Source organism: Cryptomeria japonica, chromosome 5 (assembly GCF_030272615.1).
Source record: "Cryptomeria japonica chromosome 5, Sugi_1.0, whole genome shotgun sequence".
In the NCBI taxonomy this organism is placed as follows: domain Eukaryota; kingdom Viridiplantae; phylum Streptophyta; class Pinopsida; order Cupressales; family Cupressaceae; genus Cryptomeria; species Cryptomeria japonica.
In genome coordinates this window covers 558,292,603-558,580,960 of record NC_081409.1, presented here as the reverse complement: position 1 = coordinate 558,580,960, position 288,358 = coordinate 558,292,603, and the positions used below count along the sequence as shown (strand labels likewise).

Here is a 288,358-nt window from a genome sequence, read left to right as displayed (position 1 = left end):
CAACCGGTAATTGGTATATTGTATTAACCGGTATATATCTGTGATGAGTTACCAACCAGTATTATTGTAATGTGTGATGAGTTATCATCCACCGACACTTTGGCAGTGTGTTTGTGTCGCGTTACCAAATGTGTCTAGATGCACTGTACCTAGGAACTTGTAGTCTAATTCTATTGGACCGACATGAAATCAGATTCCTTTCTAATGACATCATGTCTAGGGTTTGTATGTGTGAGACATAGAATAGAAAAGGTTATGTGCGATCATTGAAGAGAAGATTAGGTTTGTGTGAAGAGATAGAGTGTAGAGATATTGAAAACTGAAGTAATGCTAAACTGCATTAACAATGAGTTGTCAAGGATCTAATTAAGTATATTGTGCTATTATCTAGATCATTCACTTGTTGATTACTAATATCTTTGACAAGTCCGAAACCCTTAACCAGGTAGGCCCAGCAAAGCCTTTGTAAATCCTCTAACAAGGTGGTTCACAACTGTGGATCTGAAATCCTTTAACAAGGTAGTCTTTAACAGGACTTATCTCCTAACAGAGATCTAGATTCCTAACAGGATCTGTTCTGGTGAAGAACATTGTATGACCTTAACCGGTCTGGTTACTATTCTGCAGATAGTTACTTGTCAGTTTCTGCTCACCGTGGTTTTTCCCATTTGGGTTTCCACGTCAAATATCTTGTGTTATGTTGATTGTGCTCTTATGGGTGAATGCTTTGTTTGCTACTTGGTTTGCACTTATCTTGACCGGTTTATTAGTGAATTTGTTGCACCGGTTATCTACTAAACTATTTAAGAGATTGATGACAGTAACCCCCCCTCTTAGTATTCATCAAGTTATTGTTATAAATTTCTCGTATGTTAAATTGATAATTCATTTGTGTACTTGTGCAATCTATTGATCTTCTGTTCAAATGATATATATATATATATATGATGAAACATAGTCATACCTCGGTATCTTGGTTTGAATGTGATAAGGTAACCTATTTCCTCGTAGGTTGAGATTCATTATCCTTCTTTTGTATTTGCATATAAAACATATTTTGTACTTAAACCCCTTTGTATTTGTCATCATTTGTGAAATCCTATTTGGTGTTCATATGTCTGTCATTGGGGTTTTTGTTATTCACCTTTCTTTGGTTTAGTTTTGTCTCCTTTTTGTACTTTTAGGTTAAAAGTACACAAAAATACCAAATACCCCGTATCATACGAGGGAGTTGCCCCTCTCAAACGCAAAGTAATATTGTGGCTTCACCACAATCTCTCCAATTGTTAGTACGGTTGTCACTGCTCTTCAGGCGAACAGGGTCATATTTGGAGAATCAATTGCAGTGACAAATTTGTTTACCAACAAGAGCGCAACAAATTGGTCATTTTTCATTCGATCATCCAAATACACAAAGGGGGACCTTGAACATTGATGAGAGTTAGAGGGAGGGGAGATAGATGTTCTACTAGGATATTTTAAAGAATGAATAGGGGATGATTCACGGGGACATTTTCTAGATGTAGGAGGATAAGGTAATTTTATTTTCTTGACAACTTTATAATCTTCAGACAAAATGGCATCCTTGAAGCGCATAGGGCTCAAGTTGGGGAGGATATGAGAAGATTGAGCTCCAACAATAGAGGGCACGGGATTCTTTTGTTAGAAGTGATAGGGGTATTCTTAGGAGTAACTAGAATTGCTAGTTTTGTTTTGTTAACTAGTGCTAAAGAGGACTGTGTAGAAAGGGACTTATTTTTCCTGATAGGAAAGTTGCGGATCAGATGACCTTCTTGTCAACAATTGAAGCAGGCATTGGGCTTATTTAAATATACTATAGTATGATCTAATACAAAACTTGGGCCATATAATTTAATACTCTCAAGTAGAGGGCTATTCAAGTCTACTTCCACACACACCCTTAGGTGAATTTGGAGGCTAGAGAATTTATCTAAAACCTATTTGCACCATACAACTTTGCCAAGTTGAGCCACAATATTTTTCAAAAAAGATCTAAATTTTAAATTAAGATATGAAAGTTCTAGCCACATTAGGTAATGTGAACAAGAAGGTCCTTCAAAGTGGAAATCATAGGTTCAAACCTAATAAAGGTAACAAACTTGTCCACATATAACCCATGTGCCATATTGTAAGACAACTTGGGCACGATCTAAAAATTTGAACATGCAAGACACATAACCCTTGCTCGAACCCCTAATTGTTTCAATCTCCCATCCCCCTATTTTCCAAATTATGTCTTGCCCATTTATAAAAATCCATTTCAATGGAGATGCCTTTTTTAAAAAAAAAAAATTATTTGATATTCTTTAATATATTCAACATCATAAGGGAGTTGAAACTCTAGGATTTTCCTTGGTCCTCCATTGAAGAATCCCAAATTTTTCCTTGATTTTCAACATCTCGGGTCACGTTCTCTGAAGCTTCATTCATCTCTATTTGCATATCATTCAAGTTTGAAAACGTTGCTCCATCCTGGATCAAATTCTTTACAGCTCCATCCTGGATCAAATTCTTTACAGCTCCATTCATCTTTGTCTCCTCACCGATCAGGTTTGAATACTTTTCTCCCTCCATGCTCTTGTTTTCTACCATATCTCCCTCTATTTTTTGTCTTTCTTATGCCATATCTCCAGGTAACATCTTTGAAGAACCATGATGCCTAGTTGAAGATTTCAATCTCATTTGCATCTGGCCCCTTGCTTCCCCACTTTTTCCTCTGCTATTGAGCTCTCCCTGGAATGTCATAGTAGTAGAAGAGGGAGATGCTACAACTCAAAATTTTGTTGAAACGTTAGGGTTTCCAAAAAAAAATTGTTCTTTGTTATTGGCTCACACCAATATGCACTCCTAGAAAACCAATGTTTAAAATTTATTGTTGATAGTACCATCAAAACATGGCTATCCAATGTGGATGTAGTGGTCATTTCCATGATTAAGTGATGAATATTTTCTCCCTTGGTTTTACAAAAGTTTATTCACAAATTGATAAACAAGCAACATAATCAACCACTATGTTGAGGCTCACGCGGCTTACATTGGGTTATAGATGGTGGTTTGACAAGGGTTTAACCGTGTTTGGTTGGAAAGTGACTTGATGAACATAATCAATTGCATTAACAGACACCAGGAGCCAAGCTGGACAATCAGGCATCTGATTGAGGATTGTCATATCATGATTGCTAACCTAGAGGACTTTAAAGCTTCACACATGTTTCGGGAAGGGAATACCCCCGCCGATTATATGGAAAATCTTGGGGTGAATTACGTGGAGGCTAAATGGTGGACGAAAATGGAAAGTTTCCCGAGAAACCTGTGCGAGCTGTCTAAAAGGGACACCGATTTAATCGGTCACTCATTACCAATTAATAATGACTGAAATTCGTCGGGATATTTTTTCTGCTAAAAGTTTTTCTCAACTACCAATTCCTATTATTCTAGAGGCTTCACTTGTTTCAGGCTAGGTGAAGTAGTCACCAGTGAGGAGGGACCTCAAGGAGATCAGTCCAAACCGGTCAATAAGAGTAAACACAACATAAACACACAAACATGATGGAGGCAATGCAGAACAGATAGGTTTATTGTATGAAATTTGATTACATCCAAGCGTAACAACTAGGTTACAACATACCAGCACATAGGCCTGGTAGCACGGGGACCTTGAATCAAAAGATCTATCTTCTAGGCACAGTCTATCTCTGATTGATTCTAATTGATAAAGCATGATTACAAATATATAATGATCCAAAGGATCCAGTCGGCCCAAAAGGATCAAAACCTGAAGAACAAGACCTAACATGCAAAATGATCAAGGTCGGCCTCCACCAAGAGATTCCTCTAAAAAATCAAAAGGATGAAACGTAGAAGGTCGTCCACATGCCAAGAAACATCAAGATCAATGTCCAAGGCTCCGCAAGATTTGGATTGGGTTACGGTAGATCACCAGAACAGGTCTTAGGCAACCAGTAACAAGAAATTGTCAAGGAAACCGATAGGATATCTTGTCGGAAAGTGATCCAAATCAGATGTGGTTTGGAAGGAAGAAAGATGATCAAGTCTTCAAGTATAATCCAACTCCAGAGGCTCCGGTGAGCCAAAACTAGGACACACAGAAAGGAAAACTGAAACTGCAAACAGAAAAGAAAATGTTTTTGGTTGATGCAAGATTGTTGTGAACCAGGGATGCTCCTGCATCAGTAGGTTTGTTGTTGTGTGGTCTGGGTGTTCTTTCCGGTTTTATTACAATTGTGCATTTCATGGGGGGTGACAAGAACAGGATGGAATTCTTTTGAAAGCTGGAAAAGGAACTCTACGGTTTGGAATGAGATTTTGGATGGAGGACTGGTGTCGTATATTGAAATATTGAAGGGGTATTCATTGAGCACCACTGAAGAATTTGTGAACAGATGGGATAATGGTATCCTTAAGGTCTACGACGCAGAATTTAGGATTGATGAAGACTTTATTTTTAAAATTATTGGCTTGTAGATGGAGGGAAGGAAGTTCTATAGAGAAAGGAAATTTGCAGATGAAGCTATATCCACCTTCTTCAACAAGTTGAAGGATCGGAATAGGGTTTAGAAGATGGTTTATGGAAGCTACAAATGGAAGGATCTTCAGACGCCCTGGGCTAATATGGTGGAAGTGATCATGTGATACATTACTCTTGATGATTAGTATGCAAGAATTTTTTCCTAGCACTTTGTCATTTTAAATCACTTCAGACATGATAGGAAAATCTCCATCCCTTTTTATCTTTTGTCTTCCTTAAAGCATAGTCTAGAGAAACATGCTGAGAATGTGGACAACTCGGTCCTCCATGAGGGCATTATTCATCTCATTATGAATTATGCTAAGGCCCATGAAGTCAAGCCATCCCCTGTTTTGAATACCCATGTTTCTTCTTCCAAATTGGAGGTCCAGGTTGCTTATGATACAAATTCGAAAGGGGAAGATAGTGGGCTTGTCGGGGATTGGCAAGATCAAGACTTGTCTAATGATCCCGCGTATTGTCCGCCTACAAGTGAGGGTCCCATTCTTACCCCTGGGATAGGTAGTAGCAGACGCAATAGCACCCTACGTGGGCTAGTAGTAAATACAAAAATTTGGGGACTAAACCTGCTAACTTTGTATCTCCCAGACCTAAGAAGCCCAAATTTGGAAAGGGGGGGGACAACATTGATAATAAAAAGGAGATTAAAATTGAAATCCCCATTAATGTTGATCCTGGGAAACAGAGGAGGGTTGTCTTTGACCCTAACCTAGATTATTGTATTTCCCTTGCAGACAACAGTCAGTTGGAGTGCATCCGGAAAATGGGTATGGAGATTGAAGTTCTTAAAGAGGGTATTAAGGGTATTGTTGATACTTTTACGGACAACCCGGGACCAAATAAATAAATAAAAAATCCTCCAACTGACCCAAAAAGTGAGCGAGGACTTGGACAAGCTAAAATTGAATCATGAAAGCAGGATAAGGAATTTGGAGGTAAGTGTTACATAAATCAAAGACAGTCTGAAAAATATGGTTGAGATCAGCAAGGCCGCCATGAATAATAGTTTGGAAGGTTTGTTGAGGGTCAACAACATGACTGTGGATTACAGGGTTGATCCCATTGCCAGTGTGACACCTTCAGACTCTAAGCAAAAGAAGAAAGTGAAGGGTACAGGTGGGCAGACGCCTCAATCCCAAACTACAACTGGTTCGTGTACCCGTACCAGGAGCAAGGCAACTCCAGATTTATCATGGATGAGTTGGAGGATATCAACAAGAAAGTGATTCAAAAGAATGCAGATTTGGTGCCTTCTTATTAGTAGGTCTATGTTTGTGTTGGTCTTAATCGTTGGTGTTTTGTAGACTGTTTTGTGGGCTTGGCCCAATTTCGTTTTTCTTTTGTTGTTGGTTTCAGACTTTAATGCTTATTTCCGAGATTTTTGTAAAAATTTTAGCTTTTGGGTCCCCGTAAAACCCATTTGCCTTAATAAAAAACATAGCATATGATCCATTTGATAATTTTACCTATTCTATGCTATATAATATCAATCAACACCTATTATTCCTTATACATTAATTTGACAGTGGAAGAATCTCCAATGCTTCAAAATGGTTTTTAATTTTCTATAAAGCTTATAAAAAATAAATAATTTTAAAAAAAATGGTAGTGTATAATGACTAGAGATTCTTAATAGACTTTATTTAGGGTAAAATGGAGAAGTGTGACAATAGAATTAATAATGTAGACATTAATTTTGGGTTAATGAATTTGATCAAAATTTATATAATTAGATTTTGTTATAAATATAATAATTTAATATATTAGGAAAAATATACTTTCATAACATAATATTTGTTGAAGGTATTATGAATTAAGTAGCAAGTCAAGTGAACTTGATCTTGAGATAAATTCAATAGTAATAGTACATGTGGGATGACCTTTTGGGAAGTCTTAATGCTTCACCATTATAAACATCATCTAAATGCAATGAGTGCTAAATGGATCTTTCATTTCCATAAGAAATAGATTCTTCTGAATTATTATACTCATCAAATATAAGTCAATGAAAAAATTAATACAATTAAATCTCAATATAAATATTATAATAATAACATTATTCTACCTAAAATAAATTTTATATTTATCTAGAATATACCCTAAACTTTGATGCTTTCAAACATTACTATCACACAAAATTTTTTTTATTGAATTGACAAACATTGCCAAGCAAACCACTCATCTGATATAATAGAGTGATTGAATAGGATATGATAGTGGGAAAAATGTTAGACTATTTAAAAGTTGATAACAAAGGTGTACTCAATTATATGGACCATTTAAACAATAAAGGTACTAGTGGCTTGTGCTTATCAAATGATAGGAAACGTTGCTAACAAAAAGAAGAGACCTTAGATTATGATTACATGAAGCAAAATTTCAAATGATATGTATACACTACCATCTATAAAGAAAACAAAAGCCACAATGTCTTGTAAATTTATTTTCTACAATCATAACCAATGGTTCATTAGGAAAATATTGCTCTCAATTTTCTAGACTGATGGAGTGCATATGAGAACATTCATATAAAAAGTAGTGTTTTATGTGGGATTCGTAATACGAGCCAACATTAGCTTTTTGAAAAAAGAAAAAAGCCACATATGGCTGACCTCTATCGCAATTGCTCCTTATGTTATTCCTTCTTTTGTGCAAGATGATAGTGAATAAGTAGCGTGAGACACTTCTATTTTGGGAAAGGTAACTATTTGTCATTTTGAGGCATCCTAGGAGGGATTCTCTTCTACTTATTATGTAGAATACTAATGATAAGAATATTTTCTTTGAATTATTCAAAATTTGTCCATCCTTATTTTTAATACGAAACATATCCATCAATCTAATATAATTCTTTTTTTCTTAGTTGAAAACCTGTAAAAGTCTTTGTGAATATGGTAATTTGTTTAGAAGAGCATGATTCCAAATAAACTAAAGAAATTGAACTTTAATAAATTTGTGATTAATAAATGTGAAAGTGATGTTGGAAATTTAAGTTGTTGTGTTATGTTGTCATTGATGTCAACCTTTCTTGTGTTGTCATTAATGTTACTATGTGTTGCAAATGGTCTAAAATGTGTGTTATGATGTTGTTGTGTGGTCTGGCAGTGACATTGAGGTATTTGTAGAAGGTTAGTGCAGTGGAATTTTTAATATGCAAGAAACAGTATTTATGTAGGAAAGAATATTTAATATCCCATTGGAAGAATTCTTTTCATTCTTCTAGTATGTGAAGACTATGGAGTGTGATTCTGAATATAATGTTTATGATATATGTATATTTTACTATCAAGTTTAAAAGTCCTTTGTTGCTCAAATGGTGGAGTTAGTTGTTATTTCTGATGGTGGAGTTAGTTGTTGTTATTAGAATTGGTCCACATAATGTTTGGTGGTCCTATAATTTGTGGATTTAAGTGTTGTGACTTGGAGGATGTGTTTATTTGGTTTTTGTAGTGTTCCAGTTTAGTTTTCTAGTGATGGTTTGATTGGCAAGTGAAGTTATGTTGTTATGAGTTTAGTATTGTCAACTGGGTTGGTTTCCAATTGACTAAGGTGGTGTATCCTATCTGGATCATGCCTTTTCAGTCCAAATATACTTTGGTAGTTGAGTGTTGATGATGATATGGGTCTCACCATAGTATGTGTGGATCCGCACTAAGTTTGGTACATTGGAGAATGGTTTTGGGTTGACTGGTTGGCATGCTACACTACTCATCTACATGTTTCACTTGATACCAACCTTGGAGGATGTGTTAGTGTATATGGTTTGTTGGAATCATTTGGAAAGGATGTGTTGTGATGTGTTTGGTTTCTCCCTATCTCCTAGAATGGACCACATTTGATATTTTGGGTCTGAGTGGCCTTATTTATGTAATTTTTTATATTTTGTGTATGGCTGACCTAGTTGAGGGTTTTAAATGAATTATATTACATTTATAGGAGTGTAGATGTATGGGTTGAGTATGGGATGTATATCAATTGATGTGAAGTGGATATGAATGATGCACAAGAATATTTGGTATGACAGAAGTGTAAAAGACAGTTTGTGAAGGGCTTTGAGATAGTGTTTGTTGTCATATGTGTTTGCCATGATATTGATCTCTTGACATAGTGGTTCAAGGACAATTTCATGATCGGGAGATCTTGTTCATTTCAGTTTATTTGATCATCAACACCTATCGAAAGGAGGTGTGTTCATTTTGCCAATTTGTGCACCTTTGTATCTTTCTCTAAGGTTGTGCACCTTAGTCTTGCAAGTCCTTTCATGGGTATTGAGCTCCTTCTCCTTGAGCCTACATATTGTAATCAATTATTCATATTGTGTGTGATTCTCATTGTAGTTTTTCCTTGTTTAGGGTTTTCCATGTAAATATGGTATTCATATGTATGTTGTACTTTGTGTTTTTATGTTTCACAATTATGATAACTAGTTAAGTGTGTTTTGAAGTTTAAGTGATTAGAAGTGAAGTGTTTTGAGGCTCAGACTAATTCACCCCCCCTATCAATCATGTCGTGTGTACAACAAGTATTAGAGCTTGGTTCCTTTTAGAGAAGCTTGACTGCTTGAGGAAGATCTAAAATGATGCAAGAAGTTAATTTCAAAGCACCAAGATTTGATGGCACAAGTTACTCTTATTGGAAGGAAAGAATGGAATGCCATTTGGAATCTCTATCGATTAGAATATGAGAGAGAATTAAGAATGGGTATAGTGCTTTGACAAATGGTCCTCATACTCCAAATGAGGTTAAGGTGCATGAGAACAATATGAAGGCTAAAGTTATAATTTTCAACTGTTTAAGTGATGTAGTATTTTCTAAAGTTGTTGGGTTGAACTTCGCTAAAGAGGTCTGGGAGAAGCTAAGCAGTTTATATGAAGGATATCAAAAGACAAAGAAAGACACATTGATAAATCTAAAGCACAAGTTTAAGAACCTATAAATGTCTAATGATGAGAACTTTGAAAGCTATATAGATTGGTTAAATGAGATTATGAGTGAAATTAAGGGTATTGGTGGTAAATTAGAAGAAAGTGATGTTGTGAGAAAAGTGATGTTGACACTGCCTAAATATTACAAACCTAAGAAGTATTCCATTGAAGAAAGACATGATATGGACAAGTACACTTTGAAATAGCTATATGGCTTACTCTCTGCCTTTGAGATTGTTGAACTATATGAGTTGAAAAAAGAGAAGAAATATGTTGCATTCAAAGCTAGTAGGAAGATCAAACATGAACCTGGACTAAAAAATGACATGGATGAGATAGAAGAAAACTTTGTAAGAATACTAAAGAAAGGCTCTAGAAAGTACAAAGGTAAGCTACCCTTCAAATGTTTCAATTGTTGAATAATTTTCCATTATGCTTCTAGATATACTTATAAGGAAGAGTATGATAAAAGATTTGATGATGATAATAAGGAAAGAGATAATCATAGATGGAATAATAGAAATTACAGAATAGATGACAAAGACAAATCTAAGAAGAACTTATGTTCAATGGAGACCCATTCATCTAAAGAGGAATATGGAAATGACTCAAATGAAGAATCGTTGTTTTTAGCTATAGAGAAGTGTGATGAAAGGTCTGATAATCCAGATGATGTAAAGAACAATGAAAAAACAAATAATGAGAAGATTGCACTAAATGCAAAAGTAGAGCTGGAGGTGTGGATAATTGACTCTAGATACATTCAAATCACGTGACAGGTGATAAAGGAAAGTTCATTGATTTTGATAAGTATTATGGTGGATCAGTTAAATTTGCGAGTAAGTTGCATCTATTTGTAGCAAAGGTACTATTTCAATTGATTGAAAGCATAAGACTAATCATGTTTATTATATTAAGGGTTTGAGGCATGATATTTTGAGTGTGAGTCAGATGTGTAGTAAGGTTTATAAACTCATATTTCAATGATTCAGATGAGAGATCAGATAAGGAAGTTTTGAAAGATTAGTTGTAGAAGGTATAAGGACTAATAGAAATGTCTACTATGTGAAGGATAATACTGGTATCAGTTGTATGTTGGCACAAAGTAGTAATTGTTATCTAAGGCACAAAAGGATGGCACATATCAGCTTTGAAAATGTGGTGAATATCAGTTCTACCCATGTTGTGAGAGGTTTACCAAATATTATCAAACCTGTTGATGTTATGCGCAGGAAATGTCAGTAGGGAAATCAAAAAAAGAAGAGATTCAAAAACAAGGAGTATTCAACTTCAAAACCTTTGAAATTGGTGCTTATAGACCTATGTGGACCTACAATGACAAGAGGATTGAACAGTGAAATATATTGTATGTTGCTTATTGATGATTATTGTAATACCTCTCTAACCCTCACTTGCTAAAGTGGGTATTATTCTACTAAACCTACACTTTAATGCAGATGATGTAAGTGATATAGTAATAATAAGTGTAGATAGATATGTTTGTTAGTTATAGTAGTCACTATGATGATTAAGTTCCTACTAATATAGTTAACTCATGAAGGTAGCATGGTTATATTTTATGGGTGATGGATAGAAAGGGATGGCATAACATCATCTAAATAGATGAGAATGCATGTGATGTTAGAATCTCCTTCCAATGAATTTAATATTTGGTTCCTTCTATGTATTTGAGGGTGCTTGGGTATAATGTGTAAATATCTTGAATGTGCTTATTTGGAGATGGTAATTTAATGATACTATGATACTATGATAATATTATAATGGATAAGTTGGCTAACCATGCTTGCTATGTGATCTATTTGGGGAAATGAGCTATGATCTAGGATAACATCTTCTATGTCTGTATCCCGATTATGGTTCTTCTGGATTTATGTTGGTTTTATCAGCATGTTGTTTGTTAGATGTAGACATACTCAATTGATTTAATGAAGGTTGCTTATGTATAGTAGATTTTTTTTTAGGACGACTATGTGGTGATGATTTATATTTTCAAGGACCTATTGGTGGTATTAGGGTTTATGATTATATATATGATGTGCTAGTAGTGTTGATATGTTGAGTTTATAACTATTAAATATTAGGGTTTAATGCTTAGGGTTACTTGATGATTAGTTATGAGATAAAGTATTATGATTATGATATTTTATGCTCATGAGGACTTACAATGATGTTAGGGTTTTATGTTATAATCTCTTCATGGCTATATGTTAGATGATGTATTGTGTTTATGATGTACCAACATATGTTTAGGTGATTGCATATTGGGAGTACTTATGATTACTGATGTTATTTGTCAGATGTGTGTATATATGGATGTGTATGTGTGCAATTTTTTCATGTTTTGTTTTTATGCAGGCACCAAGAATCAACTCTACCTAGATTCACAAGTTTGAGCATGTCTAAAAACCCTCAATAGTGGTAATGGAGATAGAATAAAGGCCCAAGTTGACTTATCCCTAATAATTGTACCATATTAGGACAATCATCTTTGGTCTTGAGATTACATGTTCAAATTTCCATAAAGGCAATTCTTGTATTCCTGAGTCAGTTGCTCTAGTTATGTGGTGAGTGACGTTCTCTTTCTTGGCTATGTCATGAGTATTCATGTGTGGTATTTTTAATTATATTTATGAGTTGATTATATCATCTTAGGTGTAAGTATTTATGATTATTAATATTATTGTGATTGTTATTATTTAATTATATTGTATAAATTTACTTATATTAATATTATAATATGTGTTCCCATTTTGTAATTTATGAGCCTATTAATGTGTGAGTACAATATGGTGGTGGCATAATAAATAATATTAAATTTTAATTGATTAAATATGTTTTGAGTGGGATAACTTTATGCATTGATTTTGATAATTATATGTTATTTTTTATTGGTGGGAGTCGGTTATTCATTTGTGAGTTAATCTTTGATTTATGAGTTATTTTATAAAGTTTATTTGGTGGATTGGTTGCAGATTCCTGTACAATTTTTTGGGAATAATTTTATTATTGGGAATGATTTTTTTGTGGGAAGGGGGATCGCTAGAGTTTTTGGTGCTAGAACCTTTTGGAGAGATTTTGATTTGGAAAGTTGGAGTCATTTTTGTGAGGTTTTGAGAAGGGTTTTCCATTCTTCCTTGATAAATTTTGAGATGGATTTCTTGGAGAGAGATTACTTTTTTGTTTGGAGGATTGGCTGGAATTTTGTTTGTTGATATTAGATTGCTTTTTGGTTGGATTCTTTTGATTGATTGTGGATTTCTTTTATGCATCGCTCTTCTCCATTCTTCTTCATCTTTGTTGTCTTTGCAGGACCCGAGGTAGGGTTTGGAATTCTTCTTGAATGATGAATGATTTTATTTTTTTTAATATGGGAACAGGAATGCATTTAGTGTTTTTATTGCTGGTTGAAAATGATTTAAAGCTCTTGTTTTGTATGTTTGTATTTGTCTTGAATAGTTATCTCCTTCTCTTTGCTTTTAAATGGATTGCATTTAGGGTTTACAACCCTCTTGTAGATGAATTTTGTTCCCTTGGTTTTTGAAATGGAATAGGATGTATTTGACTTATTTTATTATTTTCAAATGAGGTTTCTAGTTTTGGTTATGCAAATGTTGTATTTTGTTTGTACACCCCCTCCACATTGAGTTTTTAAGGGGAAATTTTCTAAGCTTTGAGTCCTATAACTTATTGTTGTGTCTTGGGGACTAATTGAAGTAATTTCTAGGTTGGAAACATACCCCTCTCAAATGGGTCTTCACCTTCTTTCATTTTCAGGACTTGTAAGTTGCCCAATTTTGCTCCCCAACAAGACACTTTGCAACTATGCAAGGTTGGGCTCAACTATATTTTTGGTTGGGGGTGTGTAAGGACTTATTTGAGTTCATTTATATCTTTATATGTTTCCCTATGTTTGGTTATATTTTTATTCATTTTTTAGTGCATTTGAAGTACCTTCATTGGTGTATATGATTGGAAAGGAATAGGAAGGCTTAATGTGTGAATCTGATCCAGTTTTCAGACCTTGATTTATGTATGATTCATTTAAAATATCTATGGTGTTTATGCCTATCCTTATTTTAAATGAAACTTTAGGTTAGTGGTGTCTAGGTACAAGTTATGAGGAGTGGCTCTCATTTGGGTATCGGGACCCTAAAGTGGTTGTCAGGGAATCTCATTGAGAGTTTCGTTGGCAAATGATAATCTAATAAATGAATCGGGGGGAAAATACACACGAAAAAAGATAATTATGCTGCCCCACCCATGTCCTTAAGTGCTAGTTTAGACTAAGCATGGGATTCAGAAGGCTTGTCTGTCTTCAGGACATGGATCTAGCATGATTGAACTTCCTTGTCTCCATGAAAGGATTGTTTGGTTTCACATGTGTTGTCAAATGGGCAATGGGGCCTAGAGAGGCTGTTAGGGAAACTCATATTGATGCCATGTGATGACACACTTCCCTAGTTGTATCCTAGTACCCTATCCTATGTGGTTGTGTTAAAAGCTTCTGGTGAAACTTTGTTGTGTGATGTATTGTCCATGTGTATCTTTTTTCATTTCCTTGGATGTTGGTATTTTTGGCATAGTTTTCTTGTGTTGAGTAGGGCCTTGTGTATATCTCCAAAGAATAGTGGGGTCCACCTAAGGGTTCTACATGGTTGATTGGTTGTTTCCAACCTCCATTGGGGACCGATGGACATGTTGGTGTGTGTCGAATGGACCTTTTATCTTCTTTCCAGTATCTATGATTTCATGATGCATTTTATGTTGGCATTCTACACTCTTATGAGAATAATGGTGTTGTCATTGATGGCAACCATCTGGCAACCTTCTGGCATTCATCTGGTAAAGCCACCGGCAGACACTTCATCGGTAGCGACAACAATGCATACTGGCACCCCAGCCGACAGGGAATAAACTTTTGTTTATTGTATTTAATTGTAATTATCTTTTGTAAAGCCGACAAGGCATATTGTAAAAGACTCATATATATGTATGAGATCTTATAGGTCATTTTGTGTAAGAGTAGAGAAGTGAAAATTATGTATAAGGTGATATAAGTGACAGTCAAGGTTTTGGTTATAGAATGAGCTTAAACCGGTACTGAATCTACCATAGTTGATGCTACTTTGAAGCAATACATTGTATTGGATTTCATAATCCACTTTTGTAGTCAGTGTGACTCTTATTGAGCAGTGAGCTCTAGGCAGTTGGCCTTCCTACATGTGCAGGCCCCTCATTGTAAGTAATATTTATTCATTGGCCAGTGAGTGAATATTGTGGATCACAAATCCCACCAAGGTTTTTCCCACACCGGGTTTCTTCGTTAAACATCTTGTGTTATGGTGTGTTTTCTATGTTGTTTTTATTGTTCCTGTTTACTACATTAATTCTTATTTACCAGTACACTATTTTGGAATGCAAATTTCTTAATAAGGTTAAATATTCTGCTAACCAGTTAGATACTGACTCACCCCCCCCCCCCCCTCTCAGTATCTTTGAGACTATCATTAATCCTAACAATTGGTATCAGAGCATGGTCCTCTATTTTCAAAAGCCTAACAGCTTGAGGAATATTCTGACACCGGTACAGATGGAGAACTTAAGAAAACAATCAGAAGGAGCTCTTGTAGACTATGATGTAGAAAAGTTGAAGAATATCAAACTTGAAGATGATATAAGGACCGCACAGGAATTCATTCAAGGACTTCACAAGAATCTTACTATAGCTAGAAATAAAAGAAAAGAACTTCATGAGAAGATGCAGAATGACAATGATGAAAAGGAAACTCTCAATGAACTTGTGAACAAGTTGAGACAAGAAAATAGTACTATGAGGAATGAAATGCAAGATATGACTATGAGATTTTGTAAAGACATTGAAGATAGAAAGAAGAATGAAGATGACTTGACTAGGAGACTCAATGATGCTAGAAATGAAAATCTAAGACTCAGTCATGAAAATGATATGTTGAAGACAGATCTAATTCACATGCAACATGATAAAACTGAATTTATGAGACAAAAGGGAATTCTGGAAAATGAGTTGGCTACTGCAAATCAGCACAAAGAGAAATTCAAGAAAAGTTCAGAAGAATTTGATAACATGCTGAAAAGTCAGAAACCTAATGGAGATACAAATGGACTTGGATTTGAAGTTGGAGAAAGTTCTGGTACAGCAAACAATCATGATCACTGTAAATCAGTAAGACAACCTAATGCTTACAAATTTAATGGGAAATGCTTTAACTGTAACAAGTCATAGAGAAAATCAATGTAGATTCAGAAACAACAGATCATTAATGCACCCACCGGTCAATGTTCCAAATGCAACAAAATTGGTCATAATTAAGAAAGCTACAGGATGAATGTGAAATGTTATGTTTGTGGAAGATTTGGGCACTTATCTAATCAATGCAGAACACAAACCGGCATAGGAAATGGAAAGGCTATTCAAAAGAATAATGTGACTTGTTATGCTTGTAACAAAATTGGACATATTGCAAAATTTTGTAGAAGCAAGACTTCACCTGCAAATAATAAAGGACCCAATTTGAAAGGCAAAGAAAAGGTAGATGAGGTAAAGCAAGAATTTTCAAAACAATGGATTAGGAAGACAGATCAGAATGTTGATGAGACTATTTCTTCACCGGTAGAACAGAGTATTACTCCACCGGCAGGAGAGTCTGCATCCAACTGAGAAGTAACCCTTGGGGGTATTACAACAAGTTGAATATCATGCAGATTACCCTCGGTTGATGGTGAGAAGATAAATTTCTTCTCTACCAACAGATGTGTTAAGTTTTCACTTAACCGGTGAGAATTTAATGCGGTTGTTGAAGGAAAAGTCATTATAAATCATCGATTTTCCCTCATTTTTGATTCACCAAGCATTCAAATTAGCAGAGAGTGCGAAATCCAAGCAAAGGCATTCAAGGCGAAGGTGTGAAGCAATTTATTTCAAGCATTCAGACATTATCAGGCTGCTAAAGGTATTTTTTTAATGGCTTCTTCTTCTACTCCCAAACTTATTGCAAACCCTACTATCGTGGAAAATGTAAAACACCCTAGGCCCGTATTCAAAATTATTCCTGAAGTAGCTAAGCAAGATGATTCCATGGTGCATTTTCAAAGATTCCTAAAGGTGTAGCTTATGTTGAAGACCCATATTCACCGCAACATTGAGGAATTAGGTTCTGAGGAGTTGTTAAAAATGTTTAGAACCATAATTTGTGATGAAAATGGCATTTTCAAACCCGAGCACAAGATTGTGGAGACTTTAGGTTTTGTGGAAATTTTGAACATCCCTGAATTTCTGAAAGAAGTAGTGAGAATTGTCCTAAGTAGGGAACATGGAGAATTTCTTTGGTTAGATTATGTCTGCAAATTCACCCGACAAGCAATTAGGGCAGTAACAGGTTTACCCTCAACCGGCAGTAGACCAAACAAAACAAAGAAGGTTCCTAACAACAAAGTCATGACCCTAACGGGAGCAACATCTGATAGTAGATCTCTAAGAGTAAATGACATCAAGGATATCAATGTGAGATTCATAAGTATGATTTTAGGTTACAAAACTACTCATGCAAACAGACTTAATTCAGTTTCTAGTCTTTGCATTAATAGTGCTTATGAAATGGTGAACAACAATGCAAAAATAGATGTGTGTGAATGGTTGAAGGATGAACTCATAGATAACTTGAAAAAGATAACAGGAGACAAAAAAGGGACAGTTCACTTTGGTAATCTCTTAGTATGCTTAATGTTGTATTTCACAAAGGAGATCCCCGATATAGGACATAAAGACTTTGGATATGACATACCGGTAGGAAAACAATTGCTAGAAGCTTTCACCGGCATGGGTACTGCTAAGGAAAACAATATAACTAAATATTTCAAAGCTTTCCAAACCAAAATGAAAACTAGAGAAAGACTACTATAGAGTGTAGTGGATAAATATGATAAAGAAATCTGTTTTGTATTCAAGAAGGATGAAACATGGATGGAAGTTGTATTACCTAGGACTGTATGGGTAACAGAAATGGGTAATGAGGTAGATTTCAACATTATTGAGACTTATGCAAAAGCCTTATTAGATACACCTAGAGAACCAACAAAAGAAGTGTTTGGTAGTGTTGAAACAATTGAAAGTAATGTGAAAACAATGAAGCAAAGGAAGAAAAGAGATAAATACATAAGAGATGCTTCTAAGCAGGTAAAGGAAATCAAAGAAAATGTTATGAACATTACTGGTATATCGGCTAGTGAACTGGAAGGATTGCAACTAGAGGCACACATTTCACTGGTTGGCACATCCTCTGCAGTGAGATACCAGCTGAATTAAAAAGAGTTGAAAGGAAGAGAAAATCTTCACCAATTCCCTCTCCTCCATCCAAGAGAACAAGGAGCTTAAGGAAGAAACAACAAGCAGTAAGGCAACCGACAAAGAAACTGACTCCCAAGAAGAAACGGAAATAGGTTATACCACCATTGGATAATTTGCTAAATGAAATAACTGATGATGGTAATTTGGCTAATGTGATCAAATTGTATAACACATTCAAGGATTCAGAAAAAGAAAGCATTGAAAACAGTATAATCTTACATCTGGATATATACAAGAAAGTCTTAATAGAAGTTGTGGATGACTTGACTAATGAACTATATAGGAGATTAGATGCAAACAGGATTGCAGTAATGGAATTGGATAAGAAATATAAGGTTGAAAAACTTCTAGTTGTACATCCAGTTAACTCAAAAGAAGAGATTGATGACCTGATTTGTGAAGCTAACAGATCCATTTTTGCTAGTGGTCACCGGCAAGTGAGTTTGATGGCAGGTAGAGTAAATGAGATTGCAGAGGAAATTGTTGATAAATGGGATATCTTTTTTGTGGAAAAAGAAAAACAAGAAGAATTGAACAGGCCAAAGAAAAAATTCAAAGTTTATCAGAAGGATAAGGACAAAGGAAAAGGTAAAGTTGGTGGAATACCAAACATAAAGATAACTGATAACTTGCCACCACCCTTGGATACTGCACCGGTACATACTGATGATCCACCGGTTACTGAAAGTGAAGGTATCACACATGATGACACTAATCTTGGTTCTAAAATTCTATTCACCATGAATGTAGATACTTAGGAAGTGAATGTTGTTGTGGATAAGGACAATATAGAGGTTAAGGATAACATTGCTAAGCAACTAGTAGAGACTGTTGAGGTTGAGATCCAAACTGAGCAAACTGAGAAAACACTACAAACTAAGAAACCATTGGACACTAGAATGAATACTGATGGTATAGATGTTAACACTCAGAAACCTGCTAATACAGAGATACCAGTAGTTGAGCACACAGAGAAACACATAGAGAAACCAACAGAGGCACAGGTACATATTGAGGTAGTGAAACCAGTAATCACTGAGAAAACCAAACCTTTACTGGTTGAAATGCAAACTTAGACTAATCCACCGGAGGATAATACAAGAAAAATGGTTACAAATGTTGGAAGCACAAAGGTAATCAAGGTAGTTGGTCAGACATCTGGTACTTCATTAAGTGAATTCAGGCCTACTAATGTGATAGAAGTACTCCTGGACTCTATCAAGAAGATAACTGACTGCAATGCATTGGCTTACAAAGCAATTGATGACACAATACCAATATTTAAGTTGATTGCACCGAAATGTAATATAGATCATGTAAAGGATTCTTTAGGTCAATTGGACACATTGTCCAAATTCATTACCGACAATGTAATAACAGTTGATAAGGTAAATGAGGACACATTCAAAGAGAAATTTGAAAAGGAAAAGGATGAATTCTTTGAGGACAGAATAAAGAAGTGCACAGAACATATAAACACACTTTTATCAGCACTAAATACTACAATTTTGGAATATAAAGAGCTGTACAGAGAAACATGTAAGCCACATTTGTTCACAAAGGACATAGAAAAGGAAATAAGTAGAGTACATAAGGAGATAGATGACATAGCTGATAACATAATTGGTTCATCTGAACCTATCAGTTATTGAGAAGGAAATAGGAGGTTTTGAGGAGAAGTTGGAGAAATTTGAGAAAGAAGGCAAGGATTAAGGCTAATGCTAGAGAGCTTAAGTATAAACTTGGTCCTATGTTGGACAACCTTATCTCTCTGAGAAATGAGATCTCTAAGGCATTACTTCAAGGAGAAAGATCATCGAAAGAGCACATGCATCATCTCACCAGCACAATCCAACAGACTCAGGCAACCTTAAACGACATCAATAGATTCATGCAGAGTTTAAATTTGGTTTTGGCAGACATATTTTAGATTGTAACCAACCGGTTACAAACTTTGAGGTAAAATTTGTGTACTCATTTGACAAATTTTGACAACCTTTGTCGTTGATGTCAAAGGGGGAGTAGTGGACAAAGAAAAATGTTTAATCAAAGGAGATCATCTACTCAGGGGGAGAAAATATTTTGGTAACTTTTTGGACTTCACTTTTTGGAAACAGTTTTTGGATTTTTCTCACGAGTGTTGCCATCAATGCCAAAGGGGGAGATTGTTGGCATTCTACACTCTTATGAGAATAATGATGTTGTCATTGATGGAAACCATCTGGCAACCTTCTAGCATTCATCTGGTAAAGCCACCAGCTGGCACCAACACCAACATAGACATCTACATACACCAGCAGACACTTCACCGGTAGCGGCAACAATGTATACCGACACCCCAGCCGACAAGGAATAAACTTTTGTTTATTGTATTTAATTGTAATTATCTTTTGTAAAGCTGACAAGGCATATTGTAAAAGACTCATATATATGTATGTGATCTTATAGGTCATTTTGTGTAAGAGTAGAGAAGTGAAAATTATGTATAAGGTGATATAAGTGACAGCAAAGGTTTTGGTTATAGAATGAGCTTAAACCGGTACTGAACCTACCATAGTTGATGCTAATTTGAAGCAGTACATTGTATTGGATTTCATAATCCACTTTTGTAGTCACTGTGACTCTTATTGAGCAGTGAGCTCTAGGCAGTTGGCCTTCCTGCATGTGCAGGCCCCTCATTGTAAGTAATTTTTATTCATTGGCCAGTGAGTGAATATTGTGGGTCACAAATCCCACTGAGGTTTTTCCCGCACCGGGTTTCCTTGTTAAACATCTTGTGTTATGGTGTGTTTTCTATGTTGTCTTTATTGTTCTTGTTTACTGCATTAATTCTTATTTACCGGTACACTATTTTGGAATGCAAAGTTCTTAATAAGGTTAAATATTCTACTAACCGGTTAGATACTAATTCACCCCCCCCCCCCCCTCTCAGTGTCTTTGGGACTATCATTAATCCTAACATTTTATTTAGTTATGTATTAGTAGATTATATGTATCATTGGACATCATTGTAAATGTAACATTAGTAATGTCTTTTTGACAATAACTTAGGGAGATTGATGAAATGTAATGTACTTTGATGTAATCACAAGAAATGTAATCCTAGAGTAATGTTTAAGTGGTGTGTTGTTGGTACCGGCTACTCTTATATGGATGGATGTTTTATCATTTCATATGCAAAATTTATCATAGGAACACTTAGTTTGGTGTTTAAAATGTACCTAGTGATAGATATGTATGTTTGTGCATTATGAATTGTTATGGAATTTCATCATGGTTTTAGATTCTTATTTTATTTTTTTAGTTGTACATAGGTAGCAATGTTAGGGAACCTGCAAGAGGACCTAGGTTATGTGAGAATTTATCTTTCACTTGTGCATTTGTTATAATTAGTTCCTTAATGAGTTTATAATTGTAATTTATTTTGTTTAAAAAAAAATTATTTATATGTTTTGTTGGTTAGTTAGCTATTAGTTAGTGGGGTGTTACAATTATTCTAGAATGACATGGGTTGCTTTCTTGAGAGAGAAATATGAAGCTTTAAAAAAGTTTAAAATATTCGTCTATGGTTCAAAATCAAGTTGATGTTGAGATCAAGTGTTTAAGGTCTAATAGAGGAGAAGAGTTTACTTCAAATGAATTTTATATATTTTGTGAGTGGTATTATAAGATATTTTATTATTCCTAGGACCACTCAATAGAATGGAGTTGTTGAAAGAAAGATTAGGATTGTTATTGAAATGGCTAAAACTGTGATGAAGGATGTTAACTTGCCTAATGTGTATTAGAAAGAGGTTGTGCATGTTGTTGTTTACATTCTTAATAGGCTTCAAATAATAGTGAATCAAAAAAAGACACCTTGTGATTTATGAATGGAAGACCATCTATAGTCAAGTATTTCATAATCTTTAGAAGCAAGTGCTATATAAGTAGAGATGAAGAAGATCTAGGGAAGTTTGATGCAATATCAGATGAAGGGATATTTTTGGGATATTCTACAAGGATTAAGTCATACTGTTGTTACAACAAGAGGCTAAACAAGATTGTGGAGAGTGAAAATGTCAGAGTTGGTGAAGAATGGAATCAGATTGAGACTCTACCTAAATTTGAGACTGGGGTAGAAATTGTTTTGGAGGAGAAAAAACAAACAAGTGCAGAAGAAATTGAACCTGAATAGACTACTAAGACACCATCAAAGTATGTGAGGAGTAATCATTTAGAGGAATATATTATTAGAGACAAGAATAAAGGAATTAAGACAAGAAGACTTGTAGAAACTAGTGATCAAGCAAACTATTATTTCTTATCTCAGGTGGAACCAAAGAACTATGTGGAAGCCAATGATGAAATTTGGATTAAGGAAATGAAAGAGGGGTTAAATCAGATAGAGAAGAATCAAACATGGGAGCTGGTACCTAGACCGATGGATAAAATTGTGATAGGAACTAAGAGAATGTTCCAAAACAAATGAATGAAGATGGAAAAGTTACAAGGAACAAAGCAAGATTGGCATGTAATGGTTATTCACAGATTGAAGGCATAAACTTTGAAGAGACTTTTTCTCTAGTAGAAATAATGGATGTTATAATAATGTTTCTTGTATTTTCCTTCTTACTATTGGATATTACTGAGAAGTTTGCTCGAATGATGTGTTGGCATTGATGTCAACATATTCTTTTGTGTATTCCAGTGTTGCAATTAGATTGGATGAGTTGGTTTGGTCAGTGTGTTGGAGCTGAGCTATTGCAGTTTAATGGGTTTTGAGATAAGTATCTCTAGTTGATTCACAGAAGTTTCAATGGTTTGCATCATGTTTTGATCAAGCTATGTGATCCAGTATTATGGTTGATATTCAGTTGTTTGTGTTATTCAGTATTTGATATTGTGCTCCGCATTTCTCCGAAATTGAAATATCTTGGTTTCCAGATTTTGCATAGTGTTTGGGACATTCATATGTGTCATCAATTCATATGGTTCATGATTTGGAGGTCTGCAAGTGAATATTTTAGTTTGACAGCCTATTTAGTTGGTGTTCTTGAGGTTCAATATAATAATGATGAAGATTCTAGTAAGTGGTGATGTTGCGATTGTTGTTATGGTGATTCACATTGCTTGTGGATGTTTCTAGATCGTATTCTATCTGTGTTAATGGTCTACATTAATCGTTGTGTGTGTTATTGATCATTTTCTTGATCTGATGATGTTCTTCATGTTATGCAACATTAATGATGATTGTAGTGTGTTGTGGATGTCTGAGGCGTAATTCTTGGAGGCGTTTCTTATGTGTGGTGTTGTTTTAGGTCCAAACTATATCTTAGCCAACATTGTTTTGGTCTGCATGTATTGTTGTAGCATTTGAGGTTATTGCTTCGTAATTTATGTTGAGGATTTAGTTGACCTTGAAATATAGGTTGATGATTTGCATAAATATATGTAATATTCATGTGAGAGATGTATCTGCATGTGTGAACATTGATTTTATCTTTTAGTAGCAAAGGAGAAGTGCGAAAAAGAGTGAAGAAGTGTGTAAGAGTAGAGTTTGAGTATATGTGCTTAACCAGAACTGTAACCAAGCATAAGAAGATGCTATTTTATCAGTTCATGATCTTTCGGATGTAATCTGAATGTTTTTGCAAGGCAGTGAGCCTTCCCAAGGGTTGTAGTCCTTCTTGTTTTGTGATTTGAGCAATGAGCTCTAGGAATGTCCTGAATGCATGTGCATTCCCCATTGTAATATTTTCACTTACTCCTAACAAGGCATTATCTCATTGTGGGTAGGTTCCCACCATGCTTTTTCCTTTAACTAGGTTTTCCACGTCAAAAATCTTGGTGTTATGTGTGTTATTTATGTGGTGATGTTTTATGCTTTCACATTTTATTATTAGATCTGAATTTGTGTTTGAGTTGTGTAGAGTTTGAGAGCAAACTGATTCACCCCCCTCTCAGTTTGTTGCATTCTTACCAACAATTGGTATCAAAGATAGATCCTCCAGAAGAATATTGACCGCTTGAGGTGATCTGGGATGGCAACCTTTGCTTTTAAGAAGGATAGCCTGAGATTTGATGGAACGAATTACACTCTCTGGAAGAACTAGATGGAATGTCATTTGAGATGCATCGGTGAAGACTATTGGTAGAGTACTAAGAATGTGTATATTATTCTTGCTAATAATCTTAGTACTCCGGATGAGATAAATGAAGCTAAATTCAATATTAGAGCTAAGGAAGCTTTGTTGAGTGCCTTGTCTAATTCTGAGATGACTAATGTGATGGATTTGCAGACTTCTTACGAGATTCAAAAGAAGCTAGAAACATTGTATGAAGGTGACAGCCATGTGAAAGTTGCTAAGTTGCAGAGATTGAAAGGAAAGTATGAGATGCTGAATATGGGCAAAGATGAGAACATTACCTCCTTTATGCAGAAAGTGAATGAGTTTTTATTGAACATCAAATGTGTTGGTGGAGTATTGGAAGAATTTGAGATTGTTGCTAAAGTGTTGATATCCTTATCTCCTACTTACAAACATAAGGCTACTGCTATTGAGGAGATCGAAACTGTGACAGATGTAACTAGAGACATGTTCATTGGAAAGCTTGTTGCTTTTGAGTTGAGGGAATTTGGTGAAGCCCCTCCTAAATTTGAATCCGCGGTCAAATCTACTATATCCGAGAAGCAGAAATATGATCCGAGACAAAGTTCTACATGGGTATCCAGATATGAGAAGGAGATGAGAGAGATTGAAGAAGAAGAAAGAGAAATTAAAGAGCTTGAAGCCCTAATTTTCATAAGATTGCCTAAAGGTGTCGATAAGTATGAAGGAAAGTTGCCTCTTAAATGTTTTTCATGCAATAAGATAGGATATTTTTCCTCAAGGTGTCCGAAAAGAGTTTCTAAGAAGACATTAAATCCATATAAGTCTAAATATCAAAAGAAGTGTTATTTTGTTGTTGTTGAAGATGTGATAGATGATGAGTCTGAGAAAGGAAATTCAGGAGATGAGTGAGTGTTCATTTCTATCAAGGAAGATGATCTGGTGACTACCGATTCTACTAGTTGCATTATTGAAGAGAAAACTTTAGCTGTTAAAGTTGAAGAGAAAAATGAATGGGTTATTGACAGTGGTTTCTCTCATCATATGATAGGTAATAAGAGTAATTTTGTGAGTATGGAAAAGTATGATGGTGGTGTAGTAAGATTTGGAGATGGCAAAACTGGTATAATCTATGGAAGAGGTTCTATTTCTCTTGATGGTAAGCATAACACTGATGATGTCTTATATGTTAAAGGTCTAAAGCAAAATCTTTTGAGCGTTGGATAGATGGTTGATAAGTGATATTATTTACAATTCAAAAATGAAATGTGTAAGATCTTGAGTAGCTCTGGAATTGAGATTGGATCAGGTACAAAGACTAAAGGTAATATCTTTCACTTGAATGTTGGTGGTAAAAGTTGCTTGATTGCTGAGATAAAGTTGGTCATGGCATAGAAGGATGTGTCATGTGAATTTTGATTGCATGGTTAAGATAAGTTATACTCAAGAAGTGTGAGATTTGCCTAAGATTGTAAAGCCTGCTAATCTAGTATGTAAGGAATGTCAATTAGGGAAGCAGACAAGAATTACTTTCAAAAGAAAACAATATACTTCTGATGGAATATTGGATCTTGTGCATACTGATCTGTGTGGTCCTTCTAGAGTGAGAAGCTTCTAGGGTGATAGGTATTTCATGTTGTTACTTGATGACTATTCAAGGATGATGTGGGTTACTTTCTTAAGGGAGAAGTCTAAAGCATTGGAAAAGTTCAATATTTTCAAAGCTATGGTTGAGACAGAGACTGGTTTGAAGATGAAGTGTCTGAGATTTGACAAAGGTGGTGAATTTACTTCCAGTGAGTTCAATTCTTTTTGTGAAGAGAATGGGATAAAGAGACAATTATCTACTCTGCAAACCCTAAACATAATGGTGTTGTGGAGAGGAAGAATAGGACAATTTAGGAAGCTACTAGAACCATGATGATTGAAGGAAATGTTCTGCATATCTATTGGAGAGAAGTCGTGAGTACTATAGTGTATACCTTTAACCGAGTGCATATCAAAGGTGATACAGGTAAGACTCCTTATGAGTTATGGTTTGGTCATGTTCCTAAAGTTAGATATTTCAGAATTTTTGGTACTAAATGTTATATCAGAAGAGATGAAGATCTAGGGAAGTTTGATGTTAGAAGTGATGAAGGAATATTTCTTGGTTATTGTACTAAGAGTAAGGCCTAACGATGTTATAATAATAAATTGAGGAAGATAGTTGAAAGTGCAAATGTGAAGGTTGATGAAGGAAATGAGAGACAAATAAGATCTTGTGGATATGATTCAGATGATCATGGTGTCAGTGTAGATGAAGGAAAGCAAGTGCAGACCCAAAATCAAGTGCAGATTTCTCTGGAAATGCCCGAGAATGAAGAAGGTGCAAGTGATAGTGTGGGAGAAAAAGGTCAAGAGTCTGAAAATTTAGGAAAATTATAAGACTCCCAGGTATGTAAGGTTAAATCATTCAGAGAATTAGATAATAGGTGATAAGAATATAGGTGTGATGAATATGAGAAGAATTGTTGAAGAGTATTGCTTGATTTCTAAGATTGAACCTAAGGATGTTGATGAAGCTTGTAAAGATGAAAATTGGGTTAAAGCAATAGAAGAAGAATTGAATCAAATTGAAAAGAATAATGCATGGATTCTTGTTCCCAGACCTAAAGATAAGAATGTAATTGGAGCTAAATGGGTGTTTCGAAATAAATTGAATGAGCAAGGTGAAGTTGTTATAAATAAAGCAAGACTTGTTTGTAAGGATTATTCTTAGATGGAAGGTATTGATTTTGAGGATAATTTTGCTCTAGTAGCTAGAATTGAAGTTGTTAGATTATTTCTTGCTTGTGGTGCTTACAAAGATTTCAAGGTTTATCAGATGGATGTCAAGTCAGCCTTTTGTAATGGTGAGCTAGAAGAAGAAGTTTACATTCAACAACCAGATGGTTTTCAGTTGACAGATTAGAAAGATATGGTTTGCAGGTTGAAGAAAGCATTGTATGGATTGAAGCAAGCCCCAACAGCTTGGTATGCCAGATTAGATAAGTATTTGTTGAATCTTGAATTCAATAAAGGTACTATTAATAGTAATTTGTACTTCAAGATTGATAGTGATAACATATTGATTGTTGAATTTTTTGTTAATGACATTATTTTTGGTGGAAATGATGGTTTGTGCAAGAAGTTTGTTGATGGTATGCAAAATCAGTTTGAGATGTATATGATTGGTGAGATGAAATTCTTTTTGGGATTGCAAATTACTCAGTTAGATAAAGGTATTTTCATATCTCAGTCTAAGTATGTGAATGAATTGTTGAAGAAGTTTGGTTTAGATTATGCAAAGCCTATTAGTACACCTATGGTGACTAGATGTAAGTTGACAAAGGATGATGACTCTTCCAAAGCAAATCAGACTAGATACAGATCTATGATTGGTGATTTGTTGTATCTGACTCAAATTAGACTTGATATTATGAATGTTGTTTATCTTATTGCTATATTTCAAGATGATCCTAAGGAATTTCATGTTTTTCTTAAAAGAATTTTCAGATATTTAAAAGGGACAGTTGATTTTGGTTTGTGGTGTCCTAGAGATGATTTTACTTTGAGTACTTTTATTGATGTTGATTGGACAGGTGATATTGATGATAGAAAGAGTACTAGTGGTGGTTGTTTTTTCTTGGGTGAGAAATTAGTTTCATGGATGAGTAAGAAGTAGAATGCTATATCTTTGTCTACTGTAGAAGCTGAATACATTGTTGATTCTAGCAATTGTACTCAGGTGATTTGGATGAAGTAGATGTTGAAGGATATTAGAGTTATCTTTAATGAGCCTATTATTATATATAGTGACAATTCAAACTTGCTATGAATATTTCTAAGAATCCAGTGTTGCATTCAAAGACTAAGCATATATCAATCAAGTTTCATTTCTTAGGAGAGAAGGTGAATGAAAAGGAAGTCAAATTGGAGTATGTATCTACAAAGGAATAGATTGCAGATATGTTCACAAAGCCTTTGCCTAAAGATACATTTGAATACCTTAAAGAGAATCTAGGGGTAATTTCCCCTTCTGATGAGAACTAAGATGCATGGATTCACATCAGTCCGGTGAACTTCATAGAGATATCTTGTGATCTGGATTGATGAGTGAGGATGCTACTCGGGGGGAGTAGTTGGTGTGTGGTTCAGATGTTCAGATTTGTGAGTTTGTCCTAAGGGGGGGAGACTATCTTGTAGTGTGAGAGAATAATGATTTGTATATTCCTTTTGTATTGATGTCAAAGGGGGAGAGAAGCACGTTGAAAAATTCTATATCTTGTGTTGATCTCAAGGGGAGATTGCTTAGAGTTATGGGAGATTGTTGGTTGTTGATTTCTTTCTTTGCATTGATTTTTTTTCACATCCATATGTTGCCATCAATGCCAAAGGGGGAGATTGTTGGATATTGCTGAGAAGTTTGTTGGAATGATGTGTTGTCATTGATGTCAACATATTCTTTTATGTATTCCAGTGTTGCAATCAGATTGGATGATTTGGTTTGGTCAGTGTGTTGCAGTTGAGCTGTTGCAGTTTAATGGGTTTTGAGATAAGTATCTCTAGTTGATTTAGCAGGAGTTTCAGTGGTCTTCATTATGTTTTGATCGAGTTGTGTGATCTATTATTATGGTTGATATTTAGTTGTTCATGTTATTTGGTATTCTCATTTGTGCTTCACATTGCTCTGGAATTGCAATATCTTGGTTTGTTGATTTCGTAGAGTGTTTGGGACATTCATATGTGTCCTTGATTCAGATGGTTCATGATTTGGAGGTCTGCAAGTGAATCTTTTAGTTTGACAGTCAATTTAGTTGGTGTTCTTGAGGGTTGGTATAACGATGATGAATATTCTAGTAAGTGGTGATGTTGTGGTTGTTGTTCTGGTAATTCATATTGCTTGTGGATGTTTCTAGATCATTTTCTATCCATGTTAATGGTCTGCATTGATCGTTCTGCGCTTTATTGATCATTTTCTTGATCTAGAGGTGTTCTTCGTGTTATGTGACATTCATGATTATTGTAGCGTGTTGTGGATGTTTGAGGTATAATTCTTGGAGGTGTTTCTTATGTGTGGTGTTGGTTTAGGTCCAGACTATATCTTATTTGACATTGTTTTGGTCTGCATGTATTGTTGTAGCATTTGAGGTTATTGTTTTGTAATTTGTGTTGAGGGTTTAGCCAACCTTGAAATATAGGTTGATGATTTGTATAAATATATGTAATATTCATGTGAGAGATGTATCTGCATGTGCAAACATTGATTTGATCTTTCAGTAGCAAAGGAGAAGTGTAAAAAAGTGTGAAGAAGTGTGAAGAAGTGTGGAAGAGAAGAGTTTGAGTATATGTGCTTATGCAGAACTATAACCAGGCATAATAAGATGTTATTTTATCAGTTCATGATCTTTCGTATGTAATCCAAATGTTTTTGTAAGGCAATGAGCCTTCCCAAGGGTTCTAGCCCTTCTTGTTTTGTGATTTGAGCAGTGAGCTCTAGACAGTGTGTCTAAATGCATGTGTATTCCCCATTGTAATATTTTCACTTAGTCCTAATAGGGTATTATCTCATTGTGGGTAGGGTCCCACCGTGGTTTTTCCCTTAACTGATTTTTCCATGTCAAAAATCTTGGTGTTATGTGTGTTATTGATGTGGTGTTGTTTTATGCTTTCACTGTTTATTATCACATTTGAATTTGTGTTTGAGTTGTGTAGAGTTTGAGAGCAAACTAATTCAGCCCCCCCACCTCTCATCTGGTTGCATTATTGCCAATGCTTACAATAACTTTAAAATATATCATATGGATGTCAAGTCAGCATTCTTGAATGGAGAACTTGAACAAGAAGTATACATTAAACAACCGCACGGATTCAAGTTGTCAGATGATCTAAATATGGTTTGCAAACTCAAGAAGGATGTTTATGGAATCCTATTATTTCTCCATCCACTTGCAAAATCCTACATCTCCCACTTGCCTCCTAAACCCTATTCCTAACCCCCTTCTAGACTCTTCTAATCACTTCTAAATTAGCCTAACCCATCTCCTAAATATTGTCACATCCCTAAGCAAGGGGAAGTCACTTCTCAAAACCCTCAAAGTCTTTGAAAACCATTAAAGGCTTCAACAACTTAACTTTGAAAGTCTTCCAAACCATTAATGGTTAACTCAACCCTCCAACATGATTAAAGACTTTCTCTAAACTCAACTTCCATGTAACTCAAGGGTCTTATTGCTTTGACCATGGTTATTCCTTAATCCTTTGCACAAGAGTTTATCCTTTGGGTAAAAGCTTTATCCAATGGGTAATCCTAACCTAACCTTAACCCTTACCCCCTAAGGTAACCATTAGGTATTCTCAAGCATTTAATGCTTCTTACATCTCCTCTCAACCAACCCTATGTTGCCAATTGTCACCATTTCATTGGTGAAAATTGTGAACATGGATTGAGCAACTTTCAAACTCAAGCCTTGATTAACTCTTTCAATCCTGGCCATCCATTGCCCTATTTTTGCTATAAATAGAGCTCTCATTCCTCCATTTTCATATGTGCAAGCTCTTATTATCATACTTATGCTCAATTTTATCACATTTAGTCTCTCTCTTTGCAAATAAGAATTAATCTAATAATCATTTTAGATTGCTTCTTTTATCAATAGTTTAACTATATAACTAGTATATCATGTTAGGATAGTATCACTACTAATCTTGTCATCTTATAATCTAGTTCATTTCATTTGTAGGTGTAGACACCTAAAATTGTCATGTCTAATTAAATAAATATTTTATTTATTTAATTACTTTAGCCTAATTCTTCTATTAATTGAATAAATCTTTATTTATTTAATTAATTCATTTATCCTCTTCTAGCCTTATTTCTCATTTAAATAAATACATTTATTTATTTAAATTATCCTTTTCCTAAATTAAATAAATATCTTATTTATTTAATTATCCCACTTCTATTAATTAAATGAATCTTTATTTATTTAATTAATTCATTAACCTTTTCTACCCATGACACATGTCATCCATCTCTTAATTCATACACTACCTACCCTCTCATTATTTTATTATTTCTTTTACCCACCCTCTAATCATAGCCGACCTCTTTTACACCTCTCAATCTTATCCCTCCATTTCTTATGGTGTCTTCTATATAAGGAGATGTTTCCTTCATTATCAAACCCTGACTATGCATTCTGGCTAATCAATTTATGCACTTGACTACACTACGCTTTTTCATATGAGATCCTACTTGCAACCACATTCCGTTCTTTGTTGAGCTCTTGTGCACATAAAATCTGAGAGCAAATCTATCAAGCAAAATCAATGGAGATAGGAAGAATGGAGATTCAAACCCTATTGGACATGTGATGGTATAATCTTTGTGATTTCATTTGATTTGCATTGTCTTAGGTAATCTTCATATGTTATGGTGGATCTTTGTTGTTGTTAGGCTAGGGTTTTGTGGTTGAATTCATTTAGTCTTTCGATATTGTTGTTTTCATTTTCACCATAAGCATTTTGGCACGCCTCGTGGGACATGGATTTTTGTTAGATCTATGTTTTTTTTTAGATTTTTCTAACCCTCTATTGTTGTTTTGTAAAACAATTTGGAGAATAACCTTGTGCAGCTAGGGTTTTGGACACAAAATCAAGATCTTGGAGAGATTTGATCATATCTCACAAACGGATTGGAAATTTTGCACCAATTTGTTTTTTCAGGTTGAAGAAAGTATCAGGAGCTCTCAATCCAAAAATCAGAGTTTTTGGAGCATATTTTCATTTTCTATGAATTTTTTATGATTTTTCATAAAAAATTAATTTTGAGAGAAAATGAGAGAATTTTTTGGATTTTCTTACATTTTTGGAAATATCTCATAATTATACACAGGATCTATTCTTTGTAATTTTAATTTTGATGCAAAATATTTTCCTAAAAATTGGATCTTTAAAAATTAGCTTTTTTCCTTATTTTGATCAGATCTCACAAACGGCTTCGAATTTTGGTATCAATTTTTTTGTGCAAGTTAGGAAAAGTATCAGAAGGATTCAATAAAAATTTTAGATTTTGGGGATCACTTGTTCAATTTATATGAATTTTTTATGATTTTTCATAAAAAATTAATTTTGAGAGCAAATTAGTGAATTTTTTGGATTTTCTTACATTTTTGGAAATATCTTAAAATTATACATAGGATCTATTCTTTGTGATTTTAAATTTGATGCAAAATCATTCCTCAAAAATCAAATCTTTGAAAATTAGGGTTTTGCATTATTTTACTCATATCTGACAAACTGCTTGGATTTGTTGCATAAATGTTTTTATGCAAGTTTGGAAAACCATCAGGACTCTCCAGTAAAAATTTTAGATTTTTTGGATCAATTTTGCATTTTATATGAATTTTTTATGATTTTTTATAAAAAATTAATTTTTGGAGCAAATTAGCAAATTTTTTGGATTTTCTTACATTTTTGGAAATCTCTTGAAATTTTATAGGTGGTTTCTTTTTTTATGATGAATCAGATCTTTTAATTGGTCAACAAAATGCATTGTTGAAGGCCCCTATTTCACAAAGTCTTTTGGATCTAAAATTTACCTAACTTGTGTGCTTGCAGGAAGGGGTGATTATTTCAAACAATCCAAACTACTAATAAATCTTTGTTGCAGGTCCTTGGCAAGGGTTTTTGGATTTTTATTGTGTGCCTTGTTTTCATAGACTAGCAAACACTTCAATTGGTGCACTAAAATTGAATCATTGTCTTTTGTGTCTTGAGCAATAGGCTCTTTTTGTTTAATCTTTAGAGGGCCTGTCTTCCCGTGTGGTCATTAGGACTACTAGTGAGAAGAGAACGACCCAAGTGGTAGCGAGGAAAACCCACCTCTTCTGAACCACTATAAACAACTGTATTCATGGTGAAAACTATGGATAACGTGTGCTGATTAGTTCATACCGACACTATGTCTCCCCATAAACCCGTTTGATCAAATTTATTTGATCCGTTGTAGGGCGTAACCCCTATCGGCTAGGAGCCTTCTGTATTTACAGAGCTGAAAGTGCTGCATGTATGGCCACATGAGTGGATGCCCTTACTAGCACCTTTTTGTTTTAGAAGCCAAAATCCTTCTAGTTGTTGAGCCAGGAGGTCGGACCTCTAGTAGCGGCCCACACACATACGGTTCTTAATAGATATACAAAGTTTACCACGGGGAGTTTTCATGGGACTAATGCTTGGCTGACCCAAGAAGTGAGTGCCGAGGGTGGAGCCAGTGAGGTCAAGCATCTAAGTATCCGCTCTGAATAGCGTAGCCTCGGGGGTAAAACCTCATGTGGGATCAACAACTATTGTCTTGGCCAGCCATAAGAATTGTGTTTGACTTATTTTAAACATTCAAAACATTCAAGCCCAAACAACAAAACATTGTGTCTTTTGTGTCTTCAAGTGTATGCAAAACATTTTTACATCAAACAACACACTTTTTTTGGAGTTATTTTGAGTCTAAACACTTGCAAACATTGAGTCCTCATCAACATTGTGTCCTCTTGTCATGAAAAATAGTCAAACATTCAGATTTGGTCACAACCAACAACTTCACAAATTGGAAAAATTTTACAGTCCAACAAACAAGAGCAATCAGTTTCAGAATTCTTGAGCTTCCTAGGTTATTTCTCCAGGTTTTCATCTAGCATTCAACCTGTCTTTGGGTCTCACAAAGTCCATCATTGCTTTACACCTTACATTACATTCACATTTGTTTAAACTTGAGTCAAAAGGTCACTTGCTTGTCCTCATCATACTTTGTCAACACACTACAAACAACAACATTTTGCTAAGTGGTCCCTCATCAAGGTCTATCACCTTTGGGTCTCATTTGGTCTTACCTAGAGTCAAGGTCAACTTACCTCATCAAGAGAAACTATCCTCTCTTTGGAAGCCACACCTACTCTACTACATACATACTTGGTCTTACACTTTGGACATTGCAAGTACACCTCAGATTCATTTACATTCCATCCAATTCTTGGTCTTCCATACTCTTTTCCATTTTCATCTAGTTTCATACATCTTGGTCAATACCTAGTTCATGGTTGAAACCCGTTCCCAAAAATCTAGGAGAGAAACTAAAGAGGCTCAAGAGTCTGCAAACATGAGCTCCTATGAGTATGACAATGATATCTTTTTCAATACTGATCATACTACATTACCTAACATGGATGCTTATAGAAACGTTCCAAATGTTGAGAACATAGACACTACAAACAACAATGATACACATAATGACAATATGGACAACTTCTCCGTACATTCAGCAAAAGTGGAAGAATCCATTATGGATCCCCGTTTCAATCGATTGATTGAGGAAATAATGAGGGATAGACAATACTTCTTACAAATGATGGCACAAAGTGGAACCAAGATCCCTCATGATTTTGACATGTCTCAAATAATGGAAAATCAACCTTTGCAACAAACTCACTCCAACATGGATCAAAGGAGGCCTAATAGTGGAGGCAATAGAGGACCACATATGGTGCCTGAATCACCATCATCTTTGTTTCAAAAACTAGAGGTCCCACATACACATGGTCAAACATATGATACGCACCTTTGCAGACCATTATGGAAGTCTTATGCAGAAAGATATGCTCAATCACATACCAATGCTAACCACCAAAGCAATTTGATGTTCAAAGGCATGCTCAAAATTTGGACACAAGGAAACCCCGTGTCAAATTTGGGGGCAACACATTAGAACATGACATGCCTGTAGAGTATCGTATACATGGACCAAACAGATATTTCATTCCTCAACATGAATCTATACCAAGTGGTCCATATAAGCAACATTATTATAGACCTCCCCCATATGAACATGTTTATGATCAATATCATCCATATATGCAACATGCTCCTCCTCCAATTGGTGCCCCAAGCATGGGATATGGTCCAAGGAGTCGATCTCCACCTAAGAACAATTTGGAGCAACAAATCAAGGACTTACAAAAGAAAATGGAGGACATAAATACACCAAAGCCAACATACACAATGAGAGACATATGTCCTTATCCATTCGACAAGAGCATTCCAATGCCTCCTTTTCCTACACACTTTGTGAAGCCTAAATTTGATAAGTATAGAGGCAAAGGGGATCCTAAGGCACACATAAGACAGTTTTTCACAGCCTGCATTGAGGTAGCAGCAGAAGAGACATATTTGATGAGATTATTCCCACAAAGCTTAGGTGATCAAGCTATGGAATGGTTCTCCCAACTTCCACCTGGTATTAAGTCATGGGGTGACTTAGCAGAGGCATTTATTCAACATTTCTCCTACAACATAGAGACAGACATATCAGTCACTACTTTGTGCAACACTAAGCAAAAAGATGGAGAGTCTTTTTCATCATTTTTACAAAGATGGAGGAATCTAGCCAACAAATGCTCTTGTGAAATTCCACAAAAACAAATGGTAGAAATGTTCACCCAGAATGTTAACAAAGACATTGGCTATGATCTAAGGAAAGCTTGTTTGTCCACCTTCAAGGACGTCATTGAAAAAGGCTTAGCAACAGAAAAGGTCCTAATTGAACAAGGAGTCATCAAAATATTCAAAGAAAACAAAGATGACTTTAAAGGAAAAGATAAGCCAAGATTTTGGAACAAAAACAAGAACACAGTCAATGATGGTGTTGTGGATGCCAATACAGTGCGACCCAAAATCATTTTTTTGGGATCAATCTCTACAAACAATCAAGTGAACACTCAAACAACTTCTATATCACGAAGGAAGTACACTCCATTAGGATAACCACTTGAGTCCATTTTCAAGAAGCTAGTGGCAAACAAAGTAATCACAATTCCAGATTTTCCTCCATATGAACCAAAGGTCAAACCAAATTGGTGGAATGATGATGAGTATTGCGAATTCCATAAGAGAAAGGGTCATAAAATAGGAAATTGTCATTGGTTGAAGAACATCATACAAGATCTCATTGATAGAGGTGACATTGAGATTGAAGGGCATTCATCCAATCAAGAACATGAGATGTTTAAGGAACCATTCCCAAAACATGACAAGGGAAAAGCTGCAGCCACAAATGACCAAACCAACTATACCAGAGCATCCTATAACTATGATTCAACTATCAATCACATTTCAATGGATAATTATGTCTCTACCATTATCATCAAGGACAAAACACCTGAAAATTCTACCCAGAGACCCAAGATTGTCCTAAAAGGAATTGGATCTTCTTCCGAACCTACCTCTGAATGTCATGTTACAACCCGTTGAGGTAAATTCACTTTTCAAGGTGCTCTAGCTAAAAACACCGCTTCCTCATCAACCAAGCCTGAGTATGACCTTGTAGAACAGTTAGGGAAGACACCCGCGCTTATCTCCATCCTTGAGCTCTTATGCATATCCCTTGCACATAAAGCCATTCTTGACAAAATCTTGAGAGACACTTCTATCCCTATTGATCTGAATGTGGACCAGTTTCAAGCCATGGTGGGATACCTTTCCGTTCCATACTCCCTTACATTCACAGAAGCTTATGACACCTCTGTAAGTCAGCCACATAATGCACCTTTACAAATTGAAGCCTTCATACACAAACATCGAATAAAGCGAGTCCTGATAGATGGAGGAGTAGGTCTAAACATTTGCACATTGAGCACTATTAAACAATTGGGATATTCAGATAAAGGTGTGAATTCTACAGACAAAATTACCATCAAGGCATATGATGATGAAGAGCGCTCATCCAAGGGCACAGTGACCTTGCCTCTCAGAGTAGGACCAGTTACAAAAGATGTGGTTTGTCAAGTCCTAGATCTCGATCTTGCATACAACATATTGCTATGATGTCCATGGATTCATGAGATGAGCGCAGTCCCATCTACATATCATTGATGTATCAAGCTTCCACACAATGGAGTTGAAGTGACAGTCAAAGCTGACCCAAATCCATTCATATATTGCAACAATATGCGACCTAGATCAGAAATAACAATCCCAGTCAATCAAGAAGCTATTCCTTCATCAGCATATGTGGATCCAAAATCCTTGAAAGCTTCTACATCCAAACAATTGGAGCTAAAAGAAAACTTCAAGATTAAAGACCTAGGATGTGGTGAGGATATCTTTCATGTTGATCAACTCACACTATCTCCTAAGGTATTCAGTCAACAAGAACAATCTACAAACAAGTTGCAATGCCAAGGAATTGGGTGTGAACCACCTAATGTTGTGGCTACTAAGTCTGAATGCAAATCTCCTCTAGTGGTGCAAGCATCTTTTGATATCAATAGTTCTAAGAGTGGTTCCAACGAAGAATCTATTGAGCGTATTGCCAACCCTCTTGAGAAATCACATAGCCTTACCATTTCATCCACTCATTCCATTTCCTCTCCGCTCCCAGACTTGGATCAACAAGAATTACAAAAGCCCTTATTCATTGGGGATCAAAAATCAAGCTTTGAAAAGAAAAATCTACAAGTCAAAACTAAAGAAAAGTCCTTTAGTCCAAATCAAAATCAAAAGCTACTGGACTCTGCAAAAATCAAAGTCAAGGATAAAAATCCTATAAAGAAAAAAGAACAAGAGTTGATCTCCCCTAATACCAAAATAACTGGGGGTAAAAGTTCTAAAATTTCAAGTCAAAAGGCATACTTGTTGATCCTAAGTCTCCATCATGCTATCCTACTTTCACTTCTTTTGGCAATCATAAGCCTTCATAACTCATCCACTTGTTCCACACATCCTTTCCCTTCTGGTGATACATCATGGACCTTTAATGGAACTTCCTTTAGGGACTTTGTTGTCAAGGATGCCCAAACTTCTTCAGGTGACATGCATACGAGCCTGTGTAGTCCACACACTAGTAATTCTATCTCAATTCCTTTATCAAGGAAGATAGTCACTCAAGCTACACATCATTCAGTCAAGGAACATTGCAGTTACAATCATAAAGTCAAGCCTCACACATTTGAGGTGGGTGACTTAGTTCTCAAGGAAAATTCTAAAAATCAGCAAGACAGAGAGAAGAAGGGCAAATTTGAACCAAACTGACTTGGTCCTTACATCATTACAACATCATATGGATCTGGTGCATATCAGCTCTCAACCATAGGGGTGAACCTTTGTAAGATCCCATACACAGCATGCACCTTCGCACATTTTACACATAGCTATTCAGAGTATCCTAATTCAAAAATACAAAAAAATTCATAAAAATAAAAAAATAAAAAAAAATAAAAAAAATAAAAAAAAGTAAAGAAAAAAATTTCGTCCAATGGTGAAAACCACTTTGGTGGCGCCCTGGGCAAGTACCATGGTGAAAACTGGGTCACCAGCACCATGTATAGAGACATTGCTCCTCCCTCCTTCAGGATTCCATTCCATCCTTTCACTTTGCACACACTCACAGCCTATCATTCATAATAAACTATAAACATTCCCATCGTGGCTTGTTATTGATCTACCTAAGATTGGTTAGCCATTCATAATAACATCCCTTTTCATCCCTTTCCATCCATAATAAATCAGCTCCTATCTGTGGCTAAGGCAAATCCTACATCTCATGATGGGTATGGAACTAAGAGCATCACATGTTCTGAGGAGTACAGTTTCGCACAATTTTCTTCAGTCTATCCATGCACAATCCACAATAAAGCAACATTTGCATCATCATCCACAATAAAGTTTCATCTTCTCTACAATAAAGTATCAGTTTCATGGATTCAGTCAGTTTTAGATGAGACACAAGTAGCAACGGGCTTCAACAAATCAAATCTTTCAATAGACTCAAACAACATTATGGTTCAGTGCTATCTATCCTTTTTGTGAAAGTAAACATTGTGACCACAATCAAATAAGACTTATACAAGTGACAAGAGACACTAAACTTGAGGACTACAGTGGATGTTGGTGTCAAGTCTTGGTTTTCTTTTGATTTTTATCTTTTTGGTGACATGTCTTTTAGCTTTTCCGGGATGTCTCTGACTAGAGATTCTATCTCCAGGATGTCTTTGACTAGAAAGGCAAGGATGGGGTATCGTCACCTATTTTTATTTGCTGTCTGTGGATTGTCTCTTAGTAATGCTATGACTTGTCCAAGGATATGAGGACACTATGAGTCTAGTATGAACTAGGGCATTCCTTGTTTGTGACCATCTTATCTTCATGCAAATGGGTACAATGACTTTCTGGGTCGAACATATGCCTCGATTGTCATAACCTACTTGCCATAATAAAGCTCAATGATGATAATGCACAAGAAGCTCTTTCACTTTCATATCTTCTATCTTCCATCCCCCTTTCTTGATTGACTTCCATAGTCCTTCTCGAGTCTGTGTAGCCTGCTATCACACGACTGAGTATAGTGACATGCCAAAAATATTTGCATCTCATGTAGTTGCACCTGCATTACCACATATTAGCATTTCATACATACATATAGATATCACAATCGCATCACATCCTGCACACAATACACATATTAGCATATTTTACATTCTCATCATGTAAATAGTTCTTTGCATTATCATATTCATCTGCATTTCATACATTCACAATTGCATATGCATAACATATAAAAACATAAAAAATCAAAAATATTGCATTTGCATCCCTTTCATAACCATCACATAGAAACATACATCATGAAACATACATCACATAGGTACACATGCATATAGCTGCCGCAAAGATGAATCATCTCATATATATAATCATAAGTGTCATGATACAATGATGTCAAAATCATATGGCTACAATCACCTGAAGGTGTCTACATCATCATATAAAATGGTACAAAATTGATACATAGGGAGCCCTCTACGGCTATGATAAACTCCCTCCCTCAGAGCCGGCTGGCCTTGACAGAGTCTGAGCCCTGGAAGGACCCACCCCAAGATCATCCCTCGTGGCCCCTGTGTCCTTTGCAGCCACCCCTCGCATCGCCCTATCTGGACAAAGGAACCCACTGATCACTCCTACCAGCAACGCCGCTAGCGCTAATCTTGTCTATATCATTGTGTCCCAAGCCACGTGTCTAGCCCTCATCTCTAGTCCCTCATCTCTAGTCCCGGATCCTAGAACACTTGTCTCAGTGCATCCCTATCTCCATCTCAATCATAGGGTATCAACTCCCCATCGATTGATATCTTCAGAATCTTGTAAACATCCTCTAAGGTGACTATCATCTCACCCATCAGCAAATGAAAACTACAAGTCTCTGAGTGCCATCTTCAGCAAGTGCAGTCAGCAACCCCATGTTCGCCCGAAACTCAGGCACATACAAAATATGTCGCAGGCCCATAACCTCAATCGTGGCTCTATCCTCAACTGTCATCTCTGCTCGCAAACTCTGATTCGATGGGAATCTCTCCCATGACTCCAGCATAGGTAGATACTCCTACAGTCAAGAAAATCAATCATGTCAGTCATAGTAGCATTCACTGTTCATCACAAAATGTTTCTCTTTATCTTAGTGCTTATATCTATCATATGGCGCTCTATCCTAGTGACACTCACTGTTCATCACAAAGTGTTGCTATTTATCCTAGTGGTACTCACTGTTCATCACAAAGTACTACGTGTCTTGCACTCCCTGTTCATCACAAAGTGTTGCTCCTATTGGTACTCCCTGTTCATCACAAAGTACTATGTCTTGGTACTCACTGTTCATCACAAAGTGCCTTGATCTATCCTATCCTAGGGCCTCTGCTTGAGTCAATCCTCTTGAGTAGTTTCCTAATTGGCAACATATGTTCTATCACAAAATTGTCAATCCTAGCCCTATTTGCTACCCTCGTCTTCCCTAGAGGACCTGGTTGAGTGTATCCTCTCAGCAACTTATCCAATTGATAGCGTATGTTTATCACAGAACTGTCGATTTGACCTTGAAGACATAAGCGTGCATTCATGACGCATATGCGCCTTAACATTTTTACCCCGTTTGACATTTCCTAAATGCGCATTTATTACCTTACCTAGCATGCATTAATGACAACATTTAATGCGACAAAGTACAAGGAGGTTTTGCGATACTTACCGGCTCTCCTGCCTCTGTTGGCCTTTGAAATCGGCGAACGTGATCGAATCTATGCACCAATGCCATCGTTGCTGACTGTTGCTACTCAATTCTCTCTCTGCATTCTGATCTCTTGGATGTGTGGATGACAATGAGGATGTATTCCCCTCGTGGTCTATTTTATAGACTACCCTAGCCCTAGTCCTAGCCCTCATCTCCCGAGTCAGTCTTCTTTATCCCGTGACTCTATCACTCTATCTGGTCAGTCCATTGTAGCCTTTCTTTCTTATCAAGAGATTGTTCGTGATCTTTCTAGATATTTTCATCCAATCTCTCGAGGGGGCATATCATTCCCATCTTGGGGCAACTTTGTATCAGTTCATATTATCTTCTTTGAAATAACGTGACAAGCCGCATTGTCTCAAAGGGGCAAAATGTAGACACCTAAAATTGTCATGTCTAATTAAATAAATATTTTATTTATTTAATTACTTTAGCCTAATTCTTCTATTAATTGAATAAATCTTTATTTATTTAATTAATTCATTTATCCTCTTCTAGCCTTATTTCTCATTTAAATAAATACATTTATTTATTTAAATTATCCTTTTCCTAAATTAAATAAATATCTTATTTATTTAATTATCCCACTTCTATTAATTAAATGAATCTTTATTTATTTAATTAATTCATTAACCTTTTCTACCCATGACACATGTCATTCATCTCTTAATTCATACACTACCTACCCTCTCATTATTTTATTATTTCTTTTACCTACCCTCTAATCATAGCCGACCGCTTTTACACCTCTCAATCTTATCCCTCCATTTCTTATGGTGTCTTCTATATAAGGAGATGCTTCCTTCATTATCAAACCCTAACTATGCATTCTGGCTAATCAATTTATGCACTTGACTACACTACACTTTTTCATATGAGATCCTACTTGCAACCACATTTCGTTCTTTGTTGAGCTCTTGTGCACATAATATCTGAGAGCAAATATATCAAGCAAGATCAATGGAGATAGGAAGAATGGAGATTCAAACCCTATTGGACATGTGATGGTATAATCTTTGTGATTTCATTTGATTTGCATTGTCTTAGGTAATCTTCATATGTTATGGTGGATCTTTGTTGTTGTTAGGCTAGGGTTTTGTGGTTGAATTCATTTAGTCTTTCGATATTGTTGTTTTCATTTTCACCATATACAGTAGGATCATGCATAGATAGGTTGCATTCTCATGTTAAAATCAACCAAAGCATCCCTCGTTCTTGCATTTGTCATCCCTAAACCACTTTGCTCAGTGATCTGAGAGCAGAGAAATTGGTTTGAGGGACCTTGTGAGATAGAGAACCATGGAACCAACCTTGGGAAGCTGAGTCATCCTTCATGACTCCATAGCTTGCACCAAGAAGTCCTGTGGGTGTGTGGACAAGTCTCCTTGGGCTTCATTTTTTGCATTTTAAGTTCTATTCACCCACTTTTCCCGCACACATTTCTGGCGCCCACCGTGGGACCCGACCCCATTTATCAAATCGGTTTTTGAATCTAACCACTTTTGTAAGTACATGGGTAACAGGAATCAACGTGTGGAGCATATTCTGTAGCGCATCTCGCTAACATTATAGTGCATCTTGTACTTTGTTTAGTGCGTGGGGTACATCCTCTAGCGCATCAAGTTCTTACCTTAGCGCATCATGTTTATTAACCTTTTTCCTGTAGCTCTCGGCATGGAAGAAACATAGAACAGTGCGGAAGAAACACAGAATAGTGCATCAGAAATACAGAATAGCGCATCTCGCTCATCCTGTAGCGCTTACAGTCTGTTCTATAGCGCATCATAGACAGAAAATAGAAAACTAATTTGTAACAGAAGTTAAAATCTAGACTTGTGGAAGTCCACGGAACTCACCTTTTGCTAACTAATTGACTGGTTTTCTGCAAGTTACTAACATTTTGATTATAGGTTTTGAATCTATTCTATTTAGGCTAAAATTAAAGTAGTTTAAATTTTTACTAACTTTTTTAAAGTTAGATAAAATTCAAATTTCTTTCTTTTCTTGTTTAAATAAAATTGAACTCACTTTTATGTTGAGCAAATAAAAAGAATAACAAAGAAATTTTTCATGCTTTTCTAGGAGAAAATTTCTCAATTTGGGCTCTAAAAAGAACAACACAAAATTTCATTTTTGCAAAGTCAAAAGGGCTTAAAAATAATTTCACCATCCTTTGGTGTATAAAAAGATCCATTTTAGGTTTTAGCAAAGTAAAGAATCGCACAAATTCCAAAGGTCATTTGCAACCAAAAAGGGAAGATCTTCCCCTTTGGAATGATTTATTTTTTTGACCAACAATCGATTTATTTTGTTGACAAAACATCGGATTTACTTTGTTGACCCTTTTTGTTCAATAGATCAGAAAATCATTGCCATGAAAGGTTAAAATAAACACCATGTTTTTGTGGAGCAACATCTCCATATAGATCTTAGAAAAATCATTGACTTGAAAGGTAAAAAGAACCTTGTTTGCCTTGTCTCGAAAGTAGAAGGTATATGCTCTCCCCTTAACTGGGTGATCAAAAAGTTAGACTACTCTTACGCTTTCAGTCATATAGCATTTACATCCTTTAGCAGGCCTGCCTTCCCGAGGGGTTGAAAAACTCTTAAAGTCATTCGTGGTCGGTGTGAAGGGAATGACCTAAGTGGGAAACGGCTTTGACACCAAGTGTTCCAACCCACTATAATCAAAAGTGGAAAGTGATGAAAGTCCTTTTCAACGGTTGCATGCAGCGATTAGCCTTCCCCCAGTATCCTTGAGATACATAAAGCCTTTGTTCTAAAGGTTGGGAAGCCTCCTGAGGGAGTTTATCACTGACGGCTGAACAGGAAGCCTGATTACGAACCTTAGAAATAGAAACCTTGAGCCGAGTCAGTAACCAGACATTTGTAATATCATAGTGCAAGGGTGGGGAAGAATCCGCCCCTAAGATTACTCACCATATATCTCCCAAGATAACTACTCAATTGTGAAGAAATTCACTTTGAGTTAATTTCTGGCAAAAGACAAAAAAAGGGGCACCCTCTAGGGGGTGACACAGTTGTTTGAGCTGATGGAGTATCGAGACTAGTGGGATATGGTATTACTTATGACCCTTGAATCAAGAGTCTTTTTGAAGTGTATTCTTTGTAACCAACCCTATTGAAACATTGGGGATTTGAACACATCCTCGCAGAATATACACTTATTGTTTAGATTAGGCAAGAATGGTTATGTATTTTGTGTTGTGTTTGCATTTGTTACTTCAAAAAATCATCCATCAACATTAAAAACTTAAGGCAAAACACCAAAATCACAGAAAACAGTCAAACCAAGGCAGTTTAGTGTGTAAGAGAAACATCTTAGCGTGTATCAACCATACCTTAGCGCATCACAATTTATCCTTAGTGTGTCAAGTATTCACAGTAGCGCTTCATCAAAATTTAGAAACAGCAGTAACAGTTAGCGTGTCCTGAAAACATCTTAGCACGTCGGAGCATCAACTTCGTGCGTGGAAATCAAACTTTAGCATGTGAGGTACAAACATTAGCGCATCAGCGGCTCATATTAGCGCGTGATACTTTGAAACCAAATCAGAAACCAAATTTACTGTCAGAAACAATTAGCACGTAGACTAGGGCAGCTTAGCGTGTGGGGTATTTTCCTTAGCGCTTTGAGAAACTTTTGTAGCTCATAGGGTCTTTGTTTTAGTGCATGATCAAAACCAGAAAAACAGGGGGCAAAACAGAGATAAATTTAGAAAATTTGGGAAACCTCCTTTCATCAGCTTCATTTTTCGTCAAAACTGAATATCAAAAACAAAGTATTGAAAACTATTTCTAGAGCAAATTTCTAGTCAAACAAAAGTTGTCCAAACATCCAAAACTGATTGCGTGATAAACATATCTATCTTATCAAAATCGGGAAACATCATCACAAGTGACAAATAGGTCCTTTCTTATCTCACGGATTTTATCCCAAAAACACTTGTTCAAAAAATTTAGGTTGTAAAATCAAGTTTCCATATTGGGAAACTTTATCCATATCATTTGACACACTTTGTCATGAGGGGGCATCTAAACCTTCACTTTGATAAAGTGAAACTTGAGTCTTCAAAACAAGATAAACTAAATCCAAAACAACTCAAGGGAAACCATTAGTCACTTATGCATGACTAATCCTCATATTCTGAGAAGAAAGAATATTTATCGTAATACTAAGTTGAAGAAACAACAACCAAGTTTTTCCAAATTTACCAAAAGAAATAAATTTTTATACATCAATCGTCAACTCTTCAAATCTCATCGAACATTTCTTCATCACGTATGACTCTATATCCAGAACAAATCCAACGAATTTGACAAAGAACCTTTGAAGACTAGGGCATATTGTCAAAAATCTGCATTCAGTCAAATCATAAACCATGGAGGAAAGATCAATCCTGCATTCTTTCCCGACGAGTGCATCACTTACAACATACCCCAATTTGAGCCACCAACCCCTGAGCAACACATCGAAGAGAATTTTATCCCCTTTGTCATAGAAATCTTCTACTAGATGCCTGTTGTTACTCGCTCTCAACAAAACAAACAAAGCAAAATGCAATTAGAATCCAGCATGAATTGGAGATTATCGAATCCTTTCAAGCATCCGAATCTAGAGGACGCCAAAATTTCTAAAGAACTTCTACAAGAATGTCAAGAGAGAATTTCAAAAACTTGTGGAAGGACTCATGGAAAATGACAGGGAAAAATACCTACTCATTCTTACAAGCAAAGGGTTTAAACTTCCTGAAGACTTCGACACAGACATGTTTAGAACAAGATCTCAACATTACGAATATCAAGAACGACAATGAGAAGGGGAAGCACATGACCCTGAGCAAGATATTCCTGAACAAAACATACTAGAACAAAATACACCAGGGCAAAACATCCCTGAGAAACACATCCCCGAGCAAAATATACCGTTCCATACACCATTTCAACCCAAGATTAATGCAAGGGAAGAAGTCTTCCCTTGGTAAAATGATGCACCTTTGGTTGCCCTTACTCAACAAATGCAAATGTTACAAAGACAAATGCAAGACATGCAACAAGGGACAACAGTACGGTATTCACTAAATGAAATTTGTCCTTATCCTTTTGACAGAAGATTGCACATGGTCCCTTTTCCTCCAAACTCAGACGTTCCAAAATTTGACAAATATGATGGGAAAAACGATCCTCGTGATCATGTCCGAGAATTATGCACCATGAGTCTTGAATTTTCTCATGATGACACCTATCTGATGAGGTTATTCCCAAGAAGTTTGGGAGGACAAACAATGGAATGGTTATCCAAAATCACACCTCCTGTCAGATCATTTGATGAACTAGTCAACAAATTAATAACTCAATATTCCTATAACATTCAACAAGCTATTACCATGCTAGATGTCTGTAATACGAAATAGAAAAACAATGAAACATTCATGGTATTCCTTCAATGTTGGCAGCATATGGTTTCATGATATCCTCGAGATATTCCTGAAAAGGAGAAAATGGAAATTTTCAGCGATAACTTGAATAGTGAGATGAGTTACAGGCTCAAGCTCCAATGCATACCGTCTTTTGCTAAACTGATTGAAAATAGTATTCAAGTAGAAGAAGCATGTGTCAAGAAAGGAACGCTAAAATTCTTCAAAGAAGGAACAAGTTCATCAAATTACAATAACCAAAACAACAACAACTTAGACAAATCCAGATTCTGGACCAGAAACAAAAACAATGGAAACGAAGGAGGCAATGCATCACATGATCTAAAATCTAAACAACCCATGCTTGCCTTATCAGGAAATCCTCAAGCTACAAAGAACCCCAAAGGTGCTAACCCAGACACTAACACATATGCACCAAATACTAATCAAGGTCAACCCAATACCAACAACACCAATAACACCAACAATGCTCAAAACAATCATAAAAATCGAGGACTTAATAACAATTCAAGAGGTAACACCACCAATTTTCAAAAACGCGTCTACACACCACTGGGACAATCACTGGAGTCAGCATTCAGAGAACTCCTGGCAAACAAAATTATCTCTTTACCAGCAATCAGCAACTATGAACCACAAATCAAACCACCTTGTTGGAATGACTCACACTTTTGTGATTTTCATCGCAACAAAGGTCATCAAACAAATGATTGCTTGAGACTGAAAAACATTGTTGAGGACATGATTGATAGAGGTGATTTAACGGTGGATGGTCTCAAGACAAATGGTGACCACGGAGCCTTTAAGAATCCTCTTCCAAACTACAAGAAGGATGGAGCTTCAACCTCGAATGATACACGTGGAGCTTGTATCAATCACATCTACAATAACACCATCAATCATATATCAGCTGAAGACAATCAAGTCAATGTCATCACAATCTGAGATCAACGTGATCATGAATCTATCAACATAACAACAAGAGCTCAAAAATATGTCTTGAAGGGACATATGTCAACAACAAATGCTATACCCAAAATTCAATATGATTTAGTCAGCCAACTGCGCAAAAATCCTGCTCAAATATCTATACTGGAGTTACTGAAACTTTTGCTGAAGCACAAAGACATATTGGAACAAGCGCTATTGGAAACAAATGTACCTCAAGATCTAGATGCTGACAAATTCCAAGCCATGGTCATTCATATGACAGGACCTCATAATCTCACTTTTTCGGAGCATGATAATATCTCATTAAGTCATCCACATAACACTCCTCTCCATATTGAAGTCATCGTCTATAAACATCGAGTAAAACGAGTATTGATAGATGGAGGAGCTGGGCTTAATATATGTACCTTAAAACTTATCCATGCATTAGGCTTCTCAGAGGAATATTGATCCACACAAAAAGATTACTATAAAGGCATATGATGATGAAGAAATATCCTCTAAAGGAACAGTGGTGTTGCCGATTCAAGTCAGATCAATACAAAGAGATACTATGTGTCAGGTCTTAGACATAGACCTCACATACAATATCTTATTAGGTCGACCATGGATACATGAAATGCAAGTAGTGCCTTCTACATATCACCAGTGTGTTAAATTCCCCTATAATGGGTAGGAGGTTTCTATATCTGCTGATCACAATCCATTTCAACATTGTAATGCAATGGGGGCAGCCCAAGACAGTTTGGTTTCGCATAATAGAGAGAAACAACATCCCTCAGCACCAGATCTTCAACAAGAGAAGTCTAAATCATTACCTAGAGATTTCAATCAGAAAATGAAAATCAAAGAACAAGGCATGGGGGAATACTCCTTGGAACCCATGTGTTTGGCTAACTTACCAATATCACCCAGATCTCATGGATTACCTACAACATCAACACATCAGCTAACTCAGCCCATCACCAAATTTGATGGTACATTCATCCAACTCGGTACTCTAGCACATGAATCAGAGGAAAAGGACATCCTTAGTTGGCTATACAAAGATGAGGAAGAAGATAGTAGAGCAACTACTCTGGAAATAGTTATACCAAAACACCTATATGGAAAGGGCTACTTAATCATGCAACAAATGGGATATGATGGCAAAGGACCTATTGGTAAGCGTCGAGAAGGTGTCACAGAACCATTGGATCCTCCTTCACAGCTCAGTAGGGACAAAACAGGATTGGGCTATGAACTCACTCTCCTACCAAGAAGGACACCACGCAAAAATCCAAAACCTCAGTGGAAGGCAAAGGAGAAGTACAAAGAAGAATCCTGGCAAGAAGCACTATTTGAGTCAGCAGAGACAATCCATAAGGAACATGAACATCAAGAAAAGAAGCAACATCAGGAGAAGCCCATCATTCACAAGAAGACAACATCTACAGCAGTAGCTCATATTCATGAACAAATACCCAACAAAGCATAATCACCTCAGGGCAATATCATTCCTCCCCAAGAAGAAACAGTCTACGAACAAATGCAAAGAATAGAAGCAGGATCTGACATAGAATCAGAGAAAACCAGCAGACCGGTATCAATTATCAAAGATCTATTTTCACCATTCAACATACCTATTTACAGCACGGAAAAGATATGGGATGATAACTCTGAGACTGATTCCAATGAATATGAATGGGGTAGCTGCTCAAATGCTACTGAAGATACCGCTGAAAATACTAGTTCTATATCCCTTTCTCAAGAAGAACATAGCACAAAAATTAGACTACTTGAATTAAATATCTATGACACTAAGGAAAGTGAGCAGAAACATTATGAGCAAGTCTATACAGAGGATGATACCATCAAAGACCTTGACGGAATCCTAGACTTCTTTAACACCCAAACCAATCACAATGAAACCTCTATTCTGACACTTAACACAGCAGAACTTGATCCACCAAACGATTCCTTACCACTTGTCTTTCCTGACCTCATCGACTGGGACGAACCCGAAATACATGATATACCAATTTTCCCAAATGACGAATCTATTATTCACTACCTATGTACCGTTAACCCGAAAATAGGCTCTACCAGTGAAAAAAGTAACAATGTCTACAACCAAGGGAGTGCCAAGTCTCTCAGTCGCAAAAATAAACCAAATAAAGGATCTAATGCTGAAAACCAGTCAATGGCAGCTCTAGATCACAAAAAAGTAAAAATAAAGGATGCATCTGAGGGTGAAAACCTTTTTAAGGCACCTAAAGATGGGAGACTTGATACTCTTCCTAAACATTTTCAGGAGTGATCACCCATATTGATAATCAATCAACATTGGTACTACAGAAGCTGCCAAAATATACACCTTGCAGAATCTCTGACAGAAGCAGAAAGATCAAAATTTATCTAAATTTTTAAAGAAAAGCAAATAAACTTTTCTTGGGCATACGCAGATATGCCTGAGATTGATCCACAATTAATCATGCATCACTTGTCTATGGCTCCAGGAGCTAAACCGGCTAAGCAAAAATTGTGAAAGATGAATCCACATGTGGCACTCATGGTCAAAGCTGAACTAAAGAAACTATTAGATGTCGGATTTATCCGACCCATCAACTATGTAGAATGGATTTCCAACATCGTACTAGTTTCAAAAGTAGATGGTAGTATCAGAATATGCACAGATTTTAGAGATGTCAACAACGCCTGTCCAAAGGATGACTTTCCTTTACCAAGTATTGACATCATTGTAGACCTCACAACAGGCCATGCAATGTTATCACTAATGGACAGTTTTTCAGGATATAACCAAATCAAGATCGCTCCAGAGGATCAAGATAAAACAACATTCACCTGTCCTTGGGGAACATACTATTGGAATGTCATGTCTTTTGGCTTAAAGAATGCAGGAGCAACTTATCAATGAGCAATGACAAAAATCTTTCATGATATGATGCATACCTTCATGGAAGACTATGTGGATGATTTACCAGCTAAATCCTTCACCAGAGCAGAACATCTAAGCATCTTAGAAAAGATTTTTGAACGATTGGAAAAATTCAAAGTTAGGCTCAACCCTAAGAAGTGTGTCTTCGGGGTTACATCAAGCAAATTGTTGGGCTACATAGTCTCAGAAAAGGGAATTGAAGTGGATCTAGCAAAGGTACAAGCCATTTTGGAGATGCCACCACCAAAGAACATTAGCCAGCTCAGGTCGCTACAAGGATGACTCCAATCAATCAGGCGATTCATCACTCAACTAACAGATAAGAGTCTCCCATTTAATCATTTACTACATAAAAATGTACTGTTTAGATGGGAAGCCAAGTGTGTTGAATCCTTCTATCAAATCAAGCAATATCTAATGAACCCACCAGTTCTGGTACCACTGATAGCAGGAAAGCCACTTATTCTCTACATTTTGACAACAAAGAAATCTCTAGGGGCACTGTTAGCACAAGAAAATCAACAAGGCAAGGAACGAGCAATATACTACATCAATAGGACATTGAACAGCTATGAGCTAAATTACACCTTTATTGAGAAAGCCTGTTTAGCTGTGGTCTTCGCCTCTCAAAAATTCTGCCACTACATGCTAGCTCACACAATTAAGCTAGTTGCAAAAATTGATCCTCTCAAATATTTACTCAACAAAGCAGCTCTTACAGGTCGATTGGCTAAATGGATCATGATTCTCAGTGAATTTGATATCCACTATATGGAGCGAAGAGCTATCAAGGGACAAGTAATAGCAGATCAACTAGCAGTAGCACCACTACCAGGAAAACAAACTATGAAGATTGGATTTCCAGACAGGGACATTCTTGCTATCTCTACCAAACAATGGACCCTATACTTTGACGGATCCTACACACAACATGGTTCAGGTGCTGGCATTCTATTCATCACTCTTGAAAGACACACTATACCAAGATCATATAGGCTTATGTTCCCATGCACAAATAATGTGGCTAAATATGAGGCATTAGTTATAGGCATCAAAATGGCCGTAGAATGGAAAATCACAGAGTTAAAGGTCTACGAAGACTCACAATTAGTCGTCAATCAAATCAACAATTACTATCAGACAAAGGATGACAAGCTACTACCCTATAAGCGAATGGTGGATGACTTCAAGCAATATTTTGTACACATCACCTTCGAGCGAATACCAAGATTGAAGAACAAAGCAGCTGATGCAATGGCTACTATCACTTCATTACTACAAATTTCATAACAACATAATCCTTACGAGTTTTTGGTAGAGTAACTGTTCTCCCCAGCCTATGACCACTCAGAATCCCATGTTATCTACACCTTACTGGTTCAAACTCCCCCTTATATGGAACGATATATGAGTATCTTAAGACCAATATCCTACCCATTGACTTGTCCTGAAACCAAAAACGTAACTTTATCCAGAAAGCAGCCCGTTATACCCTTACTGTTGATACTTTGTACCATTGAGGTCAAGATGGTACTCTTCTTCATTGCCTTGTTCATAATGAATCTGACTCCGCTTTACATGAGCTTCATGAAGGTATCTATGGCACACATTCTAGTGGTACTACTCTTGCTAAAAAGCTTCTAAGGATGGGATACTACTGGCCTACAATGGAAAAATATTCTTATCACTTTGCAAAAAAGTGTCCTAAATGCTAGATCCATGGCAATCTTATACATGCACCAGCATAGGAACTGTAGCCATTCACAACATCCTAGCCCTTTTGTCAATGGGGACTAGACTTAGTCAGCAAAATTCATCCTTCATCTTCAAATGGACACAAGTTCATTATAACTACAACAGAGTAATTTACCAAGTGGATTGAAGCAGTCCCCATGACCACAGTGACTGGAAAACAAATTTCCTCTTTTATCCTTAATTATCTAATCTGCAGATATGGTATTCCAAGTTCCATCATCACCGATAATAGGCGACCTTTCAAAAACCAAGATGTCCGAGAACTATGTGAAAAATTTAAAATCCAACATCGTTTCTCTACACCATACTACCCACAAGGGAATGGTCAGGTAGAAGCATCCAACAAGACAATATTGAAAATCCTAAAGAAAATAGTGAATGATGCAGGCAAAGATTGGCATGTACAACTTAATCCAGCACTTTGGGCATACAGAACTAGCATCTGCACACCTATAGGAGCAACACCATACTCATTGGTATATGGATCGGAAGCTATTTTACCCCTAGAGGTAGAAATCCTTGCTCTCAAAGTCTCTTTGAAAGACTTAATCCCAAATGAAGAATATCGAGTTAACTGACTGCAAGAACTTGAACTTCTAGATGAAAGATGCCAACGTGTCTACACTCATCTCAAAGCATATCAGCAACATATGTGCAGAAGCTACAACCACAAAGTCATTCCCTGGATTTTTAAAGTTGGTGACCTAGTACTCAAGGAAAATCCTAGAAATCAACAAGATCGAGAAAAGAAAGGGAAATTTGAACCTAACTGGTTAGGTCCCTATGTCATCATATCAGTCTATGGATTAGGAGCTTATCCGCTAACAACTTTAGAAGGAGATGTGCTCGACGAACCAACTAACAGCATCCATCTAAAGATGTACTACACTTGAGTATTCTAATGCATGGAAAAAGTCAAAAAATCAAGAAAAAGCAAATAAAAAGGTACAATAAAAGCAACTGGTGAAAACTTGGTAACAGGCACTATTGTGAAAGAACAACTCCTCTATCTATGTCCATATCCTTATCTCCGTAGTAAAGCACTATCGGCCATCGCCCAACATTTTATCACAAATATCCATTCAAGACATACTTAGCGTAGTCACTATCCTGATTTATCCGTCTAGCCTTTCACCACATCTCACCATGGCTTGGTAATCACTGTATATACCCGCAACAAGAGGTACACTTAGCTAGGGGCAATAACCATCAAAAACTTACAACATGTTCAAACCATCAAGACTATTTTCAAAACTCAAAACATCATATCCAACAACCAAAGGCTCACGCGAATCACAAAGCAAAACATTGATCGCTAAAACAAAGAATCACAAAAGAAATATGATGGATGATTTTCTAAAGTATCACATGTTGCATTTTGCATAAATTTTTGACTATTTTTGCATTTGAACTTTTTGAATTATTGGATTCTCTAAATTTTCTCCACAATGCTTCACAGCTAAAGAACATCGAGAAACTCCAATATTTTTTAGTCTACTATCTGTGAGGCGATCATTTGTACTGTGTAGATACTTGTCTCAAGACATAATTCAAAACACACCACTGAAGACATGATTCCACTTTACACATACAAATGGTTTAATCTTGTATGTTTATACGCAATCTGCACTCTGGTCATCCTGGTTCAATTATACCTTCACGCTTGTGCTATCTTGCAAAATCAAACATCATGTAAATTTTTCTCAGGTCATCATGGTTCAATTATACCATTATGCTTGTATAAATTTTCAACATATCCCAAGATCAATCAAGGCTCAATGATGATACATATATCGAAAGTAAATAACATGTGGCTATATCGGATGACAAATACAGAATGAGGATGCTCAAAAACAATTAGTTGCATATCATTTTACAATTAGTTTCATATCAAGATACATCTCTTAGCATATCATATCATACATCTCATTTTCAAGATATATCTCACAACATATCATATCATACATCTCATTTTCAAGATACATCTCATAACATCATGCATTCACATCACATACATCTATCTAAACATTGCATCATCATAGAATAAGCACAAGCATATAAAAAGAATAAATCCATAACACATCACATGATCAAAGAAAATGGTGTCATATATATATATATATATATATATATATATATATATATATATATATATATATATATATATATCAACAAATGATCAATATACAATATATATCATGTCTATGCCTAGTACAACAAAAACAATGATCAAAAATACAATAGAGACAACGTCTCTCAGGTATGACTATCTCTTGAGGGAGACGGTCTCGTAGCAGATGTCATAGCCCCCGGATCTCCAGGTGGATCATGTCTTGAAGGCCCTATCACACCTCTGCTCTCTGACTGCGAACCAATCTCTCGAGATCAACTCGATCTCGACTATGTGAAACTCTGCACTCGGCGCTCCCTGGGCACTGCATCCTTGTAATGTCTCCTATAATACTCTGTCTCCTTGGCTCTCAAAGCCAGCTCTCTTAAGGTGTCTCTCATCGGACCACCTACTGCCACTCTCTGCAAACTCGCTGCAAGCTCCTCTGCTCAACCCCGCTACTCTATCTCAGTATCACGCTCTGTGGTCGGCTATATAATCTGACGTTGTTGTGCCAGCATCTGTGCCTGCAACTGCTGCACTGACAACTGCAGTGATCTAATCTATGCGTCCTCCACATGTGTTGGAATCCGCATCTGTAGGGGTACCTATCAAGGGGTACCCCTATCCCTCTACCTATCCTTGGTGCTGGGGGAGGTAATACATCTGATCTCCTCCTCTGAGTCAGTCTTCGCACATCCTCATATCCTCCCACTACTACTATCACCTCCTCCACCCGCTCCTCCTCTCCAGCTCTGATCACCAAACCCCCTCTCCCTCTATCCAAGACCACCTGCTGGACAGCTCTCTCTGCCCATATCACCCTCCCACCACCATCTCCATCCCTATCTCCTCTCCTCCTCAACTCCAATCTCCCTCTAACTTCTCACTGACCTCTCCCACCTCCTCTATCACCTCCTCCATCCCCTCTTCCTCCATACCCCCCTCCCTCATCTACCTCCTCATCATCATCAAATGCTGGAATCATCTCCACTGGATCAGATATCCTGGCTACTGCCTGTGCTGCGAAGAGTCCTGCAAACTCGTGAGTCATCTCTGCATCCACGATCTCAGGGGCATAATCCCAAATCTAGCCAGCTAACTGAAAAAACTCATCTACTGTCGTCGTGTTGTCAATTGTAGGACTCCAATCTGGGATGTCCTGTCTCCATCGAGCATATAGGCATGCTCCCTGTGGTATACCCTACTGCTACCCATACTGCCGCATCACCTGACTATGCAAAAATCTCTCTATAACAAAGGGCATCTGCCCTATCAGATATCAGAACATGAAGACATGTGGCATCTCCATCCCATCCTCAGCCCAAACCTCACAACCTGTATATGGTCACCAAACAACCGTATCAATGTCATCCAACACTCTCCTCCAATGCTCTAATTTGCCCAGCTTGCACTAGACAACTATCCCCCTATACCCATATGCATGAGCACGTCCAATAGGCCTATCCCTATCTACCAATGGCCTAGCCGCGGGAATATACTCCCATGCCCATACCTGGAGAAGTGTCACACCAGCTAATAGACTATTGTATCCAAGGTACACTATCTCATGAAGATCCTTGTATAGATGGGCCAGTATAGTTGATCCCCATGCAAAATGATGACCCTAAATCACCATGTCCTCCAGCACTAACCCCCATCCAACGAAAAATCCCTTCGACCTACGGTCGAGACATAGAAAACCACCAATGAAACCTGCTAGAACTGATGGCAAGGGAGCATATTCCAAATCCAAAAACTCCTACCATGGGTTCTCATACCCGCAAAGGGTATCATCCTAAAAAATCTAGTGCAATGCCTCGGTCCCACCCTCCTCTGTCTGCTCATACGGTAGCAATGCACCTACTACAAGAATCCGCAAAATCCGGTAGCAATCCTCAGGTGTCACTGTCATCTCACCTGTAGCTAAATGAAAGGTGTTTATGTCGCTATGCCACCTCTCTGCCAACATTGTCAACAAACCCCAGTTTACAATAAACTGAGGCATCTTTAGCAAAGAGGTCAAACCACACCTGTCAATAATATCCCTGTCTCCCTGTGTCAATCGTGGTATCAATGACCACGGTCTCGAAAATTGCTCACGCAACTGCACTACACCAAGACGCTCCTGTCAAACACAATGCAAGTCCAAATATCAATTCCCTCATCAATATATGGATATCAAAATCAAAATCATCTCAAAAACTTGAAAACTTTGAACAAATCTAAATCAAGTTTCACATCATATCACTTCATCAAATCATATCAACTTGTAATACAACTCAAGTTTCATAAACATATCAACTTGTAACACAACTCAAGTTCCATATCAACTTGTAACACAACTCAGGTTCCATATCAGCTTGTAACACAACTCAAGCTCCACAAATTCATATCAATCATATTCATATCCAAAACTTGAAAACTTTGAACATATTTAAATCAAGTTCCACAAAATATCCAAAATCATATCAAAATCACTATAAACTTGAAACATCGCAAAACAAATCAAGTTGTATCAGAACTCATATTGGACATATCAAGGATAGCAGACACAGAAACTGGCAAAAATTCACTTATCCCGGGAAACTTGACATTACCTACAAAATTTTCTCATTCACAAAATCCCACTTTAATCAACAAATTTTCCTGTATGCGCTAACCTATCCTATCCAAGTGCCAAACTGCATTTCACGCGCTACGTTGTTTTGTCTATATGCGCTACCTGACCAACCCTATGCGCTAAGAAAACCCTATGCGCTATCCTTTTCTTCGCAAGTGCCCTCTAAAAAACCCTATGCGCTAAGACCCTCTATGTGCTATTCTATCCCCTTCATGTGATATGCATTTAACCCCATGCGTTAGGTTACACCTACGTGCTATCTAACCATACCCATGCGACCTCCTACAAGCCCTATGCGCTAGGTTTACTCTACGCACTACTTTTTTTACCCTCTGGGCTAGCCTATGCACCCGGTGCGCTAACCTATTCTGAAGCGCTAACCTATGATAATAAGAGCTTGCACATATGAAAATGGGGGAATGAGAGCTCTATTTATAGAAAAAATAGGGCAATGGATGGCCAGGATTGAAAGAGTTAATCAAGGGTTGAGTTTGAAAGTTGCTTAATCCATGTTCACAATTTTCACCAATGAAATGGTGACAATTGGCAACATAGGGTTGGTTGAGAGGAGATGTAAGAAGCATTAAATGGTTGAGAAGACCTAATGGTTACCTTAGGGGGTAAGGGTTAAGGTTAGGTTAGGATTACCCATTGGATAAAGCTTTTACCCAAAGGATAAACTCTTGTGCAAAGGATTAAGGAATAACCATGGTCAAAGCAATAAATGCTTGATGAGACCCTTGGGTTACATGGAGGTTGAGTTTAGAGAAAGTCTTTAATCATGTTGGAGGGTTGAGTTAACCATTAATGGTTTGGAAGACTTTCAAAGTTAAGTTGTTGAAGCCTTTAATGGTTTTCAAAGACTGAGAGTGTTTTGAGAAGTGACTTCCCCTTGCTTAAGGATGTGACAATATTTAGGAGATGGGTTAGGCTAATTTAGAAGTGATTAGAAGAGTCTAGAAGTGGGTTAGGAATAGGGTTTAGGAGGCAAGTAGGAGATGTAGGATTTTGCAAGTGGATGGAGAAATAATAAGATTTAATAAAGTTAATTTAATTCAATTTGGTTGCAATTTGGGAAATTGAATAAATCAGATTTATTCAATTTAGGGTAAACTGGTTAATTAAAAAGTGGATAGAAGGGATTTAATTGAATAAAATGATTTATCCCATTAAATGGTAAAAGAGGTTTAGTGAATTTAATTTAAATAAATTGAGTAATTTACTTAATTAAATAGAGGAATGTGAGTGATTCAATTAAATTGGATTTAATTAAATAGAGGAATGAACATAAGATATTCATTTAGGAATATGGTCATTTTTATATGTCTACAATGGATTATAGTATAAGAAGGATGATGATTTCACACTTAAAGCTTGTACAAATGTTGATTCGGCTGGATGTGTATATGATAGAAGAAGTACAAGTGGTGGTGAATTTTCTTTGGAAACAGATTAGTCTCTTGGTTGAGTGAGAAGTATGATTTAGTGTCATTATCTATTACAAAAGCATAATACATTGCAACATCTTGTTGTACTCAGGTTATGTGGATGAAGAAAATTCTTAGTGATATTAAGGTGAAGTATTTAATGAAGCAATTCCTATTATGTGTGATAATACAAGTGCTTTTAAAATTTTAAAGAATTTGATAATGCATTCATGGACTAAACATATTGCGATCTGGTATCATTTCTTAAGAGAGAAGGTTGAAGAGAAGGAAGTCAAATTGGAGTATGTTCCCACTAAATAATAGATTGTAGATATCTTTACTAATGCTTTGGTGAATGATACCTTTAAGTACCTTTGATAGAAGTTGTGGGTTATTACCCCTCCTTTAAACTAAATGCATTTAGCTAGTGAATTTGTCTAGGGGGAGTTGTAAAGTTCATCCTTTGTTCTTGGATTGATGCAATGGCTTCTCTCAAGGGGATTAGTGAGTGTTACAGTTATCAGATCTTATCAAAAAGGGAGAGAGAGATTTTAGCAAAGCTCTCTTTTTCCTTAATATCAAAGGGGGAGAGAGATTCAAATTTGGAGAGAGTTTAGTTTTCTTTTTTGTTAGTGGTGTGTTGCCATCAATGGCAAAGGGGGAGAATGTTGGAAACTTGAGTTTCTACATGTTATGTTGCCATTGATGTCACTATGTGTTTTATATGATCTGAAAATATATGTTTTGGTTTTATTGTGTGCTCTAGTAGTGACATTGAGATGTTTCTAGAAGGTCGGTGTAGTGGAAGTCTCAATATGCAAGAAACATCTATGTAGAAAAGAGTATTTAATGTCCCAATTGAAGAAAAAATTTTATTCCTCTGATATGTGAAGACTATGGAGTGTGGTTTTGGATATAATGTTTATTAACTATGATTTATGCATATTATAATATTACTATAAAGTGTAACATGAAAACCCTAATCAAACACACATGCTTGGAAGAAGATTGATATAACTTTACTCCATGATGCTTGAAGGATGATATGTTGCCTCGAATCTCTAAAAATACTTGATGATGAATGCTTGAATGCATAAATTCTCGGTATGGAGTCTTAGATTAAAATGGATTGATATTATGTCTTTATATAGGGTTCCCTAGGTAAATTTCCAATTAGGTTGGTCTCCAATGGTCAAGTGTATCCATGGGGACCGAAATCCATTGAGGAGGGAGAGAGCATGCCCTATTTCAAATTTGGTGTTGTTTAAGGGGTACCAAGGCATTTTGGGGTGCCCTAGTCTAGGACCAAGGTGCTTCACACCATGGTCCTCCAAAAATAGGACCAACCAATCAAGAAATAAGAGAGGAGAACTTCCAAGATGGGGACCATCCAACAATGTCAATAGGTGACATCACAGTTGGAGTAAAGAGGACCAAAATAGACCTAGGGGGAATGGAAATAGGACACGCTAAAGTAGGAGCAAAAACATGAGGTGTAAAGTGTATTGGTTATGATTTACAATGGTACAATTAGCCCCCACTTTAACAAGAGTGTGAGACCATGTAAATACTCATGGAAAAGTAGAAAGATGAGAGAGTGTGAGAAGAAACTAGGAGTGAGATCACAAGGAGATAAGAAATCTCTAATTTCAAGGAACCAAGCCACCAATTTTAGGATCTTAACTCACACAATCACATACAAAGACACAAAATAAAACAAAGACAAAAATCAAAACAAAGACAAAAGACACACAACACAAGGTGTTAGTACTAAAAAAAAGGCTCCAAGTCAACTAGTTGAAGATACCTCAATATTAAAAATATCTCACACTAATATCATTATTGGAATGATATCACAAGAACACAAGTGGTCACATAAAAAGAGAAAGAGAATGCATCAAATGATGAACCATGATCCATAAATACCAAAGCTTTGAGCTCATGGGGAGGAGAAAAGAAAGAACATGGATGTCATAAGATAGCAAGTTGCGCTATGCTAGGTGATCCATGAGAAGAAAAGAGAAGTCATGGGATTGATAGGCCAACAAGTTGTGTTATGCTAGGTGATCTATGGGAACATGAATACTCATGGGACAACAAGTTGTGTTATGTTGTGTGATTCATGTACAAAGAAGGAGAGTTAGAATAGTATAGCAAGTTTTTTTATACTAGTTCCACTCATTTTCAGAAAGGAAGAGCTAAAAGGTCTAGAAAGATATGTTATGCTAGTCAACTCACCTTGTTGCATATGTCACTGTCTAGTTTCAGGAGTTAAGCATGTCATATAAGAACTAGGCCTAGATTCAAGCATGCAACAACTTACATAAGACATGTAATAAAAATTAAATATATGTCTAGTTTTGAGAACATCTCGTTTAATAACTAGGTTAGGTTTCGAGAATGTATACCCCATATAAGACATATAAATAGGTTTCGTCTAGTTTTAAGAATGAAGCATCTCGTCTAACAGCTGGGTCTAGTTTCGAGAATGTACTCCTCGTATAAGAAATGCAAAATATAAAAAATATTATACAAAGAGGGCGATGTCTATGCCCTCCCTTAAGATGTCAACATAGAGGTATGTTAATGTTTTAAGGAAGCTAGAAACAAGTTTACACGCCTTCAAAACCAAGAAATCCTTTAGACAACAATGTATGTAAATCCAATCTAAAGAGATAGGATGCTTAGATGTAGGGAAAAGACAGTTGTTAAATATATTTTGTCAAAGAAACCTACCACCAAGATGAGTTTTTGAACAAAAAAAACATCATTAATAAAAAGAAAGGAAGGAGAACGATAATTCATACATTCTTCCTATTGCTAGGCAAAAGTGATTCTTGATGAGGGTGTTTTGGATGTAAATTAGTAATTAGGGTTTCAATTAAGATAATAAACCACTAACTAACCAAATTAATACAATACATTAAAATAGGAATGAACCTAATAGATCTAGCCGCAATCCAAATAAGGAAAGGGCTTAAATTCTTATTAGATTCACTGGTTGTTGATAATTATACTCTTTCTTAGTTGAATTTGGAAGTGTAGTACCCCCTCCCCTATCAAACTTTGGATTAACATAGTTTGACCATGGTTGACCTTAGTAACAGCTTGCATGGATGGTTGGATCACTATGTAAAGATGGTTTGATTCAATATGACAAACTATGTTAGCCGAGTAAATTAGTGAATGTGGACCTCCTTGTTGATGATTAGATAAATTTGGCTTATGCATCTTATATCTGTTAGGGGTTTGGGGTCCTATCTCGAACCCATCCTAAGAATATCTTTCATCTCTGTTATGGACTTATCTTTTGAGATAGAACCTTGATACATCATGGTCATGACACCCTTTTTGGCATATGATCTTCATGGGACTAGTGGATAAGATGTATTCCACATTATGATTGATTTCAATACTCATCTTGATGATGTTGTGATACATTTATGCATTTCTTATGGAGAATTGATTTATATTATTCCTATGATGATGCAATTGAGTAATTGATTACATATGGATTTGCTAGGAAAATGTTAATTGAATACTATCTTTATTGTTCTTTGATTTTGACCAATTTATGAGATGTTGTGAATTGGATGTTATGTGTCTGGTGTGTATTTCCTTTCATATACTTATATGCATGTGGTTTTGGACTACTGATGTGTGAAATGAAGTGTGCAGTAAATTAATCCATGTGACCATGGAAATACACGGAGAACTAAGGTCAAACCTATGTGTGATAGTAAAGCCAAGGGTTGTCTATTTGGAGAGACAATACCTTGTATGTGATGTGTTTAATTTTGTATTAGTGAATGTTTGAGTGTATGTTCAATTTGTATTTGTTAATTTTAATTAATTCCTAAAAAGTCCATGCCAAGTGTATTTTGTGATGTGTATTTTATGGTGTCACTTGACACTTCTGATGTGTTGTGAATTGGCATATGACATGTCCTTAGGAGGGAAATTGTGATACCCAATGCATTTTCAAATATCTTGTTGTAGTTCAAAAAGATAACTTGGTTAGAAAGCCTTTAGTTTGGTCAAATCAAGTTTGACCCATAGACAAACTTTAGGTGGATTTTTGGGGGGTCAAACTAACTCCTAGGATTGAGGTTAGGTCACTTTTGAAGGCCCATTTGATATACCTATGGGTAAGGGACATTTTTAGCCATGTAACCACTCACATGTGATTGCAAAGTCACTTCAAAAGTGAGTTTTTCAAGATGGACGAAAATTCAGCTTTTTGAAGATTGACCCTTGGTAAGACAACCTTCCATTTGAGTGATTGTTGTTCTTCCCCACTTTCACTTAGCTTTTTAGTTTCCATTTTTAGAAACCATGTAAGAGGTTGGGAAGACCAACCTACGGGATCTCACATCGTTTCCAAAGAAGTTGGAAAGTGTGAGGAGAGCCTACTTAGCGAAGAAATTCAAACTTGGAATTTTGATCACCCACTCTCCAATATTGGAGAATAACTTTTTCAGTAGGAATTTAGATTGAGGGTAGAAAATTTTGGCTAAGGAGACTAGTAAGAGGAATTTGGCAACTCTTATACAACACACATACCATTGGCAGGATTGAAGGTTGGTGTTATTCCTTCTAAAGCTTAGTTGCATTCATGTGGTTGTATGTAAATCTTATTTTTGTTTGTGTTGAAAGTGTTTCTAAATCTATGAACTATGTTTTGAGTTTTTGTTAGAAAATTTTTATTCGGGATTTCTTGTTTACATGTTCATGGGAGTCAAGACTAAACTCACACTTGGGAGGGAAGAGTAGTGTTGGGGTGAAGGGTTTTAGGACAATATTTGGGTGTAGAGTCTCTTTTCTAGGAAGAGAGGGATAAACAAGGACCTAGGACCCTTGCTGCTGTATTTGTATATAAAATTTGGGAGTCATGAGGGGAGTTTTGGCTTGAAGCCTTTGGGGGTCATAAGGTATGTTTTTGGTCACATGAGAGATAAGTAGGAGGTTCTTTTAGCCTTGTGAAGGCATTTGAATGTAATGGTTTATTTGCAAATCTTCCCTTAGATTTTGGTCCACCTTCACCCCTTGTTTTGAGTCACTTGGTGACTATGCGCTAGCCTTGGGTTGCGAGTTAAATGTGAATATGTTTTCCTTGTTAAATCTGAAAGTGTGGTTCTGTTTTGAGTATGTTTGAATCTTGTTTTCTTCTTGGTTCTCCTAGCTCAGGGGTGGCCTCTTGTAGGCCTAGGTTGGGAGGTGAGCCTCCATGGTCACAACCAAAGCTTCATTTGCTTGCAGGTTTGCAACTAGTTTAAAGAATGGTGAAAAGCAAGACTTTTAAGTGGTTGTCAAGTGTGGTTTTCAAGTGCACCTCATTGTTCATTTTCATATTTAATTTCTCCTATTTTACATGGTTGTATTTCTAGAAAAAGAAGTTGTAAGAAGGAAAGAAACTATGAAATCCTTGTATTCTTTATATTCAAAAAGAAATGTTTTACTTCCTATATTTAGTTTATTCATTATCATGAAAAAGAAGTAAAAAATGTAGTTCTATTTTCAGTTGTAATATCTTATTGAGGAAAACAAACAAAGAGTTGAATCATTTATTATTCTGCAAAAAAAGTAGTTGTAGATTTATTCTTGCAAAGAGAAAAGAGAAATGAAAAGGAAAAGGAAAAGGATTTAGATTCAATATATTTTTGTTATTAAGATTTTAATTATGATATTAGTTAATCTAAGAGTGCAGATTCAAACAATAGATTTGTATTTCATTCTTCTTCATGCAACTTAAATTTATATCAAAAAGTTAAATCCTTCATTTAAAGCAAAAATAAAAGGAAAACTATACATATGTTGTAAATGATTAGATCATTATAGGGTAACTATTGCTCTGCTTTATAGACTCATGGATATATATATATATATATATATATATATATATATATATATATATATATATATATATATATATATATATATATATATATATATATATATATATATATATATATATATATATATATATATATATATATATATATATATATATATATATATATATACTTTCTGCATTATAGAGATTAAATCAGTATATTAAATCAAAAAGTAGATAAACAGAAAATAAACTTCATTCTATAAAGCATTTATTTAAGCAAATAGAAATGTATGTGCATTTATATATACTATTTAAATATTATAACGATATTTTGAACCTATAAATTTATTTGTTCAATTTGTATTGTTATTAATATAGTAGGTTATAGAATTGTTTAAATAATATAAGGAAATTATATTAACGCTAATATAGCTAAAATTTAAGGTTTAAATTGGGCGATTTAATTAATATTAAAGTTGTTTTGTCATTATTGGAATATTTTAATCAGCTTTAAAAATAAATAGTAATATGTTTTATTGGGAATTATATTTTCAACACTTGGATTAAAATTTAAATAATTTAATTATTAGATTTCTTATGGACTTAGGAGAAGCTCTAAAGTCCCCCTTTTGTTAATAGTTTAATTAAATTAATTATCCCTCGCATTAGAGACCCATTAAGTTGACACTTAAGATATCTATTTACTGAAACTAAGTGAACTATCACATCCTACTTTACGTAGGTCACAAGTAATTAAGTGTTATAAAAAAAAATTGTTGTGTTTTTACCCAAAGTTTGGGCACTATATTTTGGTATCAAGGCCCTAGGTTCATACACTAGGAGAACTTGGGCTACTTTCATAACTTAGTTGATCCAAACTATGACTTTGAGTATAACACCTAGGTAAGAACTTGCGAAGTATTTGCACTAATGAAGCAAGGTAAAGGTGGATTCATTTTGACCAAAGGATCGGCATAGATCAATTCATGGGGTTTCAAGGGTCACCAAAAGCCCTATGATTCAAAACTCAATAGTCATGCTTGTTATGGCTTGATGAGATCACAAAACTATGAAAAATTTTGAGCCTTCTATCAAAATTTATCCTAACTACAACTACTCATAACTTTCCACTCATGGCTTGAAAATACGAACTGTTTACCTTGTTGGAAAGGTCTTTAAGAGTTGAAGGTGAATCCCTATAATAGTTTTCCTATGAAAACACTCTGAAAGACCAAGCAAAGTTTCCAAGACTCAAAATGCTTCAAAGACCTTCAAAAATGGTAAGTACTAACATCTATAAAATACAAAATTATATGAAAATATTATCGATACTCCAAATTTTAATTCCAATCATTAGTACTTATGAGGCTACCATTCAAGTGAAAACCAATCAAAAACATTTGTACCTAATCAAATTGGGCACAAGGAATAATTTAATATAATTGTATACTTATAGTAGTTAAAAGAACAATATTGTTAGTTGGGATATGTCCTTGACATTGCAAATCAAGCAAGCTAGGAAGGTTTGAAAACCTAGCAAACAAGTCAAATGAAACATAGCACAATTGAAATATTACTAATACAAGATGGTGCCAATTTTCTAATTAACAATCCACCCTACGAGGAAGTTTATCAGTAAACAAAGGGTGCCATATGGGGCACCTTTTAAGAGCAATTTAGGTGGTACCTTTATAAATCTTGGGCTAAAGCATTATCCCATCCTAATGGATAGGTACCTTAAGCGTGTGAACATACTAGGTTACTCTTATTGAGACCAACTGTGAAGGGTTCTCGTATCAATGCAAAGAAACTAGTGGTGGATAACCTTGAGGATGATGGATGAAATGGTGAAGGCCAATATCCCTGATAAATGAACCTTAGTGATACTATAGGTAATTTAATTTGAGAATTAAGGAGACACAAACCCTTTTGGATTAAGCAACGAAAAATTGCAAATGTTTCTTAAAATCTCGTGTAGTTAAGTCTAATATTGGAAATCGAACAATCCGATGGCCTAACTAACCTTTTTGTAAAGTACCTCTAAAGGGACTAAGTAATTGGTCAAGAGGGATGAAATGGTATGGGAATAATTTGAACCCCTACTAAGATACAAGAAGTAGGTGAACTAGATTAGATAATCATGGGATGATTAATTATATGTATTAAGAATCTAAGGTGAAAGTGTAACCAACATATAATGTGAACTAGCTATGTGTTAGTTTAGGACACTCTTACTACTTGTGCACATCTGAAAGATATTTGCAATTGATGACACCCAGGGTGCAAAAGTATAAGGAACATTAGGTATGGATGAGCCAATATCCAAAAGTTGACAAGGCATATGGAAGATGGTGTATTAGTATTAATAGAGCTAGTGATTAAATGGGGATTGGATGGCAAATTGTATATAGTTCTTGAATGTGGCTAAGGAGCCTATACATGTGGCTAAATAAGGGAGCAACTTGAAATTCATTGGAATCTTAAAGACCTTGTACTTAGGGCACACCCTTATGATATGAAAATATAAGATAACCTGACGCTATGGTATCAAGACAATTTTATTGACTTGAAGATAATCAAAAAATGCATTGTGTCATGGTCGGCAAGCAAGTAAATACATAAGAAGCAAGATAGGAAATGATAATTTCTTTTAGTCAAAATTTAATTAAAAGGAGGGTGTTGATTTATATGATTATCACTTCTTAAGTGCGCACCCCCTTGTTCTCATGGTTGCATAAGTGGAATAGATAAGAATAAGTTAAATTTTCACGTCACTAAAGAAGGAACATGGTATGTGTGATAGTATGAATTAGTTGTCAAAGCGTTATTTATTATACTTAATGATTATTCCACTTTTGTTTTTTCCTAACCATAACTGATAGTAACGTTGGCATCATGCTCCTACTTGATGTGGACAATTAATAATTAGTTATGAAGGTACTAGGAGCTAGCAAAAGTTGATAAGAAAATAAATGATGTCACTAGTAAAATTATATAATTGCATTCTACAACTCCTAAAGTGGTTCTAAGTATACAAGTATTGAGTTTGTACTCAACTATCTACCTATTAGTAAGCGAGGCATAAAAGTATTCATGCATGAGTTACCATGTAATATTGAACAAATGAATTATCATATTTTGTTAGTTAATGGAAGTCCAAGAAGAATGGAAGAAGGATGGTAGAATTAGTGCATCCATCTGTTAGAATTTAAGTATGGTTCTTGAAAATCCTAAATGGGTAGCGGTTTACTTTAGAAAGTGTTGCTTGTAATGGTATTAACATGGATGTAAGTGGAACATGATCTATGTAACGAATGTACTCACATGTGTATAAGATATTTCATGATAATAAAGAAATGTAAATAATCTAATAGCCTTAAGTGTCTAACAATCACTCCCTAACGCACTCAGGACATGTGATCTTGGGTGATGTGCAGTGGTTACTCCCTATAGTGTGGCTAAAATGGTCACCTTGTTCGAGTTTTGATTTCGACGGTGTTTTGATTGTCTATGTATAGTGTTATGTGACCTAGGGGCTAGTACTTTCTTTGATATTTCTTATGATGGAAGGACCACTAAATTTTTGTTTCTTTTCATTTGAGTTTTGACACTTTCCATGTTTCTAACTTTAATGTTTTTCGATAGCCTACATTTTTCTTCTTCCATATTGGACTTGGAAAATTTAACTTTTACTTCTATCTTTTGAGGTGTCAAGTGGTCATTCTGAATGTTTGATTTAGCTAGCCCTAGTTACGTGATCAGTGTAATGTCTATCATGTTCATTGGACCTCTAATGGTGTGTCAAGGGAGAACACCGCGAGGACTGAAATTAGGCATAAGGAATAAATAAAAAAGTATTATATCAAATTAAGATAGTGGAAAGTGTACCCTCTATGATGGAACTCTCTTGTGATCAATTGTAGCCAAAAAGTATTAGCAAAATGGTGAACTAGACCTAGTGAATTATGTAAGTGTTAATAAATTGCAGAATTGTTGTGTTGACACATGCATTGAGATGTTTACATGGATGCTATTTAAAGTAAGTGTAATTATTTTCACCCCTCCATTAGAATGGGATAGTGATATACCTTAAAATTTGAGGTTGCAAATGGTGTGACCTATATGACTTGAACCTTTATGCCTAGATGACTATTTATTGTAAGCCCTAGAGGTAGTAAACTACCCTAATTATGGGTAGATTTGAAGAACTTAAACTTGGGTATACCTTGTTTCCCTATGATGGGGGAAGAAATAAAGCACATAGGGTGGTTAAACAAATATGTAATTAACACCCTTATGAGGCACCTTGATGTAAAATAAGAGAATTCAAACTTGGATAAAGTAAGCTATGATGTTAATTTTATTTGTTACACATGCAATGGATGAGAATTTCAGTAGAATAATCACGTTTTGAACAAATCCTTAACGAAAATATGACTCCTAGAAATTGAATAACTAAACTAGTATTTGTAACCTAGATAATGGAAGATGACATGTCGTATTGGTATGAATTAATAGTGGATTGACTTAAATTAATTTAGGTATGCGCAAAGTAGAACATGTAAACACCTACTTGAGTTAGGAGGAAAATGTAATAAAAATGCTAACATAAATGCAATATGGCCGTAAAATCTGTTTACGATAGTAAGTTGATTTTTAGTATTGTATCTTCCTAGTAGGCAAGACAAGATTTAGAGTAATTTAATGGAATTGTGGAGAATTGTATGTCCATGTTTTCCTAGCCATGCGACTTCCTAGAGTAAGTCGAACCCTAGGGAGGGAGGATGTAGTACCCCTCCCCGATCAAACTCTAGATTAACCTAGTTTGACCATGGTTGACCTTAGTAACAAATTGCATGGATTGTTGGAGAACTATGTAAAGTTATTTTGATTCAATATGACAAAATATATTAGCCAAGTAAATTAGTGAATGTGGACCTCCTTGTGGATGATTCGATAAAATTGGCTTATGCATCTTATAGTTGTTAGGGGTTTGGGTTCCTATCCTGAACCCATCATAAGAATATCTTTCATCTATGTTATGGACTTATCTTTTGAGATAGAACCTTGATACATCATAGTCGTGAGACCCTTTTGGCATATGATCTTCATGGGACTAGTGGATAAGATGTATTCCACATTATGATTGATTTCAGTACTTAGATTAGTGATGTTGTGATACATTTATGCATGTCTTATGGAGAGTTGATTTATATGATTCCTATGATGATGCAATTGAGTAATTGATTACATATGGATTTGCTAGAAAAAATGTTAATTGGATACTATATTTATTGTTCTTTGATTTGGATCAATTTATGAGATGTTGTGAATTGGATGTTATGTGTCTAATGTGTATTTCCTTTCATATACTTATATATGCATGTGGTTTTGGACTACGGATGTGTGAAATGAGGTGTGCAAAAAATTAATCCATGTGACCATGGAAATACACAAAGAACTAAGGCCAAACCTATGTGCGATAGTAAAGCCAAGAGTTGTCTATTTGGAAAGACAATACCTCATATGTGATGTGCTTAATTTTGTATTAGTGAATTCTTGTGTATGTTCAATTTGTATTTGTTAATTTTAATTCATTCCTAAAAAGTCCATGCCAAGTGTATTTTGTGATGTGTATTTTATGGTGTCACTTGACACACTTGTGATGTGTTGTGAATTGGCATATGACATGTCCTTATGAGATAAATTATGATACCCAATTCATTTTCAAATATCTTGTTGTGGTCCCAAAAGATAACTTGGTTAGAGAGCCTTTAGTTTGGTCGAATCAAGTTTGACCCGTAGACAAACTTTACGTGGGTTTTTAGGGGGTCAAACTAACTCCTAAGGTTGAGGTTAAGTCACTTTTGAAGTCTCATTTGATATACATATGGGTTAGGGACATTTTTATCCATGTGACCACTCACGTGCGATTTCCAAGTCACTTCAAAAGTGGGTTTTCCAAGATGGACGAAAATTAAGCTTTTTGAAGATTGACCCTTGGTAAGACAGCCTTCTATTTCAGTGATTGTTGTTCTTCCCCACTTTCACTTACCTTTTTAGTTTCCATTTTTAGAAACCATGTAAGAGGTTGGGAAGACCAACTTATGGGATCTCACATCCTTTCCAAGGAAGTTGGAAAGTGTGAGGAGAGCCTTCTTAGCGAATAATTTCAAACTTGGAATTTTGATCACCCACTCTCCAATCTTGGAGACTAAGTTTTTGAGTAGGAATTTAGATTGAGGGTAAAAAATCTTGGCTAAGTAAGAAGACTAGTAAGGGGAATCGAGCAGCTCTTCTACAACACACATACCATTCCTAGGAGTGAAGGTTGGTGTTATTCCTTCTATAGATTAGTTGCATTCATGTGGTTGTATGCAAATCTAATTTTTGTTTATGTGTTGAAAGTGCTTCTAAATCTATGAACTATGTTTTGAGTTATTGTTAGATAATTTTTATTTGGGATTTCTTGTTTACATGCTCATGGGAGTCAAGACTAAACTCGGCCTTGGGAGGGAAGAGTAGTCTTGGGGTGAAGGGTTTTAGGACAATCTTTGGGTGTAGAGTCTCTCTTCTAGGAAGAGAGGGATAAACAAGGATCTGGGATCCTTGTTGTTGTATTTTTGTACAAAATTTGGGGTTCATAAGGGGAGTTTTGGCTTGAAGCCTTTGGGGGTCATAGGGTATGTTTTTGGTCATCAAGTAGGAGGTTATTTTAGCCTTGTGAAGGCATTTGAATGTAATGGTTTGTTTGCATATCTCCCCTTATATTTTGGTTCACCTTCACCCCTTGTTTTATGTCACTTCGTGACTATGTGCTAGCCTTAGGTTGGGAGTTAAATGTGAATATGTTTTCCTTGTTAAATCTGAAAGTGTGGTTGTGTTTTGAGTATGCTTGTATCTCGTTTGCTTCTTGGTTCTCCTAGCTCAGGGGTGGCCTCTTGTAGGCCTAGGTTGGGAGATGAATCTCCATGGTCACAACCAAAGCTTCATTTGCTTGTATTTTTGCAATAGGTTTAAAGAATGGTGAAAAGAAAGACATCTAAGTTGTTGTCAAGTGTTTTTTTCAAGTGCACCTCATTATTCATTTTCATATTTAACTTCTCCTATTTTACATGGTTGTATTTCTGGAAAAAGAATTTGTAAGAAGGAAAGAAACTATGAAATCCTTGTATTATTTATATTCAAAAAGAAATGTATTACTTCTTATATTTAGTTTATTCATTATCATGAAAAATGAGTAAAAGATGTAGTTATATTTTCAACTTTAATATCTTATTGAGGAAAAGAAATAAAGTGTTGAATCATTTATTATTCTACAAAAAAAAGTAGTTGTATATTTATTCTTGCAAAGAGAAAAGAGAAAAGGAAAAGGAAAAGGATTTAGATTCATTATATTTTTGTGGTTAAGATTTTAATTTTGATATTAGTTAATCTAAGAGTGCAAATTTAAACAATAGATTTGTATTTCATTCTTCCTCATGCAACCTAAATTTATATAAGAAAGGTAAATCCTTCATTTAAAGCAAAAGAAAAAAAGTAAAACTATACATATGTTTTAAATGATTAGAACATTATATGGTAACTATTGCTCTGCTTTATATATTCATCTAGATGGCACTTAGGGTAGGGTTTCAGGTTGCTGAGGGTAGGGTTTAAAGTGATGCTTCTGCAGTCCCTGGCGGGTCCCTTCCGGGCTCATAGGGAACTGGCTCGAGATCCCCTGGATCTGTTGGCACTAAGGACAACCAAGGAGGTGGATTCTGAAGATGGTGTGGACCCAAAAATGGGTTTTCAGGTGGACACAGGGGATGGGAATCCATCGAGGGTTCCCCCTGTGGACGCTCCTCATGATATGTCTTCATCATGGGTTTGTCGAGTGGTCCAACCTATCATGAGGGCCACATAACGTGCCTTTTTAGCAGGTGCCATGAATAATCGTTGGGCAGCTTTATTCGGGGTTAAGCTGACTGGAAAGTCTTCCTTTCCCTCTATCTATGTCACTTGTGATAAGGTTAGTGGTAAGGTTTCTCTTTATATTCCTAACCAGGTGATTGACCACAACATTTTTGTCATGGCACTCACCCTTGTTGGAAAGTTCTTCGGGCCTAGACCCAACATTGACTCAGTGAGGACTTTTGTTAGTCGAAGGTGGAAGATTAAAGGGCAAGTTGAGGTTTCAGCTCTCCCTCAGGGTTTTTTCTCCTTTGCATTCTCATGTGCTGAGGATTTTCATACTACTCTTTATGTTGGCCCTTGGATCATGGGGAAGTCCTCTTTAACCCTTAAGAAAGGGAGTCTGAATATGGATATGTCTGATGCCTTTTTTGAAACCATTCCTATTTAGGTCAAGTTCTCAGGGCTTCCTCTAGAATATTGGCATGAAGATATTTTCAAGGCCATTGTTGGAGTGTTTGGGGAAATTTTATCCATTATTCTTATGACGGTTGCCAGGAAAAGAATGGTCTATGCCAGGATTTGTGTGGGGTGTCTAGATCTAAGGATCTTCCTTCATCAGTTGAATTGGTGTCGAATTTGGGAATGTTAATTCAAACTATTGAGTTTGAATCATTATCTTTCGTCTACTTCTTGTGCAAAAAGGCAAGCCATTGGGCAAAAAAATGCCCTCAGAATACTAAGATAGATTCCAACAAAGGACCTATTATCTCAAAACCCAAACTTGTGGACACAGAAGCTCAAAACAAGAAGGATGATTTTGTGCACCAGAAAGGGCCTGATGGGAGCCACAAAACCAATAAGGTAAATAATGTTCATCCTTGCCAGAACAGTGAAGAGAAAGAAATAGATCATGAGGAAGACAACAGAGCGAGTAACCATGAAGATCAAAAGCTTGAGGTTAAGGATATAGATCTCAAGATTATTTCTGAGGAGGCTCCTATTCAGGATGAAGAAGAGACAGCTAAGGAGAATGTGATTATTGTAAATGAAGAAGAACAGGTATTGGTAGAGGATTTAGAGGATGGAGAACTTTCACCCCTGAACCACCATAGATTCAAGGATATGGAAGAATGTACCTTCAAAGATCGGCAATCTTCTCTGGTTCTTGGATCATCATTCGGTAAGCTTGAGTTTAGTGATCTGAAGAAGACTCCTGAGGATGACTCTTCTTCACAAAACTATATCTGTAACTTCCCTGACTTGAGCCAAAATATTGTTATTTTAGACACCTTGCAATCCCCAAAGGTTAATGATGCTACTGGTTTGGAGGGAATCGAATTTGACGAAGAAATGAGCTATACTAAGGTGGTGTCGAAGAAAAGAAGTCACGGCAAAAACCTAGAGTCACTACTCGCAATAGAGGGAAGGAAAACTACGAGCCACCCCAAGTGCAGGGAGAAAATCTAACAGGTGGCAAAGAGAGCAGGAGTGCATGCAGAACATAGCAGATGGATCACAGAAAACAATCCATGATAGTCTGTTTAATTCTCCTGGTAAGAAATGAAGATCGTTTCTTGGAATATTAGAGGTCTTAATAGCAGTCATAAACAGGACATAATCTGTAATATTGCTAGGGATCATAGACTAGATATTTTACTTATTCAAGAAACTAAAATGTCGAAAGATAAGGTGGAGAAAATTAAGTTTTCTAAATTTTGTGAATCTCAAGGGAGTAGCTCTAATGGGGCTTCTAGGGGAGTTGTTACTCTCTAGAATACTCAGTTTATTCATGGCACTCCTATCTATCATGATGGTAACCATGTGGCTACTTTGTTTAAAAATTCAAGGGATGGGCTCTCATGGATCCTATCAAATGTGTATGCTCCCAATAATAAAGTTTGTAGGAGGAAATTTTGGCTAAAGCTCTCCTCTTTTTGAAGCCGTTATCCCAATACTCCCTGGTTGGTGATGGGGGATTTTAATACCCCTCTTATGGAATCTGAGAAATTTGGGGGATCCCAAATACAGAATGATAGCAAACTGGACTTAGCTGAGTTCATCAATGGTCAATGTCTTATTGATTTGGATTTATCTAGAGTTTCCTTCACTTGGTCTAATCATCGTGTTGGAGCTAAAATGATTTAAGTTAGGCTTGATAGGGCCTTGATCTTAGTTGAGTGGATCCATCATTATGTATGTTCTTTGATTTCCATGGTTAGAATCGGATCTTACCACTTTCCTATATGTTTAATGGTTGAGCCTAAGAATGGCCCACGAAGGAGGTTTCCTTTTAGATTAGAGAAAATGTGGCTCTCCCACTCAAACCTTTCCAGTAGTGTGAAAAATTGGTGGAATCTTCAAGTGGATAGTTCTGCTATGTTTCGGGTTGCTAAAAATTTAAGGCATGTTAAGGAGAAGGTTAAAAATTGGAATAGAGAAGTCTTTGGGGACATCTTCATTCAGAAATCTACTCTTAAGGAGGAGTTGGGTCTGATCTAGGATAAAGTCCAAAATGAAGGTTATGTGAATGATAATTTTGCTAAGGAAAGTGAGGTTCTATCCAAATACCACAAAATTATAGCCCGAGAAGAATCCTTTTGGAGGCAGAGATCTAGATCCTTATGGCTCAAGGATGGTGATTAAAACACCATATTCTTCCACATCTCTACCCTTAAATAAAGGGCTGCAAATAGAATTGGCCACCTTGTGAAGAATGGGAGAAGAATTGATAATGAGGATGAAATAAGTGGAGTTGTTGTTGAGTTCTTTATTGATCTTCTGAAGAAAGATACTTTATTAGACCCTGAGGCTCAAAATATGTTGGTAGATATCATACCTAAACTCCTATCTGATAACCAAAATCATAATCTAGCTTCCATTCCTTCAAATGAGGAGATTAGGAGTGTTGTCTTATCTTTTGATGGTAGTAAAGCTCTAGGCCCCGACGGCTTTCCTATGTTCTTCTTTTAGCACTTTTGGAGGTGGTGGAGAAAGATTCGTCCAATGTTGTTAAAGAGTTTTTTGGAGCTAGATCCCTACTGAAGGAATTGAATGCTACTTTCATTGTCCCCATTCCTAAGAAGCAGGGGGTTAATTCTTTGGATTCTTTTAGGCCTATCAACTTGTGCAATTCCTTCTACAAAATTATCTCCAAGGTCCTTACGTCGAGGATGCTGAAGATTCTTCCTCTTCTGATTTCTCCTCAACAAATTGGCTTTGTGCCAGGAAGATAGATTCTTGACTCCATCATCACTGTTCATGAAAACATTCATTCACTTTTGGAGGTGAAGTCTCAAGGCTTTCTACTGAAATTGGACATTGCTAAGGCTTATGATAGGGTGGATTGGTGCTTCTTTAAAAAAATGCTTGATTCTTTTGGTTTCTCTGGCAAGGTCATCAGTCTGGTTTGGTAGCTTATATCAACTGCAGTTATTGTCAATGGATCGCCCTCCCATTTCTTTAGAACCTCGAGGGGACTAAGGTAGGGTGATCCTATATCACCTATTTTGTTCACTATAATGGCAAAAAAGTTGGGTAGATTCATTCATAAAAAGGTGGTGGAAGGATCTATGAAGGGCCTCAATCCGTCCTCAACCAATTTGATCCGCTCTCATCAACAATTTGTTGACGATACCATTTTAATGGGAAGCTCCTTTTTTGGGGAAGCCAGAATCATCAAATCGATTCTTTGCCTTTATGAAAAAGCTTTTGGATAAATGGTTAATAGAACCAAGAGTTTTATCTACTTCATTAACACTCCTGAGCAACACCAAATGAATATTGCTAACATTCTCGGCTGCCTCATTGGTAAGCTCCCCTCTACTTGCCTGGGTCTCCCTCTAGGATCAAAACCTTCTGATTCCTTTTGGAAATATTTAATTGATCGATTTAATAGGAAGTTGGCTAGGTGGAAAGGCACCCTTTTGAGTCAGGCTAGTAAAATTCAGTTGTTGAAAGCTACTCTTCAAAAGCTCCCAGTGTATGCCCTTAGTTTGTTCAAGATTTGTTCTAAATTTGCTAAAATTATTGATAAGATTCAGAAAAGATTCCTCTAGTCTAGAGTTGAGGAAAAGAAAAGAATCCCTCTGGTTGCTTGGGAGAATGTCTGCAAGCCAAGGAGATATGGTGGACTAGGAATTAGAAGCATTAAAACCTTTAATAATTCTCTTTTGGCTAAACAGGTATGGAGGTCTTATGACTGTAGAAGGGAATTGAACACCTTATGGTACAATAAATATCTATCTAATGTTCATTCTTTGCAGGATTTTTTGAGTTCATCTCATATCCCCACTAGATCTCATCTTTGGAACAATATTCTCAAGGCTAGGGATGTGGCTAGTTGGGGAGCCTATTGGAAGCTGGGGAATGGTAGAAGAATCTGGTTTTGGGATGATTGTTAGATCGGGAATCACTCGCTTGTTTCTGATCCTACTTTGGGATATTTAAGGGATCTTTGTGTTTCTTATTTTGGCTTAATGGTGGCTGACTATAGGAAGGAGGGTAAGTGTGTTCGGCCCAATATGGAAAGCTAATGTACTGAGAGGGGAGGGGTGAATCAGTACTCCAAAACTTTTCTTGAATAATAACTTTACTATTATGCATAAACCGAATAGTGCAGTAACATAAAATAAAGCTAAAACCAATAGATAACAATCATACATGATTCACTCCATAACACATATATTTTGGTTACGCAGAAACTCTTGGTTAGAGAGAAAAATTGCGGTGGGGATGACACCCACAACTTCACTACTGCAATAATAAAGAGTGCTCGGTTAGAGCTACATGTTTAGCTATTTTTGATAGCTTACCCTGTTAGGAGTAACAAGATCTGTTAGATCTACCTTGCTAAAGTATTTTACAACACTTAATCTAAATGTTGCACCTAGTTAGAGGCTTTACAATTTATAGACTTGATTAGAGTCTTTTACCCTGTTAAAGGTTTCTCTTTCAACTTCACAATATTACAATAAAATCATTACAAATATCTGCAACTTTACATTTGAAATGTTATAGCAGATTCTATGTGCTTAGAATAGATTACCTTGCTTATAGCATACCTCGGTAACCATATAGTAACTCGGTAAACCTTCTGTTTACTCTGTTCTTCGACTGTTCTCTAAATACCTTCTCGGTGACCTTTGTGTCTCTGTAACAGTCTTCTTTCATGCATTCATACACCTGTAACTGTTCTCTGAATACCACATATAGTTCTTTTGCTTAATCCAGCACTTCTCGGTACTATGTCCATATCTATTGCAGTTTTTACAAAACCCTTTGAATTTTGCCTTCTGATAATTGTTAACAGACTTTGTCCTACATTGATTAGATGTGTGACCATATTTATTGCAATTGTAACAATAACCATTGGATTTAGTGACATTCGATTGCTTACCTTTTCTGATTTGACATATGTTGGTAGTGTGACCTTGATTTCCATAGTAGTTGCAAATAGGCTTCTTTTTTATGTTATTCCTGTTTCCAACTTGCTTAGATGATTCTCCTCTCTCGGTAGTATGAATTCCTTTTTTGGTAGAGTATTTTCCTTTGTAACCGAATCCTGCATCTCTGTTAGGTCTTCTTGTATTCAGTTGCTCATCCAAAATCTTTGATGCTTCATGACTCTTCTTCAATGTTTCTTTGGTTTTCTTCTCTGTTTCAAGTTCATCGGTCAACCTTGATACTTCAAGTTTCAATGCTTGATTCTCATCATTCTTTAGAATTGCTTCATGATGTGCATAACCTAGTTGATCTGATAGGTTTTGTTGAATTCCAGTCAACCTTGTGATTTCATCATTCTTATCAGATATTAAGACTTCAAGTTGTTGTTTCTCTCTTTCTAGATCTCTTGCTTTATCCTCAACTATTCTCAATGCATCTAGATTTTTAGTCATCTGTGTGCTGAAATTTTCATGTTCTCTTTTCATTGATTTTAGTTGATCAGCCAATGCTTTGTTCTTTTCTTTCAATACTCCAATTATTTCTTTAGTTTCTTCAGATATACTGTTCTCAGATGATGTCTCAATTTGTTCCACTAACTCTTGAGAGTCCTGCAAATCATCAGATAATCTTCTTCTTACTTTCAGAGATTTTTGCATTTGCCTTTGCATGTTTGCAATCACTTGATTAGCATGATCCAGTTCTTCTTGTAGATACACAATCCTCTGAGATTGTTTGTAGCCTTCCATTGATAAGATCTTTCTCTTTAGGTAGTTAAACCCTTTTCCAAGATTCGAGCTCTGATACCAATTGTTAGGCCCAATATGGAAAGCTAATGTACTGAGAGGGGAGGGTGAATCAGTACTCCAAAAAATTTCTTGAATAATAACTTTACTGTTATGCATAAACCGAATAGTGCAGTAACATAAAATAAAGCTAAAACAAATAGATAACAATCATACATGATTCACTCCATAACACATATATTTTGGTTACACAGAAACTCTTGGTTAGAGAAAAAAACTACGATGGGGATGGCACCCACAACTTCACTACTACAATAATAAAGAGTGCTCGGTTAGAGCTACATGTTTAGCTATTTCTGATAGCTTACCCTGTTAGGAGTAACAAGATCTGTTAGATCTACCTTGCTAAAGGATTTTACAACACTTAATCTAAATGTTGCACCTGGTTAGAGGCTTTACAATTTATAGACTTGATTAGAGTCTTTTACCCTGTTAAAGGTTTCTCTTTCAACTTCACAATATTACAATAAAATCATTACAAATATCTGCAACTTTACATCTGAAATGTTATAGCAGATTCTATGTGCTCAGAATAGATCACCTTGCTTATAGCATACCTCGGTAACCCATATAGTAACTCAGTAAACCCTTCTGTTTACTCTGTTCTTCAACTGTTCTCTGAATACCTTCTCGGTGACCTCTGTGTCTCTATAACAATCTTCTTTCATGCATTCATACACCTTTAACTCATGTTGTATAAATAGATCTCTTAAGATGGTGATCCAATTCATTGCTTTGATCTTACAAACACGATTTATTGAATGAATAATCATGCAAAATATTTCATTGGTTAGATGACCTCGAAATCATACACAATCTTCTAGTGCAATTTCCATTGTGATAATGGTTAGATGTGCCTTGATCTTGTAACACGTTTTCATATGCATGTCTAGGTTCAATGAATCTGGTAACATGTTTCACTCGGTGTATATCAACTCAGTGTGTCATCTTTGCTGGTCGGTAGACATGAAAAGATACTTGATAGACAGCTCGGTGTATACTACATTCTATGACTGCTTTCTTCTGTAACCGACTAGACTGTGCATATCAACTGCATGATTCGGTAGTGTTAACCGGCTAGAGTATAAAAACTAATGGCAATCTGATAAGTAGTAACAATCTCCCCTTTTGACATTAGTTGAGATGTTTGACAAAAACTACTTTCAAAGTTATAACTCAAAAATCTATATACTTTGCAAAATGACTATACTAACAGTATATACAATAGTCAATGAAATAGTATATTCAGATATACTCCCCTTGTCAATATACTGTACATAACTCTGATTTTGCATGCTTGGTGATCTCTTCTGTGTGCTTTGCTTACTGTTCTATATACTGCTCTTAGATACTCTGCTTATTCTGCTCGGTATACTCCCCCTATATACTATACTCCAAATACTATATTATTCTCTCAATACTGTATCAAAACTATATCACTCCCCAAATATATTGTATCACACTCTCCCAAGACTATATCATATTACTCCCCCCTTTTTGACAAACATCAAAAACTTAATTTCCATCCGGGGGTGGTAACTGGTCAAAAATGGATTTGTACTTGTTTTGGGTGTTGGTGAGAGCGACAGAGAGTGCATCCTTTACACTATCCATTAAAGAGTTTTGTGCTTGAATATTAGCCAATAGTGATATTAAGCCATCAAGAGTGCTTCCCTCTTGTGTAGTAGACAAGTGTGTGGCTCGGTTGATCTGTTCTTGGACTGATGAAAGATGTGGAAGGAATAATGTCTGAAGTGTCATTATGTCCATCCTGATCTTGTGTTCTTCATTTCGTAAGTCCAATTGTTGAGCCATGAGTTGTTGTAACCTTGTATAAAAATTATGAATTGAATTTGGCTCTGTGGTCAACTTGCTAGAGAGATCGGTGATCTCTTTCTCAATTGTCTTTGTTTTATTCTTGATGTCTTTAATGAATAAAGAAAATGTGCAGAGTTTCTGAAATAAATAATGAATGTGCTTGAGTTGAGGAGTCAACTCAGCAATAAATTTGACAAGTTTGACCTTGCTAATAGCTAAAGCTTTATGTACCTCTTCTATCATTTTTGTAGTGAGCTCCTTGTCTTTCAGCTTGCTCAAATACTCAGATGCATCAACTCCGAATATTTCTATTTGATTAAGGAGTTCATCCAATTGAATATGGATGGCTGCATCGATTGACACTGTAGCTGTAGGTAGCATATCTGATAGTAGTGTCTTCACCTTCTGAAGTACTTTATTCTTCTTTTGTATGGCCATCTGTTTTTCTTGTTCGGCCTTTTCTTTGCACAGTTCACCAAAATCAATGAGTGCTTGCCCCTTTAATTTTGATACATCCACATTGGGCAACACTATTGGTTTAGACAAATCAACTTTGAAACTATGCTTTTTCACTTTCTTTTCTTTACCTTTGGCCAGTTGGACCAAGACAATAGCTTGTGAGGCTTGATTACCCTCGGGAGGTTGCTCGGTAGAGGCAACACTTTGGTTGGTTCCTATAGCCCCCGTGGTGTCTTTTGGTGTCTCGGTACTGGGTGTCTCAGCTGCAACATTTTCAGTGCTCGAAGGTGCTTGTGAGGTCTATTCTAGAGTAGTATCTTCTCCTGTTGTAGACTTGTGACCTTTGGTGCCTCGTGCGATATCCTGAGAAGCATCAGTAGAGACAGGTTGCTTGACGGGGGGGTAAGGCTGAACTTGTTCTAAAACAGATTTACTAGATACAAGTTTTGCATATGTAGTGCCTTCTATCATTTCCTTCTCCGATGCTTCTGTATCCATGACATCTTCATCTATTTGAATAGTGTCAGCAAGGTCTTATTCGGTAGCATCGGGACCTTGCTCGATGACATCAGGATCGTGCTCGATGACATCAATGATTTCAACTATAGTTTGTTCACCGGCATCCTTGATTTTGAAGATTTCCTGCCACTTTGCTTTTGTCTCCTTTTCTACGTCAATATATAGCCCATTCATCAGTTTTAAGGCTCTCTGTTTGACAAGAAACTTAGAATTGTAGGTTGTCAGATGTTCCTTTATTTCTGCTACTGACATATCAAGAAAGAGATGGACTAGACTTCTTTCTCTGATTTGTTTCTCTGAGTCCATTGCATACTTCCACCTATTATCAATATGCAAGTAAAGTTCATTTGGAAGTGACTTTGCTAGTTCCAATGGAGCTAACCAAAACTTTAGAAGTGTGCAGATGATAGCTTCTTCAATTTATCTCTTCCCATCATTATTTCTATTTTCATACTTGACATATCTAAATCCTCCAAATCCACCATATTCTTTCAGATTAGCATAGAAGTTTTCAACACTAAGTATATTTACCTTCTTGCTCTTGACAATCTAGAATTTGTTTGTATCTTTTGATTCTGTATCACTAGACTCTTTTGCTAAAATGAGTCTCCGAGTAGATTTCTTGCATGTCTTTGTTACCTTGGGAGTAGTAACACTCTTTTGTTTCTTACTCGGTGATGCTGCAAATGCTCTTGTGTTAGGTCTCTTTGTTGGAGGTGTCGGTAGGGCCTTTGAAGTGTCCTGTTTCTTTCTTTTTAACACTTTACCCTTAGGCAATTCGGTGCTCAGTGTTATAGCTGCCTCTTGAGCTTCTGATTCCTCTTCGGTGATGGCAAGAGTACCTTTGACAGGTGTAGAGGAAGAATCTTCTCTGAATTTCTCCATTAAAACCTTTATCATCTTTGTTGCTTTTCTTGTAGCTTTGGGTACTACAATGCTCATCTTTACCTTTTCCTTTACTTCTTCATAGGTTCCATATCTTAGCTCAGTAGCATGCCTGGGCAATGTAAGAAATGCATCAATTTGTTGTTTTGTGATGTCATAATCAATCTCGTAACCCATTGGTGACAAGGATTGAGTCCTCGGTTCCACAGCATTCACATAACAGTGATCGGTGTCAACTTCAAAGCATATGTCATCTTTATACTTCTCCACTAGCTAGGGTGGAATTCGGTACCTGTTATGCATTTTCTCTTGAAATTTACTGAAGTAGTCATCCATGATATCATTGAAATTATCTCCTAACTTCTTGATGAAGTCATTAATCTGATGGGTGATCGGTCGGTGTATCTCCCAAACTACTTTACCCACTGATGGAAAGAATTTTTCAAAGTAGAAAAACATGCATACCAATAGTGATCCAAACTTTAGAGTATTAGTCGAGTTGTTCTTCTTCAGCTTCCTAATTGTGTTCAGATTCTCAAACAGGTTCTTCGATAACACTTCACATAAGTTGATTTTCATTCCCTTTTTCACAATTTTATAAGCTAGGTCAACTGCTGCACAGGGTACATTGTTTTCCCTTGCTGATTGGAAGAAACAGTAACCATTTACTCTAATAGCAAACTTAAGTTCTGCATCAGTGACATTGTTCATTTTTAGTCCTCTGTAATCAGATTCTACTCCGGTTAAACTGATCAATTCCTTCTGTTATATCATCTTCTGGGCTCGGGCATGATCATAGATAGGGTAACCGGTGATCAGATGAATGATTTCCTTGGTTATCTTGAATGGTTGCTCTTCTAGCCACATGAAATCATCATGAACTCTGCTTAGAACAAACTTGACCCACTAGGGTTTGAACACACGAGGATAGGTTACGGCTTTAGTTAATCCCTTGACTTTGATGTGTTCATACTTGTTGTTCAATACACCATTGGTACATAGCTCATCATAGGAGTCTCTGATTTCAACATGATCGAGTTCTTCAACACGGCATTTGGTGAAGAATCCCACATCTTTGACTAACAATACTCTCTCTGGGATGAGTGAAAAGGTGGTTTTGTCATCCAGTTCAGAAGCAACTTTGGGAGTCAAAGAGTATTTCAGTGAGGGATTCTCTACATTTTTGACAACTATGGGATCTTGGATCTTGGGCGCCATTTAAGATTTCAAGTAAAAACTAGTAAAGAGTCCTTAGGGTTTCAGGATTTCAAACAACAAATGCTTTATACTTAGCAAATAATGGCAACTAGATACGCTCGATAAATCAGCTTAACAATGTGTTGAGATTTGATGTAAATACCTTGAATTATCTTTGAATGAGGTTTTGATCACCTTGGAATCACTTGCTCTGCTCTCTCGAAAACTTTGGTAAGTGTAGATGACCACGAAAATGCTTTTAAGTACACAAAATACTTTATCGGGCTCTGTGCGGGTTAGGTCAAAAACATTAAATGCGCTCGGTTCCTCTTTAACCGATTTACTCTCTTTTTTTCATTTTAACCGAGTAATTAAGCTTCCTTCATTTACCGACTTGACAGGCTTCCTGTATTCACCGACTTGACAGGTTTCCTATATTCACCGACTTGACAGGTTTCCTGTAAAGTGCTTCAAAAGACTTTGATAGAATTTCAAACTTACTAATACATCTTAACTATGCAAATTTTGAATTTAGTACACAATAGAATAGGAACTGTTATGATTTTAACCTTCAGAGAATGCAGTCCCTGCATACCTTTACCGATTAATTTGGAATAGGAGCACCTAACTCGGTAGGTAAGGTGCTTTCTTCTTTGACACAATTTCCTTCTTTTTCCAAATCATCTTTAATTTTTCTTTTATTTCCTCAGTGTCTTTTCTAGGTTGATCTCTGCAATCTCCAGCTAAGTGTCCAACTTTGTGACAATGAAAACATGCCATACCAGGATTTCTCCATGATCTTCGGTTGTTCATTCCAAACCTTATAAAATAGTTGCCACTTATATGTCCATATCTTTCACAACATTGACACCATATCCTTGTATTGTAATCCCACGGTACTGCAGAATACTATCGGTAAGGATCTATGTGAGTTCGGTAACCTCTAGCATTTGCTCGGTGTGCATACCACATATAGTTCTTTTGCTTAATCCAGCACTTCTCGGTACTATGTCCATATCTATTGCAGTTTTTACAAAACCCTTTGAATTTTGCCTTCTGATAATTGTTAATAGACTTTGTCCTACATTGATTAGATGTGTGACCATATTTATTGCAATTGTAACAATAACCATTGGATTTAGTGACATTCGATTGCTTACCTTTTCTGATTTGACATATGTTGGTAGTGTGACCTTGATTTCCACAGTAGTTGCAAATAGGCTTCTTTTTTATGTTATTCCTGTTTCCAACTTGCTTAGATGATTCTCCTCTCTCGGTAGTATGAATTCCTTTTTCGGTAGAGTATTTTCCTTTGTAACCGAATCCTGCATCTCTGTTAGGTCTTCTTGTATTCAGTTGCTCATCCAAAATCTTTGATGCTTCATGACTCTTCTTCAGTGTTTCTTTGGTTTTCTTCTCTGTTTCAAGTTCATCGGTCAACCTTGATACTTCAAGTTTCAATGTTTGATTCTCATCATTCTTTAGAATTGCTTCATGATGTGCATAACCTAGTTGATCTGATAGGTTTTGTTGAATTCCAGTCAACCTTGTGATTTCATCATTCTTATCAGATATTAAGACTTCAAGTTGTTGTTTCTCTCTTTCTAGATCTCTTGCTTTATCCTCAGCTATTCTCAATGCATCTAGATTTTCAGTCATCTGTGTGCTGAAATTTTCATGTTCTCTTTTCATTGATTTTAGTTGATCAGCCAATGCTTTGTTCTTTTCTTTCAATACTCCAATTATTTCTTTAGTTTCTTCAGATATACTGTTCTCAGATGATGTCTCAATTTGTTCCACTAACTCTTGAGAGTCCTGCAAATCATCAGATAATCTTCTTCTTACTTTCAGAGATTTTTGCATTTGTCTTTGCATGTTTGCAATCACTTGATTAGCATGATCCAGTTCTTCTTGTAGATACACAATCCTCTGAGATTGTTTGTAGCCTTCCATTGATAAGATCTTTCTCTTTAGGTAGTTAAACCCTTTTCCAAGATTCGAGCTCTGATACCAATTGTTAGGCCCAATATGGAAAGCTAATGTACTGAGAGGGGAGGGTGAATCAGTACTCCAAAAAATTTCTTGAATAATAACTTTACTGTTATGCATAAACCGAATAGTGCAGTAACATAAAATAAAGCTAAAACAAATAGATAACAATCATACATGATTCACTCCATAACACATATATTTTGGTTACACAGAAACTCTTGGTTAGAGAAAAAAACTACGATGGGGATGGCACCCACAACTTCACTACTACAATAATAAAGAGTGCTCGGTTAGAGCTACATGTTTAGCTATTTCTGATAGCTTACCCTGTTAGGAGTAACAAGATCTGTTAGATCTACCTTGCTAAAGGATTTTACAACACTTAATCTAAATGTTGCACCTGGTTAGAGGCTTTACAATTTATAGACTTGATTAGAGTCTTTTACCCTGTTAAAGGTTTCTCTTTCAACTTCACAATATTACAATAAAATCATTACAAATATCTGCAACTTTACATCTGAAATGTTATAGCAGATTCTATGTGCTCAGAATAGATCACCTTGCTTATAGCATACCTCAGTAACCCATATAGTAACTCAGTAAACCCTTCTGTTTACTCTGTTCTTCAACTGTTCTCTAAATACCTTCTCGGTGACCTCTGTGTCTCTATAACAGTCTTCTTTCATGCATTCATACACCTTTAACTCATGTTGTATAAATAGATCTCTTAAGATGGTGATCCAATTCATTGCTTTGATCTTACAAACACGATTTATTGAATGAATAATCATGCAAAATATTTCATTGGTTAGATGACCTCGAAATCATACACAATCTTCTAGTGCAATTTCCAATGTGATAACGGTTAGATGTGCCTTGATCTTGTAACACGTTTTCATATGCATGTCCAGGTTCAATGAATCTAGTAACACGTTTCACTCGGTGTATATCAACTCGGTGTGTCATCTTTGCTGCTCGGTAGACATGAAAAGATACTCGGTAGACAGCTCGGTGTATACTGCGTTCTATGACTGCTTTCTTCTGTAACCGACTAGACTGTGCATACCAACTACATGATTCGGTAGTGTTAACAAACTAGAGTATAAAAACTAATGGCAATCTGATAAGTAGTAACAAAGTGGGTGAATCTTCCTGTTATTAATCCTTCTTTCACTCATTTGCAACTTTCCCTAAATTATTTTGGTTTGGTGGAAGGTGTGGAAGATGAACTTATTTGGAAATTCAATCCCGATGGGAAGTTTTATGTTGCTTCTGTGGATGGTTGTAATGAACCCCATGTGTCCTGGTGTTCTAAGGTGTGGATCAAGGACCTTTCTCCTAAGGTCAATATGTTTGTTTGGCTCCTCTTTCTTAATAAAATCTTAACTACTGACAATCTTGTTAAGAGAGGCTTTTCTATCCCAAACAGATGCTACTTGTGTATGACGGAGGCTGAATCTATTGATCATCTATTTTTACACTACTCTTACACTTATGAGATTTGGGGTCTGGTGTTTTAGAAATGGGATCTTTGTTGGACTCTCTCGGGGGCTGTTAAGGAGTTTGTTCACCAATGGAACCCACCTTCAAGAAATCCTTTCATAAAAATCTATGGTCCTTCATGTTTCCTCACATGGTGTGGGGTTTACGGAAAGAACGTAATAATCATATCTTTAGGAATATCCATCTCCCTCCCGATATTGTCTTCAAGAAAATTTCTAGAGCCATCTCTGATAATCTCTCGACTGTTAGCTCCAATGTTCTCTCTCATAGTGGAATCCTTAAGGAGTATGAAGCCAATGTTGTCAAGGATTGGGGTTTTTGTCATCATGTGGTAACACCTAAGGTCAACTCTAGGGACAACATTAGTTGGAACTTTCTGCCCCAAGGATGGGTCAAAATCAATTTTGATGGTGCGGCTAGAGGGAACCCTGGTCAAGTTGGTTGTGGAGAGGTGATACGAGATCACTATGGCAACTTCATTTCTGCTATTTCTCTCCCTCTTGGTAAATAGACTAATAATAATGCAAAAGCTATAGGAGCTTATCGTAGTTTAAAACTTTCTAAACATAACAACTTTAAACTTGTTTGGGTCGAGGGGGACTCAAAGAATATTATCAACTACCTTAAGGGCAAATCTACTCTGGATTGGAATGTTGATATTTGGATGAAAAAGGCTAAAGATATTATTAAAACCTTTGATAGATGCATATTGTCCATGTATACAAACAAGCCAATGTGGCTGCTAACTTCCTTGCCACTAGGGGAGTGACGTGTAAATCCCAGCTTAGTTGGACCCGTGGTGACAGGCTAGACTCGAAATTTGTTATGCATTTGTTCCATGAGAGAAGTCAGGGGAGTAAATTTAATGATAACTTGTGCCATAATGACTTTGAGTGTTTCTAGAATTACTGATACCTTCATTTTTGAGATGGGTGGCCAGAGAGGACATGAGAATCGATGCGAACTTATTTCGCATGCTTTGTGGGCGATTTTAAACATTTTTTGGAGTCTTACTTTAACTCTAAAAATCCTTTCCATAGATTGTAATAGAGAGCAAGATATAATGGGTGGTGTGAGAAAAATAATTGAGTCGCCTAGTTCTGTGCAATTGAAGAATGAAAAGAAGCTATGGTAGATTTTGGAGAAAGGGGGGTTTACTCCCTACATTGAGAGGCTACAAGGGCGAAATCAGGATGTCACAAACTATTTTGCTCAAAACTAGAAGGATGGAATGATTGTTCTCCATGGTCATAAGGTCTTGGTTGATGAAGCCCTTATTGCACAAGTCACTGGGTTATTTATGGAGGGTATGAAGTATTACAAAGATAGAGTGTATACGGAGTAAGCTGTGTAGAATTTCCCCAAAAAGGAGGCGTAGCAGGCCAAAATTGTTAAAAAGATGGCCAACCACTATGACATTATGGTCATTAAGTCTTTTTGGAAGAATATTCTCAAGGTAATTATGAATTATCTTACTTTGGATGGTTGTTATACCAGGGTGTGTGGTCACCACTTTGTTATTTTGAATCATTTTCACCATGGTGTGAAGATGTCTTTCCCTTTCTATCTCATGTCAGCTCTTAGGGCTAATTTTAGTGACCATCACAAGAACCCTTCCAAGTTTCCCATCTTGCACGAAGTCCTGTTGGTCCTTATTGATGCCCATTTCCATGCTCTTCCTCCCCCTGATGATTATATCCACATTGTTTCTGAGAATGATGAAACTAGTGTGGGAGACTTTGATAATGAAGCCTCTGGGTCTGGGTCTGAAGAGATTTCCCCTCCCCTGAAGAAAGCTAAAATTGAAATACCTTCAAGTTCAAAACCTAAGGTGAGGAAGGGTATCAAAGGGAAAAAAAACATTGTTATGTCCTCCCCCTCTACTTCTGCTGAGAATGGCTCCCCCTCTTCTAGCAAGAAGGCAAAAGATGATAAGGACCTTAATTGCCCTAATGCCCTGACCTCTCCTCCTTCCTATAAGGAGACCAGAAATGTGGGTGCGGTTGGTATTGTTGACCTTCATCCCAAAAGTGATGAGCTTAATGATAAGAGGGAGGATTATGAAAATGTATTGGGTATGGTTCATGAACATGCCATTGATACTTTCAGCCTATTCAAGTGATGTTTCGTGAACTTAAGGAGATAAGGATCAACAAAAGAGCCTTGGGAAGCAAAATGGAAGCTTTCTTTGTTCGTTCTACTCATGGTAATCAAAATAATGAAGAGAAATGGACTGAGGCTGAGAAGAAGTCGATCATGGACTGTATCAAGAAGACGAGGGAAGGGGTTGATCAACTAAAGAAAAGGCTGGAGGAATGCATTACCCGTGTTGAGGAAGGCTATAACAAGATCCAGGACACCCTCAAGACTATTATGGTAACCAGTCACAAAATTGTCAAACAGTCTGTAATGGTTATGAATACCATGGTGAATAGTCTAGAACAACCAGATCGAGTTGTTGATATTATTGGGGATGATGTTGAAGCGGCTCAAGGTGGTGAAGGACCCTGCAAAAGGACTCGTGGGAACATGAAGAAAAAGGCGGCCATTCAGAATATGGATCACAAAGCTATGAAGGTTGTTGTTGATACCATGAATGCCCTTGAGGCTAAGGTCGTTGAGACCCTCAGAAGCCTAATGTAATTGGGTCGTTTTCTGTTTTCTGGTTGTTGGATCTGTCTAAGTCTGGGTTTGGTCTTTTTGCTATCTTTTTGTGCCCGGTTGGGATTTTGTTGTCTCTTTGGTTGTTGTTTCTTATGCTTATCCTTGCAGCCTATTTTGTTTTGGATATTTTTATCTGATTCTATACCTCTTAGAATCATTTTGTAAAGGGTTTCGGGGCCCCTTCAAAACCTATTTTTTCCTTAATCCAAAACTATTGCTCTGCTTTATAGACTCGTGGATATATTTATATACATATATAGAAGATCTATATATATCAAACTATACTTTCTACATTATAGAGATTAAATCAGCATATTAAATTAGAAAGTAGATAAACAGAAAATAAACTTCATTCTATAAAGCATTTGTTTAAGCAAATAGAAATGTATGTGCATATATACATACATATATATATATGAATACACACACACACACACACACACACACACATATATATATATATAAAAACAAATATACATATGAATAATAAACATATTCTAAACCCTGTTGGTTATAGAAATCATATTGAACTTCATATTTAAACATGTATTTAATCTTTTACACATATATATATGGTTAGTAAAAACTAGTGCTGCTAAACTAAACTATTCTGGAAAAAGAAGAACATTGTGTTTACACAATGTGTGTGTTTTTTTTATAAGCATATATATTATACATCTAATAAAACTAATGTTGTTGATAAATTATTTTGTTTTGGAAAATCAATATATATATATACATACATACATATATATATATATATATATATATATATATATACATACATACATACATATATATATATATATATATATATGTATGTATATATATGTATATATATATATGTGTGTGTGTGTATATATATATGTATATACATATATATATATATATATGTATATGTATATATATATGTATATGTATATATATATGTATATGTATATACATATGTATATATATATATATGTATATACATATGTATATATATATATATATGTATATGTATATATATATGTATATATACATGTATATATATGTATATGTATATATATATATATATACATAGCGAATAATACACATCGCATTCAAATGAAATAAACTATTTTTTTTTAAATTTAAAGAAAAAAATAATGGGACGGTGAGGAGGGAGAGTCAGGCTCAACCCCTTCCTCGTCGTTGTGGGGAGCGCCCCATAGGGACGGCGCAATCATCATTGTAGGTCGTGACCCACAGGGGACGGTGCAGCCACCACTATGGGATGCAACCCACGTGGGACAGCACGGCCACCACTGTGGGTCACGACCCATAGGGACGGTCGTGGCCACCACTGTGGGTTGTGACCCACAAGGTCAGCCCCCTCCCTTCTAATGTCACCTCCCATCGTTAAACCCTATCATCCTCCATGAAACAATAACGTCGTAGGCCGCCATGGCTTTTAGTCAACCTGCAAACAAAAGGCTTCGGTCGCCATGGAAACCTTGAGGCCTTGCACAAACAAAAAAAACCACCATGTAACATTCTCATGGTGAACCCTAAATCCGACTTAGGGTTTGGTAATTATAGAAATAAAATATAAGAAGATAGATAAAACACATGTGGGTTGAGAAACCCTAAATGGGGATATAACTTAAAATATTTTTAGATTAGGTTAACTTCTTTTTTAAAATAGAAAAAGTTTTATTTTTTTAAAGGAAAGAATTGGGGGGAAAGTTCCCAATTTTAAAAGGGTGATTTAATTGGTTATTTAAATACAAATGAAAATATAGAAATGGGTTAATGTAATTTAAGAAATTAATGGGATTTTGATCATGGATTTATTTTAGTCCAAATGGGAAACATTATTAATGATTTAGATGTTACAATGACGTTTTGAACCTATAAATTTATTTGTTCAATTTGTATTATTATTAATATAGTAGGTTATAGAATTGTTTGAATAATATAAGGAAATTGTATTAACGCTAATATAGTTAAAATTGAAGGTTTAAATTGGGCGATTTAATTATTATTAAAGTTGTTTTGTCATTATTGAAATATTTTAATCAGCTTTAATTAACAATGAGAATTATTAGTAAATTAAAAGAAACAGAAATATAATTTATTAGGAATTATATTTAAGAAAAATTAAATGGTTTTCAACACTTGGATTAAAATTTAAATAATTTAATTAATAGATTTCTTATGGACTTAGGAGAAGCTCTAAAGTCCCTCTTTTGTTAAGAGTTTAATTAATATTTTATCGCTCTCATTAGAGACCTAATTAAGTTGATACTTAAGATATCTATTTAGTGAAACTAAGTGAACTATCACATCCAACTTTATGTAGGTAGCAAGTAATTAAGTGTTATAAAAAAAAATTGTTATTGTGTTTTTGCCCAAAGTTTGGGCACTACAAGAAGGTAATTGTGAAATTAGAGTAAAAGCATGAATAATTGAAGTGTTGAAAATAGATTGCTACAGATATCCCACGAAGCCACAAACTGAGATTCCAATGGCAAAAGAATATTTTTAGAACTTGTTCCTAGAAGTTCGGCCTAATTTTTTGGGATGAGGTAGTACAAATTCACCCTGGTCCTCAAAATTTTGCTCTAGCAAAAGATAAACCTATATGTCACTATCAATTATGTTGGAATCTTGGAGTACAACATAAATAAAGGGAAAGATGTTGGGAAAGATGTTGGAATCCCGAACCCATTTCTTTCACACATAAACAAAGGGAAAGATGTTGGGAATAGAGATTTATCTTAAGTCGAACCTTGGTTTAGGAATTAGCCTTAAAATTGAAATAGAAATGACTACTAAATGCTTTCCTTTTGAGGGAAAGGCCAGATCTGAAGTAAAAATGCTTGTAATTAAAAAAATACCTTGATGAAATTTTGTTTGATCCTCATGCAAGGTTTTTAGGGTTCCATGTAGAATGCCTTCAAAGAAGATTGATCATGGATACCATCTTAAATGCATAAACTTCACTTCACTTCTACTCTGATGCTTGATGAATGACTAATGGCTTTCTCACTTGAATTTGCTAGAGTGGAATTGAGATCTTGATTCTGGTTAGGTTTCAAATAAAAGTGGTAGACCTTCTTTTATACTTGACTGCCCAAAAATTAATTAATTTTTTGGAATAGGATAACACAAGGTCAATTTTCTTTCTCATCTGAGATGACCATTGTGGGGACCCAAAATAGGCCCTAATTGAGAGGACTAGGGAGCCCAATGCCATGGTCTTATCAATCAAGACTCAAGTCTGGAGGAAAAGCAAAGAAGAAGGTGAAAAAGTAGGATTCCAAGTGGTGTGAGCAGAATCAAAACATGCATCAGGCATCAAAATTTGAGGTGCCAAGGACAAAATTGTATGTGGACACAATTTATAATGCAACATTTAGCCCCAACTTTAGCGGGAGTATGAGACTAAGCATACTCATGGTAAAGTACAAAGTCACATAGAAAAATTTCACCAAGATATCAAAGACTATAGGATATTACTACTCGAACATCAAGATAAAAGGGACGTCATGTGAAGGGGATAGAGAGAGCGTGACTACACTTGGACTAATAATATTTTCCTATTATGACTCATGAAAAATAAGAATACCAAATTACAAAGCAAAAGGCTTAGTTTGCAAAGTAACTTGACTATTGAAAACATGTCATGGTGTGTTCATAAAGTGTAACATTGAGCAAAGTGTATGCCCCCACGTTAAAAGGGTTGTAGAGACCATATCAAGAGCAATTGATTTAAGGTAGCATGCATACAAAATACAAGCACATTACCACAATGAGATGCCCCCAAGAAAGGATAAATCAAAGGATAATGGTCACGAAACATATAAGCACATAAGGGATTCACTAACTCTAGGGTTAGCATACTCTTATAATAAATAATATAAATCAAAGATATTTGTTATGAAATTGACCTCATCCCCCAAAGGTAATGGAACTATTAACACAATAGAAGAAGGGAACGTGTGTCTTTTGAGTTAGCATGGAAGAGACCAAAAGAGATATCAACGCTTTGCATTGTCCCCAAGTAGACAACACAAGGGACAACATATAAAAAATTGAGATACAAATAGAAGAATGTCATAGTGGATTCAGCCTCTTTATTACCTTGTACCAATTGAGTAACAAGGATCATCTAAAGATAACCTAACATAACACATCACAAGGGAAACACATGACAAACAAGAAAATAAACAAGAGAGGATCCACGACATGAATGAAGTTAATCAAGCAAATCGTTTGCCTCCCAATCTTGTTGAACATTATTTTGGGAAGGTGGACAAGATGCAAGAGGAGATACTCTGAGCATGTTAGGTGGAGCTACTTTGAGTTCCATACAAGGACCATGCCCTACTGATGAGTCACTTTGTTTGTTACTAGGAGCTAAGGTTAATGCTTTTGAAAAATGTGAAGATAGATCATGATCGGCATCAACAAGCTCATACATATCATTAGAATCATTAGAATCTATATTTTTACCATGAAAATCATCATCATCCATATCATTATCTAGATTAATAAAAATAGGATCTCTAATATGAAAAGAGCATGAACCATCATTTTTCTTAAGCATTTTTAGTCTTAGTGATTTAGGTTGAACTTCCTCCCTAAGGTTAGTTGAAGGTTGGACAAATAGGATCATGTCAATATTTGGTGTCTTCAAATAGGAAATGGTTTGGGAAGCATGTTCATGAACCTTAGCACAACATCTTCATCGATGTTCTCTCGCACAATGATTCCTTTTAGTTTTATTCCAATGTTGTGAATATTGAGGATCAATAGACATAGGCTTCTTATATTCCTATAAAGGAGGAGGAATGGGAGAAGTCACACTAGGTTGAGAAATAGGAGATGCCAAGTGTTTTCCTTTGTAAGACGTAGGAGGTAGGATTGTGGCATATATGGGAGGAATAGAAGGTGTAAGAAGGATATTAGGTCCATCATGAGGAGGAGGAATAGGTCTAGAGTCTCTAGACTTACTCAAAGATATGATTTTCTCATTTTTTAACATTTGATAAGATAGAAGAATGGCTCCGCTTCAAGGCTTAAGAGGCTCGGGTTGTTTAGGCCAAAAGTAATCAAGGGTGAAATTTCCTCACTTCATTATGGGTTGGTAAAGGCTATGACTAATTATTATTATAGTGACATTATGAGGTAATTTCAAACATTTATGAATGGTAGAAGGGATAGATTTCATGGAAGAGAGACAGGGATGTCCCAACTTCACACGAAATTAATTCGATGCAAGAATAATAGAAAAAGTCACATCTACACACTTAGTGTGAGGTAGGAAATTGGGTGAAGGATCAAAGAAATGAATTATCCAACCACGAACATTAAAATGCAATGAAATTAAGCCCTAAAACATTCAATAAAGGAATGAAGACAAAACACTCAAAAGAAATGCAAACCATATGCAAATGTTTCCTTCATTGTTCTTACATTGTTCTTCTTTCGCCTTCAAACTATGTGGGTGTCACCTACAAATGCAAGTGCAATGAAAGCAATTTGGGTTGCAAAAGATGCATTTGAAAGCGACAACATAAGGATACTTGAATTATGGTTATGAAAGATGAAGAAGAATGCTTAATTTATAGGTAAATTGATAAATCAATCAAATTGGAATGAATGATTCGAAAGAGGAAAATTAATTTGAAAGAGGCATGATATGAAAAATTTCTATCATTTTATGACAAATTTATATGCAAGGAGTATGAAAAGTTACTATGTCAAGAATATGACAACTTTTTATGTCAATTCTAAGACAAATTGAGAGAAAATCATGCTTCCAAATTATGACAAATTAACCTTAAAATTAGGAGACCAAATTGGTCGAGAAATTAGTGGCAAATGTTAGGGGAGAAAAGGTGGGAGAAATTAATAAATTTAATTTATTAATTTCTCTAACAAAAAGGGACAGTTAGACAATTAAATATATCAAATTAATTATGACATAGGATAAAATAATAAAATTATTTAACCTAAGGGAAAGTGTTAATAGGATTAAATTATTAAATCATATAACCCTAGGAGATGAACTAGAAATGAATTGGCCAAGATACAATTAATGCATTCAAATATATGATGATGATCACAATTGAAGAGACAAATGTCAAAGACTTGATAATTGATTGACAAAGACCAATGACAATTTGGTCGAAGACGACAAAGGATTGCATTGACAAAAGATATTTGAATGACTAATTGATCCAAAATTGGCAAATATTGATGATTGATTGATATTGATGACAAATCTATAAAAGATTGATAAAAGTTTGATTTGATAAAGATTGATTTGACCAAAAGAGATTAACAAAGACCAATGACGAATCGATCAAAATTGATAAAGAGATTGACAATGACTGATAATTGAAGATTGATAAAGATCCAAAATGATCCAAATAAAATGATTGAAGATGATTGATATTACAAATGGAAAGATTTAGGACAAAACCCTAATTGGCATTGATTAGAGTTACAACGATGTCCAATTGATATGACAGATTGATCACGACCAATGATTGAGAGTTGAAATTAATTCACATGTGAGAGATTAGAATCGAATAGGAAAAGAATGCAGAGGAATGACAAGATGTCAACAAATGATAAAGATTGAATGTGTGACATAGAAGAAGTGTTAGCAAAGATGTGGAAAAACCTAAAATAAGGTCACGCGGAAATATTAAAGTATGATGTCGGAAGCCTTGACCATTTTTAGATGCCTACATTTTTCCCCTCTTTGAAGACAATGCGATTGTGAGTGTTGTTTCAAAGAAAAATCAAGAAATATGCCACGGACAACGACAAGGTATATGTATGCCCCCTTGAGGAATTGGCCAAAAAAATCTAGAAAAGAGGTTGATTGATCGACAATGATGACAGGAAACCATTGGTTCGAACATATTGAAAATTGGAGGTCGGATGCAAAAGATACAAGCATGACAATTCAAAAAAAAAAGACCATGACCAATACAACCAGGATAGGATGCACGTCCATCTAGACACCTCAAAAGGCTATAAAAGGAGGTGGGGGATGAAAATGGCTCATTTTTACTCTCTAATTTGGTGAATTTGGAGCTTTGAAGCAAAAGATACTACTGCAGGATTGGGAACATTCGAGGCACAGAGGGATAGGATAGGAGGAACTTCAATATCAAGATAGGACAGAGGCCAGGAGGATAGAGGGAGCACCCAGTGACAAAGACATATTTTCTCACTTAATTTAAGCACTTTTTGCTTGTGATGTACTTAGCCTGTGGGCCATACTTGACATAGACAGACTAATTTTGTACTCCAATACTTTTGATATAGATATGATATGCAGATATGGTTATAATATGCATTTTATTTATTTTCATATAATGAATATGAATGAATGTCTTAGATGCAGTATATGATGCCATGAATGAAAAATGCACTTGTTTTTGTATTTTTCTCTTTTACAGAATGCAATGAGTAATGATGATATGCAAATGTTTTGTTGTGTTTTTTGTGTGATGCAATAAATGATTGTGATGTGAAAATGTGCTAATAAATGTATGCATGATGCAACATGTTTTTGTTGCACTGAAGTACTAGACCAAACTGACTATAAGGATTGATGGAAGAAATGTTAGTAAGAGGAAATTAGATGAAGAATAGTAAGTGATGAAGAAAAACATGCTTTCACAAATGCAAAATAGTAGGTGAAAACCTTTATTTGATATTGCAAAATGGATGTGGCGCACCATGGCAATGAAGGCTAGGGCGATAATGCAATCCCTTTATGTAAAACAAACACATTACAAACAAGGAATGGTTCAACCATCCTAAGACATTACGTGTGTCTAAGGTCAAGGTATGTGAGGCGGCCATGAGGGGAACGTGCCAACATAGACACCCAAGACATACATGCCCCAGAATGCTACGCAACACTTCATAAATAGAAGACAAAAACAAGCAAGGACCATGAGCCATCCCGGACACTCTAAATCACTCAATGACATCATCAAGTAACATAGAAATATAGTTGAAGATAAATCAATGAAAAATAAGACTTGTAAATCCAAACAAGTCAAACAACCATTCTGATCTTGTTGCCAAAAGTGATAATGTTGTGTTGGATGGTAAGATGATCATGCTACCTTGTTTCAGGGAATGCAGTACCCCGTATAAGATAGGACATAGCCTAGTTTTGAGGATACCACACCCTGTATAGGACCCATGATAATATTGACAAAGGACTGATGATGTTAATGTTGTTGGATTAATATGACAATTTCAACTAATTTGAATGCTTGATTGGTTGAATAGTTCATATGCAGTGTTTGTCATGTTTTCTATCTGATGTCCACTCAAATGTTTGTCTATGTACAAGAAGGACATTTTATTGATAAAATGAAAAATGATAATTTTTGTATTTTTTATGCTTTCCAATTTTTAGGAGTTTTGAACTATTGATTTTTTTGTGCTCTTTTTCCAAGACTTTTTACAAATATTTTTGAATTATTTCAAGATGTTTTTCGAATGTTTTTGTAATTATTTCAGGATATTTTTTATGCTTTTTTCAAGATAATATTCGATTTTTAGTGATTTTTTCAGGATTGTATTCGATTTTTAGTGACTTTTGTCAGGATTGTATTTGATTTTTAGTGATTTTTATGATTTTTTCCCCGAGTGTCTAGGAAGGCAAGGAATATGACAAATGGATAAATAAGCTTGCTGAAATGTTAGTGGATAGAGGGAAGACAAAGACCATTTGTTATGGAGACAAAACGGATTCAATGTCCAAGTGATTTTGCATGATGGGATAAGGAACTGGATATGATAATGTAAAGCAATGGCATGGCATGAGGGACATGTCAAGAGGTTTTTGAAACCATGTTTTGCATTTTATGTCCTTATGTCAGATCAAGATCAAGGGACGAAAAAAGAGTGTATGGACAATGATAGGATATGGATAGGATAAGAAAGATCAAAAATGGATAAGGGATATGGACTGAAGGTTGCAATAGGCTAAGAGGTAGTGACAAAAGGTTGCAATAAGCTAAGGAATATGGGTGAAAGTTTGTAATAAGCTAATGGATAAAGACCAAAAGTTGTGATAGACGGAAAGTTGTGAATAGGATGAATGACGTTCATGAAGATCCTCAGCCTTGTCAAGATCAAAGCTGCAAAAGGGGATATGGACATGAGGGACAATAGGATAATGGAGGGTATGATAGCATAATGTAGTAATGAAGGGCAATACAATATGATATGATAATGAAGGATGATAGCCTATGATAGTATAATGGAGTAATGAAGGGCAATAGGATACGATAGGAAAGGACAGCGTAAATGAAACTTACCCCCAAGTGTGGAATACAAGAAGATGAAGGATTACACATGATGCATGTTCGTTATATTTTCATCATGGTACTTTCCCAAGACACCTGTTTGCCAAGTTTTCACTAGTGGACGAATTTTTTTCTTCTCTTTTTCTTTTTTATTATTTTTTTACTTTTTAATAGAAAATGGACACATAATAGGGGATCGAAGAAGGACTCAAGCATCTTGTTGTTTGGATAGTAACCTTGAAAAATAGATCATGACTATTAAAAGTATTCTCAAATACGTTGGCAAGATAATGACATGGATATAAAATGGAACTAAGTTAAGGATTTATTCAAAATATTGGATCAGAGGGATGAAAGAATAAAAAATATGCATTGGATAATGGATAGGGTATTGGAAAAATCATGCTTGAGTGGATATAAATACTAGAAATATCAACATTGGCACACACATTGAGGGGTGGTGGACTGATGAAGGAAAAGTGGATCTTGGATTTTGAGATTTTGATGGGGGAAAGGCTAAGGATTTGTTGGGAAAATAGGTGTTGTACACCTTGCATAATAATGTTTGTAATTGTAATATTTATTTATTATGTGGTTTCCCATGGATGTGTAATGTAATATTTATTTATTTGATATTGCACATGGATATGTAACATGTAGAGATTCCTTGGGAATATTCGCGGGACCACTTGATGAGTTGTATTATAACATTGGCAGATATTATATTGTACTTATTTAATATTTGGAAAATTAATTTAATAAAGTACCCAATATTAGATGTGGGGTCAAAAGGGGTAGGTAGCCCATGGTATTTGCACATGGTTTTGATGTAATACCACTTGGTGGTTTTGTGGGAGCTTGTGTTTATAAAAGCAACCACAAGGATAGTTGTTTGGGTTAGAGCCAAGTTAGCCAAGTTTAGCATTTGTGGAGGTTGGAAGCATGGCATTGGATGTGTGGTCACATGCTTGTTCACATGGAGTGCTTGTTGATGGCTTGTCGATGGCTGGGTTTCAAAAGCTTTCACACTTGTATTGTAATGTTGCATGGTTGAATAATACATGGCGATGGATGCTTTTGGAGGTTGGGGTTTTCCCTCATGAGGATTTTCCCAAGATATATCTTGTGTCATCCTTTATGGGTATGTTGTTTATTCTTTTCATATGGATTCCATGTTCATATTTTGTTGAAATCTAAATTGGGTTATGTGGAAATTGTCATAAAGTTGGCTGGAAGTTCCTTACAAGTGGTATCAGAGCTATATGGTTTTTATGGTGTTATAACCCTAGGTGTTGAATCAATGAATGCATGTTAGAATGAAAGACAAGGCAAGATATGAGGGTTTGTTGCAAGTTGTGGGAATTTGTTGCAGATCTGGTGTTATAAAAATTTGTTTCAAAATGGGTTTCCACGGATTTGCATTTTGGGGATTTTGGGGATGAAGTTTCATATTTGACCCCGTGGGACAAAATGGACCCCATGGTTGTGATCAAAGAGGTTGGGAGATGAATTTTGATATATAACTTTTCCTATTTTTGGTGACAGAGGTTTGAGTTTGAAATTTTTTTAGAAGATACGGTCATACCACCTGCACAGTTGTCAGAAAAAATAATTAAAAATTATTTGTGCGGATTAACCCATGTTGGCCTTTCTGAAAAAACCATTCCTATAGATTAACACATACCCCACTGTTGCGGTAGTGGTGGTACACCACTATCTGCAGACAGTGGTGGTACCCCATTGTCCGTGTAAGTGGTGGGAGGCCCCATCCTATGGGGAAACCCCTGGGTGGGGTAACCCTCAACAAACAAAAAATTGCCAACTTTTAAAATATTAAAAAAAAAATTCTGTCATTTAAATATTGAAAAATTCAAATTTGTTTTTTTGAAGTTTTTAAATAAAACTTTAAAATTATTTAAAATGTCGCTCAATTTTTAAATGCCATGTATGTGTTGGGATTTAAAGGTTGGGTGGGCTCAGTCACTAGGTCCCACCCAGAATTATGAAAAATGATAATTTGGCATATTGGAGAAAATTTGAAAATGTTTATATGGCGTATTGGCAAGATTTTTGGGATTCAATTGCTTGCACATAGCCTAATTGGTTGTTTTTCTTCCGCGGAGCATAACTCAGGCGTATGATGTGATATGATTAGTTTTTCCAGATTTTGTTGTTTGGGTAGTGAGATGTAAGCTGGAAGTCAGAGTTACCTTTATGACTTTGAGAGGTCATAACTTGAGCATACGGAGTCGGATTCTAGACTTCAAATAGTTGACGGAAAGCTCTTGGAGAGCACTACACTTTGGTTCATATTTGGAGCAGGTTTGGGATGTTTTATTTTATGATATTTTGATCTGAGTTGTTTATTGGTTCTCTTAACTATGGTAACATTATGAGTTTATGGCATGTTACATATTAGATATTTGGATTTGATGTCATTGTACACTCGGTATTGTATCTCAATTTCTCTCATGTTGACATGGTTATCAATTTTGGTTTGGGTATGTATGTTGCATTGTTGGGTCTACAAGTTGTGCAGTGTTGTAGGTGGTCTATACTTACAAGATTGCATGTATGACTTGGATATGGATTGTCTATGCCCATAGACCTTTCATTGTTGATGCATACTCAGATTGTTGGCTTGTTTTAGTCACAAGGTTTGTTGATTTTGTTGTCATGTTGAGGAGGAGAGATGTTGTTACCAGGTATAGTCATGGTGGAGGACCTATGGCATTGACTATGTGATGTCGACAAGTTGGAAACATTGGGAGTTAGATGCTTGTTTCGTGGATGCGATCATGATGCCATGGTTGTTCCTTGTGTTTAGGGATCTTGCCATTACATGGTTGGATTTGCAGGTGTTTTGATTGGATTCCTGATTGGTTATGGCGGTGTATCTCCTTATGTTGAGGATCATGGTTACTTTGACTTTTGGTATCTCATGATGTCGACTTTGCATTCTTTGATTGTTAGATAGCTTTGGTTGATTCTCATGTTAGAGGATGGCTTTATCATGATGTCATGGATATCTTGGATACACTTTTCAGTGGGAGCTTTTGCTAGTGATGATGTGAAGGTGTAAGATTGGTTCTTGATTTTTTGTTGGTGGCTTTGCATCTTATTGGTTTGGAGTTCATGGTTTACTTGATGTTATTAACATTTCAATTGTATGTGTGTAGACCTGGATGATCTTCATTTATGAGATGGTTATCACGATGCAATGGAGATCTTGGTATCACGGTTTAATGGGAGCTTGTAGCAGTGATGTGTATTCACCATTGGATTATCTTCTTAGTGTGCAAATGTTTGGAGGATGCCTTAGATCTTGTTGTTGCAGAAGGGTCTTTCACATTTGTGGGTACAATTGTAGGAGATTGTGATCTTCATGATATTTGAGGATGTTGACATCTTGGACGACTCATAGAGTTCTTGGTTGAGGTGTAGTTTATGCTTTCATTTGACATGTTATCCTTGCTTGATTGGATGGTTGATATTATGTCATGGTGTACTCTTGATAGTATTTTAGAGTTTTGGCATGATATGGTTATTTGATATGTTCATATGGAGCATGTTATCTCTTTAGAGGAGATGGTTAGATCATGTTATCATATTTATGTTCTTGATTCTACGGTTGGAGCTTTGACATTGATCTTAGTAGTTCTCTTTGTATTGGGTACATGATCATTTGCTTGATTACTTCATGGTGGTGCTATGTTGCATTTGGAGTTTGGTATGGATTAATTGGTTATAGGTACTCATGAATACATGGAAACATAGGTGATGTTGGTATTCTCTTGTGATTAGAGATATATGTGTTGAGATGGTTGAAGGTTTCAGCAGGAAGTTCGAGGAGCATTCACCTGGTATAGAATTGAGAGGAGATTGTTCTTAGATGAGTCATGATGACTTGGATGTCTTGAATGAGTATTCTCATTCCCCACTCTTGGTCTACTCGGTGGTTTACTACTTGAGAGGTATTGCCCATTGTTCCTTTCAGGTGCTTTATGTTTATGCTTATCTTTCAAAAATATGGATCTTGAGCTATGGATAGATGGTTAGTTCTGGAGGATTCAATTTGAGAGTTGTTTGGTATTGGTTATCTCCTAGTGCATTTGAGTTATTATATGATGGCACTCATTGATATTGAGTTTGGGAGATGGTTTATTGGGAATATTCTATTGGGATTGGGAATGGATATTAGTTTGATCTTCTTGGTTATGAGAGGTTTATATCCATGTTCTTTACATGTTATATATGTTTTTTTGGTTCAGGGGACTGAACGGGTTTTGGGTGTTGTTATGGCTTTTCATTTAGGGTTATGCAGGAGTCATACTTGAAACAGTTGGGATTTAGAGGTGTATGTAGAAGGACATGCTATAAGTTTTCCTTTGCAATGTTTCTCTCTTCGGTCTTGGTTATCTTCCTAGATGTTCGGTTTCACATTACATTGGTTTGAGGTTGTTTGGAGCTATGTGTTCACTAGTTTATGTTCATGATATGTGATATGGGAGATGACATGGAGACTTCTTTATCTCTTTCTTGTGTTGGTTGTGGAGAACATGGGAGAGTTATGGAGACCTGTGATGAGAGTTGTACTTATAGTTTATTGGTTTATAGGTTATTCATATTGTTGTAGATGTTCCTTGATACTACATGGTTATGATTACACTTTCTATGTGATGTTGATAGTGGATTCATTTGAGATTTGACATTACCTATGCAGTGGGAGTTTCTAGGTGTGTATGTGACAAGTATTGCACTTGGAGCTTACGATTGCATGTTATGGGTAGTATATGTTGATGTTATGAGATTCACTTGATATGTATACCTTGGACGAATGGATAGTTGGATGTGTTAGCACTAGTTGTGGGTGTTATTTCAGCTATGGTTATTGTTTCTTGACAGCTACCAATGCATTTGTTACCTTTGGATTGAGTGTTTGTGTTTAGATATCAATTGAGATGGGTCTTATCATTTTTTGTGATAGATTGTCTGGCTTTCTCTTTGGATGGCCTTTTCATGTCCAGTGGAAATGGCATGGTGAAGGGTGGGAGCATTCATGTATGAGATGGTGATCAGTTTGTTTCTTGTTGCGGGTATCTTGATGGAGCACATGGAGCACTTTGATTCCATGATGGTATATGAGCTAGAGGGATTGTTCTTTTGTTCATGTTGTGGTTACTTATTTCCCCTTATGCAATGTATACAAGGAGTGGGAGAATGTTGGGAAAATAGGTGTTGTACACCTTGCATAATAATGTTTGTAATTATAATATTTATTTATTATGCGGTTTCCCGTGGATGTGTAATGTAATATTTATTTATTTGATGTTGCACATGGATGTGTAACATGTAGATATTCCTTGGGAATATTCTCAGGACCACTTGATGAGTTGTATTGTAACATTGGCAGATATTATATTGTATTCATTTACTATTGAGGAAATTAATTTAATAAAGTACCCAATATTATGTGTGGGGTCAAAGGGGGTAGGTAGCCCATGGTATTGTAGCACATGGTTTTGATGTAATACCACTTGGTGGTTTTGCGGGAGCTTGTGTTTATAAAAGCAACCACAAGGGTAGTTGTTTGGGTTAGAGATAGGTTAGCCAAGTTTAGCATTTGTGGAGGTTGGAAGCATGGCATGGGATGTGTGGTTACATGCTTGTTCACATGGAGTGCTTGTTGATGGCTTGTTGATGGCTGGGTTTCAGAAGCTTTCAAAGTTGTATTGTAATGTTGCATTGTTAAATAATACATGGTGATGGATACTTTTGTAGGCTGGGTTTTTCCCTCGTGAGGGTTTTCCCAGGATATATTTTGTGTCATCTTTGATGGGTATGTTGTCTATTCTTTGTATGTGGATTCCATGTTCATATTTTGTTGAAATCTAAATTGGGTTATGTGGAAATTGTCATAAAGTTGTCTACAAGTTTCCTTACAAGATTTTGGGACATAAGGACCCAAAATGGATGAAGGAAGCAATGGAGCAATATATTTGAAAGGTTTGGATGGAGGAATAGCAATTTTGGATGCCAATTTAGATTTTTCTTTAGACTATTGTGCTTCTATGAGCCGTTTGGGAATCCATGTTTGTTTGTTTTTTTTCATTTTTTGTGATTCCTTGGAATGCATTTCTTACACAAGGGATTTAGGAACCCATATATATTTTCACTTTTCTTTCTTTTCCTCAGTGGGCCTTTTGGACATTTATTTTTCTTTTTGGATCATATTTTTTGATCATGCATAGTGGGTGAAGAGATATAGGGACCTAAAATGGATGGAAGAGATGACGGGGAAGGCCTATATTTGGATTTAGGTTTGGTAGGGATAACAATGTCTTGAGGAATGTCATTGAGGCCATGACAATTAAGATTTTCTTTAACATGGAGGAGTTCTTGCTTGTGAAGGTCTACCCCTTTGCATTTATAAATATTTTGACTCGTATGACACTCTTTGCTTTCGGGAAGAAAACACAGGTCCATTATGAGGTGGATATGGTATGAAAGAAACAATGGGATCATGAAGCAGATTAGACTAGACCAAATTGGAGGAACCCATTGGGCATGTAGGGGGTTCATGAACATCTTGTGCCAACATGTTAGAATCATGAGGGGGATCAGGATCAATGATCGACTCTTCATGAGATGAAATGGGAGGAATAATGGGATCATCAAAATAAATGAGATCTTGGAGTTTATATGGAGGATTAGGACATGGAGATGGAGGAACAGAGGAATCTTGTGGAGGATTTAAAGTGATGATAGTGTCTTGTGGTTGACATGAAGCTGAAAGGATACATTGATCTTGACAAGGAGGAAGATCATTGGATTCCTCTTTCAAGGTGCTCTAATCTTGAATTTCAATGGGATCAATACGAAGAATGGAAGGAATATCTTGACCTTGCTCATGAAGTGGAATGTCAATAGGATTTAATAAGACATTTTGTTCATGAAATGGAAGGGGATCATTTGGGATAGGATGGACTAGGATATCTTGATCTTTCTAGGGAGAAAAGTGTCAACGGGACTTTGGATAGAATAGACAGGGATGGTGGGATCAACATGAGTGTCTAGGAAGATGGGAACCTGGTCAACAATTGGATGGCATGGTTAATTCTTGGCATCTTGATCTTGATCTTCGTGCTTTGAATAATCCTCTTGACATGGGGTTGGATTTTGGATATACACGAGGGATTCTAAGAAGGAATCAATGTTTTGACATGAGGGAGATGGACTTTGAATGGGATCCTCTGAAATAGGTTTGATGGGAAATGAAGCACACAGTGGCATTGAGTCTAGCATTTCTGAAGCATGATAGGGGTGTGCATCATAAATTGGATTATCTTGGCAATCAATTGTGGATAGTTGTTGGGGGATTTCATCCTTGGGTGTATCGTTCAATGAGGATGATATGGAAGGTTCTTGTGAAGCTTTAAAAGGTGTAGGAATAGCGGCCACTGGAGAGTGAATTTTCTTATGAGGGACTGGTGAGCCATTGCTAGACATGGGTATATGATTTTGATCTTTCTTAGAAGAATCACTTAGGATTCTCTTTAGGAGATGTCTAAAAGAGCTATCTTTCTTTGGAGAAGCATTTGAATCCTTGTGAGGTTTTGACATGGTTGGGTTTTGATGTTGGATTTGTTTGAAAGGGATTTGGTTTTAGTTTGGTGTTACGATTTGATTTTGGATTGAGTTTTATTTGAATGGGGTTTGATTTGGGAATTGGTTGAATTGGTTATACATGTTTGAAATTTCGCCTGGTGTGAGTTGCAAATTTTGTTTTTGAATTTGTGGTTGTAGTCGTTCATATGGATTTGTTGATTAAGTTTGTTGTCGATACTTGATAATTGGTTGAACCAATTGTTGACATTGTGTGATTGGTTCGGCATATTATTGACATTGCATCATTGATTGTGTTGGTTGGATATGTTGGATCATGGGCTATATTATGTTGAATGAGTTTTGATTCGAGATTTGATTGAACGAAATTTGATCAAATGAGGTTTGACTTGGGATTTGGTTTAACGAGGTTTGATTTAGGACTTGGTTAAAGTTTGTCCTTGTTGCTTGAAATTGTCTCATCATGTCTATTTGTGAGATGAAAGTTGGTATGTCTAATCATGTGATGGGAGATTTTACATCAATTGGCTCAGTGTTTGGATTTGGACTTTGAATTTTTTCAAACATTTTAGACGTTTGGGATCTAATCTTTTCACTATTTTTCACTTTTTATTCCAATATCTTTGTTTCTCAAGCTAGTTTCTTTTCTAGTTTTCATATTTGGATACTTATTTCATCATAAAAAGTTTGATGAAAGTTTTGAGACATATAAATTGGGTTGACATGATCGTTTGTTCAATTGCAATGACATGGTCTCATAAGAAACTTGGGATCAAATTTCAATAGGCACGTCACTAGATAATGCAACTAATGGAATTGACAAATGCAACCTAAAAGGATGGCAATGCAACTTGTGTTTTTGGTATTTTGAAGTTTTTAAAATGATAATGAAATGTAACTAAATACAACCTTAAAAGATGATCATGCAGTCTAGGACAAGAATACAATCTATGTTTTAGGACTTTTGAATTTTTCAAATGATAATGAAATGATAATGCAACCTTAGCTAATGATAATGCAACCTATGTTTTTTGGAATTTTTTAAAATTTCAACAAACTTTTGGAATGCAAACCTAAAAACGTAACCTTGGGAAATTGAAATGAACTCAAGACCGTAAAAGGACAAAAGACAAAATGACGATAGGACAAATGACAATGTCTCATCTACATGCTTGGATACTAGGCTAGGTTTGACAAGATGGTATTGATAAAAGAACAAATTTTGGGACAACGTCAAGACTCCCTAACAACAACTTAGGGTTTAATCTAAATTTTTGATTTTTCAAGTTTGACAAAACCTAATTTTGAGACTAATATGCAATGAGGGTATATAAGGACCAATGATCTAGGATATGCAAAATGCAACTTAAGACAAGACCTAATTTTAGGATTATGACAATAGTGCAATGAAAGTGAGAGATGATGACCTAGGAGAATTATTTTTTAACCTAAGTGCAAAAGAGGATTATGACCATGCAAATGGACTATTATGAAAGGAATGTAAATGTCCTAAGACCTAAACTTGGACTATATAAAACCTAACCCTAAGTGACATGGATTTTGAAACCAACGTATCCAATTGTTTGACAAGCCATGTTTATTGAGAACTTTTTAAAGTTGGATGATAACTTGGAATAATTTTGAAGCACGTTTTGATATGAACTTTTGTTTTTCTTGTGACTTTTGTTGTTTATGACCTTTATTTGTAATGTGAACCTTTAATAAGCATATAAAATAGAATGGTTGTTTGACTTTTGCATTAAAATAAACACATTCAATTGCAATCCTAAGGTTTGGCCGAGACAATACTTATTGAATCCCCTTGCCTAGAATACACATTCAGTTGGATAGATAGAAGGTTGGTAGAACCAGCTCTGCTCCACATCACAAACTTCTCAGGCATACCAAGCTTTGAATTTCTAAAGACTCGAAGATCTCGAGAAATTTTTTTTCTCAAGTTGAAGGGTACATGAAGGGTTTCTTCGACATGTGCATATCACAATGCTTGAGTCAACAAGTAGAAGGTAAGGCTACTAAAACAATTTGGTTCTTAGTCGAGGAAGTTCAGTGGAACATAATGTCTACCCATGTGGCAACGACTCATTCAAGAACCCATTCCTAGTCCTCGAAAAAACAACTCACACAAGTGTAGATACTGAGGGAAAATTGTTTGTGTAGATACACGTCACTGGGTAGTCGCGGATTTCGCCTGACTTATTAATTTGTATAGCAGACTGAAGAAGTATCGCTTGGGTCATTACCTCTCACCGACCAAAGTGGCACTTAGGAGGTAAGCCCTCTACCAAAAAAATAAAACTCAAGCATCGCTAACACTTTTCTCTTGTACCCAGGACCACGAGAGCTAGGGGAGAGGATAGTGTGTGTTAACAGTGGGTCCACTCACACGCACAAGTGTGCCCAATCACATAAAACACATATTCATTTTAATCCCAAATCCAAATGTTGTTTAACTACTAAAACACGAACACACAGTTTCAAGTTTTGGTCTTTGAAAGCGTCTTGCATCAAATGTTTTAGTAATTTCGAGTTTAAGGTCTTCTGCCAACATTCGCCAAAGCACTACACAAATTATTGGTAACACCTAAAGCCTAAGACCCAATAATAAACTGAATCAGAAACACTTCAAAGTTGAAATCCATCAATATACCTGATATTTTGTCTCTACAAAAGCGCAAAACAGAGAGACAAGGGCATATAACAGAGGATACTAGGGTGCAGGTTTGCAGTGCACCTACAAAAGTGTTGTGAAGTCAAACAAAGAGTAATTGAAGCCAATTCGAAGCCAATATGGCCATAAAAACCCTGATTTTGATAAAATTGACCCTATTTGAACTCATAATTCACTATTATTTCAATTCAACACCCAAATTTCAAGCATTATATGATGAATCCATGCCTAAAAGAGTGATTGAAAAACCCAAACAAAGAAATGCAAAAGTTTGTAAGTGCTTTCGAGTGAAATGCAAGACTTTCTCTCCTCAAAACCCTAATTAGGCTAATGTGAATATTTGTTGTTCATTCCCATCCTAATTAGTCTATATGAGTTTATTTAGCCTTTAGAAACCCTAATTAGACTAATTGCAACCAAATTGAAACAAGTTTGTAGAGTTGGAGTCCAATTTTAAAGCCCAAGTTGAGAAATTCTTCTTTTTAAACCAATTGCATAAAAGTAAATGTGAAAAGTTTTTGTTTATTAACCAAGGCCTAGTTAGGACCATCTGAGTTCATTTTAAAGCATTATTACGAATTTAAAAGTCCTATCTTAACCTTGCAATCACAAAAGATGAGCAATTCTACAAATTTAATCAACTACAACAAGGGCGCATATCAAAGGCACAAGGGTGCAAGTTTGAGTCACAAGGGTGCAGATCTAGCCCACAAGGGTGTAAATGCAGATGAAAAGGGCGTAAATGTAGATGACAAGGGTGCAGGTTTATCTGACAAGGGTGCAACACCTCTGATGCGGTCTAGTCGGGCCTCTTTCCTGCAAATTTGACCTACAAATGACTCAAGAACACTCAAAAGGCAATAAGTTAAGCATGTTCACGTCAGGTTCACCTTAAAATGTGAGGTATTAAATTAGTTAAAGGATCAAAGTAATGAATTTTCCAACCACGAAGACTAAAATGCAATCAAATTAAGTCCCAACACATTCAAAAAAGGAATGAAGACAAAACATTCAAAATAAATGCAAACCAAAGTAGATATTTTCTTCATTGCTCGTCCATTGTTATTCTTTCTCCTTCAAATTATGTTGGTGTAATCTACAAATGCAAGTGCAAATGAAAGCAAGTTGGATTGCAAAAGATGGATTTGAAAGAGACAGTGTAAGGATACTCCAATTGTGGTTATGAAAGATGAAGACGAATGATCAATTTACAAGCAAATTGATAAATCAATCAAATTGGAATGAATGATTCAAAAGAGACATGATTATTATGAATTGCTATACAAAGAGTATGACAAGTTACTAAGTCAATAATATGACAAATTTTATGTCAGATGACAAATTGAGATAAAATCATGCTACCAAATTATGACAAATTAGCCTTAAAATTAGGAGCCCAAACTGGTGGAGAAATCCGTGGGAAATGTTAGGGGAGAAAAGGTGGGAGATATATCAATTTTGACAACATGGTGAAGATCACCTTTACACAAGTGGTGAGAGATATGTCCAAGATCATCTAGCCTACCAATAGACTATGCAAGGATTGTCAAATGGGGAAGTAGACAATGACAAGATTCAAGCGAAAGAAATATTCTACTTCAAAACCCTTGGACCTGATACATATTGATCTATACGGCCCTACCAGGACAAGAGGAATAAATGGTCAAAGGTACTTTATGATACTTGTTGATGATTACTCTAGGATGACATGAGTTACTTTTCTAGGAGAAAATTTTGAAACACTAGATAATTTTAAAGCTTTCAAGTCTATGGTTGAGAATGAAATGAATACTAAGATCAAATGCTTAAGGCTTGATAGAGGAGATGAATTTACATCAAATGAGTTTAATAAGTTTTGTGAAGATCATGGTATTAGGAGACATCTATATGCTCCTAAGTCCCCTAAACAAAATGGGGTAATAGAAAGGAAAAACAAAACTATTCAAGAGATAACTAGGACAATGTTAAAATATGCTAATTGCGATGTTGTAAATTGTAACCAATACAATTCACACCTCATATTTGTTCTCCTACTTTAGCATGTCCCATTTTCATTCCTCCTCGGCCCATTTTGGCCCCATTTTACTCCAACCTTGATGTCACTTATTGACACCATTAGATGGAACCCATCCTATAGGTTGTCCTCTCCTATTTCCTAATTGGTTGGTCCTGATTTTGGAGGACTAGGGTGTGGAGTGTCTTGGTCCCAGACCAAAGCACCCCAAAATGCTCTGGTCCACCTTCAATAGGCCCCAATTTGAAATGGGGCAAGCCCTTTCTCTCCTCGATGGAATTTGGTCTTTGTGGCTACACTTGACCATTGGAGGTCGACCTAATTGATAATTTACCTACGGAACCCTATATAAAGACATCCTGTCAATTCATTTTGACATCACACATATACTCCATCATTCGTGCATTCATTAAGCATTCATCATCAAGCATATTTAGAGATTCAAGGCAGCACTTCATCCTTCAAGCATTATGGAACAAAGTTACATAAATCTTCACGTAAGCATATGTGTGTGTTTGATTAGGTCTTTCATGTTAATGTGTTTGTCATGTCATTGCATACAACATTTGTGATTACATTCAAAGAACATTGCATCATCACTCCTTCCATCAACAATTGTAGATCTAAGGTATATCTCTTAGCATTAACTTTAGTATTTACATTATTCAATTCAAGGTTAATTCCTAAATCGGGGTTTGACCTAAGGCAAACCTCTATCCCCAACACTTTCTTCTCTCTTCCTATGTGGAGGGAATAGGCTCAGGAGCTATGCTTAGGAATTCTGATAGATTTGATGACGACAAACAGGTTCAACTTTCGATGGAGCGAAATTTGAAGGACTAGGTGAATTTGTACTACCTGGTCTCGAAAAATCAAATTGCCCCTCCTAACTAGATGCATATATTGGTGCATCTATCCAAGGGGGAATTTCAACATATGTCTTTTGTCTCTTGGATTGATGTCAATTGCTACTCCCAAGGGGAGCAAGTAGTTGGTTAGTTACTGTTGAAAGGGAAGAATATAAATCAAAGATAGTGCAAAAGAATATAAATGCAAAATCAAGTGAAGACATGTGCCCTTTGTCCTTGATGTCAAAGGGTGAGAGATACTAACAAATTCCATGTGGGAGAGATATTGTTGTTTGTCAAAGGGGGACAAATGTTGATACCATTATCGCAAAGAATGCAAATATGAAAGGATAGAACATTGCATTATGTATGCATTAGTAAGTGTTGCCATCAATGACAAAAGTGGAGATTGTTGGCAATATGTGTTGTCATTGGTTTCAACTTGATGTCTAACAATATGTGTTGTCATTGATGTCAACCTAATGTCTGACAATATGTATTGTCATTGATGTCAACCTGATGTCTAACAATATGTGTTGTCATTGATGATATGGTGATTAGTCAAATAGAGAATTTTTGTAGTTGTTGAGGCAATAATGATGAAGCTATATGTTGTTAGAGTACGAGATTGTTGGCAGTTGATTGTTAGTTGTTGTTATTGAGATAGGAAATAGATGGTTATTGGTTGCAAATACTCTGTGTTGTGGATGTCCACATTCTTAGTGTGTGATGTCTACACTTAATATGATGAGCTGATATAGATGATGGTGTTGATAATGAGCGTGATCACAAAGGTGGAATGACAACAATATAAAGATGAGGATTACATGCACAACAATGGATGTGATTGTATTTGTGTATGCTACATAATGATGTTTAAATTTCTTGATTGTTCTTGAGTGAGAAAACGATGTTTCCAGGACATTCTGATTCATGGAAGACTGATGAAGTGAGTTGATATATATATATTGATGACAATCCAAAATAATGATTTGCATTCCTCCGCACTTAAAGATAAGGTCTTACAAACTTGAACTTAATGTTTATGCTCTATGGACATAACACTCCTATCCTTTCAGTTCCTTGGTTGTGCAACTGATGTGTTGGTGATTACAATTTGTTAATAGTATATTTGTTTGCCAAAATTGGTCTAGGAAATGTGTTTTTCTCTATGTTGATGTTTCAAGTGTTGCAACTTGGAAGATATGTTCATAATGTGTGTTGTGCCTCAGTTTATAATGTGTTATATTCATGACCGGTCTTCATGGTCCTCCGAAATGAAGTGTTTTGTATTAGTGGTGTTGTGCCAATATGATTTTGATGTGACAAGGAGAAAGAAGTATTGGGGAATATTGTTGGATGTTCAAGGAACGTCCTTGCGTACTCCACGTGATGCTAGCAGATTTGTTTGTTGTTGCATTAGTTTGGATGTTTACATTTCATGGTAACTGCTCTAGTTTGGCTAATAAGATTTGTTATCTTGCTTGCGATGTATCTTGAAGCACCTCCGCTTGCATTGAAGGTTGTGTTATGATGTATTTAGGTCCCCTATTTTAGCATGTGGGGATATGCATTAAGTCATTTAGAGGACATGTTTTTGGGTCGACAGTTGTGTGCTACATGGTTCATCTGCACGTTACCCTATTGCCAACTTTGGAAGATGTGTGCTAACGTGTGAGTTGTTTGATACTACTTAGAAAGAAGTGATATAATATCTTTAAGTCCTCTCTATCTCTTGGATTGGACCACTTAAACCACAATTGTGTTTTGATGGACTTGATAGGACCTATGTTTGCCCTCTAATCTGGCTGACCTAGTTGATGTTTGCAATGAAGAAGATAATATATATATAAGGTCAAACCAGTGTTGAGTGTGTGGACGAGTGTGTGGATCAATATGTGTGCCACGCTTACATAATTATATCATTTTTCGAGTTAGTAAAGTCTTGAGGTAGAAGAAGTGTGGGGTGATTGCTTGAGACATAGGTTCAAGGACAATTTCATACTTGGAGATTGTTGGAGGTAGTATTGCTAAATGTCTATTCATCTTTATTCATATATTCATGTACCTTACTTGGGGATAGTGAGTCTCCTCTACAAGTTTTGTACCTTGCCCTAAGGCAACACGTCTCATCCTACAAGTCCCTTGTATCTTGCCCTAGGGTATTGCACCTCAGCTTCCAAGTCCCTCAAGGAGCAACACACTTCCTTGGCAATGAGCCTAAAACAATATTGTAATCTTATTCATATATTGTGAGTTCACTCTCACCATAGTTTTTCTTGTTTGGGTTTTCTATGTAAATCTAGTGTTCTCTTGTGCATGGTGTTCATTGGTAATAAGATTTAGGTTAAGTTGGTATTGAATTATGGTATAAAGTTCAAGTGTTTGATGAGGACTGATTCACTCTCTATATTGTGTTGGAATATATATATATATATATATATAAAGGAATAGTGCAAGGTCTTTGATGCATGTGAACTATAGATGCCTTTAGTGTTTTGACACACACACACACACACATACAGAGAGTTATATATATATATATATATATATATATATATATATAAAGGAATAGTGCAAGGTCTTTGATGCATGTGAACTATAGAGGCCTTTAGTGTTTTGACACACACACACACAATATATATATATATATATATAAAGAAATAGTGCAAGGTCTTTGATGCATGTGAACTATAGAGGCCTTTAGTGTTTTGATACACACACAAAGAATCAAAGACCTTGCACTATTCCTTTATAGAATGTTAATTTTTTGATGACTTATGTGATGCATCATAGATCTATTTCATGTTGTTTCAATCTCGTTTAAACACCTTATAGCATGGTCACCTTTTTCAATGGCTTCATGGCTTTGACAAGGATCTTTTTTCTTATGATGCTTACCCAATTTTGCCAAGATTATCATCCTTTGGGACTTCTCTATTGATTGTCATCTTACTCTAATTGTTTCTCTACATTTAAAACTGCCATTCATGCACTTATTCACATGGTAGAGACACTTCCTAGTCTGACCAGCAAAGGAATCCTCATAAAGGTCTTCATAACTTGGTCTTTGTTAAATCATTATTGCAACCCTAGAGTGACCCCTTTTATGTATGACTCTCATCCTTCGGCATAACTAGTGTGACCTTTAGGTATAACTATAACCTACACAAGAGACTTGTGATTTCTAACAAGACTACATTACTTTACATTAGCCCTTTGTGATGAATGTTTGGTTACATTGCTTATTGTAGATTGTTATTTTGCTTACACTCTACCCTCTATGGAATGTCAACTCATTGCACATTGCCATGTTGTAAATTGTCATGAAGGAGATTATTCCACCTGTAGCCTACCTCTCATGTGCTATCATCATAAGTCTCATTTGATTTTGTCATCATTGTCTCTTGGGATTTGACCTTATTGTCTTCTTATGTAACTGTGACTCAATGATTATTTTCCTTCATATGACGATTAACATATTCCACATAACAACCTTTTGGCATTTCAACAATGCCTTCACTGTTATTTGTTGGCCTTTATAGGTTTTTGCGATAACAAACTAACATTCTTTACCCTTCATACCCTACCATGAGTAAACCATCCTCATGTCTTCTAATACTAGATATACATTCAAGGATCGTCATGTTCATGGTTCTACATTTGCCCTTTGCCATGCACTATTTTGAAACTCTTGTGATGATTGTCTTTGTATTTTGCATTGTTCATTGTTCACTTCATCATAGAACTTAATGCAAAACTTACCTAGGGTTTGATGTGTATTGGACTGTCATATAGGTACTAGTGAATTGTGTTTTTTAGACAACTCTCTAAGCTTCCGTACATTTCTCAAAACTTTTACTACCCTAGAGCATAATTTGAGGACTCTATGAGTACTCTCCAAAACTCATCAAACTCGCTAGTCCTATCATTGGACGAGTTAACTCACCTCGGACTTGCGAGTCAAGTTCAGACGAGTCTTGGGGAGTACTCACCCTCAAGCTCTCCAAGTCCCAAACTTTGACTCCTAGGTTCTCAAGGTAGACTCTCACGTTTGTCAAGACATGTTAAAACAACAAAAAAGTGAGTTTTTTTTCCTTCATATTTTGGCTCAAACTTGTCCAATTCAAGTCTGAACAACGAAAAATAAATAGTGGGCAAGCATTTGGGCAGCAATAAAAGGGTGTTAGAACAAAAAATAATCATAAATTTTGCCCTAGAAATGTATTTTTTCTTTATTTTTACTTCATCTTTTCAATTGTTCAAAAAAAAAGGGTGCAATAGCTCCCAAACCCCCACTTCCAGGTCGCGGGGGAACAAATTGTTCCCGGCATCCCCTCTATCATTGGGTTTTTATCACATCTAGCAACTTGTGCAACTTAGCATTGTTGTCGGTCAAACCCATTAGGGTATCCACTCCTACACCCCCAATAGTTATTGAGATATCTTGTCATACAACAAATTTGATTACAATGGGGGAGTCTAGAAGTGGAATTACACAAATGAGGCTAAAGTTGTCAACTAAATTCTTCTTTTTTTGTGTGTAATTCTACGAGGTTTTTTTTTTTGTCAAATCCCAAGTCGGAGTCAAAATTTTGGGCTACCAAGTGAGTCCAAGTCCAAGTTTTCAAACTTTGCCCTAGAGTATATGAGGTCTGGTTTTTTGCAAGCTTGTAGAAGAAAATAACCACTAGTTTAGTCATAACAGCATGGCCATCTTTATCTATCTTTGTGATCTTAGATTGATTAGAATAGATGTCAGGGATCAACTAGCAATGTCGATACAGTCAATGACATTGTTAAAAGTAAAATACCCTTCATGATGACACAGACCAACTAAAAAGCATTTGGATTTTCTTGTAGGGTTTCACAAACATTCAAAACATAACTAACAATTTTGTTACTATCAAAGGAGGTTTATTCTGCACAAATCTGGTCTAGCACTTCACTAAACTTAATAAAAAGACTTAACACAACCTCAGTAAAGCCTAAATCCATAACAATATAAGGCATATTTCAAGAAATACCTGGTAGATTGTGCAAGGAAGTAAGTGAGTTTACAACGTGGATGAGGATGTGAGTTTCTAGAACTCTTCCAACCTCTGAACTGTGTGCTGCTTCTTCTCCACTATCTCTACAACGTGCCCTTCCTCATGGACCTGAGTTTTCTCCCATGCCAACTGGGAGCTCCTTCAATGACAACACAACAAAACCATAACATTCCTCATGCAACGAGTAGGGTTACCTAAAACTCAGAAAGGAAGCCAAAAATTACTTTTCCCTCTCTTGAGCGTGGAGACTTACCATTGCAGATTATTTTTTACTTTCAGACTTTACATTTCCTTGGCACCTAAGTATTTTTGCAAATAATTTCATTCGTTATTGACACAAACTAAGACCCTAAAAACCTAGGCACAAATGGTGAGCATGTATTACTCGTTTAGACCAAAGTGGTGTAAAAAGTATTAACATCTTTGGTGAACTCTGTGGGATGCTATCCTTCTTAGCATCGAAGGCTAGTAATCTTGGACTATCCATTGAGAAAGGAGTTATAGAAGACCTGAAACAACTAAAAAGTAAGACCCAAGACTTGACAACAGCTGTTAGCACCTCTTGAACAGCTACCAAAGCACGACAAAACAACAAACTACCTAAGTGCTTGACTATTTGTGCATTAATTTACATCCAATAGGCTCTTCTTACTATATGCATCTCTCTTTACACTAGTTATAAAACCCTTTGTAATGACTAGTAAGGTGGTAAGTCAACGCCTAAATGCAAATATTTATTCTAAATATAGTACTATCAAAATGAAAATATAGGCCACCAAAATACTATATATTAACAAAATAAAAATTATACTGGATTCATGTAGCTTAATAAAAAATTCACTTCAATTCAGTCTAACGAATTAAAATTTAATTCATTCATTCATGCTAACTCAAATCAATTAATTAATTGTAACAAATAGGAGCAGCATTACATAATTGCAAGTTGGTTCACAATTCTACAGCTTGCTCGTGTTTTTTTTTTTAATTATTTACACGTTGCCAGCATTGGTGGTAATGAAAAAAGGGCAAATAAACCCCTTATCCATAAACACTGGTGCATGACAAAAACACCATAAGTTGCTCAGAGATGAAATAAATTCCAAAAATAGAACCTTCAGTTAAGCAGGCAGTGTTAGTCTGATATTATGTAAGGAGATCCCCAATAGAACAAACATATGCACAAGCTCAAGTTAGCATCAAGAGCAATGGATTCAAATGACATATTTCTTTATTTTTTCATCATTCTGCAGACATGCACACATTATCTATATATCAAACAGCTGCAAAATTTTAGTTTTGTCCGTTAATCCCATAATTTCTCAGACAAAAAAAAAATCTAAAATAATAAATTATAAGATAAAGAATATTTAGAAATCCAATTTACATAGAAAGAAAGTGAACTTCAAAACTCAAATTTGGGTAAAGGTACTAACAGTGAAACTAATAATATAACTTTTAAACACGATCAGGAATGTCTCACATATCATTTGAAAAATATTATTGGCTGAAGCACGAGGAATAAAGACTCCAATGACCAATCACAATGTTGCAAAATTGAATTTCATTCGAATTTCAAGAAATTCAGATAACTTGCTGAATCTATAAGTAGGAAATACTTTGCAAAGAGGGTCTACGCGTAACAGTTTTTCACCAGCTTGACTGCAAGACGGTTCCTCTTATTGTCAGAGAAATCTGTGGACATAGAAGAACACCAAGTCTTCCGAAACATATTTGCATAGAAGAATAAGATTTGACTTTTTTAATGCTGACAACCATTATACATATTTCTTTAAATAAAGTAAATAAATAATGTATAGCTCTTTTAAAATGCAGATAAGTAGTATATAAATTATTTATTCTTGAATTATGACGTTTACAAATCAAAACCTAGTCAACACAACACCTACCTAATGTTCTACAAGAAAAAAACTCAGCAGATGAGGTGAACATATTCTTTAATCTAGGAAAATCAACCCATCATGATCAAAACAAAAATTATTTGAAAATGATTACCAAGCTCAGATGTGACAACAAAATAAATATATAGCTAAACTCAAAAAGTTTGCTAATTTATGCGAGAGATAGCTCCCCTGCAGGAACAGTTCGCTTCACCAATTTTGCCCAAGATTCATTTGTCTCTGCAATCACTTTGAGTGCATAGTCCTGGTTGAAACCAATAGTAGGATCAGTAATAAGACATCAGTAACAAGGCTCAACTCATATTCACCCATTATCAACCATTATTCCTCTCTCTGCATCTTGGGAAATTAATAACAGAGAGCTAGAGTAAATTATGAACTTAATGTTTATTTCAATTAAAGAAGAAGAATAACATTAAGATAGAGACTCAGCAATGCCTATGCATTCGGGTTATCTAATTCATCCAGTCTGTTGATAAACAAAGGTTAAAGATGTGAAAGTACAGTCTATACATAACCTATAAATTAGAGAACTGCAATCTAGCCATTAGAAATTATATGAATAAAAGCTACATCGTGGAATAAGGACAAATGGTAAGAGACTTTAGTCCTTAATCTATTAAAGTATGTGTTTATCATTCATAAATGCTGATATGGGTTTGAGTCTAGTGGTGGGGAATACCTATGCAATGGGATCCTCTAGTTCATCCAATCTGTTTATTGAAAAAGTACAGTCTCTAATGATAACCTATAAATTAGAGAACTACAGTCTTGTTGGTGTCCATTTTATCAGTCACAGAACATTAGAATAAAATGTCAAGGACACTCTACCCTCTCTTGATCAAAATCACTACATATGCCAAGATTGCACAAGAAAGACCACACGGCAACTCCAAGGTTTATATATGCGAACAAGCGACTTTGTGTTGGGTAGCTACCTTGGCGATGTATTGCTGCAATACAAGGGGGACTTATGTAGAATGGTTCACAAGTTTAGGACTTAGACAAATTTGTCAATAAATGCTCTTCAATGTCTTTGGATGCGAGTAGCTAAACCTCCTCCATGGTGACATGTGGCAAGCTGCTAATCTAGTTGTTGTCCTCATTTTTCTTTCCAAAAATGAAGGACCACTGCATGAATTTTTTGTGAAAAAAAGAAAAAATTTACTCTATGGCACACTTCCCGAGGCAAAATTTTGACTAATCCTTGGACTAGCTTAATCCTCAGTCCATCCTCGAACTGCGTTTCAAATTTCGTCAAATTCTAGGTTCGTTTGCTATGTCTTTCCTTCAATTTCGAGTTTTAAAATCCCGACTGTAGGTGGAAAATTTTCTTCAAACTGCAAGTTTTAATGATATTCATTGTTTTGATTGTTGTAGGGGAATTTTTAGCTTATTACATGTGCACTTTTATTAAAAGATGTTACTTGCAATTTGTTTTAAATTTCCCTTTCTTGTTTTTGTCTTTTTTATTGTTTTTTGGTCTTGTTTAGTTAAAATAGGGATTTTTTGGCTCAATTACAAGTAAACTTGCAGTTTGGTCAAAAAACCCCTACTTTAATGGTTTTTGCATGTAATAGGGATTTTAAATCCCCATTACATATGTGCAAGTATTTCTAACTACTTGTAGGGATTTTATTTCCCTTTTACAAGTAATTAAAACTTGTATTCCTCTCCAAAAAAACTCGATTTTGCCTTGCAAGTGCATTTTTGACAATTTTAAACTTGTCATTTGTCTAAAAATACCCGATTTTGGCTTGGCAAGTGAAAAAGTAAAAAATAAAACTTGTCATTTGTCCAAAAAATCCCGATTTTAGCTTGGCAAGTGAAAAAGTGAAAATAAAACTTGTATTTGTCATCTAAAAACCCGATTTTCATTCCCTTATGCAAAATTGAACTTGTCTTTTATTCCAAGAAACCCGAAATGCAAGAAAAACGGTTTTTGACCATTTCAAGGCAATTTTTGTGGAGAAATTGTTGGAGGAAGGCATTTTGGCTTGCATCCTATTTTCATGCATTCTTGGACACCTTTCATGACATTTGGAGGTTGCATTGACTGGTTTTTTGACCTAAATCAGTCATCACGTTTTTCTTTAATGCCACATTTTGGTTGATTAAATCTTCAACAAACTGCAATCTCCTAAATCGTTTTGCCCTCTCTCACCTAGGCGTGGAGTTTGGGAGGAGTTTCAAGCTATTTAATGATGCCATCCAAGATGCAATAGTTGCCACGTTTTTTCCTCCACGTGAATCATTTTGGCTGCATATTGGAAGTGTTTAACACCATGAATCTTCAAGGACATGAATCATTTTGGCTTGGAGTACCAAGGCGTTAAGGGTTAAGAAGTATTCAAACATTTTCTATGACATTTTACTCTTGTTTGCTGCCACGTTTTTCCATATAAGACGTTTTTTCCAAAACGTGGCAAGGGTTTAGTGTTGCGGTTTGTCCTTATTGATCGATTTTGCTTCTTCATTCCAAGGATTGTTGCATTATTGGAGAAGCATTTTTAGTTTCAAGAAAGGTATGTTCTTTTTCCTTTCTTTCCTTCATTTTGTTATTTTCTTGTTTTCTTAGTTTCCTTTCTTAGTTGCATTTTTGGCATGTGTTGTTCTTCCCCCAAAAATCGGTTTTTGTGAGAGAAATCTTCCCCTTGGTATGCAATTTTCGAATTGCATTGTTCTTCCCAAAATTCCCTCTTTACTTGTATTCGGGATTTTTAATCTCGATTACAAGTTCGCTGGAAATTCTTGTTCTTCCCCTACGGTTAAGGAATTTAACCATTTTTGGTTGAAATTCCAAGTTGAAAAGTGTGAAATACCCCTCCCTTGCAAATTCGGGTTTTGAAAACCGGATTACATGTTGAAGAGTTCTTCCCATTTTCATGAAAATGACTTTCCCGGATTTTCCCATTCCTATCCATTCATGTTCCCCATATCCGTACTTTCCATTTCCATCATTTTCCGCAAGTCAAAATCTCATTTTTCGTCCATTTCTCCATTTTCGAATTTACAAGTGTACTTGTATTCAGGTTTTAAAACCCCGATTGCATGTATGTCCTTTCCAACTTGTACACTTGCAAAAATTCTCCCAAGATCCGAAATTGGTTAAAGTCAAGATTTTCCCATTTCTACATATTTCCCCTCTTCCTCTCACAAAATCGTGAAATTCAAGAATCAAAGTTTTACCCATTTGGAGAAGGAAGAATGATATTTGCAGCTGACTATGATAATGCCTTAACTCTTTTAAGTCTTTATCACAGTATTCCAGGTTCACAATCAATGTCAGATTTGCCAGCATCTCCAACTCCAAAGAAGATGAAATACAAATATGACAAATACCAGAACGAGGTTGCACCTTCCCAGGTTTCTTCTCCTTTGGATCGCATCAAAGACACGAAGATAGGGCACGTTGATATGTCGGAATTCGTCATAAGGGTAGAAGATCCACAAGATAATAACTTGCAGCGACTGCTGGACAGCCATATCCACCATGCATCTTCTTTCCCGATGGCTGCCCTAGAACCTGAGTTCGTTCTTGCATGTGTCCATCATTTTGACAAAGAGTCAAGAGTCATCAAAAATGATGATGGCGAAGCTATAATCCGTCTTGATGCAGATATGATCGAGAAGGTCTTCAAAATACCTCTTGCACCTGTTTATATGCAAATCTCCAAAGAAAGTGCAGCGGAGTATTACGTGAAGAGGGAAAAAGATTGAAAGCGACACATCAATAGGTGGATCCAAGAGCCACGAGCCTCCTTCTCGAGGTGGGCAAAGTTGTACCGCTGCGATTTCAAATGGGAGATAGGAGACACCATAACCCTTCTTAGCAGGATGATGGGCCTTGAGCATTCCAATGTCTTTGAGCCATGGATGTACCAGTTCATCATGTTCATACGGCAGTCTCATCACATTTCATGGGGAGAAGTCATCAGCGATGCCTTGTGCGAACAACTTGCAGCAGTTCCTACCACCATGACCTTCTTCATGAATTCATATTTGGTATATTTGGCAGCATCACTTAGACACTTTCCAGGTCTTTCTACCAAGGGTGATCACTCACTTATACCAGTTTGGGAATATTATGACCAGTTGCCGTTGAGACCCAGCAGACTGCATTTCAGAAGGGTCCAAGATGCGTTCTTCGGATATTTCATGTGTCAGTTTGACAGAAATCTCAGGAACAAGAGAGTATCAGATGAGGCATGGGACAAGGCGTGCGAGTATGGATGTTTGTTTCTGCAGCTTCCCACCTTTACCTATATAAGGATCGGATGCTATGATGGTCAACCATACATGCTTCCCAGATACCCAACTGATAAGATCATTCTTATGGAATTGGGAAGGCAAATCATGGTTGTCCACACTTTTCACTCTGCTAAGCACAAGGTTGGAATGGGGATCTCTACCACAAACCCATTGAAAATTGGCCGGTACTCCCTTGTTACATCTGTGAAGGCTAAGGCCATGGAGACTGAATTGCAGGAAATCAAGCTTAAAAGGTTTAAACCTAGAGCTGATTTTGATTATAGGGGTATGAAGGAGAAGATCAAGAAATCCTTTGTGCATGTTCATCGCATTGAAGACATCTGGGTAGATCTTCGCACAGAAGCCGAAGTCCTCAAGATGGATTAATGTAGGCTCACTGTTGAGCAAATTGTCGATTTGAACTTGGTGGATATCCCACAAGGGATGATTGATGACGGGCATATACTTGATCCTGAATACACTTCACGGAGGGTTGAGGAAGCTCCACTTCCTTTGATCCAATGGTCACACAAGGAGTGCATATCCATCCTTGACAGATTTCAACCTATCTTGGCCAACACCAACGCATGGCTGAAAAGTAATGCTGTTAGACTTATAAAAATCAAGGTTGGTAAAGAAGATGATTCTACGGGGCCTCTTGGACAGAAGTCTGAGATTCAGATTGACAACAAGGAGGCTGTTTCATTTTCAAGCACAAGGATCAAGTTACGAGTCAGTCGTGCAGTAGTGCTTCCTCCTGAGGAGACGACTGTTCGTGGGAAGGAAAAATCACGATTCCATGTTCAGGTGACCGATCTGGATAATCCAGATGAGGGGCAGCAATCTGATGATGCTCCCAAGTCTCCAGTTTCAGACTCGACGCATGAGGTCATTCCTCCAATTTCCATTGAGACGCCTCTTTCTCCTCCTGATTTGCTTGTGGATGAGTCTCCTCAGAATGCAATTCCCATTTCAGCATACGAGCCATCTCCTGATCATCAACAAGAAAGTGTGTTGAAAGTTCCTGAGAATATTCCTACTTGCATTCAGCTATCAGAAATTGCTACTTCTACTTCTAGTTTTGAAGAGTTCATGAGGCAATCTTCATGCCCATTGGTAACTGAGCAAACCGTGGTCGCTGTCCAAACAGATATTCCTCTCAGGATGACCACGATGATTCAAACAGAAACTGCTTCTCCTTTGCCTATGGTTGTGACTGGAGGGGAGTTGATGACTTTGCCTCCATGGCTTAGTTCTTTTACCCCGAAAAGGAAGAAGCAAGAAATCTCACCTGATGCCTTTGATTACTAGCAACTCAAACAATCCAGATCCAAAGTTGCTAAGAAGGCCAAGACTATCTCTAGGGTAACTGTTGATAGCAACAAGATGAAGGTAGCTAAAATTGTGGAACCTATTGCAGATAAGCCACTTGAAGAAATGTCAGCTGCTAATTATAAAGTTACAAGGATAGAGTTGGGCAAACAAACGCATGAGGTCATTAAACATGATGCTCAGTTTTCTGTTGCTTCACTGGTGCAAAGGTGTGATGATCTTCTAGCGAAGAAAGACAAGCTAGAAGAGGAAAACCGACAACTTATGGCAGTCGTTCATAAAATTACAAAACCTGCTGCTAAAGGGAGTAACTCCATAGGTTCTTCTGGTTCCCAAGAATCAATTCGTGGAGTGGAAAGGGCTGCTCAGAAAGTACAAGCACTGTATTCCTGGGTTGATCAACTTCATGATCAATGTGTACAGATAATGAAAGACATTTTTCAGATAATGTCTAAGTTAGAGACTGTTGAGGAGAAACTAGATCAGACTTCTAATACTTTCAAAAAGAATCTAGAAAGTGTTGAAGAAAGTTTGACAATCTGGGGTACCATGCCCCAACAACAGCTGAGTGTTCTACAGGAGCACGCCATCATCTCTTCCAGGGTCATGTACTTGGAATTTGAAGAACTCTTGGAAAACAAGACCCTTGTTCTTAAATCCCTCATTGAGGAGATCGGTGATGCAAGGAGATTCCAGGGTAAAGTTTTCCAAGATATTGTCTCACATTGTGCAAAGGGCCTCTTGCAACATAGTAAGTCAGGATGGAGAGCTGATTCCAGAAGAAGAAGTTCTTGCTGATTTACAAATGAGGATTCATAATGAATGGAGGAGCGAACAATTCTCGGTAGCTTCGATTCAAGCATTGATGAAACACCAAGCCTTTCTGCATGAAATCCAGTCTATCTTGGATAAAAACAATTCTGCGCTCCTCCGCTGTCACGACACTATTGTGAAGACTATGGTTGTTTCCAAGAACACCCATGAACCGAATCCCGATGAACTAGAAGCGAGCATCCAGAAATTTCAAGGATTTGTGTCTTCACAAAATGCAACTTAAGTGTTTTTCAACACTTAGTTGAATTTTCCCTCTTTTGTAATCTTTAGTTGTAATTTAGTTTTGACAAGTGACATGTAAAAGTATTTTTTGTAAAAAGCAAGTTACACATTACTTGCACTTTTGTAATTACATGTAAGGCAACTACAAGTTGTGTCCGATTAGGACTGTAGTTGGAATAAGTCTTAGTTAGTTGGAGTAACTCTTAGTTAGTTAATGAAGTCTCAGTTAGTTATTGAATGAGTCTTGGTGGTTGAGAGAATCTCTCAAGTTATTTAGGATCCTCCCACCTTTTTCTCAAGGCTCCTCTTCTATAAATACTTGAGGGGTCTATTGTAATATTTATCTTTTGGAAAGAAAGCAAAAACTCTGCCAAATTTACAGCAAGAAGTCTTTCAGCTTATGTATGTGAATTGAAGGTTTTGAAGAAAAATAAAGAAGGATTACTCAAGTTTTGAGTCTTTGAGCTACATGTTTGAGTTTGAATCTTTTTATTTCTTCTATGCAAAGTGTTTCTAAAGGAGCTTAGTCCAATCTGATTTGAAGTCTTTGAGCTGCAAGTAGAGATGATTAATTAAAATAGGAAAATCTCTAGAAGGAGCAACAAGTCTTTGAGCTTGCATCTATTCTTGATGAAAAATTATTGTTTGATGAGAAATAGGAGCAAGTCTTTGAGCTTGCATTAGTTCTTGTCTTTGTGTTGAAAGAATAGATTATTCCAGTCTTTGAGCTGTTGTCTTTTATTCATTGTAAAAATTAGTATAGCAAAGGGTAGATAGGATTTCCAATAGTCAAGTCTTTGAGCTTGATATTGTTGTTCCGTCCCGAAGGAAGTGACGGAAGTCTTTGCGCTTTCAGGAAACTTCATTTCCTGTAATGTCCCCTTATGGTAATACTCAGGAAATAAGCAAACAATTGACTCGTAAATCGCTTGCAAAAAACTTCTTTCTATTAAAGCTCAATTGCAAGAGACTTCCTTTGAAGATAGACTCCACTAACACTTAGAATAATAAAAATTGATGCTCTTTAAGAATGATAGATTGTGATAAATGATTGATATCACTCATAATAGAACGATATTACAATCACTGTCACTATTATCTCTGATTTAACACTTTAATGTATGCCAAATGATCTTGATCTAAATATCTGTACTTAGTGTAATGCAATCAATGTCAAGGATGGTCTAGAGTATCTCTGCTGTCTCTGATAAAACCTATAATAATTGTGCAAGGGTGATCTCTGATCTGTAAAGGGTGGAGTTTACTCCGCTATCTCTGATATGACAGTGCATATTATGCCGCAAGTAACCTCTCAACTCCTTGTAGCCTTTCCTGATATATTGATGTCAATGTGCTGTGTTCTTTCCTCAATCGCTTATAGAAATGATGCAGGTTTGCTGTTCTGATTAGAGTCTTGAAGTATGCAATGATCTCATTAATATCGCTTATACCAATACTGTGATTGCTATGACTGATTTGGCTATATCAATATGTAATATACTTTGTATTGGTCAATTCAGACCCTCAGTCTACATATGAATGCTTGTCTGATATGTATGATTATATAGCAGTAGCGATTACATATGAACTTCAGAAACGGATGCTTGCCATATTTAACTTGTGAATTATAGTAATTCCAAAGGTGCTATTTCTAATATGTATCGCTGGAAAATATATGTCCAAAGCCAAGGGCTGGTTGCTTAATAAGAGTGAATAAGTAAGCCAATAATTCTCATGGGTGTATTCTGATTCGTATATGCTTCGCTTGTTGGGAAAGAGATTGTCTTATTTTTCTTATTCCCTCATTTATATCTCCGATTTATAATGGAAACATGTAATCAATATCCTTTGCTTATAGCAATGCTACGGTATCTAGTATATCAATGAAATTAAGCAATGGAACGTCCTTGCTTGAAGCGATTGGCGCAGTGTCTGGTTGTCAGTAAATACTTGCACTTCAATGGATGCTCTATCTGATGCACAATCTAGAGTGTATGATCCCTTAGATGCCGTCTCTAATATATACTACTTGCACCAATAAAGCCGATAGGCTATTGACTCGAAACAGAGCGTATCCAAAGGATGGGAAGAGAAGAGGTAATATTTTATTTTTATTTTTTCTTATGTTTTGAATGAGCGAAGGGGTCCGCCTTCTTATATAATGTGTTTGGAATGATGAACCCGTTGGTAAGAGACATGTCCCATGTCCATTAATACTTTTCTTTATACAACTATTAGTCGCATCCCTTGGGACATCGTTAAGACTTGTAATGGTAACAATTATGTATTTTCTTATTAAATTAATAGTTATGGTAACCATTGTTGACTTACTAATCATAACATAGAACTGATTTATATATGAACCAAGTCATATATATTAACCATTACATAGAATCGATTCATATATTAATCGATTCATATTAATTATCTCATAGAATCGAATCATATAATAGTTGATTCATATACATAATACAATGTATATTAATTAGTGAACTAAGTTGACTCGGTCAGTGTAATATATCTATTTTATGTTTTAATGGTAAAACTTCTTTAATAGTTAATATAATATTAATAATTGAAATATGAACGTTACATTAAAATAAAACAATAATAATAAATAATAATCATAACAAATAATAAATATTAATAATCATATATTAAAGGAAAATCGTGAAGTCTCATAAATGAGACGATTTTCCAATATTATTAAATGTTAATTAATAAATGTTTTAATTATCGTCTTTATTTAATCCCATGTCCAAAGAGGGGTTATGACATTTCCTTTCTCTCATTTCACTTGAAAGTAGTTACTGCTATTCATATTCAATCGCTATCCTTTTCTATGAAGAGAAAAGGATATTGTCTTTCTTGAAGAAAGAAGGAAGACTGTTGTCCCATCCTGTTTTTATTTCAGTTTTAGTTAGATAGGGGGAGCCCTCCCTTAATTAGGAGAGTTTTTACTCGTGTGTTGTGGTTGAAACCACAATTTTGTATATTTCCTCAAGTGTACAAAATTTTCACCCAACACTAGTAATCAATCATGTCCACGTCGTCAGTACATATGGCGAGAGTACTCTCCCAGTCAGCGGCCTGTGCTAAAAAGTTCTCATCAATGAGCAAGAAGCTCGAGACTCTAGGGAGATCTTCTTTGAGAATCAACCCTGCGAAATTAAAGAAATTTCCCTGAATCTTGGCCTTCAAATTCTCTACACGTAAATGCTTCTTGCGCACTTCATCTGTTGAAATGGATAGCTAAGTTCGGATTATATTTTAATGTTGCCTAGTGGCAATTAAAATATTAATCATATTGTAATAGTTTAAGCGATTACATGTCCATTGGGGCTGGGCCCAAAATGAAACGTGGTGTAACTTGTAAATTATGTAAGCCCCAAATTGGGCGCTAAAAGGCAAACTCCAAATTAAGTAAAATGGCGGCAATCTTGTTAAAGCCGACTTGGGGGAAAACATGAACATGAATCTTGTATATAAACAAGATTCATTTCACACTTCAAGCATATCATCTTCATCAAGCAAGTATACTATAAGCCTTATGCGAATTTAATTAGCGAACTTGGAAAGATAGTAAGCGATCTAAGTCTTCATACTGCTGCGAGCTTATCTGATCATTGAGAGAATCTATTGGGCAAATTGGTGTCCTCATACTTCAGCGATCTTCTTCTCCAAGTGATGTCGATATTTTGCCCCCTCTAAAGATTGGTATAGTGCAGCTGCATATACTTGGTTTGAATCTGCCCTAGATTGACACTACAATCAGATAAGTAATCTAATATATACTGTTCATGTAATCTGCTTATAAATAAAGGATCTGATCTGAATCTTTGATGCTGGGTTTTTTCTCCAAGAGGAAGGTTTTCCCAGGGTATTTGTGTCTTGTATCTTGTGCTTTATTGTTATTACTGCTCATTCACAGTCTGATTATAATTTAATTAGTTAGATTCACATCCGATTGCTTAAATTTAACATCATCATGCTATAGTACCTCAGTTGCTACAAAGAAAACCTTGTTCTAAATACCCCAGATGATCTTCTCTATTTCCACACACTTAACTTCTGATTTCTTTAGAGATTCAACTCTGGTAGTCAAAGCAAAGTACCAAGTGTTGAAGTCATATATGTCACCAAGTTGAATAACCTTTCCATCAATTAAATCATGTTGGGGAAGCCCTCTGATGATTTTCAAACACGAGATCATTTTGTTCTGAATGTCTTCAATATCTTCCCAAGCTTCAAATATATAATGGATTCTGCTTAACAGGGAAGAAATGGAGTCATATGTTGATACTAAATTTTCAACTAGTATATCAGCTAGTATATCAGCACGCTCTAAGGCATCAGAAGTCCATCCTTTGACTTCTCTGAAAGTGGTTCTCATATCCTCATAGTCTTTCATTGATTCCTGTGGAAGGGGCATGGGTGGAGTAACTAGGACCTCCTCCCGATTACTAGGGTTTGTCAAGTGCTGAACATACTTCTTCCACTACTCATTTTCAACATCTAGCTTCTTTCTCTTCTCAATTTCCTTGTTTAACCTCTCTTTAAGGGTATTGCAAGAGTCATCAAACTCCAGGACTTCTTGGTTTTTGGTGGTCTTACCCAGGTTTATGGTAGTGATCTCATATTCCTCATGAGTGATACTGTCCTGAGCTTTATCTACTTTTGGCACTACTACCTAAACGGATCTGAATCCTGCACTATCCCTTTGGATCAAAGAAAACTTTTTGGCTGGCTTAGATGGTCTCTTTTCATCTGGCTTATTCAACTCAGCCAAGAGTGTTGTTGTATTATCTTCTTGATGAACTTCCTAAGGAACCTTGGCTTTCATCCTCTCTTTCAACCAATCGGGGATGGTTGATTGTTCCATGCCGCTGTCATCAAAATTATCTTCAACTCCTTTCGTTGCACAAATTATGCCATCTAGGAATTCTCCTTCAGGTTCAGGGTTCTCTGCTTGTACAACTTTTGAGGGAATGGACTCCTGAATTGGTTCCTCAATGATGAGAGAAGAAATCTCCATCTCATCGCCTCCCATTTCACTGTCTATCTCTTGTTCATCAATCAAAATTCTGAATGGAGCCATGGATGAGGCGCTGATAGTTGAATGACCTTCATTAGACTTCTACCGCCTGCTCGCATCCTCTTCTCCAACAACTTTCTTTCCTTTTGCTCTTACTGAATTTTCAGTGGGCTCCTTCCTCTTCCTTGGTCCAACACTTTCTGGATTCCTTGGACTGCTAGATGTCACATTGTGATTAGAAGACATGGACTCATCAATCCCCATGAGATCATAAGTGAGGGCAATATTCCTTGCCTTGAGCTCCTTTGTCTTCTGAGTTGCCCACCACTCAGAGTATTCAATCACGGACCTCATAAGATCACCCAAATTGGATCTCTCAGAATTTGTCCAGTCAACCAAGGCAAGAGACTCGTTTTTCAGGTTGGCATAGTGTGGCTGCTCATATTCATTTTCTTCCTCAAGTTGATCTGCCACTCGAGAGACTTCAGATGACCTGATCAAATTCAATGGTATTCTAGACTAGAATCTCTTCCCTATCTCAAAGTTGTCAATAGCATTGGCCCAATAATCTTCAAAATCTGGCCTATGCTCAAACTTCACTCCAACCATTTCCATCTGATGAAAAGGATCAAAATGACTCCTTGCTTGATACTGCAGGAATGGGTACCATTGAATCTCTTTGTCGGCATATGTGGCAGCCTAGGATGATGGACAAGACTCTAATCCTTTTCCAACATTAAAAGGAAAAGACACTCCTGTCTTTTGCTTTCCTCTCTGCACAATTATAAAAGTCTCCAATTGCCTTATTACCTCAAGTAAAACCATCTTGTTTGTGGGAAACATGGGCAACTTGTACGGGGATCCAGCGAATCCTTGGATTCGCAAATATGTGAACCTAGGGTATAGAATATACCAATATCCAAATCTACTAATCAAATCCTTTGACTCTTGAGAGAGTCGCTAATGAAGGCCTCCCTGAAGGGTTCTTGTAATATGTATGAGAAACGCATCATTAACCCTCTTAAAATGAAATTTTTCTTACAGGTGCAACTGTGGGTAGCAGTCATAAACAGCGAACTGATTCTCCTTGTTTCCCACTGCTCCTCTACACAGGCCTTTGTATCTATACGTTTTGGCCAAGGAATAAATCAAGTAGGAACTCATGTAAAATGTTCTATTCTTCTCTAGGTTCCTAAGTTGATAATCCAAGTTATCACTGATGATCCTAGCCCAGTTGATCATCTTCATGCCAGTTGTAACTTCATGGATAAAGTAGTACATCCATGGCTCGAAGGGAGCACCATGTTGGCTACCCATAACTCTGTTCAACAAGACAATAAAGTCGCCATAATCCTCCTTAAAATAGGGTCTGAGAAGGGTCTTAGGCATCTTTGACACACTCTTCCTTGGCTTCTCCAACCATGAGTGGTTGATGTTAGCTTCATGCTCTTTTGTGTTATCTTCATATAGTTTGGTTGCCTCCTCTTTGGTCATATAGACCATGTTTTGGTATTCGGGAATACGGAAGGCCTCTCTTATTGCCACTTCTCCTATATTGGCAAGCACTCTACCATCAGGGGCTACAATCTCTCTATCCACAAGGTTGTAGTGTTTGGAACACTCAGCGATCAACTCATTACACTAGACTGCCGGAAGGAAACCAGCAGCCTGCACAATTCCGTTTCTCATCATTCTCCGAGCAATCGGAGTGGATAGTTGTGTATCTGTGCCATGCATTCTCTTCTTGAACTCACGAAGATTGATGTGTCCAAGGTTGGTGTCTCCAACCTGCTTCCACTTCGAGTTCATCTTGGATTCCGGAGGGGAATCCTTGTCTACTTGAAACTTCATTTGAACTTTTCGTGATGATCCAGCTCCCGAGGTCATCCAAATCTGCAAAAATTAAAGAAGATTAAATCAAAACCTTCATTTTGGGTGTGAATTTGGAAGTTTTAGCAGCTAAGTAAATTCTGATTTTTCACTTAGCATTTTAAAGGGGTTTTCAACACTGAGATGTTCTTGAAAAACCTTAGGAAAACCCTGAAATACAACCAAATTTAGGAACCTTGGGTCTGATTTTGATCAAAATCAGATCTGAGAATGAGAAACTAAGTCCAAAACTTGACATCTAAGAATGAGAAACTAAGTCCAAAACTTGACTAAGTATGCATCAATATCTAGTTCAAGGGGCAGAAAATAAGAAAGAATGGAAGGAATTTGTAGAAGATTAGTTTTTTCTCTTGAAAAATCAGGTTAGGAAACCTGATAATCTGTCCTTGAAACCAAATTACCCCTTCAGAAAAGATAAGAAAGAAGGGAAAATGCTGCTTGCGATGAAAAAAAATCAGAGGATGCACTTCGAAATGTTGCGAAAATATTCCTCAAATTGTCAAAATCTTCTTCCAAACTGTGTTTGAACCTTCGAAATCTTGATGAAAACCTCCAAACCTGCATAAAACCCTTTAAGAACTTCCCAGTTTTCTCTCCTAAGTTCGAACTTCTTGTGAATGAATGAGAGAATGAAATGCTATTTGTATAAAAATCTCATGAAGTTCGAACTTCCAAGTTAGAAACACAGGAATTTTTTCCTGATTTGTTTCTAATTGCTCTTTAGTCTTTTGAGTTCCAAAAGAAAGTTCTATTTTGATTCCAAGTTCATGGATCGAACTTAATCTTCAATCTTTCAATTTTAAAAACTTTCTAAAATCGATCCGTAGTTCAAACTTGGATAAATATCTTGTTGACAGCCATGAGAATATTTTTTCACTCCCAATTTAGCAAGTTTCTTAAGTTCATGAAGGCGGACTTGAGGAGGTTCTTGCCTTTGTATCTAGGCAGACTTCATGAGTGTTGTTTCCATTAGCAAGTTGTAGGGCAGACTTGGTTGATTCTCCTCCCAATGAGAGCGGACTTCATAGGCTTCATGCCCCTTAGGTAAGTCGGACTTCATGTGACTTGCTTCCTTAATTTATTGTTTCCTCAACCCTTGGGCGGACTTCCTTGACTCTTTACACCTCCTAACTTGCTTCTTCTTTCACTCTAGGGCAGACTTCACCACACCCTTGCACTACACACCCTCTCCCTAGGGCAGACTTGGTTTGTTTCATTCCCTCCTACTATACTTCAAGACGGACTTAGACATATCTTTGATCTTCACAAGGCGGACTTGAGGGGAGTTTGCACCTTTATGCCTGGGTGGACTTCCTTCATTATGTGCACCTCTTTCTTGGCGAAGTTCATAGGACTTGTTCCCCTATGTATGGGCGGACTTCCTTGACTTCATGACCAAGACAGGGCAGACTTGATAAATTTTTGACCACGTGAACATCAAGAACATCCTTGCTGAGCGGACTTGAAGAGAGTTGATCCCCTTGATAACCAGATTTGAAACCTTCATAACTTGTGCAATTTTACGCAAATCATCTTGAAATTTGAAAATCACACACCATTTTACCCTTGAATCCCTCTAGATCCCTAAAATTTAGAAACTTAGCTTTTTCGGACAAAAATTTGATTTTTGAGTGGAATTCTCGATCATTTCCAATATAACTCAAAGCCAACAATGCAAACCCTAGATCCCCTTTCCAAAAATAGAAAAAGAAAGGGTCCCTAAAAAATAGGAAAAACTTTCTAAAAATAGCCATTTCAAGGATAGTGCTTAAAGTGCCAAAAACAAAACTTCCAAAAAATAGGAAAAAGCAAAACTTTCCAAAAATAGGAAGTTGTCCAAATTGACCCAAATCAATTGCAATCTTCGTCCTTCGGACTTTCTAGGCAAATTAACGATGTCTAGACTCTGTTCTAACCATGGTTTGCACAAACTGACTTACGACTTCTCGAAACTCAAACTTTTCAAAACTGACAAAAATGGGCATCGGGAAGGTTGCGAGGCTCTAACAAAAACCCTAAAAAGCAAAAGCAAGGAGGGTCCCCATTCTCAATGGGGTGATGTGTGAAAAGGTCACAACAAGTCTAGCCTTATAAAATTCCATGAATAAAAGTTGCATCGTGCAATAAGGAAAAATAGCAAGATACTTAAGTATTTGATCTATTGAAGTATATGTTTATAATTAACAACTATCAATACGAGTTTGGGTCTAGTGGTGGGGGAATGGGATTTTTCGCACCACTGACTCAGTTCCCCACCACTAGACCTAGTTTAAATCCCTAGGGCAGGGCATCTCGTAATGATCATGAGGGCATCTAAGGTAGGAGTCAAACTTATGGTAATGCATGGACCAAATCCCATTTAAACCATGGCACCTTGAGGTTCAATCAAACGTAACCATATTAAGGAACCAAGCCCACCCCCATGTCTTTTATGAGGCCTCTCCCATAAACACCCCAAAATTTTAGCCCAACAAGTTTGGGTCTGGTGGTGAGAAATGAAGAGTTTCACAACACAGACCTTGGTTACCCTATAGGCAAGGTACCTTGCAGTGGTCATGGGAACACTTGGAGGTAGGGGGCACACTTAAAACAATGCATGGATCAAAGCCGACCTTGAGGTCCAATCAAATGTAACCATAATATGGAACCAATTGCAAGCTCTCACCCACAATTTACCCCCAGAATTTTCCTTGTTAACGGGCTAAAAGATGAGCAAGTTGTTAGAAATTGCTTGGATGAGCAGGTTGTTAGAAATTGCTTGCATTGGGTGAAAACCACCACAAGGTTTTTGCAAACATAATTTTGATGGCACCTCAAAATATAACCCATGTTTTGTGCAAGCAAGAGTTGTATGGGATTATATGCCCTTGTCTTGAAAAGAGGTTCCTTTTCCTGGGATCTAAGACTAGTAATGATGTGGAATGGGCAATAGCCATAAAAGGCCTATTTAGAAGGAGGTTCCTCAGTAGTGTTGTGACCTAATCACACATCACCCCATTCCAAATGGGGACCCCCTACTTTTTAGGCCCTCTCGGTCTTTTGGTTTTAGTTTTTGGGGTCCTTTCGCAACAGTCTCGTTAGTCCTATGAGTTTGCAAATGTTTGGGGATCAATCTGATCAAGCCTGCAGCTCATTTGAGCAAAATTGGCCAAGTCTGGAGCTTGTTTCAGTTGTTTTAGGGTTTTATCCTTCGGACCTAGATTTTAGGGTTTTGAAAATCTGAATGTTGCATTTGTTAATTTTGTAACATCGGTCGTGCTATTTCATGATTCTGATGTATTAATCTGATTACATATTAACATATATACTAATAGATTAGCTATTAGTATATACGTTAATAAATGATGAATAAAACAAGATTAAATTACTGCATTTAACCAACGGTCACACCATTCATGTTATCGGGTTGTTAGCGATTCTAAACAAATCGCACTCCTTCCGATCGGGTATGTAAATGATGGTAGTTAACGTGCTGTGGTGAGGGGTACGTAGGGAAGAGATGTGTCTTCCCATGTGGGAAGACACATCCCTTCACTACGTAACCCCTCATCCACTTATCTAACATGCATACGTTAAGAAGGATGAACACACCGAAATCGATAAGTGTAGTGCATCCTTTCAAATCACACTTTAGCAGATAAAATACAACCTTCAAATCATATTAGGTATATTGCAGATCGTGCCATAGAAATATTGCATATCGTGGCACATTCATAAAGAAAATCGTGAGATATATAATAAGCACAGAATCGACATGCAGTAGGTTATAATATTCGGTGAATACGAAGGTCACACAGCAGATTGGTGACATATACAACAAGCAGATTGAATTATTTAAATCTGATCAAAACATAACATGGTATCAGAGCTAAGTTAAGGAAGATCATATTAAAATTTTGTAACAATCTCATAGACTTTCACCCAGCTCTTACTAGATCACATTCCTATAATCCTAATGGCAGCCAGAGATAGGTTTGAAGACCAATTAAATGGAGCATCAAATTTTGTATCTTGGAAATTCAGGATCGTGCTTGTTTTGAAAGAAAATAAAATTGACTCCCATGTCAAAAGTGAAATTCCTAAACCCTCTAATGATACAGAGAAAATTCAGTGGAGCAAGGACAGTGAGAAGGCTCTTAAGATAATTGTGGATTCAATGAGAGACCACATTGTGCCAGTGATTTCTAAATATGAGACGGCCTTTCAAGATGTTCAAAGCACTAGCTGACATTTATAAAATCAACAACACTAGCAGGGCTCTCACCCTAAAGAATCAACTACACCATATAAAGATGAATAAAGGAGAAACAGTTACATCCTATTTCTTGAGGATCACTGAGCTTAGGGATCAACTATCCACTATTGGACATCTAGTAGACAACAAAGAACTTGCTATGATGGCCCTAAATGGACTTCCTACCTCATGGGAATCGTTCATTCAAGGAATCAGTGCTCGTTCTAAATTTCCTAAGTTTGATAGATTGAAAACCGATTGCATTCAAGAGGAATCGCGGCTTGTCATAAGAGGAATAAAACAAAACAATGGTAATGAAGACATTCAAGTTCTAAACTCTAATTCCCACAAGAAAGGATAGAAGAAGAACTTTAAGAGAAGGAGGGACAACAGCTCAAATGGAAAGAGGTCTTCAAAGAAGAAGAGAGACATCTTTGAAGTACAATGTTTCAGATGTGACCAATATGGGCACTATGCAATGAAGTGCCCAAACAAGATCAAGCAACAAGCTTCAATGGCGGAAATTAAGAAAGGGAGTGATTCTGAGAAGCTAATTTTCTATTCAGCCCTCTCTAGTCAAGTCACCTCCAGTTCCAACACATGGGTGATTGACAGCGAAGCATCTAGACACATCATTGGATTTCGTGAGCACCTAGATACACTTGTGGAAAATTCAAATGAAGAAGTGACAATTGGTGATGACTCAAATTATCCAGTTATGGGAATAGGAACCTGCAATATCAACCTAAAGTCAGGCATATCCCTACAGCTGAATGGAGTTCTATTTGTACTTGGTATAAAGAGAAACCTTGTCTCAGTTTCTACACTTGAAGATAAGGGTTACCGATTAACCTTTATGGAAGGAAAGGTACTTGCTTGGCCAAAGAACTCCACCATCAAGAAAGCCCACACCATTGGAGTAAGACAGGGGAGCCTCTATAGACTTTGCACGGTGCACCACTCCACCTCTAGCCTTGATTCATGAGACTCCAGATTCGAATGAACTTTGGCACAGAAGATTAGGGCACCTTCATTTCCATGCCCTACCTAAGATAAGAGAAGATGGTGATTGGTTTACCCAAGCTAAGTCATAATTCTGAAGGAGCCTGCAAAGGGTGTGCCTTGGGAAAGAATACTAAAGGGTCTTTTAATTCTAGCAACAGTAAATCCAAAAATGTATTAGAATTAGTTCATTCTGATTTATGTGGACCCATGTTTGTACCCTCCTTAGGGGGATTTTTATATTATGTAATATTTGTAGATGATTATTCTGGGAAGACCTGGATATATTTTCTGAGGTACAAAGAGTCTGAAGAAATCCTTTCTAAATTTAAGGAGTTCAAAGCTCTTGCAGCAAATATGACAGGTAAGAAAATCATAACCAAGAACAGACAATGGGGGGAATACACTTCTGATATGTTTAAAGATTATTGTATAAATGTTGGAATTAAGAGAGAGTTAACTGTACCTTATAACCCACAACAAAATGGGGTAGCTGAAAGAAAAAATAGGACTATAGTAGAAGCTGCTAGGGCTATGTTGTTTGACCAAAATATAGAAACCTCATTTTGGGCTGAAGCATCTAGGACAACTGTGTACATTCAAAATAGATGTCCTCGTTCTCTTCTTGATAATAAAACCCCTGAAGAAGCCTTTACTGGTAACAAACCTGACATAAGTCATCTCCGGATCTTTGGGTGTCCAGTCTATATTCATGACCCCAAAGAAAAGAGGGCAAAGTTAGAACCTTCTGGAAAGAAAGGGGTATTTGTTGGGTACAGTGAAACCTCTAAAGCTTACAGAGTATACATACTTGGTCAAAGTCAAATTGAACTAAGCAGAGATGTCATCTTTGAGGAAGACATAGCATTCAGGAGGTCCAAAAGCTCTAATGAATTAGAACACCAAGATCCTCCTACAAGCTTGGACGAGGATTCCACCCCTGAGATTCAGAGGGAGACCCCTGAAAAACGTTGAGCATGAAGTTCAAAGCTTACCCTTAGAAGAACATTATCCTGAAACTAGGAAGAGACCACTTTGGGCTAAAAAGATGCTTCAAGAAGCTGAAAATTATGCTGCTCCTAAGCGGACTTTCAGAGAAAGTAAGAGACCTAATCTATTTTCCAGTTATACTGCCTTGATGAGTGAGATCACTGATGCGGAACCTTCCTGTGTTGGAGATGCGCTCAAGCATCAAGTTTGGAAAGATGCTATGTCAGAAGAGTATCAGTCAATTCTAAAAAATGATGTCTGGGATATTGTGCCTAGGCCTAAAGGCAAATCTGTGGTATCTTCTAAATGGCTCTTCAAAATCAAACATGCAGCAGATGGCAGCATTGAGAAGCACAAAGCAAGGTTTGTTGCCAGAGGTTTCTCTCAGAAAGAAGGTATTGACTATGAAGAGACATTTGCTCCTATTGCCAGATACACTTCTGTCCGAGCAGTTTTGGCTATTGCAGCATCTAAAGGATGGAAAGTCCATCAAATGGATGTCAAGACTGCTTTTCTAAATGGTAAGATTGAAGAAGTTTATTTGGAGCAACCTGAAGGTTTTGTGATTCATAAGGCTGAATCACATGTCTGCAGATTAAAGAAAGCTCTATATGGACTGAAACAGGCCCCCAAAGCATGGTATGAAAGAATTGATCACTATATCTTGGAATTAGGGTTTTCCAAAAATGAAGCAGATTCAAATCTCTACTACAAGGTAATCAATGATGAATTATTAATTCTTATTCTTTATGTTGATGATCTACTAATCACAGAAGAGGATAATTGCATTTCTCAATGTAAGAAAGAATTAGCCTCTGAGTTTGATATGAAAGATTTAGGAATTCTTCACTACTTCTTGGATTGGAAGTTTGGCAGCAGGCAGATGGTATAATCCTTAATCAAGGAAAATACACCATTGATATACTCAAGAGATTTAGAATGATGGATTGTAGATCCATGACCACACCTATGGAGACAAATCTGCACAAGCTAAAGGAAACAGGTGCAGAATAAGAGTTTGCAGATCCTACCCTCTACAGACAGATTATTGGATCTCTGATGTATTTGGTAAACACAAGACCTGATATATGCTATGATGTTAATGCACTAAGTCAGCTCATGTGTGAACCTAGGGAAATACATCTTGTTGTTGCAAAGCATATTTTGAGATATCTTCGAGGAACTATTGGTTTTGGTCTGAAATATAAACATGTAGACCTTGACCTACATGGATTCACTGATTCTGATTGGGCTGGAAGCATAGTTGACAGGCAAAGCGCATCAAGATGTTGCTTCATGTTAGGATCAGGAATGATCTCATGGATATGTAGAAAACAGTCTTCAATTGCTCAGAGTTCTACAGAAGCTGAATACATTGCAGCCTCCATGGGAGCAAGAGAAGTTGTATGGCTCCGGAAATTGCTTGTAGGACTGTTTGGTCAGCCCTTAAATCCTACTGTCATCTATTGTGACAATCAGAGTTGCATCAAGCTTTCAATGAATCCAGTATTTCATGACAGGTCTAAACACATTGAGATTCCTTATCACTATGTTCGAGATATGGTGGAAAGGAATGTGATCCGACTGAATTATATTAGTACAGGTGATCAAATTGCAGACATTCTTACCAAGCCTCTCTCCAGAATCAAGATTGAACACTTTAGAGATAAACTTGGTATGGTTGAAAATGTTATTTAATTTTGAGAGATAGTCTCATTTATTCTGATATACTAATATATTTAAAGATGTTTAATGTGTAAACTCTTTAATTTGTCATGTGTGTGACTCCATGACTTCATGGGCCTTCTGTGAACATTATTGAAGGGTGACGACTTTTCAATAATGAACACTTGTTTCAAATTGATATTATAAGGTGACGATTTTACAATTATCAATTTATCTATCTTGATGGATATCATGTGACTTGATATCTGTGGACATGTCATGATAGTATATATATCTCTTAGACATTATGGTAGATATCCGTTGGTTGATATCATTAAATAAACCATAATTATGATAGAGATCTTCATGGTGAATATTATGAACATAATATTCGTGGACATGCCATGAAATCATTATCAGTATGATAGGCATCATGTGACTCGATGCCAGTGCACATACCTTCCTTGATAACTATGAGTTATGGTGAGTACCATGAGACTTGATATTCATTGTTGAACCATATCTCTGAATATCACTATGGTGTGATATCTCTTCTCTTCACAATCAATGGATGAATTGTGATGTTTTTCTCTAAACATGAAATCTGTCCTCCCTAGTTAAGAGGGAGTGTTAATTTTGTAACATCGGTCGTGCTATTTCATGATTCCAATGTATTAATCTGATTACATATTAAAATATATCCTAATAGATTAACTATTAGTATATACGTTAATAAATGATGAATAAAACAAGATTAAATTATTGCATTTAACCAACGGTCACATCATTCATGTTATCGGGTTGTTAGCGATTCTTAACAAATCGCACTCCTTCTAATCGGGTATGTAAATGATGGTGGTTAACGTGTTGTGGTGAGAGGTACGTAGGGAAGAGATGTGTCTTTCCATGTGGGAAGACACATCCCTTCACTACGTAACCCCTCATCCACTTATATAACATGCATACGTTAAGAAGGATGAACACACCGAAATCGATAAGTGTAGTGCATCCTTTCAAATCACACTTTAGCAGATAAAATACAACCTTCAGATCATATCAGGTATATTGCAGATCGTGCCATATAAATATTACATATCATGGATGGCAGATCGTGAGATATATAATAAGCACAAAATCTACATACAGTAGGTTATAATATTCGGTAAATACGAAGGTCACACAGCAGATTGGTGACATATACAACAAGCAGATTGAATTATTTAAATCTGATCAAAACTTAACAGCATTGGAATCAGGACCCTTTGAGGAACCTCCCAGTGAAATTTGAGCAAATTCCTAATTTTTTAGGGATTTCACTGGCTCCTAGATTGTCTTCATTACACCAAAAATCAAACTTACTATTTTTAGTAAGTGTCCCTACATCCTGTTTTGCCCTAACTCTAACATTTTGAAACACTTTCTATTTTTCGGAAATGCTATTTGTGGCAAGTCCTTTGCAGGCAGACACTGAAGACCAAGTATTCATGAACATTCCTAAATCCGGAAAGTCAAAAAGCGGGCTAAATGGATCAAAATTGGATAAGTGTGAGCATTCATTCCAAAAGTGGAAAACGTGGAAATCTTCTAAGTCTAGCAAAATCCACTTCAATTCCTCAAAAATGGCATTTTAATTTGAAAATGGTCAAAACTAGCCAAGTCTGGAGAGAAACAAGGCAATTCCCTCATCAAGGTGAAATGGCGCCATAGTCAGGAGTCTAGTGCCAAAATCAAGGCATCAAGGAAGACTCCAAAATCATGAAATTCCTTCCCTAAGGTGAATCAGCACCCGAGTGTAATGAAGGACGCTAAGAGAGAGGGGTCAAGGAAAAGTTCAAAAAGTCAAAATTCCCTCTCCAAGGCAAAATAGCGCCCAAGATGGCTCAAGGGCGCCAAAACAAGGATGGCATGGAAAATATTAAAATGATGAAATTCCTCCTTGATAGTGAAATGGCGCCCAAGTATCAAGAGGAGCGCCAAAATAACTAAGGCAAGGAAAAATGAAAAATGGTGAAATTCCTTCATCAAGTGAGTTTAGCGCCCAAGTGCCAAGTCTGGCGCCAAAAGGAGGTTGCTATGGAAAATGTTCAAAAACCAAAATTCCTCCTCCAAGGAGAAACAGCGCCCAAGGTAGGAGTCTGGCACCAAAATGAAGTTATCAAGGAAAAGTGTGAAAGATAGAAATTTCCTTCATGATCAAAGGCTCCACGCCAAGTCAAGAAGGTGAAAATTTTCCAAGGCAAAGAGCAAATTGAAGGGAAGGATGAACAAAAAAGCAAAAATTCCCCTAAGTAAAATTTTTTTAAAATCCATTTTTAGGCATCGGAATTCATCAAAATTTCAAAAAAAAACAAGATTTGGATTCGTGAGAGAATTCTCTCTCCTGGACCTTGGAATTCTATTTTTGGAAAGTTCCTAAAAAACAGGAGATGTTAAAAAAAGCATTGAAAATCTCCTCCAAAGCAAGGAAAGTTCAAAAACTTCAAGAAAATTCCTCCTAAGTCAAAGTTTCTCTCTCCTGAAGTTTTCCCTCTCCTAGGGTTTTTGTGCCAAGTGGATCGATAAGAAGAATCTCAAGTCAATCTTTCAAAAATCCCTCCAAAATTCAAAGAATGGAAGGTTGGCGAGTTGGCAAGAGAATATTCCAAATCATGACGCACAACTCAAGGCATTAAAAGAAATTTCCATTTTACACCTCAACTACAAGGATGGGACCCGTTTGCATGGCGTCTTGGAGAGGAAAGTATGATGCATAATTAAAACAATTGCCAAATTTGATTCTTGCCAACTTAGCAGCATGTTGGAGAAATTCTATATAAACATGCAAGTACAATTCATTTCTCACGTGGGAGTTTGGAGGAAGGAAAAGTTGGAGAGAGTGCAAAAAGTCTGACTTGAAGAATATTTTATTCTTTTCAGAAGCTTTGTTCGCAGGTGCTAATTTATTCCCAGAATGGCAGAATCAAGCAAGGCGGCAACTATTACTAGGCAGGCATAGATAAAGGTTGAAATGAAGGGGTTCCTTCTAGAATCCAAGATGGTGTCCAGGTGGAAAGAAATCAACGACACAAATCTAGGGACATTCAACTTGGTTGCTTTCCAGATTAGAATGTTTGGGGCAGTCGAGCATACTCCACCACCTATCGCTAACAGAATTGTCAAAAGTGGTATTGATGCGGCAGCCAGTTTCCCCCTTCTATCCAGTGTCCAGAGCTGATCTTGGAATGCACGAAACATTACAATCTGGAGAGGAGCTATTTCAACAACAAGTGGCAAGCTTTTAGCAAACTTGACCCCGAAAGCTATTGGTGAAACCTTTGGGATTCCATCACATCATTCCATGACCTACAGGACTATGAATGGAGCTTCGGCAATATATGATGCAGGTCCTAACAGATGTGTTGAAGTTATCAACAAGAATTGGTTGCAGAAGCCTAGGCCACACATTTCCAAAATGCCTAAGACGCTCACCATTTTCGAATTCAAGCAGGAGTATGTGGACTTGATCATGATGTTAAGCAGAATAAGGGGGTGTCCACATGCCATAAATTTTGAGATGTGGATGGTTTTCTTCATTGGCGAGGTCATGAATGCCAATGGATCGGTAGACTGGGCCAGATTAATCAGCCATTATGTTCATGAGCAGCTGAAAGATTTGAAGGAGAACAAGGCCCAATCCTTCTATATGAGTTCTTACGTGATTTATTCGCTCGCAAGGATGGGTAGCTTTGATGGTTTGCCGGGAAAGAGGGTCATGGGTTGCAGACCAGCACAGCTGAAGGTTCATGAATGCTATCCCCAGCTGCACCTATACAACACTAATTCTTTCAAGCTGGTAAATGACACTTTTACTATGTACCTAACCAGATTTATGCAGAATGAACTTCACAAAAGAGTGTCGCCAGAAGCCAGGGCTTTGGTGTAGAAATTTGGGGCCACATTCCTACAGTTTCCAAAATTCACTTGTATCAAGACACAAGGATTCTCCTTTCAGCCACACAAATGACCGAGATATCCATCTGACAAGTTGGTGCTGCTAGAGCTTATGAGACAATTGACAGCATATGATCAAAATCAGAAGAAGAAAAGAAAGTTGTCCATAGAATTCCCAATCGTCCTCGGTGACTACATGGAGGTGTGCCCAAACTTGGCAGCAGCTGAAAAGGCAGTAGAAGAATTGGCGTTCTACCGCTTGGCATCCTACACCTCCAGATCCTGCTATGATCCATATCGCAAAATCAGAAAGGTTGCTGGATTAAAATTTGTGCACAAGTTTCACCTAGAAGACTATTGGGCAGGTGCCAAGGATGACCTTGAAGTCGGGAAGAAAATGTTTTCCAGGCTGCCCCTTGACACGATTAGGATAAGTGAAATAATGCAGGTGTCGGATCATGTAAAGGAGGATGCGCATTTAGTACAACCTGAATTTGAAAAGGTGAAGGATCAACCCATCCAACTCCCAAACCAAGGTTGCATGGGTACGGGGGTTCTTGGAGACGTCGGGTACTGGTACTGGTACTGGTACGGCTATTTTTTCAAAATAGGAGACGTGGGTACTTAGAGACGCCAAATTTTTTTTTTTAATATAATTTAATAATTTATAGAAAATCTGAAAATCTGATGACATTGGACTTTCAAAACAAGAAATAACATTAAGTATTAACTATTAACTATGAAGTTTAGGATCAAAATGCCATACAATCATTGTGTCATAGTTTCAAACTGATTAGTGATACTGATTACATATTGAAGATAGCTTGATAAACAGCAAGCTGATACGCAAACCAAAAACTGAAAGCAAAAATCAGAAATTTTATATTTATAATCTACTCTTCTTCGCCATGATCATCCATATCAAGGTCATCAGCTATGAGGCTCTGTAAATAGTCATCACTCTCGAATTCGGGTTCCTCTGATGATAGAATAATAGGGGGTAAATCAGCTAGTCCATCTGCTTCAACCACTTTATCTACAATGGCTGCAACGTCTCCATCAGGTGAAATTTGATCCCATTTTGCCGAAGGACCCTCATTGTATCCAAGATCTACACGAGAGAGAAGATGAAGTGAGCTATGAATGTACACCAGGTTCTCTGCTTTCTTTGATCCTAATCGGTTCCTCTTCAGTGAATGAATGAACCCATAAGTGCTCCAATTTCTCTCACAAGATGAAGAGCTAGCCACTTGTGAGAGTAATCGTATTGCAAATGATTGCAATTCAGGGGCTTCACTTCCATGATTCCACCACCACTCTATAGGGTCTTTCTTTACTTTCATATCATATATAGCTTCCACAGAAGCAAAATCACCTTGCCCACATGAAAACTTATTCCATTGAGTCCTCATAACTGAAGCTTCCTCACCTCGGCCATAAATCTTTTTAACCGCAGCCCAAAAGCCCTTCATTACCTCTCTATCCTGATGTGGAGCTCTCTTTTTGGTCACTTCTATATCATACCATTTAGGATTAAGGGCATAGGCAGCACAATGAAGAGGTGTGTTAAGTTTGTTCCACCTTCCATGTAACTTTTCTTCTATCAAAGGATATAGAGAAATATCTTTTGCATCAGTTATCTTCTTTACTCTTTCACACATGGAATCTATTGCTTCATAAACCTCTCCCAAACATGCCTTATCTGAATCTGCAAATTTGATCACCTCACATATGGGCTTAATAAAGTCCACAACAAACTTAACATCAACCCAAAAATGCTCATCAAGGACCATAGCTCTCACCTCAACTGCAATATCTGATGTAGATTGTTTCCAAGCTGCCCATGCATCACTAACAACCGTGGAACACAAAGCTCCTTTGACTTCACAAAGGCGGTCAAGAAGAATGAAGTAAGAAGCAAAACGTGTGTCAGCAAGTTTGAGAAGTTCCACCTTGGCAAATTTACGATAAATGGCTTGTGTGTGGTGATGGTTACATATGAACATTTGTATCTTTCTACCCTTCTCTATGAGATCTGAAATCCATTGGAACTTGCCAATATCCTTGAGAGCATTATTTAATGAATGCACACAACATGGTGTCCAAAATATCTGCCTGTACCTCTTTTGCACCAACATGCCTGCTGCTTTACAAACAGGGGCAGCATCAATAACAACTTGGACTACATGTGATGCCCCCACCTCCTCAATGCTATCACATAGCTGGCTATAAAGAAATTCTGCATTTTTTTCTTGCCCTGAACAATCTATTGCCTTCAAAAAATAAGGCCCTTTGCTACATGTTACCATGATATTAAGTAGTGGACGATTCCTAGCATCTGTCCACCCATCCATCACAATACTACATCCTTCTTGAGCCCACACTCTTTTCAATGGTGCAGTTTGTTCCTCTAATCGACTTTTTTCTTTATCAACAAGAGTAGTGCGAAGCTTCTCATACCCAGGTGGTTTATAGCCTGCTAGTGCATTATCGATAGCACGAACCATCTCTTCATAGAATGGAGAGCGAGCCACATTGAATGATATTCCATTTGCATAAAAGAATCATCCAATGGCTGCATCAACTGCTTCTCGTCCTTGCACATCAAACAATCTTCCAATGGGGTTTGCGCTGCCAATGTGTGGTCTTTTGGGAGCCGGTTCAGTTGCTAAACCTCTAGAAGTCACATCCACCTCTGACTCTATATCATGACTGTAAGGTGTAGTAGCTGCCCCTGTTGTTGAAGCATGAGAGCTTCGCATAACAACTTTCCCATCAGCCCTTTCCTGTTCTCTCACAGCATCATATCTTTCACACTCATTTGGACAACCTTCAACACCATTACATGGCAAGTGGAGGAAATGAGCCTTCACCCTCGTGTAGGTACCTTTCCATCCCAAATTACAAAGTTTGCATTTGATAGTAGCTGTTCCACCTGATCCTTTCGGCCCCGGAACATGATCAACATACTTCCATAGTGGGTACAACCCTTGTCTTCCTCCACCTGACATTTTGAATGATGAATCTGAATAAAAAATAAAAAATAAAAATGTTAAAAACAAAAAAATAGCTGATGGACTACCTGATTTACCTGGTACCCCTGTTATTCTAGCCAAAACGTGTATTTGCAGGTTTGAGTATATATTTTTTTTAGTAATTTTAAATTTACCAGAAATTATTTGTGTTTGCATTGCATTTGTGGATAGAATTATTCTATTTCTCAGTGTATTTGGATGGTTGCTTAACAGTTTTGTTTGTACATTCTTCATTGACATATAGATGTTGTATTGTATGTTTGTCACAGTGTTATTGATCTCTGGACATTTGACAGTTGAATCTACATTTAAGAGATGTAGTGCATTTCTGCTTGAATTGTTCTATTTCTAAGTGTATTTGGATGGTTGCTTAACAACTCTGGAGATTTTGCATGAACTAAATTTTTTAGTATTTTTTAGTAATTTTGAGTATATAATTTTTTTAGTAATTTTAAATTTACTAATTTAACAATAATTTCTGGTAAAAAATTTTTACTCAAAATTAAATTAGAAGTATAACTGTATACACTATACTGTCTTATTTTATCACAATTTAATAAATTGTGATAAAATAAGATAGTATAGTGTATATGCTATACAGTTATACTTCTAATTTAATTCACAGTATATAATTTTATATAGTGTGAAATCTGAATGTATCGAACATTCACAGTTAAAACTTGATAATAAATATACTGTGAATCGTATGTATATAATTTAAATTTATAAACTATAAAGTATATGCTATATACTAAAACCCGAAATTAAAAAAACGGTGAAAACCTATAAAATTCGCTAGCCGAAATGGAATGCGAAATTAAAAAAATTTAAAAACCTACAACTCGCGTCAAAGCCTCCTACAAATCGCGTCAAAGCCTCCTGCAAATCATAAAACCAATGTTCGTAGCTTCGCGCAACGCAACTCGGCTGCAACTCGTGTTCGCGCGATGCAATCTGTGTTCGCATTGGGGTTTTTTTAACTTTTTGGCCGCCGTAAGTGGTTGTGACGTCGCGGTTTTAGGGTTTTTTTAACTTTTATCACGCATTTTTTTTTTTTTTCGGCCCAGATACGCTAGGAGACGCCCTGCCGACTCCCACCCACGTCTCCTGTAACTGGAGACATATCCACTGGCGCCTCCGACACGAGATACGCGAACCAGTCTCCGATGTGGGTCTCCAAGGGTCAGGGGTACGTTTCCCTGCAACCTTGTCCCAAACTGATCAAAACCCGAAATTGATGATCTAAACATTTTGGCCAAGCCCGTTCTGAAATTCACCAGACATTGAGTTGATCGACACCTCAGAAAGTTGAAAGAAGGAAATGTCCACCTAAGTTACCAGTTGATAGAAAGTTTGGATTCCCATAGTGAAGCCACCGAAGGATCTTCACAGGCCCAGGCTGAGGAAGGAGAAATTCAAAAAGGAAAGAATGCTCCGAAGAGGCCCATGAACATAATGGCAAGAGTAGAAGAGACTCGATCACCAACCAGCTCTTCCAGTGTGCAAGAGGTAGAAATGTTTGCACAAGGAAATCAAGCGAATCCACCTCAAGGCAACCTTCCTAACAATGTTCCAGTACAGGATGTCCTTAGTGTCAACACTTCGCACAGGCCCAATCAGCCAAGGGTGCAAAGGCAAGAACTTTCCTCTCATCCAGAAGAGCCATGCCAGGATAGTCTCGTAGAAACAATCCTTGAGGAGATGGAGGAAGTCTCACGGGAGCATGCGCAAATGGAAATTCAAGATCAATCAATTACCGCTCCTGATTGGCTGAAGGATAGGTTGAGGAAGGAACCAAAGAAGGAAATTGATCCAGCACGGGAATTGGAAGAACTTTTGAAAAGGATGGATCAGCCAACAGAGAAGAACGCTGCTCGGAAGTTCTCCAGAATCACGAGAGATTAGTTCGGATCCAGGACTCTACATTTAGCCGAGCCCGTGGTAGATAAAGATAGGAATGAAATTGCACCAAGTGATTATGTGATCAAAGAAATTGATTTGGGGCGCGCTTCCATGACGCAAGTTGTGGAAGATTTTGAAGGTTCTTCCTTAGCCATGAAAGAGAAGATGCAAAAGATGAAAGAAAAGTGTAAAAGGTTGAAAAGTGAAAACAGGGCCTTGTGTGAGTATATTAAAAGTTTCAAACATCCGCTTTGGGAGGCAGATCCGTCATTTGTTCCTCCTCCCTCTCTCCCTAAAGAAGTCATTGATGATGTTGAAACAATCCGGGAAATAGCCCAATATTCCAAGGAATGGGTGGAAGACGTCTTCGCTGCAGCTGGAAAATTCATTGAAGACCTGGCTCATCTTCACTCCAGATTTGTTGCCCTTCTAAACAGTTTAGAAGTGGTGGATGGTTTATGGGAGGATGTTCACATTTATCAAGACCTGACCATTCCATGACTCAGAGCCCTGATGAAAGTTCCAAAGCAGGCGCTAATTGATGGGAAAGTGATTCAAGAGAATGAGGTTTATGATTTTCCATGATGATTTTGTGTCGTTTCCTCCAGAAAGGATATCTTTGAAAGGTTCAACATGGAGTCTTTAACTTTGAAAGATTCAATTAGAAGGGTATAGGAGGAAATTATCAAGGTGATTGAGACATTATTCGCGAAGAAACTGAATGAGGGCGGAGTGACAATGAACTTCCTAAGAGCCCAATTGCATGAATTCTTCTTCGTAGGGTCATTTTCCAAGGAGCATTTTGAGAATGTTTCTTCATTTTCCAGCACAATGAAAAAAACACAGGAAATAATGGTAGAGTGGGAGAACCTTTTCTCCAAGTGCGAAGAGGAGATTACCTTGATAGAGTTCAAGATTGAAAGTATGCCAAGTGTCTCCGTAGGAGAATTGGAGGCCGTCATCGCCAAAATTCATCACTTATGCCATTAATGAGTGAGACAACGGTCATCCATTTTTTGACAAGAATCTTTTGACCGAGTAGTGGCAGCGCACACTTATTGCTGGAATATTTTGACTAAGTGGTGGCCAGGTCAATGCATGTTAAATTTATAAAGAATCTTGTGCATGTGGCCGCCACATTTATGATTTTATGACAGATTCCTTTCGCACGTTGCCATCGCACGAAGGAATGATGGCCATTTATGGCAGCATGGACGATTTTTGCATGGGATATTCATTGCATGTAGGGCGAACTTGATGTTAGTGGTGCATTTAATGCACAAATGGATGCTATTTTAGGCATGTTCGAATTAATTGTATATGGGTTTCATGGGCACTTATTGTAGATTCCTACCTTGTTGCATCATGTGTGGGGAATCTTTTAGGGGAAAACCCTAATTAGGGTTTTGCATGTAGACTTGGTATGAGGCCTATATAAAGGGGTGACCCCCCTCATTTGTAAGGGAGGAGAGATTAATTCTAAAATTGTTGCTATATGTTTTGAAGCAATCTACTTAATACATTGTTCAAGTTGTTGATCTATTCTTGTGTTGTTTCAAGACTTGCATGGTCTCACTCTCTTAACTTAGAATAGATTTGCTTTTAAGTCTTTAGATGAACGAGATTTGATGAGATTGCTTGTTGTGAAATCCGAGGTCATACCTTTTGTTTGCAATTGATTGTTGCTAACTTTGCAAAGTTAGTCTGAGCCATTTATATGTGTAGACTTAACTTCGATCATCGGGTGAACGTTGTTCAAATTGATGACTTTCATTGGTGATATGAAAAATTATTGCACAACCTCTGAAGATTGCACCGCCTTCATGTAGTTGTACTATGTTGGCAAAGCGAAGTGTGGTTTGATTTCACGAAAGTGATCCTTGTCTCCTTGTTCTTAGAGTTAGACTAGATTTAGCATAGCTTCCCTAAACCCTTTCCCATTTACTTTCTGCATAACTTAAACCCCAAAAATCATAAAAACGAGCCTTTCACTGCTAAATCATTCGCAAGTAAATTCCTTGAAAGATGCAAAAGTGTTTAATCTTCTTCAAGTGTACGTAAGGCCCCTTGGATTACCAGTATATCACATCTGCCAAATGAGTCACGTCCATTGCATGAAGGAACCTTGGAGTTAGCCATTTGATCTTATCGCAGTCTTAGCATACGGCTTAACTTTGATCAAGAGAGAGTGAAGTGACAGTTGGGAAATTTATTCTGTGTTAGACGCTGTCCTAAAAACCACGTCAACAAGTAGTTATTCAAGGTTTAAGAAAAATGGAATGTCGCTGCTGACTTTTAAAATTTTATTGGATATGAATGGAAGCTAAAGTGTGAAAACACTTTCTATGAGGAAAAATGAACAAAAAATATGATCTAAAATTATTTGCAAGAAAGAAAACAATGCAATAAAATCATTCACTGCAGCTCAATGATCTATCTTGGAAAATCCTTTTGCAAAAATCATTATTAAATTACATTTAAAAATGGTACAATTAATGATGTAACCAAAATACAAGATTTGTGACTCATTGAATGTACACTTGCTTAAGTTAACTTTCAACTTATATTGGCAAATGTGTCTACACATGTGACTAATTAGAAAGCTCCTAAGTCTTACTAAAGATGAGGACAATATCATCCAAGTAGGTGATGATGAAAAAGGACTTAGAGACTGGATCATGTATGTCATTCAATAAGACTGGATCATGTATGTGTTGTGACGTTTTCACACATCGCCCCATTGCAAATGGGGACCCATGTCTTTTTTTTTTTCTTTTTAGGGTTTGTTTTTTTTGTTTTTTTTTGGTCTTTTAGGGTTTTGTTAGTTGGCCTTTGCATTTTGAGTGTTGTCGGGGAGATCAATAGGGTAGCAAGTCCGGCTTGAGTGAGGTCCTGATCCTGAAATTTGGCTAAGTCTGGAATGTCCTGATCCTGAAATTTGACTAAGTCTGGAAACTGAAAAACCTCAAAAAACTAGATTTTGCAATATAACTCCTGGAGGTCTGAAACCACTCTCAAACATCCTGAAAGTATATATGGAATATAACTTAAAGTATAAGTCACTTATACTTAAATGTTATATTCCATAAAAATTGTCCTGATAGAGAGTTCGAAAAGTCAAATTTCGCTCCTGTCCTTCACTGAGGATCCAAAGCGAATTTCGCTCCTCTCCCTCTCAGGAGGACCAAGGCGAGGCGCTCCTGTCCCTCACCAAGGGACCAGGGCGATAATACTTATTTGAGTCATTCCTGACCTTGTTTGGACGAATTGAGACATCAAAGGCATGTTGTGGGCAAAGATCAAGCAAGTTTTAGGTTCGAGGCAAGCAATGACGGTGTAACGGATCCGTTGAAGATAAATTTTGGAGTTAACAAAGTGTGATGGAGCCTAAAACATCCAATTCGCTCCTGTCCCTCAGCCAGGGACCAGGGCGATATCTTAGTTATGTGCCTTTCCTCCAAATTCAAACCACTCCAAGTCAAGGTGAAAGGTGGCAAGGACGTTGTGAAGCATCTCAATGAAGAACGAAGTATCAAAGGTCGCCGATATTGAAGGAATTACACCAAATGTCCCAGTTCGCTCCTGTCCCTCAGGCAGGGACCAGAGCGAAATCTTCATGAGGGTCTAAGTTTTGAAGGCTTATCAAGTTTCAAGTGTCCAAGAGGGATCAAAAGACTTCATTTTACACGATGAAAGCAATGGCAAGTTGATGAAAGCAAGCATGAGCCCAGAACATTGAAGTTCGCTCCTGTCCCTCAGTCAGGGACCAGGGCGATATTTACTATATTTGCCAATTCATTCAAAATTCGCGCCAAGTCAAGGTTTTACGAGGTCGTACAAGGTCTAAGGCATCCTAACAAGATGATATACAAAGGTTTTGAACGTCAAAAGGCTATCAATTGAGCTAAGGAACTTATATCGCTCCTGTCCTTTGGACAAGGACCAAAGCGATTTTCATTAAAACACTCATGCTCCTTCAAAATCAAGACAAGGCAGGGTCGCACAAGATCAAGGACGCTATTTGGAAGGCAATGAACGAAGAACAAAGATTGAAAGATGGCGAATTTAGACCAGGACACAAGGATTGCTCCTGTCCCTCTCCAAGGGACCAGGGCGATGATCCTCCAAACATCAAAAATGCCTTGTAGAAGTCAAATGAAACAAGCGTGGAATGAAGAAACAATGTTATTATTCGCCTTATGATGGAGATTAAAGATCGAAGATGCAAGATCAAGGAAAAACTATGAAGTTCGCTCTTGTCCCTCTCCAAGGGACCAGGTCAATAATTGCTAAATACTTGTTATCCTTCGAAGATTATGTTAAAACAAAGTTGCAAAGGGTTTGAAACGTCATTTGAAAGGTAATGAACGAGGAGTCAAAGTCAAGAACGGAGAATTTCAAGTGAAAACATATAGATCGCTCCTGTCCCTCTCCAAGGGACCAGGGCGATATCATATCTAGAGGCATTCATTGGCACAAGCAAGTCAATTAAGCTTGAAGGACCCAACGAAAATGGCAATTCCAACGTAAGGATGAAGATGTTGAACGTCAAAAGTGCAAGGATCAAGACCAAGTTGATGGATCGCTCCTGTCCCTCAGTCAAGGACCAGGGCGATGAGGTTTGTATTTTTCATCTTCAAAATTTGGCACTCAAACAATTTTTTTGAACTTATTTAAATGCTAAAAATCGATAATTTTGAAAATTCAATTAAAATTGGCATTTAAAAAATAGCGCAAAATATTAATTAATTATTTTTTGCCTTGTAAAAAAAATCGAATTTATTAATAAAAAAACGATGGCATTTAATAATTAATTATTAATGGAGCGCTTGGTTTATGAAAGTCGGCTTTATCATTTATTTTAAAAATCGTTTAATTGCTATATTTTACAAAAGTCGGCCTATATGGGATGAGTGGTATGAGTGCTTATAAAGGGTGGTGAAGATTGTTATTTTCACATTACCATTTTATCCTTCAAGTGCGATTTGAGGAAGACAAAAGGAAGAGTGCGAGTTGTGTTTTAAGGTGCGAATTCAATCAAAGGTGGTGCGAAACATCTTCAAAGGGGAGTGCGAACTTGAAGTTTGAATTAAGGCGAAAGACATTGAAGAACACATCAAAGACCCCAAGGTGGCGAATTGCTAAAGTGGACGTTCATTTGGAGAGAGATCACGTTGAAGCCATCAAATTTTGATTTGTGCCTAGGCGAATTCCTTTGTTTTGCATTTTAGAGTTAAACTCTCAAGTAAGGTATGACAAGATCCCTTGTTTTAATTTCGAATTTTGATCGTCATAGCCTTAAATTTTGAAATGTTGAATTCTAATAGCTCAATCGTCGTTTAGAAAATGATAACTCAAGGACTTATTATGAAGTTTCCTAGATTTAATCTCTAATCTAGTTATTCATTGCAAAATCATGTTCCTAATTTTGAAATGTTGGGTAGGCATCATATGGAGATCTCATCAAGGAAAATCAAGCCGGATCAAGGACGGTCTTCGCCGGGACGATCAAGCAAGGACAAGGACGGCCTTCTTTGGACTAACGTCATCAAGGGCAACCTCTTCCAATCCAGTGTTCCAAGGCGAGGTACATCATCATCCTGCACATCAAGGACACAAGGAGTTAGAACAAGGGCTCGTTGAAGAAGTAAATAGTTCCAGATGAATTAATTAAAGCAAGCTTCTCAACAACATCAAGTTGAATATCTACCAAGTTACAAGTGTCAAATGAGGTGGCGTCCTAGTCATCATTTCTCCAGTCAGTGTAGTCCACCTCAGCATGTCCAGATTCAATGTACTTAACTCATGGAAGGTGGCACAAACTCCGATGTACCTACCCTGGCTATCCATTGGTCGATTTTTTTAGAGAGGACATGTGTCCAAGCAATACAATTTTATCATTGGTCAAGCATTAAATGTTATGTAATGGTTGTAACAAACCCTAATTAGGGTTTTCATTGTTGAATCTTGGCCATTGATCTCGAATTGATCTAAGCCATCGAATTGTATTGTGGGCACTATATAAGCCCTGGCATTTCATTTGTAAAGGCTAATGAGCAATTAGAGAGAGAGTTGTAAATAATAGAAAGCAGTTAGTAGATAGAGAGTAGTTAGAAAATGATAGAATAGTAATTAGAGTAGAATAGGAGGACAAGGCAAGAAATTGTTGCCATTGATTGTAAACAAACTCCATTTTCATTGAAGTAATGGTGAAGTGTGTCGTTTCTTGCAATTTGCATGGTTTCTTGTTGAGTCTTCAATCCTAGATGGTAGATGATTAGATGACTGGAGGAAATGCGATTGATTAATGGTGGAATTCGTATATCCATACTACTAGCAGTTTGTTGATTGCAGACTTGCCTTGTGTAGTCAACTGGAATCGTTCAGCTTAAGCTCAATTTCAATTTGTCGCTTCTTCATTGATATGCATCAACTTGATGGTGTCTATGCCTACAGTGATGATTTGAACATCATAAAGCTTCCCTTAGAAGATCGCACTAGCCTTGTGTAGATGGTCCATTGATGTCAAAACAAGACCTAGTTAGAGTTTCATCAAAAATCAATCATTGCTCCTACATTCTTAGTATTAGGATTAGATCCTCTCTTCGCCCTTATCCTTTTCCATTTTTTCAAATCTAAGTTAGTCAGAGCCTGTGTTCCAGCAAAGCAGATCGGAAGTTCAATCATCAAATGTAAGTCCCCTTGTGATTCCCGCAAATCACATCATACCACGGCGAGCTTATCCACACGTAGAGACCCTACATCAAAGAACCTTGGAGTCATCCTGATTGATCCTTTTTCGCGATATCTTCAGCAATCAGAGGCTTTATTCAAGAGAGGATAAGGTACCCTTGGGTATTTTATTATGTGTTAGGCAGTGTACAAAATACACGTCAACAGTATGTCAATCAATGGGCACATAAATTTCGTTGACACACTAGTCAAGCCAAAAGGTATTACCAACCATTCATACAATGTTGTTTTCAAATGTCTTTGGTGTTGATAGTACTTGATAATAACCAAACTTCAGGACAATTCTGATCATGTATTGTACACCTTAGAGATTGTCTAGAAGGTCATCTGTACAAAGCATTGGATATCAATTGCTCATCATGATTTTGTGCAAGTTAATGCACAAGTGCCATGAACAAAAGTTCTTAGCTTCTACAGACTATTGGGCTGCCACAAGTTGAAGAGCTTGCCCTGATCATTTCCTAATCAATAAGTTCTTGAAACTTGCACTGAATTTCATCATTCTCCCAAATCCATCGATATTAGATAAGGCTGTCTGGAATCAAGATCCTAGAACAAGGTCAATTTGATGCTTTACCGCAATGTTGGGGCATTTTTGTGTTTTATAGTGACATCTCAAAAATTGTAATACACTGTCAGTTGGATGTGTTGTCATGGAAAACTGCATGCAACCAATGCTCGCTCAACCTAACACTCGAGTGTTTCTAGGCTAACCATGAGATACACAAAATCTTGTGTGTGGAATACAAACTTGCAACATTGCTCAGCACATTCCAAAGTGACTTTCATCTTCAAACAGGAATCCAATATGTGGTAGATGCAGTTGTTGGTTTTTACAAATAAGCATACTAGCTTAACTCTATAAGTATCATCTCAATCATAGACATATGGCTTGCAAAGTAGAATCTCAAAAATTTCCAATGGGACTGCATCAAAAGAGAATGTATCACAAATGGACTTGAAATTCAAAGATGTATTAGCATTGTACCTATATATCATTACCCTACTAGATTCATTTGGTGAATATGGATACAGACATGCTTCAATCTAAGACCCAAGCACTTCACAACATCTTATTGGATAGCGTTATCTTGGCTCGCATTGTTAGTGATGATATGAAAGGGCTTACCTTTGAAGAAAAATCTCAAACTAGAAAAGGCATTTTTCTAGTACCCTACTAGATTCATTTGGTGAATATGGATAAAGACATTAGCATTGTATTACCCTACTAGGGCTGACCTTTGATGTATTAGTATTGTACCTATATATCATTACCCTACTAGATTCATTTGGTGGATATGGATAAAGACATGCTTCAATCTAAGACCCAAGCACTTCACAACATCTTATTGGATAGTGTTATTTTGGCTCGCATTGTTAGTGATGATATGAAAGGGCTGACCTTTGACGAAAAATCTCAAACTACAAAAGGCATTTTTCTTCCTCAAAGGTGTCAATAGCAGAGAGGTAGACAAGTAGCACATGCATCAATGTATTCCTCTTGCACAAGACCTAATGTAGACAACACAATGAATGATTGTAGTGTGTGGCATTCTATACAACTAAAGGTGTTGGTTTTGTAGCATTGGCACCATTTATCCCCTTGGTTCCTCTTGCCTCTATTTGGCATTGATGGTGTTGAGGCCTTTTATTGTACTAGAGATGCCCTAGGCTATTCTCCTTGGTGTGGGGAATTTTCTTTTGTGTCAACTAATTGATGCACAATGTGTATGCTTGCACTTACACATAGTGCTAGATGAAGAGGTAATATGCTACTTCATATTGGCTTTCTCCTTGACCTTGTAGGCATGGCAATATGGTTTTCCCATTACATCAATGATTAGAAAGTTTCTCCATGTAAATATAAGGTTGACATTCTTAAACCCCATACTCAACCATGTTATCAACTACTCAACCAACACAAGGAAAGAGAACTCCCCCACTTAACTAACCCAACAAGAGAGGATTCCGATTCCCCCATTCCACAAACAATATAATAGAAGACTTACCCACACAACCAACCCAACAAGCGAGGGCCCTCTCCCAAGTGAATGAGGAAGTCATGGAAGTCATGGAACTCATTCACATAGCCTTGTACCTGTTAACCATTGCATTGACACACTTGTTGAGATTTCTTGTGCACATCCTCCTAGTGCTTTAGAGGATAGTACTCTTAGCAAGCATCAATGACAAGCTTTTCATAAGTGTTGAAAGGTTGAAATTCTTTCTCAAGTTGAACATTCTAGGCTTCCCAACATTTTCAAACCAATGTTGACATCTCTGACATAGAGAAGTTGATCTTCACAACAACAAAGTTGCTAACAAAGAAGCAAGATTCCAATTGTTGAATCCAATCATAAAATGCCACGACGACAATATTATTTTGGAACAATGATATGTCTAGATTTACTTGGACCTTGAAAGGACACTAATGTTGAAAAGGCATGTTGGCATGAAAGGCAAAATAAGGCAATCAGTCAAAGAACCCAACTACATCATGAGCTTACAAAACTAGGAAAAGAAAGTAGTGTGTTGTTCCTTGAGAGCATCCTTAAAGAGTTGTTGGAGGTCTAGGGGGGAATCAAAAGATTTATTTTAAGAACCATCTCACTATTACAGTAAATTTGTGTAAATAGTTAGATATAAAAATGTAATCCTTCTTTCCATTGTTGTGCATAGGTGTTCACAAGAATGTGAAAATTGGCCTTATTTACAAAATGATGTGAAAATAGCTCTAATGCTAATGATCTTAAAAGTATGGCCTTGGGTGATTGCATGGAGGACAACCTAGTAACTTGGGTACTAAATTAATTATTTATAATGAGCATGCAATAGAAAACAAGCATGGCCAACCATTACACATTTATGACATCACCAAATAATCAACATAATGTTGTTCTATGAATCTATTCAAAATACACAACTGTAGGCAATGGAAAATTTATGTACAAGGAACTCAAAAGATGAGAATTAGGATTCCCATGATTAAAAAAAAACTAGGGAATGCTTCCTAGCTAGTTTTCCTAGCTTGAATGATTATGTAGTCATTAGGGTTCAAACACATGTATATAGAAAATACAAGAGAGGTAATTATAGAATGGCTCGTATCTTGTAACAACCAAAAGTTCACTTTCCCCAAATGTGTCAATATGTCTTCCAAATGTGTGATGTGCAAGCTATCCTCTAACATTGTGTAATGATCCTGCGACCCGATTTGTTCTTCTATGACTCCAACACCATAAACAAGACAAAAACAAACTGTTTGCAGATGTATATTTTCAGGACAGCAGAATATAATGCTTGCAAGTTTGCAACTACAAACTGATTCCCACATTCCAATGTTAACAAAACAATTTAAGAAAACTCAGATTTGATTTCAGTCCCAGTCAAACAATATATATAGCTTCTTATCTACATAAGCAATAAGGAGAACCTTGACTGCATAAAATCAGAAATCTGATATTTCATAGCTAGTTACAGTCACAGTAATTTGACCTGGCAAAGATAATCTCTGTAACTGATATTCCTCATGGCCTCTCTGATAACTCTGTATTGTCCTATTCAGTGTGTTGGGCCAGATGTAAATGACATCTCAAGGGAGAGACTAAGATGGCCGACCAAGTCCTCAATGATTTGCTAGAAGCATGAGCAGCGCAATCAACAGGGATTTTGTCCTACTAATAGGGTTCTCTCCAGTTTTCCATCTAGAAGAGGTAGCGTTCGCTTAATACATGAATCATAAACACCTTGCATGCCTCTTTCAAAGCCCCCAACCTGTATTTATACATGCACCTCCTTATTTCGGCTCAGCCAAAATAATTAGTTTAGCCGCCTCCAAGTCGGCCCATGTTGATATTTGAAATATTTAATAATTGTCATTTACTAAATTTTCCTATAATTACTTAATATCTTTTCATGCCAAGTCAACCTAGATTCCTATGCCACCAAAGTTGGCCCTTGAAACAATTATTCACTAATTCATTTATTTATTTATATTATTGGTGTTGGCCAACCCAGCCACCAATTTAGGGTATTACAGTTCCCCCGTCCCAAATTGCTTGTCCTCAAGCAATTCACACTATATGCCTAATCAACTGCCTTCTACACCTGTATGTCTCAAAACAAAATACCAAGATCCCATATCATCCTCAGATTCATTGTTTTGCCACTCTATTGCGCTATTGTGATATAAACAACTCCCTTCATCTTGAATCCATGGCTGTAGCATTGCATTCTCTTACTCAAAATCAGAATTGTAGTAGTGAATGAATGAATGAATGTTTTTTAATAACATCCACGAGGCCGAATAGCCTATGGGACCCACAGATAGCTAGCAAACCATGTGAAGCCAAAAACAAACCCAGACTGAAAACTGAGACTGCTAGGCCTCTTTCTCCTTCTGCAACTTGGTTCTTCTGCTGTATATCTTGATTAGGAGATCCGCAACTCTTGTTATCTTTTCCTCGACAAATAGATTACTCAAGGTGTCTACATTTAATGTCTCAACATAATTGGTCTGAATGTCATTGTAGGCTGGACACTCCATGATGTAATGCCATTCCGTCTCCACTACCCCTAGAATGCAATATCTACATCTTCTATCTTCCCATTCCTCTTTGGGTATCATCCATCTCCCTGTTTCACATCTAAGCTGATATGAGCTGGTCCTTATCTGAGCAATTAACATTTTTGCCTTCCATTTTATGTCCATTCCTATATAGTTTTTTTGTGTATGGTCATGTGTAGGATTGAAATGTTTGATATAGTATTCCTTTTTTCTCCCTAATTGACCTGTCGACATGTTTTCTTTGAATTTGTCTTGCACATGTTTCTTTATTTCTCCATTGTTATTTGGACAATCGTTTAGATTAATGCCCCATCTTATATCAGTAAATATTGAGCACAATCTTATATCAGTAAATATTGAGCACAAATTTCCATCAAAAGCATGGATTAAGCTATCTTTCAACAATGCTAGGGATGAAGGCCCATAATCAGGCTTATGAATATCCCTCATCAAAGATAAACGAACTCTGAGATCCCACATTAGAATGTATAGGTAGTTTTGGACCAAAGAGATTTTGTATCCTTTCACGTTTCCCATGTAAAGATGTTTTTCATGATGGTAAAATTGAAATAGATGTGTTATTACTCCCATACCGTGAGCTGAAATGATAAGGATTTATAGAGTACTTAACCTCCTTAGCTTTTGTGAGACTCAGTCCAACACAAACATCCTTGTGCCTTAAAATTTCAAAATTAGAATCAACTAAGACATCCTCCTCAATTGCATGATCCTCAACATGGTGACTCTGAAAATTTATTACTTGCTGCAATGGCTCTCCTTTTGGTAGGTTGATATGTAGTTCGTAGACCAGAATGCTTGTTTCTATCTTGGCCTCTTCATGTTGAACAAGAAATGCTTTTTCAACCTTAAATTCATTGATAGTTTGCTCTTGTTTTGACCAGTCTTCTAGATTCTTGGACTAGTGCTCATTAATCTCCTTCTTAGCAACTTCTTTTTCTTTTGGTTCTAGCTTTTCTTCTTTCTTTACCAACTCCCTTCTTCTTCCTCTTCTTGAGGTCCTCTTTGTCTTCAATTCAAAGAACTCGTCAAAAGATAAATCATTACGAAGTGCTTCACTTAGAGCATTATATGCTTCATGATACTTTGCTATTTCATCTTTTGGACAAAGTGGTAATTGTTGTTCCTCAGATGGATCTTCTTCCCTTTGCAAAAATTTTGCCTGGAATGTCTTCGTAGGAGGATTGTTTGAAATTCTGTCATTAAGTGAGTTACTTCTTTTTGCATGAGGCTGATTGTATCTACCAACCTTCCATTGCTGATTCATCTCCCTTAGGATGTGAGCTATCTCTACCATAGAAGCTCTCATAGAGGATTGAAATTCTCTATTTTCTCAGATAACTTCCTGCATATTTTCTTCATTCATCTGCATTACAGCAGTTCTCACAGGCTGACAAGAACAATGGCTCTGATACCACTGTAATGATCCTGAGACCTCATTCGTTCTTCTATGACTCCAACACCATAAACAAGACAAAAACAAACTGTTATCAGATGTATATTTTTTGGACAGCAGATTATAATACTTGCAACAACAAATGGATTCCCATATTCCAATGTTAACGAAACAATTTAGGAAAACTCAGATTTGATTTCAGTCCCAGTCAAACAATATGTAGTTTCTCATATACATAAGCAATAAGGAGAACCTTGACTGCATAAACTCAGAAATCTGATATTTCATTGCTAGTCACAGTCACAGTAATTTGACCTGGCAAAGATGATCTCTGTAACTGATATTCATCAAAGCCTCCTCTGGTGATTCTATATTGTCTTCTTCAGTGCATTAGGTCAAATGTAAATGGCATCTCAAGGGAGACTCAAATTGCCATCCAAGTCCTCAATGATTTGCTAGAAGCATGAGCAGAGCAATCAGCAGGGATTCCATCCTACTTATAAGGTTCTCTCCAGGTTTCCATCTGGAAGAGGTAGCATGTGTTTGATGCATGAATCATAAACACCTTCAATGCCTCCTTCAAAGCACCCGACCAGTATTTATAGATGCATCTCCTTATGTCAGCTCAGCCAAAATAATTAGTTTAGCCATCTCCAAGTCGGTCTAGGTTGACATTTAAAATATTTAATAATTATCATTTATAAAAATTTCCTATTAATTATTTAATATCTTTTCATGCAAAGTCGGCCTAGATTCCCATGCCACCAAAGTTGGCCCTTGAAACAATTATTCACTAATTCATTTTATTTATTTAATATTTTATTTATTTATTTAAATTATTGGAGTTGGCGAAGTATCAAAAAAAAAATTATTGGTGTTGGCCGACCCAGCCACCAATCAGGGACATTACAGTCCTCCAATCCCAAATTGCTTGTCCTCAAGCAATTGGCACTCTATACCCAATCAACTACCTTCTATATATACCTATATGTCTCAAAACAAAATACCAGGATCCCATATCATCCTCAGATTCACCATTCTGCCACTCTGCTGCGCTATTGTGATATAAACGACTCTCTTCATCTTGAATCCCTGGCTGTAGAATTGCATTCTCTTACTCAAAATCAGAATTGTAGTGATTAGAAACCATCTTATATCAATAAATATAGCGCACAAATTTCCATCAGGAGCATAGGCTGAGCTCTCTTTCAACAATGCTAGGGATGAAGGTCCATAATCAAGCTTATGAATATCCCTCTTCAAAGATAAACGAACTCTGAGATCCCACATTAAAATGTCTAGGTAGTTTTGGACCAAAGTGTTTTTGCACCCTTTCACGTTTCCCATGTAAAGATGTTTTTTATGATAGTAAAACTGAAATAGGTCTGTGTTCTCATATACCTTGAGCTGAGATGATAAGGATTTATAGAGTACTTACCCTCCTGAGCTTTTGTGAGACTCACTCCAACACAATCATCTTTGTGAGTTAAAATTTCAGAATTAGAATCAACTGAGACATCCTCCTCAATTGCATGATCCTCAACATGGTGACTCTGAAAATTTATTACTTGCTGCAATGGCTCTCCTTTTGGTAGGTTGATAGGTAGTTCATAGATTGGAATGCTTGTTTCTATCTTGGCCTCTTCATGTTAAACAAGCAATGCTTTTTCAACCTTAACTTCATTGACAGTTTGCTCTTGTTTTGACCAGTCTTCTAGATTCTTGGACTCATGCTCATTAATTTCCTTCTTAGCAACTTCTTTTTGTTTTGATTCTAGCTTTTCTTCGTTATTTATCAACTCCCTTTTTCCTCATCTTGGGGTCTTCTTTGTCTTCAATTCATACAACTCATCAAAAGATAAATATGGTAGACCCCTACAATCCTTTAAGGAGGAATTCAAGGATTTGCAGAAACGGGCTAGTCAATTTATCCCAGAGTTATGAGACTCGAACTTGGCTCACAATCTCAGTATGTTTAGAAAAGAGTGTATAAAAAATATTTTATAAAGCTCATGAATTTGGGCCAGACCCAACCCAGGACCCAGGAAATTGGCGAGTCTGATAACACACTGATTCATCCAAGATATCTTCAAGAATCAACACAATTAAACATATGCTAACAAAGGTATTGAACATGTCAATAAGGAGGATCTGCAGGTGAAGACTGTCAACCACATGGTTCTTGCAGTTGGCAAACAGCCCAATTGATGCAGGCGGTTGATGCAAACCTTGAAGTAGAACCTCTACCACCAGATCTTGGGTTATGGATGGTGACTGCTGAAAAATGGAGGCTTTCTTGAGGGAAAAGGGATATGGTAACTGGGAAAGATCTTTTGGAATGGTCTTATATTACTGTTAGCAGCCTTTTATGGGTTTTGTGTCATCAGTATCTCCCTGATAACAATTCAGCAATCATCATCTGCATATGCACAGTTAAAAGTCTACAACCAGTTTGATTTTGTTTATGATTATCACTTTCACAATTCTAATAGGGCTGCATATTACTTGTTTATTGCCCTTGACAGCAGTTTCGCAGCTTATCTGGTTATTTTTGTATCAAGACACACAACTATTATCTGTATCTGCTGTCAACTTATCTGGTTATATTACTGTTAGCAGCCTTTTATGGGTTTTGTGTCATCAGTATCTCCCTGATAACAATTCAGCAATCATCATCTGCATATGCCCAGTTAAAAGTCTACAACCAGTTTGATTTTGTTTATGATTATCACTTTCACAATTCTAATAGGGCTGCATATTACTTGTTTATTGGCCTTGACAGCAGTTTCGCAGCTTATCTGGTTATTTTTGTTTCAAGACACACAACTATTATCTGTATCTGAAAATCAAATAGATCCTGCACTGAGTAGCGCTGGAATATGATGTATTTTTCATGCTGATTAATATAGTTTTTTGCCTTTTTTGATAAAAAGAGATAACAAGGTCAAAGTTTCCAAAAACATGAATAAAGTGATAAACCAAAAGCTTAAGAGGAAACAAAGTGGAGAGTTTACAAGGAAACGAAGCGAGGAATCACTAGGATATGAAGGGCCATCACTCTCCCTAAGAGTCAAAGAAAAACCTCCCCTTATGGGTATGTATGCATGGTTAGGTGATGGAAGCTCCAACTCCAATGATGTCAATGTTGTCACAAAAGTTTGCACCCTTGCTGAGCTATCAACTCAGCAACCTAGTGAAACATGGAAACAACCCCGAAGTGTGGGACCTTGCACAAAGGGGTTGAATCTCCAAAGAAGGCCAGCTTCCTTCTCAATCCAAGTGCAAGTGTTGAACCAACTCAACACTCCACATTCTACTTCTAAACCTATCCTAACAGCTTGCAGAGGAAAAGGGAAGAAGGAAATGCTAAAATGAAAGGAGGTAATGCACAAAGATAAGGGATGTTCCTCTACCCACCCCAAAATGACACAAAGAAACAATCGAAATACCCTGGAGATGCACAAACTTCAGTTGCATGAATGACCCCTAACGCATGTATGGAGGTTTGAATTTGCTGAATGTCAAAGGGGAGAAGGTTTCCCACAACTCACACTTAGAAACAAGTTAACACAGCATATATGTGAGAGAAAGCCACAAAACATACACTTATAATGAAGGTAAGGAAACATACACAACATGCATAAGTTGAAGAGAGGCAAGAATGATGATTTCAATTCATTCACAGGCCAAATGGCCAAACTTACAGTTGCAAAAATGCAAGAAAATATACAAATCTTCAAGAGAAGTGAAAGAGCATAAAGTAGCTCAAACCAACAAGACGAGAACCCTTTACAATGAGGCTTAATAGCCTATATATAGCAAATTGGTCGCAAAGAAGAGACCAATGGTCAAAGGGGAAGCCTTGACCCTAGCATACACAAAGGAATGTCAGTCTGGGAAGATAGGGAAGGGCACGAATCTGACATGGTTGTGCATACAAGCAACCCATCCATACCCTAGCAAGGCAATCCCAAGAAGAAAAGTACTTCTATAAGGTAGATTGTCTGACATTCCAACATCAAAGCATACACACTTAACATGAAGGCTATCAAGTAACCACGAATAAGCATGGCCTTGGACTCCACTTGATGGCAATCCTGCAAAAAACATTAAATGTGCCCCTGTAGCTCCATAAATTAAAAAAATCGCAAGAGTTGGTTGAGTATTAAGAGCCTTGAGTGTTGATCACACCATTTGGAAGAGTTGTAGTCACCGTAGGTCAGACGTTGGGCCTTCAAGAAAATGTTGCAAGGGAGAGGAGGCAAGAACCCCGGAATCCGAAGGGACGAGAGGGACGAGATAGGAGGACTCCAGATTTCGGGGTTTGGCAAGACAAATACCTCTTCCCAAAAAGGGAAGGGGTAGAACGGTTCCTCGAATCCCGAAATCCGGAAAGGTAAGGCTGGGTTTCGAGGTTCGAAGAGACAAGATACCTCTTCCCAAAAGAGGAAGGGGTAGACCAGTCCCCCAAATCCCGAAATCCGAAAGGAAAGGTAAGTCTGGGTTTCGGGGTTTGGGGAGACGGGATACCTCTTCCCAAAAGGGAAGGGGTAGACCGATTCCCCGAATCTCGAAATCCAGAAGGAAAGGGAAGGTCGGGTTTCGGGGTTTGAGGAGACGGAATACCTCTTCCCAAATGGGAAGGGGTAGACCGGTTCCCCGGATCCTGAAATCTGGAAGGAAAGAGAAGTCCAAGTTTCAAGGTTCGGGGAGACAGGATAGCTCTCCCCAAAAGGGAAGAGGTAGACCAGTTCCCCGAATCCCAAAATTCGGAAAGGAAGGGAAGGTCGGGTTTTGGGGTTCGAGGAGACAGGATACCTCTTCCCAAAAGGGAAGGGGTAGACCGATTCCCCAAATCCCGAAATCTGGAAAAGAAGGTAAGGTCGAGTTTCAACGTTCAGGGAGATGGGATACCTCTTCCCAAAAGGGAAGGGGTAGATCGGTTCCCCGAATCCCAAAATCCGAAAAGGAAGGGAAGGTCGGGTTTCAAAGTTCGGGGAGACGGGATACCTCTTCCCAAAAAGGGAGGGGTAGACTGATTCCCCAAATCCCAAAATCTGAAAAGGAAGGGAAGGTTGGGTTTCGGGTTTCGGGGAGATGGGGTACCTCTACCCAAAAAGGGAAGGGGTAGACTAGTTCCCCGAATCCCGAATCCCGAAATCCGAAATTCCTAAGAAGGAATTTGGAAGGAGAAAAGACCAAAGGACTCCAAGGTGCGAAGGCAAGATGCAAGGGGAAAGGGGAAGGCCCGAAGCCCCCCTCATGATAGAAGAACACTTGAGTCGTTCATGATTCCATTGGTTTTGTGCTTCATCAACTGGGCCAGCATTGGTCCATGGAACATATCTTTGATTCGTTCTTACTGATGGACCAAGGGTATCATAAAATGACAACAGTCAGGTTTAACATAAATGGGTAGGGATAACATAGATGATAGTTTTAGAGATATGCTATATTCTACATAAAAGCTTAGATTAGGGCTTGTTATGCTGATACTCGCCCTAAAGAAGCTTCATAAGACCAATGATCTACTATTCCTTACACCTAACTTTTTATATCTGTGGTTTTTAAATTTACTAATGTTTACAAATATCCAATGTGCCTACAATTTGCATGCATGGTATGAGAGCGTGGAGGATCTTTGTGCTTGTGGGATACAAATGTCTAAATATATTGTAAATGAATCTAGATAGGGTTGAAGTCAGCAAATTGAAGAGTGAGAACTGGAGAATTTCACACAGCTGATGTACAGTATGAAATAATGAATACACATTAAAGGGGCACTGATGAAATTGAATTATTAATCCCATAATGCTTGTACAGTTCCAATACAATCATAATTGTTCGTGTTTGCTTCATTTGTCTGAGAGTTTATGTACACCAACTACGCACAAGTTGGATGCATTCTGCAAAAATCACTCTAAGCAACCATATAGTATTTAACTTGGATAAAAAAGTTGTCCCCAAACACTCCCCCTACCTCCAATGTCACTCACTTACCAGGGTGCTGTGAAAGATTTTGCATCTGTTAAAGTTCTGTGGAAGTGTAGTGTGTGCTCCCACATGATATGTTATTTATTAGTCAGCATGAAGAACCGACTAAACATGTCATATATTATCTATGGGTTAGACGAGCATACATATACCTACCATTTAGCTAATTGAAATATAAAATATCATATATTTGCATTTCTTTTAATTGCATATCGATTACAAATATCTTGCTCATTCAAGCATCAACATGAGACCAATACAGGCTCCTTACAAGAACACACGCTAGAAATCACATATGGAAGACCAAGAGTCAAAACTTAGAATTCTACTTTAGATGTCCCTATTGGGAATCAAACTTAAGTCTCCACAAATTAAACCCAACGTTTTAACCAATTATGCTCAATCCCTCGGACAATATAACTTACTGATGGACCAAGGGTGTCATTTTTATTAGAATATTTAATTATATTTTAGTCACCTATATTTAGTTCCTTGTTTAATGGTCATTTAGCTTTTTAGTAAATAACCTTTTAAGCTTTATTTTGCATTTAGCTTTTTCTTTTTAGTTAATTAGCTTTTAAGCTTTATTTAGCGTTTAGCTTTTTAGTAGTTCACTTTAAACGACTTGTTCTTAATTTAGAATGTCGTCTTGTAATCTCTATCTATACGCTTGTATATTGTTGAATAGATTATCCAATTATTGAATCATTCATTCAATTTATTTTTCATGGTATCAAAGCGAGTCGATGGGATTCTTTAAAGTTTAGCGAATTTTTTTATAAAAATTCTTGGCCTTCTTTCTAGAATATTTTCCAAATTTTTTTTTATTGTTTTTTTAATAAAAAAACGATTTTACTTTTTTGAAGGCTTTTTGAGGGTTTCAAGGGTTTCTGGTTCGGGGCAAATTTCTTTGTGTTGGGCAGCAGTTCATGTCTTTTTTAGGGTTCTAGAGATTTCCGAGCCTGCAACCTGGAGTTTTTTTTTGCAGATTGAAAATTTTCCTAGGGTTTCTGCAATTTTCAACTAGGGTTTTGACCCTTCAATTCAAGTCAAAATTATTCTAGTTGCAGATTCTTGGTGGGTTTTTCGAGACCTCAACTGGGTCGTCGTCAAATTTTTCTGGGTGCATCGTTTTTTGTGCCTCAATTTGTGAGCTGTTGGATTTGCATTTTGATTTCAGAATCTTGGTGGGTTTTTCGAGAGCTTTTCTGGGTTGGTCTCAGATTTTTCTGGGTGCCTCGTTTTCCGTGACTTGAATTTTGTGCCAGCAAATTTGCCTTGGAATTTAAAAACAATTCGCAATTTCTACTATTTCTGTGGACGTTGGGATTTTTGTTGTTTTTTTGGGCATCGTTTATGCTATTTTAAGTTTGCAGAAATTTTTTAATTTATGGGTTTCTTCCAAACCTCGAAATTTGCGCCTTAAAATTCGTGCCAGAATTCTCCTCCAAGGTTTCAGATTTTTTTGTGCAGCTACTTCTATTCTGAATTTTAATCAGAATCTTTTGTCTCATTCTTTGTGCCTTCACTAGGTTGACCACGTTCAACCTCAGTTTCTGTGATGGCATCTTTGACCAACATCATGTTGGAACACAGTCAGAAGTTAAATGGCCTCAGCCACAACACCTGGAAACAGTGCATGCTCACGGTATTTGAATATCGTTGCCTTGATCAGATTGATTTGGGCCAGACCTCGTTTTACAGGTCCTAGGGTTTTCACAATTTTTTCCTGAAAAATTGTCTGTCGGTTTTTTGATTTTTTCCACAAAAAATCATGGGAGGGTTTTCACGATTTTTTCCTCAAAAATTGTTCGCAGGGTTTATAATTTTCCCTTTAAAATTATCTAATTTGCAATCCGCGATATTCACGTAAGATTTTAATTATCTGGGTTTTACCGTTTTTTTCCACAAAAACGATGATTTGTAACCTCAGATTTCTTGGTTTTTCGATTTTCTCCTCAAAATCGTAAATTCTCTTTTCGAGGGTTCCTATTTCAAGGTTTGAAGGTTTTTTCCTCAAAATCGAGCTTTGTTGCAGTCAGTTTGGGTCGCATCTGCCAGGGCGTACATCTGCAACCGTGGTATCTTGCAGTCAATTTTGATGTTGGTACTCTTCTGCAAAATGGGTTTTTTGATTTTTCGCCATAAAAAATCATTGGAGGGTTTTGCTTGATTTTTTTCTCAAAAATCAGGGTTTTACCACGTGATGTCTAGTATTTTACCACGTGATGTTGTCTGATGTTTTCCCGCATGATGTCTGATGTTTTACCGCGTGATGTTTGGTGTCTTGCCATGCGAAGTTTCAGGGTTTTGTTCGATTTTTTCCACAAAAATCGTTTCAAGGGTTTTTACCATTTTTTTCCACAAAAATAATGATTTGTATCTTCAATTTTGGAGGGTTTGCCGATTTTTCCTCAAAATCATGGTTTCAGGTTTCAGTTTGGTTACCCAACGTCAGGTTAGATCCAGGAAGGGTCTCCACTGCAGCAGAGTGTTCTTTTCATTTGTGATCAAAAGACCTGCAGTGTTTTTTGTAGGGTAGTTAGTAGATAGAATGACCATTAAGGGAGGGTATTAGAATATTTAATTATGTTTTAGTCACCTATATTTAGTTCCTTGTTTAATGGTCATTTAGCTTTTTAGTTAATTAGCTTTTAAGCTTTATTTAGCGTTTAGCTTTTTAGTAATTCACTTTAAACGACTTGTTCTTAATTTAGAACGTCGTCTTGTAATCTCTATATATACGCTTGTATATTGTTGAATAGATTATCTGATTATTGAATCATTCATTCAATTTATTTTTCAATTTTAACTTAGGTCTCCACAATTAAAACCCATCGTTTTAACCACTTATTATATGTGTGTCCTGATAGCAGTGTGCTCAATGAAATTACATCTTGGGTAGCACAGAGCTCCTATCCTCCATCTGTACTGTCTTCTTTTTATTTCAGATATTCCATTATTAGTTGTATTTGGGAGCTTGGAAACTATTAATGTTATAGGAATATAATCTCATATGAAACCCTAACCATAGATTTAAGGCATAACACATCTTCAGAAGAGAGACCTGTCCACATTCCTCTTTTCAGAAAACACAATTTAATTTGGACTCGTAAGGAAATGAAATAATGACACACTAACCTTGTTTGCTGCCTTATTACCAAGGCCAAACTTATTGGCAGGTTTCCCATCTGGAATCTTGTAATCTCTAAACCAATCCCGTATCGCTAGTAATGTTCCCTGCCATAAGTCAAACTTGACAATTACAAGGATGATAAAAATTCAACAACAAATCAAGCTTACATACAAAAAATAAGAATAACTAAACCTAGCATTATAGCTTGTTTTTTGGAAGCATTTTTAGATGGCTGCATCAATCTGAAAAACACATAGTAACTAACCCCTTGATGAAGACATTAAAGAAAATTTAGTGGTATATGATATACATCAATAATTTTTAACAAAAAAAATATTAAAAAGCTATAGCATTTTAGGATACAAAAAGAGATTCTGAACACTCACATTAGTAACAACAAATATGTGAAACTAATATTTCCAAAAATGTCTATGAAACAAGCTTTTTCAACAAAAGAAGCTATACTCCCTAAGAATTGAATGATGGAGACTTGAAGTACTTGAATGCACTTAACATTATTGTTAGTCAAAATGCACTTAACATTATTGTTAGTCAATCTGCATCTATACATGTAAAAATGGATGAGGAAGTCAAGTGCAATACCTTGCCATTCTCTTTGTTGAATTTGTGGGATAACTTGGTTGGTGATGGCTATTAGAAGTACAGCTGCAAAGTTAAAGCTGGAAGAGCTTGTTGGGGTCTTACGACAGAAGAAGAAAGGTTAAGTCAATGGATAATTCTACAAAGAATGTTCTCATTGTGAGAGGGATATCCAAAGAGAAGGAAAGAACAAAACTGGAGATAAGAGATCTAGATCCAGAGGCAAAGCAAAATCTCCTAATAAATCAGAACTGCAGTAAAATTGATCATTTCAAGTAGCAGAGGAGTTTGAAAAAAGTAGATGAGTGATCTAATGATTCCTCTCCCTCAAATACAAACTCCATCAACAAAGAAGTTGGAGATGTGTTCTTTGTATCTCTAAGCACATAAACATGTAATGATGCATGAATGATCGACTTAGGAGATTTGTTTCACAAGGAGTGGTTTTTCATATATAAATGTTATGATGGAGGTTTAGTCTTCTCAGGGGACAATACATCTCACAAGATCATTGGTCGTGGAAAGGTCAAATTGATGTTCAGAGAAGGGAAAGTTAACTCTCTCTTTGGTGTTTTGCATAAGCTTGGTTTACTTGGAAATCTAATCTCTACCACTAAGATGAATGATTTAGATGTGCAGCTTGTCTTTAGCAAGAATTGTTGTAAGATGGATAATGGAGCCATGGTTTTGGCAAAGGGAATTCGCTATAGAATTTTATTTAAATTTTAAACTTGATGCTTGCATCATGAGTGAATGTAACAATTCCATGGTTCTTGGGACTGAGAACCATATATTGCCTTCTGCGAATACAATGTTAAGGCATGAGAAGATAGAAGAAATTAGTGAGAAAGGTCTTAGAGCATTGCAATCAAAGGGCATAGGAAGGGGTTTTACTATTTGTTCCATGGATTTTAATTTCTATGAGTATTGTGTATCTGGCAAGCGAAATTGGGTTAACTTTTCCACTAGTACTACTAGAGTTAATAGGATTTTTTTTAAATTCATAGTGATTTTTTAACCTTTTTCAATTCCTTCAATTGGAAAATCCTTGTATTACATTTCTTTCATATATGGTTTCTCCAAGAAAACATGGGTGTTTTTTTCAAACAAAAATCTGAGGTTTTCAATAGCTTCAAAGAGTTCAAAGCTCTTGTTGAGAACCAATAAAAGAAGTAGAGAAAGATCTTGAGGATAGTGGTGGAGGTTTTCTATACAAAGATTGAACAATTTTACAATAGTGGAATAGCAAGTTAAAAGACAACTCCATACACCCACACTAGAATGGAGTTGCAAAAAGAATGAACAAAATCCTAATGTAAAAGGCTAGGAACATGCTCAATGGTGTTGATATAGAGCAAATTTTTTGGACAGAAGCAATGAAAATTACTTGTTGGTTGATCAATATATATCCTACATCATCTCTTGTTGAAGAAACCTCGCAAGAAGTTTGGATGGACCAGAACCTCTCTCTTTGGCTCTTGGGCATATTAGAGAGGTTGTGATGCATATTTTCATGTCACTAAGGACAAAAGCTATAAGTTGGACCATAAAGAAAAGAAGTGTATCTTAATCAGCTATAGTGATAGTGTGAAAAGGTACAAGCATTAGAATCCAATGACTAAGAAGATAATTTATAGTCAAAACAATACCTTCAAGGAGATCAGAGAATCTCCAAGACAAGAAGAGAAAAAAGGTGTAGTTTGAGACCAAGGATGATGAATCTGCATCTAAAGATGAACCTGAGGGTCAAGATGGACCTATAGAGGAAAGTGATCCAAAAGATGAATTAGAAGAGGAAGAATCTCATGCCCCTCTTGAGTAGATCCGTATTTTTGCATTACCTGCAAATAATGATGATCCCAGGTTTGTGAAGGAGGCATTTGAATCAAAGAAACATTAGTCCTGGAATTAGGCCATGGATAATTAAATGTCAACTTTGGATAAGAGCGAGTCTTGGGATTTAGTAAAGTTGCCTCCAACAAGGAAGCTCTGTAATGTCCCCTTTTGGGATTTACCTAATTTGGTCTTGGGATAACAATTCTAACTTAATGTGAGAGTTATAAATATCAATAAATATAATTTTATCAAAACTGAGTACTATTCATTATAATATTAAACTTAAGATCCTAAGACTAGTTTGAGAGATAGAGCCTATCTTGATAACTTCCCTTGATTTAATCCTTGACATGCATGTCTCAATGTTATAAATTCTCGCTACATATGATCTTCTTATAGGTTAGTCTTCAGTCTGGTGTATAGATTTTATATATATATTATCTGATTTATTCCACTGTCTTCATATAATTCTCTTTCTTATATCATATTCAGTTCTATTATATAAATTATTAAAACCTTATTGCCTAAAGGTATTAATTATTTTTAATGGTTGTAAGGGCAGACGGATCTGACATGCGTCAGATCTGGTCTGCCACTACATATGATATTAGGAATGACTGTCATACATATTGCAGTCTATAGTAATATTAAATTCTGCATAAAAAATATTATCAGACTTCGTATATTAAGCATAGACATTAAGCCATCACCAAGAGCAAGGATTTTTACTGCCTGTCCTAACTGTTCTTCGTTTGAATGCCTGGAACACTATCCTTTATGATGAACACGATGGCCTAAGCTGGAACGTACTATTTAAACTTCCGATATTTTCCTTAGTGCCTATGTGATTATTATATTTGCTATTCTAATCGAATCTTTATACTCAGGCTATATGGTTATTTAATCAAAAGTGGACCCCGTTTCTTAGGTCTACAAAGTATATATAAGCGATCTGATTCTTGTCTTTTGGACAAAGCTCTACTACGATAATCCAATAAAGATCAGAATGAAGGAAAATAAAACTACTCCCTCTATATCCCTTCCTGGAATAGTTTCAACTCCTTATGTACCTTGCAATATCGAAGGGATTGCACCCCTTGAATATTGAAGAGACATATCTCTTACAGATCGGGTCTCTTAAAAAGCATAGCGAATCGGTATTGTTATACAAATGATAATAATTAGTCTACTTTTATAAACGCTAGCATCAATCTTCATCATTGTTACCAATAGGTTGCTGTCTTATTAATAGTTATGACTAATTATTTAATTACTCGACTTGTACCTCAAGTCAATTCTCTTTGCTGAGTAGCGATACTTTGATAGTAATTAGATATGTTCCTTTAACGATGGCCTAAGCCTCATATATAAATTGTGTTTACAAATATGTAAATTATATTTATAATATATATAAATTATGTTTATCATATAACATTAATTTATTTCTTTATTTGAATCTTTCAAGAATATTGATGGGTTTTTTCTTATCATTGCTGGGACAGCTGAGGAGAAGAATGCATTGATGGAATCGGGGCCTTTTTTAATGTCGGGAGTGGGTTTTTTTATTAAGGATTGGACCCCTAATTTTGACCCTAGACAAGCCACTATTGAGGAAATTCCTGTTTGGATAAGATTGTATAATCTCCCGCATGAATACTGGAAGGAGGAAGTTTTTAAGAGTATAGGTGAGAAAATAGGGAGATTCATCAAGTCAGATGAAGCGGTCGACAAACTTAATTCATGCATATATGCACGAATCTGTGTTATGTGGAAGCCTCATCCAGGGCTCCCGAAGGTTGTGGATATTAGATCTCCAGAGGGTTTATGGAGACAAGAAATAGAAATAGAAGAAATCATGGTCAAATGTAAGTCCTGCAAAGAATGGGGTCATGAGGACCGTGATTGCTTGTCCGGGCAGAAGGGGAAAGGAAGGGCAGATCGTGTGCTAGAGGAGCAGCTGTTAGCAGGCTCAGCCTCTGAGCAGAGCATGGGCATCCATGAGATCAACCTGAGTTTTGTTCTGGCGGTTGCAAGGGATGGGGTTCTTCGGCACAGCTCAGATATTCCAGAGGGGATGGGAGTACCAGATGACTCTTGTCTAGGTCAGGAAATGCCGCAGAAGGCCTCTGGTTTGGCTGGAGTAAAGTCTATTGAGATGGTGTTTGGCGGTCTGGGTGAGTTTGCGGCGGAGTTTTCTCAGATTCAAGGAGAATGTCTGGTTGGGGAGAAAGTGGGTCAAGATTGTTTTGGAAATGGTGGGGGTGTTTGTTTTCATCTAGAAGGAAAGCCGATGGAGGCTGTGATTGGGCCCGCTTTAAAGGATTGTGCAGTCGGTGGGGGTTTTCCAACCCAGCATAGGTTCTACAACACCTCGGCGGATGGGTTGAAGGGGCAAGGGACGGGTTTGATTGCAGAGTCCCCGTTTGTTTCTGAGGATTTGGTTGGGAGTGTGGATGGAAAAGCAATCAGTTTCAAGGACATCCACATGTCCCTAGCTAAGGTGGATGGATCATCAGCAGAGCTGGAGTCTGAGGAGGACGACGGATTTAGTGATGATTCTTTGGGACTATCTGCAGAAATAGGGGAGACAGAGGTTAGGACCATTAAACAAACCAAATCAAATCCCACTAAGTCCAAAGGGAACTTGAGAGGAAGGAAGAATAGGCAGAAGTTGCTCGAGGAAGCAGGCAACATGAAGGGACAGACAAGGCTACTTAGAACCGAGAGAGACTTATTCTCTCCTGGATAGCAATGAAGTTCCTAACCTGGAATGTCAGGGGTTGCAATGCCCCTGACAAGAGACATCTGATCAAAAGAGGTTTTGATCAGGCTAAGCCGGAAGTTATTTGCATTCAGGAAACAAAGTTGGGTCGTGATGCAGCTGCTTGTATTTTTGGGGTAAGGTAGAGGTGGTCTGGAGCTTTTGTGGATTCAGAAGGGGCATCAGGTGGCCTTGGCATTTTGTGGAATCCATTGGCTGTTCAAGTGGATGTTGTTTCATGTTCTAAACATTGGCAGATGGTAAAGGTGAATTCGAAGACCATGATTTTTTCTTGTTTTCTTTTTAATGTCTATGGGCCGACTTTGGCTATGGATAAGTGCAGATTATGGGAGGATATCTCTAAGCGTTTAGAGGAAGTGAGTCCGTCTTTAACTATTGTTGCCGGGGACTTCAATGCCATCCTTTATTTCTCAAATAAACGTGGAGGGGTGAGGAGGTTGTGCAGGTCGCAATCGGACTTTCAATCTTTTGTTAATGCTAATGCTCTGTTTGAAGTGGCAGCTAAAGGTGGGATCTTTACATGGACTAACAGACGAAGGGGATTTTCCAATATTGCTGAGAAACTTGATAGATTCTTCCTTGCAGGGGATTGGAATTTAGCCCCTTTGGTTTTTGAGGCTGGGGTTTTAGCTATTTCAGGTTCGGATCATTTCCCGGTCTCCTTGGTTGTGCGGAAAGATGTAGTACCAATTCGGTGTCCCTTCAAGGTGGAAAAGATGTGGATGAGGGAACCGAGTTTTAGAGATTGTGTAGTTGGGTGGTGGAAGGAGGCCCCAGTGGTGGAAGGTTTCTTGGCCTTTCAGTTTTCCAAGAAGCTTAGCTTTGCGAAACAGAAACTAAAATCATGGAATAGGGAGGTGTTTGGCAATATCTTTGATGAAAAGAGAAGGCTTGAAGGAGATTTGGGGGCTTTGAATGCGAAAGTCTTGGCGGAAGGGATGGATGAAGTGGACTTCCTCACAGAGAAAGATCTGCTTAGCAAATATGGAGAAGTTTTGCAGAGGGAGGAGATTTACTGGAAACAGAAGTCGCGAGAACACTGGCTTAAAGCTGGAGATAGAAAAACAAAATTCTTTCACAGTTCGGTGAAAGCAAGGCGAAGTCTTAATAGAATTCTCTCCCTGCGACTCGCGGATGGTACGATCACTGAAGACTCAGACCGAATAAGCAAAGAGGTTGTAGACTTCTTCGAAAATCTATGGAGGAGAAGTGGGGTTGCTTAGTCGGGCGTGCAGACCGAGCTTTTGGAGTTAATCCCTCCCTTAGTTTCGAGGGAGGACAATATCATGCTTGAGGAACCAGTTTCGTTGAAGGAAGTCAAATCTACTGTTTTTGGTTTAGGTGGGGAGAAAGCGCCAGGACCAGACGGGTTCCAGGCATTCTTTTTTCAGTTCTTCTGGGATGAGCTTGGTGAGGATTTGTTAGCTGTGGTTGAAGAGTCAAGGTCCAGAGGCTTTGTTTTGAAGGAATTCAATTGCACTCTGGTGGCGCTCATCCCTAAGAAGGCCAAGTCGGAAGGGATGGAGGAGTTCCGTCCTATTTCATTGTGCAACACCATCTACAAAATCATCACAAAAGTCGCTGCTAATAGGCTCAAGTTAATTTTAGATAAGCTGATCTCTTGCGAACAGAGTGGTTTTACTCCTGGAAGGAATATTGTAGATGGGGTGATTGTGGCCCATGAGGCTATTCACACGGCTATGAAGGGTAGACAGAGAAGAATGATCCCGAAGCTTGATATTCGAAAAGCCTACAATAGGGTGGATAGGTCTTTCCTAGTGGCTGTGCTGGAAAGGTTTGGTTTTGGTAAGTCTTGGATCAAGTGGATTTCTAGTATGATTATGCAGTTTTCAGCTTCGATTTTAGTTAATGGCAGCCCTCAAGGCTTCTTTTCAACGTCTCGGGGTATTCGGCAAGGGGATCCAATTTCCCCCTTTCTCTTTATTTTGTTGGCTGAAGTCCTTGGACGGTCGATTGCTCACAAGAGAGCGCATGGGTTGTGGAAGGGTATTGAGATTGCTTGAGGGGTGGACTCCACAACTCATTCTCAGTTTGCTAATGACAACTGTCTTTTCGGTGTTGCTTCTATGCACGAGGCTTCGGTTATGAAGAAAGTGTTGAACAGATTTAGTTGGGCCACTGGTCAGGAAATAAATTGGCTCAAATCGGAGATCTTTTTCTTCCACACGGAACATTGGTCTCAGAGAGCTATTGCTAGATTGTTTGGGATAAAGATTGGTCAACTGCCTGGCAAGTTCCTTGGTATGCCGCTCTTTTCTGGAGCAGGTAAGACAAACGTTTGGAAAGGGTTGCTAGATGGTTGCAAATCAAAGATGGAGGGTTGGAAGAGCAAGTGGCTTTCTTTGGTTGGTCGTCTTCTAATGCTGAAGTCAGTTATCTCGGCTATGCCTATCTTCCCTATGGCCGGTTTTAAACTCCCAAGTTCGATCATTAAGAGTATGCAGCAGAAGATGAGAAAGTTTTTGTGGAATGGAAATCAAGAACAGGACAAAATTCCACTCATGGCTTGGGACAGAGTTTGTAAACCCAAAGGAGGTGGAGGGGCGGGGCTCCGCGATTGGAGACTTATTCATGAGGCCATGGAGGCGAAGTTGGTGTGGTAGATGTATAGTAAACCGGAGCAGAGGTGGGTCAGAATTCTTCAAGCTAAATATTTGGATAGTAGGGAAAAGGAAAGGATTCTAACGGTTGAAGATCCCTTGAGAGGGTCTGCTTTGTGGAACTTTGTGGTGAGCTGCAGGAGCCTGATCACAAATCACCTATCTTGGCGTATTGGTGATGGGCGAAAGGCGAGCTTTTGGCAGGATTCCTGGGATGGACATCCATCTTTAGAGTCTCAGGCCCCCAAGCAAATCGTTTTAAAGACTAGTCAGGTTTGGGGCTCAAAGGTGAGCGACTTTTTATCACAAGATATGCCTTTGTTGGGACAGCATTGAAGGTGGAAGGATCCTCGGGAGTTAAATTTGGGGGCGGAGGAGGAAAGATATCTGAGCAAGATCCTGGAAAACCGTGAAGTTTCGTTTTCAAGGGAGGAGGATGAAATAGTCTGGTGTGGGGCCAAGAGTGGCTGCTACTCTGTGAAAGTGGGGGTCTCTCTTTTGGAGAGTGAAGACAGGACGAAGGAGTGGGAAGCTAAGGTGTGCTGGAACAATGTGTGTCTACCGAAAGCAGGGGCCTTTTCCTGGCTTGCTGGAAATAGGCGGATTCTTTCTAGAGATCGTCTAAGGAAGATGGGGTTTGCTGGTCCATTCCGTTGTGTGCTCTGTGAAAAGGCGGAGGAGGATGTGGACCATCTTCTGCTCAACTGTGAGTTTGCTCAAGAAGCGTGGCTTTTTGGGTTGCAGAGATTGAATTGGAAGGACCCCATGGCAGGGAACTTGTGCGAATGGTTGGAATCTTGGCCGGTTTTGGGTAAGACTTCTATCTTTGCCGCCATTTGGAAGATTTTGCCCTCTACCGTTTTATGGGAACTTTGGAAGGAACGAAATCGAAGAGTGTTTGAAGGAAAAGCGGAAAATAGAAAGCGCTTTTTGATCCGATTGGACAGGGCCATTTCAGAACTGGTTTCTAATGTTGCTTCTCATGTGAATTTAGTTAAGATTCCTTTCACTCAGTTTGATGCTGGTATTTTGTCAAGCTGGCCTTCGGTTAAGTTCAGGCCTGTTAATGGGCTTCTGAGGGCTAATCTTTAGAGTCAGGGTCTATCAATCCCTGTGTGGACTCCGCCTGAAAAGGGGTGGATTAAGATTAATTTTGATGGCGCTTCGAGGGGCAACCCAGGGGTTTCTGGTGTTGGGGTGATTGCTCGCGACGATCGGGGCAATACTTTGGCCATTGGTGCTAAGAGATTGGTGGATGGGTCAAACAACGTTGCTGAGTGTCAAGCAGCGTTAGAAGCTATCCTAATGGCTGGGAAACTGGGAGTAAAGAAACTTCATTTGGAAGGGGACTCTCAGGTTGTGGTGAATGGGATTGCTCGAGGTCGAATGGAGGCGTGGCATTTAGACAAGCAGGTTCGAAGAATGCAACTTCTGTTGAGCGGTTTTGAAGATTTTAAGGTGACTCATGTCCTCCGGGAAGCAAACTTGGAAGCTGACAAACTTTCAAATGTGGGAGCGAATGGCTCCTTGGAAAATAAGTTTAGTTTGTTCAAGGACTTTAGAAATTTTAGTCCTCTTGATTTTGAATTTGGTTAGATGGCTTATCATAGAAAAGTGAACCCGAGCTCGATTTGAAGTGACCATTTGTTGCCATGGTCCTATGGGTATTAAAGATCCTCGTGGTGTGTGATCCACGATGCTACTGCAAGTGGCCTTGCGGTGATGGATGATGATGGAGGCGATCGGTGTGAGTGGCTGGCAATGATGCTTAGTTTTCTACGAGGCGTGTGGAATAATCATGACATGTGATGGAGGTGGATTTTAAAGGCCTTTGAGTTTCGATTCCTGGCATTTTGTGGTGGCTGAATGGTGGTAGGCAGAGTATTCAAGGTTTCTTCTGTGCAGTAGCGTGAAAGAATGGAAGCAAATTTTTCTTTGTTGTCGGATGGGCAATTGCCTGCGTTTTGTGGGCTGATCTCGAGGATTAGGCTGACGAACGTCTTCAGAGTGGATGGAGATGATTTCTGGAATGCAGTGAGGTTGATGTTTGGAGAGGAATTCCTGACGCTTGATTGGCGGCCGAGAACCAACCTTGACATTTCGTCGCTTTTTGCTGCCTTGGCCTTGCAGGTGGGAAAGTCGGTGGAGGAAGTGCAACGGATTACCTCCCTGGTGTTAAGACCCAAATGGGCGGGTGGTTTGCAAGATGTGGTGGCCCGAGCTGTCATTGACGAGGGGCTGAAGTTAGTGGAAGGCCCGCGGAGGAGGATTGGAGTGGATATTGGGTGCTGCAACCTTTTGTCATCTGGTTGGCTTCCCGGCTGGTAGAATTGCAGGTGGAGGATGCAAGGAAAGCTTGGGACGAGATTGTGGTTTTTGTGCGCAAATTGGGGCCGACCGAGCGAGTGAAGATCCGTGGGAAGGTGACTCCCATTCGGTTTGAGGCCCTGCTGGATGTGGATGGGAGGCCATTGGTTAGACATCAAATCCCAAAGAAAATGGCGAAGGTGGTGGAGCGAGGGTCTCTGTGTGGTAGCAGGCCAGGAACAGTGCCAGATGGAGGAAGCGCGACACAGGAGGCAGGACCCAGCAGGGGTATCCCCAATTTTTCAAGAGAAGAGGCATTGGGGTGGTTTCGTAGCTAGGTTTTATGGGTTGTTCGGGGCCTAGTTTGTGGTTCTTGTGTATGTATGTGGCCTTTTTTGTGGTTGTTGGCCATGGTGGGTTGGAGTCTTGTCGGGTTCCTTTTTGTAGTAGGGGCGTGTCCCCATAGTGTCGCAGGAATTTTATCTGCTCTTCGGATGTAAAACTTTTCTATTTTAAGCAATATATTACATAATGTTATCGATCAAAAAAAAAATTATTACATTAATTAATAATAATTGTTTCATTTAAAATATATATATATATATATATATAACGATCAAGGAGGGGACATGACAAGCTCATTGGTTGCAAAGTTCCTATGATCCACCAAGTTTCTAGGACAGGGATGATAGAGGGCATGGGGATGCATTTTGGGGACGGACTTTTGGAGGCCATTTTAAAGGACGGCAAGGGATGGCAAAGAAAACAGCTACTAAAAAATTGGGAAATTTTAAATATTCATATAATAACATTGATAAGGCATTCATTATTTAAATATTCATATAGTAACATTAATAAGGCATTCATCATATACATATAGATCTTTAATACATAAAATTCACAACAAATGCCCATAGGCTGCAAGTTCCACCTACAAAATGACAAAAACAGAGAAAATATGTTGCTACTCCTGAACTTGCAAAGAACTTGTGCAATCAATGAGCCTATCTCCCTTCTCTCAAATTGAAGTGGTTGACACAAGTGACAAGTTCTTGACTTCGTAATGTGATTGGTAAGGAGGCTGCCTCAATAAGACTGAAACCTTTACCATTACATGTTGCAAACTTGCAATTTCATGACTGCAAACAACTAAAAACTGTTGTTTTCAGAGATAGAAAATCACTATCTTGGGATTGAAACACCGCCTTGAGAGGTACAAATGGAGCTTGAAATCCTAAGTATTGTTTTGCCTGATTTTAGTTTGAAAACCTGCTATTTTACCAACTGAAATGGCTGATAAATGCTTTCAAATTTTGAAAAGTCAACCCTAACAACATGTGACAGTCATACCATAAAGAAGCTTGAAAATCTATTGTTTCACAGATCAAAATCTTTCATACAGTGCTGAGGGTGATGTGGAGAACCACAAAAGAACAATAAAATATATTTTAATATATTATGGGGCTTGTTTATTAAAAAATTTGAGTGCAATTGCAAAGGGATGGTTGTCTGTCTCCGGGATGGTTAGAGGACATCATTGACATCCCCAGCTATCTTGAGAATCCAATTGTCCCCAAGAAGTCCCCACATTTACAGGACGTTAAGGCCAAAAAAAATATATTGGGGACGGTAGGGAGACATATTTGAGGCATCCCAAGTCCCCAAAACATCCCTAGTATGAGAACATGTCAAAAAATGGTGGGGACACTGTTGATGGGTGTTTTGTGACACTCTCCAACAAAGAATAAAATACTAAGTGTTCTATCCAGAGTTCCCAGACTCGCCGCGAGTTGGCGAGTCGAGCCAAGCTCGGCGAGTTTTGCTGACTCACGGCTCGGACTCGGCGAGTTTTGGGCAAAACTCGCCTGACTCACGGACTCGGCCGCGCGAATGGGCAATTTCGATTTTAAAAAACATAAAAAATAAAAGCTTTTTCATTTGTTTTTTTTTAACTCTCTTTCATATAACCCTAAAAGGTCTTCTAATTGTTAGTTGTGAGAAGAAGAGAGGAAAAGTGAGAGAGAGGAAGAAAAACAAGAGGCCATAGGTTTGCAACCAGCAAGGAAGAAGAGCATCAAGGAGACCACAAATCACATTGGGGAGGCCATAGGCTTGCATTGAGAGCATCAAGGAGTCCAAAGCAAGACTTCTCAACTCATTTGAAAGATGTAAGGTAGATTTTGCTGGTTTTTTTAGGTATGTTAATGGATTTTTTTCATTTGTTTGTTAATTTTTTTTTAGTTTAACAGTTAACTTTCCAAATCTTGAATGTTTTTATTTTTTTAGCTTAATTTCAATGAGAGAAGTAGAATAATAGCAAAGTGCAAACCCTACATTTTTTTAGAAAAAAATTGTAAACATGTATTTACAATTTTATTTTTTTTAAAAGTAGGGTTTGCTGATTTTTTCTATTAGTTTATAACTTTATTAAATTTTCTTATTGCAGCAGCCTTCACGTTTAAAAAACATTCATTTTTCACAATGCCTAAAAAGGATGAGGCTTGGAAATATACTGAAGACTTTATTGGCAGACAAAAAAATCAAACAAAATGTTTTTTTTGTAAAGAAATTAATTTTGGTGGCATCAATAGATTTAAATACCATATTGCCAGCATACCTGGCCATGATATTGAGGTATGCAAATTACAAACTCCTAAGGCAAAACGTTTCTATTATGTCCAATTAGAAACACATGAACAAGAAAAGTTAACTAAGAAGAGGCAATTGGAAGAGTTAAGTGCTATTGACTCCCCTGCACCCACATCCGCATCCGCATCCGCATCCACATCCACATCTGTAGGCTGTGTTGGAGAGGGTTCTTCCATGCCTCCCTTTCGCCCTAGTGCTTCTGCTAGTGCTAGTGCTTCTACTTCTACTCCTCCTAGTGGCACTATTACCTTTGGCCCTAGAGTTCGGAAATCCAGGTTGGATAGTTATTTTGTGCCGCGTAGTACTCCTGGGGCACAACCCTCGCTTGAGAGCATGGGTTGGAACAAGGAGGTTCATGATGCTGCAAGAAAACAAATTTGCAAGTTTTGGTACTTTTGCAACATTCCATTTATTGCAGCCAGGTAATTCTTTTTGATTTGATTGTTTTAAGTTTAAAAGTAAATTTATAGTTTGAAGTTGAACTCTACTTTGTCTAATCATAATCTATTTGTGACAGGTCTCCTTATTGGCAAGGCATGGTAGATTCCATAACCATTTGTGGTGCGGGGTTTAAAGCCCCTACCGATGCTGAGTTAAGTGGCCCCCTCTTGTTACAAATGGTTGAGGATATGAAAGTTGAGCTAGAGGACCACCGACAGTCTTGGAGCCAAAAGGGTTGCACCATCATGACAGATGGTTGGATGGATAGGAGGAATAGAACACTCATAAATTTTCTTGTTTCCTGTGGAGGTGATTGATCATGATTCATTCTAATTTGTACTTCCCTAAATGCATTGAATAAATTAAATTTTGATTTGTTGAAAGTTTGAAACTCTATTTTCAGGATCCACCATGTTCTTGAAGTCTATTGATGCTTCCTCACATGTGAAAAATGCCACATACTTATGTGAGGCTATTGAGGAAGTCATACAAGAGGTGGGGGAAGAAAATGTGGTGGAGGTGGTGACAGATAATGTAGCAAGTTATGTTGTTGCAGGTAAATTTTGAACTTTTCAAGTCTTGATGGAGAGGCATCTATGATTATTTAAAATTTTCTTAACACATCAAAATTTCTAATTAACTTAAAATTGCTGCAGGTAAACTTTTGATGGAGAGGCACCCGAAAAAATTTTGGTCTCCTTGTGCGGCCCATTGCCTTGACCTCATGTTGGAGGATATTGGTAAGCTTGAATGGGTGAAATCAATAGTTGAAAGGGCCAAAAATATCAGCAAGTTTATCTACAATCATGCATTGGTCCTTAGCATTATGAGGCAATACACGGGGCAAAAGGAGTTGGCTCGTCCTGGTATCACGAGGTTTGCCTCAATCTTCCTCACACTGAAATCCTTGATAAAATCAAAGGCGGCTTTGAAGCGTATGTTTGTTGGTGAGGAGTGGACTTCCTCATCCTATGCTATGACCACTGCAGGGATAGATGTGGTAAATTGCATTTTTGATGAGCCAGGTTTTTGGACCCTGTTGTGACCATTTCACACATCGCCCCATTAAAATGGGGACCCCCTCTTTTTGCTCAGTTTTGCCTTGTTCTTCTCTCTGCTTTTTAGGGTTTTTGGGAAGTGAGTGAGTCGTCTGGACTAGGGCTAAGCCTTAGGGTTTCTTTTTTTTGATATTTTCAAGCCGCAGTCCAGTCAATTTTGAAGGTTATTGAGCATCCTCGTATGGATTGCAATTTTGGAATAGGGTGAATCTGTCAAGGGGTCAAGTGAATCTGTCTAGATTCAGTCGGAATTTTGAAAGCAAGTCCAAATTTTGCCTAAGTGTTGATGATGGAATTTTGAAATTTTGTTTGATTGAATTTTTGACCAAATTTTGGAAAGTTTGATAATTGATCCTTCGCCTTGGAGATAACCTAATTTTGCCTTGTGAAGTGACTGAGAGCCTAAATTCTTGATATTTTGGCCTATAGAGGTAAAATCGCTCCTGTCCCTCAGCCAGGGACTAGGGCGAAATTGGTATTTTATGCGTCTGGGTTATTGACTTGCTTCATTTGTCTTGTGCAGGGTCGCCAGGAGATGCAATAATTGAAGATTTAGAAGATTTGAGACTCAAAATGGCAAATTTTTAAAGTTTAAAGTCAAATCGCTCCTGTCCCTCAGTCAGGGACCAGGGCGAAATGACTTACTTAGACCATTTTTGACCTCATTTTGATCAAATTGAAGCGTCAAGGACGCAATGGAAGGTGAAATCAACATGATGGAACGCCAGGATTTAGCCGTTTGCAATGAAAAGTTGAGATTTTGACCTCAAGGACAAAAATCGCTCCTGTCCCTCACTGAAGGACCGGAGCTTGTTTCTCAAAGTTACACTATCCTTGCAGGACCAAGACGATTTTTGGATTGGAAGAGATTAAGGAGGGAGTCCTTTGTCCATTGAATATAATTTGAAGTAATTTGCAAACAAGGAAATGTGCTAAAATGACAAAATCGCTCCTGTCCCTCACTGAAGGACCAGAGCTTGAAATCCAAGTTTGCCTTATTCTTACAAGATTTGAATGATTTCTTGATTTGAGAAGAACAAGGAAGGTACATTTTACTCGTTGAATATAATTTGAATGCACCATGAAGGGGAAAATCCACCAAGAAGTCAAGTTCGCTCCTGTCCCTCTCCCAGGGACCAGGGCGATTTTCAAATGAAGCTCCTATCCCTCTCCAAGGGACCAGAGCGATTTTCTCAAAAGGACAAGTTTTTGGCGAAGGTGAAGTGAATTTTAAGTTTGAGGCAAATGAAAGAAGGCGTAACCACTCTATTGAAGATAATTTTGAAGATTGCAAAGCACAAGTGAAACCTATTTTGTCCTAGGCACTCCTATCCCTCTCCAAGGGACCAGAGCGATTTCCTTATAAGGCAAATTTCCCACAAAGTTAGAACAAGTTCTATGTTGGAGATAAGTGAAGGGAAGCATAATGAATCCATTGAAGATAGTTTTAAACGTTGGCAATGAATGATTTAGCCTATAAATGCAAAATCGCTCCTGTCCCTCTGCCAGGGACCAGGGCGAAATATAGATTATCAAGTCGTCCCTTCCAAGTTTGGTCGGATCCAAGCCAAGGCACAAGGTGGCGAAGATGTTGGAGGTGCTTCGAAGGAAAGCAAAGTTACAGAGACCACGAAAAGTGATGAGAAATGACTAAGGCGCTCTTGTCCCTCTCCAAGGGACTAGAGCGAAATATGCAAGTGTGTCCAATTTTGAGGTGTCACTTCCATTTCAAACGTTCAAGAAGGAGTAAGAGACACTATTTTACATTTTGAAAGCAATTGAAAGTTGATATGATCAAGGATTAGCACAAGGAACAAAAGTTCGCTCCTGTCCTTCACTGGAGGACCAGGGCGATTTCTATTAAACTGGCCATTTCCTTCAAAAACTACGTCAAGGCGAGGTCATGCAAGATCCCAGATATCTTTTGGAAGATGATGAACAAGGAGTTAACGTCAGAGATCAACAATTTTGTGCCATAAATGCAAGTTCGCTCCTGTCCTTCAGTCAAGGACCAGAGCGATTTCTATGAAATCAAATATCTCCCTCCAGAATCACGCCAAGGCAAGAATTGTGCAAAGTAAGGAGTGCCTCTCGATGATGATAAACAAGGAATGGACCCCAAGACTCGACAATTTTGAGCTAAAATGCAAAATTCGCTCCTGTCCCTCAGTCCAGGACCAGGGCGAAAATCTCCAAAAATCAAGTTTGCTTTGCAAAGGACAAGATTGGCATGCGTAGAACAAACAAGGATGATCATTGCCTACCTCGCAAGTTGATTTGGCGATTTAAAAAGCAAGGACCAAGGAGTAAAAGCAAAAATCGCTCCTGTCCCTCACCAAGGGACCAGGGCGAAAATGGTCTAAGATGCATTCATTTCAAAAAATTGAATCGATCAAGCTCCAAGTTACGAATGAAGATTCCAGTTTGGACGTAAAGGAAGTGACTTTGAACGTGAAAATCAATCAAAAATGCATGATCGCTCCTGTCCCTCTCCCAGGGACCAGAGCGATGTGGTTAGTATCCCAAACATCTCTCATATTTTGGTGCCAATATTTTCGAAATGCATTAAATGCTAAAAATCGATAAAACTTGAAATATTTAATTAGCATTTAAAAATAGCGCATGAGGCATTTAATGATTAATTTAGCCTTTTTAAAAATCGAAATTATTAAATACAAAGGCATTAAAATTAATTAATTATTAAATTAAATAAAAAGAGAGCGCTTGGGTTTTATTTTAATGTTTTTACAAAAGTCGGCATCCTCTTTTTATTTAAATTTTGTTATTATTTGCCTTATTTCCAAGTCGGCCTATAAGGGATTGCAAAGAGGTAAGCGCCTATATAATGAAGGTACTTTCAAGCATTTTAAACCATCATTCAATCATCGTTGCATGCGATTTGGAGAGGCGAATAAGGAAGTGCGAGATCTCATCAAGAGGAGTGCGAACTTTGTTTATGGTGGAGCGAATTTTCCCTTAAGGCGTTGAAGACCCCAAGGGTGGTGAAGTTGATAAAAGAGGCGTATTTGCTAGAGGAAGCTCACGTTGAATACTTCAAACTTCGATTTTGCCTAGGCGAATTTCCTAATTTTGCATCCTTTTGTTAGAGTTAGCTCTCAAAGTGAGGTATGGCGAAGTTCCCTTGTTCAAATTTTGAATTTCAATCGTCCTAGTCTCAATTTTTGAAATTTTGAATTTCAAGTAGCTCAATCGTATTTAGGAAATGATAACTCAAAGACTTATCATGAAGTTTCCTAAATTCTATCTTTAATCTAATCTATATTTCTATATTGCAAAATCCATTACTCATTATGAAATGTTGTGTAGGTGTCACGATGGCGACCCCGAAGGTAGGAGCATCTACCAGTCGTCCAGCCCTCATGAAGGAAGATCGGAAGAACGAAGAATTGGAGACCAAGATCGTGTCGAAGTGGAGCAACATTGGAGATACCAACTTGGGAAACTTCAGTACGAAGAAGTTTCGAGAGGTCCCTTACATTGGCAAGCCATCACCTGTCGCAAGGAGAATAATTGAAAGTGGCATTATCAAGGCGGCCGGCTTCCCTCCAGCAATCCAGTGCCATGAGTTGATGATCGAGTGTGCTCGCCATTATGATCCACAGTCCAGATTGATAGTGTCCAAGGAGGGAGACACTTTTGCTTATCTTTCAGAGGAGGCTATCAGTGAAGCTCTTCACCTGCCAGAACATAAAGATATGATTTATAAAAGCTTAGAAGGAGCCAGGTCCATGTATGAAGATGATCCAGACACTTGCTTGAGCATCATCAACAAGAATTGGTTACTCAAGAGTCGTCCTCGCCTGAGCAAGATTCCGAACACACCACATAGGATCGACTTCCAGGAGGAGTACAGAGATTTGATAACATTACTCAACCGAGTTACAGGGGCTCCTCAAGCCTTCTATTTTGAGAAGTGGATGTTCTACTTCATCCAAGTGATAGTTCAAGGAAAAGGAACAATTCATTGGGCTAGAATGATTAGCCATTGCTTGGACGTGCAGTTAAGAAGACTGAAGGCTACCAAGTCTTTCCACATGAGTTCATACATCATATATGCCTTGATCAGGAGTTTTGAATATGCAGGACTGCCTCACAGATGAGTGATCGGGAGAGGGCCCGGGGAAGTCAGAGTTTGTGATTCCTATGTTCACTTGCATCATCCGCCAGGAAGTAACTACAAGTTAGTCAATGATACCTTCACGATGAACATCACCAGGACATTGCAAGGCGAGATTCACAATCGGCTATCTCAAGATGCACAAGAGCTTGTAAAGAAGTACGGTGCATGGTTTATCCAATTCCAGAAGTTTACATATATTAGAGTTCATGGATATCCTTCACCTCCCTACATGTTGCCAAGATATCCGACAGACAGAATAGTGTTACTTGAGGTAACTAGACAGTTGGCAGCGTATGCAAAGGCATTCAGACACAGGCATGGAAATGGAGTTCCTGTTCCTATCATACTAGGAAATTCAGTTGAGGTATGTCCTAATGCTCTAGCCATGGATGATGCAGAAAAGGAGTTAGCTTTATATTCATTTTCATTCTTTGCCATGAGAGAGAATTTTGATCCTTATGGGTATATAGAAGAGACAGTCGGAAGGAAATACAGACATGAACCTCAGGTAGAGGACTTTGTGATGAATCTCTCAGATGATCTTGAAGTGAAAAGAAAGATGCATTCCAGATTGCCTTTAGACTTTATCAGGAAATGCAAAATTTACAGAGTGGCCGACCAAGCTCAGGACAGTGGTAGATATCTCCAATCATCTTATGACCGAGAAAGCAAAGCAGTGAAGCTAGATTGGAATGAACCTGAAATTTTGGATCTAGATGCCTTGATGGCTCCAGTTTTGTCTTGTACTCGCAGATGGGTTGATGTGCAACATCAAAAGTTGAGAGAGCAAGGCATATCTATGACTTTTACTTTGAAGGAAAGGCCATCCGAAGGAGGAGCAAGTGTGAGTGAAGGTAATCCTAATCCCAGAAACACAAGTGAAGGCAACCTTCGAAGCGTAAGTGAAGGCAACCCTCATCCTAGAGGCTCAAAGAGAAAAGAGAGACCCGAGAAAAGAGAATCCTCCAACAAGAAGCAAGAAGCCAACAGAGATCGTTCATCCGGCACATCTTCTCGACAGGAGAAGAGGACACTTGAAATGGAGGAATCTATGGAATCAATGGTACAGAACGATAAACAGGGAGAAGGACAGGCACCTCAACGTTCATCAAGCCACTCTCTCCAAGTTAATGAGTTACATGAAGACAAGAACGATGACGAAGTGACATCTCCTCTCAGAGAAGAGGAAGCATTGCTTAAGGAGATACAGGTTAGAGAAACAAGATCTGCCATTCCAGATTGGTTAAAAGAGAGACTAACAAGGGTGATTGTGATCGAGGACGAGGATAATGTGATTGATTTAGAGAGCCTTGTTGGAAATCCTCAGGAAGTGACAGAAAAGAGGAAGGCTACTAAGATGTCCAAGATGATCAGAGATGAGACAGGATCCAGGAAATTGCAGATAGCTACACCAGCAGTGGACAAGTATGAAGGTGAGATCCTAGCAGAGGAATATGATGTAGAGACATTTGAGCTTGGTCCACTCACAGCCGAGCAGACGTTGGATGATGCCACTGATTCATTCGAGGCACTTAAGGACAAGCTTAGGGAAGAAATGGAAAAGAATAGGAAGCTTGAGCGAGAGGTCAGTGCTTGGAGAGGCTACTTTAGTCATCTCAATCAGCCTTTGAGACGTCAGGATCCAACAGTATCTCCTGCACAGGCACTTCCCCTTGAATCAATTGGCGAGGCAGAGAGAGTCAGGAGTTTGGTTCAACTTATGAGCTCTTGGATTGACAAATCCCATACAGTTGCTATTGAATTTGCAACAAGGATGATGCAAACCATTCACCGAGCTATTCAGGTTCTTGAGGTCATCCACAACCTAATGATAACTGTAGCTGCTTTTGCTCATACTAAGGATGTTATCATTCCTGTCCTGCAAGTAATCAGACAAACATCAAGGAGGGTCTTGGCACAAGAAAAGATAATAGATGGAGGACCTCATAGTTTACTCCAATGGTCAACTTTACTTCAGATGAAGGAAGTTCTTTTTGAGGACATCAGTAACAAATGCAATCAAATTGAAGAGATTATCCATCCGATCCAGGACAAAGTGTTCGAAGTATTATGTCTTATTCTTGGCAGGAGGATTGCAGTTGAGACAGATGTGGATTTGCAAGAATTAGAAGATAGAGTCAAGGTCATCTTTTGCAAAGATGAGAATGTTATTACAAATGAGCAACGGGATCAGATGTTTGCCACCATGCTCCTGATTGAGAAGATCAAAGAACTTGAACCTGGATGGGACGCTGCTCTTCTCAAGGCTTTCGATCAGGTCATCCACTTGGAGGAACGAATGAAGAATCTTCCCGAGATTCCAATTGCTGAGATCGAAGGAATCGTGTCTAGATTCATTGCATATGCTAAAAAGGAGCATTGGAAAGGGAATAAGATTCTAGAAGAAAGGTTGTTATAGATGATGTGGCACCTTAATTGTCATTGGTCTATGTTTCCTAGATTTTTGTGCCAAATTTAATATTTGGCTATGCATTTAATGTTGTGCAATAAAAGGGGACTTTTTGTAATAAAACCCTAATTAGGGTTTAGGTGTCATAATCTCGGCCATTGATCTTCTTTTGATCTGGACCGTTCATTGTAATTGAGGATGCTATATATACCCTCACTCATTTTCATTTTGATATATATAGATGGAGATAGAGAGATAGAACTAAGAGAGAGCAATAAGAAATAGTTAGAGTTTTAGAAGCAAGTTATTTTGTAGCAAGATTGAGCTTTGAGGAAGGAATATCAAACAATTGTTGTTTATGATGGCTTTGAGATCAATAAAATATTGAAGTTATGGTGTTTTATTGCAATTCTTGTGGCTATTTTCATGGTTGTTTACTTTCTTGAATCATTCTCAGTCGAAGTAGTATTTAAATTTGAAGGACTAAGTGTTGGGCCTGATCTTTGGTGAGATTCATACTCCAAACCACTAGCTTCTTGCTGATTGTAAGGACGCCTTGTGTGGTCGACTGGAAATATTTGGATTGCATAAACCTTCATTCATCATTGAGTCATTGATATGTACCTTCATGGTAGTGCCTATGATTCTTGATGATTTGAAAATCATTATTCACCTTAGAAGATCGCATCAGTTTCAGTAAAGTTGTAATTCCTTGGCAATACTGAAGTTGGTAGAATCTTGCCAAGTCTAGCCTACATTGAGTCATTCTTAGGATTAGATTAGAGTTTATCTCTTGCAAGCCTTACCCTTTTGATTTTTTTTTTTGGAATTCATTAGTATTAGGAAATCTTGTTCCCGCATTTTGGATACGTAAGTCCCCTTGATGAAACAGCAATCACAACGACCACTGGTGCTTATCCACACGTAGAGACCCTACATAAAAGAACATTGGAGTCATCCTGATTGATCCTTTTTTGCGACATTTTCAGCAATCAGAGACTTTATTCAAGAGAGGATAAGGTACCCTTGGGTATTTTATTCTGTGTATGATTGTGTACAAAATACCCGTCAACAGACCCCCTGTGGAGAAACCGTGCAGGTAAATTTATTACAATTTAACATTTAGTATCTACTATTTAGTAATTTAATTTTAATTTATTAACAATTTAACTTTGCAATTTTTCTTTTTTTTTAATTTAATTTGTGACTTAATTGTTTTTGTTTAACATTATGTGTAGGTCACTGAGCCCCTCGTAGTTCTCCTACGAGTTGTTGATGGGGAGAAGCCCTCTATGGGCTATATATATGAGGGTATGGATAGGGCCAAGGAGGCCATTAGGTCCATATATGCAGGAGATGAGGATAAGTATGGCCCCATTTGGGAGATTATTGATAGGAGATGGCAGAACCAACTTCACAGGCCCATCCATGCAGCAGCCTATTACCTCAATCCGGCATTTCGATTCCGTGATAACTTCAAGCCTATATACAGTGGTTCAGAAGTTGTTTACTGATGGCACAGCCTCAAGTACAACGCTCCAGCTGGATAAATATAATAATCGAGAAGGGGCAATCTTCGCAAGCAGCATGTGCATAGAGGCTCGAACACAATTGCAGCCAGGTAGAAATATATGTAAACTTAAGATTCTTAAGTTTATGGCTTATGCATTTTAATTTTTTATTTTATAATCTAGCCTTAAAGTTGGAAATGAGTTTGATTTTTTTTTCTTTTTCGTTATTTCAAATAGATGGTGGCAAACGTTTGGGCCCTCAACCCCAAACCTTCAAAAAATTGCCATCCGTATTTTGAGTCAGCCATGCAACGCTTCTGGATGTGAGCGCAATTGGTCCATGTTCGAGCACATCCACTCGAAGAGGCATAATAGATTGTCTGTGGAGAGGTTGAATGATCTTGTTTTTGTTCATTACAACCTCCGTCTTAGGACCAGACAGATTTTGGACACTGACTCCTCTCCGATCACTTTAGCGGAGATCGATCCAGAGTCTGAGTGGATCCCTGAGTCTACCGATCCCGTCTTCACTGAGGAGGACCATGAGTGGGTTGACCAAGCAGACAAAGAGGCTGAGGCTGTGGCTATGTGTTGACGTGTATTTTATACACCATCATACACAAAATAAAATACCAATAGGCATCTTATCCTCTCTTGAGAAAATAGTCTCTAACTACTGAAGATTCGCATAAAGGATCAGTTAGGAAGACTCCAAGGTTCTGTGTGGGTGTCATGCGAGCAGGACATCTGTGATTAAGCAGGTATGTCACAATATCTTTGTACCATTCATCATGTGTGACGTCTTCTAATTCATAAACTTGCTGGACTAATCCTGGTCCATCAACTGCCAATGTCTGCGCCAAAGCTTGTCCTCGAACAAGTTTCATGGGCTGAATTTCAATATCAAATTCTTGGATAATGGCGACCCACTTTCCTCTTCTCTCTCCTAATTCATTCTGCATGAGAAGAGTCTTGACTGCTGCATCCGGCACAATTGCATAAATCTTGGCTCTCAGGAGGTAATGTCTAAATTTCTTTACTGCTTTTACTAATGCATATGCTTGCTTTTCAACATTGGGGTATCTAAGTTCTGCATCTTTCAATGGCGTACTCATAAATGCAATTGGATTCTCATCCCTTTCTTCACTTCTCTGGGTCAGAATAGCGGCACAAGTGTAGTCAGAAGCGAAAGAATATAAATAAAAGGGCTTGAGATAATCTGGACTGATCAATACTGGTGCTTCTGTGATTGCGGTCTTTATTTCTTCAAACGCCCTTTTGGCTTGTGGAGTCCATTCAATCTTTGCGTCCTTCTTCAGCATCTCATTCAAAGGTCTGACGATCTCGGTAAATCCGGTAATGAATTTTCGGACAAAATTAATCTTGCCGAAAAATGACTTGAGTTCTGTCTTGCTTGCTGGCAAATTGATATTTGATATAGCCTTCACTCTTTCAGGATCAATGGATATTCCTTTTTCTGAAATGACATGTCCTAAAAGCTTTCCTTCCATGACTCCAAATATGCATTTCTTTGGATTGAGGGAGACACCGTATCTCCTGCACCTTTGGAAGACTCTTCTTAAGTCGTCCACATGATCTTCTCTTTGCCTAGAGAAAACTGTGATGTCATCCATATATATAATAATGCATTTACCAATTAAATCTCTGAAAGCGATATCCATAGCTCTCTGGAATGTGGCCCCGGCATTTATAAGCCCAAAAGGCATTCTCTTATAAGCGAACGTTCCCCATTTAGTGGTGAAAGCGGTCTTCAGTCGATCTTCAGGTTCGACTAGGACTTGATTGTACCCTGAATATCCATCTAGAAAGGACATCATCTGCGATCCATTGACAATCTGCAATACTTCATCTAATGATGGTAGTGGATAATTGTCTTTCTCTGATGCTCTATTGAGATTTCTGAAATCAACACACAATCTGATCTCTCCATTTTTCTTTCTAACAGGTACCAGGTTGGCGACCCACGTCAAGTGTCTTACTGGGAAGATGATCTTGGCTGTGAGCAACTTTTTCACTTCTTGGTATATCAGAGGTTCCAATAAAGGATTAACCGGTCTTTGTCTCTGCCTGAATGGCTTGCTTCCTGGTTTCAATGGGATTGTGTGAGTAATAATTGCAGTGTCGTAGGTCTTGAGATCTTCATAGCTCAATGCAATGACATCTGGGAAGTCCCTCATGTTTTTCAGGATTCCATCTCTTTCGATTGCTGTGCAGGACTTACCAATGAATACGTTCTTGGTTTGTATCTCATCACCTAGATTGATCGTGTCACACATATTGCCTTCCATGCTATGATTTTTCTTTTCTTTCAATTTGTCAGGATCAAAAATCCTTTCTAATTCTACCATTCCTTTTGGAATAGTGTTCGTCTTTAAATTCAAGACACCTTCAGCATCGAATTCAGCTTCACCTACTTCTTCTTCATCTATGATTTGTGTTAAGAAGACGTCCGTATTGGTTAGGAAGTCCAAAATATGCTTGTCATCTTCGAAAACTTGAAAATTGGTAATGTTGTCTGGGACTGAAGGAACTGATATTAGCTCGACCGTAAACTTCTTCAATCCTTCCATTGCTAATGGTATCAATGAGCTTGCGGCTTGTGCGAGTGAATTTGCCACTTGATTCTGATGTCTATAAATAGAATTGATATTGAAAGCTTCAAAACTCTCAATAAGATCCCAGACTCGATTTCTGTACTTGGTCAATCTTTTGTCATGGCAAACATACTGCTTCCTAATTTGCCTTATTGCTATTTCTGAGTCTCCATATACTTGTAATATTTTCGCTCCTTTTTGGATGGCTAATAATAGTCCATGAATCAAAGATTCATATTCAGCTACGTTGTTGGTACAAGGGAACTGCAATCTGTGAGCGGCGAGGTAGGTTTCTCCTGTTGGACTAATCAATTCATACCCAGCTCCAGATCCTTGTTTAGATTTAGACCCGTCAAACCTTAATGTCCATATTTGATTTTCTTGTTTTTCTGTTTCTGGGCCTTCCTGACTTTCAGATGATGTATCGGATAAGGCTTCATCTTCCATAGAACTCTCGGTCTCTGTAGAGCTTTCATTCTCTGAATCTTGAATTTCTTCCATAATCAGTGTCTGTGGGGCTCTTTTATATACTTGCTCCAATGCGGTCTGGCATAAAGCACAAGATAATTCTGAGTGGACGGCATTGTGAATTCTACACCAATTCAGAAGAAGCAAATCTCGGACGGATGCCAAAGTGCCAAGTTGTACACTTTGCTGGATGTTTCTTTGTACGAACCTTCTGAAATTTTCAAACATCCCTTCATCTTCTTGGTCGGATCCTTGATCACTTTCAATGACCATCTCTATAGATTCTATCACTTCTTGTTGACTATCTTCATCTTGTACGCTTTGTATCATCAAGACCTCCTCCACTTTGGGCTTGTATGTCCCCAAGTCAAATTCTAAAAACAGGACCTCATTGTCTTCCCCATATTCAGTTATCATCAGCCTCAACCTTGGAGTATTGTCAATTTTGATCTAGTTCGGGACTCCTCTCCATGGTAGCCACATGTGTGCGAAATCAGTCGATACATACCCATTCAATTTTTGCGACCAATCTCGACTTAGGAGCATTCCATATGAATCTGGAATATCTACTACTGAAATATCTATGAAGTTTTGGACTCTTGGATCTGCGGCCAACTGCATATGTATGTTGTTTAACTCGCCCATGACTGGAACTTCTGTCTTGTCAAGCTGAGTGACTTTTCTCTTGGTAGGAGCGGGGGTTATACCTAGTCTTTGACAAACAGCCAGGGGCATCACGTTGCTTGAAGCTCCGGAATCATAAAGGCAATTGTGTAGTAATTTTCCAAAGATTCTAACTGATAACAGGAACAGGGCCGGTTCGTCCTTTCCTTGAGAAGGGACTGAGGTCTCCTCACTTGGTTCCTGATGTTTGACTTCATTAATCTTTGAATGATCGTCCTTTGCTGGGTGGTCCTCTTTTGAGTGATTAGCTTTGTTTGTAGATTTTCCTTTCTTGACTACATCTTTCTTGTTTGCGACTTCCTTTTCTGGAAGAGTCTGATTAGTAGCGAGGCCTTCCTTGATGGTGGGCTGAGTCTTCTTAGTTTCGCCCCTTTTGAGTAATACTTTTCCTTCTAACATGTCTTCCTTTTTAGCTGGGAAGGTTATGGTCTGGACCATGCATTCATTCTGTTCGGACTGCCCTTGGTCAGCGGCTTCCTCTTGGGTCACATTAATAGTGGCTTGAACATTTGACCTAGTTGTACTAGACTCACTTAGGCTATTGATCACTGCATCTTTGATTTCTGAAACTTTGAGCAACTCGTAGAGTGGTAGGCTCACTTTAACTTTCTTGAGTTCATCCAACACCAAGGCGGCCAATCTTTTCATTTCATTATCTGCGGGAGGTGCAATATTCCTTTGTCTGTATTCTTGAGTATTCTGAGGGTACTCCGGAATGTTGCTGGCTTGGGGATCCGGCGGAGTAGAGAAATTGTTTGGAGGGATCGACGTAGTTAAAGGTTCTTGATTCCTTTGATTTCTGTGATAAACTCTTTGATTCACGCCTCCTGATGATTGGTGAAATACTTCCTTTATCCCTTCTACCAGAACACTGTCGTTCAATGGTGGAAAATAATACTCTGAATCCTCTACAGGTCCATTTGCAGAAGCTGGCGGGAACTGGGATCCTGGTGGTACCATCGGTCCATTGGCTGACTCTGGTGGAAATCTTCCATTTTGTACTTGACTAATCTCTTCTTGTGAATATCTGCAGGTTTCCACAATCATGGCTTGACCATACTGTGTGGTTGGGACAATTTCGTATCCTGTTGTGGGAGGATTTTCAGGTGCATTAGTGGTGCGCATCTCTTGTTGGAAAATGTCGGCTGCAATCTTGAACTCAGGACACTGCAACTCAGAATGTTGATTCGTATTGTGGAGTCTGCACCAACTGGACAAGGCTGCTTCGGCTAAAAATACTTTGCTTGTAGAGGGATTCTCTTGATTCTGCGAATTCGGTGGATTGTCTAAGGGCGTCACCACATTTCCGTTGTTGGGCGCCGTATTCCAAGGTCTCCTTTGGAAGCCTTGGTTGTTATTTCCTTGGTAGTTATTTCTAAAACTTTGATTATTGTTTCCTTGGAAATTTTGGTTGTGATTGATCCTTTGCATGCTTTGGAGTTGATTATTCTGGTTCCTCAAGTGGGTCACCTCAGTTGATAGCTTCTTGACTTGTTCAATCAACTCTTTCATTTCGTCTTTCTCTTCTTGTGTCCTTGACGAACTTGTGGCGTTTTGCAGGTACACAGGTTGAGCAGGTGGAGCTTGAGAAATTGGAGCTCCGGGGTGAAGGACCAACTGATTTGACGGCTGTACGCTTGGATATGTTGCTTGCGGAATTGGATTCATGACTGGAGTTTGGTTGGCCAATGCCGTACTAACTGCCTGCATCTGGTTCGGTGCTGCGACAGGTCCCATATGTAGTAGTGGTCCAGTGATATCCTGTCCCATGTGCTTACTTACTTCAATAGCTTTTGCATAGGCCGCATGTCGCTACGAGTGGTCCCATATTTTGAGAAGTGGATGTTCTACTTCATCCAGGTGATCGTTCAAGGGAAAGTTACGATACATTGGGCTAGGATGATTAGCCATTGCTTGGACGTACAGTTGAGAAGACTCAAGGCTACTAAGTCTTTCTACATGAGTTCATATGTCATCTATGCCTTGATCAGGAGTGTTGAGTATGCAGGACTACCTCACAGAGGAGTGATTGGAAGAGGACCCGGTGAGGTCAGAGCTTGTGATTCCTATGCCTACTTGCATCATCCGCCAGGAAGTAACTACAAGTTAGTTAATGATACTTTCACGATGAACATCACCAGGACGTTACAAGGTGGGATTCACAACAGATTATCTCAGGATGCCCAGGAATTCATAAAGAGGTACGGTGCTTGGTTCATTCAGTTTCCCAAGTTCACTTATATTAGGGTGCATGGATGTCCTTTACCACCATACATGTTGCCGAGATATCCGACAGACAGAATTGTGTTACTTGAAGTAACGAGACAGTTGGCAGCATATGTGAAGGCATTCAGACACAGACATCAGAATGGAGTTCCAGTACCTATCATTTTGGGTAATTCAGTTGAGGTATGTCCTAATGCTTTAGCCATGGATGACGCAGAGAAGGAGTTAGCCTTGTATTCTTTTCCATCTTTTGCTTTGAGAGAAAGCTTTGATCCACATGGACATTTAGAGGAGACAGTCGGTAGGAAATTTAGACATGAGTACCAAATTGAAGATTTTATGATGAACCTCCTAGATGATTTTGAAGTGAAACGAAAAATGCATTCTAGATTGCCTTTGGATTTCATCAGGAAATGCAGGATTTACAGAGTGGCCGACCAAGCTCAGGACAGTGGCAGACATGTCCAGTCTTCCTATGATCGAGAAAGCAAAACAATAAGGTTAGATTGGAATGAGCCCGAGGTCATGGATCTAGATACTTTGATGGCACCAGTCTTGTCTTGTACTCGCAGATGGGTTGACATACAACATCAGAAGTTGAGAGAACAAGGCATAGCTATGACTTTCACTTTGGAAGAGAAACCAGCCGAAGGTGGAGCTAGTGTGAGTGATGGCAATCCCAATCCTAGAAATTCAGGAGAAGGTAACCTTCGATGTGCCAGTGAGGGCAATCTCCATCCAAGGGGTTCGAAGAGAAAAGAAAGGTCAGAAAAGAAAGAGTCTTCCAAGAGGAAACAAGAGGCTAATAGAGATCGATCATCCGGTACTTCTTCTAGACCTGAGAAGAGAACAATTCAAGTGGAAGAATCCATGGAGTCGATGGTACAGAATGACAGGCAGGAAGAAGGACAGCCACAGCATGGTTCACCAAATGGATCTCTCCAGGACTATGAGTTAGAAGAAGATAATGAAATGACATCTCCTCCCAGAGAAGAAGAAGTGGTACATAAAGAGATTCAAGTTCAAGAGACAAGATCAAATATCCCAGATTGGTTGAAGGAAAGATTAACCAAGGTGATTGTAGTTGAGGACGAGGACAATGCAATTGATTTAGAGAGCCTTGTTGGACATTCCCAGGAAGTGACAGAGAAGAGAAAGGCTACCAAGATGTCCAAGATGATTCGAGATGAGACTGGATCCAGAAAACTGCAGATAGCTACACCGGCAGTAGACAAATATGAAGGTGAGATCCTAGCAGAGGAATATGATATACAGGACATTTGAGCTAGGACCATCCACAGCTGAGCAGACTTTAGACGATGCTACCGACTCATTTGAGGCATTGAAGGACAAGCTTAAAGAAGAAATGGAGAAGAACAGAAAGCTTGAGAGAGAGGTCGGTGCATGGAGGACTTATTTCAGTCACATCAATGAACCTTTGGGACGTCAGGATCCAGCTAGATCACCAATGCAAGCACTTCCACTTCAATCAATCAGTGAGGCAGAAAGATTCAGGAACATGGTTCAACGTACAAGTAATTGGATGGATAGATCTCATACAGTGGCCATAGAATTTGTAACAAGGATGATGAAGATTATTCATCAAGCTATCCAGGTTCTTGAGATAATCCACAATTTAATGATAACAGTAGCTGCATTCGCCCATACCAAGGATGTTATCATTCCTGTCTTGAAAGTTATTAGACACACATCAAGAAAAGTTTTAGCGCAAGAGAAGATCTTGGATGGGGAATCTCACAGTTTGTTTCAGTGGTCAACCTTACTCCATATGAAGAGTGTTTTCTTCGAAGACATTAGTGTTAGATGTGGCCAAGTTGAGGAGGTGATCAATCCGATCCAGGACAGAGTATTTGAGGTACTTCGTACCATTCTTGGTAGAAGGATCGAGGTCGAGACAGATGTGGATATGCAGGAGTTAGAGGATAGAATCAAGGTCATCTTTTGCAAGGACGCAAATGTTACAGATGAGCAATATGATCAAATGTTTGCCACCATGCTCCTGATTGAAAGAACAAAGGAACTTGAATCTACTTGGGACGCAGCTCTTCTAGATGCATTCGATCAGGTCATCCACTTGGAAGAGAGTATGAAGAATCTTCCCGAGATTCCAATTGCAGAAATCGAAGGAATCGTATCAAGATTCATTGCATATGCTAAGAAAGAGAATTGGAAAGGGAATAAGATTCTAAATGAAAGGTTGTTACAGATGACATGACATCTTATTTGTCATTGGTTTATGTCTCCTAGGTTTTTGTGCCAAATTTAATATTTGGCTATGTATTTAATATTGTTCAGTAAAAAGGAGGCCATTTGTAACAAACCCTAATTAGGGTTTGGGTGTCATGATCTTGACCGTTGATCTACTTTCAATCTGGACCTTTCATTGTAATTGAGGATGCTATTTATACCCCCATTTTTCATTTCATTTGGTAATAGTTAATAGTCAATAGTTGTTGTAATAGAGAAGAGAGATAGCTAAGAGATTAGAAGTTAGAAGCAATTTTATTTTGTAGCAAGATTGAGTTTTGAAGAGAGGAATTCAAGCAATTGTTGTACATGATGACTTGGAAATCAATAAAATATTGAAGTTATGGTGTTTTGTTGCAACTTTCTTGGTTATCTTCATGGTTGTTTAATCTACTTGAATCATGCTCAATCAAAGTAGTGTGTTAATTTGAAGGACATTGTGTGAGACTTGATCTTTGGTAGGATTCGTAATCCAAACCACTAGCTTCTTGCTGATTGTAGGAACGCCTTGCGTGGTCAACTGGAGAATACCTTGAATCCCTTAATCTTCAATCATTATTGTATCTTGGATATGTACCTTTGTGGTAGTATCTTTGACCTTTGATGTATTGAATATCATTTTATTACCTTAGAAGATCGCATCAATTTCAATAGAGTTGTTATCTTATGGCGAAATTGAAGTTGGTTGAATCTTGCCAAGTCTTGTCCATACGAAGTCATTCTTAGGGTTAGGCTAGATTAGACCTCTTTCAAACCCTACTCTTTTGTTATTTTTGAAAAGTTTCTTTAGTCTTAGTAAAATCTTTGAACTTTCGGAATATGTAAGACCCCTTGAAGGAAACAGCAAATCACATCATACCGCTGGAAGCTTGTCCACACGTAGAGACCCTACTAACAGAACCTTGGAGTCTTCCTAACTGATCCTTTATGCGAATCTTCAGCAGTTAGAGACTATTTTCTCAAGAGAGGATAAGATGCCTATTGGTATTTTATTCTGTGTATGATGGTGTATAAAATACACGTCAACACTATGGCAGAGGAGGAGGATAGAGCACGATCCGGCACAGGCACCTCACAAGCGGAGACTATGGCTTCTCAGTCATCCAGGACCTACTTTAGACACATTTGTAGGAGGCAAACAGACTACTCTGAGGCTGAGGATGAGCTAGAGCCTAAGCCATAGACTTGTTTTTGTTTTTAGTTATATATATGTTTGGGAACATTTGATGTCATGGATTTTATATACATTTGACAACATTTATAACTCTATATATCTATGTTTTCTATTTCCTTCAGCTACAATTTACATTTCTACGCATGTGATGGATGTATGTTTATGTATGTGATCAAATTAGCTTCTATTTGATGATGTTATAGTGTCTTCAAGCTTTATTCAATAATGGGTGCATGAAACAAGTTTTAAATCGTTAAAAATCTCTAAATTTCAAGGGTTTTTTATTTTGCCGAGTCATAGCCGAGTCACGAGTCGAGTCGGCCTTGCCGAGTCCGAGCCGAGTCTGAGTCTGGGATCTTTGGTTCTATCCTCTCTTGAATAAGGAAACCTCAAATGCTAAACAATGTGATCACTTAAGGTAACCCCAAGGTTCCTATTGTCAGGTCTTGACATGCAATGGATAGACTCAGTGAAATGATGTGATTTGTTGTTCTCACAAAGGACTTATGCTTTACACTTCTACAAAGCAGCTTGAACTTGAACATTCGATATAGCAATTTAAGTGATGCTTTCTTCCCAAACTAACTTAAATTTCTACCAAACAAAGATAAAATGATCAAGGTTAGGGAATCTAATCTAAGACCTATGAACAATGATGATAATGGATAGTGCTTTAGATAGACAAATTCCTTATGGAACTACTTTCTACTTAACCAAAGATAGCTCACAACAACATAGAAAGAGTGCAATCTTCTAGGTAGTGAAAGATTTTCATATTGTTAACATCCATCCAAATACCCAATGTTGGCGCAATCCAAATGAACATCCACAATTAAACTATTGTCAAAATGAGGTTCAGACTAACCATACACTGCACTTTGCAATCAACAAACTACAAATGGTATGAACCAAGGAAATTATCAAATATCTTCACATTTCCCCATTAAAATCAATGAACTTCAACTAAAACTTGAGAAGTAGAAACCATGCAAAATGTTGAAACTTCAGACAAAGATCCACCATATCTTGAAAATTATGTATTGATTTCAACATAGCCTTGGCAACAATTTCTAATCTCCTCCTACTACTACTACTATCGCTATTATTCCTGCAGCTATTGTTAACTTCTAACCCTTTACAAATGAAAAGGCGAAGCCATTTATAGATTTCTCAATTACAAACCAAGGGCCCAGATTGATTCTAAATCAATGGCCAAGATTAAACAATAAAACCCTAAGGTGGCGTTAGTTATAACTAACACCCTAACTACCACCTTTCTACAACTTCTGACCAATGAAAAATAAGATATCCTCAATGGCACAATTTGCGAGGAGCAAGAACAAATAGAATTCCATGTCTTCTAGGATAGTAACAAATCATCTTCTAGGATTGTACGCCCATTATCTCTTTCTTGGGATGAGTTAGGTTCAATGAATCTAGAAAAGTTGACCTCAGATTATTTGATTGGTTGAGGTGAGTAAGCGCCACCTCAACTTGCAAGTTTTACAGAGTTTCTCCTTCCTTCACTTAGCTCTTTGTTTCAACTTCACCTCCATATCATCATAAAGAAGTCTTTGTATCTTCACCACATGAGTTTCTCACTTTGATTAATTCTTTTGAAACTATCTACTCAAGAGTGAAAACTCGTAGTTTTCTCAAAATGCCTTCTTTGTCCTATCTTTTGCTTGTCCATTCCTTACATTCAACATCCTTCTTCATGGCAATCCTTGACCTTGACTTCACTTGCATTGTTGAGATATCCTTTCATCTTCCTTCCAATCATACCTGAAAAGAGAGAAAGTTCCTTGGATTACAATTGTGAATGGATCCTAAGTCAAATCTGGAAAATTTTAAGTGAAATACATTCCTAATTCAATTCAAGAACTTAAAAGAATTTTCATGACAATCATTCTTCAAGAGGAGATTGTGAAACAAACTTTTTGGCTTTTCAAAATGTTATCAATAATTCACACAAAGATGCATCACAAACCCTGTCTCCATTTTTTGCACAAAAATTTCCAAAAAAATAAACCTTAATGACTCTTGATTTCACCTTGAATGGTCTGGAAATAACTTAGAAATACTGAAAATGATGTCTCAAAACTGGGAAAATGTTCAAAAAATGGGGGAGAAAATTGCTCAAATCTGTATTTGAATTGGTGGTTTTCCTTCACAAATCACTTCCTCTAACCTTCAACATCAACTCCTTATTGTCTTGATTCTAATTCAAGCACTTCCCTTTTGCATTTCACTTGACTAGAAACCTGATTTGCTTGCAGAAATTTGCACCTTCTTTGCTGCCGTGATTCACTTATGCTCTTTATTCACTCTACCTTTAAATTCATTTTGAATTTACATGAATTGATGTGAGCTAAGTCACCACGTTCGAATTCGAATTCGAGTTCGACAACCATAAAATTCGGATGAAGTTCGACAAGGGCAAAAAATTCGGAAAAAAAATTCGGTGTTAAATTTATCTTATTTAAAATAAATAAATCAAATATCATTAAAAATTTGAAAATGAATATTAAAATATTATATATTTAAATATACTAATAAAGTTAAACATAAAAGAAAATAAATAATAAATAATGTTTAAAAAATTAGTTATAATATTATTTAATATATAAATTTTATAATATAAAAAATATATTAAATAATAAATATATTATAAAAATAAGTTTAATTTAAATATTTTCAAATATTAAGTTTAACATATTGAATAATAAACAAAATTATATAAAAAATGTGATGTAAAACATAAAGTATAAATAGATTTAATTTAATTTGAAAAAGCAATAAATTAAATTAAGAACAAAACTTTAGAAATTAGTAAAACCTTGTCGTGAAAAGCCATATAAACATCGACTCATTCGCAAAATGGATGAAAAGAGTTTCGTGGGCACAGCTAAACTCCTAGTAATTGGCGGAGCTTTCTCTGCCTTCAACAAAACTTTCTCTTCTGTCATAAAGGGGACCCACCTAAAGGAAATATCTAAAGTCCGTTCGCCCAAGAGTCGCACAAGGGTTGCAGTCGTGTCCAACTTGTTGGGCGTTGTTGGAAGTTTGTTCATCTGTAGTTTGCACTCTCTACCCTCTGCTTGTGTCCTCAATTTGTGCCCTCTACCCTCTGCTCGCATCCAAAGTTTGTGTCCTCTACCCTCTTCCCATGCCCTTTCCTCGTGCCTACAACATCGCGTCTGAGGAAACCCTAGAAAAAAAGTGCCTAACGAAAATAATTTTTAATAAAAATTAACATGTTTCTTTTACTGTGAATTTGTTCCAAACTTTAACGAATATTCTCTGATTGTTGAATATTCAACGAATTTCAAACTTGATGATAGAAGTTCGCTGAATGCGGTGACTTAGGATGTGAGAATGATTCCTTTCCTCATGCATAAATAAGCACTCAAAGACAATTACATCTCCTTGATAAGGGTTGGCTAGATCAGGGTTTTATTTGTCTTTTCATTTTGCAAACCCCCTACCTCAAGCTGGCCTTCTTCCTTATAGTTTTGCATTTAAAATTGAATTCCTTTTGAAGGGAATTTCATGTTTTGTACTAGGTCAGCCTCTTTAGACTTTAAATGACAGCCTCCTCAGACTTTGAATGAGATTGTTTTGAAGGGCTATAAAGATAAGATGAGCGCTCATTTCTTTTGGAATTCTACTCACTTGTACATGCATTTATTCCATGCGGGCAAAGAAAGATGATTCTCAATATGACATGTTGCACATACAAAACTTTGAAAATATATTGTCAGTCCCAAATCACTTTCAAAATAATGAGACGAGGACCAACATACTGCATATGCCTCTGCTGAATTTTGTACTGAATTAAGCAGTTTCACATTTTCATTCATGTTCTAGTTTGAACACTTCCATCATCATACAAGATTTCAATCACCCCATGTATATATATTATCAGTTTACCGTGTGAAACAGCATGTGCCATGCCTAATAGACCTTATTATTTTTCTTCCCATAACGTATCTACCACAAAACTAACTGAACATGAAAAATATTGCAAACAAATTGACAGGCTTCTTGCAGCCCTTACACCATCTAGTACTGAAATTGCCCACACGATCCAAATTCATTTAAACTTTTTCTATCTATGAGATTCATTTCATGTGTATTAGATGAACAAACCAATTTTCAAATGAGCTACTTCAACACAAAGGAAAAATTCTGATAAACAGTGGAGGGAGAAGAAAGAAACCGGAAAATGCTTCTCAACGTCCTCAACATCATTAACTAGTGAAGCTCTTGGATCATCAATAGAAATAGCCACAATTTTCCAATCTAGTTCGCCTTCATCAATCATTGCTAAAGCAGCTAATGGTTTCACTTTGAGTACTTCTCCAATTCTAGCTCGCCTTTCTCCAATCTCAACAACATCAACTGTTCAAAAACATTCACAGAGAAGAGGTTTGTACACATCAACTTTGACTTGCAGCATTATAGTTAAACCACAAAAGTAAGTTATAAGAAACTTTAAGTGAACCTGGGTCATTGTCACCGAAAGCTCCTTCAACTTCTGTGTTCGCAAGAGATGGATCCTCCCATGTTTGTGGAAGCAATCCATAATTCCAATTTATGTTATATCTGTGTTATCTCACAATACAATAAAACAAACAATTAACAAGACACCTGATAAAATAAAGCATGTAACAAATAATGTTGATCTTATTCATTCATGAACAAATCACAGTGATCACCAAAATGGCAAACAATAATAAAGCTTCCTTTAGACCAGAGAAACATCATTGTAGCAAGTATAAAAACTTGCAATTTAATATAGTCTTGAATTCATGAAGATGTGTCAAAGAGTACAACTAAGATGGAGATGGAGGGCAGAAAATCATCCTAAGAATAAGAAATTTCAAATTGCTAGCTCTATGCGCACGGTAGTAATACATTGTACCATATCAAAACCAAAGTATGGCAGTAAGACATTCTACCATGTTTGTATCTTACTATCTCACAATAAAATGAGAATAAACAATTAATAGGACACCTGAAAACTAAAGCATGCAAAAAATTATGTTGATCTTATTCATTCACTAACAAATTAGTGTGATCACCAAAATTAATAAAGCTTCCTCAAGTCCAAAGGCATCATTGTAAAAAGTATAAAAACTTGTGATGTAAATAGTGTCAAACGGTGGAAGCATGGGAACATATAAACTTTATTCATGAAGGATGTGTCAAAGAATATAACTAAGAAGGAAATGGAGCACTGAAAATTATCCTGAGAATAAGAAATTTCAAATTTTTAGCTGAAGCTCTTTGCATGGCATTAATATATTCTGCCATATCAAAACTCCCTTACTGTGAGAGTGTTTCAAAATCTATCTGTCAGTCCAAGAGGAAGTCCCACACAATTTTAAATGGTAGACAAGGAACACTATAGCAAAGTTTGTAATAATAAAAATCACCTTAAAACTCCAGTACAGGGAGAAAGATTGTGTATAATATAGGCAACCCTCTGCATTTACTCACATACTCTAACTCAAAGAGCATCTCCATCAATGTACCCATACCCTTACCCCCACATCTCCAAGTGACTGGTGATAATCCTTGAGATTAAAGTTGCAAGCTACTTGATCAGAGTGAATATCAATGTAAATTCAGGAGGAAAGCATGGTGAAAGGAGGAAAAGTTGTCCATGGATTGAAATCTATATTTATTTTTGTGATCAAGCAGCTCGTATGCACATCGGCTCAACCAGGTTATCTTAGTTTCCTTACCAATAAAAATGTGAATTGTAGCTGCCTGAGTGCTAGGCTGGCTCATATTCGTATGGGTAATATTATCTTTGGCTCACAAATTCTGGTTCAGCCCCTACTTGAAATGTGCAGGTATGAGTTCATGGATACAAAGTCAACTGCCTTCATAACCAGCAACATACAGACAACTACACTGGGCTTGGTGTAACCACTGCCAAATTTACATCCAACTAGACTTAATGAGAGAGGGAGGTTGTTTTTTTTTGGTACTCTTGCACCCATATTACAAGCTTATACCAAACAGCCTCATAAGCTTTGAGCATGATCAGCTATGCAAGGCAGCAACAGAGACATCATTTTTTATGACCATCAAACTAAGACATATAAAAGTAGGAAAGAATGTCTATTGATTAGGTAGTGTGTTTAAATCAGAGAAACGAAAATCACCATGAATCGCCTAAACTCGGCAAGTCCAAGTCCGAGTCATGCTCGCCGAGTCTCTAGGACTCGGACTCGGACTCGTCCGAGTCTGGCGAGCAAAATCGCCAGACTTGCCGAGTTGGCAAGTTTGGCTCAAACTCGCCAAACTCGGCGAGTCCTGAGCCCCAAACTCGGCTACTGGCTGGGTTAGTAAAATGACAAAAAAAAACATTTTAAAAAGTTTTTTTAAAATGAACGGTATCGTCTTTGTTCACTACAACCTCCACCTGAGAATGAGAAAAATTAGGGTTACAACATGCCAGCCAATAGAAAAATAACACCCGACGGCTTTATTAAGATGAGCACTTATTTCTTTTGAAAAATGAGCACTCATATGATGCGATGCCCCTTGACCCCACCTTGGGGGCGCTGCCCCCAAACCCCCGTTGAAAAATATGGGGGGAAACTGCGTCGATAGAAGTAGGGAAAATTTAACCTCTGAGTCTGACACTGATTGGATCGACCAGGTAGATATAGAGGCTGAGACTGTAGCCATGGCAGAGGAGGAGCGGAGAGCACGAGCACAGACAGGAGATTCAAAAGGCAGATAGTGACACGAATGTTCCTGATGTTGGTGAGCATGGCATGGTGTCACGGGGAGCGGCTATGGCTGTTGAATCATCCAGGACCTACCTTAGACGCCTTCGCAAGGGGCCGGGGCCGGAGGGTGCAGGGTCCTCTGAGCCATAGGCTTGTAGTTGTATTTACCTTTGGTATTTGTATGAAACATTTGATGATGATCATATGATGACATGGATTTTTTATTCCATGAGTTTTGTAATATTGTATACATTTGAAAATATTTATATATCTATGTTTGTTATTTCCTTTAGCTACAATTTGCGTTTATGCTTATGTGATTGATGTATACTTGTGTATGTAATCAAATGAGCTGAGTTTGATGATGTTATTGTATCTTTAAGGTGTATTCAATAAAGGGTGCCTGAAACAAGTTTTAAATCTTTAAAAATCTCTAAATTTCTTGAGTTTTTCACTTTCCCGAGTCTAGCCGAGTCTAGAGCCGAGTCTGATGCTGAGTCCAAGTCGGTCTTGCCGAGTCCGAGCCGAGTCTGAGTCCCGTTTCTTTGGTTTAAATAAGAACTAACAGCATTGAATAAAGTAGGTAGAACCTACAAAATGGAACTTTGATGACAGTATTTTGACATGCTCATTGTTGATTAATGATACCTGTTTGAGCCACACCAGTACCAGCAGAGTTTAAAAGATTCCTACTCTTCTCAAAAAGAAAATTATTACCAGGAATAAAGAAACATGGAAAACGTCAGAGGAAAGCATACAGACATGCATGTATGATACTGCATAGCATTATTCTTCTCAAGAAATTGCACTATAAATTATAAAAGTGGACCAACGGATGGGAGGACTCCAACTAGATCAAATGTCAAACAAACTCTAAGAGACAACATACACACAGCCTCACAAGACAGGTGCATCCAACCAACACACCTGACAACAACAGCCCAACAATAACTCATTGAGCCCCCGATGATACTATTGTTGAGCCCACAACTAGAATAACCCACATGGGCAATTGATAATAATGTCTCCCCAAAGATTATATCCCAGTCCCAAGATTAAGTCAATTTCCTCCCAATACAGTATAAAGTCAACTTTCCATTCTGCTCTGTTTTATTTTAATTTTATTTCTAAAACTCTTCTCTTTATTCCTATCCTTGCTTTTTCTTATTATTTTTCAAATAATTAATAATTTTCTTTTGCTCGTTTCTGCCTTCTTTCAAATTTTTACATCTTTCTTTTTTTGAGAATATGCTTTTTTACTTTTCTCTTTTTCCATCTTTTCTTTTAACATTTTTCTTAAACTATTTTTAAATTATCAACTCCATATTTATCTGAGATATTCATTTTTCACAGAGCTACTTTACCATGTAATGTCTTATGACCTGTTTTAATCCTTTTAGGTTTAAGTTTTTAACACTTGATATGAAAGTTGATGTGGAACTTCTTCATACCGATGCAATTGATTATAACTTGTATGACATTTCTCAGGTTGCATATATTGTGTCTGTGAAGCATGAAAGGGTTTAGGCCCTTAGGGTGTTGCTCTTTATTAAAGAAACTTGATTTGAAGCAGATTGCAGGAAAACCTTGCAATATATCATAAGATCTCATTTTTTGCTCCTCTGCCTCAATTTTTGTTCAAAATTATACGATATTGGGGTCAAAAAACCTGCAACCATAATGAATTTTATGTAACTGCAATTTTGCAGAAATTTCAACCACTTCTTTTGATTTTTCACCAAACAAAATCCAATTTCCATTCCATACAATGAAAAATTACTGCAATTTGATCATATTTCCATTGTATACTCTATTGCACTCTACAAATTCCCATTTAGGGTTTTTTCTGCACATTTGCAATTCCTGGTTTCAACATCTAGCATTTGTGATTTTCAATGTCTTTAAAACCTTCCACAAATTCTCTCATAACAATCATTTGAAACTTATGAACACCAATCAAGTTTTCCAAAATATTTCTTGTTGCAATTTCAGGTTAGGGCTTTTTGGTGGTTACCATGCCCCTACTCCAAGAGCGACATTTTTTTAAAATTGAAATTTATTTTTCGCATTAGCTTTTGTTTTAGTTTACTGAAACATAATTTTTATTTTGTTCACATTTAACTAATATAATAATATATATGTTTTCTTTTAAGGTTTTCCAATTCATTTAATCATTTTAATTTTTATTTTTGTTTATAATTTTGTATTTAAACAGAAATAAATAAATTTTAAAATTTATTAAATAATGTATTTATTTTGAAGTGTAATATTAAATAAATTATAAATTTTATTTATTTTTAAAAATAAAATACACTAATATAACATATTAATATTTTTTAAGTTCTATAGTTTTTTAAAAATTTCAAATTTTATTTTTCTTTTTATTTATAATTTTATATTTAAACTTAAAATATAAATTTAAAAATTTACTAAATTATGTATCTATTTTAAATTTTTATATGAAATAAAATTAAAATTCCAAATTGTTATATGATATTTTATATTTATTTTTTAAATAAAACTATTATATGTTATTATTATTATTTAGTTTTATTGGTTGAAGTTATTATTTAAATTTTCATATAATATTTCAAAAGTTTTTAATTTTAAATTTTTAAAATTCTATTTTTCTTTTATTTATAATATTATATTTAAAATTATAAAAAATTAAAATTTTAAAACATAAAAATATTTTATGACAAAAGATTTGTACTTTTTTAACATTTGGAATGAAAGTTTATTTGTTTTTCTGATCTGATCGTCATGCAACATGAAAAAGACTTTGCATGGGCATATTGCATGTCAATTGAGGGTAATAAAGCAAAGTCCAATTTTGCAGCACTAGGTATAATGGAGGGATTATTGATTTCAAATTGCATTTGGCAAAACATTCAACCAATGATGTGAAGGGTAGTGTTGTGACCATTTCACACATCGCCCCATCGCAAATGGGGACCCCCTTTTTTTTGCTTCTTTTTCGCTTGTTTTCGCTTTCGTTTGAGGGTTTTGTTAGTCCGTTAGTTGTCTGGATTTAGGGCTAAGCCTTAGGGTTTTAAATCTTGCCTTTTCGAGCCAGAATCCAGTCACTTTTGAGAGCTTTTGAGCTTTCTTTTCTAGAATGCAAATTTTGAATGCAATGATTTCGCCAAAATGGTCTAATTTTTTCAATTGGAATGTTCTTGCAGAGCTTAAACTTGTCTAAGTGTTGACCGTCAATGTGAATTTTTGTCTGATTGAATATTTTGACCAAATTTTGACTTTTTTGAAGTTTGATCCTGGGCATTGGAATTGATTTGTTTTCGCCTCGTGAAGTGTTAAAATGTGAAAAATCTTGTTATTTTGGCCTGTAGGAGCAAAATCGCTCCTGTCCCTCAGTGAAGGACGGGAGCTCATTTTCAGATATCTCATCATTCTTGCAGAGTCCGGACAAATTTTACGTTTGAAGTGATAGAGAACGACAAGATCTTTCATTTGAATATAAATTGAAGATTTTCATGAGCGCGGAAAGGCCTCCAGGAGGAAAATCGCTCCTGTCCCTCGGTCAAGGACCGGAGCTACGATTCAAATTTCGCCATGTCCATGCAAGATTTTGATAACTCAGCAATTGGAGGACGTCCGAAGGAAGATACTTTGCCAAATGAATATAATTTGAGATGCAAAAAATGAAGGAAAATGACCTATATTGACTAAATCGCTCCTGTCCCTCTCCAAGGGACCAGGGCGAGGTACCTTGTAGCTCTCGTCCCTCTCCCAGGGACCAGAGCGATTTCCTCCATTTTGCAAAATCCAGACAAGGGTCAAGGCAAGTTTACGTTCAAAAACGAAGGAGAACATGAGATGAATGCATTGAATATAAATTGAAGATTTTTGGGACGTCCATAACAGTGTTAAATGCCTAGTTCGCTCCTGTCCCTCAGGAAGGGACCAGAGCGATTTTTGATATAATTGCTTTTCTTGCAAAATTACAAACAATGTCAAGGCATGGGCGGATAGAGTAAAGAAGGACGACTCCGTTGAATATAAACTTGGAACCTGGCAAAGTAAGATGAAGGCCACAAAGGAAGGATCGCTCCTGTCCCTCTCCAAGGGACCAGGGCGATACAATGGTGAAGATACGTCCCTCTCAAGTTCAAGGTCGTTCCTCCGAAGTTCAAGGTCGACACAAGTCAAGACAAGGTGGCGAGGGACATTTCAAGGCGTCTTCATCATGCGCAAACACTCAAAGGACGTTAAAATGAAGAAATTGACACCCTATAACATAGATCGCTCCTGTCCCTTGGGAAGGGACCAAGGCGATGTTAGATGCATTGGCCATTTCATGCAAAATTTACGTAAGGACAAGACATTGCAATGTTTTAGAGGGTCCATGGTATGGTAAAAGGATGATAAACAAGAGTTTTGAACGTGAAATGATCATTATTTTGAGCATGGAGACTATATCGCTCCTGTCCCTCTCCAAGGGACCAGGGCGATTTGCTTTGGATTCCTTGTTTTGCTTCAAGATCAAGCTAAGTCAAGACGTCTTAAGGTAGCATATGGTCCAAGGCATCGTTTGAAGATAATTCGCAAAAGTGTTGAACGTCCAAACATTGCCAAATAATGTAAAAGCCTCACATCGCTCCTGTCCTTTGGACAAGGACCAAGGCGATATCATCAAAAGCACGCACGTTCCTTCAAAGATCAAAGCGAAGCAAGGTTAGGTAAGGTGAAGGACGACGTTTGAAGGGCATTACAATGAAGATCGAAGTGCAAAGTTGACAAGGTCAAGGAAAGGACATGGATCGCTCCTATCCCTCTCCAAGGGACAAGGGCGATGATCCCTTTAATACACTCAAAACTTCATGCGAGCAAATGGAATAAGCGCAAAAGACACGAACAAAGGATGCTATTCGTCCACAATAAAAAATCGAAGTTAAAAGATGCAAGATGGACATGAAAACAAGAAGATCGCTCCTGTCCTTTGGACAAGGACCAGGGCGATATGCACTTAAAGGACACCCATATGCGCACACAAGGCGATCAAATTCGAAGGACCATCAAGGTGATCGATTTTTAACGTGGAGATGAAGGAGTTGGACGTAAGAAATGCAAAAGTCAAGACAAAATGGTGAATCGCTCCTGTCCCTCTCCAAGGGACCAGAGCGATGAGGTACGTCCCTTTGTTTTCCAATTTTGGCGCCAAATAAACAAATTTAAATTTCCTTAAATGCTAAATCGATTAAAAAATTGAAAATCCATTTTTATTTAGCATTTAATATGGCGTTATCTTTTATTAATTATTTTTTGCCTTTATTAAAAATCGAAATTCTCATTTAAAAAAAACGCAAGGCATTAATAATTAATTATTTAATTAATATAAAAATCGATTTGAAGCGCCCAATTAGGCAAGTCGGCCTTGTTATTTTATTGCAAATTATTTAAAAAATGGTTTTATTTGTCAAGTCGGCCTAAGGGGTGAAAGGGTATGAGCGCTATTTATAAGGGGAGTGAAATGTTCATTTTCACATAATCATTTTTACCTTTCTTCATGCGAATCAAGAAGAGGCGAATATAGTGCGAAGTGTGTTCAAAGGTGGTGCGATTTCAAACCAAAGGTGGCGCTAGTATCATCTTGTGTGGAGTGCGAATTGCGTTGAAGGCCAAAGGTGGTGCGAATTTCATTCATCCAAGGGTGGCGCGTAGTTATCAAAAGGTGGTGCGAATTTGAAGACCACACCAAGGGCGAACTTGGAGATCCATCTAAGACCACACCAAAGGCGAATTTGGAGATCATTTAAGACCACGTCTAAGGCATTACTTGAAGATCACGTTCTCTCCAGAGGTGGCGAAGTATATTTTGAGGGAATCATATTGAAGATTATCTTATACCTCAAATTTTGCCCAGGCGAATTTTGTTTTTGCATTCTAGAGTTAGCTCTCTATCGAGGTATGGCGATTTAATTATTATTGTTTTATTCATTCATCGTCATATTTCAAATTTTGATTTTTTTTAAATCTCTTAGCTCAATCGTTGTATTTTAGGAAATGATAACTCTAGGGACTTATCATGAGGTTTCCTAAAATCTATCTCTCTTATCCACGTTATTTATTGCAAAATCTATTTCTTATAATGAAATGTTGTGTAGGTATGGCGACCCCAAAGGCGGGAGCATCCACCAGTCGCTCGGCTCTCATGAAAGAAGATCAGAAGACTGAAGAAGTGGAGACCAAGATCGTGTCCAAGTGGAGCAACATTGGAGATACAAACTTGGGGAACTTTAGCACGAAGAAGTTCCGAGAGGTCCCTTACATCGGCAAGCCATCACCTGTCGCCCGGAGAATAATAGAGAGTGGCATCATTAAGGCGGCCGGTTTTCCTCCAGCCATTCAGTGTCACGAGTTGATGATCGAGTGTGCCCGTCATTACAATCCACAGTCCAGGACAATTGTGTCCAATGAGGGAAACACTTTGGCGTACCTTTCAGAGGAGGCCATAAGTGAAGCCTTCCATCTTCCAGAGCACAGGGACATGATATACAAGAGCATTAAAGGAGCCAGATCAGTGTACGATGATGATCCAGATGCTTGCCTAAGCATAATCAACAAGAACTGGCTACTTAAGAGTCGTCCCCGTCTGAGCAAAGTACCGAACACACCACACCGGATTGATTTCCAAGAGGAGTACAGAGATTTGATTACCATGCTCAACAGAGTTACAGGAGCACCTCATGCCTTCTATTTTGAGAAATGGATGTTTTATTTCATCCAGGTGATTGTTCAAGGAAAGGGTACAATACATTGGGCTAGGATAATTAGCCATTGCTTAGATGTACAATTGAGAAGACTCAGGGCTACTAAGTCCTTCCACATGAGTTCGTATGTCATCTATGCCTTAATAAGGAGCGTCGAGTACGCAGGACTACCTCACAGAGGAGTGATTGGAAGAGGACCCGGCGAGGTCAGAGTTTGTGAATCCTATACCTACTTGCATCATCCACCAGGGAAGAACTACAAGTTAATCAATGATACTTTCACGATGAACATCACCAGGACGTTGCAAGGAGGGATTCACAACAGATTATCTCAGGATGCCCAGGAGTTAATCAAGAGGTACGGTGCTTGGTTCATTCAGTTTCCCAAGTTCACTTACATTAGAGTGTATGGATGTCCTTTACCTCCATACATGTTGCCGAGGTACCCGACAGATAGAATTGTGTTACTTGAAGTAACAAGGCAGTTGGCAGCATATGTGAAGGCATTCAGACACAGACATCAGAATGGAGTTCAGGTACCTATTATTTTGGGTAATTCAGTTGAGGTATGTCCCAGTGTCTCAGCCATGGATGACGCAGAGAGGGAGTTAGCCTTGTATCCTTTTTCATCTTTTGCTTGGAGGAATAGTTTTGATCCTCATGGACATTTAGAGGAGACAGTCGGTAGAAGATTTAGACATGAATACCAAATTGAAGATTTTATGATGAATCTCCTAGATGATCTTGAAGTGAAACGCAAGATACATTCTAGATTGCCTTTGGATTTCATCAGGAAATGTAAGATTTACAGAGTAGCCGACCAAGCTCAGGACAACGGCAGGCACATCCAATCTTCATATGATAGAGAGAGTAAAGCAATAAGTTTGAATTGGAATGAGCCCGAAGCCGTGGATTTAGATGAATTGATGGCACCAGTCTTGTCTTGTACTCGCAGATGGGTAGACATTCAACATCAGAAGTTGAGAGAACAAGGCATAGCCATGTCTTTTACTTTGGAAGAAAAGCCAGCCGAAGGTGGAGCCAGTGTTAGTGAAGGCAATCCTAATCCTAGGAATTCAGGTGAAGGTAACCTTCGATGTGCCAGTGAGGGCAATCTCCATCCGAGAGGTTCAAAGAGAAAGGAAAGATCAGAAAAGAAAGAGCCTTCCAAGAAAAAGCAAGGTGCTAACAAAGACCAAACACCAGGTACTTCTTCCAGGCCAGAAGATAGAACAGTTCGAGTGGAAGAATCCATGGAATCGATGGTACAGAATGACAGACAGGAGGAAGAACAGGCACAGCATGTTTCATCCGATGGATCTCTCCAAGACTATGATTTAGATAATGATAATGAAGTAACATCTCCTCCCAGACAAGAAGAAGTAGTACACAAAGAAATTCAAGTTCAAGAGACAAGATCAAATATCCCAGATTGGTTGAAGGAAAGATTGACTAAGGTGATCGTAATTGAGGACGAGGACAGTGCAATCGATCTAGAGAGCCTTGTTGGACGCTCACATATGACAACAGAGAAGAAGAAGGCTACAAAGATGTCCAAGATGATTCGAGATGAGACTGGATCTAGAAAACTGCAGATAGCTACACCGGCAGCAGACAAATATGAGGGTGAGATCCTAGCAGAAGACTATCATATACAGACTATTGAGTTAGGACCATCCACAGCAGAGCAGACTTTAGATGATGCCACCGACACATTTGAGGCATTGAAGGATAAGTTTAGAGAAGAAGTAGAAAAGAATAGAAAGCTCGAGAGAGAGGTCGGTACATGGAGGACATATTTCAGTCACATCAATGAACCTTTGGGACGTCAGGATCCAGTTAGATCACCATTGCAGGCATTGCCCCTTCAATCAATTAATGAAGCAGAAAGATTCAGGAATATGGTCCAGCGTACATGTAATTGGATGGATAGATCTCACACGGTGGCCATTGAGTTTATTACAAGGATGTCGAAGATCACCCATCAGGCTATCCAAGTTCTTGAGATAATCCACAGATTGATGGCAACAGTAGCTGCATTTGCCCATACCAAGGACGTTGTCATCCCTGTCTTGAAGGTTATAAGACATACATCTAGAAGAATTTTAGCACAAGAGAGGATCTTAGAAGGTGATTCTCACAGTTTGTTTCAGTGGTCAACCTTACTCCATATAAAGAGTGTTCTCTTTGAGGACATCAGCGTTAGATGTGGTCAAGTTGAGGAGGTGATCAATCCGATCCAGGACAGAGTATTTGAGGTACTTCGTACCATTCTTGGCAGGAGGATCGAGGTCGAGACAGATGTGGATTTACAAGAGTTTGAGGATAGAATCACTATCATCTTTCGCAAGGACGCAGATGTTACAGATGAGCAGTATGATCAGATGTATGCCACCATGCTCCTGATTGATAGAACAAAGGAACTTGAACCTACTTGGGACACAACTCTTCTAGATGCATTTGATCAAGTTATCCACTTAGAAGAGAGTATCAAGAATCTTCCCGAGATTCCAATCACAGAAATCGAAGGAATTGTGACAAAATTCATTGCATATGCTAAGAAGGAAAATTGGAAAGGGAATAAGATTCTAGATGAAAGGTTGTTACAGATGACATGACATCTTATTTCTCATTGGTTGATACCTCCTAGATTTTTGTGCCAAATTTAATATTTGGCTATGTATTTAATATTGTTCAGTAAAAAGGAGGTCATTTGTAATAAACCCTAATTAGGGTTTAGGTGTCATAATCTTGTCCGTTGATTTGCTTTCGATCTGGACCTTTCATTGTAATTGGGGATGCTATTTATACCCCCATTTTTCATTTCATTTGTAATAGAAGAATCAGTTAATAGAGAATAGAGTTAAGAGTGAAATAGAGAGATTAGAGTTGTAAGCAATTTTTATTTTGTAGCAAGATTGAGTCTTGAAGAGAGAAATTCAAGCAATTGTTGTATATGATGACTTGGAAATCAATAAAATATTGAAGTTATGGTGTTTTGTTGCAAATTTCTTAAGTTATCTTCATGGTTGTTGGATGTACTTGAATCACGCTCAATCAAAGTAGTTTGTTAATTAGAAAGACTAAGTGTGAGATTTGATATTTGGTAGGATTCGCAATCCAAACCACTAGCTTCTTGCTGATTGTAGGAACGCCTTGCGTGGTCGACTGGAAAACACTTTGCATCCTTAACCTTCAAGCATTTTTGTATCTAGGATATGTACCTTCATAGTAGTGTCCTTGGTCTTTGATGCATTGAACACCATTATTACCTTAGAAGATCGCACTAATTTCAATTGAGTTGTTATCTTATGGCAAAATTGAAGTTGGTTGAGTCTTGCCAAATCTCATTCATGCTAAGTCGTTCATAGGGTTAGGCTAGATTAGACCTCTTAAGCCCTATCTTTTTTTTTTTGAAAGTTCCTTTTAGATTAGTGAAACCTTCGAACTATTGAATCCGTAAGAAGCCTTGAAGGAAACAGCAAATCACATCATACCACTAAAAAAAGCTTGTCCACACGTGGAGACCCCACTAAAAGAACCTTGGAGTCCACCTAACTGATCCTTTTTGCAGATCTTCAGCAGTTAGAGACTATTTTCTCAAGAGAGGATAAGATGCCTGTCGGTATTTTATTCTGTGTATGATTGTGTACAAAATACACGTCAACAGAATTGGCGCTAGAAGGAGGGCTTTCTTTAGTTTCAAAGTTCGAAGTCCGAAGATTTTGAAAAGAGAAAAATATTGCAAACATGATCATGAAGTACGATGGTGTTGCCAGATGAAGGACGGAATCAAGTGGTGCAACCCAATTTGCAAGTAGGCGATACCCAAGAAGACATCATTTCCCAATTGAATCAAGTAGCTTGGAACGCAAGGAGAAGTCAAGTCGAATATAACAGAGTCAGAATCATCCTAGAGCAAGAGGAAGATAGAGCCGAAGAACATCAAAGGGTCATAGCTAGAGATCTTCGCAATCAAAGGAACCCATAATAATCCTTGCAAGACTTCACGCTGGATCGCATTGGTTCATTCTTGCCCGAGAAACATCAAAGGTTGTTGAGGTCTACACCAGGCATCAAAGATCTAAGTGAACTTCAGTTTACTTCCAAGGCAAAGCGAGTTAAGAGAGAAGACACTCCCAAGGAGTTCGAACTAAGATTGGAAGGATCTCCTGAGTCATCACAAGTTCTTCAAGAACAAGTCCAAGCGGCAATCCAATCTAGTATCCAGGCAATTTCACAAACAAAGAGCCAAGCTAGTTCATCAAGTTCAGTTTCAAGGAATACAATGGCTCATCGTGCTCCACCACCACCTCCTCCTCCTCATGTACTCAATGGTGCGACGTGGCTAGTCAACAATCCATCACCGTTGGAATTTGCAGTTTATCATGATATGCCGAAGAATCCAGAACACTTTTGTTCCAAGTTCAATGTTAGTGATTTCCATCGCACAGCAGAAGATCACATCAAGATGTTCGAGGACCTTCTTCGAAACAGACAAATTGAATATGGAGATGTGGCATGTAGGCTTTTTCCCTACTCATTGGGAGAAGAGGCATACTTTTGGTTTATTCATTTGCCTACAGGATCCATCAGGACTTGGGACGCGATGAAAGACGCATTCATTGCCAAATTTGGCATCCCAACTACACCAGCAGAGTTATATAGACAGTTTGTTGAGGTTCGAAGGAGAGAGCATGAACCTATTACTTCCTTCAATGACAGATTTCACCGAGCATACACAATGCTACGTCCTCCTTATCTTATTGCAGATCCAAGGGAAATTTACTATGGAGCCTTAGATCATCTCACAGCTATGTTCGTAAGGACACATCCAACTCCGAATGATCTAAATGCGGCATATACAAGAGCCATTGAAGTAAGTAAGCACATGGGACAAAACATCACTGGACCACTACTACACATGGGACCCGTCGCAGCACCTAACCAGATGCAGGCAGTTGGCACCGCTTTGGCCAACCAAACTCCAGTCATGAATCCAATTCCGCAAGCGACCTATCCAAACGTACAGCCAGCGAATCAGTTGGTCCTTCACCCAGGAGCTCCAATTTCTCAAGCCCCACCCGCTCAACCTGTGTACCTGCAAAATGCTACAAATTCGTCAAGGACACAAGAAGAGAAAGATGAAATGAAAGAGTTGATTGAGCAAGTCAAGAAGTTATCAACTGAGGTCACTCACCTGAGGAACCAGAATAATCAACTCCAGAGCATGCAGAGGGCCAACCACGGCCAACACGCGAACAACCAGAATTTCCAAGGGAATAATAATCAAGGATTCAGAAACAATTATCAAGGAAATAACAATCAAGGTTTCCAAAGAAGACCATGGAATACAGCTCCGAACAATGGAAATGTGGTGACGCCTTTGGACAATCCACCAAATGCGCAAAGTCAAGAGAACCCCTCTTCGGGCAAAGTGTTTTTAGCCGAAGCAGCCTTATCCAGTTGGTGCAGACTCCACAACACGAACCAACATTCCGAGTTGCAGTGTCCTGAGTTCAAGATTGCGGCCGACATTTTCCAACAAGAGATGCGTACTACCAATCCGCCTGAAAATCCTCCCACCACAGGGTACGAAATTGTTCCAACCACACAGTATGGTCAAGCCATGATCGTTGAAACCTGCAGATATTCACAAGAAGAAATTAATCAAGTACAAAATGGGAGATTTCCTCCAGAATCGGCCAATGGACCAATGGTGCCACCAGGATCTCAGTTTCCGCCAGCATCTGCAAATGGACCTGTAGAGGATTCAGAATACTATTTCCCACCATTGAACGACAGTGTCCTAGTAGAGGGAATCAAGGAAGTATTCCACCAAGCGTCAGGAGGTGCAAACCAAAGAGTTTATCACAGGAATCAGAGAAATCCCGAACCATTAACAACATCGATTCCTCCAAACAATTTTTCGACTCCGCCGGATCCCCAAGCCAGCAACGTCCCTGAATATCCACAAAACACTCAAGAATACAGACAAAGAAATATTTCACCTCCTGCGGGAAATGAAACGAAAAGATTGGCCGCCTTGGTGTTAGATGAACTCAAGAAAGTTAAGGTAAGTTTACCACTCTACGAGTTGCTCAAAGTGTCTGAAATTAAAGAGGCAGTGATCAATAGTTTGAGTGAACCTAGTGCAACAAGGTCAAATATTCAAGCCACTATCAATGTGACTCAAGAGGAAGCCGATTCTCAAGAACAACCCGAGCAAAATGAGTGCATGGTTCAAACTATAACCTTCCCAGCTAAAAAGGAAGATATGTTGGAAGGAAAAGTATTACTCAAAAGAGGCGAAGCAAAGAAAGCTCAGCCTACAGTCAAAGAGAACCTCACTACTAACTTGGTTCTTCCCGAAAAGGAAGTCGCAATCAAGAAAGATGTGGTTAAAAAGGGAAAATCTGCAAACCAAGCCAGTCACTCGAAAGAGGAGAGCCCAGCGAAGGAAGATCACTCGAAGATTAATCAAGTTAAACATCAAGAATCAAGTGAAGGAAATTCAGTGCCTTCTCAAGGAAAGGACGAACCGGCCCCGTTCCTGTTATCAGTCAGAATATTTGGAAAGCTATTACACAATTGCCTTTATGATTCCGGAGCCTCAAGCAATGTCATGCCTTTAGCCGTTTGTCAAAGACTTGGAATAACTCCTGCACCTACCAAGAGAAAAGTCACTCAGCTTGACAAGACAGAAGTTCCAGTCATGGGGGAATTGAACAACATTTACATGCAATTGGCCGCAGACCCAAGGGTCCAGAATTTTATAGATATATCAGTAGTGGATATTCCAGATTCATATGGAATGCTCCTGAGTCGAGATTGGTCCCGAAAGTTGAATGGATATGTATCGACCGATTTCGCACACATGTGGCTACCATGGAGAGGAGTCCCGAACCAGATTAAGATTGATAGCACCCCAAGGTTGAGATTGATGATAACTGAATATGGAGAAGACAACGAAGTTCTATTTTTAGAATCCGACCTAGGAACATATAAACCAAAAGTAGAGGAGATCTTAATGATACAAGACATACAAGATGAAGATACCCAACAAGAGGTCATGGAGTCAACTGAGATCGTCATTGAAAGCGATCAAGGATCCGACCAAGAGGACGAAGGGATGTTTGAAAACTTCAGAAGGTTCGTGCAAAGAAACATCCAGCAAAGTGTACAACTTGGCAATATAGCATCCGTCCGAGATCTGCTTCTTCCGAATTGGTGTAGAATTCACAATGCCGTCCACTCAGAGTTATCTTGTGCTTTATGCCAGACCGCATTGGAGCAAGTGAACAAAAGAATCCCACAGACACTAATTGTAGAGGAAATTCAAGATTCAGAGAATGAAAGCTCTACAGACACCGAGAGTTCTGTAGAAGATGAAGTTTCGTCCGATACAACAGATGAAAGTCATGAAAGTCCAGAAACAGACAATCAAGAAAATCAGATATGGACGCTAAGGTTCGACGGATCTAAGTCCAAACAAGGATCCGGAGCCGGATATGAATTAATTAGTCCTAAAGGAGAAACATACCTTGCCGCTCACAGATTGCAGTTCCCTTGCACCAACAACGTAGCAGAGTATGAATCTTTGGTTCATGGATTACTGTTAGCCATCCAAAAGGGGGCAAAGATACTGCAAGTATACGGAGACTCAGAAATCGCAATAAGGCAAATCAGAAAGCAATATGTTTGCCATGACAAAAGGCTAACCAAGTATAGAAATCGAGTCTGGGATCTAATTGAAAGTTTTGATGCTTTCAATATCAATTCAATTTATAGACATCAGAATCAAGTGGCCAATTCACTTGCACAGGCCGCGAGCTCATTGATTCCATTAGCGATGGAAGGGTTAAAGAAGTTTACCATCGAGTTAATATCAGTCCCTTCAGTCCCAGACAATGTTACCAATTTCCAAGTTTTCGAAGACGACAAGCACATTCTAGACTTCCTAACCAGCACAGACGTTTTCTTAACACAGATCATAGATGAAGATGAAGTGGGTGAAGCTGAGTTCGATGCCGAAGGAGTCCTGAACTTAAAGACAAACACTATTCCGAAAGGAATGGTTGAATTAGAAAGGATTTTTGATCCTGACAAGTTGAAAGAAAAGAAGAATCACAGCATAGAAGGCAATATGTGCGACGTGATCAATCTAGGTGATGAGACACAAGTTAAGAATGTTTTCATTGGAAAGTCCTGCACAGCGGCTGAAAAAGATGGAATCCTAAAAAACATGAGGGACTTCCCAGATGTCATTGCATGGAGCTATGAAGATCTCAAGACCTACGACACTGCGATTATCACTCACACAATCCCGTTGAAGCCAGGAAGCAAGCCATTCAGGCAAAGACAAAGACCCGTCAATCCTTTGTTAGAACCACTGATATACCAAGAAGTAAAGAAGTTACTCACAGCTAAAATCATATTCCCAGTAAGACACTCGACGTGGATCGCCAACCTGGTACCTGTTAGAAAGAAAAATGGAGAGATCAGATTGTGTGTGGATTTCAGAAATCTTAATAGAGCGTCAGAGAAAGATAACTATCCGCTCCCATCATTGGATGAAGTACTACAGATCGTCAATGGATCGCAGATGATGTCCTTCCTAGACGGATATTCAGGATACAATCAAGTCCTAGTCGAACCTGAAGATCGAATAAAGACTGCTTTCACCACCAAATGGGGAACATTTGCCTATAAAAGAATGCCTTTTGGACTCATAAACGCCAGGGCCACATTCCAGAGAGCTATGGATATCGCTTTCAGAGATTTAATTGGTAAAAGCATTATTATATATATGGATGATATCACAGTTTTCTCTAGGCAGAGAGAAGATCATGTGGACGATTTGAGAAGAGTCTTCCAAAGATGTAGAAGATACGGTGTCTCCCTTAATCCGAAGAAATGCATATTTGGAGTCACAGAAGGAAAGCTTTTAGGACATGTCATTTCAGAGAAAGGAATATCTATTGATCCTGAAAGGGTGAGGGCCATATCTACTATCAATTTGCCAGCAAGCAAGAAAGAGCTCAAATCATTTTTCGGCAAAATCAACTTCGTCCGAAAATTCATTACCGGATTTGCCGAGATTGTCAGGCCATTGAATGAAATGTTAAAGAAAGATGCAAAGGTTGAGTGGACTCCACAAGCCAAAAGAGCATTTGAAGAAATAAAGACCGCAATCATGGAGGCACCAGTTTTGATTAGCCCCGATTATCTCAAACCATTTTATTTATATTCCTTCGCTTCCGAATACACTTGTGCCGCCATTCTCACCCAAAGAAGTGAAGAGAGGGATGAAAACCCGATTGCTTTCATGAGCACCCCGTTGAAAGACGCAGAATTGAGATATCCAAACATTGAAAAGCAAGCATACGCATTAGTAAAGGCAGTAAAGAAGTTCAGACATTACCTCCTGAGAGCCAAGATTTATGCAATAGTACCTGATGCGGCAGTCAAGACTCTTCTCATGCAAAATGAATTAGGTGAAAGAAGAGGAAAGTGGGTCGCCATTATCCAAGAATTTGATATCGAGATACAGCCCATGAAACTTGTCCGAGGACAAGCTTTGGCGCAGACATTGGCAATAGATGGGCCAGGATTAGTCCAACAAATTTACGAATTAGAGGATGTCACGCCTGATGAATGGTACAAAGACATTGTGACATATTTGCTTAATCACAGATGTCCTGCTCATATGACACCTACACAAAAGAGAGCATTAAGATTAAAGTGTCAACATTACATGCTTCAAGGATCTGTTTTATACCGCAAGAACTATGAAGGAGTGTACCTGAGATGTGTTGGCAAAGACGAAGCAAAGCAGATAATTGAACATTTCCATTCTAAGTTTGGAACCGGACATGGAGCCAACCTCGCCACAGCTCACCAGATCCTAAGAGCGGGATATTACTGGCCTACGCTTTTTAAAGATACGTTCAATCACATTAAGACTTGCCACACATGTCAAGTCGCAGCTATTAGAGAGAGAAATCCTGCCATGCCACTGAATCCAGTGATTGAAGCCAGACCATTTGCTAAATGGGGAATGGACTTTATTGGTGTTATTAACCCCGCATCCTCAGCACAACATAAGTACATCATTACAGCTACAGATTATTGTACCAGATGGTCAGAGGCACAGGCACTTAAGGTTTGTTCTACTGAAGTTGTAATCAAGTTTCTAGAGGAGAACATAATCACAAGGTTTGGATGTCCTTATGCGTTGGTTTGCGACAATGGATCGGCATTCACATCATTGAGATTCTCAAATTGGGCTTTTGAGTACGGGATAACCCTCAAGTTTTCATCAAATTATTATCCTCAGGGTAATGGATTAGCAGAATCCACCAACAAAAATTTGCTCAGCGTAATCAAGAAATTATTAGAGAGAAGTCCAAGAGAATGGCATACCCAGTTGAGATTTGCTTTATGGGCAGACAGAATCAGAACAAAGAACGCATTAGGCATTTCACCTTATTTTCTAGTTTATGGCCAAGACCCAGTCTTCCCCATGCAACTCAGGATTCCAACCTTGAGATTCATTCAGGAGTACATGGAAGACACTGATGCAGTGCAGGCCAGGTTGACACAGTTGATGAACCTAGAAGAGAAAAGAGATCAAGCACTAGAGACCTTTGCTAAACACCAAGGAGTGGTGAAGAGATGGTTTGATCGACAAGCAAGAGTCAAGGCGTTCCGAATTTCAGATCTCGTCCTGTATTGGGACAAAGCACATGAGAAAAGAGGAGAACATGATAAGTTTGATAGGCTTTGGAAAGGCCCTTATCAAATTTCAGAGATATTGGGAGAAAATGCATTTAGGTTGCAGACTTTAACTGGAGAAGACATCCCGTTGCCCGTCAACGGGAGATATCTCAAACATTATTTTCAATCCTAAAGTGCCAAGGCCTTCCCTTGTACATAGCTAGTTTAGTTTGCTTTCGTCGTTTTCCGTTTGTTTGTTTTTCTCGCGTTGGTTTGCCTTTTGTTTTTCTTAGTTTAGGTGCTTTTGTTTTTTTTTAGGTTAGTTGTTTTGTCCTGAGGGGTATCCATTTGACATTGGGTGATTTTGTTATATAACGCTCTGACTTCCTGCTGGATTGTTGGATGCATTTGGAAAATCATGAGGTCTTTTGGAATTACTAAGGGAGTTTCTTTTAATGAAGCTTTGAGTCAGGACATATTTGCATTGAAGTAGATTAGCTTATTGAACTCACGTATTTTTGTCCTCCAGTTATTATATTTCACACACTTATAATCTCCGAGTCATTATGGTTTACAGGCGAAGCTGTGATCAGTGAAAAATCTAAAGTCTAGCTTCAGCGCCACCGCAATCCTCAAACCCTAGTGAGTTTCGTTACTCACAAGCCAAAGAATTGACAGAACTGAAAAGCAGTATCAAAAGAAAAGTTGAAAAAATGAGAAAATCAAAAGAAAAGAAATGAGCTAAAAGGAAATATCAAATTGGCTAAAGGGAATATGAGAGTAACTCCATCGGGGCTATAGACGCCTGACTGGCAATGGAGCAATGTTCGTGAGCTTGCGGCGATAACCTCGTCGGGACTATGGACGTCTGACTGGCAGCGAGGCTCTATCCAGGATGCTTTTGGAGTTTAGACAAACTATGTAGCTTATCACAGGGGAACTTGGAGATCATGATTGTCTTGTTGAGGGGAATTAACGCATTTGCACACACATGGGTAACTGTGGACTTGATACTTTGTCTCAATATGATGGTCTCTTCTTGTAAGTGTTTCTTAACTCCTGGTTTTGTTGAGGGAGGTTTTCTGGGTCTTCTTTTAGAAAGATTGATTCCCAAATGTTTTGCAACATTTCTCAGTGGTGTCGCCAGATGTTGTGACCATTTCACACATCGCCCCATCGCAAATGGGGACCCCCTTTTTTTTGCTTCTTTTTCGCTTGTTTTCGCTTTCGTTTGAGGGTTTTGTTAGTCCGTTAGTTGTCTGGATTTAGGGCTAAGCCTTAGGGTTTTAAATCTTGCCTTTTCGAGCCAGAATCCAGTCACTTTTGAGAGCTTTTGAGCTTTCTTTTCTAGAATGCAAATTTTGAATGCAATGATTTCGCCAAAATGGTCTAATTTTTTCAATTGGAATGTTCTTGCAGAGCTTAAACTTGTCTAAGTGTTGACCGTCAATGTGAATTTTTGTCTGATTGAATATTTTGACCAAATTTTGACTTTTTTGAAGTTTGATCCTGGGCATTGGAATTGATTTGTTTTCGCCTCGTGAAGTGTTAAAATGTGAAAAATCTTGTTATTTTGGCCTGTAGGAGCAAAATCGCTCCTGTCCCTCAGTGAAGGACGGGAGCTCATTTTCAGATATCTCATCATTCTTGCAGAGTCCGGACAAATTTTACGTTTGAAGTGATAGAGAACGACAAGATCTTTCATTTGAATATAAATTGAAGATTTTCATGAGCGCGGAAAGGCCTCCAGGAGGAAAATCGCTCCTGTCCCTCGGTCAAGGACCGGAGCTACGATTCAAATTTCGCCATGTCCATGCAAGATTTTGATAACTCAGCAATTGGAGGACGTCCGAAGGAAGATACTTTGCCAAATGAATATAATTTGAGATGCAAAAAATGAAGGAAAATGACCTATATTGACTAAATCGCTCCTGTCCCTCTCCAAGGGACCAGGGCGAGGTACCTTGTAGCTCTCGTCCCTCTCCCAGGGACCAGAGCGATTTCCTCCATTTTGCAAAATCCAGACAAGGGTCAAGGCAAGTTTACGTTCAAAAACGAAGGAGAACATGAGATGAATGCATTGAATATAAATTGAAGATTTTTGGGACGTCCATAACAGTGTTAAATGCCTAGTTCGCTCCTGTCCCTCAGGAAGGGACCAGAGCGATTTTTGATATAATTGCTTTTCTTGCAAAATTACAAACAATGTCAAGGCATGGGCGGATAGAGTAAAGAAGGACGACTCCGTTGAATATAAACTTGGAACCTGGCAAAGTAAGATGAAGGCCACAAAGGAAGGATCGCTCCTGTCCCTCTCCAAGGGACCAGGGCGATACAATGGTGAAGATACGTCCCTCTCAAGTTCAAGGTCGTTCCTCCGAAGTTCAAGGTCGACACAAGTCAAGACAAGGTGGCGAGGGACATTTCAAGGCGTCTTCATCATGCGCAAACACTCAAAGGACGTTAAAATGAAGAAATTGACACCCTATAACATAGATCGCTCCTGTCCCTTGGGAAGGGACCAAGGCGATGTTAGATGCATTGGCCATTTCATGCAAAATTTACGTAAGGACAAGACATTGCAATGTTTTAGAGGGTCCATGGTATGGTAAAAGGATGATAAACAAGAGTTTTGAACGTGAAATGATCATTATTTTGAGCATGGAGACTATATCGCTCCTGTCCCTCTCCAAGGGACCAGGGCGATTTGCTTTGGATTCCTTGTTTTGCTTCAAGATCAAGCTAAGTCAAGACGTCTTAAGGTAGCATATGGTCCAAGGCATCGTTTGAAGATAATTCGCAAAAGTGTTGAACGTCCAAACATTGCCAAATAATGTAAAAGCCTCACATCGCTCCTGTCCTTTGGACAAGGACCAAGGCGATATCATCAAAAGCACGCACGTTCCTTCAAAGATCAAAGCGAAGCAAGGTTAGGTAAGGTGAAGGACGACGTTTGAAGGGCATTACAATGAAGATCGAAGTGCAAAGTTGACAAGGTCAAGGAAAGGACATGGATCGCTCCTATCCCTCTCCAAGGGACAAGGGCGATGATCCCTTTAATACACTCAAAACTTCATGCGAGCAAATGGAATAAGCGCAAAAGACACGAACAAAGGATGCTATTCGTCCACAATAAAAAATCGAAGTTAAAAGATGCAAGATGGACATGAAAACAAGAAGATCGCTCCTGTCCTTTGGACAAGGACCAGGGCGATATGCACTTAAAGGACACCCATATGCGCACACAAGGCGATCAAATTCGAAGGACCATCAAGGTGATCGATTTTTAACGTGGAGATGAAGGAGTTGGACGTAAGAAATGCAAAAGTCAAGACAAAATGGTGAATCGCTCCTGTCCCTCTCCAAGGGACCAGAGCGATGAGGTACGTCCCTTTGTTTTCCAATTTTGGCGCCAAATAAACAAATTTAAATTTCCTTAAATGCTAAATCGATTAAAAAATTGAAAATCCATTTTTATTTAGCATTTAATATGGCGTTATCTTTTATTAATTATTTTTTGCCTTTATTAAAAATCGAAATTCTCATTTAAAAAAAACGCAAGGCATTAATAATTAATTATTTAATTAATATAAAAATCGATTTGAAGCGCCCAATTAGGCAAGTCGGCCTTGTTATTTTATTGCAAATTATTTAAAAAATGGTTTTATTTGTCAAGTCGGCCTAAGGGGTGAAAGGGTATGAGCGCTATTTATAAGGGGAGTGAAATGTTCATTTTCACATAATCATTTTTACCTTTCTTCATGCGAATCAAGAAGAGGCGAATATAGTGCGAAGTGTGTTCAAAGGTGGTGCGATTTCAAACCAAAGGTGGCGCTAGTATCATCTTGTGTGGAGTGCGAATTGCGTTGAAGGCCAAAGGTGGTGCGAATTTCATTCATCCAAGGGTGGCGCGTAGTTATCAAAAGGTGGTGCGAATTTGAAGACCACACCAAGGGCGAACTTGGAGATCCATCTAAGACCACACCAAAGGCGAATTTGGAGATCATTTAAGACCACGTCTAAGGCATTACTTGAAGATCACGTTCTCTCCAGAGGTGGCGAAGTATATTTTGAGGGAATCATATTGAAGATTATCTTATACCTCAAATTTTGCCCAGGCGAATTTTGTTTTTGCATTCTAGAGTTAGCTCTCTATCGAGGTATGGCGATTTAATTATTATTGTTTTATTCATTCATCGTCATATTTCAAATTTTGATTTTTTTTAAATCTCTTAGCTCAATCGTTGTATTTTAGGAAATGATAACTCTAGGGACTTATCATGAGGTTTCCTAAAATCTATCTCTCTTATCCACGTTATTTATTGCAAAATCTATTTCTTATAATGAAATGTTGTGTAGGTATGGCGACCCCAAAGGCGGGAGCATCCACCAGTCGCTCGGCTCTCATGAAAGAAGATCAGAAGACTGAAGAAGTGGAGACCAAGATCGTGTCCAAGTGGAGCAACATTGGAGATACAAACTTGGGGAACTTTAGCACGAAGAAGTTCCGAGAGGTCCCTTACATCGGCAAGCCATCACCTGTCGCCCGGAGAATAATAGAGAGTGGCATCATTAAGGCGGCCGGTTTTCCTCCAGCCATTCAGTGTCACGAGTTGATGATCGAGTGTGCCCGTCATTACAATCCACAGTCCAGGACAATTGTGTCCAATGAGGGAAACACTTTGGCGTACCTTTCAGAGGAGGCCATAAGTGAAGCCTTCCATCTTCCAGAGCACAGGGACATGATATACAAGAGCATTAAAGGAGCCAGATCAGTGTACGATGATGATCCAGATGCTTGCCTAAGCATAATCAACAAGAACTGGCTACTTAAGAGTCATCCCCGTCTGAGCAAAGTACCGAACACACCACACCGGATTGATTTCCAAGAGGAGTACAGAGATTTGATTACCATGCTCAACAGAGTTACAGGAGCACCTCATGCCTTCTATTTTGAGAAATGGATGTTTTATTTCATCCAGGTGATTGTTCAAGGAAAGGGTACAATACATTGGGCTAGGATAATTAGCCATTGCTTAGATGTACAATTGAGAAGACTCAGGGCTACTAAGTCCTTCCACATGAGTTCGTATGTCATCTATGCCTTAATAAGGAGCGTCGAGTACGCAGGACTACCTCACAGAGGAGTGATTGGAAGAGGACCCGGCGAGGTCAGAGTTTGTGAATCCTATACCTACTTGCATCATCCACCAGGGAAGAACTACAAGTTAATCAATGATACTTTCACGATGAACATCACCAGGACGTTGCAAGGAGGGATTCACAACAGATTATCTCAGGATGCCCAGGAGTTAATCAAGAGGTACGGTGCTTGGTTCATTCAGTTTCCCAAGTTCACTTACATTAGAGTGTATGGATGTCCTTTACCTCCATACATGTTGCCGAGGTACCCGACAGATAGAATTGTGTTACTTGAAGTAACAAGGCAGTTGGCAGCATATGTGAAGGCATTCAGACACAGACATCAGAATGGAGTTCAGGTACCTATTATTTTGGGTAATTCAGTTGAGGTATGTCCCAGTGTCTCAGCCATGGATGACGCAGAGAGGGAGTTAGCCTTGTATCCTTTTTCATCTTTTGCTTGGAGGAATAGTTTTGATCCTCATGGACATTTAGAGGAGACAGTCGGTAGAAGATTTAGACATGAATACCAAATTGAAGATTTTATGATGAATCTCCTAGATGATCTTGAAGTGAAACGCAAGATACATTCTAGATTGCCTTTGGATTTCATCAGGAAATGTAAGATTTACAGAGTAGCCGACCAAGCTCAGGACAACGGCAGGCACATCCAATCTTCATATGATAGAGAGAGTAAAGCAATAAGTTTGAATTGGAATGAGCCCGAAGCCGTGGATTTAGATGAATTGATGGCACCAGTCTTGTCTTGTACTCGCAGATGGGTAGACATTCAACATCAGAAGTTGAGAGAACAAGGCATAGCCATGTCTTTTACTTTGGAAGAAAAGCCAGCCGAAGGTGGAGCCAGTGTTAGTGAAGGCAATCCTAATCCTAGGAATTCAGGTGAAGGTAACCTTCGATGTGCCAGTGAGGGCAATCTCCATCCGAGAGGTTCAAAGAGAAAGGAAAGATCAGAAAAGAAAGAGCCTTCCAAGAAAAAGCAAGGTGCTAACAAAGACCAAACACCAGGTACTTCTTCCAGGCCAGAAGATAGAACAGTTCGAGTGGAAGAATCCATGGAATCGATGGTACAGAATGACAGACAGGAGGAAGAACAGGCACAGCATGTTTCATCCGATGGATCTCTCCAAGACTATGATTTAGATAATGATAATGAAGTAACATCTCCTCCCAGACAAGAAGAAGTAGTACACAAAGAAATTCAAGTTCAAGAGACAAGATCAAATATCCCAGATTGGTTGAAGGAAAGATTGACTAAGGTGATCGTAATTGAGGACGAGGACAGTGCAATCGATCTAGAGAGCCTTGTTGGACGCTCACATATGACAACAGAGAAGAAGAAGGCTACAAAGATGTCCAAGATGATTCGAGATGAGACTGGATCTAGAAAACTGCAGATAGCTACACCGGCAGCAGACAAATATGAGGGTGAGATCCTAGCAGAAGACTATCATATACAGACTATTGAGTTAGGACCATCCACAGCAGAGCAGACTTTAGATGATGCCACCGACACATTTGAGGCATTGAAGGATAAGTTTAGAGAAGAAGTAGAAAAGAATAGAAAGCTCGAGAGAGAGGTCGGTGCATGGAGGACATATTTCAGTCACATCAATGAACCTTTGGGACGTCAGGATCCAGTTAGATCACCATTGCAGGCATTGCCCCTTCAATCAATTAATGAAGCAGAAAGATTCAGGAATATGGTCCAGCGTACATGTAATTGGATGGATAGATCTCACACGGTGGCCATTGAGTTTATTACAAGGATGTCGAAGATCACCCATCAGGCTATCCAAGTTCTTGAGATAATCCACAGATTGATGGCAACAGTAGCTGCATTTGCCCATACCAAGGACGTTGTCATCCCTGTCTTGAAGGTTATAAGACATACATCTAGAAGAATTTTAGCACAAGAGAGGATCTTAGAAGGTGATTCTCACAGTTTGTTTCAGTGGTCAACCTTACTCCATATAAAGAGTGTTCTCTTTGAGGACATCAGCGTTAGATGTGGTCAAGTTGAGGAGGTGATCAATCCGATCCAGGACAGAGTATTTGAGGTACTTCGTACCATTCTTGGCAGGAGGATCGAGGTCGAGACAGATGTGGATTTACAAGAGTTTGAGGATAGAATCACTATCATCTTTCGCAAGGACGCAGATGTTACAGATGAGCAGTATGATCAGATGTATGCCACCATGCTCCTGATTGATAGAACAAAGGAACTTGAACCTACTTGGGACACAACTCTTCTAGATGCATTTGATCAAGTTATCCACTTAGAAGAGAGTATCAAGAATCTTCCCGAGATTCCAATCACAGAAATCGAAGGAATTGTGACAAAATTCATTGCATATGCTAAGAAGGAAAATTGGAAAGGGAATAAGATTCTAGATGAAAGGTTGTTACAGATGACATGACATCTTATTTCTCATTGGTTGATACCTCCTAGATTTTTGTGCCAAATTTAATATTTGGCTATGTATTTAATATTGTTCAGTAAAAAGGAGGTCATTTGTAATAAACCCTAATTAGGGTTTAGGTGTCATAATCTTGTCCGTTGATTTGCTTTCGATCTGGACCTTTCATTGTAATTGGGGATGCTATTTATACCCCCATTTTTCATTTCATTTGTAATAGAAGAATCAGTTAATAGAGAATAGAGTTAAGAGTGAAATAGAGAGATTAGAGTTGTAAGCAATTTTTATTTTGTAGCAAGATTGAGTCTTGAAGAGAGAAATTCAAGCAATTGTTGTATATGATGACTTGGAAATCAATAAAATATTGAAGTTATGGTGTTTTGTTGCAAATTTCTTAAGTTATCTTCATGGTTGTTGGATGTACTTGAATCACGCTCAATCAAAGTAGTTTGTTAATTAGAAAGACTAAGTGTGAGATTTGATATTTGGTAGGATTCGCAATCCAAACCACTAGCTTCTTGCTGATTGTAGGAACGCCTTGCGTGGTCGACTGGAAAACACTTTGCATCCTTAACCTTCAAGCATTTTTGTATCTAGGATATGTACCTTCATAGTAGTGTCCTTGGTCTTTGATGCATTGAACACCATTATTACCTTAGAAGATCGCACTAATTTCAATTGAGTTGTTATCTTATGGCAAAATTGAAGTTGGTTGAGTCTTGCCAAATCTCATTCATGCTAAGTCGTTCATAGGGTTAGGCTAGATTAGACCTCTTAAGCCCTATCTTTTTTTTTTTGAAAGTTCCTTTTAGATTAGTGAAACCTTCGAACTATTGAATCCGTAAGAAGCCTTGAAGGAAACAGCAAATCACATCATACCACTAAAAAAAGCTTGTCCACACGTGGAGACCCCACTAAAAGAACCTTGGAGTCCACCTAACTGATCCTTTTTGCAGATCTTCAGCAGTTAGAGACTATTTTCTCAAGAGAGGATAAGATGCCTGTCGGTATTTTATTCTGTGTATGATTGTGTACAAAATACACGTCAACAGAATTGGCGCTAGAAGGAGGGCTTTCTTTAGTTTCAAAGTTCGAAGTCCGAAGATTTTGAAAAGAGAAAAATATTGCAAACATGATCATGAAGTACGATGGTGTTGCCAGATGAAGGACGGAATCAAGTGGTGCAACCCAATTTGCAAGTAGGCGATACCCAAGAAGACATCATTTCCCAATTGAATCAAGTAGCTTGGAACGCAAGGAGAAGTCAAGTCGAATATAACAGAGTCAGAATCATCCTAGAGCAAGAGGAAGATAGAGCCGAAGAACATCAAAGGGTCATAGCTAGAGATCTTCGCAATCAAAGGAACCCATAATAATCCTTGCAAGACTTCACGCTGGATCGCATTGGTTCATTCTCGCCCGAGAAACATCAAAGGTTGTTGAGGTCTACACCAGGCATCAAAGATCTAAGTGAACTTCAGTTTACTTCCAAGGCAAAGCGAGTTAAGAGAGAAGACACTCCCAAGGAGTTCGAACTAAGATTGGAAGGATCTCCTGAGTCATCACAAGTTCTTCAAGAACAAGTCCAAGCGGCAATCCAATCTAGTATCCAGGCAATTTCACAAACAAAGAGCCAAGCTAGTTCATCAAGTTCAGTTTCAAGGAATACAATGGCTCATCGTGCTCCACCACCACCTCCTCCTCCTCATGTACTCAATGGTGCGACGTGGCTAGTCAACAATCCATCACCGTTGGAATTTGCAGTTTATCATGATATGCCGAAGAATCCAGAACACTTTTGTTCCAAGTTCAATGTTAGTGATTTCCATCGCACAGCAGAAGATCACATCAAGATGTTCGAGGACCTTCTTCGAAACAGACAAATTGAATATGGAGATGTGGCATGTAGGCTTTTTCCCTACTCATTGGGAGAAGAGGCATACTTTTGGTTTATTCATTTGCCTACAGGATCCATCAGGACTTGGGACGCGATGAAAGACGCATTCATTGCCAAATTTGGCATCCCAACTACACCAGCAGAGTTATATAGACAGTTTGTTGAGGTTCGAAGGAGAGAGCATGAACCTATTACTTCCTTCAATGACAGATTTCACCGAGCATACACAATGCTACGTCCTCCTTATCTTATTGCAGATCCAAGGGAAATTTACTATGGAGCCTTAGATCATCTCACAGCTATGTTCGTAAGGACACATCCAACTCCGAATGATCTAAATGCGGCATATACAAGAGCCATTGAAGTAAGTAAGCACATGGGACAAAACATCACTGGACCACTACTACACATGGGACCCGTCGCAGCACCTAACCAGATGCAGGCAGTTGGCACCGCTTTGGCCAACCAAACTCCAGTCATGAATCCAATTCCGCAAGCGACCTATCCAAACGTACAGCCAGCGAATCAGTTGGTCCTTCACCCAGGAGCTCCAATTTCTCAAGCCCCACCCGCTCAACCTGTGTACCTGCAAAATGCTACAAATTCGTCAAGGACACAAGAAGAGAAAGATGAAATGAAAGAGTTGATTGAGCAAGTCAAGAAGTTCCTTTTAGATTAGTGAAACCTTCGAACTATTGAATCCGTAAGAAGCCTTGAAGGAAACAGCAAATCACATCATACCACTAAAAAAAGCTTGTCCACACGTGGAGACCCCACTAAAAGAACCTTGGAGTCCACCTAACTGATCCTTTTTGCAGATCTTCAGCAGTTAGAGACTATTTTCTCAAGAGAGGATAAGATGCCTGTCGGTATTTTATTCTGTGTATGATTGTGTACAAAATACACGTCAACAGGTAGTAAATGCCTCAATATCGCCTATCAAAAGAAGAAGACTAAGGAATTCCCTTCAACAAGACAAAAAAGGGAAGGATGGTCACACAATTTGGATCACTTTGTAGCTTGACATTTGTAATTTGTAGATTGGGATTAATTTTTTAAGGGTTTAAACCAAGGAAACAGAGAGACATGTATACAAAATGTGGAAGAATTCAAACGACATGTGAACTGCAATTGCGCTAGTAGACATGAATGCAAAATGAGGAAACATTCACACGGCATGTGAACTCAAAACTATGTTTGCAACATAACAACTGCATTGGTAGACATGTATGCAAAATGTGCAAGCATTCAAAAGGCATGTGAACTCAGAACTATGTTTGCAACTGCACCAGGAGAATTGTCAACATGTATGAAAAATGTGGAAGCATTCACAAGGCATGTGAACTGTGTTTACTTTCATTGAATAAGAATGATCTTATATCTAATATGATTGAGGGGTCTCAATCGGGATCTAATTGGTAAAGCTATACCTCTAACCATCTTACATTTCTTATTTGAATGGAATTTGGGATTTTAGGGCAAAAACTAGGGCATTTGGGAAGGGGACATTACAATATTTTGCTTTTTTTCCTTTTTTCGAAAGGGAGACCCAAGAAATTCCTTATTTTTTACCAATCAAAACAATCATACAAGGAAGATAACAAAAGGCAGAGTTGCCGGAAACTCCTTTGTCCCTCCCTGGGAATGCGTATCCTAGTATCCGTTCCCATTTCCGAAATGGATACGTATCCAATACAGCCCGGATACACATGCCCAAAAATCCTTGATTTCCAACCATGCTAGATACTAATGTGATTTGATTTAAAAAATAAATAAATGTAAATCTTCCTAAATTTAATTTTACAAAACTTCATTCATGCATTTTTTTTTTTTAAATTGATATTAACAAAACCTACACCAAATGAGAAAGACAAATGAAATGTTTTTCTATTTCAGTGACCCATTTTTTGGGTTATCTTCCAATGCAACTCTACTATTTTTGCATATTGTAAAATGTCAAATCAACTTATCATTATTTATGTAGCAATTATGTGTCTATATCGCTTTTGAAGTAATGAAAATCTCCTCGAATAACTTAGAAAATTGTGTTAAATATATGTGTATGTGTTTTTTATGAATGACATATCCAGCCGTATCCATATTGGGGGTCTTAAAAAATAGCCGTACCGTATCCGATACCGTATCCGTGTCCATGCAACTTTGACAGAAGGTGATGAAAGTCAGAAAACTATTATAAGGATCTGAATACTGTCCTGTTTGTAGATGGTCTCCTAAGGAGAAAGTACTAAGCAAGTGTTTACTAGATGCTGCAATTGTGACTGCCATGAAGGACATGTATGCAAGATGTGGATACATGCAATAGATATACAAATTATTTGATAGTATGCTCTTTGATACACCTCTATTAAATTTTTCATACTAAGTCAAATTCTAATTTCTAATTATAAAACTTGTCATTTGTCAAATTATAAAACTTGTCATTTGTCACTTGTAATCAATTTCTAAGTCCCCGTTGCCAGTAGTTGTCAATGTTGTAATCGTCAATTCCAGTCAGTGGTTTCCATGTTCATCACAAGGTGCATGTCTCAGCTAAGGTATGACAAAAAGCAGTGAAGTGCATAGGCAAGCAAATGAACAAGAAAGCTTTCGAGGCAAGTTTTGAAAAAAATAAGGGTACCTGGTGTTATATTTGGTACTTTCAGATTGAATAAAACTCAGAAATTTAGAATTAGGTTAATTAATTTATTGTTTTCTGTACTTTTAAGCATAATAAGAGAAATGAAATGCTAAGGACAAGGCACAGTTACCCTGGGAAAACCTCCTAAGAGGAAAAACCCAGCCAAAGGATCCTCAGATCTGATTTATGATTTAGAATACAACTAAACATTACACACTTATCTGGAGTTGCAGTCACTATGTGAAAGAGATGAAATACTCTTCAATCAGCTTGCAGTCCTCCTCATCTAATCACAGTTCATGAAAGAAGTCTTCTATGCTTTGGAGATGGATTGCTGCCTCTTGTGGAGTTCGCTGTCTACTGTTTGGGATCTGCTGCTGTTCGCTCTTCAATTTGGATCTTCTTCCTAGTTCGCTGTCTACTGTTTGGGATCTGCAACTGTTTGATCTAGTTCGCTCTCCAATTTGGATCTTCTTCCTTTCGGTCTGCTGCCTCTTGTGAAGTTCGCTGTCTACTGTTTTCTATTCCAAATGCCTTTGTATCAATTCGCTCTTTGCAGAATATAATGTCATCAGCTAAAAACTTGGTTTGATAATGAGAAGTATGCGCTGCATTTATAGGGGACATATAACTTCTCAACCATGTCGGCCTCCTTACCATTAAACAATTAAGTATTAGTTTCCTTTTAATTGATGGAGCCGACCCTATCAAGGAGGCGTGTGAGTTGAGTGAAGCGTGGAGGTTTCTTTAGTTGAGGGCTGAGAGGTATTGGGCCTGGCCCTATAAAGGGGGGGGGGCGGATTCCAATGTTGCCCAAGGCAATTGGAATCCGCCAGCCCTAATTGCAAACAACACCTGGGGATTATTTCAAGCTGAGGAAAGACATACAGGTGATCTGGGACATGTCAAAGGAAAATAAAGTCATGCTGGAAGGCCAAAATCACATGAAAATGACTCCAAACATCTTGGGTGCATTCCTTGGGATCCAATGTCATATTGCAAGGAAAAAACTCACTCAAGTCATAAGGTGCTTGCACTTTTCAATGGCAACGAAGAAATAGATCATTCAAGTAACTCAAGAAACACTTTTTCACTTTTTACTCAACATCAATTTGGGATGAAAAAGTGACTTTTTGATACTTGAGTGAAAAAGGGGGCCAACATTGACTTAAATGTCAAAGTGTCAAAGTGAAATTAGATCACAAAGTGATTCCAAGAAGCTTGGATGACCCTCTCATGACCTAATGTCAAAATGTCAACATACAAAAATGATGAAAGTGTATCAAACACTCTAGGGGAGCCTCAATTCACTTAAGTGACAAAATGTTGAAGTGAAAACATGAAAAAGTGCTCCCAAGTGCCGAAATGCACCCCTAGGAGGTTGATAACAAGTTGTCAATGAAAAATTAGAAGAAAAGGTTTATTAAAACCTCTAGAAGCACCTAAATTCACTTAAGTGTTATAAATGTTGAAGTGAGAACATGAAAAGTGCTCCCAAGTGTTCAAGTGCACCCCCTAGAATGTTGAATAACAAAAGCAAGAGAAAAACATGAGGGAAAATTGCATTTGGAGGCCTAAAATGTAATGCCCCACCCCTACTCTTCTGCATTGCATACTTCTTTATGTGGATTTGCAATTGTGCCTATGTACTATGCCACTTGCATTTTGGATGTAGATCATTTTGTGGTGTACGATCTTGCTCTGGACTCTTAATTGTTGTAGAAGAATAATATTGAGGATATTATTTAATGCAATCGATTAGATGAAATTATAATTGAGTTTAATTGATAATTAAATGTGAAAGGGATGATATTGTATCATTCAAGTAAATGAGAATGCATGCGATGTTAAAATCCCCTTGAATGATTTGAGTCAATTTGATTATATATATATATATATATATGAGCAGGTACACTTGGCGTGTAAATGTTTCAGTGACTACAGGTACAAGGCATCGACTCCACCTGGCTCCACAGGTCTAAGCGTGCCCATATCCCCGACAAAGGTTAACAAGAGATAGCACACTGGCCAAATACCTTGAGCCAAACCCGTTGTCCCTTGATTAGGACAATCCCCTTTGATTTTATTATTTTATTATTTTGAGCCCCGACTACCGCAATAGGTAGCTTTCGGAAAACCTAGTCATCATGTTTAGTCGGCCCGTAATGAATGTTTGTACATATTCAGACAATTGAGATATGTCGTCATTTATTGCATGCGCTAAAGGTAAGTTTATAAGATTTAAGTAGTTTAATATTTAAACATGCATTATGCTATATATGTGCTTGACTTAATGTGCATGTGCGATTTAAGTTTTGGGGGCCATTTTGGGAGTCTTGTATATATTTTGAACTTGGGTTTATTATTATTTTATTACTCACTCAAAAAGTGAGTTATATTTTGTATTGAAGGGCAATTTTTCATACTTAAACAATTTTGGAGGAAAAAACCTACATTTTTGGAGGAAAAAACCTCTCCATGCTTGAATGTTGAAATGGAGAATTTGAATTGGTTGTGGAGGGATTCGAATGGGGTTGGTTGCATTGCAGTAGGAATAGGGAGGTCGTCAAGTTGTCCAAAGGGTGTGCGAATTGGTTGGGTATGTTGGGTGATCTTTGCATTTTTCCAATTTGGGGCAAATGAGGTAGGGTTCTTCACATCTCCCTTGTTTTCTTCTTCTTGATCTCAAACTAGTTTGTAAATGAATTGTAATGGTCCAATAAGTGCTTTCAAACCTTGAATGTATTGATTTGGTTGTGTGTGCAAGATGTGTGACTCAATTTTGGAAAATGTGGGTTTCATATGGGGTTATATAGCTAAAATTCTATGTAAAGGGTATAATGGCTTTTCGAATGTGTTTGAATGATGTGAATTTGATGTGAATCATTGGGTCTTCCTCTATTTTGCTTGGGCGATTGATTTCTTGAGTTTCTGAATTGATTTGGTTTGATTTTGAGCCCTTGGAGGCCATTAGGGTAGCCCCGCGCATCTGACACCCAGAAATGTGCAATTGATTTGCAGTCATGCGCATCTGATACCCAAAAATGCGCAATTGATCTAGTGTTGAGCTTTTGAAGTAAAATGATGCACATTTGAAGCACAAAGATGCACTTTTGATTGTATGGCTTAGTAGGGCATTTAACTTGGGTATAATGACTTGTCGTCTGAACCTCGTTTCATAGGATCAAAATGGGGTACAGTCTACTTGATTTTATAAGCAATTGAGCATGCCTCATTCATGCGAGAGTAGTTTTGTTATAGAGATAATTGATGTTTTGAGATGTTGCAATTGATGTTGGCATGTTTGAATTGCATTTAAGTTGATATTGATGTTTGACTTGTGCTTTCCCAGGTATAATGAATTGATAGCTCTTGATATGAGCAATTGAAACGAATGCTTGAGTGCTTAATGGAAATCTTTGAAATAGATGCCTTGTATCTTCTTTATGATTGTATTTCATTGTGGGATCAAGTGGATCCGCTCTCTTGGTAGTATGATCAATTGAGTATGTCTTGTATATGGTTGATATGGCATTGTGTAAAAAAGATATCTGATGTAATTGAGATTATGGCAAGTGAATCAAGACATTGTGTTTTATTTTGATACCCCATTCAATTGAATGGGATGAGCTTGGTCTAGGTATTAAAGTGGGTTTAGGGAGTGGCTCCCATTCATTTCCCCGACACATAAGTGGTACGCTTGGCAATCACATTTGGGAAGTTTTGTAATCAAGTGATAACATAATAATAAACTTGGGCTAAAACACTTAACAAGATAATTGGTGCCCCAAGCATGCCTTTGTCACTAGTATGAGACCAAGGATGTATCAGGAAGGCATGCCCGCTCATATAGGCACTAGATCTTGCCCAAAGTGGTATGCCCGCACATGTAGCGTTGGGACTTGCATAAGCGCCATTCTTGTTCGTATGAGAGAATGCTCGGTTCTATGTGGTGCATCCTCACAAGCACACATGATGACACTCCCTACACTAGCACTCTAGTATCTAGGGCCTAATTGTTTGAGTAGCACCCTATGGATTTACTATTGCTTGATCTTTTGGTTAACTCGTCGTGATATATGTCGTATGGCAAAGTTGGTGTTACTCTTGTGGGTGCCTCCTTGCCCTTACTGTTGCTAACTGAGGATGCTTCCTCGCTCTTTTGGTGGTTTACTTATTGTTCCTCAGGCACCCTCTCTTATTTGATTGTTGCTCTATGATGTAAGTGATGCATTGTTGGCATTTCCATCTTGTTGTGGCTTTATGACTCTTGTTGGGTTGATATGTTCATGTTGAGTATGCTCCATGTTGCGCTCTTGTGTAGAGCCCATTACTCCCCCTTGTATGCTTGCATGATTGTTTGGGTTGTGTGACTATCTCCACAAGGATGGTGGGGTGGACCTGAGGGTATCACATGGTTAGGTGGCGTTGCCAACCACCATTGGGGATCAGATGACTTGGTTCATGACTGGCTAGATGGATTCTACCTCCTTCCTCAACACTAGATTCTTCTCATTCTCTCTCTTTCTTGTAAGATGTAATCATTTGAATATTGAAACATGTCTTGTCTCATTGATCATGTATGTATTGAGCACTCCAATTGGAGATGGATGTAATAATTGTTATCGGATATGGATTGATATTGCTTTGCGTGCACCGGTGTTGGAATCAAGCACGAAGTCCAATCTCTTATGCTTCTCTATTCTTGGTGTATCATATGTTATCATCGGAACATTTCAATTGGTGTTTTAAAATGAGCGTAGATGTGATCGGTTTAGTGTTGGAGGTTGATTTAGTCATCTCCTAGCCCGTCATGAGTAATTGGCCTAGTTTTTGGATGTGTTGCGAAGGTAGCGACGTCAAGGAACCCTTAGAGGTGACTCGAATTAACTCGGTTGGAGCTTTGAGAGTTTAGACTTCCACACGTGTATAGTTGGTTAACAATTAGTTGACTTTATCTTGTACATGTTATGCATGATAAAATATTTCCATTCATTCCTTGTATACTTTTCTCTTATCCTCTAGGGTTATGTTGTGAAACCCCTACTTTTTTTTTTGCTTTCTAGAGTAGTTGTCTTAGATCAGTTGCCTAGCTTAGCAGTAGTTTTGGAACTTTTAACCTCTTGAGAGAGGATGCTATGCAGTTTCCAAGTCGTGTCCAGGCATGAATTCCGTGATGAAGGATCAAGATAATTGATAATCCTCAAGCAAATCTGTATTTCAATGGATAATGATAACTGATAGGTAAGGGATAAAAGAGTGAAATTTGCAATATCAATGGCTTTCCTTGGATTTCCGAAAGGAAATTCAAGTATAAAATCTTCACGAGAGGGAGTCCTCCCTTCCTTTCTTCCACTTTACCTTCGTCCTCGATCACCTTCCATCCTTCTGTCCATCTTCATCCCACATCCTTCACTCCTTCCTTGACCCTCACCCATCCTTCCCCATGGCATCCCTTCCAACCTCCATCCTTACATCTTGCATCTCTCATTACCTTCATCCTTGCCATCCCTTATGCCTTCACCACATTCTTCATATCTATCCATCTCCTTCCATCCTTCCATCCATCCCATATCCTCCATTTCATATCCATGTCCTTACACCTTCCCTAATCATGGCACATCCTAAACTCCAACCTCCCTTACTTCCCTCTCCACGCAACATGTCCTTCACCCACATCCATCATCTATCTCCCACCACAGCATGTCTACACCACTGACAGCCCTCACTTCCTCTCCCTCACGGCACATACTCCTCTCACCTTCCGAACCATCCCTCCACTGCGGCATATACTCCCTTGACCATCCTTGACCACTTCTCCCACTATGGCATACTATGCTTAAGCCTAAGGCACTTAGCGGGTGTAGGAGTTAGCGCCAACAAGGATATAGAGTGCCCCACTCATAACAAGAGGTATTTCATTTAAAAAATATAAGACCGTCGACACCTTGACCTTTAGAATCCACATTAAAGGAGAAAGACACAAGTCATCAGTGCCAGCCAATTTGAGGGGCCCACTTGATATAAAAGTTTTAATTCAAAATTTGAAGGCAAACATAGAGAAACGAAATTCAAGTTACGTAAAGGCATGAAATGGAAAGAATAAGTCAGCCTTTGACTTAGAATTATCAAATGAAAATAAAAAACAAAAAGAAAACAAGTCGGCTTTGAAATAGAAAGACACCCCCCTCTTTTCAAAAATTTATTGATCATTTCATATGATCAATAATTATCTGTGCAGCGAATTTGTTTCCTAGAGGCAGCAATTTGGTTTCCACATCAGCGATTTTTCATTTTAAACAAGTGATCTCATTCATCACTAAGGAGCAGCGTTGTTCTTTGAAACAGACACAATCTTCAATCAGGCAGCGATAACCTTCAGATAGCAGCGAATTGTATCTACCCCAATAAAGCAAAATAAGAGCAGTGTTCACAGCGATTTGTGGGTGCAGGTTTTGTAGGCAATTTTATTAAGTTATGAAGCAAATTAAAGGTTGATTCAACATGGAGGTGTGACAAATTCATCAGCGGATTGAGTTTTAGAGCCTGATTCATCAACAGTAGATATGATTCAAGACATTTTCCAGATTTGAAAATCTTCTTAGACTTGAATGGATTTTGAATCATGATTTATGGTCTATTAAGAGGATGACAGACTAAGTATTACTTTATTACTATATTTGCCTGATCCTTGATTCATTGTGTCTCTACAAGGATGGAAGGTTAGGAAAGATGAGCATTCAAAGAAGCCCGGGGGATCAATCACATGAAGAAGTTCAAGTTGCACATCTAAGACATGAAAGACGGATATCATAACAAAAAAGAAGATTGCGTTCAAGTTCAAGATAGGCAACTATACAAGTAAAGGAAAGCATTCACACATCAAAATGAAATACAAGAAGGTCATCAAAGAAGGTTAAGGAAGGAAATACTTCAAGATTCAAAGGTTGAGATTAGGAATGCATCACAAGGAGAAAATTTTCCAAGTTAGAGTAAAGAAGAGCAAGCGTGATCGAGGAATAGAAATAGTTTCAGATGAGCAAGCTGAGATGGCATCCTCTCATCATCAACCAATCAGGTTACTTCCACATCAGCATGTCCAAATGCAATACACCTGACTCATCATAAGGAGGCACAAACTTTGAGATACCTACCCCCATTTTCTATTGGTTCACATTCAATATTGAACCTAAATGTAATTTTCTCATTGGTCAGAGGGAGTTGTTTTAACAAACCCTAATTAGGGTTTTCATCTTGTAATCTTGGACATTGATCTAAAATTGATCGAAGCCATTCATTTGTAAAAGGAGCACTATAAAAGGCTTCTCTCTCTCATTTGTAAAGGTTAATAGCAGGTTAATGTTAGAAAAGTAGAAGAATAGATAGATTAGAAGTTAGAAGTTAGAAGTTAGAATAGAGTCGGAGAAGAAGAATTTGTTGCTAAGACTTGTAAATGGATATACTCTTTTCATTGAAGATATGGTGAAATGTGTTATTTCAACAAGCTACATGGTTTCTACTTCTCATTTGCTTTCATGTTGATTAGATGAATGAAAGGAATTATGAATGATTAATGATGAAATTCATTTATCCATACTACTAGCGATTTGCTGATTGTAAGTTTGCCTTGTGTGATCAACTGGAATTCTTAAAAATGCTTAACTTCAATTGCTATTAAGACTTTGATATGCATTGCTTTGATGGTATCTTTGTTGTTGATAGTGATTTGAACATCGCATGCCTACCTTAGGAGATTGCACTAGCTTTGTGGAGTTGTTCGTTGATGGCGAAGTGAAGCTTAGTTGAATTTCACCTAATAGTTCATTGTCTCTTGCATTCTTAGGAGTAGTGTAGTCTTCTTAAACCCTATCCCTTATACTCTTTATTTTCCAAGCAAGTAGTTAGAATCTAAGTTCCAGCAACATCCAAAACATTCAAGTATTCAAGTATTCAACGTAAGTCCCCTTGGATTACCAGCAATCACATCAACCAATTGAGCTATCCACACATCAAGACCTGACTAAATAAAGAAACAAGAGAGGATAGAATACTTTTGGTATTTTATTCTATGTTTTAAGTGTCCAAAAAACACATCAACGGGTTTCTTGGCGGAGCGTTACACAAAAGCAGGTTGGAGAGAGAAAGGCACTCAAGTGACAAAGTGAACATCAAATTATAACAAAAAGTGCAAAGACTATTCAAAAGCATGCTCTTTACATGGCAAAGTTCAAGTCTGCAAAAGAAAACCATGGGAGCAAGTTTCTCAGCATCTTATTGACTGGAAAATTCTTTAAGCTCTATCACAGTTGACCAAGGATCAGCACTTATCTTCACCATGGACAAGATACAAGTATAGAACACTAAATTGCACAAGTTTTCGAGGAAGAAATCAAACTCAGCCACCAAGATTGGTCATCAGGTTTCACAGCTTCTTTAGAGGATCCACCATGGTCAGAATAGAAGAGCTTGATTAGAATCATTGCCCAGAGCCAAGTGTCAAACTGGTTCTTTGTAGCCCATGCTATTTTTAGCCATCACTATTTTTTTTAACAAAAGCAAGCATATCAACAATTATTTATAGATCAGCTATTTTTATACGACCTTTTAAGATCTATTTCAGTTAATAGTTATCCTTATCAGAAATCTATTAAAAGATTTCCTGATTTAGGTACTGGAATTGTGGACCAAATTGCATTGTACATTGCTCTGTGCACAAGCAAAATATTCAGTGTAGAAGTTTTGGTTAGCTTTTCTTTATTTTTTCATGCAAAACTTTATAAACACTTATTTATAAGTGCCTTTGGCATCCAATGCTAATTTTGACACCTATTTTCCAATAAGAATACAATGCAAGCTTCTATATGATCTTGTGAATGTGTTGTGGAAGCAAACTGAATTACTTTCATTAAAATCTGCTGGTTTTATATTGTAAATTTCATCAAAGGAGTAAATGCAGCTTTATATGTGATTTCCTCCTTTTAATTTGCCTAACATTGTGTGTAATATCCAATATTATGTTTTGCATTTTATTCACGTTTTCTAGCCTCTACTTTTAACTAGTGAGTGTGAGCAATTATTAGCTATTGCAAGTGTTTACTTTCAAGAAAAGATATAAAAATCTCTCACCTTGCGTAGAAGTGCTGATAAGGTTGGAGCACTTACCCAAGAACAAAAGGACAAGCAATTTTTTTAGTTTGTTTGCATTGCATGCTCAAAACCCCAAAATTTAACTTCTACATATTGGAATACGCTAGAGGTAATTTCCTTATGTTCTAGGGTTTTGTTACAAGGGAGCTTCCCCTTCTAATTCAAAGAAAAGCTTATTAAATGCTGTCCCATTTTGTGATGTACCAAAAGGTGCAAATTAAAACACCAACACTCATCAAGTTTCTGTCTTGGTTATTGGAAATTAGGAAATGCAATTGGCATTTAAAATGCCAAAATTAAAAATTATGAATTCGAAATTTCTAGGGAAATGCAAGTGGAGGTTAAAATGCCAAAATTAGAAATCTTTGACAATAGCTTAGGAACAGGAAGTGGAGTCCATCAAAATACTGGTAGCAGATTTTGTTTCTTAAGTTTGTGTCTTCTTAGATTTGTTTTGAAAATATCACATTACCACAAAGGCTAGTGATTTGTTTGACAAATTGCTCATTATGGGTGAGGCATAATGGACTGAAAAGAGAGAAAATACGCTAGGAATGCTGCTGTCATGATGCTCCTAATGATTGGTTTTGGCAGGTCTTGAGATTACCAAACCTTCTAGTTTTGCAAACTAGTAAGAGATGATAATGATAGTCAATATGTGAATTACCAAGCTTATTTTTCTGGGCATTCATTGGTGCCAACATGTGTGTTCACATTCTCAATCCGTTGTTTTTCATCCTTATCCTATTAACCTAACAAAAAGAAAATTGTATTGATCGGGGATTGGATCAAAGGTAGGTTCACGTTCTAGCAGCTCTGGTGATATTTGTAATAATATTGGCTATTAATTATTACTAAAGATCTAACTCATGTGGGTCAACTTCTCTAAAGGATTGGATTTCAATCTTCTAATGATCTTAACTTGCCTTTGGCCTAACACTGTAACAAGATTTTATTTTATCCAAAAATTGTCAGTATTAATACTTTTGAATTTCTTATAATATTAAACGTGAATAATAAATAGAGCACATTACAATTGAATCTATTGATTGGTTTCAAGAAAAGAGGGCCAATAGAAATTAGATACAGAGTGGCAAGAGAGAAGTAATTTTATAAACCTCTCCAATACATCAGATTTTTATAAACCTGCTAAGCAAACACAGACGATGTTGCTGATGCCAAAATTCACTCCAACCATATTAAAAAAATTGAACTAGCCTGCATAAGCCTTTATATAAGAATCAAAAACATATGATCAAACACAGCAAAAGGATAATAAAGTGCCTACGGGTAATAACGAAGCTTGCCCTTTTTAGTGTCCTGCTTGATTGGTGTGTATGGCTCATCAGTTGCCACTTCCATCTTTGCACTTGACTCTTTTGGTATTTCAGCTATAAAGTTGAATAATCCATCCCCTAATTGCAATGGAATATCATGCCAAGGCGATATCTGTAAATTGCGAAGTGCAACAACAGTATAAGATATATGTATGAAAAAGAAAGATAGTGAAAACACATGTACGATGCATTAAATTGTCATGACAGATATGAAAATCAATATTCACAAAGAGAACAAGATGTGTAAATAAAAACATGCTATACAGTTAGGAGATAGTGAACTACAAGGAACTCAGTTTCAAGGGGGGTGTAAGGAGAAAAATTAAAACTTCCAGCTTCTCATGAAGAAGAAAAAGAAAGCAATTTTCTCAGCAATCAATGTAAGGAAACTTCTACAGGGACAAGACATCAAAAGTATGCCCCTGGTAGCAAGGTTTTATGAACTCAACTAGCAATGAGAGAGACTAGAAGGACAAGAATATCAAGAAATATCTGTTTTGTAATTGGTTTAATCCATGCATTTGAACTTCTATCCTCCAGCATTTTGTTGTTATAATATCATCTAGATTTTTGTTCCATACCACTATGTGCAACACTGCAGAGTTCTTGTTTAACTTTAGGCTTTAAGGACAAATGTGTGTCAAGTAATTAAGTTTCCATGATAACATTTTGCTATAATTTCTCTGATTATTTAATTGCATGCTGTGTGCTGCTGTCTTCAGATTTGAACACTAATGATAGAACAGGAGATGTGGTATACAGGTAACCCAGAATTATTTCGAAATAGTGTATAGGAATTACAACCAGGGTCTCCAGATAAGTATCTGCCAAATGGTCTTCCTCACTCACTGGAGGATCAAACTCAACTTTGATGGCGCATCAAAAGATTAGCCTGGACAAACTGGTGGCAGTGAAGTAGACAGAGCTCATGCAGTTTGGCCTCACTGACTTGCTGTGAAGATTATGATTAGAGCAGCAACAAGTTAGCTTAAGGATGGACCTTGATGCCCAACCTTAAGATTGTCCAGGATTGTCAATTAACAAGAATAATAATCAAAGCAGTAAAGAAACGAGACTTCTCTAATTGGAAACTCAGAAGTCAACTCTTGGGCATTGTCAAAAGTCTAATGAGATTACCAAATTCTAAGCTTGTTCAGGTTAGGAGAAACAGCAACTGATCGACTGACAGTAAGGAAAAAAGAATCAATTAAATTTATAAACTAAAATGAAGAGGACAATATTCTTCTTAGAATTCTTATTTGCGTAAAAGGGGCTATGGACTCCCTTAACCCTATCGCTAATGAACACACTTGATTTATTTAAAATATCTAATTGATCTTAATGGGTTTTAATTCCACCGTCATAATCACATAAAATCATTTTTATAGAAGGGATAGCCAATGGCTGCCACCTCAAGCCCTTCCCATATGAGTATGATTGTGACACTTTTAACTTTTTAAGCCTCCCATCCCACTCTAATCTTTCGCTTTTACCCAGGTCCTCGTCACAGCTCTGAGGCAGGTGGATGCAGACTTTTTTCTGCAGATTTTTTTCTGCCAAGGTCCTTGTCTCAACTTTTCCCTGTGGTTTATTTGCTCTTGACAGAGTTTTCAGTTGAATCCAGGAAGGGGGTTTTGACAATTAATAATATTTTCTATTCTTAGCTGTTAAGGTATGTTCTTACTCTGTTTCCTAAGTTATAGTACTGTGCTTAAGTTAATAACCATATGGACCACTGATAGATCGATATTTTACCCTTCTAGAAGTCTCCTACCTTTTAACTTCTCAATTTCTTAAATTACCCTCCTTTTCCTACAATCCCCTACAAAAATCCTGCGATTTGCTTTTGTTTTTGTCTGTTTTCTCTTTCAATGGCAAACCCCATCGAGAAGGATAAACCCTCTTAGCATGAGAAAGGAGAATTCTCTAGTTCTAGGAAGGATGGCGGCAATGCAAAAACAAGTACAGTGAAAAAATGGAAGAGGTAATTTAGATGTAGGCCAAACACCATCTTCCATGGTTTATAGCCTCTTTCAAATAATTTTCAATTAAATTTAGGAAGTGAGCTCTGAAACGTTAAAAAAAATTCAATTCTTGGTTATAGAAATCTGTTCGTACTCTTTTTACCGAGACGTGATATTGGTGCTTAAATAAACCAAATGTTGCGATTCTACCCTGCTAGAAGTCTCCTACCTTTGACCTTGTCGATTTCTAAAATGGCTCCTTTTTCTCCCGCAAACTCCTTCACAAATCCAGCAATTCGGTTTTGTTTTTGTCTATTCTTTCTTTTATTGGCAATCCCGGTGGAGAAGGATAAACCCTACTAGCATGAAAAAGGTGAATGCTTTGGTTCCTGGAAGGGCGTCAGAATTGCAAAAAGCAAAGACAGTGAAAATATCAAAGAGGTGCGCTTCAGAAAGCATATTATAGCCTGGTCGAACATGTTAAACTATGAAAACTTGCTGAGGAATGTAAGAAAATCAGACTGCGAAAGGCTTTACTAGACTCAGTTTAGAGGATGTTATGGATACTCGGAAAAGAGTCCTGAAGGAAGGCATTGAAGATCCTGAGTTCCTGAAATGAATTTCCACAAACTGATTCAGGTCCTAGCTTTCCTGGAGGTTGGGAACTTCTGTGTCTATGGGGGCTGTAATTCGGGCCAGGTGGGACCCAGGCCAATCATATTCCTGCTTGAATGTGATTAAAGCAGCCTATATTTTTCTTGTGTAGACTGCTGATAAACGCCAGCAACACATTGGCTATCCATGAGAACACAAAGCAGAAAAAAGTTGATAAATTTATACAGCTTAACAGGATTTGAAAGCTGACAAAAGCGATTGCAATGCCCATGATTGGCCAAGAAAAGAAGATCGATGTTATATGTGTGCTAGAAAACATACACATACAGAATAGGATGACCATTGTTTGGCTGAGCTGCCGAAGGACTTACAACCAGAAAGGGAGGCTTTTTTGTATAATTCAAAGGCTAATGAAAAACAAATGTTACCTTCTTCCCGGATTTGTCATGGAAAAAGACTCTGTACTGGAGCGTTTCCGGAGCACCCTCGTCCTTGATCTCGACCTCTGGTCTGTAGAGAGCGGTGCAGGTGAAAGCCCTTGGAGTGGAAGAGGAAAGCCATCTCTGCTGCTTAAATGCATGATGTCTCAAAGGCCGGATTCGCAGCGCAGCAAAGCCACCTGCTCCTGCTCCTGCTCCTCCTCCTCCCACTACAGAGTTGTATGGCAATGAACAAATTGGAGACAGAACAGCACTCACTGCTGCAGCTCTCAGGATCGCCATTGATCTAATTAACTTGTTCACCAAAAGGCTACTCTCCCCACTTCAGTAAACCTGACTCCGCTTCCCTCCCAACAGTGGGGAGACGACGATGCCTGGATGGTTAGTTGTACCTGGATTAAATTTTGGACTGTCTTGGTATGGTAATATTCTGCAATCGAAAGAAAACGCTTATTACTACCACTTACCGAGGACAAAGAATTTTTTTAAAAATGATAAAACTCGTCCCAATAACAGTAGAACTCTTGCATGGTGTTTCTTCTAGATTTATTCTATTATATTTCTTTTTTATAAATATGGTAAATTTTTTTTTTTTTTTTTTTTTTCTCCAAGATGTTAAAATGTATTTTTCGTGTTAGAGATGTTAATAATTATTTTTAATTTCTTAGGCTTAAAAGTTGTTCATTGTTTATCGTGGAGAGTTGGTAGTGTATGTACGTATATTTGTGTGTGAATGAATGATTTTAATGGCATTTGCGAGACCATGTAATCTAAGAGATCAAGAATCACAATATTAAATTATCTTCAAATTCTTTTCAATGTTGAATCTTCTATAATAAATATTGACCAACGAGCTAGTTGTCTTGTGTTTTTTTGCTTCTTGAAATAACTCATGAAGTTTTTCCAATTTTTAGTTGGGTATGAATATCCTTATAAGCTACACACTTTATGATAAAGTTTTGTTATGTTTCCACGACCCCTTTATTAGTAGAAGATGCAAGTCTTCTCTTCCCAATTTTTTTTGCCACGTATTTTTTTTATTTCCTTGTTGGTGTTAGGGTACTATTGTAGATTGGCGTCCCACTTACTCAATCACTCATTATTCTATTTCATCTGTGTCTTCTTCTTACGGCCTAATTCTTCATCCACATTGATGACTATCCATGTTTTCAACCTTCTTTAGATAGTTTAACAACTAAATTATCTTTGTTGCTTCGAGTGGTAAAGTTCTTGCTTTAACCAAAAGAATCTAATAAGGGACTGCGGTTTCCACTTTGAGATTGCTTGTGATTATGTGCTTTTGGATTCTTTCTAACTATCTGTATATGTGATTTAACATGCCACTTCCCCAAACTTCAAATCCATAGAGGACAACTAACATGACCAACAAACCAAAAAGGGTTTTCTTGATTTTCCAATCCCAAAGTTTATCTTTTCTACACCTATTAAGGAGTAAGTAAAAATATTTCTAACCTCCCTATATCATTTTTGCTCTACAAATCTCCCAATTGAGTTTGTAGTGAAAGTCAATCACCAAATATTTGTATTCTTTCACTATCTCCAAAGGACTACCTTCAAAAAGAAAGCTATCATGTTTCTCTTTCTTTTTTAATGAAAAATTATGACTTTGGTCTTTCTTAACAAAAGAGTTTCAATGCCTTCAAATGTTCTCTTAGCTCATGGACAAGTTTTGAAATTAAGATAAGATCATCAAAGTATAAATGTAGCTTTGCCACATACCTTGATAACTAGATACTCACCCCCCAACCTGTTTTGCTTAACTGATCTTCTAATTTGTCAATGTATAGACCAAATAAAGTGGGGGATAAAGACATCCCTATTTCACACCAATGTTAATGTCAAAACATTCGGACATTCCTTTGCTTGTTATGATTTTAGCTTTGTTGTGTTCATAAAGTCTAGGCATTGCAGTTCTACTCTCATCTTGAATACATGATTCCTCCATTTTGTTCCACAATTTGTCTCTCGACACCATCTCAAAGGCTTTTTTAAAATCTACAAAGAAACAAAAAGCTTCCTCACCTTGAGTGTCCTATATTTTTTCAATTGAGTGTTTAAGGATGATGTAACGATCAACGACAACATGTCTTTGTCAAAATATTTCTTGCCCTTTTGCTCTTTTTCCCTCTTGTTTATGCCCATATACTAATTTCACATTCTATCTTACTCCCAGAAATCCATCAAAATTGATATCATTGAACTTTCTAGTGATGTGAGGGGCTAGAGTCTCGACTCCATATTCTCACCACTTGCTAAGTTCTTTATTCCTCACTTGATATTTTATACTGTGAAGATCTTTATGTCAATGTGTTAACCATGGGAAGAGAGTCTTTATCATGAACCCGCTCACAGAGGAGCCTCACATACTCTAACCATTAGGCATTTGTGATATTGTTTTCAATTGGTTTTCTCCTTTGTTGAAATTCCATCCAAAAAAATTTGGGGTTGTGTTTCCAAGAGAAAATAGTTCTTTCCTTCTTTCATTCACATACCTTTCTTTTTTTTGTTTGCACCATTTTCTCATATTTCTTCTTTTTTCATCCTACTCTCTATTGATGACCTCTTAGTGGACTTACACTCTTCATCACAATGGGTTTGTTGATGACCTCCTGTTTTATTCTTTGTTTCTTGAAAATATTGCTTAGTAGAAACTCTAAGGAGTCCTCAATTTTCTCGATTCATGATGATTTTCCCTTCGAAAAGAGTTTTCATCTGCATGTGATGGGATTTCTTTCCATGCTGGTTTTTTGGGATAATGTCAAACTTAACAAATAGAATTGAATGATCAAATCTCATCTTGATAAAGTAGTCCCTGATATTAAACTCCAATAATCTAGGAATAAAACTCTATGAGAGAGGTATGTAGTTCACCACACTTTGGCCATTATAAGTTTTACAATCGATACCACTTGAATTTGGCCAACTTCTCATGCTATTAAAGATAACCATTTCATATAAACTACAAAGTCTTAATAATTATGCCCCAAAGTGTGTGGCATTCACATTTCCATCTTCTAATTATCTTTTCCAAGACTAACCTTCTCCCTCTTCTAGCCATATTTGATTGATATCTCCTCTTTCTTCAGTATTTAACTAGAGAGATTGATTGTTAGTTGTCCTTGCATTAAAATCGCCTATTATAATTATCTCTCCCAAATTGTTGAGCATAGAAATATCTTTTTCAGTGAAGCATACAAATCTTCGTTGTTTAATTTTTTTTTCTTCTAAGTTTCTTAATTTTTCAAAGCAAAGTAATAGGCAACCAATCTAAAAGTTACCTCATTATCTATTATTTGAATTCATATGTTATATTTTTTTAGGTCCTCCTTCTCAAATTTTACAATTCCACTCCAACTTTCTCTTATTAGAATTGGGATACTTCCATGTCCTTTATTTGTTTCACTCCCCTCATTCCAAATTGAGATTTTCTTGTATCCTTTGAAATCCGGTACTTTGAAGCCATCATGATCATTTGTTTCTATGATAATAATAATGAAATTCCCTTCTACTATGGGCCCCAACCCAAGTCCCCTTCTCCATGGAGAATGCCTACAATTCCAACTTACTACATGCAAGTGCTCTTGTGAGACCCCTAGTTCCCATTTTTTGTTTGCTAAAAGTTCCTTGATTTGGGCTTTCCCATTTTTCAACCATGCCCACTTTCCCTCATTTCTCGGTCCTTTCACTATCTTCCATTCCTTCCTTTACTCTTCTTGTTGGGAAAAGGTCACTCTTCGTCTAAATAAATATGTGAAAGTCTAATTAGCTCTTTGTTCTTTAAAATAACAATCTTTTTTTATATATTTCTCATGATAATTCTTACATGTCTATCCTTCCTCCCATCTATCCTCTTTTCAATTATGTTTGCTTGTTGAATATGCCCTATCCACTTTAGCCCGTCTTTAAAGCAATTTCAATAACTTATATGGAGTGTTGTATCTGTGCTGCAAACTTTCATGAATGTATTCTTAACTTTTTTGGAAATAAATTTACATGTTATATTGTTCAATTATCTTAGCTTCTTTGGTGATAGATAGAATAATGTTTTTGAGGATAAAATACGAAAGGAAGCTTGCAACATTATAATGACAATTTTTACATAACCCAAAAGAGAAATCTATGCAAACAAGTATTCGCAATCCATATGCAAAAGAGTAGACTTGAAATACCATCGAATGATAACATAAGATATATGTTGGGAAAACCATCAAGAGGGAAAAACCCAACCTCCAAAAGCCATCTTCTACTCATGTATTATTCAGTAATAAACCTTACAATGCATCTTTAAAACCTCCATGAACACCTTTGAAACATCAAGCCTCCTCAATGCATCATACATGTGTCAAAGCATGAATCCACACATCCCATGTCACGCTTCACATATGCACTCTTCAGAAGAAGACTCAAAACCCCAACTAGCCAACCTTAAACAACTATCCTTGTGTTTGCTTTTATAGAAACAAGCCCACAGAAAACCACCAAGTGGTATTACATAAAACCATGTGACTAAAACTACGATATTACAAAATCATTGGCCACACATTTAATATTGGATACTTTATTAATTAAATTTCTTCAATATTAAATAAGTACAATTTTATAAATTATATTCAAATATATCTCAATATTACATAAAACACATAAAGTGACCCCAAGAATGTTAACTCCTAGTGATGCATGTATTTCCAAGTTCCCTTTGGTGCACCACGCCCATGACAATAAATTAAACATTATAAATATTATGCAAGGTGTACAACACTTGATTCTTAACAAAATATTTATGGGTTTTATAGAGCAAAAATTAAAGAAGTGAGATATAACTGAAAGATGATGCATGATAAGAAGGCTTTAATTTGAATATTTGTTATTCATCTATGTTTGAAATTTCAATCTTTCACTATGAATTTTAATTTAAAAAAAACTCTTTTTTAACATTTTCTTCCTCTAAATTGGTAAACAACAATCGCTTCAAGTCACTTTAGTACTTGTCATGAATGTTATCATATATAAAGTTGGTGTAAGAGCATCTAGGATATAAGGGCAATCTTACATCATCCAAAGCAAAATATTTTCTTTTAATTTATATTTGTTTTGGGTAATATTCACGAGGTTTATTTCCTTTTATAGTCTTGGAGAATAATTCAGAACATTCAATTTTCAAGTTGACTAAAAATAACAAGGTTTTCATTTTTAGTAAGTTTGCATATGATCACATAGGGACTTGAAATTTTTCTCAAAGCTTCAAAATAGTAAATTGCACATTGATATTGATTTTTTCAAGTCAATATTAATTCTAGGTTTGAAAATATTAGTTATTTAAAATTTTGAAAATCATGAAAAATTCTTCAAATTGAGTTTTGAGACTTCAAATGACCTTTTCTAGCCCTAAAAGTTGGCCAAAAACTATAACAAACTCAATAAGTGTTTAATCAAAAGTTATGGCTCTTGAAAGTTGAGATATTTTTAGGAGGGAGTTACAAAAATTAAAATTTTGTTTGAAGGTGTCTAAGGGCTACTTATGACCATTTTTTAATAGTGGAATGAAGATGGGAAGGTGGTAAGTTGTGAGAAAAGAGGGAAAGCAAATTCGAAGATACATAGCTAGGCAATTAACACCTTCATTTTCCACTTATTTGTTCCCACATAGATTCTTTGGACATAGTCATATGTGTGGTTTGTCATGCCCAAATTTATACTTGGATGTAACACACATTCATAATAACACAACCAAATTCTTTATTTAACAATTAAAATTATAACAAACATCAAAAACATTTTTTTTAATTTGACAAATTATAATGAGATAAATATTCATAGTAAAAAAAATAAAAAATTTAAGAATACTATAATGATTATAATTTTCTTTAATTACAAATTGATAGACAATTTAACTAAAATTCATTTAAAACTCAATTACATTTGAATATTTAAACACATAAAAAATAATTAATCAAATCACTACAATATTTTTAAAACTTAAATTTAATTTTAAAATAAATTATTTTTTAATTTCCTAAAATAATATATAGATATCCATTAACAATTAACAATAATTCAATTTATATTTTAAATGCATGTAAATCAATTTATATTCTAAAATTAAATTAAAATCTAATTTTTAAAATTAAATTAATTAACATTTTATTACGCCAAGAGGCGTTCCTACAGTCGCAGCAGGGGGGAGTGAAGGATAGAAAAAAATTAGAATATTCCGTGTAAACATTAAAGAAAACGGAAACATGATGGAAGACCAAAGATCATAGTGGAAAATTGAACCGAACATATGAAGAGTTTGTTGTTACAATTTAATCGTTGTAAAAGAGGAAGTGGAGAATATTAAATGCATGCATTCTTGAAGCGTTTCAGCTATGCAACTCTTCACTCATAGTCCCTTTATTTCTATCTAGAGGAATCCTATTTTGTCACACTGCAATGCCATCAAATTTCTTGGTTGCAAGGGATTTGGGGTTTGTTGTGTGTTGCTGATGCCATCGACACACTCACAAGCCCATTAGGGGCTTGCCTGTGGGGGATGTGGCCTGCTCAGAATGGAGTGCTATAAGGCAGAATGAGGACATGAAGTGGCCTGCTCAGAATGCAGTGATATAATGCATAATGGAGTTGAATTTGGTGGAAAAAGGGCGGCTGAAGTTGGGGAACTTGTTTAAACAGAAAATAAGAGTTTATTTTCTCAGGACTAGAAAATGCCACACCAAGGGGAGGAGGGTTCGGCGGAGTGGTCCTTCCCATCAAAGGGTTCGGCTAGGGATTTGCAAAGTAGAAGATTTTGCAGGAGGTTATGTGACCTCACAAATTTATCCACAGATCGAACCTAGTCCATCGGAATTTCTTTCGATTAACACTTCTGCTTACCCTACAGGTATCCTATTTGGTACCTCCTTTAGTTATCTCACCAATTTTCTCTTACGCCGCTCTCTCCACTCTCTCATTGCTAAATATAAATACTTTTAAATTTCCTGTAATCTATTGGGGTAGGGTTTTACGATCACCCATTCTTTTCTTCTTCACCAATATTTTGGTTGATATTCTTTTCTTTAAAATCTGCATCCTTAAAATTGTCAATGTCTTCAACCTCTAGATGATATGTGACTTTCTGATCCATTTTAATTTGCAGTTTCAGATTGTCAACCGGCCTGTAGAACTTTTAGAATGCTAATGATTTTTTTCCCTCTTTAATTTGCAAATTGTCGTTGCAGATGATTCAATTAAAATAGATGGATTTTTTTACCATTTCCATTTGAGGAATTGTGGTCTGTTGCATTATAATAGTGTTAAGGAGACCCAGGGACCCAGGGTTTTCATTACCAATGGGATTATGATAGTCTTGGAGAAGAGAGAAGAGAATCTACAACACTGTGTTTAACGAGGGTATTCATTTACCAGAGAATCTACAACAATGTGTTTAACGAGGGTTTTCATGCTGCTGCTTCACGAGCTCCAACTTGCACTATCGCAATGCCAGGGGATTTTCCCCACACCAAGGAGATATAGTGCCCTGAGCCGTGTGCCCCACGCAAGCACCCACACCCAAATCACTGGCCACAGGCTTCTCTCATTGCTCAACAGGTTTAACCACCATGAAGTCCTCATACTCTGGCTCTTGAATTTCAAAATCACATGTAAGGATATGTGTAGAGATTCAACCAAATAAAACCATGTGGGACAAAAACCATGTGGGACAAACTGGAGATCAAAAATTTAAAAACAGAAGGAAGGAAAGAATCTTAAATCAATTTAAGATTCTTTTGCATGCTTACAACCCTAACGCAATCAATTGTATTTTTTGAATTTAGAAAGATCAAAGCTATTTTCTATGTTTCTATATCTTAAACATATAAATATAATGTTTCCAAATTTGAAAATAAAAAATACAATTGAATGCTTTCATTAATATTTCAAAAAAAAAATATAGTCTATTATTTTCAATTTAGAAATATAAAAAAAAATTTGATGTTTCTAAATTTCAATCATAGAAATATAATGTTTCTAAAGTCAAAATAAAATAAAATTACATATCTACAAAAATATTTTAAAAATACAATATAATATTTAATATATAAAATATTTATTATTAAAAGTTTCTAATTTATCATATAGATGCGATTTTTCTATTTATATTAGTTGAGTTGCACACATTTTTTTTTTTTTTATATTCACTATCGTGGAATCTGGAGGTGTCCTCATCGAAGCGAGACTAATCCCCCAGTGTGTACGACCTGCTCACAAGGTAGCAACACACACAGAGTTAACACAGTCGGGGACTCGAACTCAAGACCATGGGGAGCATACCCACGCCCTAAGTTGCGATCCACGACTGGGTGAGCTAGGGCCGAAGCCCTGTTGCACACATATTTCAAAAATAATATATAATTTTTTAGTTTTTATTTAGAAATATCAATAAATATCTATATTAATAATTTTAATCATAAATTAAATTGGCTTTATAGTTTTATTATAATCCTTCCAATATGATACCTTTGGATAGAAGTTAGATTCAATATAATGTATTTAAAATTTATAATTTATCATATAGATGTGATTTTTCTATTTATAGTTACACAAATATTTCAAAAATAATAAATAATTTTTAATTTTTTAATTTAGAAAGATCAATAAGAATTTCTATGTTAATAATTTTAATCATAAGCTCAATTTGGACTTATAATTTTATTCTAATCCTACTAATATGATAGCTTTGGTTAGATAGATCATGCAAGTTAGATTCAATTATAATGTATTCATTTAAAAAAATTTGATTGGATGTCTTAACATTGTGGGTTTCATGGTAAATTAAACAATAAGTTATTTTTGGTTGAGTTGTGTTTGAGGAGGTATACTTTTATTCTAAATTCTCTTTCCTAAATATATTTTCTATTAAACACAAAATATATTTAATGTGTATGTTTTAAATAGTCATTGTTAGGGTTATGGTCAAACTTTAACACTAACCCTAACCTTAACTAATTGAAATGTGATTGAATTGTAATACTAAATCAATCCTTATTCAATAATCAAACTCTAACCCTAATTGAAATTGATTGAATTGTAATATTAAATCAATCCTTATTCAATAATCAAACCCTAACCCTAATTGTACTCTAAACATAATTAAATTACAACCCTAACCTTAATCCTAATGTAATTGAATCATAACCCTAATTCTAACCTTAATTGAATTATAATACTAACTGTAACTATAACTAAATCCTTACCATGTAATCAAACCTTAACCTTCATATATCCCTAATCTAGAGCTAATTACATCCTAACCCTAATTAAATCTTTGCGCTAACATACCATAGCCCTAATTAAACCTTAGCCCCAACCTTAAACTATAGCCCAAATCCTAACCCTAACCCCAAGCTTTATCCTAGAATAGTAACTTTAATGATAACCTAATCTTTACCATAACCATAATTTAACCCTAATGGAACCCTAACCGTAATTAAATTATAGCCCAAACCTTAAACCTAATGTAATTGAATCATAACTCTAATTCTAACCCTAATTGAACTATAATACTAATGCTAACTATAACTAAATCCTTACCATATAATCAAACCTTAACCTTCATATATCCCTAATATAGAGATAATTGAATCCTAACCCTAATTAAATCTTTGTACTAACATAACATAACCCTAATCAAGTAAAAATTTTGGTTTCGGGTCCATGTAAAGCCTATTTACCTTTATCAAAAACATAACTCTAATCAACCCTTATCCCCAACCTTAAACTATAGCCCAAACCCTAACCCTAACCCCAAGCTTTATCCTACAACAGTAACTTTAATCATAACCTAATCTTTACCATAACCCTAATCTAACCCTAACAATAACCTAACCCTAAAATTAATCCTAACCTTAAAAACCATATCTTTAACAACCTAGAAACCCTAAGGTATTCTTAACCCTAAACTTAACCTAATATTGACCCTAACCCTAATTAAACCTTTATGCTAATGTAACCCATAACTTGACCCTAGCCTTAATTAAATGGTATCCTTAACACTAATTAAATGTTATCCCTCACCTTAAACTCAAGCTACATTATAAAATCCTAACAACATATTTTACCCTCAACCCTAAGCCTATCCAACTCTTAACATTATTTATAACCCTAATTGATTTTATAACCCTAAGCCTATCTGAATCTTAACACTATTTATAACCCTAACTATAAACATGATATAAAAAATAACATTAATCCTAACACTAAAACTTAACCCTAACCCTAACCATGATGTAAACCCTAACTCCAGCCATAATCCTAATCATAACTATAACCTTTTAAGCCTAACTATAAACCTAACCCTAACTGCAACCCCAACCATGATGTAAACCATAACCTTAACCATAATCCTAACCATAACTCTAAACCTTGACCCTAACCTAACCATAACCATAAACCCTTACCCTCACAATAATATTTAGCCATAACCCTAAAACCTAATCCTAACCATAACCATAACTCGAAACCTTTCCCTAATCCTAAGAGTAAATCCTATTTATAATATTAATCCTAATCTTAAACCCTAACCCTAACCTTAATATTAAATCCTAATCCCAACTGTAATCCTCACCCTAACCCTAAGCACATGTGATGTAAATCCTAAACATAAACCTAACCCTAACCCTAACCCTAATCCTAATTATAACCCTAACCCTAACCCTAATCCTAATTATAACCATAACCCTAACCCTAATTTTAATTATAATCACTCATTATAATCTTTAAACCTTACCCTAATTATAATCACTAAGACTAACCCCAATACTAACCCTAACTCTAACCCTAATTATAATCCTAACACTAACCCTAACCCTAGTTTTAATTATAATTATAATCACTAATTATAATCTTTAACCCTCACGCTAATAATAATGATAACCTTAACCCTAACCCTAACCCTAACCCTATTCTAGCCCCAACCCTAATCCCGATCGAAACCCTAACTCTTATAGATATCATCGCGTACTATGTTTAATTACAATCTTAACCCTAACCTCAACCCTAATCATAATTATAATTCTAACCATAACCCTAACCCTAATTACAATCACTGAGATTAACACCAATCCTAAACCTTACCCCAACCCTAACCTGATAATGACCCAAAACCTAACTTTATATCTAAACCTAACCCTAACAACCCTAATCCTAACCCAAACCCTAACTCTTGTATTTATCATCACATATTATCATTCATTACAATCTTAACCCTAATCCTAACCCTAATCCTAACCCTAACCCTAACCCTAACCCTAATTTAAATTATAATCACTATTTTTAATATTTAAATCTTACCTTAAATTGTAATCACTATTTTTAATATTTAAATCTTACCTTAAATTGTAATCACTAAGACTAACCCCACTACTAACACTAACCCTAATTATAATCCTAACTATAACCCTAACCCTGATTATAATTATAACCCCAACCCTAACCCTAATTCTAGCCCTAACCCTAACCCTAATTTTAATTATAATCTTTAACCCTAACACTAATTATAATTATAACCCTAACCCTAACCCTAATTATAATTCTAACCCTGACCCTATCCCTATTCTAGCCCCCCCAATCCTAACCCAAACCCTAACTCTTATAGCTATCTTCACGTACTATCTTTAATTGCAATCTTAACCCTAACCCTAACCCTAATCCTAATTATAATTCTAACCTTAAACCTAACCCTAATTTTATTTATAATTAATAATTATAATATTTAACCCTTACCCTAATTACAATCACTAAGATTAACCCCAATCCTAACCCTTACCCCAACCCTAACTCGAATCCTAAGTATAATACTAACCCTCATTATAATTATAACCCTAATGCTCATTATACTCACAACAATATAAATTAATAATAATAGTATATTATAATATTGTTACACAAATGAATAGAAAATAATAATAATAATTGCAATAATAATATTACACATTATTGTAACAAACATTAATAATATAATATTATATAGTTCTATTTTGAATTTTTTATTATTTCCCATGTTGCGCCGCGACTGCTACTAGCTTACATATATTTGATTTTAATCAAATATATATATAATACGCCGAGAGATATCCTTATCGAGGCGCCTATTTTTATCATGTACCTTTTAATAGGCGCCTCGATAAGGATATCTCTTGGCGTATTATATATATATTTGATTAAAATCAAATATATGTAAGCTAGTATTAAAATAATTCAAACTAAATTAAAATTAAGAATAAGTATGAAAAATAATTATTAATAATTAAAAATATATTCTAAAGGTACGAGAAGAATTAGAATAAAGAAACTCTTGGAAGAGCGATTAAATGTTCCCTCTCGTTTTTCCTTTTCTTTATTTTGTAAGGTAGAGTCTTTTTCTTTTCCTTTTTTTTTTAATATAGATTCTTTTGTTTTGTTTTATTCTACTCATATTTGCATACAAGAATAGTTTTATGGATTTGTTTGCGTAAAGTATTATTATTATTAATAATATATTAGTGTGTATTATTAAAAATTATTATTATGTATAATTTAAGTTTAAAACAGAAAATTTCATTTTATACTAAAATTTATTGTTCTAAAGAATTATGCAAAATTTTAGTTAAATTCTATAATGATTTATGTTTTTTTTTTTTGATAAAAAAAATTCTACTATATCTATTTTTAAAGAAATTTATGTTAAACCAATATCATAATTTTAGAATAACTCTAAATAGAACTTAATATTTGTATAATATGTTATCCTAACCCTTATTGAACTCTAATAACCCTTTTTGAACTCTAATTTAAACTTAATTGTAATAATAACACTAAGTTTTACACTACCCTTAACTATAACCCCTATAGTAATCATATTTGAACCCTAAATGATCCCTAATGCTAACCATATCCTTATTGAACTATTACCTTAAATAGATCTTAAAGCTAACACTAAGTAGATTATAAGAAAACCACAACAATTATTCAGTCTTGATTGTGATTGTGAACAAAAGGTCAATCTTAATCTATATTAAACAACGTTAACCCTAACTCTAACCCAACTTTAACCCCAACCTTATCTCTAATTCAATGCTAACTATAATTATTATAACCATTATTTATTATATGATTTTTAAATTACTTATATTTATATTATATTAAAATTAAATTATATATTATACTATAATAGATTTATATTTATACGTACAAAAATAACTATGCAATGGGCAGGGTCGAAGATTTATGTAAGGGTGAGAGGACTTGTGGTGACCTAAACCACTTCCACAACTATTACACGAGTTGGAGGATGTCACGGGGAGCTGTGAGTGCTCTCCTTGAGTGTTGTAGGTTTTTTATAAGTAGGTGTTGGGGTTTGCTCTTTTTTGGCATTGTTTCTTTGTACTTTTTTTGGGATCCAACCTATGGGTGGGTTCGTGGCTCCCTTTGGGGACCTATGGGACCCACCCTCTTCCTCTTGTAGTCGATGGGGACTCTTCATCTTCTAATCATGTGGATGTGGGTTAGTTTTTTATTGCATGTTGCAAAGAATCCAAGCCTAACCATGTTTAGGGATTATATTCTAAACCCAATGGGTGTTTAGAAAGAAACAAGGATCACCTAGTGGTGGTGATCAATTTGGATGGTGTTGTTGATGATGTTCTATATCTGTCAAAGCATTCTTTAATTGGAAAATTCATGGGAATTCACATCTCTTTGCATTGTTTGGAAACTTTGACCCATAATAACTAGAATCTGAAAGGGGATATGGAATTTATCCTAGGAGAAAATGATTTCTTCTTTATGGTGTTTTCTTGGTTAGCAAATTGAAATGTGATCTTTAAAGGTGGCCTTTATTTTCACAATCAGGTGGGCCTTTTTATCAAGCCATGGCATCTAGTGTTTGATTCTACAAAAGAGCTTAGGCAAAAACTCCTATTTGGAATCAACTTCCCAAGGAATTTTGGTGTCAAGACATTTTGTATTTCATTACTATAGTTTTAAGGAAGCCCTTGGATTCATCCCAACAAATCCTCGATTATAGGGTAACCACTTTTGCTCCTCTTTGTGTGGAAATCAATTTGAATAACCCTTTACATGAGTCTTTAGAAATTAGACTGTGGGGCATGTGTTGGATCCAACAAGTTGATTATAAAACACAACCATTTTGTTGTTGTACTTGTCATGAGTATGGACACTTGTAAAGGAATTGTCACAAGTTAGGAGCGAAACTACAATAACTTTCTTCTAGCTTTCATGCAACCAACTCTAAAGCAAAGGGTAAAGCCCCAACATAAAATTATGGACTATATTCAAATGGGTTTATTCCTTTGAAAGCTCAAACAAATACAAGAGTGTCAAACCATCAAAATAGAGACATGCCTAGGGGGTATTCTAGTAATAAATACGATGTTCTTGAGAATATTGAAGAGGTTAACATACTGGACCATGATAATAATATTGAAGGTCAATATTTATAAGGCATGGGTTTAGCTAACCATATTCCATCAACACCTACTTCAGAAATGGACATAATCAAGGCCTCAAAGGAAGGTGTTGCTACATCATCAACTCTAGTTTAGACATGGGTTTGTGATCAAGGAGTTGTTGGGGATCTAGAGGTTGTTATAACCCTTTTATGCGACCTTCTTCTAGAGTACATAGACACTGAGATGATGATCGATCCTATGCATGACGCTAAGATTAAGGAATATGGAAAGAGGAAAGCTCAACTCCTCTTAGGTATTTATTTTTAAGCATTTAAAGAAAGGAGTTGTTAATAAAATGGCTAAAGTGGGGAGGCAAAAAAGATCTAGAAAAAATTAAAGATAATGGGAGTCTTTAGTAGATTGGGTGTTGTGAGAACACTAGATATCACTTTACCTCTTCTAAAAAATGATTATGATACCATGGAATGACAGGGATTTGAGTAGCATCCCTTGACAAAGGCTACTGAGGATTTCACTCATGATCATAACGTGGATATTTTATTTATCTAGAAAATTAAACTTTCAATGGAGGATATGATAAGTGCACCTTTCAAAATAGGAAAGAGGAGTCTTTATCAATGTGTTGGCTCCTAATAATTGGTTGGAGATGTTGCTTGCCTCTAATTACCATGTATAATCATGCCTCTTTGGTGGCTAACTAACAAAAACTCACTCTCATTGTTGGCATCTTGCTCTGACTCAGGAGAGATTATTCTTCTCACTGATGCTTATGTACCTATTGATTATTTGAGTAAATCTCTTCATGGTCTCATGTTAGATTTTTTTGCTCTCTTACTCCTAGTTGCCCTTGGATTCTAACAACAAAATTTAACACTATTTGTAACTTGGGAGAAAATATAGGGGGGATTGGTTGTCTTGGCCTTTCTTCTTGTTTGATACGTAATAATGTCTCATTTCTTAAATTGGTTGATGTGAAACCAAATAATGGTAATTTCACTCGACATAATAGAAGGTATGGGAAGAATCCCATTTCAAAAAGGCTTAACATGTGTCTCATTGTTTAGTTGGAATAAAAATAATTTTGCTTCTTCCTCTGAAATCTTGAGTTGGAGAGGCTCAGATCATTGGTCTATCAACTTTTCTTCTTCATTGTTCTCCATATCTAAACAACCTCCTTTTAAATTTTAGCTTATGTGGTTTCGTGATTCTAATTTGCATCGATTGATAGAGAAGTAGTGGTATGAAGGGAAGTCTGCCTTCAATATTGCTATGTTCTTTTTTCCATGAGGCTCCAATTTGTTAAGCATAAGCTTAATAAATGGGATATAACTTCTTTTGGTAATTTTTTTCATATAAAGAATTACGTGTAAGATGAACTTGATAAAATCACATTTAGTATTAAGGAGAAGGGAATGACAGTTGATTTTTTTCAATAAGAGTTTAGGTGCTCCAAAGAATTTGCTAAATAGAAGTTGTCAGAGGAGATTTTCCGGAGACAAAAATCTCTTATTGATTACTTTGGGAAGGGGATATAAATAGTACCACCTTTTTTTTATAACTCAAAAAAGGATCAAAGAAGTGGTAATGTTTTGACTTATCTTATATCAACCAAGGGTAACCAACCAAATTCTTTTCAAACAATATCTAAGAAGGTGATTAGGTTCTACTCTTCTTTGTTCATTGAGTATGGTCCTCAAGCTCTGACTGGAGAGAACATTGTCTTGGATTGTATCCCTTTTTTAGTTTTAGGTGAGATGAATAATTCCCTGTTAGTTCTCATTCATTTAGACAATCTTAAGTGTATTATGTTTAAGATGAAGAAAGGCAAGGCTCATGGACCTTATGGTTTTCCTATAGAGTTCTTCTAGAATTTTTGGGACACTCTTAAATCAATTTTTTTGGAAGTGGTAAGATAGTCTCAATAATAAACAAATGCTCAAAGTTTTAAATTCCACCTTTATTGCTTTAGTTCCTTAAAAAAGAAGGGGCCAATTCCTTAGATTCTTTTTGGCCTATTGAGTGAAAAACCCTTAGGAGAGTTGAGGTTTAATATTTTGTTATATGTCACAAATCTTGGTGTGATACAATAAAAATGGAGAAATTATATATGCAATAAGTATAAACCAAATTATAATAAATTACATTCATTCATATATATACACACTTCCTTATTCTCTCATATTTTTATTTTATATTATTCCACACATGTTTGCACTCTATTCCATACTCTTATCTCCCACTTTCCCCTCTTTATATAGTCTTTTTTTTTTTATTTAAACAAAAAGTGGTGAGCACTTAATATATTAATATTTATAAAACCTAGTTCAAGAGCTCATCAGAGAAAGAACTAGGAAGAAAACTCTGAATCCTAGCTCGAATACAAATGCAAAAATCCAAACCTATGCTATAAAGGGTCTAGTCACCCAATTTTACAAAATAAGCTTCATCAAAATATATATTTTTCTAGGAAGCCTATAGTTGCTATGTATAATTTGATATAATATATCAAAATATCAAAAAAGCAACCAAAATTAGCATGCCATATCGGCTAACATTGAATTCCCTTTTACATCAAATCAAGGAAATATTCTTGGTACCAAAAACAAAAAACAAAAACTGTCTTTTTACTCTTCCATGGCGGAATTATCCAGGGTTTGATTTTCAAGGGCATTGAGGTCTGAAGTGTCATCCTCCCATCGCACCGGCTCTGCTTCCTCTTGTGGGTGACGAATGACCTCCCATACATTTATCTCTGTGGGTTGTCGAGACCTTGCTTCCCTCGTTGAAGTCGATACAATATTCTCCCACTCCTTTGCCACTTCGGACTATGAAAACCTATTTGTCCAACCCAAGGCCACGTCATGCAAAGGTGCATTAAGGTCTGGCACCCTTTCTGGAGTCCATCCCCTTTCCTCTGGTTGCAATATTGGTGGTCTGGAGTTGACATTTTCTAGCTCCAAAATCACCATAAGAGCCTCGACTTTAATCCTAACTCTGTGCACAATGTGCTCGTCCAATTGTCTACCAAGTTGTTGCAGGCCATTCTTCACATGGCAAATTTTTTTCCTTACGAGGGCATGCTTTATTCGGTCATAGAGCACCATGTATGCATGACTAGTTTGGATGAAATGTCGTGGAAATATACCCCCTAAGAGAGTCGAGCCTTGCCACAGATTATAGTTGGCCAAAGCTTCATAGAACTTGGCAGATTCAAGCACATCCTGCCTTACCAACTTAAAAAACACTATTTCAAGCAGAGGAATCGATTGCAAAAGATCAAAAGCATTGGATAGAAAAGAACTGAGAATTTGATAGGGAAATAAAATTCTTTTGGCTTGAGGGGACAATATCTCCTCACCAATGAAGTCTTTTACCTGCTCTCCTTAGTCACAGGTTTTGCAGATGAAATAGTTGGTCGAGGTCCTCATCATAAATGTGGCCATGGAATGTTGTAGAGGGCTCTTCAATACGCACTACCACTTGGTCGTTCCATGGCATGTACTCCCAGTGCAATTGCCTGCAACCTTCACAAGAAAAATTCTCCATTTTTCCACTCACTGAATTGCTAAAACTTTCAAGCACTTCGACTGATAATTGTGAACTAATGTAGTTAAGTTTCCTTTTATAAACAAAAAATAGCTTGCCACGCAAAAATAGTTTCTAGAAGGATTGCATTAAGGCAATCTTTGTGTTGCAATAATTAGTCGGACTATTAAAAATGACACTCAAAATTTCTTGCATTAACATCTGACATTAGCGCAACCAAGGGAGTGTGTGAGAAGCCAAAAATATCCTTTCCTCCTGTGAGCTGACATCATCAACCTCTCGGAGTGCTTGCACTGTCCTATCATTCATACAATCCGCGAGCTTCATTTTAAGTGCATACATGCGAGTGTCCTATCATTCATACAATCTGCAGGCTTCATTTTAAGTGCATACATGCGAGTACTCATTGAGGTATAATTTGGCATTAAAGTGCTATAATTTCCTTTTGTACTAATTCAAGCAATTCGGGGTATGAAGATAGTTTGATGGGAGAGTTAACAGACTCAACCGAAATGCCATCACAACCCATGTTTGTTAATTTGTCAGCTACGAAATTCCCTTCCCTTAATGTATGGCTAACAATGTAATCTAAAAATGACTCAAGTAAATCCCATATATGCTTTAAAACATACGATAAGTGCCATGTCTTAGACATTTTTGATGTAATTGCATTGATGATAACTAATGAATCCCCTTCTAAATGTATGTTGGAGAGACCACATTTCCTTGCTAACACCAGGTCGGCTAGTAAAGCATTTGCCTCTGCCAAATTGTTCGTACCTGAGGAGATAGAAGATGCTTGGAAAGCACACATTTTCCTATGATGATCTCGAATGCAAACTCTAATTCCCGACTTCCATGGATTTCCATGAGAAGAGCCATCGAAGTTGATCTTAAAGAAATCAGGTGCAGGGGGTAACCATTTTATGGAAGACCGATCTTTAACATGAGCTAATGACCAATTCAGAGGAATCCCAATTGGTATAATAATACCATTCTGTGATTTTGCAATTACCTTATCCCACTTGGTAAATGAATGATTGTCCTTGGAATTAGAGAGAGAAGAATTTATGATTTCTGCAATTGAATTTTCCAACTTGGCCAGAACTCGATCCAGGGAGGAGGATTCTTTCTGAAAATTCTTTTATTTCTCTCCCACTAGATGGCCCAAATGGTGAGAGCAGGGGCACATTTCCAAATGCCTGAGAAAGTTGAATATGAAAATAGAAGAGGCCAAGAGTTAAAAATATCCCAAAGTGATTTCAAGAAGGGCATAAGAACTTGGAGTTTATTCATGATGAAGAACCAACATTGAGAGGCAAAAGTGCAGTGTAAAAATAAGCGACCCACTGATTCTTCTTCTAAGCCACAAAGCACACAATTGAAAACTTCTGAGATGCCCAATTTTACTAGTATATATGTTGTTAGGATTCTTTTGTTCAATGTTAACCATGCAAAACAACCTGCTTTTGGCAAAACAATATCATTCCAACAAAATAAGTATGCCTGACTACTCACCTTACTGCTACATCCCTTTTGTGTGTATTTGTAGCCTTCTTTAATTGAATATTGCCTTGATTTAGAAGCTACCCAGATTATCACATCTTCCCTATTAAACATGAAAACTGTTCCATTCAAGAAGGTATCTGCTAAGGAAGAGGATTGTTGATTGGATATAGGAAGAAGAGTTGGGTCTTTCCATATTGTTTTACCTGAAAATATTTCTACAGCTGACACATAGTCACTCAATTTTATACCCCACTGAGCTATAGCTATATTCATAATATCTTCCATATCATCCATTTGAGCAATTGGAGGATGCCTACACCATGAGTCTATCCAAAAGTTAACATTGAAACCATTATTGACTTCCCATGTAATATACTTAGTTACTAGACTTCTTGAATCAATCATAAAATTCCATATAGTTGACCCTTTTGGAGGATCCAAAATTGTCAAAACTCTGGATGGTTGGTTGTTGTACAAATATTTGGCTTGCATGATCTGACACCATTTTGAAGCAGGATTAGTATACAATTTCCAAATCCGTTTTCCTCCAAAAGCCTTGTTGTGATGTTTTAAGTTACGAAGACCTACTCCTCCTTGAGACTTTTGTAATGACATATTTTCCTTTCATTTGTCATATTACTATTCCATAGAAAATCTCTTACAAGTTTCTCTAACTGTTGAATGACAGATGAAGGTGCTTTGAGAATAGACATGTAGTAGTTTGGTATTGTTGTTAACACTGTCTTTATAAGAATAATTCTACCAGATAATGAAAGCCACCTTACTTTCCATGCTGAGATTTGTGTCTTGATTCTTCCAATAACAGTAGACCAATAAGAAGTTTTGTTTGTCCCCATAAAGAATGGAATACCAAGGTAAGAAGATGGCAATTGATTCATTGGGAAGTCCAAAATCTTGGATACTTTTAGTGACAAAATTGGATTTGTATTGAAAATGAAAAGCTTAGACTTAGCAGCATTAATTTTCTGACCCGAAGCTGATGAATAGACTTCCAAAGTTTTCTTAATATGCCTAGCTTCTTTTAGAGAAGACTTACCAAATAACAATGTGTCATCAGCAAAAAGAGAGTGAGTAACTGCAATTGAAGTACCTGGAAGACTAGCTCCATGCCAAAGCCCTTTTGATGGCTTGAGATTAATGCTTATGCTAAAGGCATCTACCATAAGAATAAAAAGCAAGGGTGATAAAGGGTCACCTTGTCTTACTCCCTGTGTACCCTGAAAAAAAACCCTGAGGGATGTCCATTTACTAGAACCGAAAAGTATGCACTTGAGACACAGGCTTTGATCCATTTGCACCATTTGTCTGAGAAGCCAAATTTAGATAATACCTTAAAGAGAAACTCCCACTTAACCCTATCATAAGCTTTCATCACATCAAGTTTGACAACAAAATTTGCTTGCTGATTTTCATTGATAGAATGTAAAACCTCATGTGCTACTAAAGCCCCTTCCATAGTCTCCCTTCCTGAAACAAAGCCTCCTTGTTCTTGCGAGATGATCTTAGGTATGAGATGATGTAGTCTGAGGTAAGTTGCCTTAGTTACTATCTTATAGATCGTGTTGCAAAGTGAAATAGGTCTGAACTCTAAAAATGTTGATGGAGAGGTTGTTTTTGGAATAAGAGCAATATTTGTTGCATTAAAACTTTTTAACATTGTACCCCTTTTCATGGATTCTTCCATTACCACCAAAAGGTCTATCCCTATCACATCCCAACACTTTTGGAAGAAGAGAGCAGTGAATCCATCCGGACCTGAAGCTTTATCCGGGGAAAGGGAGAATACCACTTTGTGGACTTCCCCTAAGGTGAAAGGGGCCAATAAAGCTCTATTATCCAAGTCAGTAATTAGAGGAGGAATAGACTGCAGTAACTGCTCAACTTTATCATTCCAAGAAGAATCTAAATCAGAAGGTATAGGGGCTAAAAGATTCTTAAAAAACCTAACTCCTTCATCTTGAATATCTACCAAATTTTCAATCAATACCCCTGTGTCTGCATGCTTGATTGAGGATATAACATTTGATGTTCTTTCTTTTGTGGATGCATGAATTTTTTTTGTATTCTTGTCTCCTTGATTCAGCCAAATCTCTCTAGACTTTTGTCTCCAATATTCTTCTTCTCTCTTACAAACCTCTTCCCACTCACTTTGAAGACCCTTCTGTGTAGAGTACAAAAGCTTATCCAATCCGTTGGAGATTATATTTTGATTAACTTCTTCCAACTGTTGTTCAATGGTTTTTTCTTTGTTCAAATACATTCTTGAAGACCTTTCCATTCCATTCTTTTTCCTTATCCTTAATAAACTGAAGTTTCTTAAAGAATTAGTACATCTTTGTTCCTCTGCATATAGGGGCAGATACCCACCACTGCCTTAATAATGCCTGAAAGTGTGGATGTCTAAACCACATACATTCAAATTTAAAAGAAGAACCAAAACAAGGCATCGGGTTCTGATTTTGCCATTCAAGTGCAATATGAACAGGAAAATGGTCTGATTTTGATATAGGAAGAATTTCGGAGCAATAACTGAATTGTTTGAGTCGCCACTCCAAAGGTATTAAAAACCTATCAAGTCTCTTTGCAATCTGAAGAAACCCTGATCTCCTGTTAGTCCAAATGAAGAGACCATTATTGGGAATCACATCCAATAAGTTGTTATATGTGGTGAAATTTAGAAAATCCTGCATAGTTCGTGGAGGTGGGCAGATTCCTCCTTGTTTCTCCTTATGAGACAAAATTGCATTAAAGTATCCCCCTATGAGAAAATTCTGATCTTCTTCTTGTTGGAGCAATTGAGTCAGTTTATCCCATAAATCTTTCTTTTCCTAAGAAGGGGTAGGACCATACACATTGAATAGCATAAAGGTCATATCATAACATACTACTTTCAACATTTGCCAATTTTGATCTTGATCTAGTAATTGGACTTGAACTCTTTTAAGGTTCCATAATGTGAGCAATCCTCCCGAGGCCCTAGCACATTGCCTATGTGTGGATCCAAATTGTGTCCATTTAGCCATTGTTTTGAGATATATTTCCTCTGATAACTTTGTTTCTTGAAGTATGTAGATGTCAGCCTTTGTAGAATCAGGATGAAGCTTAATTCTACCTCTTTTGTTAGGAGAATTAATGCCCCTGACATTCCATGAAATCACTTTCATTGCGAACAAGGAGTTCCTTTCTCACTCCTTGTAACTCTTTTTGACACCTTGAATTTTCCATCTAATGTACTCTGAACACCTGCCTCTATTTCCTCTTGAATCTTGACAGAGTTCGGTTTTCTACCTCTTTTCTTAAGAGTTCTAAACACTTCTATCTTCATACTTGGACTTTGCTTGACTGATAATGATTGTGAATAATCAAAGTTACTTGTTTTTGTCTCATCATTTTGTTGAGGAACTTCCATATCTTCCTGCATAATTTTTTGCAAAGGGATATCTAAGTGTGGGGAGATCGGAGTGACATTTTGTTGAATCGTGTTTGTAAAACTTAATCCTGATCCAATATGCAGGTAGTTTAAAGGTCTATGAAAGGAAAGAGAGTCCATAATACTGAAAGGGTGAAGAACAAATGAAAAGTTTATATTAAAGACAGGCTTTACTAGGGAAACCGATTTACTTAGACCAGGAGTTTCCTTACCCAAGGGAAGTCTCCCTTCCACTGAAAAATCAATTGTTGGGCAACAACACATTACCTTTCGTAAGGGACACATTATATTTGTCATACTAACACCTTCCAATTCAGCAATTTCCTCAATCATAGTGGAAGCTAATGTAAACAAAATATCATCTGCTAACCCCTGAATATGTCCTTCATTTCTTGAAATAGCTACCCCTGAATCTGAAAAATTCTACATTAAACTTTGTATATCAATCGGGGATTCATTATACATTAGGTCCTGAACTACAAGCTCTCTGTCATTAGTTGTTTTATCACATATTTGAAGAACCATTGTGGGCTTAAAACAAGATGTATAGATATAGAAAAAACGAATCCAGCTATACATGCTGAAAAAAATGGTTAGCTGAATAAGCCAGTGAACATAAGATAACTCAAATTTTGAGTCATCATGAGGCACAAAGACGACACTGCATGCTTGTACAGAATTAGAAGGCAAATCTGCCTCATGCTGATGAATAGTGCACAATAAAGGGTCCGAGAAATGATTTTTACAAACTAGAATCTCTGAACAGTCGAGACCACTACAAGCATTATTAAAATACCCTAGTTTATGTTGATATTTGCAAATGTCCTCTGCATTATCCATCACGATGTCTTGATACCATAAACCCCATTTTGATGTGATAGAGATTTGCCTTGGAAGGGTTTTATTTGAATCAAGAAGTAGGAAAACTCTAACATCTCTTTGAATTACTTCAAAAGGTATAAGATCATGAGAAACAAAAATACCTAGTTGATTAGCCATGATCTCCACAATTTCTGGATCTTTGTATTCCAAAGGTAGACTCGGGAAAGAAATCCAGTAAGGGTAAAATCTACATAAATTAGCATCTTCCTTAAAGTTTGGAATCCAAGGCATGGTAAACAGACCAACCCCTTGATAAAACCAACCTTTGAATTTATGGACTACATCTTTATCTTCGGGTGAAGAAAACAGAACGACAAAAAACCCCAAATGGCTATCAACATAAAAAAGGTCATGAAAACCTAACCATTGGCTTTTAGCCCATGAAAGTAAAGATTGAAAAGGGATCAATGAACTAAACTTACCGATGAGAGCCAACTTTTGGAGAAATGATACAGATTGAGAGAGGACATGCTCAGGAAAAGTAATATTAATGATAGAGGCCTTCTTTGCCTGATCCGATTTGGAAAGAGGTATTTCTGCCTCCTTGAGATTGGCCTGTTTTCTTCTCCACACAAGAGGCGTAGATTTTGGATTGAAGGACCTTCATGATCACCATGATGTTCTGTTTCATTATCCAAAGATTGTTGGGATACAGACGAAGTTTCTTCACAAATGTCAAAAACAGGTTGTTTTCCTTTTTGCTTTGGCCGATACGCTTTCAAAGGTTTAAACTTTTTGACAAGATTTTAAATTTTTTTTCCTACCCAAATGATTTTTGAAAAATAAACAGTCGATAGCCTGTATGCCCTCTGATAACATTTTGAGCCCCTTGTTTGGATGATTCTACCCATTCATAGTTATTGAGATTCGAACACTTTAGCAAATATCCTTGTTCTTTGTGAATTTTTTTATGTAATGAGTGAGCCGATTGAACAATTGGTCGACTGTAGAAGATGTCAAAAATATTCATATGAGCTTGGGATCCCCGATTAGCTGCCTTGCTCATGTAATATTCATCAAGACATGCAAAACGGTTCAACCATTGTTTCCCTGAAGTTAAGTTTGAAACTGGTTGAAAAAAAGGTTTATCTCTGAAAATTTTGGTGAAGGGATTATTATCAAAATCTGGTTTATGAGCCAAACTAAGGACACCTTTGCCCTGCCCTGAATTTGTCTGCTGAAAATCACTGTAGCCTTGCCGCCATCTTCCATTTCCTGAATGTCGTAACTGTTCCCTACTCTAAAACCCTAGTGCTCCATGCAGCCATCCCATGATGAAAATTACGAATATTAGCATTCCTCTCTTTATATAGTCTTTTAATAGCTTTTCAATATGTATTTCCATCATATCGTTTCATAATAACTCTTAATTTTCTAATTCCCATGATTTTTCCTTTTATTCTATAATATTTTGCTCTTTTATAGATTATTTTGGTACAGTGGAGGTGTTTAAAGGTCACTTAAGTGGTATATAATGGACATATGGGTCTAGAAATGACCCAAAAGACATTTGTAGGGTCTAGAAATGATCCAAAAGACATTTGTAGTGCCCCACAACCTTCTATATCTCACCAACATAGCCTATTTCCTTATGTAATAAAAACTTCAATATAATTATTGAGCTCATTGTAAACAGGTTTTAAATTTTTTTTGCTTCCTTGACTTCCCCAAAATAGGGTGCTTTGTCAAAGGGTGGAAAATTGTGGATGGTATAGTGGTGGCAGTTGAGACCATCCACTTCATGTCATCTCTAAAGGTCAAGGCCATGTTTATTAAACTAGATATGTCTAAGGCTTATGAAAAAGGTTAAATGGTCTTTCCTCCAATGTATTTTATTGGCTTTTGCCTTCCATCTTGCGTGGGTCTCTTGGATTATGAGTTGTGTTACTTCCACTTCTCTTATTATTTTGATAAATGGCTCCTCCTCACCTACCTTTTCTACTTCTCAAGGTCTCAAGAAAGGAGATAGTTTTTTCCCTTATTTATTTATTATAAAGGTTGAAGGTATTGGTAGGTTATTGAAGCAACATATCAAATTTGGTCTCATTCATGGATGGAGTTGGGCTTAGGGTTCAACTCACAATCAAATCTCTAGTTTTTTTTATGACATTGCTCTAATGGGTCTTGCTAGAACAACACATGTCGTTAATTTCAAGTAGGCTCTTGATATTTACTTGTCTACTTCTAGTTAGAAAACTAACAAGTACAAGTCTAGTATCTTTTTCTTCAATATGCATGAATTTATTCAAAACAAAATTTTAATATTATTCATTTCTAGATTGGCAAAATTCTAGTGGATTATTTGGCTATATCTCTAACTTTTGGTACTCTAAATAAAAGTCGTTGATGGAAAATACTAGATAAATTTCAATCAAAAGTCTAACCATTGGACCTTTTGATGGTTTCCCTTTGCTACAAAGATGACTCTTTTAACCTGTGTCCTATAGGCTCTCCCTTTTTACAAGTTTTTGGTGTTGTCTACCCCTAAGAGTTTTCTTATGGAGTATGATGCCCTTGCTAATATAAATTATGGGCGAGAAAACTAGATAATAAAAAGGGAGTCTAGTGAACTAGGATTAGGTGTGAAAACCAAAGAAGAATGAGGGTCTTGGTCTTTGATAGATTGAGCTCAATAGTCATTCCTTAACAACAAAACTATATTGGAGGTGGTACAAATATCTAGACCAACCTTGGGCTCATATTATTAATTATAAGTATTTGGGAGGGTTTGGTAATGAGGATATTTTGAAAATGGAATTGATTGGTAAAGGTTGTTGGCAATAATACAACAATCTGAGGGATGGGAGGGGGGGGGGGGTTAATCAGTTTTCTCTCAAACTCTACACACTTCAAACTTAAATTTAGATCTAATGATAAACAATGAAAGCATCAACACCACATCAATAACACACATAACCCCAATATTTTTGACGTGGAAAACCCGGTTAAGGGAAAAATCACGGTGTTAACCTACCCACAATGAGATAATACCATGTTAAGAGTAAGTGTAAATATTACAATGGGGAATGCACATGCATTCAGGCACACTGCCTAGAGCTCACTGCTCAAATTACAAAACAAGAAAGGCTACAACCCTAGGGAAGGCTCACTACCTTACAAAAGGATTTGGATTACATCCAGAGGATCATGAACTAATAAAATAACATCTTCTCATGCCTAGATACAGTTTCAATTAAGCACATAAACTCAAACTCTTCTCTTTCACACTTCCTTGCACTCTTTTGCACTTCTCCTCTACTACTGAAATATTTAATCAATGTTCAAACACATGGATACCAAGTAGACACGTCCACAAAATAACTTACATATATTAAATACAAATCACCAACCTATATTTCAAGGTCGGCTAAACCCTCAACACAAATTACAAACACAATAACCTCATACGTTACAATAATACATGTGGAACCAAAACAATGTTGACTAAGACATAGTCTGGACCTAAACCAACACTGCACACAAGAAATACTTCCAAGAATTATGCCTTGAACATCTGTAACATGCTACAATCATCGTGAATATCACATAACATGAAGAACACCACCGGATCAAGAAAATGATCAATAACGCGCACAATGATCAATGCGTACCATCAACACGGATAGAACACGATCTAGAAACATCCACAAGTAATGTGAATCACCACAACAACAATCACAACATCACCACTTACTAGAATTTTCATCATCAATATACCAAACCTCAAGAACACACGCTAAACTGACTGTCAAACTAAAAAATTCACTTGCAGACTTCCAAATCATGAACCATCTGAATTGAGGACACATATGAACATCCCAAACACTCTGCTAAATTTGCAAACCAAGATATAACTATCCTGGAGCAATGCTGAGCACAATCTAGAATACCAAATAACATGAACAACTGAATATCCAACCTCAATACCGGATCACACAACTCGATCAAATCATCACGCAGACCACTAAAACTTCTATTGAATCAACTAGAGATAAGTATCTCTAAATCCATTAAACCACAACAGTTCAACCACAACACATTGACCAAACCAACTCATCCAATTTGACCGCAACACTGGAATACATAGAAGAATATGTTGACACCAATGACAACACATCATTCCAACAAACTTCTCAACAATATCCAACAAAGGCTTCATGATTTGGAGCACTATTAAAAGGGGAGTCTCTCTTATTAGAAATGGTCATTTTTGGATTATTCAAAAGGACAAGTGAACTTTTTTCCAAACTAATTCTTAAGATGACCACTCACTAGTTCTTTCTTCTTTCCCCCAACTTTATCCCTTAAGTAAAGAAAAAAAATGTTAGATGATATAGAATATATAGTTTTAAGAATTCTATATCTTTGGGAGCTCCTTGGTTTATCAGTGGAAAAATTTATATAATTGAACTAGAGATCGGCCTTAGGAGGATCAAAATACTTTGGCCTCTATTCTTGTTGAGTAGTCTTGTTGTTATTCATAGGAGGATTATTTTTTTGCCTATGGTAATGATTATAAAGGTAGGTATTATGTGGCTCAAGGGTATGTTGTTTTACAACTTCGACATGACAACCTAAGAGTGTTTCCTTGGTGAAAACAAATTTGGAATACTATTTGTTGGAATAAGTGCAATATGTTTTTATAGTTTTTATGTCAAAATAAATGCCTCACTTGGGAAAATTTTAGGAAAAGATAATTTTGTGGCTCCTCCTTTTTCTTTCTATGTGGTTGTAGTGAAGAATATCCTAATCATCTTTTCTTGCAGTGTTCTTTCTTAGTGTAAATTTGGAAACTTTGGTGGAAGATTTGGAGGATACATTTTCTATAGGATTCCTCTATGCATGACTTTTGGGAGAATTTGGTCCCTTCCCTCATCATTTAATAGATCTTGTTGGAGAGAAATTAACATATCTTCCAGGAGTGTTGTCCAGGGGTTTTGCATATTTGGTATAAGGTTGTAAGTATGCTCAAATAAACTATTAAGGCCAACTTTGATATTGGGGAGTCTTTGTCTTCTTTAGATGTAGATATAGCTAAACTGCTTGATCTTTATTTACCTAATGATTCTCAAGATTGTCCTAAGAATAGGAAAAAACCTTCCAAGAGGGTGAATCCAATGGGTAAGTGTTTTCCTCCTAATGTTTTTTTTAAAAATAAATACTAATGGTTTTGCTTGGGGTAACCTAGGTGTTTTTGGTATTGGAGGATTTAGGCATGATAGTAGGGGGTCTATCTAATTTTTCATCTCCATTTTCATCAGCGTGCATTCTAATAATAACATGGAGGCTTGGGATATGCTTAAGGATTTGGAGAAAGTTTGTGAGCTAGACTAGAGTAAGGTGGTTTGCAAAATGGGTTCCATAATTTTGGGTTCCTTACTTAGTAAGAGAGATTTTTTAGGATTCCTCAAGGGTTTGCTTCTAATATCTAAGTAAATCCTACATCTTTCTTTGAACTTTGATATTATCTCCTTTGTTCATGTTCCATAGGAATGGAATAAAGCTACTGGTCATTTGGCTAGATGGGCCTTTGATGAAATGGAGACGTGACATGTGCACCTAGATTAGAGTTAGTTAGGTTAGCATAAAATTCAATGGATACTTTACATTCAACTCCTTATGCCTCCCACTTATCCTTGTTCCTACAAAATAACTTTACATTCAACTCCATAATTTCTACATCCAAAAAGCTATTTGTATGGAATGAGGAGAGCTCCAAAACCACCAAACAAGGAATCCAAGGAAGTATCTACATTCAAGACACCCCTAACTCTTGGATTACCTCCATTAAAGTAAAAATGACATAAATTTTGGCTCCAATACTTTCCCTCCAACTTAGGCATCCAAACATGGAAGATAAACATTATATTAAATGCCATAAATGACATAATACCAAGAGACATATGATGCCTCTTCCAAGTGCCCAAATTGGATAATCCTAAAGGTCACTCATTTTTCCACTTTCCATGTCATTAAATATCCTACTTTAGGCATCCATGTGTGGTGGAAAAAATATAAATAATTGTGTTCACAAACCACCTTTACCGCTACTAGTAAAACCCATCACCCCTTATGAACACATTACCAACAATAGAGAGAATAAAGATTATAAAATATTTTTCCAATACACCTTGAGTGCGTTAGGACACTTTTCAAGGATGTTGGAGCCATGTGATAGGACTTACAAGGTAGATTGCACCTTAATCTTAATATTCTCCCACTTGAAATCATACATTGTATATACACCCATAGGAATCACAAACAATGGAAAACTATCCCTCAGCCATCAATGTACCATCTGAATCTTCACCATGATCTCATGCTTTAACAAGATGCCTAAAAAAGAAACCATGATAATCAACATCAACTAAAAACTCCTCACATCCTCCAACATGCCACCTATGGAAGAAAAAATGAGCATACCAATGAGAACCATAACATCTGTCACTGAAACCTACACCAATATTTACATGAACAGAAGTATCAAATTCAAATAATAATAAATGCTCTGAGTAATTTCCTTATTCACACAACCTAGAATAGCAACCATGTTGAAATTGTGATTCATCTAATAACCATACCTCAAACTAGGGTATAACATCATAGATAGAACTTCATGCCATTGACAAATCAACTCTAAATTGCAATCAATAATATATCCACCCTTCTATCTCAATGCAACATACCAATGCACAAATGACCACAAACAAGGCGAACTAGAAAACTCTACATTAACAATAAAACAATCTTATGGATATAAATTGTCTACATCCAAGTCATCCCACTGCAACAAAATGGGTAGATGATTTACGTAACTTGCATAACTTGAAGAACCAAATCTAGTGAAATGAGAAAAATCACCATCGCATCAATAATCAACAAACTAATATATCATATGGGATAATTAAAAATATATCTAGAAACTACCACTACATGAGTAATGTCAAATCTAAAATTAGGTTAAAGCATACAAAGTCTAGCTACATGCTTCACATAGAAGATGTGATTGATTCTTCTATTACACAGTGTCAAGGAAACATACAATGATATGCACATATTACAAATATAGCTCTCCCATGTTCTTTAGACTCAACCACATGAATACAAATATCACCACTAGTCTTCATAGTTCTCCCAAGTTCTTTATACTCAACCATGTGAGTACATGTTCTCACAAAGGATTGTGCCTGATGCCAAGTTGTTAAAACTCAGCAATCCCGTGCAACATGGAAACACCATCAAGCCTATGGGTTTCTCGTAACTGTAGTGTCCTAAACTATACTCCCTTACAATTTGGACCGCGTTTAGGGCTCTCACCTTAGTGCTTGCATCTTCACGCTTAACAGAGACTTATTTATGCCCCCACCATGCAATAATGGCCATACTATATCATTTTATCTTGTTGGCCCCTTAACCCTTGTCCAATTATGGGGTAGGACTAGGGTGTGGAGCCTTTGTCCTCCCCAATTGGGGCCCATTTTTAACCTTTTAGCCTATCCAAATTTTGGGCACGAATCCCCTCCTCGTGTCGTCCTATGTCAAAAAATTAACATAATTGACAATGAGCAAGTGCATAAGGAGGTCTTCCCCTCACATTTGGATACAAGAGGAATAAGTGGATGATTGGGAGCATCATTTTAAATTCCCTTTAAGTATCTAAAGTCTTGTTTTATCATTCCACACATCATAAAATTGGGCCCTTTACCCTAAGTGTGCCCCTTGTTATTCCTTCAATTAATTAATTAATTCATCAAAAGCCCTAATTATGTCCTATTTAGTTCTTCAAGGCCCAATTTCACATATCTAAACATCTTTAATCATTGCACAAACTTGGGAATCACCTTATAATCAAAATACCTTGCATCCTTAAAAATTAGGAAAAATTTTGATCGAACCATGGTGATTCACCATGGTCCCAACTTTTTCTCCCCGAATTTCAGGATCTTTTTTTGGTGGTATTATAATGTTTAAATCTAACTTGGTGTGAAATTATATCATTTTAAAGTCGACTTATGATCAAAAAATAATGTTAGGGTTTCATATATATAGCCTTTCCTTTCCTCATTTGAATCCATCAAGAAGCAATTGAAAGGAGCCTCTTGTGAAGTGAAAGTGCAAATTATGTGAAGTCTTCTCAAGAATTCATCAAGCCTTTATCAACCATTTTCATTCAACCATTGTGGAGAAACTTTACATCATTCATTTGCAAGCATGTGTGTGTGTTAGGGCTTTGTCATGTTCATGCCATTTCAGAAAACATATAAGATTACATTCATGAAGCAAAGCATCATTATCATCCATTGCAAATTTGAGCTATACCTTTCCATTACTTATTTCAAGCATTTGAAATATTTCATTCAAGGTTGATTCCAAATCGGGGTTTTACCCTAATCCCAACCCTTTTCTCTTCTTTCTATGTGCAGGAAACATGTACAGAGTTGTACTCTTCAGATTAAGCTTTATTCACAGAGATGAATCATCCCCCTTTGGCATGTGAAAAGTTCGAAGGACAAATGTGATGTGCCATGGTCTCAACACTTTTTGGAAAATTTTGGGGAGCAGGTCCGATTTGGATTATATTGCTTAGATCTAGGTGCGTGCGAAAATCGTGCATCCCTAGCTCGTTGTTTTCATGCTTTTACCTCCATTTTTCAGTATTTTACCTAATTTCAGCACTTCAACTTACAAAAGAGGAACACACATTCAATCCAATTTCACTTAGAATTTAGCCTTGATCTAATTCATGACTAGATCTAGTGAATTCTTCATCCTCTTTTGAATGTAATGTCCCTAAGTGAAAAATCCAGCGGCTTCCATTCCTTGGGTGGAAACCCTAGGAAAATTGTCCACATTAAATTTTGGTGAACCCGACTCCTTACACCATTATTTTTATTTTTTGTTCTCAGATCTGAGTGTCTATGCAATTTAAAATTCAAATTTTCATCTACAAGTTTGAGTTCCATGTAAATTTAAAAAATTTAGAGGATAAATTTATTAAAATCCTAATTTTTAAATTCAAAATTGAACTGGTGTTTTGTTTAATTTGGAATAATTATTTCAGATTTGAGTGCTTTTCATATTTCACAATTCAAACTTTCATTTGCAAGTTTAATTTTCCAATTAAATTTTAATATTAAGTGGTTTATTTCAAAAACCCTAGTTTTCAAATTTAAAATTAAGCTTGCGGGCTGCTTAAATTTTGATTTGGTGGTAATTCAAATTCAAAATTTCAATCCTATATCTCATTACAAATTAAATTTCAAAATTAAGTATTTGCTCAAAATTAAAAAAAAATTCAAGATTTTTGCATCTCTCATGTAAGGAGAAGTGGAAATGTCAATGTTGACGGATTGTCCAATGTGGCATGTGATCTAGCTAAGGGAGAGGTGAGGTGGTGGGATGGAAATGACAATATCATTCAATGGAGTTAAGATAATCTGTTAAGTACAATACCTTGTCATACTTGAAATGTGCGAAATGTATTTCTTTTCTCTCTGTTCGTGTGCCTAGGCTGGCTCGATTATTACGGGCAATTCATGTCGAATTCCTTTGCATTGGTGGTGGGACTCAAGAGAGCTTCATTCATTGTTAGAATGAGAATTTTTGTTCATTCATTGTGGAAGTCGAGTGATTTTGGTGGTGGTAATAGTGGTCTCTATGCAGAGTTAGGCAATTTTGTGGGGAGTGCGATATGGAAGCCAATTTCACACTCAAAACAACTAAACTCATGCTTGCTTTTTAGGGTTCGGTTCCTGCAAAATGTGTTCCTTCTGAAGGACCCCCTGTTCATGAGGGTTGTTCAACTGGTTCTTGGTGAGGAGGTCGTTATTATAGGACATAGATACAAAACAAAGGTGGATATTTATGCCTTAATTATGGAGTGGGGATTCGAATTTGGTTATTCTCGTGTGGAGGTGAGGAAAGTGATAACGACGATAGTGCGAAGAGATTATTTGCTCAATATGGAATCTTTGCTAGAGTGGGTGATCCCAGGATGGGGTTTTAATGTTTCAGAAGGCATCCCAGAGGAGCACGCTAAGCTTAGAGGCATGCATTTGTGAATTCCTTTTTCTGAGACGCCGAGAAGAAGTAAAAGCAAGATTTCAGGATGATGCGAGGAGAGGTTGGGAGGGCCTGATAATGTACATTCAAATCATGGAATTGGAGGATATTATCAGGCAGGCGAAGGAGGATACTGGGGTGGTGGAGGAGGAACAAAAGATGTGACCGATAACTAGGCGCCTATTTGCGGAAATGGCCAAGAAGAATATGTCGCGGGTTAACAGACCGACTAGTGAAGTGAACAGGGTTGGGGGTGTTGCGAGCTCATTGGATGCAGAGACGGTGAAGAAAGAGAGATAAAGATGTTGTAGGCCAGGGTACCTCTTGGTGCCATTTCTTTTTTCTATTAAATTCTTGTTTTGAAAATATGAACTTTCAGTTAGAATAGTTTGAATAGTTTATGCCAATTTTTGTCTTGCACTATGTATATGACACTCTCGTACTTGTAGATGTGGGGTAGGGTTTGTGCAAACTACTAGTTTATGGATGTTTTTTTGATGGGTGGTTTGGATTTTTTTGTGGGTAACATTTTGGGTGGTTTGAGGGATATAATCTGGATGAAGATGTACTGTTTAGTTTTATTCAATAAAATAACAAATATTACCGATCAAACAAAAAAATTTCAAAATTAAGTGGTTCGCTAACAGTACCCTAGTTTTTAAATTAATCTCATGCATTTCCCAATTTTGCATTAATTTTCAAAATTTCAATCTTAGATCCAATTTTAATTTTAAATTTTAAATTAAGAGGTCCTTTTCACAAGACACTAATTTTAAATTTAAATTTCCTAAGAAGTTGCACAATTATTTTCAAAATTTTCAATTTTTTTTTTATCAATTTACATAAATTAAGAGGTTTTATTTACAAAACCCTAATTTGGTTTCATCAATTTGCTTGGATATAAATATAAATATTCATCATGGTAATTAATTGATTTTATTTATTTGCTATTTCAATATTCATCATGGTAATTAATTGATTTTATTTATTTGCTATTTCACATATGATTACATTACTTTTTACGCACATTTATTATAATCAAGTGTCAGATAATGGCTTCTTTCACTTCATGTTACTTCTTTACATTCATAGCACTTGGACATATTGAATTTTTATTATTTACAAATTGATTCCTTTTCATAAATTAGTTCTCAAAGCTTTCATTTATCATGTAAGTTGTGTTATGGTGATGTTTTTGGATCACCTAAAAGCTTTTGTAGATCTTAATTCCTAGAGATGGAAAACCTAACACTTGTACCTCTCCTAGGGTATCTAATGTGAATGAAGAAAGAGCTAATTCTCCTATAAATGATATCTCTAATTGAGAGCAAGCATTGAAGAGAAACATGGCTCCATCTTCTTCTCATACACAAACCCTTGTGCAAGGGGGGCAAGATCAAAATATTGGTGTTTCCATCTCTCTAGATCCTCCTTATTCTCCTAGAGCCTATCTTAATCATTAAAAAAATTGTAGAGAAGATGATTTTATGCATTTCATTCTTGATCTCTCTCCCCACATAACATTAAGCAAATATGAGGCCTTAGATGATATGGATCTTCCTTCCCAAGTGGACATGCATGATGATAGAAAGGAAAAATCTCCTTTAAAAGATATTCCTTCTTCATCTACTAATCCTTTTGTTCACCCTAAACATTCTTACACTACAAACTTAAGGAAATTTATTATAATGTTCCTCCCCCTTATCAATTAAAATATTCTTATAGGAGTGGCTTTAACATAATATCAAAACAAGGTTTTAGAGGACAAGGACTTGAA

At 37.1% G+C, this 288,358-nt stretch overlaps 2 protein-coding genes across 2 annotated transcripts; one reads left to right on the top strand and one right to left on the bottom strand.

Moving 5' to 3' along the window:
* Positions 1–118,738: 118,738 nt before the first annotated feature.
* LOC131077714 (soluble inorganic pyrophosphatase 6, chloroplastic) lies at positions 118,739–253,187 on the bottom strand. The gene is made up of 6 exons (XM_058015251.2): positions 252,652–253,187; positions 249,596–249,756; positions 207,348–207,448; positions 207,063–207,244; positions 171,055–171,153; positions 118,739–119,107 (listed from the first exon to the last, which is right to left on the bottom strand). Exons 1-6 carry the CDS (start codon positions 252,943–252,945, stop codon positions 119,015–119,017), a joined length of 930 nt encoding a protein of 309 aa, XP_057871234.1. The 5' UTR covers positions 252,946–253,187; the 3' UTR covers positions 118,739–119,014.
* On the top strand, positions 184,017–184,781 carry LOC131077715 (uncharacterized). Its single transcript, XM_058015252.2, has 2 exons — positions 184,017–184,266; positions 184,362–184,781. Exons 1-2 carry the CDS (start codon positions 184,019–184,021, stop codon positions 184,600–184,602), a joined length of 489 nt encoding a protein of 162 aa, XP_057871235.2. The 5' UTR covers positions 184,017–184,018; the 3' UTR covers positions 184,603–184,781.
* Positions 253,188–288,358: the final 35,171 nt, after the last annotated feature.

Bases quoted from the DNA above. Each gene is read 5' to 3' on its own strand.
- LOC131077715 (XM_058015252.2), top strand. From the start codon at position 184,019: ATGCCTCCCTTTCGCCCTAGTGCTTCTGCTAGTGCTAGTGCTTCTACT. The intron at 184,267-184,361 runs GTAATTCTTTTT...TATTTGTGACAG, and splicing joins ATTCCATTTATTGCAGCCAG to GTCTCCTTATTGGCAAGGCA.
- LOC131077714 (XM_058015251.2), bottom strand. From the start codon at position 252,945: ATGGCGATCCTGAGAGCTGCAGCAGTGAGTGCTGTTCTGTCTCCAATT. The intron at 207,245-207,347 runs GTTCACTTAAAG...GTTTTTGAACAG, and splicing joins TTTCGGTGACAATGACCCAG to TTGATGTTGTTGAGATTGGA. The intron at 119,108-171,054 runs GTTAGTGTGTCA...GGTTTCAACCAG, and splicing joins GTAATAAGGCAGCAAACAAG to GACTATGCACTCAAAGTGAT.